The sequence below is a fragment of the Moschus berezovskii genome, chromosome 5 (genome assembly GCF_049115385.1).
Source record: "Moschus berezovskii isolate FMDL1 chromosome 5, NW_MosBer_1.0, whole genome shotgun sequence".
In the NCBI taxonomy this organism is placed as follows: domain Eukaryota; kingdom Metazoa; phylum Chordata; class Mammalia; order Artiodactyla; family Moschidae; genus Moschus; species Moschus berezovskii.
Window position 1 is genome coordinate 123744729 of NC_142464.1, and position 282107 is coordinate 124026835.

General features: G+C 55.7%; 4 protein-coding genes and 1 long non-coding RNA gene across 9 annotated transcripts; 4 read left to right on the forward strand and 1 right to left on the reverse strand.

Moving 5' to 3' along the window:
* The first annotated feature begins 2057 nt into the window (after positions 1-2057).
* On the forward strand, positions 2058-33946 carry HTRA3 (HtrA serine peptidase 3). The gene is made up of 9 exons (XM_055434786.2): positions 2058-2695; positions 17179-17278; positions 20024-20246; positions 22121-22315; positions 23241-23273; positions 24224-24338; positions 29223-29271; positions 31190-31285; positions 32831-33946. Exons 1-9 carry the CDS (start codon positions 2311-2313, stop codon positions 32994-32996), a joined length of 1362 nt encoding a protein of 453 aa, XP_055290761.1. The 5' UTR covers positions 2058-2310; the 3' UTR covers positions 32997-33946.
* A 37514-nt stretch (positions 33947-71460) lies between these two features.
* ACOX3 (acyl-CoA oxidase 3, pristanoyl) lies at positions 71461-121927 on the reverse strand. Of its 4 annotated transcripts, none has more exons than XM_055434327.2 (18): positions 121808-121927; positions 117202-117361; positions 116689-116922; positions 115598-115672; positions 115027-115116; positions 112318-112461; positions 103219-103307; positions 96229-96325; positions 94085-94267; positions 92477-92599; positions 90814-90934; positions 87435-87557; positions 87096-87209; positions 82804-82919; positions 78770-78944; positions 77216-77283; positions 74681-74767; positions 71461-72126 (listed from the first exon to the last, which is right to left on the reverse strand). In XM_055434327.2, exons 2-18 carry the CDS (start codon positions 117343-117345, stop codon positions 72007-72009), a joined length of 2103 nt encoding a protein of 700 aa, XP_055290302.2. In that variant the 5' UTR covers positions 117346-117361; positions 121808-121927; the 3' UTR covers positions 71461-72006. The 4 variants fall into 4 exon arrangements, 3 of the variants coding, with proteins under 3 accessions (XP_055290302.2, XP_088692696.1, XP_088692697.1); XM_088836570.1 differs by having other exon boundaries at positions 121784-121864; XR_008687046.2 differs by lacking the exons at positions 78770-78944; positions 121808-121927 and adding an exon at positions 121421-121658 and having other exon boundaries at positions 72078-72126.
* Positions 121928-152283: 30356 nt separating this feature from the next.
* TRMT44 (tRNA methyltransferase 44 homolog) lies at positions 152284-188354 on the forward strand. 2 transcript variants are annotated; one of them, XR_016037484.1, is made up of 12 exons: positions 152284-152969; positions 155131-155245; positions 157759-157978; positions 159985-160053; positions 161130-161237; positions 162213-162284; positions 166275-166381; positions 167546-167729; positions 169830-170247; positions 172421-172537; positions 176597-187172; positions 187386-188353. XR_016037484.1 is itself a non-coding variant. In XM_055434644.2 (11 exons), the coding sequence occupies exons 1-11, from the start codon at positions 152318-152320 to the stop codon at positions 176827-176829; spliced, it is 2295 nt and encodes a 764-aa protein (XP_055290619.2). In that variant the 5' UTR covers positions 152284-152317; the 3' UTR covers positions 176830-188354. The 2 variants fall into 2 exon arrangements, 1 of the variants encoding a protein (XP_055290619.2); XM_055434644.2 differs by having other exon boundaries at positions 176597-188354.
* Positions 188355-192747: 4393 nt separating this feature from the next.
* On the forward strand, positions 192748-197494 carry LOC148777947 (uncharacterized). Its single transcript, XR_016037390.1, has 4 exons — positions 192748-193167; positions 195331-195482; positions 196268-196414; positions 197209-197494. It is a non-coding gene; the product is annotated as an uncharacterized LOC148777947 (long non-coding RNA).
* Positions 197495-226363: 28869 nt separating this feature from the next.
* Positions 226364-255212, forward strand: CPZ (carboxypeptidase Z). The gene is made up of 11 exons (XM_055434526.2): positions 226364-226514; positions 231913-231945; positions 233102-233476; positions 235634-235846; positions 237808-238004; positions 238543-238704; positions 239004-239162; positions 249010-249145; positions 250825-250964; positions 254016-254115; positions 254766-255212. The coding sequence occupies exons 1-11, from the start codon at positions 226430-226432 to the stop codon at positions 255098-255100; spliced, it is 1935 nt and encodes a 644-aa protein (XP_055290501.2). The 5' UTR covers positions 226364-226429; the 3' UTR covers positions 255101-255212.
* Positions 255213-282107: the final 26895 nt, after the last annotated feature.

The window sequence follows — 282107 nt, forward strand, 5'->3', positions numbered from 1 at the left end:
TTGGAAGGACTGATGCTGAAGCTGAAGTTTCAATACTTTGGCCTCTAAGGGCTGACTCACTGGAAAAGACCCTGATGCTGGGACAGATTGAAGGCGAGAGGAGAAGGGGACGACAGAGGATGAGATGTTTGGATGGCATCACCAACTCGATGGACATGAGTTTGAGTGAACTCCGGGAGTTGGTGATGGACAGGGAGGCCTGGCGTGCTGCAGTCCATAAGGTCTCAAAGAGTCGGACATGACTGAGCGACTACTGAATGGAACTGACCCTCAGGAGGGGCGGGGCTCTGGGGGAGACTGAGATGCCCGGGAAGGATTCCTGCCACCTAAGGGGAAGCCCTGAAGGTGTCCTGGTTTGCACCCGGAGGCAGGACAGAGTCTGACCAGCAGGGGGCACTGCTCCCTCCTTCTCCTGGGCACTGCCAGGACATCTGGAACCCGATTCCCTTTACCAACAGAGCACTCGGGGCCTCCAGCGAGCCAAGCTCACGACAGCTTCTGCGACCGGGGGACCTGCCCTTTTCAGGCAAAAACTAAGGCGACCCCAGGGGCCTGGACCCCAGTTTCAGGTGAGAGAAGGAAAGCGAGGGATGGGTCCTTTCACTTAAGGCTTCAGTTTCCCCATCTGTTGTTTAGTCGCTCACTCGTGTCCAACTCTTTGCAACCTCATGGCCTGTAGCCCGCCAGGCTCCTCTGTCCATGGGGTTCTCCAGGCAAGAATACTGGAGTGGGTTGCCCTTTCCTCCTCCAGGGGGTCTCCCGGATGCAGGGATAGACCTTGCATCTCTTGAGTCTCCTGCATTGGCAGGCAGGTTCTTTACCATATACTTTAACAACCGTGTTCATAACAGCATGACTTCCCCCCAGTAATGCTGTGCAGCTTGTTTTATGCGTGTAAAGCCATCATTCTGAGCAGGGCTCTTCGGACCTCACCAGGCGGCTGCAGGGCTTTGCAGAGAGTGTGCGGACCCCCAGCTCCACGGTCGGCACCAGAAGGCTTTCTCTGCCTGACAGGTCGCCCCTCTGACCTGGCTTTGCTTCCAAGCCTTCGCCCAGGTTGGAACTAGCTCTCCGCTTGACGCTGGCAGCCCCCAGACCTACTATGGCATCCAGACCGTACACCCTCTTGACGCTCACCTCCAAAGAGGGTTGTGTCCTCTCTCTCCTTGGACCAACACCCCCCACAGTCCTTGTCACAGCGCAGGCAGCTGGGTCACCAGGCTCTGGGCCCTCGGGGCAGGGCCCCGGGCCTGGAGTGGCTTTTCCGAGAACATGTGCAGAATAACCAGGGGTATGCCCGCTGTGGGCTGACTGCACACCGCCCCCCACCGCGTGGGACACCCCCTATACAGCACAGCCCTACCCCTTCTGCTTTTCCACGGAGGAAACTGAGGCATGGGGCTGTCAGGTAACCCTGCCGGGGTCCCAAGGCACCGAGAGCTCAGGCCAGAACCAGACAGAGCTTGCAGGGAGTCTGGGGGAGCAACTCCTCCAAGCTCTAAGGACCGGGGACAGTGAGGTGGGGGGGCTTCCTGGAGGTTTGTCCCCAGTGTCTCCCCAGGAGGGGCGATGTCCACCTCGACCACCGCGTGGAGGGGGCCAGGCCTGTGTGTCCTGAGGGCACCCAAGCCCAGGAGGCCGGGGGTGGGGGTGGGGGCGCGGGCCGCAGGGGAGGGAGAGGAGACAGGCTGGGGAGGAGGGGCCGGGACTAACTGGTCCGGCCTTGCTCATTCTATGAAGGCGGGGAGACCAGGGGTAGTAGCTGAGGTCACTGGAACTGGCACATGAACTGGGCCGGGTCAGAGATTCCCCAGGGTGGTTCTCCCGGCCTGCACGCGGGGTGGCTCCTCCCCTGCAAGGCCCCTGACACCCCGGGGTGGGGGCCCGCTGCATAACCATCACCCGGTTTCCCAGACCAGGCAGGCCCAGCTTTTGGCCGCGGGTGGGTCCAGGCCCGGAAGGCCGGCGCGGGGGTGGAGGGGGGCGGCGGTTGGGCCGGGGCGGGGCTGGCGGAGGGGCCGGGCCGCCCCCTTTCTGCAAGGGCGGGCGGCCGGCGCCTTAAAACGCGGCTGGGGCCCGCCGCCCCGCAGACCGTCGGCCCGGCCGGCACGGGGCGCCTCTCCAGTACCCCCGCTGCTGTTCCCCGCGCCCCGGTCATGTCCCTGCGGTCCCGGCGCCCGTCCGCCTGAGCCCGAGCCGCCGGCGCAGGTGGCCGCGTTCCCTCCGTCGGCGCCCGGAGCCGCGGCCTTGGTGCGCGCCCCGTCCCCGGGCCGGTCCCCCGCGCTGCCGCCCGCCGCCGGCCGGTCCGCCATGCAGGCGCGGGCGCTGCTCCTGGCCGCGCTGGCCGCCCTGGCGCTGGCCCGGGAGCCTCCGGCCGCGTCGTGCCCCGCGCGCTGCGACGTGTCGCGGTGTCCGAGCCCCCGCTGCCGCGGCGGCTACGTGCCGGATCTCTGCAACTGCTGCCTGGTGTGCGCCGCCGCCGAGGGCGAGCCGTGCGGCCGCCCCGTCGACTCACCGTGCGGGGAGAGCCTGGAGTGCGTGCGCGGGCTGTGTCGCTGCCGCTGGGCACACGCTGTGTGTGGCACCGACGGGCACACCTACGCCAACGTGTGCGCGCTGCAGGCGGCCAGCCGCCGCGCGCTGCAGCTCACCGGGACGCCCGTGCGCCAGCTGCAGAAGGGCGCCTGCCCATCGGGTAAGCGCTCAGCCGGGGAGGGAGTGTCAGCATCGCTGGCGGGCGCGGGGGTGGGGGTGGGGGATGAAGAAGCGTCTCCTGGGAAACCGGGCTCAGAGCCAGGGCGGAGCGCTCCCCAGGGAACAAGTGAGGATTTCTTTTAGAGATCTCTAACCCAGGGACGGGGGAGCCTGGTGGGCTTCCGTCTATGGGGTCACACAGAGTTGGACACGACTGAAGTGACTTAGCAGCAGCAGCAGCAACCAGGCTTCTGGTCTTCAGGTCGGGGAACCAGACGGGGAGAGGTAAAGTGCTGTCCCCAAGGTCACAGAAGTAGCCCACCGCGGTGAGACCGGGGGCTCTCTGACCATCCCAAGGGGCCTGGTCCGCCCAGCATTTCTCCAGCCTCATTAAAATGTACCCTCCTTGTGTCTCGTTTCCCCTGGTCCCATAACCCTGCCCTGCCTGGGTGTCAGATGCAAAGCACTCTTTCCTGGCCTTCGATGTCTGGATATCCAATGACAGCAGTTGAGCCACATGTAGTGTTATCTATTTTTTTTTTTTTTTTTGTACTGCATTTACAATGCGTCTCTGGAAGGTCGTTTAGGAAATGTGAGCCAGCCTGTGGGGTCTCTGGACTGTGTGTCGGGGCTCCGTGTGGACAGGCTGTGGGGTAAGAAATCTCAGTCCCGTCAAAGCTTAGAGCATGCGTGCGTGCGTGCTAAGTCTCTCAGTCATGTCTTTGTAGCCCGCCAGGCTCCTCTGTCCAGGGATTCTCCAGGCAAGAATTCTGGAGTGGGTTGCCATGCCCTCCTCCAGGGGGTCTTCCCCACCCAGGGATGGGAGCTATATCTCTCATCTCTTGCTTTGGCAGACCAGTTCTTTACCGTTGAGCCACTGGAGAAGCCCAACCTTAGAGTAGCCACCCCCCTCCAACCTGGGGTTGGCTCCAGGTGGCTTCTTGCCACACAGGCTGACCCTGTGAAAGAAAATGCTAGAAAGCCCTGCTGTGCCTGTGCTCGTCTGGGGCATCTCTTGGGAAGGCAGGCTCCCGCGTTGGTTCCTAGGTGCTCTGAGCACAGTGGCTGAGTTCCCAGCAACTGAGAGGAATCAGGCTCTGTGCGTGTCCTCAGCCCGCAGCTGGGGAGATGCTCCACCATGGGGCACAGGGCCACCTGGGGGGCCGGGTGGCCTGGAAGGGCTGAAGGGCTAGTTCTCCTGGGAAGAGAAGGCAGTGTGAGCCACCACATGGAGACCTTACCGTGTGTGGTGAGCCAGGTCGGGGAAAACACACAGCCCAGAGCAGCTGGTGTGCAGGGGGATGTGTGTGTGCACGCGTGTGTACGTGTGTGTGCACGTGTGTGCATGCACTTTGTGTGTGTACGTGTGCATGCGTGTGCATGTGTGTATGTGTGCACGCGTATGCGTGTGTGCATGCGTGCGACACCCAAGGTTGGACAGCTTGGCAGGGACAGGACCACGCATGTCCCATAAACGTTGTACCTTAGATTTCACCCTGTAGGCCAAGCTTCCCAAATCGGGTCTGGGATTCTGAAAACAAGTGTGCTGGAGCCCAAAAGTTCAGGAAAGTAAACTCCAGCCTTGCAGTGGGAAATCACACTCAGCTTGAGTCTATCAGAACTCCTGAGAAAGCCTGCAACAAGATAAAAACAAAAATCCCAAAATGATAAAAACCCAGAGTTTCCCAAGAAAACTTCAGCAAAGAGCCCCTTCCTGGGAGAACGCACAGGACCTCCCCGTGGCACGCCAGGGTTCCAGGGACCCTGGTTTGGGAAGCATTATGTGGGATTAGCCATGATTACATGGGACAGCCTTTGGAGGGTTTCAAGAGAAGTGAGGGTAATGTGGTCAGGCTTGTGCTTGGATTGTGCCTGGGAGACTGGGGGCGTGGGGCTGCTCGATATCACGGGGGTGGACATTATCATTTACTGCGCACCCACTGCGCCTTCTGGCTTGGGGCTCAGAGTCAGCGGGCCCATCTCAGCCCATGCTGGCGGGTCAGACAGGCAGAGGCCTCAGGGTGGGCTCCTCAACAACTCTTCCAAGTAGTGGACGCTCCTAGAGTCAGGCTCCAGGGCTCCAGGGGCTGGAGTGGGTTGGAGGTGGTCTAGGCGTTTTGAAGCCTTTATTTTCTTTACTATTAAACGTTGTGTTCTTTCTTTAAATGTTCATTTGCTTGGCTGCGCCGGGTCTTAGTTGAGGCCCAGGGATCTTTAGTTTGGTTGGTGAGCTCTTAGTTGTCGCACGTGGGACCTAGTTCCCTGACCAGGGGTTGAACCCCGGGCCCCCTGCGTTGGGAGTACAGTCTTAGCCACTGGACCACCAGGGACGTAGTGAAACCTTTCTTCTTGGCTGATGGAGTCCCGGTTTGCGAAGCCCCTGCTCTGTGTGTCCTGCTGGCCGTGGGCTGGTAACAAGGCCCCTGCAATGAGGCGGTGCCCGGCTGTGCCCTGGAGAAACTCGGATGGTGGGGGAGACACAGGAGGCTGAGCAGGGAACAGTATCCTGGTGACCACAGGCAGACGCAGCAAGCTCAGGCGCTGGGTGGAAGGTCAGCAGCTGGGCCGACCCCGCCCCTCCTACGACCGCGGTGCTTCCCACGAGGCCCTTGTCCTCAGCTTCCTCGTCTGTCAAGCGGGACGGCTGCTCAGCTTTGGTGAATTGGTGCAGAGACTAACGAGCTCCAGCTCCCAGACATGCGCTCTAACGAGCGGTCGACAGACGGTCGGTTACTCTGTACCTTAGGATCACACTTCTGACGCCTCCCACCACCCTTTCCATCACCTGGCGAGGCCTGGGACGCTTCCCAGAGGCGGAGCTCCAGTGCTGAGCGGTGGGAGGTGACCCGGGCTCTCTGGACAGATGGAGGGGGAGGACGCAGAGGCAGAGGGACCGGCCCCACCTGGTGGGCGCGCAGACCGCAAGCCCTGCCTTCAGAGCCCCCGCGGGCAGGAGGCGCCCAGAGGGGCTGAGGCCATGGAGGGCAGGGAGGGGCGGCCTCGGTGGGGCGGCCATGTGGGCCCAGCCTCCCACGGGCACCTTGCACAGCACGTCTGTGCGCTGCGCGGCCCACCCTTGCTCCCAGCGCTCGGGCTCGGGGACCTCCGACACCCGGCTTCCCGTGAGGCGGCAGGGGCAGAGTCCAGCCCCTGTGGGACTGGAGCTGGTCCCGGGCTTCGACCGGTGCCGTCTCACTTGGCGAATCCGTTCCTTACTCGTGCACTCGAGATGTGCTCACGGAGGCAGGGAAGGGTCAAGTGACGGGGCTGAGGTCACTCAGCTGGGAAATGACAGAGGCAGGCCTGGCCCGGGTCCGGCTGGTGCTCTTCTTCAGGCAGGGTGGCGGGCCCCCGAGGTCTGGGGTCAGGGTCAGGCCTGGGTCTCCAGTGCCAATAGGCTCAACCTCTATAGAGCATCCCTGGCGGCGTTACCCCTCCCCAACCCGGGGCCGCCCCAGGGCCTGGTCAGAGATCAAAGGGTGATGTCCACGGGTAGCGGCAGGTAAGGGGCTACCGTCTCCAGCGTATCCCCCCTGGATGTGAGTCCTGCCGGCTCCTCCCTCGCTTGCCTTTGGATGCACCCAGGGTCCTGACTCCAGCCCCCCTCCTTCCCTGAGCCAGAGTCCTGTGTCTCACTGACCCTCACCCTCAACCGACAGGACCACCCCGGGGAGCTTCGGTCAGAAGGCTTCGTCACGCTTTCACCGCTTCCCTCCCCCACTCCTCACTCCCTGTCTGCAGGCGGGTCCTCAGCGCGGCCTTGAGGTGTCTCCCCTGGGGTCCCTCCAGCCACGCCGGCCTCCGCGGGCCTCTTCCGCCTCCCTCATCCTCCCTTGGGTCACTTCTTCACACAGCGGCCAGGGTGACCGTGACAAATCCATGCTGCCCATCACGGGTGGGACCACTCCAGCAGTTCCCAACACCTACCCTGAGCCCCAAACGCCTGTGCCATCTGGCCCTGCCCACCCCTCCAACACCGTCTCCTCCCCTGCTCCAGCCACGCTGGTCTCCTTCCCACCTCAGGGTCTTTGCACGTGCGGTGTCCGCTGCACCAAATTCCCGTTCCCTCACCTTCGTGGGACCGGGTCCTCAACTTGCCTTAACCTAGATGAGCTGCCCTCCCTGACTGTCTGGGTAGTCCCTTGCATCAGCCTCATGGGCGCACCTTGGGGACTCCTCCGAACCACCTCTCATTTCTTCTCTGACTCAATGCCTTATTTTCATCTTCACCAGACTCTGAGCCTCACAGGGCAGACATCTGGTCTGTTTGTTCTCTGCGGGCCTGATCCAGCAGCTGAGCTTAGTTGGTGCCGTTGGAATGATAGGCCGGCCCACGTGGTGGGTGTCCCTCCTTACATACCCACAGTGATGGTGGGCTCACTACCTGTCCTGGGAGCTTTTGCGCCTTTCCATGTCTGTGCAAGGCAGACGCTACGCGTTGGGGATGAGTGTCCGTCAAGGGGAGAGTCAAGGCCAGAGAGCTGCGTCTGCGTGGAGCAGAGGGGCCCCTTTTCACAGCCTCTGCCCACAGCTGCAGACCAGGAGGCCTGCGAGTCTGCAGTTAAGTCAGAATTTCGAGCCCGGGGCGGTTCATTCGTTCTCAGTCGCTTCGCTCGTCGTCCGACTCTGTCCCTGGGATTTTCCCAGCAAGAATCCTGGAGGGCAATCCACAACCTGGCATTTAATCATTGGCTTTTATCGTTCAGCCCCAGAGCAGGTGCCAGGGGAGACTCTGGGCTCTGTTTATTTAACAGCTTTGTTGACTTTCGGTGTTTAATCCTCTTAGCAGCTTCCCGGGCCTTGCACTCAGGACTCACCAGGGCCCCCACCTCTCCCCTCCCCCCGCCTGGACCAGGGGCTGAGTTGCAGCCTCTGGCGGCTCCTGAGGACCTATGAGGAGCCAGGGGTCCGGCCAAGAGGAGTTTAAGGCCTGGGCTGATGTGCCACCATCCTTACCCAGCCAGGGCTTGGCCTGGATGGTACCCTTACCCCCACCCACCACCGCCTCGTGCTCCCTAAGGCTGGTCTGGAGGTGCGCTGGGATCCGACAGCACTCCGTCTGGTCCTGTCTTCCCCAGGTCTGTCCTTTTCCCATGCAACTCCACATGGGACCCCCACTTGCCTTTGGGGACCAAGCAGGACTTCCCATGCAGCCCACCAGCTCAGTGCATCCTGGGCTCAGCTTTCCGTCCACCGCCACCACCACCAGCCGAGTCCCTGTGAAATGCCTGATCATCTGTGCCATGAGGGACAGAGGTCAAAGGGGTGGAACTCAGGGGGAGGGAGAGCACATCTCTGGGGTGGGGAGAGGGAGCAATCAGGGAGTGCTTCCTGGAGGAGGTGGCATCTAAACAGCCATGGCGATGGCCGAGGCAAACAGAGCCTGTGCGGAGGAGAATAGCAGGAAATGCTAAGCATAGGCTGGAGGAGCTGTGAGGGTGACCCATCTTCAGGAAATGAGAGACCCCTGAAGCTTATGGGTAACAGGTGTGCAGAGCAGGGTACAGGGGCCCAGCTCGTGGGAGTCTGGTGCCTGAGTGGGTCTGAGCTCGGCTGACAGCCGAGGGGGACAGGCTCCAGAGGCTCTGAGATCTCATGACTGAGGGGGCAGGGGGCAGGGCAGGTGGGTGGCCAGGCCTTTCCCGAGAGAGCAGGTTTGGAGAGCTCTGATTAGGTTCTGGCATGGAGGGTGTCCAGTGGGGGACGAGCTTCCACGGCAAGAGCCTGGCTGGCGAGCGGCCCTGTCCCTGCGTTGGTGCCGTGTTGCTGTGTTTGTCACCGAGAGAGGGCGGCCGAGGTCTGGGGCAGGGCCGCAGGCTCATCGCCCCTCCAGACCGTGGGGGCCCCCTCCATGACCTGCGGGGCCCATGGAGCCCCACCCCCACCCCGTCCAAATCCAGGTCTGAGCTTGTCTTCAAGTCCACATCCCAAGGGGACCCAACGGAGACCACCCAGCTACTTGGGGGATGAACTGCCCCCCGAGTCTGTCCTGCCGCGAGCATTGTGCCGGGGGAGCTGGAGCCCAGGTGTGCCGGGCTCAATCCGCTGACAGCGTCCACCTGGCCCCACACGTGCCCCTCGGCTGCCGAAAGCAGTCACGTGGCCTCCTTGGAGGCCCGGGGTTCGTGCGAACCAGATGTGGAGTGGTGGGCTGCTGGCTGAGTCCCGCCGGAGGGACTGAAAGCCACCTTCTCCTGGTCTGCTCCGATGGAGAGAAGCCAGCAGGCTTTACCAGGGTCAAGGGTGAGACCTCGTGCTGCAGGCTGAATGCCCGTCGTGTCTGGGTGTGTTTGTCATGGTCTTTATGAGAAAAGACCCCAGCAAGTTACAGTGGCCTGCCCGAGGTCAGCAGATGGGAAGAGACAGCTCTGCCTGAGTCTGAAACTGTCCTTGGACACTGGGCAGGCCTCCAGCGCCTTGAGGAAGTGGCCTCCCAGCTTTGATAAAGGTGTTGAATAGTTGGAAAAAGAATGAAAGCACAGACTCCTTGTCCTAAAGTAGCCAGGACATGTGGGTGTGTGCCTCCCAAACAGAACGCCAGGTCTGCTGCAGAGGGTGGCAGGGGGCCCCTGGAGTTGTGCAGTGTGCAACCTGCCCAACCCTATGCTTTAGCCCTCTAGCAGAGCCAGGACTGAGACCCAGTTCTGTCTGAGTTCCACCACTTCCCGCGGTGAGCCCCTGCAAGTCTAGGCTCTCCACACCTCAGCTTCCCCATCTGTGAGGGGGGACAGCAGACCCTGCTCCCTGGATCATTGACAGTTGATGAGATAATTTACCCCAGTGTAACGGTTAACAGGCGTTAGCGGGAACAAACCTAAATGTTGCCAAGAGGACGTTTCTGACGTGAATGGAGTTTCTGAGAGGGAGGCAGGGCCATTGAGGATGGGAAGGAGCCATAAGGTGGCATTGGCAGAAAGGCTGCCACGTGCCCGGCCTTGCCCACGGGGGTTCCACTGGCCTCCTGTAGCCCCCACATCACAACTGAGGACCCTGAGCCCAGAGGAGTCAACTGATGGGCCAGTAGGGCAGGGAGGGCTTCCTGTAAGAGGAAGACCAGGGGGTTGACCCACCTTAGCTTGCAGGCGGCCTGGAGTCCTGCCTGGCCTGTGGGGCCCCTTCAATAAAGTGCAAACAGGCTGGTGGTAGAGCCCTCTGCTCCGTGGCATTGGCTGCAGCTGCAGTGGGATTCACAGTCAGAGGAGCTGGGCTGGCCCCAAGCTGAGGACAGGCCATGCTGGGCTCTCCTGGGAGCGGGACAGCCCGTCACCCTGGACAAGGACCAATGAGGAGGAAGAGGCGTGTCAGGGGTCGGGGGACCTGGCTGCCAGCCTTGCTGGGTGCCCTGACCTCTCTGAGCCTTTTTCCTCGCCTCCACAATCGTGATGATCCCTGCCCTGCAGAATGGCTGTGAAAATTCCCTGAAGCTTAAGTGCCCAGAGCCCGGGCTGGCGTGGCCCATGCAGAGGTCTGGCTGCAGTCCTCAGCCCTGTGTTCCAGGGACGGGAGCCCGGGGGTCGCAGACAGCAGGGGTCCCCCCTCCCCCTCACCCCACCCCGGGAGCCGCAGCAGGATCTGAAGTCACCGTCTTTGGCTGCGGGGAGACAGTTCACTCCGGGACAGGCATGTTTTCAAGAAAAAGAAAAACACAGGCAGGGAGCCATCCTGGGAACTAATTAGATCTGGAAGGCAGCCCCTGGGGCTGCAAAGTGGCCCCTTGTGGGTGGTGGGTGGGGCCTGGGGGTGTGGGCGAGAGGCTGCGGAGGGGCCCCGGGACCGTGCACCCACTCTCAGGGCCCCCGTTCCCTGCGGCTCTCTGCTCACCGCCATGGGTCAGGGGTGCCCAGGCCACAGGAACATTCTCAAAGGACAGGTCTAGGAGGGGGTCACACAGGGCCTTGGGCGGCAGATGAGAGAGCTTGGTCCCTGAGCCCACTGAGTCAGGCAGGGTGGGCTCCCCAGGGGCAGTGTGTTGGCCTGGGCCTCGGGGTCTGCAGAAGGACTGACTACAAAGGTTAGGGGCCACTTCAGAGCGTGCATGCTTGGGGAACCACAGTTGAGGGCCCCGGGAGGTGGGTATGGCACTAGCGAGGCTGCAGGAGTAAATGGGACCCGGATACCTCGGTCCCCGAGCCCTGGTGAGAGGTTGCCATCTGGCCTGCAGACTGTAGTCAGCATTGTGGACAGATGGGCCCAGCCTGGGACCTTGTGGACACCTGCTGATGACCCCTCCATCCTCAGCTCTTAGCTGACTGCTAGGTGATGACGGGGGTAGCGGGGGAGTCTTCTGATTGCAGGAGGCGATAGAAGGATGGGCGGTGACCTCCAAGTTTGAGGAAAAAAACTGAGTCTCAGTCCTGGCTCTGCCCGCTGTGTGATGGACGGGTAAGGTGTACAGTTGGGCAGGTTGCACACTGCACAATTCCAAGGGCAGCCATCACTCTGTGATCTCTGTTAATAATGGTCCCAGAGTTGTGCAGTACACAACCTGTGCGGCAATTCGAGTGGCCCTGAGTGGGGTGTCTGGGCCAGTCCCTCTGCCACCCTGGGCCGGGACTTCCCCATCCACTCCCCAGGCCATCGTGAGTATCCAGAGTCAGCACACAGCAGGTCCTCTTTCAGGGTCTGCCACTGTTAGCCCTCCCGGAAGCCCTGCCACACAGAAACGCAGGAGGTGGGCCCAGGCACACTTGGCTCTTTTCCCGTCCCCGGGAGGTGCCACTGGACACCTGGCCTTGACTGCTTTGCTCTGTTGTCAAGTTCTTCCTGACGTGGACTTCCAAGGCCTGCGGACTACAGCTTATTTTTGAAAACACACACACACACACACACACACACACAATGCTAGCAGCTGAATCTGGTCAAGACTGACTGTTGACTTCAGAACTTTGGCTCCAGGACAGGGTGAGGCCGGGGTGGGGGTTGTCAGAAACCCCCCAAATAAACAGAGTCTGCCTCCCAGCCGTGGGGCCCGAGGTTTTCATGTGGAACGCGGCGGTGGGAACCGCGCCTCTCGTTTCCCACTGATCCATGGGATGATTCATCCGTGTGTGGGGAGGCGGCCCAGGAAGCCCGCCCCGCCCGGCCTCCCACCCCATCCCCACCACCCACCTCGCCTGCTTAAAGGGACAGGACCTGGCTGGGCGGGGGAGCCTGTGAACCAGCCGGCTGACCCAGGCGCTCTGCAGGGGGCCCAGGGTCAGGGAGAGCAGAGGCTCTGGAGGCACCAGGCCTGTGTCCACCCTCAGCCGTCTTTACCTCCAGCCTGTTTCCCGTCACACAGCTCCCACGGCGAGACCTGCTTAGCAGGCTGAACAACCTTTGTGGTGAAGTTTGCAGGCCTACTGTGTGCTGCTGAGTCAGCTGGGGTCTGGCAGAGCATCCCTGCCCTCCATCCTTCCCACCCTCCCCATCTCAGGGGCTGTCTTGGGGGTCGCCTCTGCTGGTGACAGCTGGGCTATGGGGCATCCCGACAGGTCTGCTGTGTCCCAAAGGAGCTGGTGCTTGGTGGGAGGTGAGCCCTGCCCGCCTTCTCCCTGGAGTTCCTGCAGCCACCAGGGCCCTACCGCTTGCCCGCGGGGGCGCTGGAAACACAGCGCAGCCTCTTGCTCTCACACCCGCCAGCCCAGCTCACACACACACACACACATACCCCACCCCGACACACACACACACACACCCCACCCCGACACATGCACACACACACACCCTGCCCCGACACACACACACACACACCCACACCCTGCCACACACCCGCACACACACCCTGCCCCGACACACACACACACACACACACCCTGCCCCGACACACACACACACCCTGCCCCGACATACACACACACACACCCTACCCCGACACACACACACACACACCCCCCGCCCCGACACACACACACCCTGCCACACACACACCCTGCCACACACATACACACCCTGCCACACACCCCACCCCGACACACACACACCCCACACACACACACACACCCTGCCACACACCCACACACACACCCTGCCCCGACACACACACACACACACACACCCTGCCCCGACACACTCACACACACCCTGCCACACACCCACACACACACCCTGCCCTGACACACACACACACACACACAATGCCACACACCCCCCCACACACACACACCCTGCCCCGACACACACACAAACACACCCTGCCCCAACACACACACATACCCTGCCCCGACACACACACACACCCCCCACCCCAACACACACACACACACACATACCCCACCCCGACACACACACACACACCCTGCCCCAACACACACACACACACACACACCCTGCCCCAACACACACACACACACACCCTGCCCCGACACACACACACACACACACACACACACACCCTGCCCAGACACACACACACACACACACACCCTGCCCCGACACACACACACACACACACACACCCTGCCCCGACACACACACACACCCCCCACCCCGACACACACACACACACACCCTGCCACATACCCACACACACACCCTGCCCCGACACACACACACACACACCCTGCCCCGACACACACACAGACACACACACACCCTGCCCCGACACACACACACACACCCCACCCCGACACACACACACACACACCCTGCCACATACCCACACACACACCCTGCCCCGACACACACACACACACACACACACCCTGCCCCGACACACACACACACACCCCACCCCGACACACACACACACACACCCTGCCACATACCCACACACACACACCCTGCCCCGACACACACACACACACACCCTGCCCCGACACACACACAACACACACACACCCTGCCCCGACACACACACACACACACACACACCCTGCCCCGACACACACACACACACACACACCCTGCCCCGACACACACACACACACACACACACCCTGCCCCGACACACACACACACACCCTGCCCCGACACACACACACACACACACCCTGCCCCGACACACACACACACAAACACACACCCTGCCCCGACACACACACACACACACACACCCTGCCCCGACACACACACACACACACACACACACCCTGCCCCGACACACACACACACACACCCTGCCCCGACACACATACACACACACCCTGCCCCGACACACACACACACACACACACACACACACACACACCCTGCCTTGACCAGGCCTCCCCCTCTCCCGTCTGTTTTATCTGTGTCTGACTTGCCTGGGGAACAACCTTCAGAAAATCCACAAACCAAAACAAAGTCACCCATCACTCTATCTCTGCCCCGAACGGTCACCATGAAATCTTTTGATGTGTTTTCCTGTCAGCCTGTAACCTGTGAATGTTTTACAGGGATTTTTGTTTTCCAATCATCACATGAAATCGAGTGTCACCGATTTTAACTCATCTCTGGAGAGGCTGCATTGGAAAGAAGAGCATCTGGGGGGCAGTCCCTGTGCAGTCTGGATCTGTGGGCAGCCGGGTCAGCGCCTTTGCGGCTTGGGCAGCTTGGGGCGTGCTTGGCCAGCTGGTGGGACCTGGGCTGGGTCAGATGGCGGGGAGCAGACGTGCCTAAATCTCTGGGGTCCCTGAGATCGGGGATGGAGTCAGAGTCCCAGAGGTCGGGAATGAAGTCCCTGAGGATGCAGATGGGGTCCCTGAGGTCAGGGATGGAGTCTCTGAGGTTGGGGATAGGGTCCCTGAGGTCGGATATGGGGTCCCTGAAATGGGGGATGGGGTCCTTGAGGTTGGGGATGGGGTCCTGAGGTCGGGGACAGGGTCCCTGAGATGTGGGACGGGGTCCCTGAGGTCGGGGATGGGGTCCCTGAGGTCAGGGATGGAGTCAGAGTCCCTGAGGGTCCCTGAGGTCGGGGATGGGGTCCCTGAGGTCGGGGATGGAGTCAGAGTCCCTGAGGTTGGGGATGGGTCCCTGAGATGGGGGATGGGGTCCCTGAGGTCGGGGGCGGGTCGTTGAGGTCGGGGATGGAGTCGGGGTCCCTGAGGTCGGGGGCGGGTCCCTGAGGTCGGGGATGGAGTTGGGGTCCCTGAGGTTGGGGCGGGTCCCTGAGGTCGAGGAGGGGTCCCTGAGGTCGGGGCAGGGTCGCTTGGTGGCACAGCCTCTTCTGGCCCTATGCTCCCCGCCTCCATCTGACTTGGTCACTCTGGGCCGTTTGCAGTCGGCCGGACCCACCGGCAGCTGCCCTCACGCTGTGTCTTTGCCCCTCTGTTCCCCCCACACCATGTGCCCATCCTGGCTCTGGACTCCGCAGCGCACCCTGGGCCTTTCTCTGTCCCGTCGCTGGGCACACTGTGCTGGGACTGGCTGGCCACTGGCCCGTTCCCAGCAGCGGGTGTGCACCCAGAAGGTGCTCGGCATCCCTGAGAGCGAGCAGGGCGGACTGGGCCTTATGCCCGGAGCCCCAAGGAGGATCCGGAGAAACCTGCTGGGGGGGCTGCCTGGAGGAGGCGGGCTTGAGCTCCACCTGGAATAGGCTGGAGCATCGTGGTGGGGAGGACTCAGGAGAGGTCCGGGTGGGAGGAGGCACAGAGAGGTGGGTGACGGAGCAGGGCCTGGGGTAAGTGGCCCCACCAGGAGGGGTGATACCTGGCCCTACCTGCCCCAGTGCAGAGCAGTGGTGGGCACAAGCCTCGGCTAAAGAATATCCAGGCCTAGTGCCAAGCCCTCCCCTGCCTGGGTCGTCCGGGAACCTTGGGGACACGGGGATTGCCTGGAAGGGGAGAACCTTGTGAGACCGCAGAACTTGAAATGGCCCCTCCGCCTTGAAGGCAGACATGAATGCAGGTTCCCAGTGCCCTTGGACGGGGCCGCAGAGCTAGGCTCAGCCTCCATGGGCTAGCTGGCTGGTAACTTCTCCAGAATTTTGGGGACCACTAGCAATCCACATGGAAATAAACATGCTAGGCACCTGCGCGTGCCGGGAGCCGCAGCGCCCTGGCCTGGGGTGGGCCCTAGGTCTGTGACCACGACCAGTGAACCTGAGACACCCCCCTCCACTGGGCTCTGCCTCTGCAGGGGGTCCCTGGCGGCCCGCAGTTTGATCATCAAGGAGCTGAGAGTGGGGCACATCCCAGCTAGGCTCCGGCCTCCCTGGACAGGCGGGCTTTGATTCAGGCTGACCGCGGGAGGCTGGGCCCTGCTCGGTCAGTGACCACGGGCTGATTGACAGGCAGACATTGCAGGATCAGTGGGGTGGGCCCTCCTCGCTTCCCCTGACCACGGAGCCCAAGGCAAGCTCTCCTCTGGGCCCTGAGTCCCAGTCAGGCTTTAATGCACAGTCAGGGCCTTGAGTGGGGGGTCCGGGGGCAGGGGTCCCTAAGGACAGGGAGACCTGTGGCCCCATCCAGAGCCTGGCTCTCCTCCAATGGTGTTTCCGTTTTTCCACCTTCGGGACGGAACCGATGACCCTTGCCCTGGCTGCCCCCTGGACAGCTGGGGAGATGAGTCCGGCTGTGGGTGGGGACCTCACTTGTGCACAGAGGCTTCCGAGGCCCTGACTGTGGGCCTGCGCTCCTTCCCATCCCTTCAGACAGTCGGGAAAAACCAGATTTTCTCTATATCCTGATGCCCGGTCACTTCCCAGAGACCCTCAGCTGCAGAGCTGGGCTTTACAGGCTGTGCCCTCTTCGCTCAGCACCTTCAGGGAGCCTTCAGGTTTGCAAGTCATGGCCTGTTCCTGCAGCTCTCTGGGGCGGGCAGGGGTGGAGAGGCCCAGAGACTGTAAGCGACTTGCCTAAAGCCACACAGTTGGAGCCCAGCCCAGTGCTCCTTTTGGGCCCTGGGAACCTCTTACAAGCAGTGCTGAGCAGCACGGGCTCCAGATAACCCTGCTATCTAGTAGGGGACCTGGAAGACCCCAGCACATACTCCCACAGGGAGACCAAAGGGGGAGTGGGTCTTGTGCCACCTACACGCCTCAGGCCTGTGGTCCCGGCAGGCGGCTGCTGACAGCAGCAGAAATCTGAGCTGGTGAAGGCTCCGGGGAAGGTCGCGAGCTGCCTGGCAAGCCGTCCTGGGGCCGGGCCAAGCTCGATACACACAGAGGGGCCCTGGCAACTCAGACGGCGGCAGCCCAACGTGGCCCAGAAGGGGGCCGCCCCACAACCGGGGAGCGCCCACCCAGGGAACTTCGGCCATGACCTTGTCCAGCCAGTGCACAGGCCCAGGGCCTGCAGGGACAGGCCAGAGCTGCAAGCTGGGTTAGGGGATAGTTTCCTCATGCCAGTACACTGCTGTCTAGGAGAGAAAGGGCAAGGGCCCTTGGCAGCTGGCCCAGAGAGATTCAGCCTGAACTCTGTGTGAGTGCTGTGTGACCCAGGATAAGTGTCTGACCTCTCTGAGCCTCCCGGCCGCCCTGGCGATGTGAGGTGGGGAAGCCCGGCATCCGCCACCCTTGGGACAAGCGAGCCGTGGTCCTGGATACCTGGGCCTCACTAATGCACCTGGTTCTTCCTGCCAGTGCAGGTCTCCACCAGCTGACCAGCCCGCGGTACAAGTTCAACTTCATCGCTGACGTGGTGGAGAAGATCGCGCCAGCTGTGGTCCATATCGAGCTCTTCCTGAGGTGTGTGGAGCCCCTCCCGGCCGTCCCCCACCATCTGCTGGGCCCAGACTAGACACAATCCTAGCACTGGGGGGAGGCGGGCAGCAGAGACCAGAGTGGCTGTGGAGTCCAGCGGACCCCGTTCAGACCTCCTGGCTGTGGTTGCACTGGGGAGGATGCCCCTCCCAGACTCTGACCTCGTGACCTAAGGAGACAGCAGCTCACACGTGACCCCACTGTGGTGGCTGCTGCAGGCTCACGGGGCTGTCTGAGCTGACGCCGCCCTGCAAACCCCCGACTCCCAGGGAATCCTGGGGTCTCCTCCCAAATCGACTTCGACACTGCAGCTCTTTCTTGACCTCAAGGCCACTGTGTGTGGAGGAGGCTGGCAGGGATCCAGATGGGACACATAGGGTCAGACACCCCCCCACTTCCATCCTGTTGGGGTCAGAGGGAGCCAGCCCCTTGCGTGCCACGCTGCCTGAGGGGACAGTCACCAAGACCTCGGCCACACCCCCAGGGCCTCATTTGACTTGACTTCACAGCGCTTTCCCCGAGCAGTGGGGGCGGCCAGCATCATCAAGCCCCCCAAGGCACAGGGGACGAGGCAGCCCGCCTCCCGCCCCACCCTGGGCAGGGGGCCGGGAGTGGGCAGAATTGCTCCCACCCTGACTCCTGGCCCCAGCATGGGACCCTGCCCCTGCCCACTGGCCGTGGAGCTTGACCCGTGGAAGCCCTTGTCTCCCGGCATCCCGCCCCCAACCTCTGGAGGCCTGGGGCGGTGCTCCGGGGCCGAGCAGGCGCCTGGCCTGAGCTCAGCCCGGCCCTCGGAACCTGCTCCGTGCCTGTCGCTGCACGGGCTGCCCTTCCTGCCCTTCCGAGCTTCTCCCACTGCCCTGGCCTGGTGCTGCTTCCCGAAGAAGACAGTCAGGCCCAGCCGCCCGCCCCTCAGCGCTGACCGACGGCATGTGCACCACACTCTGAGGCCCTGCCACGGGTCGGGAAGGCAGGCTGCCTTGTTCCCATTTTCTGAATGTGGAAACAGAGGCCCAGGAAGCTGCCCCAGGCTCAGCGCTTCCCCTGGGTCTCTGGCATCTCAGAGCCAAGGCCATCCCCCTGCAGCACGCTGACCCCTCACTGCCTTTTCCACGGGCTCCAGACCCTGAAATGTGTCTTTAAGGCAATGACTGCCCAACGTGTGAATGGCCTGTCCTTGGCCTTGCAGGTGGCTTGTGGGGGGCAGCGTCCTTCCAGACACCAGCCCTTGAACCAGCTAGCTGCTGACCACGGTGGGAGGAAGCAATGCTGGGTCCAGCCTTCCTTGGAGGCTGACGTCCCGGGATGGGGGCGGGGTGAGGCCGAGGTGGGCGCCATCCCAGACGTGGGCAGCGTAGTCCTCCAGCACAGGTGCCTCCGGCTGTGGCCTTGGAGTGCGCAGGGGGAGGCCTTGGACCACCTGAGGCTCTTCCTCAGACCCTGGGCAAGTCCTGCACCCGGCAGGCCCCGCCGGGCTCAGGTGCAGCCACTGCTCAGGGAACCACATGGAACTGGGTGGAGGCAGGAGCTGGTCTCAGGCCTGAGTGGACAGATGCTCTGGTCACCGCATGGAGGGGCTGAGTGGCCAGGCTGCCCAGGTCAAAGCCTAGCTCTGCCCTTCCCCCACCTGACCCGGGCGGCTGGTTCATGTCCCTGGGCCTGGGTCTCCACCTGTGAACTGACTGTGGGCAGGAGGCTGACCCCTCTAAGCCTGAGTCTCCTCATCCAGGAAAGGAGCTGACACCGCCTCCACTGACCCAGCGGCTGCAAGCCTTGTTTCCCCACCTGTGAACTGGGGGTCCTCCCTCTCTTGTAAGGTGGCTGTGAGCACGATGTGACTCGGCCCCTGGCTCCATGGGCACACTTGGTGACCTTGGTTGTCCCCGACCTGCTGGGGAGGTAGCATTTCTGTGCTTCCCAGAGATCTGCTCTGCTGTTCCTCCCCACCCTCCCCCATCCCCACCCCTTAACACACACACACACACACACACACACACCCTCAGTTAGACCCTTTATGGCTGGTGTCTGTCCAGCAGCCTCGGGCATGCTTGACCAGCCCTGTCCAGGCCCTGCACTGCGGCCCCAGAGACAAGCCTCCCCGGGGAAGGCCCTGAGCCTTCTGGGGCTTCAGGGCAGGTAGCCAAGGCACCAGAGGGAGGTGGGAGCATGGAGCCCTCAGTGCTCATGATCCTCTCTCTGTGCAGCTGGAGATCTGGGATGCTGACGTTCCCTGGGGACCTGCTGAGTCCCGTAGAACTGTGTGCACATCCTCTTGTCTTCCTTATGGCTTGTTGACCGACTGCCTGCAGACAGGCACCCTGCTCAGTATAGCAAGTGGTATCGGCCCATTTCCCAGATGGGGAGACTGAGGCTCAGAGGGGTCAGCCTCCTGGCTGCCCACAGTAGGCAGATGGAAGTGGGGACCGGACTCAAGGTTACAGTCCTGGTCTGTCTGGCTCCAGAGCAGGAAATGCCTGCTGCGTCGTCCTGGCACTGACAGTCACAGGCTTCGCATCTCGTCCTTGTAAATGGCAAGTAACAGGCCATCATCCCCTTCTCTGTGGCTGTGAAATGGATCCAGACTTAACGACTGGCCAAGGCCACAGCCAGGAGGTGGCAGAGCCAGGATTCAATCCTAAGGCCTGGTGGATGCTCGTCTGCCCCAGACCCTGGCTGTGGCCGCCCCCGCCCGCAGTCCTGACCCAGCCCACCCGCCTGCCTCCCCCACAGACACCCTCTGTTTGGCCGCAACGTGCCCCTGTCCAGCGGCTCAGGCTTCATCATGTCGGAGGCGGGCTTGATCGTCACCAATGCTCACGTGGTGTCCAGCACCAACACCGTCTCAGGCCGGCAGCAGCTCAAGGTGCAGCTGCAGAACGGTGACAGCTACGAGGCCACCATCAAGGACATCGACAAGAAGTCGGACATTGCCACCATCAAGATCCACCCCAAGGTGGGTTGGTGGGGGAGCCCTTCTTGGGCCCTGGAGCTCAGAGGCCTCGCAGCCCCACTTTCCCATCAGACACTCAGAGGAACCGAGGCCCCTGGGGACTGCCAGTGTGTCCTAGTCCTGGGTCTAGTCAGACTAGAACCCCGATATCTGGACACCACCGTGCAGGGCCCTAAGTGGCCACTTAGGGTCCAGCAGGCTGCCGTCCAGGAAACGTGCTGCTCCCACATGGAGGGTGGAGGGTCTCCAAGGCCAGGGACACTTCCATTGTCCCTCTTGGGCCTATTCCTGGAGATGCCACTGTCCCCCTGGGGTCACAGAAGGGGTGGCTCCCTCCTGCATGTTTCTTGCTGTCCAGCGCCATGGTCTCAGCTCCGTGGGGCACTGTGGGCTCACCTGGGGTGACCTGTGCCCTGCCCACACCATGCAGTCCATGGGGGCACGGGGGGAGCGGGCCCGGGTGGGCAGGTGAGTCCAGCTTGGTTGAGCTTGCACCCAGCTTCTGCTCTTTCTGAATAGAAGTTGCCAGGACGAGATGATCAATGTCTTGCGAGGAGGCCTCCTCTCGCCTGGTCACGCGAGAGGGAATTCAGTGACTCCACGGAATTATTATCCTAAGGGAGACCCTTGCCCCTTTCGGAGCCCTGTCACAGCCGTTCTTGAGCCCGGGGCACCGTCTTTATGTTGGAGACGGGGAAACTGGGGATGGCGGGAGGGCCGCATCAGGGTCAGAGCTTAGCAGACTTTTTCCGTGAAGCACTGGGCAGTGAACGAGGTAGGCTTCGCAGACCCTGTGGTCTCTGTTGCAACCTCTCCACTCTGAACCGTCCTGGGAAGGCAGCCACAGGCCAGACAGATGGCTGGGCTGCAGTCCAGGGAAAGATGTGTTTACAGAAGAGGCTGCTGGATCTGGCTGGATTTGGCCAAGGGCCACAGTATGCGTCCCCTGCCCGAGGACCCCTGTGGGGAGAGGCAGAGCCATTCAGAGCCCTGGGTGGTCGGTCGCTGGGTCCCTCCTCTTCCAGGCACTGGAATCTCCCCCTGGGGAGTGGAGGGGTGCATCCTAGCAGCCAGCAAAGATGCTGGCAGGGTCAGTAAGACCAGGTGCCCTGGTGCCCAGATGCTCCCAGTGCCTGCAGGGGTTCTCCTGACCGCAGGTCTGACTTCCAGCCCCCAGCCCTCCATTGAACTGGGCTTTGGGGAAAGCTGCTGACCCACCTTGTCCCCTCTGTGTCCTCGTCCCAGATGCCGCTCCCTGGGTCCTCACCTGGGACCCTGTGTGCCTCTTGCCGAGGCTTCACCGCCCAGCAGCACAGAATGTGGCACGTTGAGTCTCTGCGCCTCCCACGTGGGCACAGCTGTTCAATGCCTCCTTAACCCTCACTGCTGTGTACAGCATTTTTGCTGCTTTATCAAGAGCTGCTGTGAAAAATAGAAAACTTCTTACTTGACTTTGAGGCAGACAGTACACAGGGGACGCTCCTGACATGGGAGGAGAGGCCGGATGGATGGAGCCCACGGTCCTGAGAGTCTGCGGCTCAGAGTTCTGGCCTCTGATCTCCGGAGTCAGCAGAGGCCCCTGCGATCTGGGCACAGCTGTGCCTTCGGGCTGTGCCCAGCCGGACCTCTCTGTGTCCTCCCTGCCATGGACCCTGTGGCCTGCCTTGGGGAGACCTGTGGTCGCTGGTAGGCTGAGCCCCTGCTCGGTGAATGCCAGCCCTGGGTCTGGTGGCCCCCAAGGGTCAGCCAGCCTTGCGTTGGCCTGCACCCTGATGACTCTGTCCAGCTGCTCCTGGCCATAATTTGGCTCTGGTCCCACCAAAGGCCCACGACTGAGCTTCCCTTCCTGTGTCCTCCCTGCCTCCCCCCACCCCCAGAAAAAGCTCCCGGCGCTGCTGCTGGGCCACTCGGCAGACCTGCGGCCTGGTGAGTTCGTGGTGGCCATCGGCAGCCCCTTCGCCCTGCAGAACACAGTGACCACCGGCATCGTCAGCACAGCCCAGCGGGACGGCCGGGAGCTGGGCCTCCGGGACTCCGACATGGACTACATCCAGACGGACGCCATCATCAACGTGAGTCCGCACAGCGGTCTCAAGGCCTGTCCCCAGAGCCCTGTGCCCAGAGCCCCGCGCCCAGAGCCCTGCCCACACCCAGAGCCCCTCCATGTCTCCAACATGTCCCCTGGCCGGAAAGTACTTTCTTTACATTAAGTGCAGCTCTGACTCCAGGGACTTCTGCCCGTGGGCACCAGGCTGGCCCTCACAGTCTTAGAGGCCGCAACCCTGATCTGGGATAGCGCTTCAGAGTCATAGAGATGCAACCAAGACCTCAGAAATATCTTTGCCTAATCACACACCCCGTCAACATCATCACCATTATTATTGCCGCTGCTATTATTATTCTATTGGATGCCAGCTCTTGCATTCACAAAGCCCTTTGCCCAGACACCCAGCACTGGCCACCTCTCTGCTTTACCATGGTTAGACCCTCTTCTGGGAAGTGCTGGTCTTTTAAAGATTTCTCGATGCCAGTGGGATGAGAAATGGTGCCCTGTCCTGCATCCGCCGGTGAGGGTGGGGACATGGATGAGAGGCTGGAGGGAACCCATGAGGTCTGGGCGGACAGCACCGGCCAGCTCAGACCCCGATGATCAGAGATGGCTGTGCACTTGGCTGCTCTGGGCCTCTGCCTTCTTGTCTGTGGAATGGGCGCTGAGGCCTTTCAAGCCTGTTGTGCTCAGCTGCTTCAGTCGTGTCTGACTTTGCGATCCAATGGACTGTAGCCTGCCAGGCTCCTCTATCCGTGGAATTTTCCAGGCAAGAATAATGGAGTGGGTTGCCATTTTCTTCTCCATTAAACCTTGTTGGTGGGGGGAGGGAATTCAATTATATGTTTCTGGGCCAGTTTCTGGATGGTAGTTTCTAAAGAAAAAGCTTCAGAAACCCTCCAGGAGGGGAGGCTCAGGGCCCGGCTAACGTGGCATTTCCTCCCCTGCAGTACGGGAACTCCGGGGGACCGCTGGTGAACCTGGTGAGTGTCCCCTGGAGCAGGAACCTCAAGTTTTCTGGGGCCCTGTTCACACTGGGGTGGGCGGCACAGCCTCAAGGGGGACTTGGGACCCAGAACATGGCCCTCGTGCCTTCACACCCAACAGTCTGGGGGCCCCAGAGGAGGATCCAACCCCAAGTATGTGCTGCCCCCAGGGGAGCTGGTGCTGTCGGAGGAGTGAGGGAGGTCTCAGAGCAGCAGGACCTGGTGCCTGTGGTGGGCCTGGGGCAGGGGACGCGGGTCAGGGGCCGGTCCTCTCATCGTTGTGTTAACTGGAGAGGAGCTGGGCTCACCACGCAGCCCGGCCCCCAGGCTCCCTAGGGCTGGTGTCTGGGCCGTGTAAGGATAGATGCTGGCGGGGTCCCGCAGGAGCGCTGGGGCAGGGGTGTCTGCCTGGCACCCTGGGAGGAGCTGCGTCCAGGAGTGGGGTCTCAGGTGGAAGATCAGGCCAAGCTGCACCCGCCTCCTGGGGTGGGGGGCAGGACAGGGAAGGAACCCAGCTCGAAAGGGACAGACAGTGGAGGATGCTGGGGGCTGCCCTGGCCCCAGGTCCCCCCACCCTGCTTCTCAAAAGACGGGCTAGAGAGTCCCCCAATCCTCACCACATCTCTCTGGGCTCCAGCCCCTCAGAAGGCTGGCTGGGGGCATCCTCGGCCAGTAGACACAGCTTCTTGGGGGCAGACTGCAGTTTCCCAGGTCAACACTCTGCAGTGATGGAGCTGGGGGTTGGGTGTGGAGGCAAACGGCGGGAGAGGTGGGGGCCCCGACTCAGACCTGGACCCCAGAGCACCTCTACGGAGCTTCTCAGGGAGGGCACTGCTGGCCAGGGCCCCCCATCTGGGAGCTGAGTCGCACAGACACGCTGCTCTGCCACTGAGGGCAGCGGCCGCTTGGGCTCTCGGAGTGACCGCCCGCTCTGATCTCCCACCCAGGACGGTGAGGTCATTGGCATCAACACGCTCAAGGTCGCGGCCGGCATCTCCTTTGCCATCCCCTCGGACCGCATCACACGCTTCCTCTCAGAGTTCCAGGACAAGACTGGCAAAGGTACGGAGCCCATACGTGGGGTCAGGCACGCTGTCCCAGGGCTGAGCTCACAGCCTCCAGCAGGGCCAGGCGACCCTGCAGTGCTCTGTGATGGCACCCACTCCCCAGCCCGCCCTGATGTCTCGAGACCCCCACCCGGGATACCTCAGCCTCTCTCCCATCCTGTCCTCACCTCATGACGATGATCACCCCCACCCTCTAGACGGTCCCCTCTGGCTGGGGATCATCCATCTCATCTCCCACCTCCTAAGGTGGTGGCCCCTAGGTTTCACTTGTCTGAACTGCTCCATAGTTGTCAGACCCAGATAGAACTTCCTTCTATCCCATTAACCCATCTGCCTTCCCACCCACCAACCCATCCACCCATGCACCAACCCACCCATCCACCCATCCTTCCACCCACCTTCCCACCCATGCACCAACCCACCCATCCATCCACTCATCCCTTCATCCACCTGTCCTTCCTATCTACCTTCTTTTTCTTGCTTTCTTTCCTTCCATCCTTCCTTCTGTTCATCCATCCACCCCTCCTGCATCTTTTTATCTATCAAGTTGTTGAGATGATGGTTTTCCTTCTTCGTCTTTTGATATGGTAAATTTATTTGGTTGGTTTTATAATATTAAACTATCCTTGCATTCCTGGAATAAACCTCACTTAGTCGTGATGTGTTATCCTTTCTAACATATTACTAGGTTTGATTTGCTGAAAGCATTTCAAGACTTTTCACATCTACCTTCATGAGGAATGTGGGTCTAGTTCTCGTTCTGGTTTTGGTGTTGGGATAATGAGTTGAGAAGTGGCTTAGGAAAAACATTCCCCCTGTCCGTCTCTTCTGCTCTCCATTTTCGACTGCAATGCTATTTTACTTCTGACACAATTACTTCTGGTCAGCAATAAGTGGGGTTTTCCCCCGCCAAGCTGGGTGTCTTACAATTTAACTCAATTCTGACACTGTCTACCTGGAGATAGCATCCAACTCCACAAGTTAAGGGCTCAGTCCTATGACTGCCCCCAGCCCTGCCTTCAGATGCCAATTGCACGCTGTGACTATAAGTCAGAATTGCCCATGACCCCTTTCTTGGGTTGGATCGTTTGCCAGAGCAGGAAAGCTGTTTGCTCAACAGATACTAGTTTATTGTAACGGATATGTCTCAGGAACAGCCTGATGAAAGAGATGCATAGGGCAAGGTGTAGGCGAAGGATGCGGAGCCCGTGGTCTCTGGGAGCACCTCCACACGACGCCAACCCAGAAGCTCTTCAAACCCATCTTCTTGGGTTTTTATGGTGGCCGCATGTTAACTAAGCTACTGTGTGTGTTAGCCGCTCAGTCGTGTTCGACTCTATGTGGCCCCATGGACTGTAGCCTACCTACTGTAGACCGTAGCTTCTCTGTCCATGGGGTTCTCCAGACAAGAATACCAGGGTGGATTGCCATGCCCTCCTCCAGGGGATCTCCCTGACCCAGGGATTGCAGCTGGGTCTCCTGCATTGCAGCCGGACTCTACCATCTGAGCCACTGGGAAGCCTCTGAATAAGTTATTAGCCATTGGCAATTGATTCAACCTCTAGTTCTTCTCCTCTCCCTGAAGCAAGGCAGAGGCTGAGGAGAAACGTTCCAATCCTCCAATTACGTGATCAGTTCCCCTTGCAACCAACTGACACCCTTAGGGACTTTCCAAAGGTTACCTCATTAACATAAAGTCAAATGTGATTGAAAGGGACTTGTGAATAATGAAAAGCCAAGTGAGAGTCAGACCATAAGGAAGACGGAGTGCCAAAGAACTGATGCTTTCAAACTGTGGTGCTGGAGAAGACCCTTGAGAGTCCCGTGGACAGCAAAGAGATCAAACCAGGCAGTCCTAAAGGAGATCAACAATGGAATATTCATTGGAAGGACTGATGCTGAAGCTCCAGTATTTTGGCCACCTGATGCAAAGAGCTGTCACGTTGGAAAAGACCCTGATGTTAGGAAAGATTGAGGACGGGAGGAGAAGGGGAGGACAGAGGATGAGAGGATTGGATGGCATCACTGACTCAATGAACATGAGTTTGAGCAAAGTCCAGGAGTTGGTGAAGGACAGGGAGGCCTGGCGTGCTGCAGTCCATGGGGTTGCAAAGAGTCAGACACGACTTAGTGACTAAACGACAATAACAATTTCACCTTTAGAGGTCTGGAACTATTTCAGGAGCTGTGAGAAAAAAATGTTCCTTAGAGATCTGATCACTTTCAGTTCAGTTCAGTCGCTCAGTCGTGTCCGACTCTTTGCGATCCCATGAATCACAGCACGCCAGGCCTCCCTGTCCATCACCAACTCCTGGAGTTCACTCAAACTCATGTCCATCGAGTCGGTGATGCCATCCAGCCATCTCATCCTATGTCATCCCCTTCTCCTCCTGCCCCCAATCCCTCCCAGCATCAGAGTCTTTTCCAGTGAGTCAACTCGTCGCATGAGGTGGCCAAAGTATTGGAGTTTCAGCTTTAGCATCAGTCCTTCCAATGAACACCCAGGAACAATCTCCTTTAGAATGGACTGATTGGATCTCCTTGCAGTCCAAGGGACTCTCAAGAGTCTTCTCCAGCACCACAGTTCAAAAGCATCGATTCTTCGGCGATCAGCTTTCTTCACAGTCCAACTCTCACATCCATACATGACCACGGGAAAAACCATAGCCTTGACTAGATGGACCTTTGTTGGCAAAGTAATGTCTCTGCTTTTTAATATGCTGTCTAGGTTGGTCATAACTTTCCTTCCAAGGAGCAAGCGTCTTTTAATTTCATGGCTGCAATCAGCATCTGCAGTGATTTTGGAGCCCAAAAAATAAAGTCTGACACTGTTTCCACTGTTTCCCCATCTATTTCCCATGAAGTGATGGGACCAGATGCCATGATCTTTGTTTTCTGAATGTTGAGCTTCAAGCCAACTTTTTCACTCTCTTCTTTCACTTTCAGCAAGAGGCTTTTGAGTTCCTCTTCACTTTCTGCCATAAGGGTAGTGTCATCTGCATATCTGAGGTTATTGATATTTCTCCCAGCAATCTTGATTCCAGCTTGTGCTTCTTCCAGCCCAGCGTTCCTCATTAGGGAAGTACAAAAGTTTTAGGAGCTATGTGTTAGGAACCCTGGATGAAGACCAAAATATGCATACATTTCTTATTATTAGTCACAGTATCACAGAAATTGTAACTCATTTTCAGTTTTCTAGAACTGTTTGTATAGAACTGATATGGTATCTTCCTAAGGCGTCAGTTAGAATTCTCCTGTAGGACTGTCTGGACTTGAAGTTACTTTGTGGCAAGATTTTTAACTACTTCAATTTCTTTAATAGATACGGAGCTATAAAAAGTGTTAGTCTCTCAGTGTTGTCTGACTCTTTGCAATCCCGTGGACTGTAGCCCACCAGGTTCCTCTGTCTGTGGCATTCTCCAGGCAAGAATACTGGAGTGGGTTGCCATTCCTTTCTCCAGGGGATCTTCCTGACCCAGGGATGGAATCCAGGTCTCCTGCATCACAGACAGATTCTTTACTGTCTGAGTCACTAGGGAAGCCCATATAGGGCTGTGGAGGTTATCTGTTGCTTCTTGAGTGAACTTTCGTAGTTTGAAATTTTCAAGAAACTTATTCTGTTTACCTCTGTTGTCAAGTTCACTGAGATCTAGTTGTTCATATTAGTCTCTTATCTTCTTAATACCTATAGCATCTGTAGTGATGTCACGTCTCCCATTCCTGATATTGATCATTGCGTCTTTTTTCCCCCTAATTAGTCTGGCTGAAAACTTATCAATTTTATTCATTACAAAAAATCAACTTTTGGTTTTCATTTATTTTCTCCACTTTTTCCATTTTCTATTTCTTTGATTTCTATTCTTCTATTCTTCTGCCTACATTAGATTTCATTTGATCTTCTTTTTCTAGTTTTAAGAAGGCTGAAGTCATTGATTTGATATCTTTCTTTTTTTCTGATATTGGTACTTCAGTGCTATTAATTTCCCTCTAAGTACTGCTTTACCTCCATCCCAAGAAGTTTGGTACGTTGTATTTTGTTTTCTTTTTTCAATTTAAAATGCTTTCTAATTCCTCTTTTGCTCTATTCCTTAAAGTTGGGTTATTTAGAAGTATATATGTTTAGTTTCTAAGTTACTGTGGATCTTGCAGATGCCCTGTAGCTTGAGTCCACTGTGGCCAGGGAGCATATTTTTATGACATTTTAAAATGTGCTGAGACGTGTTTAGTGTCTGTTGCTGTTCTTCAGTGGCTCAGTCTTGTCCGGATCTTCATGACCCCATGGACTGCAGTGCGCCAGGCTTCCCTGTCCTTCACCATGTTTGGGTTTAGACTATGTGAAGGTTGTTTTGGAATCTAAGACATCTGCTAAGTCACAGACCGGAGAAGTTGGGGGCAGGGAGCTGCCACCTTAGCCTTCTGTTTGTATTGCTCCAGCCAGGGGGCCTGCCACGTCGTTACAGCTCACTGGGTGTTATCAATTAATATCTGGTTTTTGGAGAAGGCAGGAGAAGGTGACCAGTTCAGATCGGAGCAAGGCGACTTGGGGAGCCTGCAGGATGGAGTCTGGGGCGGGGAACTCCACTGTCAACTGTGGTCGAGTGGGGGGCCCAGCAAGACAGCAAATGTCAGAGCTTATGCGGGTGAATGGTGCCTGGCAATGAGGGTGGGCCCGAAGCCCCCAGATCGGAACCAGGGCCTCTCCCAGGCCCTCAGGAGCAGCCACGTGGGGAGAGGTGCCTCTGGGCACCTGATGACACAAGATCTGGGCTGGCCCCAGGAGGGTGGCCCCTGCTGCCTTCTGCTCCCCAGCCAGGCCCCTTGGGGAGCACTGAGGCTTTCACGGCGGCCCTAACCAAGTCCCGATACGCTCTGTTTCTAGACTGGAAGAAGCGCTTCATCGGCATCCGGATGCGGACCATCACGCCAAGGTGAGTGTCCGAAGGACGCTACCGCCCGCCACCCTCACCCCCACCCTCCTCCCGGGCCCCGACGGGCCTGGCCACCAGCCGGTGCTCCCGTGGACCAGACACACCCAGGCTTCTGAGCCTTTGTCAGTCCCTCGGCCTGGAGCACCTTTCCCCCTCAGCCTGATCCAAAGGACTCCGTTCAGGTGCTCCTTCTCCAGGAAGCCTCCAAGATTACTTTTCCTGGGGCTACCATAGCAAATCACCCCCAAGTTAGTGACTTAAAACAACAGAAATTCTTCCTGTCAACAGTTCTGGAAGCCCTCAGTCCAGACTGAAGGGGTCAACAGGGCTGTGCTCCCTGGATGCTTCAGAGAAGGGTCCTTCCTTGTATGTCCCAGCTTCTGGTGGTTCTGGGTGTTTCTTGGGTTGTATTTGCATTGCTACAAGCTCTGCCTTTCTCTTGCATGGGGGGCACGAAGCCCCCAGATTACAGCCAGAATATCTCCCGGACTCTCAAGAGCAGCCACGTGGGGAGAGGTGACTCTGAGCACCTGATCACACAGAAGCTGGGTTGGTCCAAGGAGGGTGGCCCCTGCTGCCTTCTCCCTCTTCTTTCTCTGATAAAAACACCAGCCATTGGGTTTCGGGACCACCCTAAGTCAGGCTGATCTCATCTCGAGATTCTTAACCAGCCGCATCAGTCAAGTCCCTCTGTCCAAACAAGGTTACGTTCTGAGGCCTGAGCAGACTTGAATTCTGGGAAAAGGACACCATTCTCCCTCCCCGGAGGCTGCTTCAAGGGGAGGAGATGTCTCCTCTTCACTTACACGGCTGCGCTTCCCTCTCCACTTTGCACTGGGTCCCCCGGTGTCAGAGCTGCCCACCCCCAACCTTGGCCACGAGCTCTTTGTGAGCAAGGGCTGTGTCCTGCTCACCCCCAGGGCCAGGACTATAACAGAGTTGCTGCTGCTGCTAAGTCACTTCAGTCGTGTCCGACTCTGTGTGACCCCCATAGGCAGCAGCCCACCAGGCTCTGCCCTCCCCAGGATTCTCCAGGCAAGAACACTGGAGTGGGTTGCCATTTCCTTCTCCAATGCATGAAAGTGAAAAGTGAAAGTGAAGTGGCTCAGTCGTGTCCGACTCTTAGCGACCCCATGGACTGCAGCCTACCAGGCTCCTCCGTCCATGGGATTTTCCAGGCAAGAGTACTGGAGTGGGTTGCCGTTGCAGATGTCTGCAAATTCTGAGTGCATGGAATAGGGGAGGGGCTGGGGAAGAGGAGGGACAGGGAGGAAGGAAAGGAGGCAGACGGGGAGAAAACGCAAAGTCCAGGGGTTTGGAGAAGGAAGAGGTCACTGCGCTGGGGCGCTCTGGGGAGAACTCAGCTCACCTGAGTGACCCGCCCACCCACACAGTCCCTAAGATGACATTCCTTCCTGTGTCGGCAGCCGTTCCTCTGGGGAATAAATCTGAAAGCAATTTGGAATCAAGACCAGTGTGCCCCTTTACCATCTAAAGGTGCTATTTTTATCTTCCGTCCAGCCGTCTGTCCACCCGACCTTCCACCTTCTGTCTCCCCACGTTTACCCGCTGTCTGTCCATCCTCCCTCCGTCTGCCCATCTATCCATCCCTCTTTCCTTCCCTCCTTACCCCTCCTGCTGCTCATCCTCCCATCTGTCCGTCACTCTCCCCTCTCCACACTTCCTTCCATCGGTGGAAATCTCCACTGAGATTTCTCTTGAGGAGCCCAAGTTGAGTGGGGGTCACAGACAAGAACCAGTGACAACCCAGAGTGGTCAGTGGCAGGACCCGGCAGCGTGGGGGCACAGAGGAGACGCCTCGTCCTGGGCAGAGGAGGGGACGAGGGCGCAGCTTTGTACTAAGGAGTCAGCTTAGAGGCCCAGAAGAAGTGCCTTAACAGTGAAACTGTCTTTTCAGTTTGGTGGAGGAGCTAAAGGCCAGTAACCCAGACTTCCCGGCGGTCAGCAGTGGGATTTATGTGCAAGAGGTTGTTCCGAACTCACCTTCTCAGAGGTAGGCTCCACCGGAGGAAGCAAGGAGGCTGGGCCGGCAGGCTTGGGGCCTGAGCTCGACTTCACTGACCTTGCATGATCTTGAGCTTCCTGGCAATGTGGTATAATGTGAAAGTGGCAGGCAGGATCCTGGCCAGTCCTCTAAGCTGGGCTCAGGCTGAAGGGTGAAGGCCGTCCCCTCCTTAGCCCAGAATGTCCTTCCCTTTGGGTCTGGAGAGACAGTGTAGTGGAGGTCCCCACCCCCCAAGCTGAGAACTCCATGCCATCCGGACTCTCACCAGCCTTGTGGGTCAGCCTGGGTCTTTCCTGGCCAGTTTCCTCATTTGCAAAATGGGTATGAATCTGCCCCCTCTTCCTCCCCCACGACACTGTTAAGATCAATTAGGGAACAAAGCCTTGCCTTCTCGGAAACCCGAGTATGAGAGAAAGGAGGAATGTTGCAGCCTGGTGGACTGAAGCAGGCTGTGGGGGTGATGGCGTGCATGGCCCTGTGCCCTGGACCGGCTCTGAACAAGCGCCCGCCACTCCTCCTCCCTGGCGTCCATCTGTGCAGTGGGTGGGCTCCTTTGGATCCTGCTTCTAAACCGTAGCTTCAGGGGCAAGAAGTGACCCATGTAGGGTCTGGGGCCCCTCTGTGGGGGTGAGTGGAGCCAGGCAGGAGGTCCCCCAGCCCCATCAACCCAACAGGACCCATTTTCTCTGTTTTGTGTGCTGGGCTGGAAGACGCAGATCCCTGGAGTCTTCCTGCCCTGAACACGGCATGTGTGCTCAGCCCGCAGCCACCCTGCAGTAAAAATTGTCGAGATACAGATCTGTGATGCCAAAGAATAATCACCCCCAACTCAGGCTCTCTAGTCGGGGGTGCTGGGGCAGCAGGCAGGCATCAGGGAGAGTGGCCACATGCAGGGTGCCCCGGACAGGGGAGCTTGGTGGCGACCCCTCAGGAGCTCCTCACTGCAGCCCGTGAGGTATGGGCGGCTGCTCTCGTCCCATTGCTCAGATGGGAAGACTGAGCCTTGACACCGTCAGTACTCCGAGGTCACGCAGCTAGCCCGTGTGGATCTGGGTCCTGTCACCTGCGAACCTGACCTCGGTGCCACCCTGCCTGCCCTCTGGATGGAGGAGAAGGTCACGGCAAGCCAGGTGCAGAAGGGGGCTGGCCTCACTCGCTCCAGCCCTGACGGGAAAGTCTTAGTAACTGCAGCAGCAGTGGAATCAGTACCCTGGACCTCGCTGTAATTTGCCAGGAGTGTCCCCACCTAGGACTGCAGTGGCGGGAACCGAGGCTCACGGGGCCGAGTCCCTGGCCCAGGTGGGGAGGCCACAGCCAGAACGTGACTCCAGTCCCTCTGCTGTACAGAAAAGTCGACTGACAAAGCGCTAGCCGGTGGTTAGACAGTGGTCTCCGCGCCCGGGGTGAGAGCCTGGCAGTCGGGACTGTGTTCTCACCTGTTGAAATGACTTTCCTTAAACCTGCAGCTGTTAGAGGCGCCCAGCCCTGGCCTCTGGGGGGTGAGCTGTGACCGCCTCTCTCTCCTGTTGGCAGGGGGGGCATCCAAGATGGAGACATCATCGTCAAGGTCAACGGGCGGCCCCTGGCTGACTCGAGCGAGCTGCAGGAGGCGGTGCTGACCGAGTCCCCCCTGCTGCTGGAGGTGCGGCGCGGCAACGACGACCTGCTCTTCAGCATCGCGCCCGAGGTGGTCCTGTGAGGGCGGGGCCGTCTCCCCCTACCCCGCCCGGCCCCGAGGACCGGGGCTGCTGGCTGGCTCCCTCCAGAGCCGCTGCCTCCACGGGATCAGGACAAGGGACCCGGGTTGGTCCTCAGCACAGCCAGCGGACTCTTCCCGGCATCCAGGACCGGAGCCACAGGCTGGCTGGGCTTGGCCGGGGGCCTGCATCTCAGCCGCATCACGGTGCCCCCAACCCCCACCACCAAGTGCTCCAGGGGCCCCTCCACATTCCCGGATCTAGAAGACTCTCCTCTTCCCCCCAAAGCCCCTCCTGTTTCCCGCCTTCCTGCCTTTGCACCCGTCCATGGGATACCTCTCTGTAAACGCCTGCGTTCCTTCCCCACCCTCACCCCCCCAGCTCTCACTGATCAGGTCTCGGGCCCCCAGCCTCTTCCTCTCCCCGGGGTGCCCCTCTGCCCCACTCCCAGCACAGCGCCCATCACCTTAAATGACCAGGGCTGTCTGCCTGGCTCACCTGCTCCCACCGAGGAGTCCGGTGTGGCGGGTCTGGCTGGCAGCTGGCACTGTGAAGCGTCCCCTGATGACCTAGCCGAGCCCTAGGGCTTGGCGACCAGCCCTGGCCTCCCAGGTGGGAGAGAAGCAAGCAGAGAGGGAGCAGAGAGTGTCTCTCACCCCCACCCCGGGAGGCTGGGCTGTCCTCCCGGAGAGGACCCTGGGGTGGGGTGGGTGGGGGGTGCGGAGGAAGCTGGGACCTGCGGGCAAGGGGAGGCGAGGACTGAGCCGCTGGCCTCCCCAGCCGTTCTGAGGGCAGCGGGAGCTTGTGGTGTCCCCAGGAGCTCAGGTGGTCCCCTCTCGGCAGGGAGCCTGTTTCCAGGTGACTCCGTGAGCTCCCCAGTGCAGTCTAGTCCCTGAGTTGCTTGTACTGTATGTTTCTCTACTGTATGGAAATTAAAGTTTACAAGCACGTGGTTCTGGGCCAGCAAGGGTGCGCCTGGGGCCCCTTGCCCGCTGATGCAGTTTCTCCTGACCCAGAGCTGACCCACCCATCAGTCAGCACAGAGACAGTGGGGGGTGAACCGCCTGGAGCAGTGCTTGAGCGTTGTCATGCCCCAGCCGCCCTGCCCTCAGCCCCAGGCTCCCCACTTTGACTCCTGGTCCCTGGGCCCCAGCAAGATGCCTCGCCTCCACATTTCAGGAGCCTCTCCCCCAACACAGTAGGGTCCTGAGACCACCCACCTCCTGGCCACGTGGAGAGGTGTCTGGTTGGCAACGGCGAGCCCACCAAGTGCGCAGTGCGTGCCTGGTCAGGCCGTGGGGTGAAGTCTCCCTTTATCATCCTCAGTGCAGACCACCCGGCAAGGGGGCTCGAGGCAGAACCGGGGAGGGCGGGGCAAAGCCAGCTGCCCAGGACCCCGGCGGGGGCTGCCGGCAGGGACAGAGAGCTGTGAAGTCGCCCAGAGCCTGCCCCCAGGGTCGCATCAGTGGGAGCGGGATCCGGGCTGAGAAGCACTGATCTGGGCTGAGAAGGAGAGCCCAGCCCGGAGTTCTGGACCACCGTCCTGGAAAGATGGAGACCCCTTTGGTCCAAACCTCTCAGAGCGGCAGGGCCTGCCCCCAGCTGGCCTCTGTGTGACCATAGCCAGCTTGTCCCTCGGGGTGGGGGTGGGGGAAATTACAGACTTCACGCTTTCCCAACTCTGAGAGTCTGAGATTCGACAGGTCCAGACTTAAATGACCCACCAAGGGGGCTAATTTTAGAAGCTAGCCTCGGATGGCCACAGCGGTGGCTGGAATCCCGCTCAGTACCTAGAGGGACTCATGGGAGATGGGCCCGGAGGGCAGGGAGCTGGAGGGGCTGAGTGGGGCTGACTGTGTGGCTGTGGGCCGGCTGGACAAATGGGGTGGGGTGGATAGGGAATCAGACTGAAGAGCTCTCAGCACCCACAGCCAGAAAAGAACCCGAGACCGTCTGATAATGCTGTGATCCTATTCACCATCTGAGTTTTGTGACCCCAGGCTTCAGACCATCACAGAACTGAGAACCCTCCCTGCCCCCCAGGCCACGTCCAGGTCCTGCTGGGACGGAGGGGGCCGGGCACAGAGACCACACTGCAAGGCGCCCCCCAGCCCCACCACGCGGTGGTCCGTGTCACCCAGGGCCGGCCCACCCCCTGCCCCGTCCACCCTGAGCCTGCTCCTATCATGGCCCACCCTGCGGCCGGCGTCCTCCAGAACTGTCCGGGCATGGCTGCCCACCTCGCAGCCAGCCCCCATGCCCCTCACCCTCCCAGGGTGGGCCCGACCATCCCCACAGAGCAGGCCTGTGCCATCTCACCCCCCTGCCCCCTCCCCCGTCCAGTGCCCAATCTGGAGCAGCCCTGATGCCCAGGGTCGGTCCGCTTGCTGAGGTCTCTGCTCTCACGCGCCCCGGGCAGGCCCCTGCTTTGCGCATCCACAGCGGCACACAGAGCGTGATCCAGTTCTCCATCTGTGGCCCCCTGACGGTGTGTGCAGAGGCCACGTGGTCCTCCCTGGGGGTAGGGAGCCCAGGGCAGCTGGGGCAGCTGTCCAGGTCAAGCTGCTGGTCTAGGGGTAGGGCACTCAGAGCGGAGCCTTGGACTTGAGCGGGGCCAGGCATCTGAGAGGGCTCCAGGGCCCGCGATCAAGGGGCTCAGTTCAATTCCCGGTGAGAGCTGCTTCCTGGCCTGGCAGAGGCTGCTGATGGCTCTATGCCCAGGAGGCAGGGATAAGGGTGGGCAGGGGGCAGGAGAGGACTAGAGTACCTTCCTACAGCAGCGGCAAGCCCACCGTGAAGTTCCCTGCCTCGTCTAACCCTGCTCATTCCCCCCAAGGCCTCGCCTCCACTTCCCAAGATGCTGAGGGTAGGGAGGGCTTCCGCTTGTGAAACTGGGGGACACGATCCAGTCCTTAGCGCAGCGGCAGGTGGGGGAAGCGAGAGAAGCAGCCGGGCCTGCGGGTGCTGTGCTGGAGGGATCAGGGGCTGACAAAGCTGGCTGAGCCCCCTGAAGAGCAGTGCAGGTGGAAAGCTGGTGGCAGTGGTGTTCCCACCTTCCCTCCTTCCATGGGGTGGAGTTAGTGTCCCCTGGGCCCAGAGGGGACCCCCAGGCCCCAGAGGGAGCCCTGAACCCAGAACTGTCCCTTTCAGCTGCAGGCATCCCCAGAGGTGCGGGTGTGGGGGGGACATCGCCAGCCGCTCCCGCCCGAGACTTGGAGAGACAGCGGTGTGCCCAGCACCTGCCCAGAGGTCCAGCGGGGTCACGTACTTGCCAGTGCCCAGGATGGGTCGCCAGCGCCCTCCAGGCATTTTCTGGACCATCTTCCCCTGAGGTCTGGCGCTGGGGTGCACCAGGCTCCCTGACATGGCCTCTGCGTGTATCGATGATGACCAGCCCACCAGCAGCGACACCCCCTTCTCCACCGCCACCCGGAAACCCTCGTGTTTGGAGGGGAGTCGTGGCTGCGGCCCCAAAAGGGCAGGGCTGAGGCCTGTCTGACCCCAAAGCAGCTTTGCTGCAATGAGTGTCAAATTAAATGTCACACAGGGGGCTTCCCCGGCGCTCCAGTGGTTAGGAATTGGCACTCTGACTTAGCGGGCGAGAGCCCGGTCCCTGGTCCAGGAACTGAGGTCCTGCAAGCCCTGTGCGTGGTCAAAATAAAAGTCACAAAGGAGGTTCCTGACTCACGGTTCCAGTCCCTGGTCCGGGAACTGAGGTCCTGCAAGCCCTGTGCGTGGTCAAAATAAAAGTCACAAAGGAGGTTCCTGACTCACGGTCTGGCCCCAGAGTGCCCAAAATATCACTTCATATCCGGTCACTTCCTGCACCAGCCCCTGGGGGACAAGGCTCCCCAGCCCTCTGCGACCTCAGGCCATCTGTGTGTGAAATGGGAGGTGGGATGCAAGGGTCTCAGCTCGGCCCCTCGCTGCCTGACTTCTGCAGGCACCCTTGACTTTGTGCTTCAGGCTTCAGGGAGGCCCATGGATACCACCTCTGGGGCAGAGGGACCCCTTGCCTGAGGCTGGGGGCGGCCCGCTCACCTGCCCCTGGGCTGGCTCTGCAGCAGCGGGCTTTGTGGGGGTCAAGGCCTCCGACCCCTGCCTGCCACTCAGACCCGGCCACCCCCAGCCGGGCAGACCTGGCCTCTCCGCAGCTGTTTCAGCGGCTCCTGGTGAAAAACAACTTTTTCAGAGCCCGCCAGCTGCCGCCCGAGCCATTATGCAACCCTCAGGCTCCTGACGCAAGCCCTCCACCCCCCTGCTCTGTGTCCTGGGAGCTGCAAACAGGGTTCTGAGAAGGTCAGAAGCACCCAGCCCCTCTTCTGGCTTTGGTATTTCCGGCCCCCCAAAAACACCTGGATCTCTAGATGGACCGGACTGGAAGGGGACATCACAGCTTCCCTGGTTCAAACAACCCATTGCACAGAAGCCAAAACTGAGACCCAGAAGGGAGAAGGTCATGGGGTCACACATGAGCCGGAGACTGGCTCCTGCAGGGCACAGGGCTGAGCCGGAACAGACAGCTGTGGCTGCAGCTGCAGCCGGACAAACATCCATCTGTCTGAGTGTGTGGGGCCCGGGCCGGGAGCTCCAAGGGGCCGGCGTTCCGGGGCTGGATGGCTGTTGTTCCTGTGAGTTACGGACCTGAGGGGTCTCCTCCTCCCCTCCCAATCCGGGATTAGTGAATCCAGAACACAATGACCAAAGATGGAAGTTCTGGAATGGGTCAGATGCAGGGGAAACAGCAGGGGGCCGGGCACAGCTACCCCAGCCTCGAGCAGCGGCGCCTGGGGGGACGGCTGGGGCCCGCCTGCCAACACTGCCCAGCTCCGGGTCTGTGTCAGGCAGCCTCCTGCCTCCTGTCCACGCCTCCCCTGCATCTGCAGGCTTGGATGCTCGTCTCTCTTCTTGCTGCCCCCGTGGCTGCCCTGACCTCGGCCCACGATTCTCAGGTCTTTCGGGGTCTGGCTCTGCTCTCATCTCCCGCGCTTTCCCCGCCTCTGCGGAAGCTGCCCTTCTCCCGGGATGCTCTCCAGGCTGCTCTGTCTGCTTCTTTCCACTGACTGCCTTCACGACGGGCTGAGAAGTAGTCTCCAGAGTGTGCACATCACAGCCCCGGGGAATCTGTCTTATCAGCTCAGCTGGCCCAAAGAAGCTTGCAGGTGTGATCCGATGTAAGATCCTGGATTCTCTGGGGCCGGGGCACGTGACCACAGGGTCCTTAGAGAAAGAGGCAGGAGGGTCAGACAATGGACGTGAGGAAGGGGCTGAAGAATGTGGGCATCTCTGGAAGCTGACAACTAGGTCTCCCCTGGACAACCCCAGGGGAAACAGCCCCACCCACAGATGGGCTTCAGCGGAGACCCTGACCCTGAGCACCGTGGCAGTCAGCGGCTTTGTTCAGTCAGCATTCTTGTGATCCCTGAGAGCAGGAACCCCAAACCATCTCAGAAGCCTGTCCACCTCTCCCGCATCCTGCCTGTCCCATTGATGAGCTCCACGCCAACCGCTTCCTACTCCAGGATCAGGCGAACCATGAACTTCTCTGAAGTCCCAGCCATGTCCCCAGAGCCAGTTCAGTGCCCGCAGCAGAGCAGGTGCTTGGGGAGAACACTCCAGGGCCCACGCTTGCCACGTCACTGCAGACCAGACCCCCAGTTCCACGTCAAGGTAGACCAGGTGCCAGGGGCGGGACCTGGGGAGAGGGGGCACCACCTTCCTCATTGCCACGCATTTCTCTGAACCCCAGGAGAAAGCATTGCCCCCCAGCAGGTGTCCTTGCAGATGGAGCAGGCCACGTGCTGTCCCTTTATCACCAAGCCCTGCCCGAGACCCTCTGCAGCCTCCAGGGACACCCCTGGCCAGGGGAGCCTCCGGGGGAATGGACCCTCCTCCTCACACCTGCCAGTCCCAGCCTCTGCCCCGTTCCCTCGCCCCCCACTTCAAAGGAGACCCCCACTCTGGGCCCCCAGGGCCCCAAGGAGGAGCCCCTCACCTGACCCCTCGCCCGACCCCTCGCTCGCTGGTTGCCCAAGTCCTCTCTGACGTCCGCTGTCTCCTCGCAGGGTGGTCACAAGCCACACACAGCTTTCTGTTCCCAGACAGCTGCCTGCTACCCTCTCAGGTTCAGAGGGGAGACTAGAGGCCAGCCCTGACTCCCTGCAGCCCCGAGCTCTCCAAACCCGGGCAAACACAGCCAGGACGTACAGTATGTGCCCAGCGCACACGTGACTGTGCCACGGCACACGTGAGTGCACACACGGGCACGTGTGCGTGCACACACACTCACCCAGGTGCCCGCCCTTCTCCCCACCGCCCCGTCTGTCGGCACGCCGTGTCGTTGTCACGTTACGCCCACCTTTCTTGGATTTGATGTCGTCTTCTTTAATCATTTCTTTTTCATTTTCTTTGAAATGTTTCCTCAAGTAAATGTTTTCTAAAAGAAGCAGAAGGTGTGAAAGGAGAGCTGACATTCTTGAAATGTTTTAATCCTTTCAAATTGTTTTCCCTGTGAGGTGTGTCACAGACAGGACAGGGCCACGCCCACGGTGGAGTGTACCATCCAAAGACAAACCCACGCCGTCCGCCCACCGCCGAGTCAAGAGCAGAACCCGCCGGCCCCCAGACCACCCGCAGCCCCTCCCCTGATGCCCACTCCTCCCCTCACGTGTGGCCGCTGCTTCCTCCGCTTGCTTTGAAGTGTTACCTCCTCTGCCTGCGTCCCTCAGCGCGAGGTGAGTTTTGCCTGCTTCTTTCGGTATTCAAGTGGGATCCCACTGCATGTCCTCACTGGTCTTTTGCGGAACGCTGTGTTGTGAGGTTCGTCCACAGGAATTACCTATGCTCATCGTTGTAGAGTGTCTGGTCCGTGAGTTCCGGCCTCCTGATGATGGACACCCAGGCTGTTTGCAGCTCTCACCTGCGCCCCTCCCCTGCCCCCAGGCCACGCAGCCCTGAGCATCTGTGTGAGTGCGTGTCTCTGATGACTGGGCATTCGCTTCTGTTGGCTGCATTTCTAGGAGAAGAAACTTCAAGGTCATCGGGTGAATGGATATCCCCTTTGGGTAGAAATACAGGCTTTTCAAAGTGGTTTTACTGACTTGCACTCCCCCACCGTGTGTACGAGGGTTCCTGCTGCTTCACACCCTCAGCAGCACTTGATGTGGTCAGCTTTGAATGAGAGGCATTCTGTGGCCACGGAGCTGTAACTGTGGGTTTCAGCTTGTGAATCCGAGACTCCTGGGAGGCAACGCAGCTCTGTCAACATCATTGGTCGGTTAGATTTCTCTCTGGTGCAGGGCCTTTCACTTCTTGCCTGTTAGTCTCTAGAACGGCCTTTTCCTCATTGCCTGGTGGTGCTTTTGTGCCCTGGAGAGATGAGCTTGTTTGTCTTTTTTGTGCTGAAGATACCTTGCCTGCCTCTGTAGTTTGCATTTCCACTCTTGAAATGGTGTGCTTTGATGACGAGAAGGGTTTGTTTTAATGGCCCAATTTACCCATCTTTTCCTTCCTAGCGAGTGGTATTTATTGTCTATGTGCTTATTTATTTATTGGCTTCACTGGGTCTTTGGAAGGAAAGTTATGACCAGCCTAGATAGCATATTAAAAAGCAGAGACATGACTTTGCCAACAAAGGTCCGTCTAGTCAAGGCTATGGTTTTTCCCGTGGTCAAGTATGGATGTGAGAGTTGGACTGTGAAGAAAGCTGAGTGCCGAAGAATGGATGCTTTTGAACTGTGATGTTGGAAACGACTCTTGAGAGTCCCTTGGACTGCAAGGAGATCCAACCAGTCCATTCTACAGGAGATCAATCCTGGGTGTTCATTGGAAGGACTGATGCTAAAGCTGAAACTCCAATCCTTTGGCCACCTGATGCGAAGAGCTGACTCATTTGAAAAGACCCTGATGCTCAGAAAGACTGAAGGCGGGAGAAGGGGACGACAGAGAATGAGACGGCTGGATGGCATCACCGACTCGATGGACATGAGTTTGAGTGAACTCCGGGAGTTGGTGATGGACAGGGAGGCCTGGCGTGTTGCAGTCCATGGGGTTGCAAAGAGTCAGACATGACTGAGCGACTGAGCTGAACTGAGGTCTACTTGGCTACATGCAGGTTTTTTTCCTGTTGCAGCGAGTGGGGGCCGCTCTTTGTTGCGGCGCATAGACTCCTCACGGCATTGACCTCTCCTGTTGCAGGGCACAGGCTCCAGGCACACGGGCTCAGCAGTCATGGCATCTGGGCTTAGTTGATCCAACGCCTGTGAGATCTTCCTCTGGCTAGTATTTTTTAATGTCTGATTTAGAAAGAATCTTCCTACCTCGGGATCGCTACCTTGCTGAAGAGTTGTTATCTTACATTTAGACGCATAATCCAGCTGGAACTGCCTTTTGTGTGTCATGCAAAGGAGGGGTCAAGTCAAGTTGACTTTTTCCATCTGGACATCTGGAGATATCACCGTCCCATAAAAGGCAATTCTTTCCCCCTTTGTCAGAACCGAAGCTCCCATATGTGCCTGCTATAGAGTCAAGCACACCCACGCAGAAGCATTTATACACATGGTGTCTGAGGCTGGGTCCCCCAGGGGCTGACCCTGAGCCACGGATTCAGGTGCAGGTGACCCCCATAAGCACTGCAGGGAGTACGGAGTTGAGATAGATCGGGACGGGAAAAAGCCAAGAAGCTGGTGATTTCAGGGGCACCTGGGGCGCGATCCTACTGGGGGAGGAGGGGGAAGGGGAAGGAGGGAGGGGGCTCCTGTCTGAGCCTCCGTTTTCTCATCTGTGAAGTGGGATAGTTATGTCCATCTCATGGGGTGGTTACGTGGCTTGAGAGAGGGTGCAGGTGGGGTATTAGCCAGCCCATAGCGAGATACAGCGAGTAACTAGAGGCCATCGTGACTGTGTGTTCCTGAGATGGTCCAAACTCCGTTTCCACCTCCAGCGACTATCTAACTCCGAGAAGCCATGAGAACGGTAAACGACCCTGAGCACACTCCCTTTAGCGAGGAGCACCCGCTCTCTCACCGAGGTCTGCCTGTTCCCACACGCCTGGCCCCGAGCTCAGCCTCAGGAAGACGTTGCCTTTCTGTGAGGTTAACCGTAACACGTTTCTATGAGCATTTTTATACTGTATTTGGGTAAGAAGCATCGATGCGTCCGGGTCATCCAAGGGCTGGGCCACGGTCTGGCTGCGTTGCTGCAGGCGAAACCTCCGCCAACAGCTCAGCTCATCCGCAGATAGAGCCATTTTCTATTTTGGAGTCACAGAGAAGGCTCTGTGGACAGGGTCCAACTTGGCCACTATCTTGACAATGTGTTTGCGTTTTGAGCTGGGTTGGGTCTAAAAATAGGTCTGGGAGAGATGGCTGCTGAGGCCGGCGTTCCGCACCGAGGCAGGCCTAGGGGCTTGGGAGGGAGAATGTGAGGGGAGCACTTACAAGACCCTGCCTGCTGGTCTCCGTCTGAGCATCTCTCCATCTTCCCAGGGCCGAGAGCCGCCTCTTCCAGGAAGCTTTCCTGGCTCGTCGGCTGGGGTGGCCTCCTTTTGTCATCCCCTGTGATCAGCTTACTGCCTTCCCCACAAGAATGTGAGCACCACGGGGGCAGGGCCGAGTCTGTTTGCTTCTTCTTTCCCTTCCTAGCACTTGGTCCAGGTGTTTAGTGAAAGCTTCGGGTCGAGCCCACCTGAGTGTTCATCTTGTTTCTGCGTCTCCAGCTCTGTGACCTCAGGCCCAGGCTCTCCCACTCTGGGTCTCACCGTCTGCAACTGGGAGGCAGAGAGCATTTCCTCCTCGAAGGGCTTGTTGTGAGGTTCAGACTATCCAGGCGCCCCCTTCCACGGGGCCCTTGGACTTTGCCAGGCCTCTCACCTGGAGCAGCGAGGACAGAGGACCCATGATGGGAATATAATGATGTACATTTAGGGAGGGTTCCTGAAGCAAAAATGAGATAAATCAAGTAAAATTAAAACCCTGCCTGAGACCGAGTAGGTGTCCCCCAAATGTTAGGAGCCATCATCTTCATAACCGTCACCACCACCACCATCAACACCAGCATCGCCATCACCATAGCCTGGTGGGGGTGTGCTCCACAGTCTCCCAGGGGCCCCACTGGGACTGAGCCTGCGAGCCCGCAGCCATGACGCTCGGTGTGCCCTCCTCCTCCCATTCCCCTGCCAAGGCTTGATCCCTCTCACCAAGCTCCTCCACAAGGAGAAAGACTTCAGTGACCCAAGACACGTTGGCCACATGCATTAGGACTCCAGGCAAAGGAGCAAGTGCTGTGGACCCGGGAAACCAGAGCAGGCTTCCTGGAGGAGGTGGCACTGGAGAAAGGCCTTAAAGGCTGAGCAGAGTCAGAGAAGCAAGCCCCTAACAGACCTTGGGCCTCCTTGGGGCCTCTCCACTGTGGGCTCTGGGACGGGGGACTTGATCGTGAGGAACTGCAGTTGGCCTTTTCGACAGTATCTGCTCATCATCTATTTTAAAAGAAAGGACCCCAGCTGGAGAAGTAATCCCCTCTTGGCCCATCCAGACCATTGAAAATGGATGCCTCCCAGGTGTTCCATCTCCGCAGATGTAAAATGCAGGGAGGCCCAGACCCCAGGCCGACCTGTGGGACTATCTCCCCAGCAAAGCCCTTGGCTGGGGCGGGACGGGGGCAGGGCCCCCAGGCACTGGGAAAGAGACGTATGACAGCCGGCCCCCGTGACACTCCTGGGTGCCGTCCAGCCCCCTCCAAAAGGCTCTGTTGCTTAACTCATCTGCCTGGCCCCTCTCTGCCTACCCTTCTTTCTGCGTTTATTTCTTTGAAAAAATATATAGCTTCAGTAAGTCAGAAGAGGGAAAACAAATCTCTCATATACACGGAATCCAGCAAAATGGTCCTGACGAACCTATCTGCAGGGCAGGGAGAGAGACGCAGAGAACAGACTTTGGACATGGAGGACGCAGGGGCGGGTGGGATGGACTGAGAGAGCAGCGCCGAAGCGCAGACATCACCGTGCGAAACAGCCAGCCAGCAGGAGGGCGCGTGTGACACAGGGAGCCCGGCTCAGCGCCCTGCCGGCCGGGAGCGGCGGGGGCATGAGCGGTGGGGAGGCTGATGTGCACACGAAACGCCAGTGCTCGCTTCTCATGTCGAGTGGTGCACGCTCACTGTGGAAGACCCAGAGAAGCACAAGAAGCAGAAACTAAAATCACTCACACAATTATGACTGCTTCGCGTTTTTCTGCAGCAGAAGCCAACACAGCACTGTAAAAAGTAAAATGCAAAAACTCTTTAAAAACCACTTTTATCGTCAGGACGCAGCGGCAACACCTGCTGGCGTTTGTGTGTCTTTCCAAGTCTTTGATGAATGTCCACACACACACACGAGAAAACAGGTCGAGATTTTGATTAGGCTGCCTGGAATCCACAGACCAAGTCGGGGAACTGACATCTGGGCACCATCGAGGCTTCTCTTCCGTGAACACGGGAGCTCTCTCTTTCTTCTCTGACGTTCATCTTCTTTCCAAACCTGGCTGCACTGAGATCACACTGCAGGCACATTTCAGCCCTGCTCTCCCACTTCACTTTGTTGAGTGCTAAGCCTTCTTCAGGCACAGATGCGAAATCTCGCCTTATTTTCTGACACAAGGAGACACAGTCGTGCAGCCGTCATCCCCATGGTTGTGGGTCCGAGGTTAAACCTGCGCCTCTAGGTTGTTTCCAGGCGTGTTTTGAACTGTGCACACAGTAACAAAGCAGGAACCAAGATGATGGGAGAAACGCCAACGCCTCAGACACGCAGGCGACGCCACCGAACAGCTGAAAGTGACGGGCGAGAAAGAGCCTCCTGGTAAAGCTGAAAGAGGAGCGAGGGAAAGCAGGCTCAAAACTCAGCAACACGGGGCCACGGCGTCCAGCCCCATCACTTCGTGGCAAAGAGTCGGGGGCACAATGGGAACAGCGACAGACTGTACTTTCTCGGGCACCAAGATCACCGTGGAAGTTAAAAGACGCTTGCTCCTTGGAAGAAAAGCTGTGACAAACCTGGACAGCATGTTAAAAGGCACAGACATCACTTTGTCAGCAAAGGTCTGTATAGTCACAGCTGTGGTTTTTCTAGTAGTCATGCACGGATGTGAGAGCTGGTCCATAAAGAAGACTAAGCACCAAGGAACTGTGGGCAGGGAAGACTCTTGAGAGCCCCTTGGACTGCAGGGAGATCCAGCCAGTCCATTCTAGAGGAGATCAGTCCTGGGTGTTCATTGGAGGGACTGATGCTGAAGCTGAAACTCCAATACTTTGGCCACCTCATGCGACGAGTTGACTCACTGGAAAAGACTCTGATGCTGGGAGGGATTGGGGGTGGGAGGAGACGGGGACGACAGAGAATGAGATGGCTGGATGGCATCACCGACTCGATGGACATGAGTTTGAGTGAGCTCCGGGAGTTGGTGATGGACAGGGAGGCCTGGCGTGCTGTGATTCATGGGGTCACGGAGAGTCGGACATGACTGAGCGACTGAACTGAACTGAAGGAACCCTGGTGTCCTGCAGTCCATGGGGTGGCACGAGTTGGACACGAGTTAGCCACTGAACAACAGCAGCAGTAATGAAGAAACGCCTCTGTTTACTGACACTTGGAAGCAGTTCAGTAACAAGCTCACCAAACAGCTCACACAGCTCGGCCAGCTGTCTTCTCACTCTGCAAGCTGCACCCCCTCCCCCATGTCCGTGCTGAGACCTGGTGTGTGCAGGCCCAGGGCCCTCAGAGAGCAGGAATGTCCTGAGAGCGTGTGGTCAGCACTGGAGCCCCATCTGCCAGCCTGAGGCCAGGACTCGCCTCCTCCTGGGCCTAGACGCTTCTGCTTCCTAAGTGCTCCAGACTGAGTCCCCGGGGGCTCTTGGAGACTCTACGCACCGTGGACACCCTCAGAGCTCGTTGCCAATGAAGTGATGAAGACCCAGGACCCTCACCCCACATCCTTCATCCTAATTTTCTGTACTTGCTTTGTTAATGAACCTTTTCCTTGCTGTCATGTGCGTGCAAAGCAGCGCTCATCCCAAGGGCACGGCTGGTGGCTTTTCACAGGCTGACTGTGCCGTGCACTCAGACCAGCTCAGAGAGAGAGAGGATGGTACCAGGAATGCCCGTGGGCACCTCTTGTCCAGAGGCTCACGCTTGGGGCAGTTCTGCCCCCAGGGTACGTCCTGGCGGTGAGTGCAGACACTTGACTATCACCGCTGAGAGGGTGCTGCTGGCATTGAGTGGGCAGGGACACGGTTCAACACCCCGCTCTGCACAGGTTGGCCCCCAAATGGAGGGCTACCCAGCCCCCAGTGACCGCAGTGCCAGGGCTGGGAAACCTCGCTCTGGTCTATCCTAATTTCTAACTGCATAGACTGGTTCTGGTTGGTGTTACTCGCTAAGGCGTGTCTGAGTCTTGCGACCCCATGGGTTATTGCCTTCCAGGCTCCTCCATCTGTGGGATTCTCCAGGCAAGAATACTGGAGCTGTTTGCCATTCCCTTCTCCAGGGGATATTCCCAACCCAGGGATCGAACCTGGGTCTCCGGCATTGCAGGCAGATCGATGATTTACTGATCCAACAACTAACCCTGGTTCAATTGGGTCTTTCTAGAGTCAGGTCACCATTCCCCTCTGTTCCTCTGTCCTCCCCAGTCACTGAGCCCAGACTGAGATCACACCCTGCCTGAGAGGGAGCCCCGCCTCCCCAGCCCAGACTTGGAGTGGTGCCTGACTCAGAGGTCAGGGACAGGTGGCTGAAGGCAAGACGCCTGTCAAGAGGATGCACACCAGGGTCCCACCTTTGACAGGGCCCTGGCATCAGGCAGGCCCCCAAGTCAGATTCTAGAGGACAGGAGAGACAACCTGCCCCAGGCCGTTGCGAGGAACAGGACACCCTAGCAGAGGAAAGGTGGTGGAGAATCCCCAACAGGGACTCTCCCATCCTGGGCACCCCAGAGGTGGACCCAGGAAGCCTGTGCCCCCAAGACCACCCACACTGAGCCCGACCAGGACGTAGGAGGATGGCAAGACTCTACCTCTGCCGGCGGCTAGGGAGCAGGCAGCCAGAGTGGACGGAGGGGTTGGTGGGGGGGGCCAGTCTGGGAGGAGGCCGGAACGGGGCAGACGGGGAGAGAGCCGAAGGCAGTGACCTCTCAGGGAAGCTGGAGGCCAGACAATGGCCCTGGGGCGGGTGCTGGGAACAGGGGCCAGGCAGGCCCTCTGGGGGTGGGAAGGGAGCCTGGAGCCTCTCTGAGTCCAGGTGCAGCTAGCTGATCAGCAGGACAAGCTGGCTGGGTCCCTGGCATCAGGTAACCCCGCCCGCCACCATCCACACTCCTGGCAGGTTGGAGGCTGCCTGGCAGCCCAGGCCAGCTGGTTTTGCCCTCTCCGAGCCCCGTGGCCCCTGGGGTACCCAGCAGTTGAACTGGCACCAGGCTGCACCTGTGATGCCCAAATCGGGTCCCTGGGCTTGCACGCCCCACCCCCCCAGAGCAGGTACTTGGCTAACCTGTGCCCTGGGCACCCACCCTGGACCAGCCCCACGTGAGCCCCTGGGCACAGGAGCCCGTAGGTAGGCACGTGGGGCGTCCTGGGCAGGGCCTCACCCATCGCCCACCTCCCAAGCGCCAGGCCCAGGAGGACAGGGCCCTGCACAGTGCTGGCACATGAGGGAGTCAGGTGGCGGGGACACCTGGGAGCTTCCGGGGCGTCGGTGTCTCTGCGACTGAGGTTGAGGGGCGGGGTGGTCCCAGGCCCCCGTCCCAGTCAGCCAGGGAAGCCGAACGGAATGGCAGCTGTTTCTCACGGCCTGAAGACAGCGTGTTTGAAGAGACTATGTTTGTCTTCAAACCAGGAAGAAATAAATTGCCTTCAACCAAAAACTAAAATATGAGAATGTTTTTAGCAGTACAACCCTCCAGGGAGAATTGCTCCAAGAACCAGAGATCAGACTCTCCAGAGTGAGACTGGACCATCTCTGCAACATCGATTCCAGGAGTCGGACGCCTTGTCCTGCCCACGAATTCTGTTTATTATTATTATTATTTTGGCTGTGCCAAGCAGCATGTGGGATCAAAGTTGAGACCCCCGCAGTGGACGCGTGCAGCCCTGACCACCGGACCTCCAGGGAAGCTCCCCGTCCTCACGTTCTAGGCAGGTCCTTGTTGCCCAAACCATGCCTCCAGCCCCACCCGCTTCCCCTGCCTGGCAGGGTCCAGACAAGGAAGTCGAGGTGCCCGGAGCACAGGTGGAAGAGGTGTCGCTCTCAGGCTGACACCCAAGAGAGAGCGGGGCTCCCTCCGATGTCGCCCTTGCTCCCTGTCCCTCCTCGCCCCGGCCCCACCCTGGCGCAAGCCTTGACCTTGGACTTCCAGGCTGCAGAAGATAGTGACCTGTCCCCTCCTGAGGGTGGGAAGGGCTCCGGCAGGCTCCGCACTCAGCCTGAGGCTTGTGGGTGGTGTTTCAGGAAGTGGTTGGGCCTCCCGTCATCGGCAGGCAGAGAGGGGTGCAGCCTGACTCCCCCACCCACAGCCCTGAGACCCTGAACAAGTCAGTCTACTTCTCTGACCTCTGTTTTCTCATCTGTTAAATGGGTACAGGCTCTACCCCACAGGGTCACTGCGGACAGTGTCTGAGAACGCCCTCGGGCAAGCGGCCCAGGGCTGCACACGCCTCCTGCCCCTCTGTCCTCGGGCTGTGAGCACCAGGATGAGTCTGAGGCGTGACGGGACACCCCCGGATCCCACAGCCAGCTCCAAGCAGACGCAGGACCTTCTGTCCCCTCTCAGTGGCTGGCTGCTCCGGGTGGGTGAGATAGTGTCTGTACTGGCCCGGCTCCTGTGGGCATGGTGTGAGCACAGGAGGAGCTGAGTGATGCAGAGAGCAGGCCTTTGGGGGAGGCGAAGGTGCGGTGAGCCCCGGCCTCCTCCCCACTTGGACCCCAGCCTCCACCTGGGCGGCAGGAGAGAAAACGGAGTGGGCTTCCTGCCCAGGAGACGCAGGGACGAGGGCAGAAAGATGAGGTCATGGGGAAAGAGAACGTCACTTGTTTATAGTCAGACACCCACGGCCAGAGACACCGGGGAGCCACGCACACAGGCCTGCAGATGGGCAGTCCTGGGCAGAGAGGACCAGGAAGGCGGGACCTTGGTGGCCAGCCCGCCAGCATCTCTGGGCAGCAAGGAGGCGACACGCACCACCTGCTAGCAGCGGGCTGTCAGGATGTCAGCCGCTCGGCCAGCGGACCCTGAAGTTCTCAGAGGGCCCACAGGCCTTGGTCTCCCCGGGAACCAGGACAGCAGACCACAGAGGCGTCAGCCCCTCTGGGCTTGTTTTGTTTCTTTTATTTGTTTCTTAGGCTATGCCACATGGCTTGCAGGATCTTAGGGCCCCAAGTAGGGAATGAACCCAGGCCCTGGGCAGAGAAGGTGCAGAGTCCTAACCACCAGGCTGTCGGGGAATTCCCCACCCCTCCTGTTTTAAGGCAAGAGCCACTGAAGTATGTTAGGTGGGAGTGGGGGTGACCAGGAGGCCTGGGCTGGGGGCTGCAGGCTGGGGGCCCTGGGCTCCCTGGGAGAGGGGTGGGCTGGTGAGGCTGGGGTCTGCAGGGGAGGGCAGCGAGAAGGCTGCCAGCCGGGAGCTGACACGCACCCTCTTCTGAGCTTCACATCTGTGCTCAGCAGACACAAGTTTTCAACCACTGAACTCCTGTTCACACACACACACGTGCACACACACTAGCACACACGCACACACATGTGGGCACACACACACACATGCACACACCGGTATACACGTGCAGACACACGAACACACACACACACACATGCACACACCGGTATACACATGCAGACACACAAACACGCACACACACATGCACACACATGCACAGGGGCTCACACAGGCACACACGCACACACATGCACATCCGTGCATGCATACACATGTGTGTATAAGCGTGTGCATGTGCACACCTATGCAGTCCAAGCCCCAGGAAGGCGTGGGCAGTGCCCCCACTCAGGTCACCAGGGAGCCTCCTCGGAGCTCCAGCTGGCACTGAGTCCCACATGCAGCCTCTGAGCCTCCGCCGTCCAGAGAAACGGAGGGAGCACACCACGTCCACTTCAGCCGGGCCTTGGGACCTGTCCTCACCGCTACAGACGTGCACAGCCACCTCACGCCCGGAAGCTGTCAGAACCAAGGGGGCCGCCCTCAGCTGACCCCTTGACCGTGGCTTTCGGGAGGCGATAAGAGCAAAGGGAGCGGGCAGCCCACCTGAGGAACCAGCTGCTTACCCTCGGGTCCGCCCTCTCCAGCCACACTCTCCAGCCCACAAGAGGGGCTTCAGACATGGTCCTCAGTCACGCGTGGAAGGCCCACAGGCTCAGCACGCGGCCCAGCCAGCCCTGTTCACAGACCCTGAGTCCCCAGCAGGCCACCTCTCTGGAAGGCGCAGGTCCCCTGACTTGACCCTGCAGAGCCACCAGGATTTGGGCTCTGATGGTCCAAGGTGGGGCTCTGAACAGACTACAGCTCGGCAGGGAGGGCGGGGAGGTGACAGGTCCTGATGGGAACCAAGGGAGCTGGCGCCTACCCCTCCCTGGCGGGAGTCCTCCGCATCCCAGAGTGGTACGTGCAGCTCTGGCCGGGGACACGGGGGCTGGGGTCTGCGTCATACGCCCTCTCCTTGGGGACACGGGGGCTTGGGTCTGCGTCAGACGCCCTCTCCTTGGGGACACGGGGGCTTGGGTCTGCGTCAGACGCCCTCTCCTTGGGGACACGGGGGCTGGGGTCTGCGCCAGACGCCCTCTCCTTGGGGACACGGGGGCTGGGGTCTGCGTCAGACGCCCTCTCCTTGGGGACAAGCCTGGGCCCTGTTTAGGTGAAGCCCCAAGGCGGTCTGTGTGCTCAGCAGTGTTGGGCCCAGCAAGGGCCCGTGTTTCCTGGGCAGACAGTCCAACCACGAGTGCGAGGACCCGCTGGGTGCCGCTCGTGCTTGCCAAACCTCACCTCGTCGCCGCTTCAATTTTCAAAATACTCTCTTCTCCCCAGTTTGTAGGTGTGGAAACCAAGGCCCAAGGGATCAAGCCCCTAATGTTGGTTTACACAATATGACGGCAGCCCTGTGATTTTATTTTTTATTTAAAATATATTTGTTTTATGTATTTATTTGGCAATTTGGTGTCTTCATTGTATCATGCGGGGGCACTGCAGTACAGACTCTCCAGCTGTGGTGTGGAGATATAGCTGCTTCTGGCTTGTGGGATCTTAGTTCCCTGATCAGGGATCGAACCCACATGCCCTGCGTTGTGAGGCAGATTCTTAACCACTCATCAGGAAGTCCCAGCCCTGTGATTTTCCCCTTCTAATCCGTGCTCATTGTCGTTGGTCAGTCGCTCAGGCGTGTCCAGCTCTCTGCGACCCCAAGGACTGCAGCACACCAGGCCTCCCTGTCCTTTACCATCTCTTGGAGTTTACTCAAACTCATGTCCATTGAGTCGGTGACACCATCCAACCATCTCATCCTCTGTCGCCCCTTCTCCTCCTGCTTTCAATCCTTCCCAGCATCAGGATCTTTTCCAATGAGTCATGTGGCCAAAGTGCTGGAGCTTCAGCTTCGGCCTCAGTCCTTCCAATGAATATTCAGGGCTGATTTCCTTTAGGATGGACTGGTTTGATCTCCTTGCTGTCCAAGGGACTCTCAAGCCAGAGAGATTCCACTCAATCTCAAGGTTGACAGGAGGAGGGGACAGAGTCTGCCTGCCTCAGAGGGTCACCAGCACTGGGGGTCTCACACGCCCCCGACTCCACCCTGAGTTGGGAGAGATGCCCACAGTCAGCTCCCTGAAGGGCCACAGGGATGCAGGTGGGTACTGGTGCAGAGGTGGGTATTCCTGTAGGGGGTTGGGAGAAGGTGGCCTGGTGCAGGGGATGACCTGATGTCGGAGGCTCCCCAATGAGGGACCATCCTGTCAGGCCCTCCACACAGTGTCCACGGCCATTTCCACAGCACACAGACCCAGGAATAAGATTTGTGACAAAAAGGTTTACCCCCTCCCATCACAGTGCCCAATGGCTCCACACTAGACAGGAAACAAAGCCAAGACTTACGCCTAAGATTTCTTTGGAGCACGAAATCGACTCCTTTGACCATACGGGAAACCAAGACTTGCTTTTGCCTGTTTGAAAGATGCAGGCATGAGGACTCAATGAGACTGTTCAAAATTACTTTATTTTCTAAAAATGACATTATTTTCATTTCTAAATAAGTAATACAAGAGGGACTCTTGTAATACATCACCGACTCAATAGACATGAGTTTGAATCAAATCCAGGAGTTGGTGATGGACGGGGAAGCCTGGCATGCTGCAGTCCATGGGGTCGCAAAGAGTCGGACACGACTGAACGACTGAACTGAACTGAATACAAGAGGGAAAGGTCACATATAAAGAATTCGGAATCAGGATGGCTTTGGACTTGACGATGGCTATACTGGCAACCAGAAGATGATGGAGAAATGCCTGCAAAATTGGCCTCTGTCCATCCACCCTTTCCTGTAGGAAAATGATTTCCAAACCAGAATTTTATACCCAGTGCGATAGACTTGATGTTGTTTGGGAGTGTCCCCGACCCCCAAATTCACACGTTGGAATCCTAACGTCCCATGTGCTGGTGTTGAGAGGTGGGGTCTCCGTGAAGTGACTCAGTCCTGAGGGTGGAGGCCCTGTGGGTAGGACTGGTGGTCTTATACAAAGAGACTCAAAGAGCTCACTCACCCCTCGTCCATGTGAGGACACAGCAACACGATGGCATCTGTGAGGCGGGAAGCTGGTCTCACTCACCAGATGCTGAGTCTGCTGGGGCCTTCATCTTGGACTTCCAGCCTCCAAAACCATCAGAGGAAGGTGCCCATTATTTCCAAGCCACCTGGTGGCATTCTGCTGCAGCAGCACAGACACTCTGGGAACACCAAACTCCTGGTCAAGTGTAGGATAGGATGAGGCTTTTCAGACAGTTGAACTCTCCCCAGCTTTCTTGCTGGAAAGCCTGCAGAGTACAAGCTCCTCAGAGAAAGGAATAAATCCAGACCAAGGAGGATACACCCCATGTGTCTGAGGTCTGGAGATTTAGACAAGAGGCAAAGGATTTGAAGTTGGATTAACAATAAGCACATAATGGGGAGGGGGGAAGAACAGAACAAACAACACAGCCATGGATAACTGTAGGAGGAGAAAGATAAAGCAGGAAAAGTAATCATAGTATATTACCTGGCTCTGCTGTGAGCTCCATTTACATGGTCATATAAATCTAACTCAACCACATTCTTCGCATTGCAGGACTGGTGATGGGAAGGAGGTGCTGAGGGAGGGGGCAATGGATAAGAGAAAATTTATGCCTCTCCCCCATAAGGCATGTCAGTAGATACCACATAAGCTGATAAAAACGAGATTGAGAAGCAGGAGAATGTTATTTAGGAATACAGACATAAATACCAAAAGAAATGTTTTTTTTTTTTGAGAACGAGGAAGTGGCCGCCTCTGGGGAAGAATAACTGTGGTGGGGGGCAGGGGATGGCTGTTTTTATAAAAGCCCTGGGAATTACTTAACTCATCAGATTATGCACACATACAGCTTAGATTTTAAACGCCGTAAAGACAAGGCTTTCCTGTGAACCACGGCGGAAGGGGAATGACTGTGGCTCGAGAGCAGCGGGCCCCCGGAGGTGGGTGGAGACCCTGCCTCACCTGAGCGGCAGGTGGGAGGGAGGAGGCGTGAGATCCCAGGGCCCAGGTTCCCTGGTGGAGATGGAGGTCCCAGAGACCACCAGGCAGTGTGGGGGCACCTGCTCCGGGGGGTGTGTCCTCCCATCGCAGCTCAGGAGAAGACCCTCGGCTGAGGGGTCCAGAGGCCTTCAAGGAGTCACAGCGGCGAGACTGTGTGGGACGGGACCCAGGTCTTCCCCTCTGGTCCTGCCTGCCCTTCCGTCCTAACTGGAGACCCTCGGGGCCGGGGGGAGGGTGACACGGGCCTTGGCGATTGCTAGCATCCCTCACTGAGCTGATTTGGCCACCCCCGGGGCCACAGGGACTCTGCCCTCCTGATTCCACCAGATGCAAAGTCAACAGTGGGTTGTTGCCCTTTGGAGGATGCAGGAATGAGGGCCGAGATTCCTTTGTATTCTGAGAAAAATACAATATCTGGTCCCTCTGCCCCAAGCGTGGAAACAAACAACCCTCGAAGCATGTGTGTGTGTGTGTGTGTGTGTGTGTGTGTGTGTGTGTGTGTGTGTGAGTGAATCACATTCCTAGGCCCCATCTGTCCTTCAGGCTTCGGGTTGCTGCTGCTGCTGCTGCTAAGTCTTCGGGTTAGCTTCTGGCAAATCCTCCAGTTGTGACAACAGCTGTGAACACTCTGCTCACGCCCTGTGAACCCCAGGGCCTCACAAAGGGCTCCGCCCACCCTCAGCCCCGTGCCATGTGCCAGGCAGGGGTGTGGCTCAGGGGCTCCAGGTGCAGGACCCTTTGCTGGGCCCCCCAGACCTGCCGCTCAGAGTGTGACCCGGGTCCAGGGCCGCAGGCTCCGGACCGGGAAGGGACAGGGAGGTCGTGCAGCAGCCCAGTGGGGCCACAGTGGCAGAGCCGGGAGCCCCCCCGGAAGCGGTGCCCAGGGCCGGGGCGGAGAACCAGTCTTCACGGGAACAGCCCCAAGCACAGACCCGCTGGTCGGAGGCTCTTGGGGCAACAGCTGCGCCCAGAGCTGCCCAGTGGTGTGTGTCCCCTCCACCATCAGGAAGCAGATTCAGGCCCTGCCACCTGTCCCAAGTCACAGGGTCAGAGGGCTGGGTTCAGGCCCGTCAGAATCCACCTCCCCGCCACCTTCAAAGTCAATCTACCCCCTTGGGCTCGGCGTTCTGGAGACTGACCATCACCCCTCTTTCTCCCACCATCTCAAACATCTGACCAGCAAGTCCCAAAGGCTCCACCTCCAGCAGGCCTAGAAGCTTCCCACCTCCCTGGCGGCTTGGAGCCACCGCCAGCTGGTGCCTCTGACTGTCTCCCTGGCCCCGCCCCGCCTTTATTCCCCCTGGAGCGCGCAGCCCGGTGGTCTGTCTCCTGTCTGTGCTTTGGTCAGCCTCTCCCCATGGGACGTTAGTCCCCCAGGGGCAGGGCTCTCTGTTGCCTCCCTATGCATGCACGCCTTTCCCAGAAAGACATCAGAGGGCAGGCATGGGCAGGGAGGCCCACCCACAGCAGGGTGTTCTGATGCAGAATGGAAGGGAGCTGCCCGAGGGGCCCGGGAGGGCTTGCTGGAGGAGCTGGTGCTCAGTTACATGGGCCTTGTCGCCCACACTCAGTGGCTTATATCGGCAAGGGGCTCTCAGGAAGGCACCTCAGCTCTGCTATTCAGGACGCAGCTCTGAAGGAGCATTGGATGAGGCCCTGGCACATGGCCTTGGGCCTCAGGAGATACAGGCATCCATGAGGTGAGGCATCCATCCAGCAAGTATTGATTGGATCCTGTTGTATAGATGTGAGGCTTGAGGGACCCGGAGCGGGGACCACAGAGCCCACTTCTTCAAGACAGCACGTCTGTGGAACACAGGCAGGCCACTTGGGGTGCAGAGATGTGGTGAAGGTAGGTCTGGGGAAGAGAAGCTGCTGGGAGGACAATGAGGGGAACAGTGTTGGAGGCACAGGGAACAGCCTGTGCAAAGGCTCTGAGCAGGAGGCCCCGGCTGCCCCTCTGTCCTCGGAGAGACATGGTGGGATGGAGGGGGTGGACGGCAGTTCCAGCCAGAGGGCAGGAGTGTGTCAGGGCCCTTTCAAGAGGATTTTCTCCAACACAGCTATTGGCGTCGCTCACGTGGCTGCTAGCAGCCTGGCAAATGTACTGCTGAAACCCTGCTTCATTGTTTGGGTTTGGGCTTGTGTTTTCTTTTTAAGGAGAAACAGCTGGGAGGCCAGGAGAGCATGGACATTTGAAGAGGCACCTGAGGCCACGGGCCTGGCCAGCACTGGTTCCCCCACCAACTCCCATGGGCCTGGGCACAGGGCTACCCGGGAGGCTGGCCCGCTGCCCCACCAGATAGGGTGACGGCCCTGCCACTGCAGGCCTCAGACTCAGGCCGGCTTGACACTGGCCTCAAAGCAAGGGTCTCCCTCCAGGCAGAGCCGCTCAGTGTGTCTCCCATGCTCTTGGGAGCCCAGCTCAACCTGGCCAGGCTGAGTCCAGGTCTGAGTCCTCAGCTGCCCAACCCGGGGCTCCACCCTGAACATCTGAGAGGCCTGGGACCACCCTCCATGCCCCCAGAGCCCCAGACAGCACCGTGTACCCCGCCGTGACCCTGCCCAGTGGCGGCCAGTCACCACCTCCTGGACATGTCCTAGGAGCCAGGCCCACTTTCTGCCCTAGGCCTCACAGAAGCCCTGCCGGGTAGGCAGTGCCACCCATTTTATAGGTGTGGCAACTGAGGCACCAGCAGTTTGTCTCTTGCCTGCACCCTGGAGAGGGGGTCAGCACCTCTGATGCTGGCGCACAAGTTCTCTCCCCTCTGGTGTGTGGGTCCAGCCTAGACAAGTGGCGAGAAGCAGCAGGATTCAGGGAACAGTGCGGGCCTGGGAATGGAGGCTGGCATTGCCGGCTGGGCTCCCACGTCAGCGCCACCCAGAGAGGTTGAGGGTGGGGTCCCCACCTCCCTCCACCATCCACTCACAGCCCTCCCACACCCAGGGCAGGAAGGAGGGTCCCCACGTGCCTCAGAGGTGAAGCAGAGCCTCCCTGCCGGGGGGAGGCAGACAGTACTCCAGAGAGGGTCCAAGTAGAGCTGGCCAAGGGGGTGGTGAGTGTCCTGGGATGGTTGATGCTGGGCAGGGGTGGGGGCAGGGGACAAGGTGGAGGGTGGGGGGTTCACAGATGGCCATGAAGGGCGCTGCACGCCAGTCCGAGGACCGTCCACCTGACCTGGAGGGGTGGGGAGCGGAACGTGGCCCCTGCCTCAGGCCCAGGTGGTGAGTGCTGTGGGGAGGGCTGTGGGTGGACATGGAGAAGGGCCCTCCGAGGGAAGGGGCCCCCGGGGCCTCGCAGAACCAGGCCCTAGGGGCCGATGGTGGCCCCGGGGTGTCTGGCGGGGGCTCCCACGGCCATGCCCTTCCCTGGAGGGAGGCCTGGGGCACAGAGGGGTGAGCTGACCGCAGCCATCGGGGCGGCGAGATGGGGACCCGGGCTGCCGGCCTGCCCTGAGCTCTCTGTGTCCAGCCTACCTCCCCCGAGTCCCGGCCGCGCCACGGGAACCAGGGCCAGTCACTAGAGAAAGCAGAATAAACTTGCATCCAGTGCGGGTCCTCTGAGCCGCCAAGAAACAGCAAGTTAAAGCCATGGCTTGGTGCGGCGGGGGCGTTCCTCTTCCCACCTAATAAAGTTAAATGCCCTGAGGCAGCATCGCCCGTGCTGGGGAGTGAGCTGGCAGCCGCATCTCCAAACCTCACTGTTGACTTACGGACTGGGGTAACAGGTGAAAAGCAAAGTCGTACGAGCCATTAAAACATCAAACATGTGCGCCAACCTCAACCCAGACCTCCCACTCTGGGAGGGTACCCTAAAGAAATAATCCCAGACACACAGGGGAGGACACGCACACAACCTTGTCCACCCCTGTCTGGGCCATCAGCTGTAGCAGGAACCAGGAAACAGCCTCCTGTCCAACCACAGGGAAGTGGCAATGGCGATCATGGCCCTCCTCGCTGGATGGAATACCACGCAGCTCTTTAAAGAGACAGCTGTGGATGCTGCATGGTGCCACGGGGAATACTGAGTATTGAATATTTACAGAGGAAATGAGGAAGAAATCAGGTGAGCCCAGGAGCATAACTATGTTCAGAAAATTTACTGTGGGTAAAGGTGTGGAGTGGAAAGTATCATGATGAAGGATTTGCTGTTTCGAGGTGAGTGCCTGGGGCTCCAGGCGACTCTTCCTTGAGCTAAAAATTTTATGCAATGTGTTTATATTGTTTTTCTGATTTTAAAACTCCTAAGTGGAGAGAGATGATGTCAGCTGGAAGGCTCAAGACGGAGCTTTGGGTTCACACGCGCTTCCCAGGCACAGCTAGCCAGTGCAGGAGACACAGCAGACACGGGTTCGATCCCTGGGTCGGGAAGATCCCCTGGAAGGAGGGCAGGGCAACCCGCTCCAGTATTCTCGCCTGGAGAACCCTATGGACAGAGAAGCCTGGCGGGCTGCAGTCCATGGGGTTGCAAAGAGTTGGACACGACTGAAGTGACTAAACCCACACATATGGTCCATGGGGAAGCTGGTGTGCAGAAGGTGAGCTGAGGTCCGCCAAGTCCAGGTGAGCCCTGCTGGACCAGGAGCTGTGAGGGCCCCAAGGGGTCTGACTCCAACGCAGGGACTAGGACACAGCCCCCCAGCGTGGAGATGAGCGCTCCTGGGAACCTGCTATCCACAACCTGGAACCGTGCACTTCCCCGATACCGATGAACCTAGAGAACCCCTCCTCCCCCAGCCCATCTCTACAAGCTGGGCTCTCCAGGGACTTAAGTCTACACCTTGAAATCCTTAAGGAAAGTGGGCCGAGTACCCCAGTGCAGACACTGTCAGCCCAGATGGGAAGAGCACGATGGGCCATGGACCAGAACCGCTGCAGAGACCAGGATGCAGACAGCCGCTCCACACGAGATGTCCCAGCGTCCCAGCATGGAGACATACTACCCTCGCGCCCCTCCTTGGGGCCACCAGGGAATGCAGACTGGATCCCCAGCCGGCCGGTCCTCCGGACCACCGGGGGGGACGGAGTGCACGGATGGGGTTGTGTGTGGGTGAGGCTGTGGGAGCAGAAATCAGTCCGGCCATCTGGAGACCATCCAGCAGACGCTGCAGACGCTGGTCCCCTCGGTGAACACCGGGCAAACACGCGACACGTTCAGAGCAGCTCTGCTCACAATGGCCCGAGAGTGGACACAGCCTAGACACCCATCATCAGGAGCACGGACCAACCACGTGATAACCACGCAATGGAAAACAGCACGGCAAGAGGAAGAGCCAGCCACAGCCAGGCACATCCACAGGCGATGCTCTCAAATGCAGCACCGGGTGAAGGGAGCTGAGCACCAGGTACACTCCATGTTTCCATTCCCATCAAGAGGAGACAGGCAAGCTCCGTCTGTGCTGAGTGGTCCTGGGGCCCCCGGGGCAAAGGGCCAGGCTGAAGTTCATCTCCTCACAGTCCTGGAGGCTGCGGGTCTAAGATGCGGGCAGGGCTGTTCCTTCTGAGGCCTCTCTCCTTGGCCTGAGGACGGTCACCTTCTCCCCGCGTGCTCCCGGCTCATCCCTCGGTCCATGCCTGTGTGCTCCTCTCTTCTTGAAAGGACACCTGTCATACTGGACGAAGGCTCATGATCAGAACCTTGTTTTACCTTAATCACCTCTTTAGAGGCCCTAACTCCAAATGCCAGGCACACTCTGAGGTGCAGGGGTTAGGGGCTGAATTTGGGAACACCATCCAGCCCGTAACAGACGGCCACCCCTAGCTGCAAGGGAGGCTGGGAAAGCAGGCCGGTCAGGCTCAGCCACACAGAGGAGGAAATGGCTGCAGACCACACACACACGGGTCTGCCACCTGCCCCGAGGCTGGTGAAGGGCACATGGGAAGCAGGAAGGGCACAGAGCCCCCAACCCCCGCATGTCCATGTGACCTTCCACTCCCAAGGCTGACTGCTGACTGTTTGGGCTCAGTTTCCAGCCACTGTTTCAGCTGGACAATATGCACGTGTTCTGCCACGACGGGACAGTTGCACAAAGGTAGCAGGTTGGGAAAGTCCATCGGCTTCCTCCACGGCCAGGGCTTCTGAAGCTCTGCTGGCACCGGCAGCACCCCTAGTGTGTGCCTGGCATGGCAGCAGTGCTGGGAGCACAGAGGAGGGTCCCTCGGAGTGGCTCTCCTGCGGATCCACTGTCCAGAGGGCAGAGGGAAGGGTGTCCCAGGCAGGGGGAACAGACCGTTCGAAGCCCCAACCACCTGCAGAGGGGCCGCAGGCGGCAGTGGACGGGGCTGGAAGCTCAGGTGTGGGCCGGTGGGCAGGGGGCACCCTGGGGAGGCAGGAGTGGGTGGGGGCAGGGACGAGGTGTGAACGGAGGGGCTGTGGGGAGTGAAGGCCTGAGGCTGAGACCAGGGATACTGGGCAAGAACCATGAGCAGCTGGAGTGAGCAGGGAGGCAGGGAGGACATGCCCAGAGGACACGCCACTGACGTGAGTGGCGTCAGTGGCCACAGTCATTGTTGCTTATGTTTTTAAAACTTGCTTTAAGAGCCCCCGGGTTGCCAGCCCAGCAGGGAAATGGAGCTCCCCCCAGTCCCCATCCTGTCTGGGGCCCTCTGTCTGCTTCTGCAGGCTTTGGGGGTGGGGGCACACCTGCCCACTTGCCATGGTCGTCCATTGTCCTCATGCTGGGAGGGAGAGAGACCCAAGTCGCCCGGCTCTGCACACCACCCCTCCCGCACCCCATCCCGATCCTGGCTCCGGACTGAGCGCCCACAGGTCTGCCCAGGCCAGCGCAGGAGGACCAAGAGAGCGGGTCTGACGGGACCCACGGCCTTGTCACGTGACCTGGGTGAGGCTCACGACCTTGCTGAGCCCACCTACCAAAATCTGGGGAAGCAGGAGATTCAACAGGTCACTTAGCTGAGGGGCCTGGCCCAGCCTCAGCGTGCAGTATACAGCCGGCGCTCACCAAGAGGCAGATGACTCCTGAAGCTCACCTGTGGACACCGAGCTCGGGGGAACCCAAGTGGTTAATGTGCCGCCTGGTGAGAGGCAGGGAGTTTGCCAAAGGAGAGCTGTCAGAGTTCACCAGGGGCTTTTCGTCCCAAAACGCTCTCCCGCGGGGCTGGGCCATCTCAGAAGCCCGCCTGCCTCCCAGGCCTGGGCCTGACTCACAAGCAGGCTGATTAACTGGACAGTCATGGCCTCACAGGGCGGCTCCGCACAACGCCCAGGCTCGGTGATAAGGGCCGGACAGGGTCCCGCGTCTGGGGTGGATCAGCCGCCGTGGAGAGTTGGTCCTCGGAGATGAGCCACCAGAGCCCTAGCGTGAGAAGTGTAGGGGGTGGGGGAGGTGGGGCGGGGGCAAGAAGGCAGGCGCCCAAGGCCAAGGGGTTCAGGAGCCGCTGGGGCTGGAGGGCACCCGCAGCAATGCGGGGGAGCCACGCACACAGGAGTGGCCTGCCCTGGCCCGCCCAGCCAAGGGCTGAGGCTCTGCTAGGCCCGGCCACCCTGCTGGTGGCACGTCCAGATTTTGTCCCCACAGTTCCTGAGAGCGTGAGGACGGATGACGGGCTGCAGCAAAGAGCACCAGAGCAGCCAGCCCTCTCTCTGCTGGGTGGTTCCGAGCACAGTGACTGGCCAGCACCCCCACGTACTCACCTGTGCAGAGACCTCACAGCAGAGGCTTAGTGCACGCGTGCATGCTGAGTCGCTTCAGTCTTGTCTGACTCTCTGTGACCCTATGGGTTACAGCCTGCCAGACTCCTCCGTCTATGGGATTTTCCAGGCCACAATATTGGAGTGGGTAGCTGCTCCCTTCCCCAGGGGATCTTCCCAACCCAGGGGTTGAACCTGCTTCTGTTATGGTCTCCTGCATTGGCAGGCGAGTTCTTTACCACGGTGCCACCTGGGAAGCCCCAAATGCTTAGTAAAGTGAAAGCTGCTCAGTGAAAGTTGCTGTACAGTCCATGGAATTCTCAGGCCAGAATACTGGAGTGGGTAGCTGTTCCCTTCTCCAGGGGATCTTCCCAACCCAGGGATCACACTCAGGTCTCCCCCATTGCAGTCTTTACCAGCTGACCTACCAAGGCCAAAATAATGCTTAGTAGGTGTTTGTTAAATAAGTGGTTGGTGGTGCAAGAGGCGGGGCCGAGTGGTGAGGGGGGTGCTTGGAGTGGGGCGAGGCTTTCATGGAAGTGGGCTGGGGCTGAGTGACTTGGGGGCGGGGCCGGAAGGCTGTGGGCGGGGCTGGGTGGAGCCAGACGAAGGTGGGGGCTGGCGGATGGGATTCTGGTCCTTTTCATGCCTCTCAGTTTAGTTCGGTGGCTCAGTCGTGTCTGACTCTTTGTGACCCCATGGACTGCACCAGGCCTCCCTGTCCATCACCAACTCCCGGAGTTCACCCAAACTCATGTCCATTGAATCGTTGATGCCGTCCAGCTATCTCACTCTCTGTCGTCCCCTTCTCCTCCTGTCTTCAATCTTTCCCAGCATCAGGGTCTTTTCAAATTGAGTCAGTTCTTCGCATCAGGTAGCCAGCATATTGGAGCTTCAGCTTCAGCATCAATCCTTCCAATGAATATTCAGAACTGATTTCCTTCAGGGTGGACTGGTTAGATCTCCTTGCAGTCCAAGGGACTCTCAAGAGTCTTCTCCAGCACCACAGTTCAAAAGTATCAATTCTTCAGTGTTTCAGCTTTCTTTGTAGTCCAGCTCTCACATCCCTACATGACCACTGGAAAAACCATAGCCTTGACTAGACGGACCTTTGTTGGCAAAGTAATGTCTCTGCTTTTTAATATGCTGTCTAGGTTGGTCATAACTTTCCTTCCAAGGAGTAAGCGTCTTTTAATTTCAAGGCTGAAGTCACCATCTGCAGTGATTTTCATGCCTCTCAGACAGAGCTTATCACCCTGGAGTTTTCGAGGTTGCTTCAGGGAAGAGTGGCACCTGGTCCAGGGCTGAGGGTTGTTGAAAGCCCTGTGGTCCTGGAGTGCAGTGGGGAGAGGAAACCTCTCCCCGGTGGCCAGACCGCGGTGGGGCCCTTCTGCAGCCTAGCTGTGGGAAGACATGGAGCAAACACAGACCAGACAGTGTCTGAGGCCAGCAGCTGGGCAGGACGCCCGCACCAGCTTCCCTCGCGTCCCCACAAAGGACCCTGTGTCCCCCCAGCTGGGCCCGTGTCACAGCTCTGAGCAGTGTTGTCTCTGGTGCCTGTGGCCCCGGTGGGGTGGGGTGCGGTGTCCCGGTCCGCAGAGCGGTCACCGCCTTTGAGGCTGCGTGCAGAGAGGTGAGTGAGGGTCCTGCAGAGGTGCCAGCAAGCCCACAGTCCCCACCCCCACGGACATCCCTGGGGGGCAGGGTGCCTTCCCGGAACAGCCCGCCCTCTCTGGGAGGAAGCCTCAGTTCAGTTCAGTTGCTCAGTCATGTCTGACTCTGTGCAATCCCTTGGACTGTGGCACGCCAGGCCTCCCTGTCCATCACCAACTCCCGGAGCTTGCTCAAACTCATGTCCATCGCCTTGGTGATGCCATCCCTGGCCCCCAACCCAGGCTCCTGGCGAGACTCTCCCAACCTCGGGCCTGGAACATGCCCTGGGGGCCGGCCGGATGCCCGTGGTTCCTCGTGGTCCTGGGGAGGGTCATCGTCCCAGCTTCTCGTCCTTTCCAGTCCTAACACCCACCCGCCCAGCGCTCCGGATGGAACCTCCACACTGGTGGAGGCCCCTGCTATCCCCATCTCCTGGAGAGGGAGGAGAAAGGAAACTTCTGGAAAGATGGTTTCACAGCAGACCACCCAGACAGAACACCAGGCAGCCGGTCTCCTCTCTCACACCCTTTTTAGCACACGGGCAGCGGGCCTGCGGCCTCCTTTGGACTCACAAACATTAGCTCTCAAGGGAGGGGCTCAGCCCCCAGTCGGGAACCTCCCCCCGGCTGTAGGCGGGTCACCTGAGCTCTCGAGCCATGTGCTCATCCAGAGAGTGGGGACAAACCACCCCTGGAATCGGGTGGCTGCGGTTTCTCCCCAGAGGCAGTCCGGCACGCTGTGGACCAGGGGACCTGAGTCTGCACCCCCGGCCCTGACTGTGGACTGCTGACCCCAGAGCCCACTTCCTCGCTCTGGCCACCACCTCCACCACCGGCTGCAGGCAGGGGGACGCTGCCTATAGTTCGGGCACCACCTGGACCCCGTCCCCAAGCCAGCCTCGCACACACCTCTTCCAGGCTCCCCTTTCAATGTCCCCATTGGCCAGCATCCACACACCCGGGAATTCCCTGGACATGCACCGTCCCTCTCCCCTCAGCCTCTTCCCTCTGGAGAGCGCTAACAGAAGTGGGAAACTGCACACTCTGGGTGCAGAGTGCCCGCTGTCAGAGGGACCTTGGGCCAGCCACCCAACCACTCTTGAAACGGGTGGAACCACCTGGCCGCCGGCTGGGCTCACAACATCGCCTGGGAATGGGTCCTGTGTGCTGGCTTGCCTGGGCTTCCAAACCACAGAGACTGACTTCCCACAGCCCCGGAGGCTGGAAGTCCAAGATCAAAGTGAGGATGTCTTCCGAGGCCTCTCTTGGTGTGCAGACGGCTGTCTTCTCCCCGGTCCTCATGTGCTCAACCCTCTGTGTCTGTGTCCCGATTCCCTCTGCTCATGAGCACAGAGGTCTGATCAGGACCCACGTGCGTGACCTCATCTTACCTTAATCACCTCGGTAAAGGCTCATCTCCAAGTACAGTCACATCTGAGTGCTGGGGAGGGGCTCTGTGCATGGATTTGATGGAGGGGTGCACGATTCAGGCCTAACAGCATGTGTGGTCGTTATTTTAGGGACGTGAAAGTGTTAGTCGCTCACTCATGTCTGACTCTTTGCGACCCCATGGACTGCAGCCCGCCAGGCTCCTCTGTCCATGGGATTCTCCAGGCAAGCATACTGGAGTGGGATGCTATTCCCTTCTCCAGGGGATCTTCCCAACCCAAGGATCGAACCCAGGTCTCCTGCATTGCAGGCAGATTCTTTACCATCTGAGCCACCAGAGAAATACAACTTTAGGAAAAAGAAAAGTGTTAAGTCACTCAGTCGTGTCCGACTCTTTGTGACCCCATGGACTGCAGCCTGCCACGCTCCTCTGTCCATGGGGTTCTCCAGGTAAGAATACTGGAGTGGGTTGCCATTTCTTTCTCCAGGGGATCTTCCTGACCCAAGGATCAAACCCAGGTCTCCTGCATTGCAGGTGGATTCTCTACCCTCTGAGCCACTGGGGAAGCCCTACTCTAGGGAAAGAGGACATCAAATCCAAGATGCAGGAGCATTCTGGCCACAAGGGAGTCCCGGGACCCCAAGTCATCCTTGCTGAGCACGCCCCTCTTCAAAGGACACCGAGGACCCTCCTCCCCACCAGCCGCCCTTCCCACACCGACTCCTTCCTGCATATCCCCTTCTGTAAGTTCCCGTGGAAGGCCAGCATCTGCTCCCTGAATGACCAGGGCTGAGCATGACCACCGCTGCTTCCTTGGCCAAGATCAGAGTTTATGTTCAGGAAGCCCGTATCCAGTGTTCTGTCGTTGGAGGCACGATTTTCTACATGGGAGTAGAAATGCACACCCTGAAAAACCCTCAGTTACTGAGGCTGACAAGCGAGTAGCTCTGGAAACAGCATTTGTTCATTTAATAGGACCGGAGGGGAGCAGCGGCTTTGGCTTTTCTTTCCCTTGTGATGATTTTTAAAGAATTTCTACTGTAAGGATATTGCAAGATGAAAAATGGATTTTACACTGGCGAGCAGGCTCCGTCACACCACACTGCACTCCAGCGCTGTTCTCATGATGGCTCATACGCCCTGCCTGCTGGAGACAGGATGCTTTGGTCTCAGTGTGAGGGACGTGTCTACACCTTCACTCACCTCTCCGTCCACGGAGCACCTCGTGGGCAGGGCCCTGTGAGGAGCCGAGCTAGGAGACCATCCCTGGTCACAGGGATCCAGGCGGGAGGCAGCCCCACCCAGGGTAGAAGCCCCTGGCTCCTGCCGTGGAACGGGGCTGACCAGGAGCGGCAGGCAGCCAGTAGTAGAGCTGGAAAAGCGGGTGGGGGTCAGCGTGGGCTCAGAGCAACAGCACAAGCCCAGGGTGGAGACAGGATGGATGGCCCACGTCTCATACAAGAAGGGGGAGCAGCCCCACTTGATGGAGTGACAGGGTCCATGGCTGTGTACGCCATCACTGGGCACCAGCCCCTAGGCAATCCTTCCTTCAGCAGCATCCAGAGCCACCCAAATCAGCCTTTTAGTCAGTTTTTGTTCATTCATTCAGCCACCCCCCAACCCACCATCCATACCTCCCCTCCAGGGCTTGCCAAGCACTCCCCCTGTGTGTGGCCTTGAACCGGGAGCTGGAAACAGATGATTCAGACCTAGTCCCTGACCTCAAAGAGCTTCCAGAACAGTGGGAAGACTGACTACAAACGAGTCAATGTGTCCAGGGCCCCGGGCTATTCATGTGTGAACGGCAGTGTGTTGCGTAACAACTTTTGGCAGATGAGGGACAGTTCAGCAGGGCAAGGGATAGGCCACACACTCCTTAACCTTAACCCTGGCACCCACTCGGACACTCCTGTTGGGGGTGTGTGCACCCCTTTTCTGGGCATGAAGACTGAGGCCTGGGCACTTAAGGAACCACAAACGTAATTCCACCCATGTAATTTGGTCTTCAAAAGCCAATTTTTTTTGAGGTTTTTTGTTTTTGATGTGAACTATTTTTAAAGTCTTTATTACATTTGTTAAGTGGGTTGGTGAAAAAGTAGCTGCAATTTTGAACCATGAATTTTAACACATCTTCAGTTCAGTTCAGTCGCTCAGTCGTGTCCGACTCTTTGCGACCCCATGAACCACAGCACGCCAGGCCTCCCTGTCCATCACCAACTCCCGGAGTTCACTCAAACTCATGTCCATCGAGTCGGTGATGCCATCCAGCCATCTCATTCTCTGTCGTCCCCGTCTCCTCCCACCCCCAATCCCTCCCAGCATCAGAGTCTTTTCCAGTGAGTCAACTCGTCGCATGAGGTGGCCAAAGTATTGGAGTTTCAGCTTTAGCATCAGTCCTTCCAATGAACACCCAGGATCAATCTCCTTTAGAATGGACTGGTTGGATCTCCTTGCAGTCCAAGGGACTCTCAAGAGTCTTCTCCAGCACCACAGTTCAAAAGCATCAATTCTTCGGCGATCAGCTTTCTTCACAGTCCAACTCTCACATCCATACATGACCACAGGAAAAACCATAGCCTTGACTAGACGGACCTTTGTTGGCAAAGTAATGTCTCTGCTTTTTAATATACTATCTAGGTTGGTCATAACTTTCCTTCCAAGGAGTAAGCGTCTTTAATTTCATGGCTACAATCAGCATCTGCAATGATTTTGGAGCCCAAAAAAATAAAGTCTGACACTGTTTCCACTGTTTCCCCATCTATTTCCCATGAAGTGATGGGACCAGATGTCACGATCTTCGTTTTCTGAATGTTGAGCTTCAAGTCAACCTTTTCACTCTCCTCTTTCACTTTCATCAAGAGGCTTTTGAGTTCCTCTTCACTTTCTGCCATAAGGATGGTGTCATCTGCATATCTGAGGTTATTGATATTTCTCCCAGCAATCTTGATTCCAGCTTGTGCTTCTTCCAGCCCAGCATTCCTCATGATGTACTCTGCATATAAGTTAAATAAGCAGGGTGACAATATACAACCTTGACGTACTCCTTTCCCTATCTGGAACCAGTCTGTTGTTCCATGTCCAGTTCTAACTGTTGCTTTCTGACCTGCATACAGGTTTCTCAAGAGGCAGGTCAGGTGGTCTGGTATTCCCATCTCTTTCAGAATGTTCCACAGTTTATTGTGATCCACACAGTCAAAGGCTTTAGCATAGTCAATGAAGCAGAAATAGATGTTTTTCTGGAACTCTCTTGCTTTCTCCATGATCCAGCGGATGTTGGCAATTTGATCTCTGGTGCCTCTGCCTTTTCTAAAACCTGCTTGAACATCTGGAAGTTCACGGTTCACATATTTCTGAAGCCTGGCTTGGAGAATTTTGAGCATGACTTTACTAGCATGTGAGATGAGTGCAATTGTGCAGTAGTTTGAGCATTCTTTGGCATTCCCTTTCTTTGGGATTGGAATGAAGACTGACCTTTTCCAGTCCTGTGGCCATTGCTGAGTTTTCCAAATTTGCTGGCATATTGAGTGCAGCACTTTCACAGCATCATCTTTCAGGATTTGAAATAGCTCAATTGGAATTCCATCACCTCCACTAGCTTTGTTCATAGTGATGCTCTCTAAGGCCCACTTGACTTCACATTCCAAGATGTCTGGAGTGATCACACCATCGTGATTATCTTCGTTGTGAAGATCTTTTTTGTACAGTTCTTCTGTGTATTCTTGCCACCTCTTCTTAATATCTTCTGCTTCTGATAGGTCCATACCATTTCTGTCCTTTATTGAGCCCATCTTTGCATGAAATGTTCCCTTGGAATCTCTAATTTTCTTGAAAAGATCTCTTGTTTTTCCTATTCTGTTGTTTTCCTCTATTTCTTTGCATTGATCACTGAGGAAGGCTTTCTTATCTCTCCTTGCTAGTCTTTGGAACTCTGCATTCAGATGCTTGTATCTTTCCTTTTCTCCTTTGCTTTTCGCTTCTCTTCTTTTCACAGCTATTTGTAAGGCCTCCCCAGACAGCCATTTTGCTTTTTAGCATTTCTTTTCCATGGGGATGGTCTTGGTCCCTGTCTCCTGTACAATGTCATGAACTTCTGTCCAGAGTTCATCAGGCACTCTATCAATCAGATCTAGTCCCTTAAATCTATTTCTCACTTCCACTGTATAATCATAAGGGATTTGATTTAGGTCACATCTGAATGGTCTAGTGGTTTTCCCTAGTTTCTTCAATTTAAGTCTGAATTTGGCAATAAGGAGCTCATGATCTGAGCCACAGTCAGCTCCTGGTCTTGTTTTTGCTAACTGTATAGAGTTTCTCCATCTTTGGCTGCAAAGAATATAATCAATATGATTTTGGTGTTGACCATCTGGTGATGTCCATGTGTAGAGTCTTCTCTTGTGTTGTTGCAAGAGGGTGTTTGCTATGACCAGTGCATTCTCTTGACAAAACTCTATTAGCCTTTGCCCTGCTTCATTCCGTGCCCCAAGGCCAAATTTGCCTGTTACTCCAGGTGTTTCTTGACTTCCTACTTTTGCATTCCAGTCCCCTAGAATGAAAAGGACATCTATTTTGGGTGTTAGTTCTAAAAGGTCTTGTAGGTCTTCATAGAACCGTTCAACTTCAGCTTCTTCAGCGTTACTGGTTGGGGCATAGGCTTGGATTACTGTAATATTGAATGGTTTGCCCTGGAAACGAACAGAAATCATTCTGTCGTTTTTAAGATTGCATCTAAGTACTGCATTTCGGACTCTTTTGTTGACCATGATGGCTACTCCATTTCTTCTAAGGGATTCCTGCCCACAGTAGTAGATATAGTGGTCATCTGAGTTAAATTCACCCATTCCAGTCCATATTAGTTCCCTGATTCCTAGAATGTCGACGTTCACTCTTGCCATCTCCTGTTTGACCACTTCCAATTTGCCTTGATTCATGGACCTAACATTCCAGGTTCCTATGCAATACTGCTCTTTACAGCACCGGACCTGGCTTCTATCACCAGTCACATCCACAACTGGGTATTTGTTTCACTTTGGCTCCATCCCTTCGTTCTTTCTGGAGTTATTTCTCCACTGATCTCCAGTAGCATACTGGGCACCTACCGACCTGGGGAATTCATCACTCAGTATCCTATCATTTTGCCTTTTGATACTGTTCATGGGGCTCTCAAGGCAAGTATACTGAAGTGGTTTGCCATTCCCTTCTCCAGTGGACCACATTCTGTCAGACCTCTCCACCATGACCCGTCCGTCTTGGGTGGCCCCACACGGCATGGCTTAGTTTCATTGAGTTAGACAGGGCTGTGGTCCATATGATCAGATCAACTAGTTTTTTGTGATTATGATTTCAGTGTGTCTTAATTAATCATTAACAGAAACCATCACAATCAACATATTTTTGCCAATGAGAAATAAGTTTTTTAATTCCCATAGCATGAAAATCTGTGCTTCAGGATCGGATGAACTCTTGGAAAGCATTTTCTGCCTCTGGCTGGTTGTGGAAGTGTTTTCCCTGCAAAACGTTGTTGACGTGCTTGAAGAAGTGGCAGTGGCCTGACGAGACGCCAGGTGAATATGGCAGATGAGGCAAAACTTCGGAGCCCAACTTGTTCAGCTTTCGAAGCGCTGGCTGTGCGATGTGCAGTCAGGCACTGTGGTGGGGAAGAACTGGGCCCTTGCTGTTGACCAATGCCAGCTGCAGCCACTGCAGTCTTTCATAGGTTCGCCGAGCATACTTCTCAGATGTAATGTTTTCACCAGGATTCAGAAAGCTGTAGTGGATCAGACCGGCAGCAGACCACCGAACGGTGGCCATGACCTTTCTTATGTGTGAGTTTGGTTTAGGGAAGTGCTTTGGAGTTTCTTCTCAGTTCAACCACTTAAGCTGGCTGTCGCCGATCGTATAAAATCCACTTTTCATCACATACCGCAATCCAGTAGAGAAACAGTTCATTGTCGTTGCATAGAAAAGAGAAGACACCTCAAAAGCTGTTTTCTTGATTTGCAGTCCGCTCACAAGGCACCCACTTACTGAGCTTTTTCACCGTTCCAATTCGCTTCAAATGCTGCGTGACTGTGGAATGGCATTGAGTTAACACTGACATCAACTCATTGACATTGAGGTTGCCGACAACGTCCCGTGTAGTTGCAGGATCAGCTCCAATGAGTCGGACGTGACTTAGCGACTGAACAACAACATAGCATAACCATGTTTATTTAAGAAAGTATTCCAATATCAAACAGCTGAGCTCAACAATGCAAAACCACAGTTACTTTTGCAGCAACCTCAATAAAATATGACTTTCATTTTACGTTTTGGTTTTTTGGCTACGAGGCATGTGGGATCTTATCTCCCTGACCAGGGGTTGAACTTGTACCCGCTGCCCAGCATTGGAAGCTGAAGTCTTAACCACTGGACCACCAGGGAAGATCCTCAAAAATAATTCTTTCTCAGGCCCTTCATGTGCTCAGTGGTTTTTCTGGGCTCTTTTGGAAAATAAGAGCTACCTTTGTTCAGTACCAGTGTGCCCCGTGGGCACCACGGCAGGGTGGGGAAGGCACGGGGCTGCTGATGACAGAGATCGTGAACCTCCTGGAGAGATCGGAAGCTGGGGGGAGAGCGGAGGGCAGAGACAGGGCGGAGAGTCAGAACCCACCCGCCGGCCGTCGTCCTGACCTGGGATGAAGGAATCATGGGTGGAGATGGCCATCAGCCTCCTCCATCAGTCCCCGCTGTCCGCAGGGCGCTCGGGCCTGAGGGTGGACAGCGTGCAGAAGCGTGGGGGAAACCCCCCACGGGGCCAGGCAGCCTGGGAGCTCCACTGCCTGTAGAAACAAACTCGTCCAAGTAACAGAGTGACAACATGACGTGCATACAGCGGGGAGGTCAGGACGTAAGGATGACCCGATCTTCAAATCGTTATGCGTTTTTCACCCTTTGGAAACATTTCTTTGATGGAAACTTCTAGTTCCACACAAGAGAGTAATAAAACTGATTTTATTTTCCTTCAGAATCTTCAACTATGCCATTCGGGTGGTCCATGGTGCAAATTAGTAAAGTTACGATTTAATGACGTGAGAAAGTCAAACCAGGGAGAACAAAGAATCAGACTGGCATCGTTCAGAGCTTAGTGAAGCAAAGCCTTGGAAGAAATCTCAGACGAAGGCAAAGGATCACCCGGCCAGAAAAATCTCAAATTACAAGCAGTCAGCTTCATAATCAGCATATGAAAATAGAATTACGCTAAAGCTTTAATTATCCAAAAGTGTTCAGTCTCTCAGGAAGACATGATCCTGTGTATAAACTTTCTTTTCACCCAGCAAATAGGGATGACCCAAGTCAGTCCTACCCTTTGGACGTTACCCATCCTGGTGGGACCTGGGGCGGGGGGCGGGGCCAGGCCAGGAAAAGCCGGTCCAGCCCCGGACTCAACAGGACAAGCAGCCAGGCAGAACTGCAGGTCTGGGGTTTCCAGAAGTGAACTTGAGGTCCAGGTCTCCATGGCTTCGCCGGATTTAGCCAGTGCCACTACAGCTTTGATTTCAAACTTCCTATGACGGGCTTGTTGACCGTGAATTCCGACCACCATGATGCCCTCTCCAGCACCTTGTTTTCCTGAAGGACGGCAGTCCAGAGGTTTTTACAGAGCTGTGAAAAATACACACATGACACACACGGATGGAATAAGAAAGAGTCTGAGCGTCAGTGCAACTGTGCACAGCACGGGAAGCTCCGTCAGTCCGGGAAGCGCTTTAAGATCATTTATATTCAGTTTGCATAAGCCCTTTCTTTGTCAGCAGAGGAAAATTGGGAAAATACAACTATCAAGGTCCCTAATGTACACTCAGGATGAAAACATCCTGCTTGGCCTTCTCTTTGGAAATTCTCATGGAAGGTGGATTTTGCAAGTCGACATTGATCACTTGCTCCGAAATCTGTCCTTTCGCAGCCACGGGGCTGGCAGGTGGTGGCACAGCCAAGCAGCAGGCTGACGGCTGGTCCTCTGGATCACCAGGCCTGGGCAGGCCCGGTCCCCTCTTTGCCCACCCCGCCAGACTGAGCCCCCTTGGCAGTCAGCCACCACCTCCGGGCCCCCAGGCTGGACTGCTCTCATTAGTCATCCTAGAGGAAGGTCGTGAGCGTGCAGGCAGTTGCCTGACCCGTCCCTGCTCCCAGCACGGCCAGCGTCCAGGCCGAGGTCCGTGGAGGCAGGAAAGGGGCCAGTCTTACATCTGGCTGACACTGACAGATGTTACTTTCAAGAAGCTGCCCTCTCTCTGCACCTGCTAAATGCGCTCAGAGATTCCGCCCGCGAGCTGCTACTCCTGGTTCCCAGGGAGATACAGACAAGGCTCTCTCCCCGCAGGTCATGAATCCAAGGTGACGCTGCACAACCTGGCTGTGGTGCTTCCCTTAAAGACGGAGCCTCGGCCTCCGACAGCTGTGCTTTGTCCATCTGAAATGGACTTCCTACCTCGTGTAGCACCTGCTGCAGACCTCAGCCCGTAACACTGGGAGAGACACACCGTGTAAAGCCTTCTGCCGGGTGAGGCCCGGGGGTGCTCTGGTGTCAGTGTGGAGTCCAGGGCCCCACTTCAGGCCAGGGCAGGACGGCACGGCCTCCCCTACTCCACAGTCTCCCGCCCGCCCGCGAGTCAGGGTTGCCGCCTGCAGAGGCACCCCGCCACCCGTATGGGGCAAGCGCTGCCGGGAGCACGTGTCCCGGAGGCCAGCTCCCTGCCCGGGGGCCGGTCAGCATGTCCTCCTCATGCTCCCGCTGGGCCCCGGCCACACCAGGGACCAAGGCTCATACTCTCTGTCTTCCCTCCAAGGAGCCCATCTTTGCCGCCTCCCAGCTGGGCTAACTCAGGCCACCTGCCTGTTCCCCCTGGAGGCTGGGTCTCTCCCTGCAAAGCAGCCGCCTCAAGGGAGGACGCTTGGCCCAGCTCAACAGCCAGAGGACAGCCAGCCGGGTCCAGACATGTGGGCCCCGCTTTCCTGACTCGACACAGGGCTCTTCTGACCTGCCCACCCCAGCGCCTGCACTTCCATCCCAACCCTGGGTGTGGCTTGGGCTGGGCAGAGGTCCAGGCACATGCCCCCCTGGACGGCAGTGTCCCTGAGGACAGAGGGCTCCTGTCCCCTTGGAATGTCCCCTGGGGACAAAGAGAAGGCGCCTGTCCCCCGACGTTCAGTCTCCTGGGTCAGCAAGATAAGCCTCAGGAGAAACAACACGATAGCCATGGGCCCTCACCTCGTGACTTCAACACTGAAATGCCACGTCTCCATGGAAACACAGGGACAACCACCCATGGGTGGTGCGGAGCCGGGGAGCAGTGAGCAGACCCTTGGGTGTCGTCTCGCACAGGCCTCCCCACGTGGTGGAGGTCACACGGGGCTGCCCGTGGGCTCAGGAAGGAGTGCTGCGAGGGTTACACTGCAGGACAAAGTGGGGGGCCCACCGGCCGGGGGAAGAAGGGGGACGCTTCACCTCGAAGCCGGAGGAGACCTCTTAGAAGAACGGCATTCCACTTAGAATGAACAGAAGTGCTCCCAAGTAGCAGGAACACAGGTGGAAAGGCCCTGGGGTGGGAGTGAGCCCAGTACAACAGGGAAACAGAAGGACAGTGAGGCTAGAGCCTGGAGGGCGGGAGGAGGTGTGCGATGGCCCTGGAGAGCCAGGCAGAGGTCAGCCCCAGGGGCAAGCAGGAGCGGGGAGGGATCTAGTACAGCTTTGGTGTGGGGGACTTTGGGGCAGCTTGAGAAGCAATCGTTCTGGAGTATGGGGAGGGGTGGGGGCAAGAGAGGAGCTCGGGCAGCAAGGAGCTTCTGGGCTGCCCCTGGAAGTCCAGGCAGAGGGGTGAGGGGTTCAGGACGGCCAAGAGACAGTCAGAGGCCCAGGAGTGGGGCGGGTCCTCAGGAGAGTGTGCAGAGACCAAAGCTTCACACAGGCCCACGCTGACCTTGGCATCGCGCGGCCTAAGAGTGTGGCGGGGCCACCCTGTCTCTCAGGGAAGGGCAGGCTGGGGGGCGGCTGACCCGCCCACGACCACCCCAACTTCTTCCTCCCTGCCGCCCACATGATGCTGGAGACCACCCCCTCCACCTTGCCCCAAGCCCTTCGCCATCTCAGCTCTGCCACAACTGCCCCGGGGCCCGGAGCGCCTCCCGCCGCCCACGGGAAGAAGGCTGCTCTTCATACCTCACCGTCGGCTCTGCCAATCGGTGAGTCCAGGATGAAGTCCGGAGGGGCGATGACGTCCACCAGGGCAACAGCATCATCTTTCAGCTGTTAGAAAACAAAGTTCGTACACTTGGCAACGCCCGGCATCTCCATGGCAACCACTGAGTAACAGAGCCTGCAACCCACGAGCAATGGTAACCCCAGCAGGCGCGAGGCTCCATTCCTCAGGCATCATCTTTTCATTGGCCTGGGTCACAGGTTCCCCGAGTGTGCGTCTGAATATTTTCACCATGTTGCTATCCACTCAAGACTTCCAACGTTTTTTCTTTTTTTCCAACAAGGTAGGGACTGCTCGTAAAACTGATGATTCTGTGGCTCACTAACTGGCAACTGTCTTCAGAGGTTTGTCTCTGAACCCTGACTGATCGGGGCAATTACTGTTCCAACAGAGGAAAATATGTCCAGAAAAAAAAAAAAGTAAGACAAAAAGCATTTATAAGCCCCTGGAAAAGCCATCACCCCAATGTGATTTGGTTTGCGGTAGTTTTATTACTCTCCCGCCCCATTACACAAGTTATTCTACAATATGACAAGTGGAATTTATATGAGTAGACTCCTAAGAATTTTCTTGAAATGCAAAAAAACATTTTTTACTTGAAATAATTGTGAAATGCCATATGCAGTATGTGTGCTTAGTCACCCAGCTACGTTTGACTCTTTGTGATCCCCGTGGATTAACAGCTCACCAGGCTCTCCTGGTCCATGGAATTCTCCAGACAAGAATTCTACAGTGGGGAGCCATTCCTCTCTCCAAGGGATCTTCCCAACCCAGGGATCGAACTGGGGTCTCCTGCATCGCAGGCAGATTCTTCACCATCTGAGCTACCAGGGAAGCCCAAAGATAAAACAGAGGACAGCACGCCTGAATGGGCACTGGAACCCTGGACCCTCAGATGAGAAGTCTGGTGCTCTACTGACTGAGCCATCCAGGCCCCGTGGCTGAGCTGAACAGAACGCGGGAGCAAGGACGATTGGAATAAGGCTGATTAAAGCAATCGTTGGGCGAAGAGTCACTACAGGGGAGAAGCCCAGCTTCGTGGTTCCGGCACTGCTCCACAGTCCCACATGCCCTTGGCACCACGGTTCCAGGGGGTCGAGGGGGATGAGCCTAGCCCGCTTCAGGGGGGCAGCAATAGTACAGCAAGGTCCTGCCCTAGACCGGGGTCGGCCAGCGTCTCAAGCAGGGGGCCCACGGGAAAGAGCCCGTCTTTGCAGGCCGTGGGGGTCACTCTCAGCAGAGCTGAGCTTAAGACAGTGAGAACGCCCTGACAGATGGTGCTGCTCCAGGCCTGGGCTGGGCCGGGGAAGGAGCCGGCACCCCCAGCCCCCGCTGGCCCCGGCCCCACCCCCCGAGGCAGGGCCAGGACTCAGATCCGCCAGGCAGCTTGGGCCCAGGTACTGCCCCTCCACCTACCCCAGCGGCCAGATCCACAGTCCAAGTGTCACACTGCAGAGCAAGGGAAGCAGCTGCTGTTGTTTTTTTATAAAGGCAACTCACCCCCACAAAACACAAGAGGGAAAAACTCCTCCTCCTCCTGTTTAAGTTAACGTGGCCCGAACAGACACCCTTACCCAGAACCCACGTGGGGAGAGAGGGGCACTTAGAAAGCGCCTGGGGAGAGAGAGGCTTGACGCCAACAAGCACATCGCCTGGAGCGGCCTCAGCTCGGAAGCACAGAGAGGAGCCCAGCAGCCTCTCACCCATCAACTGAGACACCTGTGGACATATATCTGTCCTGTATAACACAGACAATACCACGGACAGAGTGCTGGGTAGGCCTTGGTTCACGTCTGATCATCCAGAGCAGAGAAGCGCCTCCAACTGCACCGCTTAATACAGCAGCCAGGACACACGTGACGGTTGAATTAAAACTAAAGAAAACCCAAAATCCTCAGTCATGCCTGCTGTGGTTCTACCCCCGGCAGCTCCAGGTGGCCGGTGGTGACCACATGGGACGGCACGGCCCCAGAACCTGTCCCTCCCTGTACGAAGCTCCAGTGGACAGAACGCCTCCAGGACATGACATAGGGCCACCTGACTCGTCTAGGTGACAAAGGTAGAAGGATGCAATTAAAAAAAAAAAAAAGAAAATACCATGAAATGAATTTAAATTGGAGGCTAGCTTGAAATGCCTGAAAGAATGGCCGATGTTGCTGCAGAAAGCATCAGAGTGAGCTGGGCGTGCACAAGCCCCTCATAGCGGTGCTGCCCCGCCCTTCTGACACAAGCACGTCCTCTGGACCTCTCCTGGGTGTGCTAATGGTGCCACTGCTCTGGCTCAATGGACATGAGTCTGAGTCAACTCCGGGAGTCGGTGACGGACGGGGAGGCCTGGTGTGCCGCAGTCCACGAGGTCGCAAAGAGTCGGATACGACTGAGCGACTGGACTGAATGGTGGCACACACGGGAATGGGTGGGAAGCCAAGGTCCAGATATTAACACACGTGTGACCACATGCAAGTTATACACGGACATAAGGAATCACAACTCACCTGTGCACACAGGGCCAGGATGGCATTCTCCATCATCACACCTGCACGCTCACCGGAGAAGTAGCCGCCTGGAAGCACAGCGTGGGTGACTCTGGGGTCCGGGACCCTCACCCCCAAGGATCAGTCGCTCAATTGTGCCAGACTCTTTGGACCGTAGCCCACCAGGCTCCTCTGTCCATGGAGTCCTCCAGCCAAGAATACTGGAGTGGGTTACCATTCCCATCTCCAGGTGATCTTCCTGACCCAGGGATGGAACCTTGGTCTCCTGCACTGCAGCCACACTCCTTACCATCTGAGCCACCAGGGAGGCCCAAACCCCCAAGTTACCCACACACAGTGCACACCGCGAAACAGCCCATTCTGTGTGAAGATGTCTCGCTCCTGCTGCCCGGGTCCCACTGCGACCCCTTTCCAGAAAGGTGAGGCCGGGCCCGGGGTCACTGTCCTTCTCCCAGCCAGTTCACTGAGCAGGCGCTGGTTTGGGGCTGGGTGGCGGGGAGGTCACGGCCAGGAACTGGGGATGCTGAAGTCCAGGAAGGGTGGCCGCAGGAGGCCGGAGGGGAGAAGGAGGCAGGGCCGGCAGGCTGGGCTCCAAGGGAGTGGACGAGACCCCAAGCAGAGCACTGGGCAGGGAGGCTGGGCAGGGTGGCAGGGCCTGGAGGCTCAAAGTCGTGTCCAGGGGCACACGGGGTCATCTGCAGCCACCAGGTGACAGGCTGGAGACCCGCCCCCTCAGCCTCGGCTCCCACACCCAGGCAGGCCGGGTTGTGTTGTTTCACAGGCCCAAGGAAGGAGCCCCAAGTCTGCGGCAGAACTGGCTGCTGTCTCATTTTTGCCATAGAGAACAGAGCCTGCCCACTCAGAGAGGGTGGGTTCCTTCCCTCGCACCCCACCGCTCCCACCAGGGAGCCCTTGTATACCTCAACTGGTAAAGAATCCGCCTGCAATGCAGGAGACCTGGGTTCAATCCCTGGTTGGGAAGATCCCCTGGAGAAGGAAATGGCTACCCACTCCAGTATTCTGGCCATGAGAATTCCATGGACTGTAAAGTCCATGGGGTCGCAAAGAGTCGGACACGACCGAGCGACTTAAAAAAAAAGGTGGGGGGCAACACCAGCCCCGAGGAGGAAAATGTGGGTTCTTTGCAAGGGGAGGGAAAAACATACTCCTCAAACAGCACAGATACATGCCCGGGGCATGAGCAGGTACACACACAGCTCCAGTATTAACACGTCATGGGGAGGCTTTGGGAAAACTTAAAAAATGCTCCTTAGAAGGATAATGAAAACAAAGTTTCAAAGAAACTCAGGTTTATCCTGTTTCCACCCACCTTCCAGGAATCAGCCCATTCATCACCTCCTCCGGGAAGCCCTCCCAGGTTGCCCGCCACGGCTCAGCCCTACGGGCACCACCCTGGCGCTGCTGTGCCCCTGGCGCTGCTGTGCCCCTGGCGGTTTCCTCCCCATGGCCTCTGGGCTCATCTGCTCCCTGTGACGAGCGCTCAGTAAGCCACACGGAAGGAGTGCGCCACGTGGCTCTGGGGCGAGGTCTCACCTCGGTAGAGCAGGGCGGTGTGCTGGCTCAGGGACCACAGGGCGTAGAGAGTGCTGAGCCGCTGGAGCACGGCCCGCAGTGGGGGTGGCACGCAGGGCTGGTGCGTGTGCTCGTGGAACCTGCGCACGACCGTGAGCTCCAGGAACGCCAGGGCCAGGGGCCGGCAGTGGTATACCTGTGGCAGGGCACGGAGTATGCGTTCGGGGAGGGCACACCGGGGTCTGCGTGCCGGCAGCACCCGGGGAGAGGGCACAGCCAGTGGGGCTGGGCGGCGCCTCTGGGGAAAGGCCGGCAGGAACACAGGCCCGCCTACAGCAGCTGCTCTGGACCTCGGGCCCAGCGACCGCGCTCAGCTCAGCGCTGTCTGGGACCTGGGTGACCCCACAGCTGACACACAGCCACCACGGGCTCGCCCAGGTCGTCCTGGCACTAGGGACTAGGGCATCCCCTGGGAGGTGGGCTCCCTGAGGGCACGAGGTCGGTTCTCCTGCACCGGGAACCAAAGAGAAGGTTTCCCACACGCTCCCTGGACTCACCTGAAAGCAATGTCAGCCCCTCCCAGGGCCTGGCCCCGCCACTGCCCCCCAAGTTTCTCAAGAAAACAGCCCCTCTCTCCCACCCCCATCACGTCCTCCACTAAGGGAGCGCCAGCCGGGTTGTACTCGCGTGTGAGTCCCGATGCTGGCTCGGTTTGTGGAAGCAGGAAGTCACCACGGGTCTTCTGGCCCCGGCTTTTTCTCTTTTAACCAATAGCCAACACATCTGCTGCTCATCATTAGCTTTGCTTGTCAGCTTTTCTTTCTCCTTCTCTAGTTTATCAGTTCACTGTTTTTTTTTAATTAGAACACTTACACATGCATTCCTCACTTGTTATAACAAGCATGTGTTGCTGTTGAATTTAAATAATCCAGCAAAGAGGTGACCCGGGATGGGAGAGGAAAGAGACCCCTCAATGCCTGTATGACTTTGCCCCAGAATTCCTTGGTGGCTCAGACAGTAAAGAGTCCACCTGCAAAGACCTGGGTTCAATCCTTGGGTTGGGAAGATCCCCTGGAGAAGGGAATGGCTACCCACTCCAGTATTCTTGCCTGGAGAATCCCCATGGACAGAGGAGCCTGGCAGGCTACAGTCCATGGGGTCACAAAGAGTTGGACATGACTGAGCAACAGAGCACACACATGTATCAGCCAGAATCCACAGAGCAGGGTCCAGAATACACTCCGGGGGAGCAGGGGGCGTGGTCGCCAAGGCGGGCAGGGCTCTGAGCTCAAGGCCTCCTCTTGACTTTCAGGGCAAGCACTGGGTCCTCACTTCCGAGGCCAGGGCTCTCCCAGGGTCTGTCTGAGAACCAGGTACCCTTGGGAGGGAATTCAGGGGAGGATGTTCCCCAGGCCAGTCTGCCTGGTCTGATTCGAAGACCCCACTGCGCCTCTGACGCCACCCGGTCACACAGCCTGCATCCCCATGTCCTGCCTGCAGGGGCAGCCGGGCCTTCAGAGCAGCTGCCCTCTCGTGCTCACCGTGTCGTGGGCGCCCTTGACTTTGGAGGGAGAGAGACGCAGAGAGGGGAGTGTGCTCACAGGAGGGAAGCTGACGAAGCTGACAATGGAGGCGGGCGGGGAGTGCCCCCCACCAACCCGGGCCAGGCACTAAGCTAAGAGCCCCCCAGGGCATCACCCCAATCCGCTCTGGACCCCAAGGGTGAAAGAAGGTCACGCCATCGGCGACTGGTGGAGACACACTCGCCCCCCGTGTGCGCCCTCAACCCCTCCGCAAGCGCGTGTCACTGAATAAACCCCCACCCCCGACGTGTCCACGTGCCGTGGGCTCCTCTCCACTTGGGCGGATTCTCCCTGCGAGTCCCAGCCCAGGACTGAGTCCAAACTCTGCTCTCTCCTCGCCCCTTCTCAACTGCGTGGCTTTTCTAGAGTCAGTCACACTGTGTCCATCCGACCTTTCTGTGAGAGCAACACACGGGTCAATTTCGGCCATGGCATTGGCCGGTGCCGGCCTGGAAAGGCAGCCCCATCTCTGACGTGGCCACCCTAAAAACGCACCCTGCGTCCCGCTGAGCTCCGAGTCCCAGATGGGCCGGCTCAGGGCCCAGCCCTCGTAGTCGAGGGGCCAGCTTCCAAACCCACTTGGCTTTTACGAGCGTGTGTGCACGGGCACGTGGCTCCCATCCCGGGCTAAGCTTCTTGGTCTGTGAAGAGGGAGCAGGAGGGAGCTGGCCTGCGGGCGCTGCCGTGAGGAGCAGCGGACGGAACCTCACGTGTCCGGCGCCTGCACCGCGTCCCACGAGCTCCTCTCCCCAGTCCCTGGAATCAGACACGCACAGGCTGCTGTGTGTTCCTTCTGGGAGAAGTTTAGAGGAGGCCATCAGCCGCCTGGGGACACGGGCCCTGGGGGTCTGCCCTCCACGACCTCCTTGCCTAGGCCAGGAGCATGCTCAGGTGTAGACCATGTCCACAGCTAGCCCCGATGATGGCACCAAGGGCAGGCTGGATGGCTCTCCTGGCTTCTCTTCGGGCCACCAGCCTGCTGTCTGAGAATCTCAATGAACAGCTGTGGAGAACGTGGTGCGTGGGCAGTGCGTAGAGGGCCTGGAGGGTCACAGGGACGCAGGAAGGCAGCGTGTGCAGGGCCTGGAGGGTCACAGGGACCCAGGAAGGCGACACGTGGGGGGCCTGGAGGGTCACAGGGACGCAGGAAGGCAGAGTGTGCAGGGCCTGGAGGGTCACAGGGACGCAGGAAGGCAGCGCGTGCAGGGCCTGGAGGGTCACAGGGACGCAGGAAGGCAGCGCGTGCAGGGCCTGGAGGGTCACAGGGACGCAGGAAGGCAGCACGTGCAGGGCCTGGAGGGTCACAGGGACGCAGGAAGTGGCTGAGAGGAGACGCAGCAGGACCGAGGCCCCCAGAGCCACAGCGAGTGGACCTGCTCCCCACAGCTCCCCGTTCCAGACCGGAGGCCCCACTGACTTGGGGGTTCTTGACCAGGCGCAGTTTGCCCCCCCAGGGTGCCTGGCACAGTCAGGAGATAGTCTGGGGTTGTCAAACTCAGGGGTTCTGCTGGCTTCTTAGTGAGCAGAGGCCTGGGTGCTGCTGGGCCCCCCACAGTGCACAGACAGGCACCCGCCAAATCATGCAGCTCCAACATCCATAGGGGTGAGAGCCTTGTTACAGCCCCTGCGCCCTGTGCTTCCCTCCCAAGTCCTCACACTCAGCGCCCACCCTCGACTTATCCCGGACGGCCTTCCTTGCCATCAGAGATCTGCCCACAGTATCAACAGACCTGGGCCAGCGTCCATGAGGAGTCCTATGAGGTGCCTGCGCTGGGGCCGTGGTGGGGGCACAGAACAGAAACTCTTGGGGGCAGTCCTAGCCTGCACAGCCCAAGCTGCTCCATAACCAGTGTTCCTGCTGCTCCGTGATCATGAAGAGCTCCCGACAGCAGCCGGCAGCTGGACACCGCAGGCCAGGACGGCCCGCTCCCCGCACGGGTCCCTCTCTCACGAATCCTCACCCCTGATAAGCCTCCAGCCCCAGGAGAAACATTCCGACCCAGGTATCAATTTCTGGTGTGCTCTGATTTCCGAGTATGTTTACGTTTGAACAAGTTACAGATAAGTGTCAGTCGCTCAGTCATGTCCGACTCTTTGCAACCCCTTGCAATGTAATCCACCAGGGCCCCCTGTCCGTGGAATTCTCCAGGACAGGATACTGGAGTGAGTTAGCCTTTCCCTTCTCCGGGGGAATCTTCCTGACCCAGGGATCGAACCTGGGTCTCCCACCTTGCAGGCGGACTCTTTACCAACTTAGCCACCAGGGAAGCCTGAGTGACGAATACTTCAGACAGAGACGAGCTCTGAGCTGTCCAAGTCTGGACACCAGCCACACGGTGTAGGGGAAAGGGCTCGGGGCTCGGCTGGCTCGGGTGCATCGCTGGTCCTGGCAGCAGAGAGCCAGAGAGGACACGGCGGTGCGGGAATCAGGAGCGACTCACGAGAGAAGCAGCTTCTGAAACAAACACGTACCTGGCAGCTGTTTCTGGCTTCGAAGTCGCTTTTCCCTGAGAGCTTCTCTTGATTGAGCCTCTGGTGACTCTCACGGAGCAGGTAGCAGACCAGCCACTCGTATGCCGCCAGCGGGACTTCAAAGAGAAACGGAGACACGTGAGTGCAGTGCGGCTCCCCGTGTCGCGGCCTTGACCCTCATGCAGAGTGAGACGGACCCAGTTCACAGCCCTGGAATCTGCGCCCCGGGGACGAGGGCCGCCCACCCGCCCCCCACCCCTCGGTGGTGGTCAGGCTGAGACGGACAAAGCGGGAGGGCGTTCCCCGGCTCTGCTGTGAGGCCGGCCCTAGTTCTACACGGTTCTAGCAATCACAGAGTCCATGAGATCATGGAGCCCCTTCTGGGCTTGTTGCTGTTCAGTCGCTAAGTTGTGACAGATTCTTTGTGACCGCATGGCTCCTCTGTCCTCCACTGTCTCCCAGAGTCCACCCAAACTCATGTCCATCGAGTCAGCGATGCCATCCAACCATCTCATCCTCTGTCGTCCCCTTCTCCTCCTGCCTTCAATCTTTCCCAGCATCAGGGTCTTTTCCAATGAGTCAGCTCTTCACATCAGGTGGCCAAAGTATTGGAGCTTCAGCTTCAGCATCAGTCCTTCCAATGAATATTCAGGGCTGATCTCCTTTAGGATTGACTGGTTTGATCTCCTTGGTGTGCAAGGGACTCTCAAGAGTCTTCTCCAGCACCACAGTTCAAAAGCATCAATTCTTTGACACTCAGCCTTCTTTGTGGTCCTTTGGGGGTAGCCACCTCATCAACAATGAGGATACACAGTCTGGATGAAACTCGGACCTGTATGATGTCAGGGCGACTTTCTGGTAGGTGGTGGAGGAGTGGTGTCCCGTCCAGCTGGCCGGCCAGGCCCTGGGCCTCACATCAGCTCTACTGAGACTGCACCCCTTCCTCCGGCTCTTAAGGGGAGAGGAGAGGAAGCTGCTGACAGTGGTGTGGATGGACGGGACTGGCTGGAAGGGGTTGGAGGGAGACCCCCATCGTCCCAGCCTGGCCCAGCGCTGTGCCTGCACCTGTGGGTCCTTCTGTCTTCACGTCTCACTGGTTCCGAGGATGTGGGTGACTGAGAACACCCAGCCCAGCAGGGCTGTTCCTGCCCGCTCCAGTGAGGACCAGAGCACAAGGAGGCACCCAGGCTCGTGGCGAGGGAGCAGGGGATGGGGGTGTGGTCTGAGCTGGCTGCGAGGCTCCGGGTCCACGCTCTCATCCCCTACCCAGGCAGAGGGCCCAGGCCTGAGGGACCCGCAGCTGCTCTGGGCTCTGGACCCCCAGGACCGACCTGGGGGCACTGGGCCTGGACCCAAAGGCTGGACGCAGGGGCCCTGGGATTTCCCTCCGTGTGGCACAGCCTGTTCCCTGGGAGGGCATCCCGTGGCACCCACTGCTGCAGACCTCCAGACGTTTCGTGCTGCTGTATCTGTTAACAAAGCTCACAGCACAGCTGAGCATCTCATTAGTGAGCAAACGATCCACCTCTGAGGCCTGAGGAGTCGAAGACTCAGAGGTGGCAAGCAGCCTGACCAGCTCACACAGCATGTGTGTGTGACCCTAGCAAGGCAGGTTGGGGGGGTGTGGAACCTGACACGGGGCACCCCTCACACAGTTCTGCCAGGGATGGTGGGTGGAATGGGGCCCCCAAATTCATGTCCATGTCCCGACCCCCTGAACCGGTGAACGTGCTCTCACTTGGGCAAAGGGTCTTTGCAGAGAGGGCACTTCCTCCTACTACCTTACGGGGAAATGGAGGATCAGAGAAGGTAAGCATCTAGCCCAAGGTCACACAGCTCACTCCAGAGCCTGAGTCCCCAGTTTCTCTGAACACATGATGCGACGCACCCCCACTGTCCTATGACCCTCTGACCCACACAGCGGTCAGAGCAGCCAACCCACTAAGTATTAGTGGCTCAGTGGTGTCCAACTCTTTGCAACCCCATAGACCGTGGCCCCCCAGGCTCCTCTGTCCATGGGGATTCTCCAGGCAGGAATGCTGCAGTGGGTTGCCATTTCCTTCTCCAGGGGCTCTTCCCAACCCAGGGATTGGACCCCGGTCTTCTGAATTGTAGGCAGATTCTTCACCGTCTTAACCTCCAGGAGAGCCCAGCCAAGCCACTGCACACTCCAATTATCTAATACTTTTGCGAGTGAGGAGCCAACGAGAGGAAAGAACTCGGTCTCACGAGATCACATGATGTGCGGCTCCCCAGCGCTCAGGCCCATTTGTTAAACGCATCCCGGCGCACAGGGACCCACAGCACATAAATCAGAGGCAGCGGGCGGAGAGGCAGCCGCCCTGCCCCTCCCGCTCCAAATAGACCTTCTAATTCCTGAAGGAAAATATCCCCGGACCTTGCAAACAGGCCTTGCTCAACCCTGGAAAGATTCCGAGTGTCCCGTCCTGCAGAGCCCCAGGGTCACATGTCACTCGTGGAACGTCTACCAAAGATGCAGCTGAGACAAGGCCTGGCCCCGAGGTCTGGGGTTTAAATGGTCGCGCGCCCTGCAGATGAAGGGAGGGCCGCGAGCTTCGGGCGCCCTTCTCCCCGTGGAGGACGTCGTCAGGGTTCCTTCCGCGCCAAGCCTCCTCTGCCAGATGAGTTTTGCTTGCGCTCTTCCCTCCAGAAGATGTTTTCACTTGGTTGGAACGAGTGGAAATTAGAGCACCCGCAGGAAAAACAGATGACGCTGCCCTGGCAGCCTTCCTGCCGCTGTGCACAGAGCAGCTTCTGCGTTCACAGCGCCAGCGGCCCGGGCGGGGGTGGGGGGTGGGCACGGCAGGCCCCGTGACATGTCCAAGAGCTGGCGGACCATGTGTTTACGCTCTGATTTTACCATGGGGGACGGTTTAGGTGGTGGGGGGGGGAATTCCGCTGGGGTGGATGTTACTAGAATGATGAGGTCATTTCCTGGGCTTCCTGGAGCAACATCTGGGGGCTCCGGAACCATCAGAAAGACCTTTGGGTGTGTCCCAGCATCCTCCTAGCTCTTTAAAAAGAGAGATGAAGAGGGTGCGCTGTCAGAAAAGCCGTAGAAAGGGTGGGGAGGCAACCGAGGCAGGGACCAGCACAACGTCTCTGGTTGCTGCTGTCGATGAAAATGGAGGAGAGACCCGCTGGGAAGTGGGCCCGGGCCCGATGCTCGCTCCGGCCGCGGACGTGGACTGGGCAGCCACAGCTCCTCTCCTGGAGGCCTGGGCGGCGGTGCAGATTGGCAGGGCCACACACACACCCCCCCACAGCCCACAGCTGGGGATGCTATGATGGGTCACATGCCCTTCAAGCACGTGGGGGCGGCTCCTTCATCCAGAGGACCCCAGGGGCACGCGTACACCCTGCAAGCCAGATGCCCTCCTGCCACACCAAAGGCTCTTTGCTAACAGCATTTGGGGGAACATAATGGCATCTCGACAGTGATTTCTGTGATGAAAACCGCAGCTAGAACAGGGTGGGGTGTCTCCATGTTGAAGGGCCAGTCCCGAGCCCCGTGCGGAGCTGAGCGCTGTGCTGGGTGCACCTGCGTGTCCCCACCTGTGTCCTACCAGCCAGCAGAGGCGGTGCTGTCCCCATCCGGGGCGGGGCAGGAGGATGGGGGATGCACCCTAAACCCTGCAGCTGGTGCAGGTCCAGGAGCAGGCCCAGCACCCTCGATCTCTGGCAGGTGTGCTGCCTTTCCAGCTCCAGCGTGACCGGCCAGAGGGTCAGCCTCTGCCCACCTACGGGGGGGTGGGGGTAGCGTGTGCCTGGGGGTTGGGTGGGACCACAGTGGGGGCCCCAAGGTGCTTGGCCACAGGGGTTCTGGGGGAGCAGAGGGATACACGCTCACTGAAACCCACAAAGGGGGCGGTGAGGACTTTGCAAGGCTCCGCTGTGGCGTGAAGCTGCTATTGTGGACACAGGGTTTGACAGAAAGATGCGTGGGCCCTTGGGGGAGGAAGGTGTATTCTTTAGACGTCATTAACATGTGGTAGGGAGGGAAGGGGCTGTAACCACCCCTGCTCTTCCTGTGACGTCTCTCCTTGACCACTCACTGTGAAGCGGGGGGAGGGGGGCGGGTGGGAGCCAGGACTCCAGGGAGCGGGGAGCAAGCGCCCTTCTCTCCACTGCTGGCGTCAGCACCTGAGTCAGCGTCAGACACAGGGGGATGTCCGTGGATGAATCATCATTGAATTAATGAGGTAGCAAAGCAACAGGCTGCTTCCTGCCGGGCATGGCACACCTGGAGACAGGGAAGGGCATGCATTTACCTGAGGAGTCCAACAAGTCCTCAGGGCTGGAGCCCTCGAACCTCCGGCCAAGGATGTCTGGATAGGCGTCCAGAAAGTCCACGGTCTTCAGGGGGCTCTCAATGCGGGCACCACCTAGGGACAGACAATGACTTTAGGGAGAGCTGAGGACCCCCACCCCAGGGCATATCTGGCAGACGAATCCACCCCCCCAACTGGCACCTGCCCCAGCCCATCACTTCAGAAGCTGGTCCAGCCCCATTTGATCATGAGTTTCCTGCCTGCATCCATCCTGACAGACGGGCTGGCTCAGGGGGCCCTGGGAACCCCCTCACCCCGCAGCGCTGCCGGCCGCCTCACCTTGGTCCCGGCAAGCCAGCAGGCCAAGCAGGTAGTTGCCAGTCTGCTGCAGCAGGACGCTGTTGTCACCTTCGTACGTGCAGTTGGGGTCATGGTCATCTCTGAGGTCGCCCAGACGGTTCACTGCAAGGGGGTGTGCTCATCACTGGGGTACGGGCGGGAGAGATGCCCCCACCCCCGCCATCTGGGGCCCTGAGGTCAGGTTCCAGGCCCAGCCTGACTGGACGAAGCACTTCCTGCCCTCTCCAGGTCCAGCTCCGCCCCCAGCCAGCAGTGCGCCCTATCCATCCGGCTGCTCCCTCTTCAAGGACATGCTGGGAACACCCGCAAGGCTCCCGGGAAGCCCTGCACTGCACTCAGGAAGCATCCACTGCCACCTGCATCCCGTCGCCACCACGAGTCTCATGGATCGCCTGGCACAGCTCCCTCCGGGCGGGGCCACTGACAAAGTGGACTACCTGGGCGGGTGCCCTTCTTCCTCATACACCCTTCTCTTTACATGCGACGTCTCAAATATCTGAAGACAAGGCTTCTTTTTCTCTTGCCTTTCCTACCAGTGAAATAACCCAATTCCTTCGCAGATTTCATAAAGGATTCTTCCCAGACCCTCCCCACCTGGGTCTCCGGAATATTAATAGGATGTTCCCCGGATGTGAGGCTGAGGTGGGAGAATGGGTAGGACCCCCAACTTCTCACACTCACATGCTGCTGTGAACAGTCTACAAGGGTGCTGAGGTGCTCTGTGGCAGATGCGAGGCTTGTGGTCACCTATGACACCCTGATCGTCTTCCGCTGACTTGCTGCCCCATGCCACAGTCAGAGCACTGAACGTGAATATCTGAGAGCAACCTTGCAGAGATGACTAGAAACTGATATTTAAATGTAGATCAAGGGCTTTACATTTATCCCTGAGTTTGGCCACACTGGCTTCAGCCCAGAAGGAATTATGTGATGACACTTGATTCGGTCATCTCTGCTGTCTGCGGGCTGCATGATTCAAGCTCCTCATTCTAAACTATTTATAGCGTCTCTATGAGCTGTAACAACAAACAAGAATTACAAAGAACACTGCACAGAAGACAAAACACACGGGAGGGTAACTTCTGTGGCGCCACGGTCACCCACGTGTCAGTAACACAGACAGCAGAGAAGGCGAGGCCCCCACCCCCCGCCGGCCCCCCGCCGTTGAGGAGTAACCGGGACACGTCCTCACCAAGAGCACGCAGCTGTCTACAGAGCACCACCGAGATGCTCAGACTCAACCAGCACCTAAAGGCTCCGGAGGGACAAACCGTCAGAGAGCGTCTCTGCCAATTACACCGCTGCCTCGTCTGAGTCACCAGACTTTACCCGTCGGTGACCGAAGATCAGCAGATAGGAAGTTAGGCAGGTGAGCTGCAAATAGTAAGCATGACTATAATAATAATGGGCTTCAATGGCGGCTCAGACGGTAAAGAATCCACCTGCCACGCAGGAGACCCAGGTTTGATCCCTGCGTCGTGAAAACCCCCTGGAGAAGGGCACGGAAACCCGCTTCAGTATTCTTGCCCGGAGAATCCCATGGACAGAGGAGCCTGGCGGGCTACAGTCCAAAGAGTTGGACACAACTGATCGACTAAGACTTTTGCTTTCACAATAATAACAACAGATCAGAGTAACGGGGCGCAGGCCACCTGCCCTCGTTGTCTGAACCCTTCAAGCACGTTCATTTGCTCACCCGCCGCAAGAACCCCTGCCGAGCCATGCTATCATCAGCCCCATCTCATGGAGAAGGACAGCAAGGAGCAGTGTGCGGGGCCAGCCTGCCCTCGGCTGCGCAACCAGCGGCCAGCAGAGATAGAGACAGAGGAGATAGGATCTGGGCCCGGCCTGTCGGTCACCTGCTCTGTGCACCACCCACCAGCTGCTCAAACAGCCGCCGGCGCCAACAGAACTGCATGCTAAGTCTCAGAGTGCTTCATCGGAACAAAACGTGCTGCCAGGGTACTGCCAAGTCATTAACCAGAAAGTTCCAGCTCAGATGAAGGGATGATAAGCTCCCTTCCGTTCTGGTTTTCAGGCTCCACGCTGCCTCGTGACCCCTGAGTTTCAGCCAAGGAGCAGCAGGTGGCAGGGAACGGAGGGATGAGACGAGGGCAGGGCCCGCCAACCTGCTCTGGAAGGTTCCAGATGGTAAATGCTTTAGGCTCTGCTGAGACATGTCAGCTCTGCAGGGGGAGCAGGAACACAGGAAGTGTGTAAACGAATGATCACGGCCGGTGCCAATGTATCATTATTTACAAAAATCTTTATCTACCAAAAAGCCTTTGGCCCGTAGGCTGTTGTGTGCTGACCCCTGGTTGGTCATGCACTGACCCCTGGCCGTGAGTTGACCCCTGGTTGGTCATGCACTGACCCCTGGCCGTGAGTTGACCCCTGGTTGGTCATGCACTGACCCCTGGTCGTGTGTTGACCCCTGGTTGGTCGTGCGCTGACCCCTGGCCGTGAGTTGACCCCTGGTTGGTTGTGCGCTGACCCCTGGCCGTGAGTTGACCCCTGGTTGGTTGTGCGCTGACCCCTGGCCATGTGCTGACCCCTAGTCATGCGCTGACCCCTGGTCATGCACTGACCCCTGGCCATGAGTTGACCGCTGGTTGGTCATGTGCTGACCCCTGGCCGTGTGCTGATCCTGGTCATACGCTGACCCCTGGCCATGCACTGACCCCTGTCATGCGCTGACCCCTGGCCGTGTGCTGATCCCTGTCATACGCTGACCCCTGGCCGTGAGTTGACCCCTGTTGTGCGCTGACCCGTGTCACGCACTGACCCCTGGCTGTGTGCTGATCCCAGTCATACGCTGACCCCTGACCGTGCAGTGACCCCTGGTCGTGTGCTGACCCCTGGCCGTGTGCTGATCCCAGTCATACGCTGACCCCTGACAGTGCAGTGACCCCTGGTCGTGTGCTGACCCCTGGCCGTGTGCTGATCCCAGTCATACGCTGACCCCTGACAGTGCAGTGACCCCTGGCCGTGTACTGACCCCTGGTTGGCCGTGCGCTGACCCCTGGTTGGCCGTGTGCTGACCCCTGGCTGGCCGTGCGCTGACCCCTGGCTGGCCGTGTGCTGACCCCTGGTTGGCTGTGCGCTGACCCCTGGTTGGCCGTGTGCTGACCCCTGGCCGTGTGCTAATCCCAGTCATATGCTGACCCCTGACCGTGCAGTGACCCCTGGCCGTGTGCTGACCCCTGGTTGGCCGTGCGCTGACCCCTGGTTGGCCATGCGCTGACCCCTGGTTGGCCGTGTGCTGACCCCTGGTTGGCCGTGCGCTGACCCCTGGTCAGGTATGAGTCACATGGTAGGGATGAGGACAGGAACCAGCCCAGGTGTCTCTGAAACCTACTGGCCAGGTAGCCGTATCCTCCACATGCCTCGCGGCACTCCTGGATCCCCCGATGGGCCATCCACGAGGCCAGGGACTTGCCGGCCGACGACAAGGCATGGATCTCGCGTCTCAGCTCTGTCTTGGGAGGGAGAGAAGCCAACAAGATTAGGGGTAGAGAGGCTCCGACCCCGGAGGGCAGGGGACGGTCCAAGCTCAGCCTCAAAGACCTACGCCCCCTCCAGTCTGACCCCAGGTGGCTGACAGCTGCAATAGTAGGAAACCCAGTTTTAGCTTAAGAAACAGGGTTCATCTACGCGTGGATACCCTGTGGTCTAGTCACACAACTTCCTATCACTGGAGATAAACCACCGCAGCTGCTCCCTCGTGGGGAGGCTGAGTGCGGAAGAGCATGTGTTATGGCTCACTTTACATGAAGTTCACAGTGCGAACCTGAGCGACAGCTGTTCAAGCTCCAGTCATTCACGGGGAGACGAGGAAGAAACCCAAGGGATGGGACTGACACAGTGCTGACACGCAGCCCCCAGGGGAGAGGGTGGGGGCAGCCCCAGAGGGCTACAAAGCCCTGGCCATTCAGGGCCCCCTGTGCAGGCCCCGCTCAGGGTCCCTAGCTTTAACACATCTAGTAAATATTCTTTTACTTCAACGTGATCATTGGTAACAACAATTACAAGAAAGACACACCTACACACACCCGCTAAATAAGGTGATGTGCTTTTCCAGCATTTTCAGCTTCACAGAAGCGCTTGTACCCCATGCCTGGGTTGAACTACTTTTTCTGAGCTTCAGAAGAAAAAAAAAGACCATGGTGACACTTAAAAACATAACTAACAGGACAATTCCATTGTCAGCTGGCAAAACTTCAGTGACTCATGTTTGGGGGGAAAAATGCATTAGCTCCACACTCCTGATGAAATGGTCCTCGGGGTCACATCAGCCTGACTGCGCAGCTCTGCACTCTGCCAGCCCTCTACCCCTTCACCCTCTGCCTCCTGACGCCTGGGTGTCTATGCTGGATATTCAAAATGTGCTAATTTGATACAGGCTTTTCAGGGCGTGGCTGATAAGCCCACCCTCTAGAGCATTTCTGATGAGTTTTCAGATGCACTTGGTCTGTGACTTTTCGCTCTGCCCAGGAGGCAGCATGAAGCAGAGAAAAAATCAACATGTGAGGTGTCCACACACGGGAATTAGCAGACGACCCTTCTGTGCACGGGGCTGATCTCAGCAGGTCTGCACGCTCGCATCTGGCCCAAAGCCACGCCTGTCAGCTCACATCCAGTCAGCTGGACGCAGACCTTTTGTGGGGTTGTTTTCGAAAGGATCAGAACCGTGAAATCCACAGAGGGGGCCCGTAATGTGGATTTTGCAAAAGCATCCTGTTCTCCAGAGGAGAACAACAGCTGAACTCACAGACGGGAACCAGGAGCCATGTCAGCATACCCTTGAGAACGAGGGGTGCGGACACGTGCCGACAAGGCCCCCATCCCCACGACGGGCTCCGGGAGGACACAGCCTAGGGGTCAAGTCAGACGAGCCTGCATCATCCCTGCAGATCCACACACCCAGCTTGTTTTGAAAGAAAGGCTGAGCCTGCCCTGTTCAAACACAGTGAGATTTACATGAGGATGAACGCTGCAGAGAAAAAGCAGGGGGCTCTCACCTGCCTGACGCTTTGGTCTTTCCCCAGGAGGCCTTGCTGAAGCTCCGCCAGATCCAGGAAGAGCGATTTGGAAAAGTGGTCCAAGGCGTAGGCGGCAGCCAGGTACGGCAGTAAGCGCCATTGCTGAAATGGACAAATCCCCGGCTGAACACTGCCACGTCCTCGGCAGGGCGGGGGCGGCTGGAACCCACCCCCACGGTCCCCATGTTAGAGCACAAGGCCCTGAACCTCTCCTCAGGGAGAAGCGCCGACGGGCACTGCCCTGCACCGGTCTGCCCGCTGTCCCAGCCATGTAATCCCTCAGCCAGAGTAAACACTGAACCATAACACAGCTGAGAAACAGCCAGGCCACTGTGCCCGAGCGCAGGGCTGACCTGGCAACGCCTTGCCCTTTGTGACCCTAGGAGCAAGACAGCGACTGCTCCCGGGCCAGAAGGGGAAACAGGCTCCGGAGGCCGAGGGAGCACGTCTGTTTCACCGGCGCGTGTCTGCTGTTACCTGGATGGAGCGGGGAGGCTGAGCGGACCCGGAAGACAGTCACCGCCGCCGCCAGCAATCCCTGTGTGCGGTCCCTGTGCGGCTGCCCTAATGTGGCTAATCCCCGCAGCCACCCACAGCGGGGCGTGATTACCGCTCCCAACGTGCAAAGGAGAAATCTAGAGCAGAGCAAGGCTCAGCGCCGCGCCCCAGGGCGCACAGCAAGGGTGGGGTGGACCTGGGGCCAGGAGCCCACGCATGGTGCTCAGGTGGGCTCTGGTGACCGCTGAGGCCAGGCTTCGAGCCCAGGCAGGGGGGCTTGCTGTGACCTCACAAGGACCACGGGGTCCAGCGGCGCGGTGGACGCTGCGTGCCAGCCAGGCACAAACTAGGCACGAGGCTCTTCCTCACTTGCTCCTTTGGTATTAAACCAGGTTCGTGGTCCTACTAAGGGTTAAACAAATTCGATCCAGTTATGATGTCCTGAAACGCTTACTCAAACACGCCTTTGCTCACGCACTGCTGGGCCCAAGACTGGGGCTTGGCCTAGCTGCTGCCTCTGGGGCCCCACCAGTCACCTGGTGCACAGGGCAGCTGTATGGTGGGCCTGGAAGGGCTGTGGATGCAGAGATGCTGGTGGGGCACCCTGTGATCAAATGCCACGCCCACCCCCGCCCCAGCCAGGCGACCAGCTGATGCTCGGCTCAGGGTGCACCCCTGCTGTCTGGGGCTGCCTCAGCCTCAGAGGACCTGGATGGGGCAGTGTCCCCGCTGCTAAAGGACGTCACCGTGAACACCACCGCATACTCAGTCACTGCGCCCCGGGATGAAGGGGCGTGTCAGAGCACAGCCTGGACGCACAGGGCCCCAGAGAAGCGGTGAGCGTGCACACCTGACCCCCCACCCCTGCCTCACCACAGCGCCTCCTCCAAGCCCCTCATTTCAAGTAAAGACCATCGTGGAGACCACCTGTGGCCCCTGAGGCCGCACGCCTTCCCGGGGCCTGGTGTCACCCTTTAACTCCAGAAGAAGGCCGGTCTGCTCCCGTGACCCAGCTGCAGAGCCTTGAGAGAGGCGGTGTGTTTGCACACAGATGGAAACACAGCGAGTCCATGCCCGCAGACGCTGTACCTGCAGTGGGTACTCCAGCACCGGGATTTCCTCCTCATCCGTCGGCCCAAACTGACGCCTGGTGGCCGAGAAACGCAGAGCGATGGACACGGCCAGCTTCAGGTTCACGACAGACGAGCCCACGACGGCGACCCGGCCGTACGACAGGGCGCCCAGGGACTGGCTGAAGTGCTGCCCCACATCCTGCGGGAGGAGAGCAGGTGGCGGCGGGCCCGGGACCTGCGGGCCACCTCGGGGATGGGCGCGGGGGTGGATGGGTGCGCCTGTCCTCATTCAACACTCCAGGCCCAGCCCCCGGGGCACCCCAGACACAGGACCCTGGAGCCAGGGAGGCTGAGCGGCCGGGGGAGCCGGTGTGCCCGTCATGGGACGGTACGGGGGACACCCAGCCCACAGCAGGAAGGGGCCCCGGGCAGACACGCCACCTGTGCAGACCTATGAGCTGCCACGTGGAGGCAGGAAGCCCTGCTCTAGACCTCACTGAGGACCAGACGCGGCTGTGCCGAGAGCGAGGGCGGAGAACACAGCCGGCGCCAACGTCTTGTTCATAAAAAGGGCTCCCTCCTCGCTCCCCTGGGGTTCCCGCCTCCCCGTGAGCCACCATCGCAAGGGCTGTGACGGCCATCGGAACGGTCCTCCGTTGTTTTCTGTGACCTTTCATTGTTTGCTGTTGCTCAGCCACTCAGTCGTGTCCGACTCTCCGCGACCCCATGGACTGCAGCACGCCAGGCCTCCCTGTCCATCACCAACTCCCAGAGTTCACTCAAACTCAAGTCCATCGAGTCGGTGATGCCATCCAGCCATCTCATCCTGTCGGCCCCTTCTCCTCCTCCCAATCCCTCCCAGCATCAGGGTTTAAAACTAGGTAACTGCCCGTGTGCATCTATTTACAGTCTGTTGTAAGTTTCAAGGTGCTTTCCATGGTCCCTAGGAGCAGCTTGGCTTTCAGGCCCATCGGCAGCACCTGGGTACATCGGCCTGACAGTCTCACCAAATGACGTGATCACGTGCGCCTCCCTCACCCCTGCTGCTTCTCCCGCTTCATTTATTTTATGATTCAGGCTTTTCTCCCAAAGCCATGTCCACTCTGGTATTTGTGCAGCAGCCTTCCAAGCTCCTGGCCATGAACAGTTACTACGTTCTCATGCATGAATGATAGCTTAGCTGTGTTTAGAAAAAGCACATGCACAGTTGCTTTCCATCGTGGTGAGAAACATCCTTCTCCTGACTGCTTTCAGTCAGCGTCGGGCTGGGAAAATCGGAGGTAAAGGGGCTTTGATCCTACGGGAGCCGCTCTGCCTCCTGTCGCAGGGAGGGATAAGGGTCTTCTCTCTGAGGTTCTGGTATTTCTCGACAGTGAGCCTGGGGTGGCAGCCCCTGATGCCCCTGTGTGGCCCCCCGAGTCGAGGCGGTCTTCCTTTTGTAATTTAGAGACCTCAGTCTCCGCTGCTGGTATGAGCTGGCTCTGGGCTCTCTCCACCCCTGCCTCCCGCTTGCTTCGCTGAAGTCCAACCCCACTGGTCGGCCCCTCCACCGCGCTCTCTCGTCTACCTCCATACTTCTGGGTTTCATATCCCTGTTTCCTTTTCTGAATGGCCTGCCCTGTCACCTCCAGGCTCTCTCCCGATCAGAAGGTACTCATCACGTTCATTGAAGCCCTGCTCTCAGCTGCGAGCAGCCTACGTGTGGTGTTGGGTCATCCTGGCCGTGGGTTCAGGACTGGGCGGGCTCAGTCACCCTGACCTGGCCAGGTCTGGAAAGGGCCCAGGGCCAGGCCCCTACGTGTCCACCCTCAATGAACTTCCGGGCACGGTCAGTCCCAGACACCGGAGGACGTGGCGGCCCACGTGGGTGCCCGGCCCACCGGGCAACCCTTCCCTCTCCCCGCTGTGGGGAGCAGTGCTGGTGGGGGCAGCCTCCCCAGCTGTAACCCCAGGGGGCCAGTGAGGGTGGGGGGCGATGTCATGCCTGGGGCCCCGGAGGTGCGGTGGACCCAAGCGCCCCCTTTCCTGGTGGAGGTTCTCACAGGCCTCTGGCTCCCTTGGTGCCTCTCCTTCTCCCTGAAGGGGGGTGCATGTCCTGTGGCCCTGGAGGGGACGGCTTCGTCACCCACAGACAGCCCCCCAGCCTGAAGGCTCTGGTACCTTGATGTGGGTGACGTAGGCGCCCTCAGGGGTGACGTCTCCCGAGCGGTTTAGCAGGTCCTGGCGTGGAATCCTGACCTTGTGGAACATGGCGAATCTGTGCGGGGACACGGCTTCTGGTTAAATGGGGGGACGGCCCCGGGGCTCACCTCCCGCTCCTGAAACCCAGTCAAATCAAAGCAGAGGACAGCTCAGAAGGGGAGGTAACCCCCCAGAGACCAGAAAACCCCGAGAGCAAACCCGGGAGGGAAGACAGTGGGAGACGGGGCATCTCAACGCATCTTTCTTCCTGTGAAAGCGGCTTTGTTTGGTTTTTTATTTTTTGCAGTTTGTCACTGCTGTTGTTTGCTGCACTGCGTGGCTTGAGGGATCTCACTTCCTGGACCAGGGGTTGAACCCACCAGGCCTTCAGAAGTGAGAACGTGAAGTCCTAACCACTGGAGAGCCTGGCCCACCCAGAGAAAACCAAAACAGAAGATGTGGTGTGAGTGGTGGGCTCTGCGTGAAACAAGTCGGTCGCCGCCTGTTGGTAATGATGGAGACCCACGATCCCCACTGCCCCCAGGCTCGGGTCTTAGGGCTGCACACAGGCTCCTCCTATGCTAGGAGGGAACACCCTCAACACAGCCGGACAAGCCCAGATGAGGTCCTTCAGCAGGAACGTAGACCTTCTTCCTAAACGTGAGGATCCCTGACTCTCATGCTTGAACCCCGCACCAGACTCCCTCACACAGGGCGAGAGAGCCAGAAAACTGGACTTCACACCTCCCAACTCAAGTAGGAGGACGAGCCATCCCACTGGGGTTCCAGATGCAGGGGTCAGCTCCCCTGAGCAGCTGGAGAACACACCTGCACACGCATCCCCAGGGATCACGCACATGTCTCAGTAATCAAAGGTGTTTTCTATGGTTGTCAGGAAGGAAAATCTAACTCACAGGAGTCCAGAGGACAAGGCTGTGCAAAGTACATACCAGGTGATGCAGAACCTGCCAAACAAAAACCCAGACCATCTATGCCAACCGTTGCTGGAGCACCTTGGGCTTCCCAGGTGTCACCAGCGGGAAAGAATCCGCTTCCAAGACAGTGAAGTCGCTCAGCCGTATCCGACTCTGCAACCCCACGGACTGGAGCCCACCAGGCTTCTCCATCCACGGGATTCTCCAGGCCAGAATACTGGAGTGGGTTGCCATTTCCTTCTCCAGGGGATCTTCCCAACCCAGGAATCAAACCCAGGTCTCCCACATTGCAGGCAGACTCTTTACCTCTGAGCCACCAGGGGAGCCCAGAGTGATCCAGGAAAGTGAAAGCTACTCATTCGTGCCAGATTCTTTGTGATCCAATGGCCTCCATGGAATTCTCCAGGCCAGAATACTGGAGTGGGTTGCCCTTCCCTTGGTTGGGATCTTCCCAACCCAGGGACTGAACCCAGGTATGCTACATTGCAGGCGGATTCTTTACCAGCTGAGCCACAAGGGAAGCCCAAATATACTTAAGATCATTGACCATTGTGAAGTGAAAGTCACTCAGTCATATCCAACTCTTTACGACCCCATGGATTACAGTCCATGGAATTCTCTGGGCTGTAATACTGGAGTGGGTGGCCTTTCCTTTCTCCAGGGGATCTTCCCAACCCAGGGATCGAACCCAGGCGTTCCACACTGCAGGCAAATTCTTTACCAGCTGAGCCACAAGGGAAGCCCAATACAGAACTCATAAAAGACAGGTTTGATCCCTGGGTCGGGAAGATCCCCTGGAGGAGGGCATGGCTACCCACTTCAGTATTCTTGCCTGGAGAATCCCATGGACAGAGGAGCCTGGTGGGCTGCAGTCCACGGGGTCGCAGAGTTGGATGGGACTAAAGTGGACACAACTAACGCATAGCGCCTTATCGGATTTCTAAGCACTTTCAGTGTCACACGGAACCCTCTCTTACTGAACCACAGGAAGCAGCTCTGCGAGGGAGAGCAGTGCCCTTCAGAAAAGGGGGACAGCTCCTTGCCCCCACCCACCCCTGGCCCCTCCCTGGACCCCCAGGCCACGCACGTCACCCCACCCCCGTCCAGAGTCAGCACGCTCACCTCCACCTCCGACCCAGCGTCCTCATGCTCTGTGTCTCTTCTGGTCTGATTTCCTCAACAGTCTCCACCTTGGTCTCTCCAGACCACACCTCGTCCCCCCGACCCGTCCCGCACACAGGCGCAGAGGCCTCTGCAAACTTCAGCTCGGAATGGTCATGCCTGGCATGAGAACTCTGGATCCCGGGGACCAACAGAATCGAAACCCGCAGGAGGACGTGGTCAGCCCTCCGACGGGACCACTGCCTGCTCCGTGCGGCCCACCGCCAGGTTCCATCTGCGTGCGACCTTCAGACCAGACAGGCAGGTGGGTCCTCTGAGCACTGCCAGTTCCTCTGAGAGGCCTGCCACGCCTCCCACCCCTCCCTGTGATGAGTACCGGGTGGTCCCACAGTACCACGAGACGGTGGTCTTCTCCACGTTGCTCGCTGAGCCATCCTGCCTCTCAGTGGGAGCTAAGCCATCCTGTTACAATAAGGGGCCACGTGCCCGGAACCGAGCAGGCAATTAGGGCCGTGGATGAGCCAGCCAGGAGTGAGACTTCGTCCCCTGGGAGCTAGTACAGTCTGCACAGACCCCCAAGTCCGAGGACAGCCCAGGGCTGACACAGCCAGTGCCCCTGGGGAAGAGTCAAGGCCCGGGGGCGGGGCATCTGGAGGCCCCTCCCAGATGCCTCAGAATGGACTCTGATTCTGCACGTCAGGCCGCAAGGCCTCCACCAGCGTCCAGGCGAGGGGTCTCACTCCCATGTACAAAACACAGGCTGGGTCTGAGCGTCTCAAAGCGCTGGCCTAGAGGTGGCCACACAGCAGGCATCTGTGAGGCTCAGACCCCTGCATTCTGAGAACGCCTGGCCACAGTGCTGACGCCCCACCCCGGTGTGGTCCAGCCCGTGATTCGAAAGCTGTGGGACGCTCTTCCAAGTCTGCTGCTGTAAATGCAGAGCACCCTTTTTAAGGAGTGGAAAATCTTCACCCGCCCCTACTACACAGGGGACGAAACCAGGCTGAACGTATTTATACTTGCAGAAGTAGTCGCTTGGGGCTTAACCGAAATCAGAATTTCACACATTCTTTTCTGAGTCACAGACAGTCAATGCCGGGCAGCCTGCAGACCGGAATCCCGTGTCCATGAGGACACAGGTGTGTACGCACGTGCGTACATGGCGGGGCACCGGGTGTCACACGGGGATCTGAACATGCAGTAGGCCCGCTCCCCGGCCCTGCACTCCTTCCCTCCTGGGCCCCCCACATCAGGTCCTAACAATTTCCTTGCTCCTTGAGGCCTCCCACCACCACCATCCCAGCCCCACCTGGGACCAAAGGCACCCAGCAGGTCTCAGCACACACCCCCGCCTCCACCCACCACCAGACACTTCCCTGAGTGGCCACTGAGCAGGCGTGAGGATGCCTACAGCCCATTTTGAAGGTGAGGCTCAACAGCTTACCTGAGGGGCCTTTACTATTTTGCTTTCAGAGTTATTTGACTGAAAGTAATCCACGTAATTTATACCTGCCTCTGATCTCTAGACGGGCTTGCCTTGTGGCTCAGCTGGTAAAGAATCCTCCTGCAATGCGGGAGACCCCAGTTTGATTCCTGGGTCGGGAAGATCCCCTGGCAAAGGGATAGGCTACCCACCCCAGTATTCTTGGGTTTCCCTTGTGGCTCAGCTGGTAAAGAAGCAGCCTGCATTTGACTCAGTTCTAATGAGGTGGATGAAACTGGAGCCTATTATACAGAGTGAAGTAAGTCAGAAAGAAAAACACCAATACAGTAAGCTGCTGCTGAGTCGCTCAGTCATGTCCGACTCTTTGCGACCCCATGGACTGTCGCCAGTCAGGCTCCTCTATCCGTGGGATTTTCCAGGCAAGAGTAGTGGAGTATATTAACACATATATATGGAACTTAGAAAGATGGTAACGATGACCCTACATGCGAGACAGCAAAAGAGACCCAGATGTAAAGAACAGACTGCTGGACTCTGTGGGAGGAGGCGAGGGTGGGATGATTTGAGAGAATAGCATTGAAACATGTCTATTACCATATGTGAAATTGATCGCGAGTCCAAGTTTGATTCATGAAACAGGGCACTCAAAGCCGGGGCAGTGGGACAACCCAGAGGGATGGGATGGGGAGGGAGGTGGGAGGGGGGTTTGGGATGGGGGACACATGTACACCCGGGGCGGATTCATGTCAATGTATGGCAAAAACCACCACAATATTGTAAAGTAATTAGCCTCCAATTAAAATAAACTAATTTAAAAAAAGAATCCACCTGCAATGCAGGAGACCTGGGTTCAATCTCTGGGTTGGGAAGATCCCTTGGAGAAGGGAAAGGCTACCCACTCCAGTTTTCTGGCCTGGAGAACCACCACGGACTCTATAGTCCATGGGGTTGCAAAGAGTCGGACACGACTGAGCAACTTTCACTTTGCTGATTTCTAGACAGCCTTCCTGCAGACTCACACACTCCTGTGATCTACCTACAAATTGTTACTGCTTTTTTTAAAAAAACAAGAGGTCTCTGGACAAAAAGTCACTCCATCACAACACTGCCCTGCAAGCAGCAGGCAAGTGGGGAAAGCAGGGACTCAGATCCATCCCGGGCGCCCTCTGCTGGGCATGTGCCCCGCGGCCAGGAGGGACAGCGGCGTGTCCAGCAAAGCGGGCCCCTGGCCCCTATCCCAGCCGCAGCCCAGGGCGGAGGGCCCAGGGGCCCCAGGCGCGACAGAACCTTCAAAGACTCAGGGACCCAGTGAGGCTGCTTCCACATCCGCCGAGCATCCCTTCAGAGCAGTGCCTCTGATCTCTGGGAGCCGCTCTGGGCACGGCTTCAGGGTAGTCACCATGCTGCCCCCTGGCGGTTCCCCGGGCTGGCACGGCTGAGACTTACAAGACCTGTGCTCCTCCCACGTGACACGTTTACTTGGAGGAGGGCCTTAGTGGTCCAGAGGGAAAGCTTCTGTCTGCAGTGTGGGACACTGGGACTGGATCCCTGGCTTGGGAAGATCCCCTGCAGGAGGGCACGGCGACCCACTCCAGTGCTCTTGCCTGGAGACTCCCATGGACAGAGGAGCCTGGCGGGCTGCAGTGCGTGGGGTCGCAGAGAGTCTGACACGACTGAGTGACTAGCACTTTCACTTTTTTGCTATGTCGGTGTGTGTCTCCTGTGCAGGGGTGGGAGGGGGCGGGCGCTGTTAGACACAGTACTCAGTCTCCAAAACAGGAGCCGACTGGGGGGAACCAAGTGCAGAGCTTTTCACTGATGTCCCAAAACAAGGTTAAAGGTTCTAACTTGTAAAAACCACAATGTATGGGGACCGGGAAACCGTGAGCCCGCCTGACGCCATCCACAGACTGCAGTGACCCGGGAGCATTTGTTCACGGCTGGAGGGTCACCTCCTGCTGCCAGGCTGCATATGGACTCACACACCCGGCATAGACACAGCCACCACACACAAGCTTTCTGGGCCCCACGCTAGGGCACGCGGATCTAAAAAGGCGACAGGGCCTTCCACCCCCACCGCTCTTGTGGCCCCTGTGATGCCGCCGACTGCCCAGAGGGCCAGGGGCCCCATGCACCCGCACCAAGCCGCGATGGATGGAGCTATGACTCCCCCTACCAGGTAATTAACAGGTCTTCTCACAGGCCAGTGAGAGGGGCACTCAGAACTCTTGATGGCAATTAGTTAGGAGGCTTGGTGAGTGCGCGAGTTAGGAGGTTTTGCTTTTTAACGTCCTACCGTCTTCTCCTCAAGCTACAGAGTAAAAAGTTCGATGGTTCTCCCCTTCCTGGGCACAGGCTGGGGCCTCACCTCTTCTGAGGGTCCGAGAGGAGATTTGAGACACTCTCCAGGCCACCAGCTCCCCAACCTATGGGGAGGGCCAGCGGAAAGGACCCTCAGGGTGCTGGGAGGCCAACCGCCTTCTCTGGCTTCTGTCTCAGAGAAGACCTGCCTCCTGATTTATATTCAAAACAATCAGAGTCAGCGTAACCAGAGGGTTCCAACTATGGCCGGGCATGCTTCTCTGTCCTCTGGCTCCCTGCGAAGCGGCACGTACACAGACGTTCCTAAGATGCATCGTAAGATACAGGACTAAAGAACCTCCCAGCTCTGCTTCCCCACAAAGGAAGCATCTCAGGAGAACAGAAGGGGCGCAGAGTGTCTCAGCCAGAATTTCTGGGAGACGGCAGGTGAGTCCTGCCTGAACGCTCAGGTGAGGGGGCACCGACGGGTGGCACGCAGCTGGGAAGACACGCCCGGCCCCCAGGCAGGGCTATGTGAGGGGCCCACCACAGGGACATCACAGATGAGCAGACAGGCGAGGGGACAGGCCGGGAAAGCTGGTGAAGGTCAGACCAAGAGGCAGGGGTGGACCTGGGATCTGAACCCAGATCGTTTCACTCCAAATCTGTGCTGAATGGGCCAGAGAAGCCCTCCTAGAGGCTGCAAGGCCCCTCCTGATGTGGCTCCCCTGCCCACCCGCCCCCTCCAGCCCCCCAAGCCTGGGTCTCATCTCACACCACACTGCCCCTACTACCCAGAGCCCAGCTCCACCCGTAGAGTGGCGTGGGCGTGGGCTGGGTGCCCAAGCTTCGGGCCAGGGGAGCACGTCAGGGTCTCGGGCTGAGGACATAGGGGCTCAGCCCCTGACTCTGGGCTGAGAGCTGGAGTGGCCACCTGCCAGGGACAAGTTTGCCGCTCGGCACACAGGGCCACTTAACAGCTCCTGAGGCTGGGCTTGGAGCAGAACCCGGCCCTTCCCAACAGTCTCGCGTAACGAGGTGAGGCGCGTCCTGCAGGGTGCGGGGCACTGAGGGGCCTGGGGAGCTCAGGGGTCGGCAGTGCTGAGCGGGCAGCCTCGCGGAATGGGCCCCAGAGGAGCAACCATCAAGTTCAAGGGCCTGACTCACCCGTTGTCCAGGCCATTCAGGCCCAGCTTCTTTCCAATGTCGCCGACCATCACCCCTGGCATGGGAAGAAGGGTCTTTGGGTCCCGAATCTGCACAGACCACACACACAAATAAAAGACAGACGGCAGTAGTGAGGGCCACACAGAAAAGCAGATGAAAATGTCCAAGACCGCCCCCGTGACCGAGCCACGGGGTCCCTGTGTGCAGCTGCCGTGGGTTAAACTGACCTCCTGAAACGCGGCCCTGTTGGGAGGCAGGGGCCTTGCAGATATGAACTGAGGATCTGGAGGGGAGACCGCCCTGTTTACCCGGTTACCTGTGGGGGCCTGAATCCAGTGGCCTGCATCCTCCGAGGGTCAGAGGAGGAGAGGACATGGGAGAAGGGGCCATGTGCGGACAGAGGCGGAGGCTGGTCGGAATCGGCCACAGCGCAGCATTGGGGGTGTCAGCGGAGGCAGGAGGGCCCCTCCCTGGCAGCCTCTGGGCAGCGTGTGGCCTTTCTGACACCTGGACTTGGTCCCTAGTCTGTGGTACTGTGCTTGGACACCGGGGCCCCAGGACACTGGTCAGTGTGCCGTCTGGCAAACCAGGCACTCTCTATTCGCGCTTTAGACGCAGGACGTCCTGCTGGGTGTTGAGGGAATGACAAAGGGCCGTGCACCTGTGTGTGTGCATTATCCTTGTAAATGTCCGCTGCCCCAAAGGTGAAAGTGAAAGTCGCTCAGTGGTGCCCAACTCTTTGCAACCCAATTCTCCAGGCCGGAATACTGGAGAGGGTAGCGGTTCTCTTCTCCAGGGGATCTTCACAACCCAGGGATCAAACCCAGGTCTCCTGCATTGCAGGTAGATTCTTTACCAGCTGAGCCAAGGGGAAGCCCAAGAATACTGGAGTGGGTAGCCTATCCCTTCTCCAATGGATCTACCTGACCCAGGAATCGAACCGGGGTCTTCTGCATTGCAGGAGGATTCTTTACCAACTGAGCTACCAGAGAAGCCCCAAATGAGCTGCCAACAGAGACGGTTACTGAAACACAGAGATGGCTAGCCAGTTGGTCCTCACTGTGTGACCTTTCTGTGGACGGGATGCAATTTCCTTCTCAGAGACCCTTAGTGATTCCCAACCAGGCCCGACTCCATCACCCTCCCCTCCCGACCAAGGGCCATCAGCCAGTGTTTCTGGTAGTCACAAGAGGGGTTACCATAGATGCCCACCGGCTGAAGGCCAGCAACACTACCCACACCTCACAGAAGGGATAGGCTACCCACTCCAGGACAGCCCCACAGAGTGGAATTAACCTGCTCCCAATGTCAAAAGCACCAAGGCTGGGAAAAAATCTGCATTAAATAAGCACTGAATTTTTACCGTTTGGAATTTAGCTATTTGTATGAATTTCTAGTTTTTGTTTACTTCAGCGGAACAGTTAGTTATCTTTATTGAACCTTATGATCCTGATCATTAAAATGAAATAGAATGCTGTGACAATCAATAAGGCTCAGTAAAGATTCAGATAAAAACTCTTAAAAAATCCTGGGAATTCCCTGGGGATCCAATGTTGGGACTCTGTGCTTTCGCTGGACAGGGCATGGGTTATATCCCTGGTTGGGGAACTAAGGACCCACAAACAGTGCAGAGAGCTATAAAAAAGAAAAAAAATTAAAAATATAACAATTATTTTTAAAACCCTTATAAAGTAGACAATAGTTTTAAAAAGATAGAGACTGAATTTTAAAAATCAGTTACTGATTTTCAAGGAATCAAACAGAAAACTGCTGCTAATGGCAGTTTTCAGTTCATCTAGAAATAAAACAAAGTCCTTACAAACTTCTGTTAACCTCTGTTACCAAGGAAAAGATACTCACTACAGTCAAAAGCAGAATTAGGTAACTGTATCCTCCTCTCATTGGAAGGACTGATGCTAAAGCTGAAACTGCAATTCTTTGGCCACCTCATGCGACGAGCTTACTCACTGGAAAAGACTCTGATGCTGGGAAAGGCTGGGGGCGGGAGGAGAAGGGGACGGCAGAGAATGAGATGGCTGGATGGCATCACCGACTCTGTGGACATGAGTTTGAGTGAACTCCGGGAGTTGGTGATGGACAGGGAGGCCTGGCGTGCTGTGATTCATGGGGTCGCGGAGAGTCGGACTCGACTGAGCGACTGAACTGAACTGAATCCTCCTCTCAAACATATTTAATTGTATCAATGTACATATATTTAACTTCTATGCAGAGTACATCATGAGAAACGCTGGGCTGGATGAAGCACAAGCTGGAAGCAAGACGGCCGGGAGAAATATCAGTAACCTCAGATATGCAGATGACACCACCCTTATGGCAGAAAGTGAAGAGGAACTAAAGAGCCTCTTGATGAAAGTGAAAGAGGAGAGTGAAAAAGTTGGCTTAAAGCTCAACACTCAGAAAACTAAGATCATGGCAAATAGATGGGGAAACAGTGGAAACAATGGCTGACTTTATTTTTCTGGGTTCCAAAATCACTGCAGATGCTGATTGCAACCATGAAATTAAAAGATGCTTATTCTTTGGAAGCAAAGTTATGACCAACCTAGACAGCATATTTAAAAGCAGAGACATTACTTTGCCAACAAAGGTCTGTCTAGTCAAGGCTATGGTTTTTCCAGTGGTCATGTATGGATGTGAGAGTTGGACTATAAAGAAAGCTGAGTGCTGAAGAATTGATGCTTTTGAACTATGGTGTTGGAGAAGACTCCTGAGAGTCCCTTGGACTGCAAGGAGATCCAACCAGTCCATCCTAAAGGAGATCAATCCTGGGTGTTCATTGGTTGGACTGATGCTGAAGCTGAAACTCCAATACTTTGGCCACCTGATGAGAAGAGCTGCCTCATTTGAAAGGAACCTGATGCTGGGAAAGATTGAGGGCAGGAGGAAAAGGGGACAACAGAGGGTGAGATGGTTGGATGGCATCACCAACTCAATGGACACGGGTTTGGGTGGGCTCCAGGAGTTGGTGATGGACAGGGAGGCCTGGTGTGCTACAGTTCATGGGCTCGCAAAGAGTCGGACACGACTGAGCGACTGAACTGAACTGATGTACATACAACATTCCCCACAATAACTGGAGACTGTCAATCTCATAAGATACAACATACCTGCAATAAGGTATGCCCTCAGGTACACGCTGCTCCATGGAAAGTAAACAGGCTACAAGGAGACACTGCACAGCACAGGGCATAGAGCCAATAACTTTGTGAAAGTCGCTCAGTCATGTCTGACTCTTTGCGACCCCGTGGACTAGACATAAGTCCATGGAATTCTCCAGGCCAGAGTACTGGAGTGGGTATCCTTTCCCTTCTCTAGGGGATCTTCACAACCCAGGGTTTGAACCCAGATCTCCCACATTGCAGGTGGACTCTTTACCAGCTGAGCCACCAGGGAAGTCCAAGAATACTGGAGTGGGTAGCCTATCCCTTCTCCAGCGGATCTTCCCAACCCAGGAATCGAACCCAGGTCTCCTGCATTGCAGGTGGATTCTTTACCAACTGAGCTATCAAGGAAGCCCATGACATTGAATAACTTTAAATGGAGTATAATCTATAAATTTTGAATCACTGTGTCATACACCTGAAACTAATAGAGCTAAACAAAAAAACACTGTAAATCAATTATACCTCAACTTAAACTGTCTTTTTTAATTAAACAGAAGTGTGGTGGTGGTGGTGCTGGTGGGAGGCAGCTGGTGTGCAGGGCTCCCACAACCACCCCTGGGGGGGAACAGGGGGTGCCACCTTATTCCCACAGGCCACGGCCACCAGGGGAGAAGACTTTGTGCACGAGACTCCTGGAGCCATCGCTGCTGCCAGCATGGTAGCCTGCCATTATGGCCACCGAGGCTCCGATCCTGCCGAAGAGGCACCACAGGACAATGAGGGCAAGACGGGAGCTGGAGCCCCAGGGCCCCAAGCCAGCCGCCCCTCCTGCCCTGGGCCCAAAGAGCCACAGCAGCCGGCCCACCCCGCTGCCACCTTCAGCCCTGCAGACGTCCAGGTGGGGACCTGGGCCCCCGCCCTGATGCTGTCTCGGCTGCTGTCCAAACAGCTTTTGGTCAAGCCCAAGAAGCACAGTCCTCCTCTGGCAGTTTCTCTGCGAGCTCCTTCCAGCTGGGTCCAGGGGGGCATCTCTTTCACAAACCCCCCGCAGCCCCACCCTGCTTTGTCCGTATCCCTGCCACCACCCTTCCAAAAAGCTGTGCTATGTTGGGAATCCACTGATGGGAGTTTGGCTGTATCCCCCAAACACAACAGTTAGACAGACGGGCAGGCAGGCAGACAGACAGCCCGGGAGCCTCCTGGTCAGGAGTCAGGGGTCAAGACAGGCTCCTGAGAGGGGCTGCCCTGGGATGACTACAGAGGAAGGGCCACATCCACAGCTCACAGAGCAAACCGTTCAACCCCACAGTCAGGCACAGGGGAATTCTCTTGGACTACTAACCAAGCGCCCAACTTGTTGCTTTATGACTTGTTCTGGCACTAAATGACTGCTAGCTGGCTCGTGACAATGGATCAGAACCTCTCTCCCTCTTTAAGAAAGGCTTTGGGGAAAACTGAATTCTCCTCCAAAGGTGTCTACTTCTTTAGCAAAGAGTCAAAGTCGAAGACCTGGGATGACCTTGAGGAAGACACAGGGTGGCCTCTAGGACGAAAGCTTGCGGCGCGCCCAGGGGCCGGGAAGGGGCCTGGTGGCTGGCCCCCACCCGCTGCCCAGCCAGGGGCTGGGTTAGCCTTGGCTCGGCCTCATTGCTTGGCCCCCCTCCACCTGGTCGCTGAGTAAACCTCCCTCCAGTCATCACAGTTATCATCTTACTGCTAAGGGCGAGGATTTGAGGGCTGGTCAGATGACAACTCTATGTTACCTCTGCCTGCCCTGGTCCCCCTGCCAAGGGTCAGGATATATTCCAAGTATTACAAGCACAAACTGCTTTCTGGAAAGAACTCACCTCTGACTCCTTAGCCTGCAGAACAAGCTATTGACAGGGGAAAGCATTTTGGAATTCAGAGGACCTGCCTTCCAAGCCCTATGTCCTGACTGTGTGGCCTGGGGAGAGTGACTTGGACCCCTCCCCATTCTGTTTCCTAACAGGAGCTGGGACTAACGTCTGCCTCTGGGTGACCCAATAAGGCAGGGACTTAGTGAAACAGCTCACGTGGGGCCTGGCACCCAGCAGAGGCTTTACAAGCGGGAAGCAGCACCATCATGACAAATTTCCTCCACCGCAAGACATACACTTGCTCCCATTTTAATGAATCAGAATACGTCTTAAAACTGAGAGGTCCGTTAATGAGGCTGCTTTTTATCCCTCTCTCTCAAAAAGCTGTTTTCTAACCAACTGTGTATTTTACAGTTGATGACACTTTGGACATAAGGTAATAAACTGTCTCCTGCTACAGAAAAAAAAAAAGAAAAAATAGTATTAGTACCTAGAGAGTGTAAGTCACTACAGTGTATGAAACTAATTCTGTTACATTTTCAAAAAAGTATGCTCTTCCACCTATCACCTAATGGCATTCAGCACGTGTGTGTGTGGGTGTGTGTGTGTGTTCAGTCGCTCAGTCGTGTCCAACTCTGCGACCGCATGGGCTGTAGCCCGCCAGGCTCCTCCGTGCATGGGATTCTCCGGGCAAGAACACTGGAGTGGGTGACCACTCCCTCCTCCAGGGGATCTTCCCCACCCAGGGATCGAACCGTCTCTTACATCTCCTGTACTGGCAGGCGGATTCTTTACCATTAGCGCCGTTTTGGTGACGACCTGTTCCAACCTCTCTTTCCCAGTAGACGGTGACCTCCACGAGCACAGGATTCACGCTGCCCTCAGGGCCGCACAGAGACACACTAGGCACACAGAAAGCATGGGCCGTGTGGAAGGGCGGCAACGCCCACTGACGGTTTAAAGAGCAACGCGTACGGGAATGCAGAGCACCACGCGCGGCTCCACAGTCCAAGAGACACGCACGCCGGCAGATGCTGCCTTCAGGTCCAGCTTCCAGGTACAATGTGTGCTCCAGAAGCAGGGGATGGTGGCCTCAGGTATCAGCAAATACACATGGGCTGCCGGTGATCCCTGTAAACTGAAAACTAGGAACACGAAGGAGTTCCCTGGTGGCGCAGTGGTTACGACTCTGCACGCTCACTGCCAAGGGACGGGGACCAAGATCCCACGATCCACGTAGTATGGCCGAAATAAACTAAAAACAAGAGAGTGAGCATCGGAGGAAACGGACCAACTGGATGTGATGGAATTCAAACCCTAGAGCACATAAGACGATACTGAGACGGTGAGGACGGTTACAGCGAGAGGGACGACTGCATGCCGTCCCGAGAGGTGAGACGGTGAGGACGGTTACAGAGAGAGGGACGCCTGCATGCCGTCCCCTGAGAGGTGAGACGGTGAGGACGGTTACAGAGAGAGGGACGACTGCATGCCGTCCCCTGAGAGGTGAGACGGTGAGGACGGTTGCAGCGAGAGGGATGCCTGCACGCCGTCCCGAGAGGTGAGACGGTGAGGACGGTTACAGCGAGAGGGACGCCTGCACGCCGTCCCCTGAGAGGTGAGACGGTGAGGACGGTTACAGCGAGAGGGACGCCTGCACGCCGTCCCCTGAGAGGTGAGACGGTGAGGACGGTTACAGCGAGAGGGACGCCTGCACGCCGTCCCGAGAGGTGAGACGGTGAGGACGGTTACAGCGAGAGGGACGCCTGCACGCCGTCCCGAGAGGTGAGACGGTGAGGACGGTTACAGAGAGAGGGACGCCTGCACGCCGTCCCCTGAGAGGTGAGACGGTGAGGACGGTTGCAGCGAGAGGGACGACTGCATGCCGTCCCGAGAGGTGAGACGGTGAGGACGGTTACAGAGAGAGGGACGCCTGCACGCCGTCCCCTGAGAGGTGAGACGGTGAGGACGGTTGCAGCGAGAGGGACGACTGCACGCCGTCCCGAGAGGTGAGACGGTGAGGACGGTTACAGAGAGAGGGACGCCTGCACGCCGTCCCCTGAGAGGTGAGACGGTGAGGACGGTTGCAGCGAGAGGGACGCCTGCACGCCGTCCCCTGAGAGGGCGGGATGTGCACAAAGAGCCCTCAGGACTCAACTGCAACAAAAACACCCGACTCAGAAATGAACCGAGAGCCAGGATGCACACATGGACCCTGGTCAGACCACGCGGAAAAGCGCTGCTCTGACGTTCCACCCACAGAAGAGCCCAGGGAGCTGCACAGGAAGCCTCGCACAACTGACCAGGACTCGATCAATAACTGATGGCCTCCCTAATCGTCGTCCTGCTTCCAACACAGAATCAACCCAAGAAGGCCTCACCTGAACCGTCACCCAGGATGCCCCTTCTTCTGACAGCCATGCCCAGCTCCCACCGGGCCCCCAGCCCCCACCAGGCACCCTGAGCCACCTTCTTCTCCACTAGGAAGCTCGCGCAGTCCTCCGCCTGCCTCTGAGTCTCTCCCGAGCACAAGTTCGGCCAGCTCTGAGCAAACAGCCTTTGCTTTCACCGTCCCTGCTTCGTTCCAGAGGACAAAGGATTTGAACAGACATTTCTACCAAGAAGATACAGAAATGGCCAATTGGAACGTGAAAATATGGTACACACCGTTGGCTATTAAGGAAATGCAAATCTAAAGCACAACCAGATACTCTGCACAACCTCCAGGTTGGTTACAGAAAAAAAATAAATAAGAATAACCTGTGTTGCTGATGATGTGGGAGAACTAGACCCCTCAGCCCTCCTGGTGGGCTGTGTAAAATGCTGGCAACCAGTATGGGATTCGATAAAAAGTTAAACATGGGGCGACCATAAGACCCTGAAATTCTTCTCCTGGGTACAAACTCCCCCAGAAAAACTGAGGACCCATGTACAGACAGACAACGCTCATGAATGCTGACGGTCACACCACGCCCGACAGCCAAGAGGTGAAGAGCACCCAACATCCAGCAAAGAAGCAACGGACAAAGAACTGTGACCAGCCACACAATGGACCATTCGGCCTCAGAAAGGAAGGGGGTTCTGGGACAGGCCGCAACGTGGATGAACTTCAAAGCAGGCGAAGGGAACAACGTTGGACAGGAAGGGTCACGCAGTGCGTGACTCCTTTCATACACAACGTCCAGAAGAGGCAGAAAGCAGCCAGGCGACAGCCAGGCCTGGGCAGGGGGCGGCAGGGAGGGCGTGCTGGACAGGTGAGGGGCTTCTTCTAAAGAGGAAACGCTCTGAAACCAGAACAGCAGGACACGGTGAATGCGCTCAGTGCCACTGAACGGTCCGTCTTCACGCGGCTAGTCCTGCGTGCTTAGTCGCATTCTACTCTTGGCGACCCCACGGACTGAATAGCCTGCCAGGCTCCTCTATTCTTGGAATTTTCCAGCCAAGAACAATGGAGTTGCCATTTCTTCCCGACCCAGGGATCCAGCCTGCGTCTCCTGCATCGGCAGGCTGATCCCTTACCGCTGCACCACCTGGGAAGCCTTTGTATGTGACCCAAATTCTTCTCTCGCAAGAGCCTCCCCACCGTCAGAGTAGTCTCAGAGAATAAAAATGTCAGAATGGGTTTGGGGATGGCGGGAGCCGGGTTTTGTTCGGTATCCAGTCGGCCCAGGCACAAAGGTCCTGGGTGAACTTGGGAGCTCCAGGTCTGTGGACAATGCAGCCATCCTGGGCAGTCAGGGACGGGCCAGCCGGCTGTCCCAGGCACTCCCAGTGGCCAGAGCTCTGTTTGTGACCTTGGAAGGGGCTACATGAAAACCCCCATGTCAGCCTTCACCTCGGAACTCCTGGAGCCCCTCAGACCAGCTGCCAAAGCCTGGGCGTTGGCATCCAGCAGGATGGAGACTCTCCCCGAGATGAGCTTGGGCTCGGGGTTTCTCGGCGGCAGCGCCTCACATATGGGGTTGATCATTCTTCCTGGGGGTGGGGGGCGGGTATCCTGTGCGCTCCGGGGGGTTGACCTGTATGTACCATGCATCTGCACCCCTAAATGCCAGAAGCACCCCTGCCCACAGGGGTGATGAAAACATCTCTGGACATGGCCAGACCCCCCGCCCCTGGATGAAACCTGCCCCTACCTGCACAAGAAAGGGGTGCAGCCCGTGGCTCTGGCCCCCTGGCGTGTGCAGCTGAGCGAACACCACCGCGTGGGTAGCAGTCTTGCCCATGTTTCCAACCCAGAACTTGGCAGCTTCGAAATCGGGGGAGTGGATGACGAATTCCTGCATGAGGGGATAAAAAACGGACGTGAGAGACTGGCGCACACTGGAGTCTGCATCTCTTTGACATATTCAGTCTTCTCTGTTCGAAACCTCGGAGGTATGAGTAAGAACTGATGGAAGGTTATTTCCTGCGTGGCACGGGGAGCCCCATTAAAAAAAAAAGCACATCCTGGGTCTTATGACTTAAAGAAGAACCTTCCTATGGATGACGATGACCAACACGGCAAACAGTAATACACACTCTGCGAGCTGCCAACACCCCAGTAGAGTTCACCCGTTCAGCGAGCCTTCCCCAAGCACAGATTGGCACCCCATTCAACGAGCCTTCCCCAAGCACAGATCGGGGTGGGGGGGCCCCCTCCTCGGCTTCACGCTTGCCTAATCCCTCACCCACTGCCAATTCGCCAAGTTCGGCTCCTTGTCCCCCTACAAGCTCCCCGGGAGCCCACGGAAGACGAGCACAGGAATAAAGAAGGAGCAGACAGGAGGGAACAGGTCCCCTGAGGACACAGCCCAGGGCTTGGGGAGGCAGCAGGGAGCAGAGGGAAGCAGGGCTGGGGGCTGCTCCCAGGCATGTCCCACCTGTTTGTGGGCATAACCCAGCCAGCTGGCTCCCTCGAGCACACACCACTGCTCTCTCCACACTGACACGCTGCATCCCCTCCTTGTCACTCGACAGAAGTGACATCAGGTGGTGACACTCCCAGATGGGACCGGCCATCCCTGCCCCACAGCCCCTGGCACAGCCAGTTTCTCTGCACTGCTGACGGGACTGCATCTCCCCTCCAGCATAAGAGTCCCACCGGCATGTCAGATGCCAGGAGCTGTCTCTCCTCGCAGCAGAGCTGAGTCCACAGTAGGGTGCTCAACAAACACCCTGCGGGAGGCCCGGGGCTCCTAACCTCAGCTGATCTTCATTTAAGGACTCACGCCGCCAAGAGGAAGAGAGTCAGAAACGACAGCCTCGAAGGTAACTGAGTTTCGCCCAGGCCCCGAGGCCACGGAGGGAGGCCCCAAGGCCATGGGGGTACCACCCTTCCTCTGCAGAGTCAGGAAGGGCCTCCCCAGCCCCCAGCGCAGCACTGAGAGCCCAGGGACACCAGGGAGGCAAGCGAAAAGAAGGGCTGAGAGCCAGAAAGACCCGGGTGCACATAAAGATACCTCGTGGCTTAAACAACAGTCCCTTGGATTGCAAGGAGATCAAGGCGGTCAACCCTAGAGGAAATCAACCCTGAATACTCATTGGAAGGACTGATGCTGAAGCTGAAGCTCCAATACTTTGGCCACCTGATGGGAAGAGCTGACACGCTGGAAAAGACCCTGATGCTGGGAAAGACTGAAGACGGGAGGAGAAGGGGACGACAGAGGAGGAGATGGTTGGACGGCATCACTGACTCGATGGACATGAGTTTGAGCAAACTCTGGGAGACAGTGAAGGACAGGGGAGCCTGGCGTGCTGCAGTCCATGGGGTCGCAAAGAGTCGGACACAACTTAGCGACTGAACAAGCCTACCCAAGAGGCCACACGGCTTGCTCTCAGCCCTGGGGGTGTAGCAGACCCTCGTCTCTGCTCCCAGGCACCACCAGCAGCCTGCAGGGCACCCACTGCGCCCCGTGCCGTGCACCGCCCCTGTTCTTCCAGGGGCTTCTCAGGTTCATCCTCTTGAGCCCCCCGCCCACAGTGCCCCCAGCACACACAGCCCACCTGTCCCAGGAATAAACTCACAGTGAGCAGACACACGAGGCAGAGTTGCACCCTGCTGCACGCAACTCAGCAAAACCACATGGACCAGTTGGGGGAAGGGCCGCAGGTTCCCAGGACACAGGACCCGTGAGGAAGCAACAGGGGGATGTGGCTGTCTGGGAGGCGTGGGGGCCAAGGAGCCTGACACCAGTGATAGGAGAGGGGCCGCAGGACGGCAGCGGCAGAGGCCACGGGTCCCCCGCACGCGCTGCCCTCTCCCCGCCCCCCGCCGCCCTCCACACACAGACCAGCCAACACACCACGCCCCTGTCTGCTCACAGGTGGGCCTCCTCTAGAGCTCGTGCTCCCTCCCCGAGGGCTGCCAGCCCCACAGCACTAAGCACCGAGCCCGCACAGAGCAGCCTTCAACGCACAGTGCAGGGAGCGGGGCCAACCACACAGGTGCCACGGAGAGTCCACGGGTGCAGAAGCGGCCCCAGGACCAGAGGGGCTGGGCCCAGACAGGCCGCTAGAGAGGGACGAGGGTCAAGGCAAACCTTCCTTCCTGTTTGTCCTATAAAGCGTGAGCAGATGGAACCGCTCACTAATCGCACACCAGATAAACCTGGTAAACAGATTTTATAAAAGGACAGCCTGTGCCCTCGCCACTTCCACATGCTACCCAAATCCAAACCGCAGCGGGCTTCCGGGTGCGGCCAGGTTTCCCCACTCACAACCTTTATCTCCCAAGCGCTACTGTTCACAGCGTGATGGGGCTCGGCGTGCACTTAGGCAAGAGCCAGGTTTCTCGGTCTAACGGTGTGACAGCACCATGCTTCACGTGCTCGCAGCCTGGAGACAGAAGGGCAGGCATCACCTACCTGGGTGCTGGGGTCGTAGTGAGCGGTCGTCCGTATGGCCTTGGTGTTACTCCCATGACTCAGTTCCGTCAGAGCAAAACATCCAAAAATCTAGCATGGAGACACAAACTGAGGTCAGGTGAAAAGGTCCTCTCTGCACCTTCCTGGAGGGACCCTGCCACCACGCTTCCTTTACGGCCTAGACCACCGAGCAAAGACCCAAGTCTCCATTTCCTGCCTGACGCCCATGGGCTCATTGAGCCAGCCTGCCGTGTGAGACGCCAGCTGCAGCTCCCGCCCAGGAAGGCAGCCAGCGGCCTCGCTAAGTCAGCACAGTGGCTAAGAGCAGCTCCCAGGCGGCAGAAGAAAAGGAAGGCGTTTCCTAGATAAGAAAAAGCTCAGTTCCTATCATGCTGGGAAAACTAGGCACACCCTAGTTTGGTAAAGAACAGCATGAACTATTTGGTGAGCACCCAGAACAGCTTGAAAGGAGAGGAGCAGCTCCCCCAGCTTGGAGACCCTCTGCGGCAGTGTGCCCTCTCCAAGGAGAACAGGTAACAGGACACGAGGTCACCCATGAATGCCAACTAACCTCCATACTGAAGATCTTTGGAAGGTATTTGAAGTGTCGTTCGGAACCAGAGCTGTAAATCGTGAATCCAAAAGTCTGAAAATACAACATCACCATGTAAACAGATGGAAGTTAAGGCGTGCTGCTGCCCTGGGACTTTACCCCCACTCCCCTCCCCGACACACACACATACACACACACACACCCGGCACCACACCAGCTCCCAGCAAGGGCTCCAGCTTCCAAGACAAAGCAGCACTGGGGTCCACGGCCCAGGGCAGACCCTGGGACTCAGCTGCCGGGCCTTGAGCTCACGGAGTGATGAGACCTGGGTCCTTGCTGCAGGAGGTGGGAGTTGGGTGGGGGACAAGAGTATGGGATGGGCAAGGCGAGCCCACCTTTCCTTCAGACAGCACGGGGCGACACCACCTTCCCAAGTTCATCTCCACCCGCATATCAAAGAGGCGGACACCCAGGCCTCACCTTTGACCTATTTTCCCTCCTTCCCTTCCTTCCATTTATAAAAGTCCCAGAGCTGCTATTTCTATGGAGTTTTAACTGCACCGCATTATTCAAGGACTGACGTGCACAAGTCTGCATAAACAGCTGAGAAAAACTGGGCTTCTCACTACACGTCACAAGGTCGATGTACATATTTTCATCTCTGCTTTGCTTTTTTCATAAATTTTCTTTTTTCTCTCCCTCTTTTTATTTCTTTATTTCGGTGCAGCATGCAAACTCTCAGCTGCAGCTTGTGGGAATCTAGTTCCTGACCAGCCATCAAACTCAGGGCCCCAGGCACTGAGAACACGGGGTCTTAGTCACTGATCCACCAGGGAAGTCCCTCGTCTCTGTTTCCGTTTCCTTTATCATTTTCTAGAAATCTCTTAAAATGAACATTTCCCAAATGGATTAAGTGTCACAAAGCTCTAGAAGTGGGCAAACGCTGCCAACCAGGAAACCACAAAGGCAACTGCCGAGCGTATCTCAGGTTCAGTGGACAGAGCACAGTTCAGCCCCGGGGGGGACACAGCGTGAGAGCGGCCCCCACTCCACTCCTCCCCTCTCCACTCCTCCCCTCTCCACTCCTCCCCTCTCCCGGGGCAACTCACCAGCACATGCAGGAAGAACTTGGAGGCCAGGGACCAATCATACATGCCCAGGCATTCGATCAGTGCCAGGACCCTCAGTGGGCTGCGCAGCATGTCCTCCACAGGGAGGAAGTCATACTCGAAGACCCTTTTGCAGCGCAGGAAGTTCAGCTCCCGGTACTTTTCCACCGAGAGCCGGCTGCCGCGGGGATGGGCAAAGAGAGGGTCGTTCTCCAGAGCTGAGAAGATGGCTTTCTGGAAATGCAGCAGGCGGGGAAGAGCGGATTTGGACGCAAAGGACGGAACTGTTTCACCACACTCTGACTTAAATGGTTTCCTCAAGTCCCAGAAACTCAGGGACAGAGATGAGCGGCCTTCTCAGGGGAGAGCAGAGGGCAGCAGGCTTAGGAAGCCCAGCCTGTCTGTGTCCATCCCTGGGCTCCCAAGAGCTCCCCAAGGACCCCCACCATCTTTCTGCAGATGAACTGGGGGCCCAGAAGACCTCCCCCACCGAGGTCCCCAGCCCAGCCTCACCCTGAAGCGCAGCATGTCCTCGCCCTCCCAGAACAGCGCCAGCTCCTTCCAGGGGAATGAAGCGCGGGCACGGGCCAGGTGCAGGGGCCCCCGGGGCGGGTCCGGCAGCACGGGCTCATCACTCCTCTTCCTGAGCGGCTCCATCACTCCTGGCCGCCACCTGCACAGACACACAACCCAAGTCAGTGCGTGTCCTTCTCACACCGTCACCAACAAGGGCAGACGTGCCGCAGGACGTGAAAGACAGACAGGCAAGCTCTGATCGCGAAGGGAGGGCAGCGGGGATGACCCCACACAGCTGCTGTCCACTCTCCCAGGAGAGGGGGTGAGGCGATTGCTCTGGGTTCCACTCCTGCACCGAGGTGACCAGGAGTCGGACGGGGGCAAAGGGCAGCCCTGTGGCCGGTGCTGTGAAGCGCTCAGCGTGGCCAGAGGACACCTCACCTGTCCAGGGCCACCAGACCCGCAGCCCAGGAAGCCTTGCCCCAGAATCCAGCCAGTGCTGGACCGGCCTGCTCCAGCCACACCCCTGGAGTCCCCTTGAGCCCACCTGGACGGGGGACGTCTGCAAAGTCTGTCACTCTACTTGACACAGAAGCATCTGGATTCCCACTAACAGAGCAGCCTAGCTCTCTTGACCAAAGGATCATTCTGGAATTTACTGAGCAGACTAGCTCCTTTCCCAGTGTCTGGGTCAATGAAGGCAGGGATGGGAGGGGCTCATGAACAAAGACCTAGAAAGACAGGCGGAGAGCACAGTCCTGGGTGTGGACCCCCAGGGCAACTCTTTAAGGTCCATGAGAACATTTAAACCCTGTAGTTAAACATTAGGACAGTCCGGGAGGTCGGACTCTGAGTGTGACGTCAGCGCTGTTGACACACGATGGAAAAGTGGCCACTCTTACTGGGAGACCCTTGGGTCTTCTGGGTGAGAGGGGAAAGATCCGCAGGGCACATCTGAAGACCTGCTTGTGTGTCAGAGGGCTTCCCTGGTGGCTCAGACAATAAAGAACCCACTTGCAATGCAGGAGACCTGGGTTCGACCCCTGGGCTGGAAAGATCCCCTGGAGAAGGGAATGGATTCGATCCCTGGGTTGGGAAGATCCCCTGGAGGAGGGAATGGCTGCCCACTCCAGTATTCTGGCCTGGAGGGCTCCATGGAGAGAGAAGCCGGGCGGGCGACAGTCCATGGGGTCGCAAGAGTCTGACAGAACTGGCGACTGTTTCACTTTGTGTCAAAGTGACTGTGCCTCGACAGACAGCAGCTTATTTCACCCCTTAAACTGTGGGCCGAGTACTACTGTCCCTCCCAAAAGATGCAAGAATCCCAATTCAGAGAAGCTCGCTGTCAGCAAGCTCCCACCACTGAGAAGTGGCGGAGGGGGAGTCTGAACTCTGCAGAACACGAGCCATGGGCAAGCTCTTTAGCAACCACTTTAAGATGCTGAGAGGACTTCCCTGGTGGTCCAGCGGCTGAGACTCCGCGCTCCTGATGTAAGGGAAACGGGTTCAGTGCCCGTCAGGGAGCTAGATCCCAGATGCCACAACCAAGACATGCACAACTAAAAATAAATCTTTTTTTAAAAAAGATGCTGAGAAAGAAGCGCAGACTAAACCCAGAGCAAGCAGAAAGGAAGTAGACAGAAGATTAGAGCAAAGAGTATGGGCTAGAAAAGGGAAAATCGACAAAAACAAAAGCTGGTTCATTGAAAAGACTGACAAAACTGACAAACTTTAGCTTGATTGACCCAGTAAAAATAAAAGAGGGAAACACAAATTACTAACTTGAGGGACCAAAGAGGGACTATTACGACCAACCTTGAAGAAATAAAAAGGATTCTAAGGGAATACTATGAACTTGTATGCCAACAAGTTAGATAACTTCTGTGAAACTGACAAGTACCCAGAAAGACACAATCTACCAAAACTGACTCATGAAGAAATGGAACACGTGATCAGATCAGATCCATAAAGAGGAAAGAGACTGAATTAGGAATCAACACCCACAAAGAAAAGCCAGAGGGCTTCCAGTGCGAATTCTACCAAATATTTAAAGAAGAAAAATAAAAATTTACGAACTCTTACAAAAACTAGAAGAGGAGGGAACATACCTATAAAGTGCTCCGTTAAGCCAGTATTACATTGAAACCAAGCCAAAGATATGACAAGAAAACTGCAGCCTAATATCTCTCTTGAATATAAAAGTAAAAATCCTCAATAAATCTTGCAAAGTGAATCCAGCAACATATTAAAAGATTATATATCACAACCACGTGAGATATACCCCAGGAATGTAAGGTTGACGCAACACTTGAAAATCAATTCATGTAATACACCATATCAACAAAACAGATGGACAAAAAGTACATGATCACATCAACAGATGCAGAAAAGCACATGACAGAATCGAACACCCTTTCATGATAAAAACTCAACAAACTAGAAATAGTTTGATAAAACTATTGAACCTGATTAAAGACATGTACGAAAACCCTCTAGCTATCATTGTCCTTAAATATAAAAGACTGAATGCCTTTCCCCTAAAATTAGGAACAAGACAAGGGTGTCCACTCTACCACTTCTAGTCAACACTGTACTGGAGGTGCTAGCCAATGCAATTAAGCAAGAAATGATACTAAAGGCATCCAGATTAGAAACCTATCTCTACCTGCAGATGACATGATTTTGTACAGAAATTCCTAAGGAATCCACTAAAAAACTATTAGAATTAATAAATCAGTCTAGCCAGTTTGCAGGGTACAAGATCAGTGAGCAAAACTCAGCTGATTTCTATACACTAGCCAACCTTGATAGTATATTAAAAAGCAGAGACATTACTTTGCCGACCAAGGTCCGTCTAGTCAAGGCAATGGTTTTTCCCGTGGTCATGTATGGATGTGAGAGTTGGACTGTGAAGAAAGCTGATCGCCGAAGAATCGATGCTTTTGAACTGTGGTGTTGGAGAAGACTCTTGAGAGTCCCTTATACTGCAAGGAGATCCAACCAGTCCATTCTAAAGGAGATCAATCCTGGATGTTCATTGGAGGGACTGATGCTAAAGCTGAAACTTCAATACTTTGGCCACCTCATGAGACGAGTTGACTCACTGGAAAAGACTCTGATGCTGGGAAAGGTTGGGGGCGGGAGGAGAAGGGGACGACGGAGAATGAGATGGCTGGATGGCATCACCGACTCTGTGGACATGAGTTTGAGTGTACTCCGGGAGTTGGTGATGGACAGGGAGGCCTGGCGTGCTGTGATTCATGGGGTCGCGGAGAGTCGGACACGACTGAGCGACTGAACTGAACTGAACTGAACTGAACAGTAAACAACTCAAAAATGAAATTAAGAAAACAATTCTATCTATAACAGAATCAAAAATAATAAAAATACTTAGAAATAGATTCAACAAAAGAAGTGTAAAACTTATACTCAGAAAACTATAAAACATTTTTTATAGGGTTAGTTGATGTATAAACCCAAGTGCCAGCCTGGAAGTCCTCTCTCCCTACTCCCCCACCTCCCCACCCCCACCAACCCCCCACCCCCAACCCCCACGCCCCAGAATCCAATTAGTTACCAAGCCTCTCCCTCACTGCACCTCTCCAACACCGAACAAATCCTACCCTTTCTCTTTGAGCCCAAGAAACCTTATCATAACAACCTCCAGTTATTGAGCAAACACTGGGTGTGGGTGGAGCAGCTGATTCCCAGATGCTGCTGCTGCTGCTACTAAGTTACTTCAGTCGTGTCCGACTCTGTGTGAACCCATAGACGGCAGCCCACCAGGCTCCCCCATCCCTGGGATTCTCCAGGCAAGAACACTGGAGTGGGTTGCCATTTCCTTCTCCAATGTGTGAAAGTGAAAAGTGAAAGGGAAGTCGCTCAGTCGTGTCCGACCCTTAGCGACCCCACGGACTGCAGCCTACCAGGCTCCTCCATCCATGGGATTTTCTAGGCAAGAGTACTGGAGTGGCTTGCCGTTGCCCTCTCCCTCCCAGATGCTAGGAGGTGATGAAAGCCAATGAGTTAGTAAAGTAGATTGTCCAGGGCCTTAACGACCTCGGACCAAACTCCAGAATCCTAAGCCGTAAAAAGCCACCTGCAGCCACCGACATTACTGCACGATGTTACACCCAGGTATCTGAAGCCAGACGCCTGGAGTCAGATCCGAACTCTAGAGCTTAGGGGTGGAGCGAACTTGGCAAAGTCACCTCACCTGCCCGGGGCGGTGGTGACAACGCGGGCAAGGCTGATCTGGCACGGCCAGGAAGCTGTCACCACTCCCCGGAACACCCAGAGCAGCTGCAGGCGGGAACGGAACGTCCATACCACTTGGGGAGCGCAACAGTCGCCTTCAGACGACTTCAGAAGGGGTCCTAACATGCAGACCCGACCATGCTCCGCCACTAGGGGACAGCTGTCCGCTGGCCTCAGGGGCCAGGTGTCTGGCTCCTCGGTCCATCCCGCGCGTGTACCCGCCCGGCCGCCGGCCCTTGCAGCCTCTGTCCCCAGAGTTCCGCAAGAAGACGCGGTTGCCCCCCACCTCACCCCGACCTTTGCACGCGCCGCCCCCGCGCACCCTCCGCGCAAAGGAAGACTGGACCTGCAGAGGTCGCCGGGCCCTCCGATCGCGGACCCCGCAGCGCCCCGCGGACACACTGCAGGCTCCCAACTCTGGTCGGGCGGAGAGCCACCCAGGTTTTAAAAGCCGGGAGCGCGCGCGCAGCCGCAGACCGACCCTGCGGGCCGCGCCCGGCCTGACGTCATCGCGGCCGCGGCTGCGCCCTGCACCCGGGAAACGAGGGACCCCTGGGCCACGCCTGGCTGCCGGAAAGTGAGAGTGAAAGGCGCTCAGTCCTGTCTGACTCTTTGCAGTCAGTCAGTCAGTTCAGTCGCTCAGTCCTCTCCGACTCTCCGCGACCCCATGAATCACAGCACGCCAGGCCTCCCTGTCCATCACCAACTCCCGGAGTTCACTCAAACTCATGTCCACAGAGTCGGTGATGCCATCCAGCCATCTCATTCTCCGCCGTCCCCTTCTCCTCCCGCCCCCAGCCTTTCCCAGCATCAGAGTCTTTTCCAGTGAGTCAACTCATCACATGAGGTGACCAAAGTATTGGAGTTTCAGCTTTAGCATCAGTCCTTCCAATGAACACCCAGGATCGATCTCCTTTAGAATGGACTGGTTGGATCTCCTCGCGGTACAAGGGACTCTCAAGAGTCTTCTCCAACACCACAGTTTAAAAGCATCAATTCTTCGGCGATCAGCTTTCTTCACAGTCCAACTCTCACATCCATACATGACCACAGGAAAAACCATAGCCTTGACTAGACGGACCTTGGTTGGCAAAGTAATGTCTCTGCTTTTTAATATATTATCAAGTTGATCATAACTTTCCTTCCAAGGAGTAAGCGTCTTTTGATTTCATGGCTGCAATCAGCATCTGCAGTGATTTTGGAGCCCCAAAAAATAAAGTCTGACACTGTTTCCACTGTTTTTCCATCTATATTCCATGAAGTGATGGGACCAGATGCCATGATCTTTGTTTTCTGAATGTTGAGCTTCAAGCCAACCTTTTCACTCTCCTCTTTCACTTTCAACAAGAGGCTTTTGAGTTCCTCTTCACTTTCTGCCATAAGGGTAGTGTCATCTGCATATCTGAGATTATTGATATTTCTCCCAGCAATCTTGATTCCAGCTTATACTTCTTCCAGCCCAGCGTTCCTCATGATGTACTCTGCGTATAAGTTAAATAAGCAAGGTGACAATATACAGCCTTGACGTACTCCTTTTCCTATTTGGAACCAGTCTGTTGTTCCATGTCCAGTTCTGACTGTTGCTTCCTGACCTGCATACAGGTTTCTCAAGAGGCAGGTCAGGTGGTCTGGTATTCCCATCTCTTTCAGAATTTTCCACAGTTTATTGTGATCCACACAGTCAAAGGCTTTGGCATAGTCAATGAAGCAGAAATAGATGTTTTTCTGGAACTCTCTTGCTTTCTCCATGATCCAGCGGATGTTGGCAATTTGATCTCTGGTGCCTCTGCCTTTTCTAAAACCTGCTTGAACATCTGGGAGTTCACGGTTCACATATTGCTGAAGCCTGGCTTGGAGAATTTTGAGCACGACTTTACTAGCGTGTGAGACGAGTGCAATTGTGCGGTAGTTTGAGCATTCTTTGGCATTGCCTTTCTTTGGGATTGGAATGAAGACTGACCTTTTCCAGTCCTGTGGCCACTGCTGAGTTTTCCAAATTTGCTGGCACATTGAGTGCAGCACTTTCACAGCATCATCTTTCAAGATTTGAAATAGCTCAACTGGAATTCCATCACCACCACTAGCTTTGTTCGTAGTGATGCTTTCTAAGGCCCACTTGACTTCACATTCCAAGATGTCTGGCTCTAGGTCAGTGATCACGTTATCATGACTATCTTGCTCGTGAAGATCTTTTTTGTACAGTTCTTCTGTGTATTCTTGCCACCTCTTCTTAATATCTTCTGCTTCTGTTAGGTCCCTTCCATTTCTGTCCTTTATGGAGCCCATCTTTGCATGAAATGTTCCATTGGAATCTCTAATTTTCTTGAAGAGATCTCTTGTTTTTCCTATTCTGTTGTTTTCCTCTATTTCTTTGCATTGATCACTGAGGAAGGCTTTCTTATTTCTCCTTGCTATTCTTTGGAACTCTGCATTCAGATGCTTATATGTTTCCTTTTCTCCTTTGCTTTTCGCTTCTCTTCTTTTCACAGCTATTTGTAAGGCCTCCTCAGACAGCCATTTTGCTTTTTTGCATTTCTTTTCCATGGGGGTGGTCTTGGTCCCTGTCTCCTGTACAATGTCACGAACCTCCGTCCAGAGTTCATCAGGCTCTCTATCTATCAGATCTAGTCCCTTAAATCTATTCCTCACTTCCACTGTATAATCATAAGGGATTTGATTTAGGTCATATCTGAATGGTCTAGTGGTTTTCCCTACTTTCTTCAATTTAAGTCTGAATTTGGTAATAAGAAGTTCATGACCTGAGCCACAGTCAGCTCCTGGTCTTGTTTTTGCTAACTGTATAGAGCTTCTCCATCTTTGGCTGCAAAGAATATAATCAATCTGATTTCGGTGTTGACCATCTGGTGATGTCCATGTGTAGAGTCTTCTCTTGTGTTGTTGGAAGAGGGTGTTTGCTATGACCAGTGCGTTCTCTTGACAAAACTCTATTAGCCTTTGTCCTGCTTCATTCCGTGCTCCAAGGCCAAATTTGCCTGTTACTCCAGGTGTTTCTTGACTTCCTACTTTTGCATTCCAGTCCCCTATAATGAAAATGACATCTTTTTTGGGTGTTAGTTCTAAAAGGTCTTGTAGGTCTTCATAGAACCGTTCAACTTCGGCTTCTTCAGCGTTACTGGTTGGGGCATAGGCCTGGATTACTGTAATGTTGAATGGTTTGCCTTGGAAATGAACAGAAATCATTCTGTCGTTTTTGAGATTGCATCCAAGTACTGCATTTTGGACTCTTGTTGACCATGATGGCTACTCCATTTCTTCTAAGGGATTCCTGCCCACAGTAGTAGATATAATGGTCATCTGAGTTAAATTCACCCATTCCAGTCCATTTTAGTTCACTGATTCCTAGAATGTCGACGTTCACTCTTGCCATCTCCTGTTTGACCACCTCCAATTTGCCTTGATTCATGGACCTAACATTCCAGGTTCCTATGCAATACTGCTCTTTACAGCACCGGACCTTGCTTCTATCATCGGTCACATCCACAACTGGGTATTGGTTTTGCTTTTGCTCCATCCCTTCATTCCTTCTAGAGTTACTACTCCACTGAGCTCCAGTAGCATACTGGGCACCTACTGACCTGGGGAATTCCTCATTCAGTATCCTATCATTTTGCCCTTTGATACTGTTCATGGGGTTCTCAAGACTCTTTGCAACCAGGCCAGAATCCTCCAGGCCAGAATACTGCAGTGGGTAGCCATTCCCTCTCCGGGGGATTTTCCCAACCCAGGGGTGGAACACAGCTCTCCCTCATTGCAGGCAGATTCTTTACCAGCTGAGCCACCAGGGAAGCCCAAGAAGACTGGAGCAGCGGGTAGCCTTTCCCTTCTCCAAGAATTCTCTGGAATTCCCCAGGCCAGAATACTGGAGTGGGTCAGTCAGTCAGTCAGTTAGTTCAGTCACTCAGTCCTGTCCGAGTCTTTGTAACCCCATGGACTGCAGCACACCAGGCCTCCATGTCCATCAGCAACTCCCAGAGTTTCCTCAAACTCATGTCCATTGAGTCAGTGATGCCATCCAACCATCTCATCCTCTGTCGTCCCCTTCTCCTCCCGAATTCAGCCCCTCCCAGCATCAGGGTCTTTTCAAATGAGTCATTTCTTTGCATCAGGTGGCCAAATAATTGCAGTTCCAGCTTCAGCATCAGTCCTTCCAATTAGTATTCAGGACTGATCTCCTGTAGTTTGACTGGTTGGATCTCCTTGCAGTCCAAGGGACTCTCAAGAGTCTTCTCCAACACCACAGTTCAAAAGCATCAATTCTTTGCCACTCAGCTTTCTTTTTACTCCAACTCTCATATCCATACATGACCACTGGAAAAACCATAGCCTTGACTAGACAGACCTTTGTCAGCAAAGTAATGTCTCTGCTTTTTAATATGCTATCTAGGTTGGTCATAACTTTCCTTCCAAAGAATAAGCATCTTTTAATTTCATGACTGCAGTCAGCATCTGCAGTGATTTTGGAATCCAGAAAAATAAAGTGAGCCATTGTTTCCACTGTTTCCCCATCTATTTGCCATGATCTTAGTTTTCTGAATGTTGAGCTTTAAGCCAACATTTTCACTCTCCTCTTTCACTTTCATCAAGAGGCTCTTTAAGTCTTCTTCACTTTCTGCCATAAGGGTGGTGTCATCTGCATATCTGAGGTTATTGATATTTCTCCTGGCAATCTTAATTCCAGCTTGTGCTTCCTCCAGCCCAGCGTTCCTCATGATGTACTCTGCATATAAGTTAAATAAGCAGGGTGACAATATACAGCCTTGACGTACTCCTTTTCCTATTTGGAACCAGTCTGTTGTTCCATGTCCAGTTCTAACTGTTGCTTCCTGACCTGCATACAGGTTTCTCAAGAGGCAGGTCAGGTGGTCTGGTATGCCCATCTCTTTCAGAATTTTCCACAGTTTATTGTGATCCACACAGTCAAAGGCTTTGGCATAGTCAGTAAAGTAGAAATAGATGTTTTTCTGGAACTCTTTTGCTTTTTTGATGATCCAGTGGATGGTGGCAATTTGATCTCTGGTTCTTCTATCTTTTCTAAAACCAGCTTGAACATCTGGAAGTTCACGCTTCACATATTGTTGAAGCTTGGCTTGAAGAATTTTGAGCATGACTTTGCTAGCGTGTGAGATGAGTGCAATTGTGAGGTAGTTTGAGCATTCTTTGGCATTGCCTTTCTTTGGGATTGGAATGAAAACGGACCTTTTCCAGTCCTGTGGCCACTGCTGAGTTTTCCAAATTTGCTGACATATTGAGTGCAGCACTTTCACAGCATCATATTTCAGGATTTGAAATAGCTCAACTAGAATTCCTTCACATCCACTAGCTTTGTTCGTAGTGATGCTTTCTAAGGCCCACTTGACTTCACATTCCAAGATGTCTGGCTCTAGGTGAGTGATCACACCATCGTGATTATCTTGGTCATGAAGATCTTTTTTGTACAGTTCTTCTGTGTATTCTTGCCACCTCTTCTTAATATCTTCTGCTTCTGTTAGGTCCATACCATTTCTGTCTTTTATCGAGCCCATCTTTGCATGAAATGTTCCCTTGGTATCTCTAATTTTCTTGAAGAGATCTCTAGTCTCTCCTATTCTATTGTTTTCCTCTATTTCTTTGCACTGATCGCTGAGGAAGGCTTTCTTATCTCTCCTTGCTATTCTTTGGAACTCTGCATTCAGATGCTTATATCTTTCCTTTTCTCCTTTGCTTTTCGCTTCTCTTCTTTTCACAGCTATTTGTAAGGCCTCCTCAGACAGCCATTTTGCTTTTTTGCATTTCTTTTTCTTAGGGATGGTCTTGAGCCCTGTCTCCTCTACAATGTCACAAACCTCCATCCATAGTTCATCAGGCACTCTATCAGATCTAGTCCCTTAAATCTATTTCTCACTTCTACTGTATAATTGTAAGGGATTTGATTTAGGTCATAACTGAATGGTCTAGTGGTTTCCCCTACTTTCTTCAATTTAAGTGTGAATTTGGCAATCAGGAATTCATGAGTCATACCCACTGCAATGGGTAGCCTTTCCCTTCTCCAGGGGATCTTCCCAACCCAGGGATGGAACCCGCTCTCCCGCATTGCAGGCAGATTACTTTACCAGCTGAGCCACCAGGGAAGCCCACAAGGAGGAGCCTTCCTGGGACCCTCCCCAGTGGACCTTCCTGCATAAGAATCCGTGGGATCCTGTCCCCTCCCTGGTTTTAGGACACTGCTTGACCTGCGTTTGGCAGGGAACGTGCTTTGGACCTCTCTCAGTGGGATGTGCAGACTTTTTTGGGTGGTGGTGAGGTAGGGAGAGAGGACGGACTCACACACTTCTCGGGGTTGTTTTGAAGGGACCTGGTGGGGGAGAGATGTGGTGGGGACCGACATGGAGGTACTTGGGGGAAGAGAAAGGGGGTTCAGTTTTGTGCAGGTTTTGTTAGCTGCTTCCTGGTAAAGCTGCCAGGGGATGGTGTGATCAGTGGAGCAGAGTGCAAACTCTTTAGGCTCAGCTGACCATGATCTGCCAGGCCTCTGCGAGGACTCTGGTGCCAGTCCCCCACCCTGGTTCATTTAGACCTCCGTTCCACTCCACCCTGTTGGGCACACACGTCCCCTGCTCCTTTTGAGTCCTTTGCTTTGTTGGCCATTGTTGGTTCCTGCCGCTATTTGGCACGTTAACCCTAAAGTCTCCTCCCAAACTCTGGCCACTTATCCCTCTGTGTCCCCCCTCCCCTGCTTTGCCTCCCACCACCACCACTTCCCTCACTGGCTCAGGATCCACCAAAGGGTTGTAGGGAAAGAGTCACCAAGTCATTGGTTTGGGATGGGCCATAATGACTTGGTACCAAGTATGGTCCTGTTATGGCTTCCCTGGTGGCTCAGATGGTGAAGAATCTGCCTGCAATGTGGGAGATCTGGGTTCATTCCCTGTATCTGGACCATCCCTGGAGGAGGGCGTGGCAACCCATTCCAGTATTCTTGCTTGTAGAGTTCCATGGACAGAGGAGACTGGCAGACTATATAGTCTGTGGGGTTGCAGAGTGGGACCCAACTGAGCGGCTTTCACTCACACTCACCTAGATGACTTCCTTGGTGGGTCAGACGGTTAAGCGTCTGCCTACAATTTGGGAGACCCGGGTTCAATCCCCGGGTTGGGGAGATCTCCTGGAGAAGGAAACGGCACCCCACTCCAGTACTCTTGTCTGGAGAATCCATGGACGGAGGAGCCTGATAGGCTACAGTCCATGGGGTCAGAGAGAGTCGGACACGACTGAGCGACTTCACTTTCTTTCCCTTTCACCTACATGGACCTGTCACGAGAGCTGGGACCACAAGCAGCAATCTCCTTCCCCAGAGTAAATCTACATCAAGTAGTAGGTGGCTGAGAATGCTGATGGGAGAGAGGTAGGCGCTGCGGAAAGGTTTTGTATGAGGTGCACATACAAAGGGCTGAAGCTTCGATCTTCTTGGCAAATGTTACAGGCGTGAGTCAATAAAGAACACTTAAAAATTCTGTTTTCCTTGGCTGCCTCAGGGCTCAGTTGTGTCATGTGCGACCTTTCACTGGGGCCCATGGACTCCCTAGTGGTGGCACGAGGCCTCTGGGGCGCTCAGACTCAGTGTTTGTAGCACTCCACTGCTATGAGGCATGCGAGATCCTAGTTCCCTAACCAGCGATCAAAGCCCCTTACCCCACATTGCAAGGAGGATCCTTAACCACTAGACCACTAGGGAAGTCTCAAGAAAATATTGTTTTTAAACTGTAAACCCAAGACGTTCAATCCAAAGTGTTTAAATACTGGAGGAGGCATGGCATCAGGGGAGTGTCCGGCTGAGGACCTGGAAAGTAACAGGGCAGCGGGCTGCTGGACAGGCCTGAAGCCCATGTTCAGTTGGACAATGGGAGGGGACATGTAATCTGGGTTCTCAACTGGGAAAAGGTAGAGGGTGAGCATTTGGAAAGAGGGAACAGGGTGGGGGTGAGGGGAATGGACTCCCACGTTCTGAGAGTGAGAGACGCCCTGTGCAGGGGCTGAAAGGGGTGAGGGAAGGAAAATGAGGTTGGGAGCAGGGGCAGGATCCAGGCTGGATGGGACTTTGGGGGCAGGAGCCCAGACGCAGGTTAACTGTACTCCTAATTCAACATGTGGGTTTCTGGCCAGTAACTGATATGATCTTGTACAAGGATAACAGCCCACATAGAACTGAAAAATTTCCGCCTCCCTCTAAACACTCAGTTCAGTTCAGTCGCTCACTTGTGTCCAACTCTTTGTGACCCCATGGACTGCAGCACGCCAGGCCTCCCTGTCCATCACCAACTCCCAGAGTTTACTCAAGTTCATGTCCATTAAGTCGGTGATGCGATCCAACCCTCTCATTCTCTGTCGACCCCTTCTCCTCCCGCCTCTAAACATTGACCTCTGGATTTATGATCTCTTGTTACTGAATTCAGTTCCAGCTGTTTGCCATCTGAAGGCCAACGTTCGAGAGGCAAGTGTTTGTACAAAGGAAAAATTTGCTTTATTTAGGAGTCCAGCAACCAGGGGAGAAGGTGGACTCATGTTCAAAGGCCAACTCCTCACTGCCAGTCAGTGCATAAGAACTTTTAAAGGGGAGTTACAGGGCTCTATAGGCAGGGGGTAGGAGCTACATGCAGAAACAGCACAGTCAGCTCTGAGAGTCATCTTTTTTCCCCTTTATTTTTAATTGAAGGATAATTACAATATTGTGTTGGTTTCTGCCATACATCAACATGGATCAGCTCTGACAGTCATCCTGCTTGAAATTAATCATGTCATTATCTAGTCTGGCTTCCCTCGTGGCTCAACTGGTAAATCTGCCTGCAATGTGGGAGACCTGGGTTTGATCCCTGGATTGAGAAGATCCCCTGGAGAAGGGAACGGCTCCCCACTCCAGTATTCTGGCCTGGATGTAGGGAATATGCTATGCACAGGCCTGTACTGTAATTAACGGGGCTTCTTTGAAAAATAAGAATGGCTTTCTCATCACCCCCAGGCAGAAGGCTGGGAGTAGTAAAGAGTACATCGTGGAAAAACATCTTGAAAACAAGCTGTTGAAGTACTGATGTGACTGACGGCAGAGCCTTGAGGGGGCTGCTGAGAAAGGGTGTCACTCGCTGCCGGGCTAAGCACATGCACGAATGGCCTGAAGATTTGACACTGAGCACTGTGCATTGTATATCTTTATCCCTGATCTGAGACTGTTAACAAACAGTTATCTCTAGAGCACGGACAAGGAAGTAGATGTTAGCAATAAAAGGTATGCAAGGATTAGGATCTGGGCTTTTGCCTGCGAATGGCATCAGCCCCCTGATCCCCACTTTATTTCTGAGTCTTATTTTTTTAATTCTTCTGTAGCACCGCTCCCTCAGGTCGGTTCGTTGTTGGGCTGGTCCCAACATTTGGTGCCCAAACAGGGACCTGAGGGCGCTAGTAGCTTTCAAGGCTTTTTTGACAGTGCCAGAAGACACAGGGAATTCCAGGCAAGAGATGGGAGAACAGTGAAAGTACCTGGTGAGCACAGCCCCGTGGATCTGTCGATAAGGGACACAACGGGGCCAGCTCCTTCTAAGCATGCTGACTATACTGTGCTTCTAAAAACCTTACTACATAGCTCTGGAGTGAAAGTGAAAGAAGAGAATTTTGGGGAACTATTTCAGGCAATTCATCAGCACTGTCACTGGTTGGACCCAGAAAAAGGGACTTTGCATCTTAAAGAGAGGAAAGAAGTGATGCGTGGTTTGCATTGAGCCTATCAGTCTGGGGATCCTGTTCCTATAAGTGTGCGGTCTCCTTATTTATACCACTTTGGCTCCTTTACAGTCTGAACAGTCTGACTCTTCTGATTCAGAATCTGATACTCCTGCTCCTCCTGCACCTCAGGAGTCGCCTGTCCAGCCGCCTCATATATATGAAAATCTGGATAAAGGGAAATATAATCCTTTGGAAGGGGAGAGAGGGGCTCAATTTTTGAGTCCTAAATCCCGTGTTAACTATGGTACGGAGCAACATCCTGAAGCTTGCCCTTTATTACCAGTCTCACAGCCTTCGACTCCTTGGCTGGAGCCCCCATAGTTCAGGAACCCCCTCCACTGGATCCTGATACACCATGGGATGATGGGGTGTTTAGAGCTGTGGTCACAATACCAAAGCCATCTGTGCCTGCTCCCTCATCTTTTCAGCAAGCTGTACGAGCAGCTAGGTGAGAAGGTGATCTTGATGCTTTGGTTTTGTCTGCTATCGTGACTGAGGTGCCCCCTGATGCTCAACTTCCACAAGGCGGGGTACAATTTGAGCATACGCCTCTCTCTTTTAAAACTGTTAAGATTAAACAGGCAGGCACACAATATGGAGCTACATCCCCTTACCCCACAGGTCTTAGGGGCTGGCTCAGCCTGAACGACTCATTCCACATGATTGGAAATGATTGCTAGAACTTGCCTATCCACTTTGGAATTTTTACAATTCCAAACAAGGTGGCAAGATGAAGCCTCTCAACAGGTTCAAAGAACTGCAGCTGCTAATCCTCCTCTTAATATTACTGTGGAGCAGTTTAATGGAGTCAGGGGCATATCAAGGGATTCAGAGACAACTACAATTCGATGATCAGCTTACAGGTCAAATGAGATTGATTTGTCTTGGGCCCCGGGACAGTCTCATCCTTCCTCTGTTAATGTGAAACAACCCAGTGGAGAAACTTAGGCTGATTTTATCGCCCATTAAAGCAAAATCTGGTGAGAACAGTTGCTCAAATTGAAATAACAGAGATGTTACTACCGATGCTTGCCTATGACAATGCAAATTCAGAAAGTCGAAACATTTTACGGCCTCTTAAAGCACAAGGAAAGCCTCTAGAGGATTTTATTAAGGTCTGTCATGATATTGGATCAGAACCCTATAAGATGCAATTGTTGACTCAAGCCATTATGGGCTTGAAACAACAAGCGAATTAATAGGATAAATGTCTTAGTTGAGGTAAGAGAGGACATGTGCAGAAAAACTGCAAGACTAATAAAAATACACCTAATAAGCCTACTCCCACAAAAGAACAGACACCTGGATATGCCCTCGCTGTAATAAAGGCGATCACTGGGCTAATCAGTGTAGACCTAAATTCCTAAAAATGGGTCCCCTTTGTTGGGAAAATGGAAGAAGGGCCCCGCTCGGGATCCATCAAACAATATGAGCTCTCAACAAACCTGGAACACTGTTCCTTTTCTGTACCCAGCCAGCGATCAGCCGTCATCCAGCTCTTCCAAACCATACACCCGGGTTATCGACCTCCTTCCTACAACCTCCAGGAGCGCAGCACTAGATATCCTCACCATTGATAATTTACTTCTCATGCCAACTGTGAGAATGGATAAAATCCCCACTGCAATTAAAGGTCCAATACCTAAAGGAAGTGCGGGGTTATTATTCAGTTCAATTCAGTTCAGTTCAGTCGCTCAGTCGTGTCCGACTCTTTTCAACCCCATGAATCACAGCACGCCAGGCCTCCCTGTCCATCACCAACTCCCGGAGCTCACTCAAACTCATGTTCATCAAGTTGGTGATGCCATCCAGCCATCTCATTCTCTGTCGTCCCCCTCTCCTCCCGCCCCCAACCCCTCCCAGCATCAGAGTCTTTTCCAGTGAGTCAACTCTTTGTATGCGGTGGCCAAAGTATTGGAGTTGCAGCTTCAGCATCAGTCCTTCCAATGAACACCCAGGATTGATCTCCTTTAGAATGGACTGGTTGGATCTCCTTGCAGTCCAAGGGACTCTCAAGAGTCTTCTCCAGCACCACAGTTCAAAAGCATCATTCTTTGGAGATCAGCTTTCTTCACGGTCCAACTCTCACATCCGTACATGACCACGGGAAAAACCATAGCCTTGACTAGATGGACCTTGGTTGGCAAAGTAATGTCTCTTCTTTTTAATATGCTATCTAGGTTGGTCATAACTTTCCTTCCAAGGAGTAAGCGTCTTTTAATTTCATGGCTGCAATCAGCATCCGCAGTGATTTTGGAGCCCAAAAAAATAAAGTCAGTAGTTTAACAAGTAAGGGAGTTCAAGTCCTAATGGGGATTATAGGTGAAGATTATGAGGGCGAGATTTCTGTTATGATGAAACCAGAGTATCCTTATCAAGTAATAAAAGGAGATCGTATAGCTCAATTGTGATTATTACCTATATCACTACTAGTAAATCTCATATTAAAAGAACTGGAGGATTTGGAAGTACCGGAAAATGGGTATATTGGCAAACTTTTGTATCTGATTCTAGACCCACATTATCTGTATATACCAATAATAAGCAATTTTCAGGACTTGTAGATACTGGAGCTGATGTTTCTATAATATCTGAAAAGCATTGGCCAATTTATTGGCCTTTAACAGATGTTCCTATTATGTTAACTGGAATTGGAACTATGCAAAATATTCAGAAAGGTACTAATAGTTTGACCTGTTCAGATCCTGAACAACAACCTGCAGCTTTACAAACTTTAATTGCAGATATCCCTATTAATTTATGGGGACTAGATCTATTGATACAATGGGGAGCTTAGGTAACAATTCCTACTATATCTCCTCAAGCTAAACAAATTGTGGCAAATATGGGGTATAATCCTGTTCAAAATACACAGGATTTTTAGTGGGGGCCACTCCCGAACAACAAAAAACAGCACTTAAATTGACATGGAAATCTGATGAGCCAGTTTGGACAGAGCAGTGGCCCCTTTCACATGAAGCGTTACAGGTTCTTGAACAGCTAGTAGAGGAACAATGATCTGTTAATCATATTTCCTCAACTACTAGTCCCTGCAATTCTCCTTTCTTCGTTATTAAGAAGAAATCTGGGAAACGGAGAATGTTAACTGATTCAAGAAAAATTAATGCTATAATCAAACCTATGGTTGCTTTACAACCTGGCATTCCGTCACCCTCTATGATACCACCAAATTAGAAAATAAAAATCATTGATCTTAAAGACTGTTTCTATCCTGTTCAAAGAATCTGACGCTATCTGTTTTGCCTTTACTGTACCGTCAATTAATAATAAAAAAGCAGTGTATCGATATTACTGGAAGGTATTGCCACAAGGAATGCTTAATAGTCCTACATTATGTCAATTATACGTCTCCACATCACTTGAATTTTTTAGAAAACAATTCCCTCATGGTTATATTATCCACTATATGGATGATATTCTTTTAGTGTCTCCTTCTGCTGAAGAAATTCAACATATCTTCTTAAATACAGAGATTAAATTAAAAGAATGTGGGTTATATATTGCTGTTGATAAATTACAAGAGCAGGAACCATATACCTATTTAGGATATATATTGCAAAGAAATATTATTAAACCACAAAAAATACAAATTCGAACTGATTCCTTGAAAACTTTAAATGATTTTCAGAAATTATTCAGTTCAGTTCAGTTCAGTCACTCAGTTATGTCCGACTCTTTGCGACCCCATGAATCACAGCATGCCAGGCCTCCCTGTCCATCACCAACTCCCAGAGTTCACTCAAACTCATGTCCATCGAGTCAGTGATGCCATCCAGCCATCTTATTCTCTGTCATCCCCTTCTCCTCCTGCCCCAATCCCTCCCAGAACCAGAGTCTTTTCCAGTGAGTCATCTCTTTGTATGAGGTGGCCAAAGTATTGGAGTTACAGCTTCAGCATCAGTCCTTCCAATGAACACCCAGGATTGATTTCCTTTAGAATGGACTGGTTGGATCTCCTTGCAGTCCAAGGGACTCTCAAGAGTCTTCTCCAACACCACAGTTCAAAAGCATCATTCTTCGGCGATCAGCTTTCTTCACAGTCCAACTCTCACATCCATACATGACCACTGGAAAAACCATAGCCTTGACCTGACGGACCTTGGTTGGCAAAGTAATGTCTCTGCTTTTACAACCATCTTTAGGAATTCCCAATCATTCCTTAACACACCTATTTCAAATCCTACAAGACTGATTTAAATAACCCCCAGGTACTAACAGAACAGGCTAAACAGGAGTTGGATTTTGTAAATCAAGCTATAGAGCAAAGACAACTTAAACAAGTAGATCTGACTGTGGCAATTTCTTTACTTATTCTTCCTACTTTAGATTCCCTTACAGGAATATTATGGCAAACACAGGGTGTCCTTGAAGGGGGATTTTTATCCCACACTCCTAAGAAAATAATCACTTACATAATGCTTATTTCCTTTCTTGTTTCAAAAATGAGATCCAGATGTATTCAACTTTCTGGTTATGATCCGTATGGAATTGTTCTTCCTTTCACTAATGAGCAAACCCATAGATTATTTGTTACCAGTATGGATTGGCAAATTGCCATTGCTGATTTCACAGGTGAGGTTCATAACCATTTTCCAAAGTCACCTTTGATTACTATTGCTGCTAAACACAAATGGATAATTCCTATTATTATGAAAACAATTCCTTTTGTTTATGCTCCCGTGTATTTTACTGATGCAAATAAAACTCTCAAAGTTGGTTATACTGGGCCCACAACAAAGGTTTGACAATCGACCCTAACCTCTGTTCAGCAAGCTGAATTAGAGGCTATTGCTACCTTATTATAGGATGTTTCTACAGCATTAAATATTATACCAGATTCTCAATATGCTGTAACACATTTGATAACACAAATTATTGAAACCATATCGCTACCAAAGGCTTCTTCTAAATCATCTATTATTACAATATTATCTCAGTTACAAAATACAGTAAGACTTCGTTCTGCCCCTTTTTACATTACACATATCAGATCTCATTCTAAATTGCCCGGACCATTGGCAAAGGGCAATGATTCCTCGACTCTTTGTTCATTGCTTTTCTTACTCCTTATGAATTTCATCAACTCACACATATAAATACACATGGCTTGATGAATAAGTTTCAATTATCCAGACAAGAAGCCCGAAATATTGTTTCTGCCTGCCCCACATGTACTCTTACTCACCACGTTCCCACTACTACAGGGGTTAATCCCAGAGGTCTTTTTCCCAACGGTATTTGACAGACTAATGTTACTCATGTCCCTTCTTTTGGACGTTTGGGAGCTATTCATGTTTCTGTGGATACTTATTCGGGCATGATTTATGCTTCTGCTCATTCTGGAGAAACATCTGCTCTTGTTATCTCACATTTTTTGCAAGCCTTTTCTTACACGTGCCTACCGAAACATGTTAAAACTGATAATGGCCCTGCGTATGTAAGTCATGGATTTGCAAAATTCTTATCTGATTGAAACATTTCTCATTCTACAAGTATTCCATATATTTCTCAAGGCCAGGCTATTATTGAACACACTCATCGTACTCTAAAAAATATTATTTAAACAGAAAGAGGGAGAAACGTATGGCATACTGATGACACCAAAAGAGAAATTATCCCAAGCTTCATTTACTTTACATTTTTTGGATTTACGACTGGATCATTCAACACCAGCAGCAACACTGCATTTTCAGAACACCGTTCTTAGTGAAAATTACAGTCCTGGTCAAATGATTGCGGATAATACTCCGGAGTGGTGGGAAAATGCTATGAACGATTAGTGTAAGGGTCTTAGACTTAAGAAAGGATGAGGTTATGCTCCTGTCATTTCAGATGGCGGACAACACCACCGGGTACAGGAAGACCTGCCGGAGAAAAGAAAGAGGACATGGCTGGACACCAACCCTCCCGGAGAGCCGCCAGTGACGGGGGCGGCAAGACTGACAACCCGCAACCGCCCACGTGAGGCCAATGAAGGAACTGACCGTTGAAGGCAGGAAAGCGGTCAGGGAACAGGGACAGCCTGTGACCTCGCTGCCTCGTTCTTGGTTACGTTATCTGTGATCACCACTGCGTCTGGCGGCAAATCACCGAGAAATTCGACGGAAAACAACAGCAATTAGCGACTATGGCTTTGGCTTCCATACTCAACAATAATCACCAAAAATAAGCTTCAAAAACTAAAAAAGGGGAATATGTAGGGAATATTCTATGCACAGGCCTGTACTATAATTAACAGGGCTTCTTTGAAAAATAAGAATGATTTTCTCATCACCCCCAGGCAAAGGGCTGGGAGCAAGTAAAAAGTACATCATGGAAAAACATCTTGCAAACAAGATGTTGAAGTACTGATGCGACTGATGGAAGACCACTAGGGACTTGTCATAACCAAAGACTTGGGGGAGTTTTGAGAAATGTCGTCACTCGATGACGGCCTGCAGTTTAGACACGGAGGACTGTGCATTGTATATCTTTATCCCTGATCCGAGGTTGTAAAAAAACAGATATCTCTAGAGCACGTACAAGGAAGGAGGTGTTAGCAATAAAAGGCATGCAAGGATTAGGACCTGGGCTTTTGCCTGCGAATGGCATCAGCCCCCTGATCCCCACCTTATTTCTGAGTCTTATTTTTCCTTTCTCTTCTGCAGCACCACTCCCTCAGGTCGGTTTGTTGTTGGGCTGGTCCGACACTGGAGAATTCCATGGACTGTATGGACTGTGATGCTGCAGAGTCGGACACGACTGAGCGACTTTGACTTCACATTGCTTACCCAGTGTCATCTTGATTATTTTAAGCACAGTTCATCTTCAGTTTCAAGGTTGGTTTGTTCCCCTTGAGACCACTTCTCAGAATTGTGGCAGCTTCAGTTCAGTTCAGTCGCTCAGTCGTGTCCAACTCTTTGCGACCCCATGAATCGCAGCACGCCAGGCCTCCCTGTTCATCACCAACTCCTGGAGTTTACTCAAACAGTCTAGTCATTATGTAGTTTAACTTCTTCCACTCGATGGGGGTGGGGAGTTCACTATTTGCAAAACAGCTCAAAGGATAAAGCTCAGGACATTATCTATAGCCTTTGAGGAGGAAGTAAATGTCCTTGACTTTGTTTAATGACTAAACTATTACTATTTGGTACTCTAAAAGTATTTTATGTTTTTTTGCCCATGCCATCCATCTTGTACCATTTTAGTTCCTCAACTAGGGTTTGAATCCAGGCCATGGTAGTGAGAGCTCTGAGTCCTGTCCACTGGACCACCAGGGAACTCCCTTATTATTTGGTCTTGTTTGACTGCTTTCCTCTGCTTCTGCATTTTCTTATTTCTCTGGTTCATTTATTCTTTGGCTAAAGTTTTTCTGCAGACAAAAGGCAGGCAGAGGACACGGAAGGGGAAGACTTAAGGGTCCTGCTCTGTTTCACTCTTGTCCAAAGGCCTTGGCCTCCAGGTTTCTGCTCAACGATCACTCTTATCTGTGCATGTGACATGCACCAGGGCTGCAGGGACCAAATCAGCCAGGGCCAGCAAGGGGACAGCCTCAGGGCCCAGAAACGGAACAGCACGGAGGCTGAGAAACAGGCATTTTGTTTTGTTTCTGAGGAACTGAGCCCACAGTTAAATCAAGCAGCTTGTTCTGCACGAGTAGCCAGGCAGACACCGGGCCTCAGTGCTGTTTCGATTATGGACATTACTAACAAGGTGGACAAGAAAACAAAGGCACTTTGCACCCTGAGCGCCACTAATACGAGTCAGGCCAAGCCCCTAACGAAAACGTTGCTCTTGGCCTTGGGAAACCAGTGACTGCAGGTAGCTGGTGATCTTTGCAGAGCTGAGAAACACGGGGGAAGGCTGCCCTGCACCCTCCACCCGCCCAGAGTGAGCGAAACTGTGCCCCTGGGAGCCTCTCTGTTGTGTTCTGTGCTCTGTATTAGGACAGCCAGGTCTTCCTCAGTCAGGACTCCCTTGAAGAATTTTCCCCACCACAGCTGGTTCTATTTAACTCAGTCATCACTGAGTCCTCCTTTCACGACGCCTTTCCTTCAAGATTGGAGGAGATTTATAGCGTAAAACAAACAAACAAGCAAACGAAACAAAAACTTCCTCCTGCGACCTCTGCACCATTCGTCTTGACTGTTGCACGTTTCTTGTTCCATGATCAAGGTTCCTCAAGGGTGGGAACTTATTTAGCTCTGCGTCCTCAGTGCTAAGCCCAGGTCCCTTCACATGTGAGCAACTAGGCAGCTTTGTTAGTCAGATTAATCTTTCGGCTGCCCCACAGGCTAGTTTCCTGTGATTAAACTACCGGACAATTGCCCTCATCTCACACGCTAGCAAAGTCATGCTCAAAATTCTCCAAGCCAGGCTTCAGCAATATGTAAACCGTGAACTCCCAGATGTTCAAGCAGGTTTTAGAAAAGGCAGAGGCACCAGAGATCAAATTGCCAACATCCGCTGGATCATGGAGAAAGCAAGAGAGTTTCAGAAAAACATCTATTTCTGCTTCATTGACTATGCCAAAGCCTTTGACTGTGTGGATCACAATAAACTGTGGAACATTCTGAAAGAGATGGGCATACCAGACCACCTGACCTGCCTCTTGAGAAACCTGTATGCAGGTCAGGAAGCAACAGTTAGAACTGGACATGGAACAACAGACTGGTTCCAAATAGGAAAAGGTGTACGTCAAGGTTGTATATTGTCACCTTGCTTATTTAACTTATATGCAGAGTACATCATGAGGAACGCTGGGCTGGAAGAAGCACAAGCTGGAGTCAAGATTGCTGGGAGAAATATCAATAACCTCAGATATGCAGATGACACTACCCTTATGGCAGAGAGTGAAGAGGAACTCAAAAGCCTCTTGATGAAAGTGAAAGAGGAGAGTGAAAAGGTTGGTTTGAAGCTCAACATTCAGAAAACAAAGATCATGGCATCTGGTCCCATCACTTCATGGGAAATAGATGGAAAAACAGTGGAAACAGTGTCAGACTTTGTTTTTTTGGGCTCCAAAATCACTGCAGATGCTGATTGCAGCCATGAAATTAAAAGACGCTTGCTCCTTGGAAGGAAAGTTATGACCAACCTTGATAGTATATTAAAAAGCAGAGACATTACTTTGCCAACCAAGGTCCGTCTAGTCAAGGCAATGGTTTTTCCCGTGGTCATGTATGGTTGTGAGAGTTGGACTGTGAAGAAGGCTGATCGCCGAAGAATCGATGCTTTTGAAATGTGGTGTTGGAGAAGACTCTTGAGAGTCCCTTATACTGCAAGGAGATCCAACCAGTCCATTCTGAAGGAGATCAATCCTGGATGTTCATTGGAGGGACTGATGCTAAAGCTGAAACTGCAATACTTTGGCCACCTCATGCGACGAGTTGACTCACTGGAAAAGACTCTGATGCTGGGAAAGGTTGGGGGCGGGAGGAGAAGGGGACGACGGAGAATGAGATGGCTGGATGGCATCACCGACTCTGTGGACATGAGTTTGAGTGTACTCCGGGAGTTGGTGATGGACAGGGAGGCCTGGCGTGCTGTGATTCATGGGGTCGCGGAGAGTCGGACACGACTGAGCGACTGAACTGAACTGCCCCACAGGCTAAACATCTTTGGATAGCACTGGAGGTTGCCTCTCCCCAAATACATAGTAAAGAGGGAATTCACAGGGCCTGGACTCCATCTTAGGCCTGTTCATGCTAATCATGCTTGGCCACCTCTCCAATGGACTCTGAACTCTGTGCTTAGTGCCGATGGAAACTATAACAGAAGGATAAGACCCGCTCTGGACAGGGGAATCTTGAAGATCATATCCAGGTTCAGTTCAGTTCAGTCGCTCAGTTGTGTCCGACTCCTTGCAACCCCATGAATCACAGCATGCCAGGCCTCCCTGTCCATCACCAACTCCCAGAGTTTACTCAAACTCATGTCCATAGAGTCGGTGATGCCATCCAGCCATCTCATTCTCTGTCGTCCCCTTCTCCTCCTGCCCCCAATCCCTCCCAGCATCAGAGTCTTTTCCAATGAGTCAACACTTCACATGAGGTGGCCAAAGTATTGGAGCTTCAGCTTTAGCATCAGTCCTTTCAATGAACATCCAGGATTGATCTCCTTTAGGATGGACTGTTACTCATCGCCTAAGAGAAAACATACTCTAATCACCCCTGCCTCCGGACAGGTCATAAATTTTTTCTGTATCTATCGGAATGTAAACACAGGCTTATCAATTATTAACTGATTGGAATGTAACCGCGGGCTTATTGATTATTAACTGTTTGAAATGAAACCGCTGGCTTATTGATTATTAACTGTTTGGAATGTAACCGCGGGCTTATTGACTATTAATTGTTTGAACACGTAACACGTGAATGATGGGGTTATTGTGGTTGTATTTACCCTTCCTTTGTTTATGTAAGTCTCAAGGAATTTGGGGTGGTGGGTTCGGACACATACACATGGGGTATAAAAGATTTTCACAAATGCTGGTCGGGGTCCTTGGCTAAGAGGAGATTCTGCCTTGGGCCCGCCTGTGTAATAAACTGCACTCCACTATTTGCCTTGTCCTTCTGAGTGAGTTTGTTTCCCGGAATGCGTGGCTACAACATTTGGTGCGTGGGCCGGGAAACTCCTCACTTTGAGGAGACAAGTCCCATTTGGGACTACTCCGACGCCTTGAGGCTTAAATCTTCTAGAGGGGGGAAGGCGCCTCACCCTTCTGGAAAAATGCTGCTTCTCAAGGACTGGACCTTTCACGTTAGCAGGTAGTGGACGGCAGCAGGAGAAGTGAGCACTCAGGTGAGGAGGAACCCACCCGGCAGGGTGGAAGAGGGGGCCTGATCACCCCCCTGGGAGGGACTAGAAGGAGCGGGGACCCACAGGAGCCTGGAATAGGCAGGCGGTGATTGCTTGCTACACAGGTCGACAAGCGTGCTAGGGCTTCAGTTCAGTTCAGTCGCTCAGTCCTGTCCGACTCTTTGCAACCCCATGAATCACAGCATGCCAGACCTCCCTGTCCATCACCAACTCCCAGAGTTCACTCAAATTCATGTCCATCGAGTTGGTGATGCCATGCAGCCATCTCATTCTCTGTCATCCCCTTCTCCTCCTGCCCCCAATCCCTCCCAGCATCAGAGTCTTTTCCAGTGAGTCAACTCTTCGCATGAGGTTGGATCTCCTTGCAGTCCAAGGGACTCTCAAGAGTCAACACCACATTTCAAAAGCATCAATTCTTCGGCACTCAGCTTTCTTCACAGTCCAACTCTCACATCCATACATGACTACTGGAAAAACCATGGCCTTGACTAGACAGACCTTTGTTGGCAAAGTAATGTCTCTGCTTTGTAATATACTGTCTAGGTTTGTCATAACTTTCCTTCCAAGGAGTAAGCGTCTTTTAATTTCATGGCTGCAGTCACCATCTACAGTGATTTTCGAGTCCCCAAAAATAAAGTCTGACACTGTTTCCACTGTTTCTCCATCTATATTCCATGAAGTGATGGGACCAGATGCCATGATCTTTGTTTTCTGAATGCTGAGCTTCAAGCCAACCTTTTCACTCTCCTCTTTCACTTTCATCAAGAGGCTTTTAGTTCTTCTTCACTTTCCGCCATAAGGGTAGTGTCATCTGCATATCTGGGGTTATTGATATTTCTCCCAGCAATCTTGATTCCAGCTTGTGCCTCTTCCAGCCCAGCATTCCTCATGATATACTCTGCACAGAAGTTAAATAAGCAAGGTGACAATATACAGCCTTGATGTACTCCTTTTCCTGTCCAGTTCTAACTGTTGCTTCCTGACCTGCATATAGGTTTCTCAAGAGGCAGGTCAGGTGGTCTGGTATTCCCATCTCTTTCAGAATTTTCCACAGTTTATTGTGATCCACACGGTGAAAGGCTTTGGCATAGTCAATAAAGCAGAAATAGATGTTTTTCTGGAACTCTCTTGCTTTTTCCATGATCCAGTGGATGTTGGCAGTATGATCTCTGGTTCCTCTGCCTTTTCTAAAACCAGCTTGAACATCTGGAAGTTTACAGTTCATGTATAGCTGAAGGCTGGCTTGGAGAATTTTGAGCATGACTTTACTAGCGTGTAAGATGAGTGCAATTGTGCGGTAGTTTAAGCATTCTTTGGCATTGCCTTTCTTTGGGATTGGAATGAAGACTGACCTTTTCCAGTCCTGTGGCCACTGCTGAGTTTTCCAAATTTGTTGGCATACTGAGTGCAGCACTTCCACAGCATCATCTTTCAGGATTTGAAATAGCTCAATTGGAATCCCATCACCTCCACTAGCTTTGTTCATAGTGATGCTTTCTAAGGCCCACTTGACTTCACATTCCAAGATATCTGGCTCTAGGTGAGTGATCACACCATCGCGATTATCTTGGTCGTGAAGATCTTTTTTGTACAGTTCTTCTGTGTATTCTTACCACCTCTTCTTAATATCCTCTGCTTCTGTTAGGTCCATACCATTTCTGTCTTTTATCGAGCCCATCTTTGCATGAAATGTTCCCTTGGTATCTCTAATTTTCTTGAAGAGATCTCTAGTCTTTCCTATTCTATTGTTTTCCTCTATTTCTTTGCACTGATCACTGAGGAAGTCTTTCTTATTTCTCCTTGCTATTCTTTGGAACTCTGCATTCAGATGCTTATATCTTTCCTTTTCTCCTTTGCTTTTCACTTCTCTTCTTTTCACAGCTGTTTGTAAGACCTCCCCAGACAGCCATTTTGCTTTTTTGCATTTCTTTTCCATAGGGATGGTCTTGGTCCAATGGTACAATGTCACGAACCTCCGTCCAGAGTTCATCAGGCTCTCTATCTATCAGATCTAGTCCCTTAAATCTATTTCTCACTTCCACTGTATAATCATAAGGGATTTGATTTAGGTCATATCTGAATGGGCTAGTGGTTTTCCCTACTTTCTTCAATTTCAGTCTGAATTTGGCAATAAGGAGTTCATGATCTGAGCCACAGTCAGCTCCTGGTCTTGTTTTTGCTAACTGTATACAGCTTCTCCATCTTTGGCTGCAAAGAATATAATCAATCTGATTTCAGTGTTGACCATCTGGTGATGTCTATGTGCAGAGTCTTCTCTTGTGTTGTTGGGAGAGGGTGTTTGCTATGACCAGTGCATTCTCTTGACAAAACTCTATTAGCCTTTGCCCTGCTTCATTCCGTGCTCCAAGGCCAAATTTGCCTGTTACTCCAGTTGTTTCTTGACTTCCTACTTTTGCATTCCAGTCCCCTATAATGAAAAGGACATCTTTTTTGGGTGTTAGTTCTAAAAGGTCTTGTAGGTCTTCATAGAAGCATTCAGCTTCGGCTTCTTCAGCGTTACTGGTTGGGGCATAGGCTTGGATTACTGTAATATTGAATGGTTTGCCTTGGAAATGAACAGAGATCATCCTGTCGCTTTTGAGGTTGTATCCAAGTACTGCATTTCGGACTCTTTTGTTGACCATGATGGCTACTCCATTTCTTCTAAGGGACTCCTGCCCACAGTAGTAGATACAATGGTCATCCGAGTTAAATTCACTCATTCCAGTCCATTTTAGTTCACTGATTCCTAGAATGTCTATGTTCACTCTTGCCATCTCCTGTTTGACCACTTCCAATTTGCCTTGATTCATGGACCTAACATTCCAGGTTCCTATGCAATATTGCTCTTTACAGCACCGGACCTTGCTTCTATCACCGGTCACATCCACAACTGGGTATTGGTTTTGCTTTTGCTCCATCCCTTCATTCCTTCTAGAGTTACTTCTCCACTGATCTCCAGTAGCATACTGGGCACCTACCGACCTAGAGAATTCCTCATTCACTATCCTATCATTTTGCCTTTTGATACTGTTCATGGGGTTCTCAAGGCAAGTATACTGAAGTGGTTTGCCATTCCCATCTCCAGTGGACCACATTCTGTCACACACTCTTCGCATGAGGTGGCCAAAGTATTGGAGTTTTACTTTTAGCATCAGTCCTTTCAATGAACATCCAGGACTGATCTCCTTTAGGATGGACTGTTACTCATCGCCTAAGAGAAAACATACTCTAATCACCCCTGCCTCCGGACAGGTCATAAATTTTTTCTGTATCTATCGGAATGTAAACACAGGCTTATCAATTATTAACTGATTGGAATGTAACCGCGGGCTTATTGATTATTAACTGTTTGAAATGAAACCGCTGGCTTATTGATTATTAACTGTTTGGAATGTAACCGCGGGCTTATTGACTATTAATTGTTTGAACACGTAACACGTGAATGATGGGGTTATTGTGGTTGTATTTACCCTTCCTTTGTTTATGTAAGTCTCAAGGAATTTGGGGTGGTGGGTTCGGACACATACACATGGGGTATAAAAGATTTTCACAAATGCTGGTCGGGGTCCTTGGCTAAGAGGAGATTCTGCCTTGGGCCCGCCTGTGTAATAAACTGCACTCCACTATTTGCCTTGTCCTTCTGAGTGAGTTTGTTTCCCGGAATGCGTGGCTACAACATTTGGTGCGTGGGCCGGGAAACTCCTCACTTTGAGGAGACAAGTCCCGTTTGGGACTACTCCGACGCCTTGAGGCTTAAATCTTCTAGAGGGGGGAAGGCGCCTCACCCTTCTGGAAAAATGCTGCTTCTCAAGGACTGGACCTTTCATGTTAACAGGTAGTGGACGGCAGCAGGAGAAGTGAGCACTCAGGTGAGGAGGAACCCACCCGGCAGGGTGGAAGAGGGGGCCTGATCACCCCCCTGGGAGGGACTAGAAGGAGCGGGGACCCACAGGAGCCTGGAATAGGCAAGCGGTGATTGCTTGCTACACAGGTCGACAGGCGTGCTAGGGCTTCAGTTCAGTTCAGTCGCTCAGTCCTGTCCGACTCTTTGCAACCCCATGAATCACAGCATGCCTGACCTCCCTGTCCATCACCAACTCCCAGAGTTCACTCAAATTCATGTCCATCGAGTTGGTGATGCCATGCAGCCATCTCATTCTCTGTCGTCCCCTTCTCCTCCTGCCCCCAATCCCTCCCAGCATCAGAGTCTTTTCCAGTGAGTCAACTCTTCGCATGAGGTTGGATCTCCTTGCAGTCCAAGGGACTCTCAAGAGTCAACACCACATTTCAAAAGCATCAATTCTTCGGCACTCAGCTTTCTTCACAGTCCAACTCTCACATCCATACATGACTACTGGAAAAACCATGGCCTTGACTAGACAGACCTTTGTTGGCAAAGTAATGTCTCTGCTTTGTAATATACTGTCTAGGTTTGTCATAACTTTCCTTCCAAGGAGTAAGCGTCTTTTAATTTCATGGCTGCAGTCACCATCTACAGTGATTTTCGAGTCCCCAAAAATAAAGTCTGACACTGTTTCCACTGTTTCTCCATCTATATTCCATGAAGTGATGGGACCAGATGCCATGATCTTTGTTTTCTGAATGCTGAGCTTCAAGCCAACCTTTTCACTCTCCTCTTTCACTTTCATCAAGAGGCTTTTAGTTCTTCTTCACTTTCCGCCATAAGGGTAGTGTCATCTGCATATCTGAGATTATTGATATTTCTCCCAGCAATCTTGATTCCAGCTTGTGCCTCTTCCAGCCCAGCATTCCTCATGATATACTCTGCACAGAAGTTAAATAAGCAAGGTGACAATATACAGCCTTGATGTACTCCTTTTCCTATTTGGATCCGGTCTGTTGTTCCATGTCCAGTTCTAACTGTTGCTTCCTGACCTGCATATAGGTTTCTCAAGAGGCAGGTCAGGTGGTCTGGGATTCCCATCTCTTTCAGAATTTTCCACAGTTTATTGTGATCCACACGGTGAAAGGCTTTGGCATAGTCAATAAAGCAGAAATAGATGTTTTTCTGGAACTCTCTTGCTTTTTCCATGATCCAGTGGATGTTGGCAGTATGATCTCTGGTTCCTCTGCCTTTTCTAAAACCAGCTTGAACATCTGGAAGTTTACAGTTCATGTATAGCTGAAGGCTGGCTTGGAGAATTTTGAGCATGACTTTACTAGCGTGTAAGATGAGTGCAATTGTGCGGTAGTTTAAGCATTCTTTGGCATTGCCTTTCTTTGGGATTGGAATGAAGACTGACCTTTTCCAGTCCTGTGGCCACTGCTGAGTTTTCCAAATTTGTTGGCATACTGAGTGCAGCACTTCCACAGCATCATCTTTCAGGATTTGAAATAGCTCAATTGGAATCCCATCACCTCCACTAGCTTTGTTCATAGTGATGCTTTCTAAGGCCCACTTGACTTCACATTCCAAGATATCTGGCTCTAGGTGAGTGATCACACCATCGCGATTATCTTGGTCGTGAAGATCTTTTTTGTACAGTTCTTCTGTGTATTCTTACCACCTCTTCTTAATATCCTCTGCTTCTGTTAGGTCCATACCATTTCTGTCTTTTATCGAGCCCATCTTTGCATGAAATGTTCCCTTGGTATCTCTAATTTTCTTGAAGAGATCTCTAGTCTTTCCTATTCTATTGTTTTCCTCTATTTCTTTGCACTGATCACTGAGGAAGTCTTTCTTATTTCTCCTTGCTATTCTTTGGAACTCTGCATTCAGATGCTTATATCTTTCCTTTTCTCCTTTGTTTTTCACTTCTCTTCTTTTCACAGCTGTTTGTAAGACCTCCCCAGACAGCCATTTTGCTTTTTTGCATTTCTTTTCCATAGGGATGGTCTTGGTCCAATGGTACAATGTCACGAACCTCCGTCCAGAGTTCATCAGGCTCTCTATCTATCAGATCTAGTCCCTTAAATCTATTTCTCACTTCCACTGTATAATCATAAGGGATTTGATTTAGGTCATATCTGAATGGGCTAGTGGTTTTCCCTACTTTCTTCAATTTAAGTCTGAATTTGGCAGTAAGGAGCTCATGATCTGAGCCACAGTCAGCTCCTGGTCTTGTTTTTGCTAACTGTATACAGCTTCTCCATCTTTGGCTGCAAAGAATATAATCAATCTGATTTCAGTGTTGACCATCTGGTGATGTCTATGTGCAGAGTCTTCTCTTGTGTTGTTGGGAGAGGGTGTTTGCTATGACCAGTGCTTTCTCTTGACAAAACTCTATTAGCCTTTGCCCTGCTTCATTCCGTGCTCCAAGGCCAAATTTGCCTGTTACTCCAGTTGTTTCTTGACTTCCTACTTTTGCATTCCAGTCCCCTATAATGAAAAGGACATCTTTTTTGGGTGTTAGTTCTAAAAGGTCTTGTAGGTCTTCATAGAAGCATTCAGCTTCGGCTTCTTCAGCGTTACTGGTTGGGGCATAGGCTTGGATTACTGTAATATTGAATGGTTTGCCTTGGAAATGAACAGAGATCATCCTGTCGCTTTTGAGGTTGTATCCAAGTACTGCATTTCGGACTCTTTTGTTGACCATGATGGCTACTCCATTTCTTCTAAGGGACTCCTGCCCACAGTAGTAGATACAATGGTCATCCGAGTTAAATTCACCCATTCCAGTCCATTTTAGTTCACTGATTCCTAGAATGTCTATGTTCACTCTTGCCATCTCCTGTTTGACCACTTCCAATTTGCCTTGATTCATGGACCTAACATTCCAGGTTCCTATGCAATATTGCTCTTTACAGCATCGGACCTTGCTTCTATCACCGGTCACATCCACAACTGGGTACTGGTTTTGTTTTGGCTCCATCCCTTCATTCTTTCTGGAGTTATTTCTCCACTGATCTCCAGTAGCATACTGGGCACCTACCGACCTAGAGAATTCCTCATTCACTATCCTATCATTTTGCCTTTTGATACTGTTCATGGGGTTCTCAAGGCAAGTATACTGAAGTGGTTTGCCATTCCCATCTCCAGTGGACCACATTCTGTCACACACTCTTCGCATGAGGTGGCCAAAGTATTGGAGTTTTACTTTTAGCATCAGTCCTTTCAATGAACATCCAGGACTGATCTCCTTTAGGATGGACTGTTACTCATCACCTAAGAGAAAATATACTCTAATCACCCCTGCCTCCGGACAGGTCATAAATTTTTTCTGTATCTATCGGAATGTAAACACAGGCTTATCAATTATTAACTGATTGGAATGTAACCGCGGGCTTATTGATTATTAACTGTTTGAAATGAAACCGCTGGCTTATTGATTATTAACTGTTTGGAATGTAACCGCGGGCTTATTGACTATTAATTGTTTGAACACGTAACACGTGAATGATGGGGTTATTGTGGTTGTATTTACCCTTCCTTTGTTTATGTAAGTCTCAAGGAATTTGGGGTGGTGGGTTCGGACACATACACATGGGGTATAAAAGATTTTCACAAATGCTGGTCGGGGTCCTTGGCTAAAAGGAGACTCTGCCTTGGGCCCTCTGATGTAATAAACTGCACTCCACTATCTGCATTATCCTTCTAAATGAGTTTGTTTCCTGGAACGCATGGCTACAACAATACCAAAGTCCTAACCCACTGTACCTGTGACCTTACTTGGAAGTCAGGTCTTTGCCAGAGAAGAGACATAGAGAAACACAAGAAGGCCAAGTGACCATGGAGGAAGAGATTAGAGTAATATGGCCACAGGCCCAGGAACACTCACAGTTGCTAGCAATTACCAGAAGCTGAGATGTAAGAAGTAGATTCTCCCACCAAGCCTTCAGACCTGTGATAACAAATTGCTACAGTTTTAAACCACCCAGTTTGTGGTACTTTGTTATGACAGCCCTAGGAAACCAAAACAGCATGAAAATCAATTACATGGTCAAAGACTATGAAGTTTAGCAATCATTTGGACTGTGAGGAAAGCTGATCGCTGAAGAACTGATGCTTTTGAACTGTGGTGCTGGAGAAGATTCTTGAGAGTTCCTTGGACTGCAAGGAGATCCAACCAGTCCATTCTAAAGAGATCAGTCCTGGGTGTTCATTGGAAGGACTGATGCTAAAGCTGAAACTCCAATACTTTGGCTGCCTCATGCGACGAGTTGACTCACTGGAAAAGACTCTGATGCTGGGAGGGATTGGGGGTGGGAGGAGAAGGGGACGACAGAGAATGAGATGGCTGGATGGCATCACCGACTCGATGGACATGAATTTGAGTGAACTCTGGGAGTTGGTGATGGACAGGGAGGCCTGGCGGGCTGTTATTCACGGGGTCGCAAAGAGTTGGACGTGACTGAGCGACTGAACTGAACTGAGCTGTCTCTTAATTCCACAGACATTGGTCTTTGCTCTTTTCTCTAATAAACTACATGACTTGAGTTAGTTTTCAATCTTTGATTCTGATAGAGACCCTTTAGAAAAAAATCTCAACTGAGGGATTAATGTTCAAAAAGACTGAAGAATCTTTGAGGATTTTTTGGAGTAGAGGGAAAGGGCCAGGGCACAACTTCTGAAAAAATGACACAGCCCAAGGACACAACTAAACTGATTAAAATCAAATAGGACCAAGATGATAGACAAGACTAGACCTTGATCCTGAATCAGCAAGTGAAATGACTGTTAAAAGACCAAGGAGTGGGTGATGGCCCAAATCCAGGAAATCTCCGCCCCCTTCCCCAAAATAGTTGGAACAGTCCTCAAACTTACTAGCATATGAAATCACCCAGCCCATAAAAACAAACCAGGCCGTGTTTCACGGCCGCCTCTGCCCTCTGTGATGGTCCACACTCTCTGTGGAGTGTGCTTCTCTCTGTATCTGAATGAACCCACTTCTTACCTATCACTTTGTCTCTCACTGAATTCATCCTGTGATGACACATCAAGAACCTGAGCTTCATTAGGTCCTAAAACCACGTACTGTGGGTTTTGGCTGGGTTTGAGTCCCAGACACGTGGGTTCAAGTCCCAAACAGGGTTTCGGCTGGGTTTGAGTCTCGGCCATGTGGGTTCAAGTCCCAATCTGAGGTAAACGGTTTCAGTATCATTGGAGTCTTCAGACTGTGAAGATGATGTTCGCGTACACTGGTTGTAACTGCCCTTTTCTGCTCCTCCTTGGACACAGGGTTTCCCTCGTGGCTCAGACAGTAAGAATCTGCCTGCAATGCAGGAGATCACAGTTTGATCTCCGGGTGAAGATCCTCTGCAGAAGGGAATGGCTACCCACTCCAGTATTCTTGCCTGGAGAATTCCAAGACAGAGGAGCCTAAAGGGCCACAGTCCATGGGGTTGCAGTCAGATGCAGCTGACCATCTGTCCTAATAAACACCACAGGGCAGCACTGGGACGTAGGAATGCATCGAGTGCAACTTTCTCACACAAAAAAGCAAGGCCAGAGTGAAATACAGAAGCAGGAGCTCTCATAAGAGGACTAATCCTGAACATTCACAAACATGGGCTCCTTGACGTTGATCAGGAACCAATATGGATACAACCAGATTGCAGACACAGGAATGATTTTAATGATTCCATAAATACACCACGGCCAGAATTCTCCAAAAGTCAACTCAGGTCATATTACTGTCGGCACCGAAACCCTTTAATGTACCCCCAGTTCAGTTCAGTCGCTCAGTCGTGTCCTACTCTTTGAGACCCCATGGACTGCAGCACAGCAGGCCCCTGTCCATCACCAACTCCCGGAGTTTACTCAAACTCATGTGCACGAGTCAGTGATGGCACTCAAACATCTCATCCTCTGTCGTCCCCTTCTCCTCCCGCCTTCAATCTTTCCCAGCATCAAGGTCTTTTCAAATGAGTCAGCTTTTCGCATCAGGTGGCCAAAGTATTGGAGCCTCAGCTTTAGCATCAGTCCTTCCAACGAACACCCAGGACTGATCTCCTTTAGGATGGACTGGTTGGATCTCCTTGCAGTCCAGAGTCTTCTCCAGCACCACAGTTCAAAAGCATCAATTATTTGCCGCTCAGCTTTCTTTATGGTCTGACTCTCACATCCCTACAGGGCTACTGGGAAAACCACAGTTTTGACTAGGAGGACCTTTGCGCGATTCTTTAGCTCAGAACTCTCCACCGGAACCACGCGCCAAGGAACTGAAAACGAGCGAGGCGGTGGCTCAGCCATCTCCCTCCCACTTCCGGCCCCAGCGCCCCGCCCCGTGACGCAAACGGGCGGCGCCAGGCCGTGTGCGTCATCGCCGCGCGCTGCTTGAGCCTGGGGGCCGAGCTGGTCATGGCCGAGGTGGGCAGGGTTGCGGTGCGCGACCCGGGTTCGCGGCTGCTCCCGGGCGGCTTCTGGGCTGCGGTGGCCGTGTGGGTGGAGAGACCGCAGGTGGCCAACAAGCGGCTGTGCGGCGTCCGCCTGGAGGCCCGGCGGAGCGTCTCCTTGCCCGAGACCGTGCACACCCAGCCCGGGCCCAGTGCAGGCCCCGCGCCCGAGCGGCTTGCGGAGGCGGGAGGACGTGGGCCCGACGCGGGGCCGGGACCCGCCCGACGTTCTCTTGACCGGGGCCCGGGCCCTCGACCGAGCGCGGGCCCCGATCAGGGCCGCCAGGAGGCCCGGGGCCGGCGCCAGCCAGAGGAGGAGCCCGGGGAAGCCGCCTCCGCCGCCGCGCAGGCTCAGCTCTCAGGGACCCCTGGGCAGCCCGGCAAGGCTGCAGCCCGGGACGGCGACCTCCCCGCCGCCGACCTGGGTGCTCTCTGGGACGCCTTCGCTCAGAGCCTCGCCGGCGGCAATCGAGAGGTGCTCGCCTTCCTCACCCGCTCCGGGGCAGGATCGCCGCCAGAGGGTCGGCGCGAGCTCGACTTGGTGCTCAGAACCGTCATCCCCAAAACGAACCCTCATTGCCCGCTTCGTGGTCCGAGGAGAGATATGGTCGTGCAAGGTATAAAGAGTGTGTTTCTGTTAGTGGCAGTTTGTCAAGAGATTCCCCACAGAGGCAGGCACAAGTTACGGTGGCAGGGATGGGTTTTAATTGGTGATAGGATGTCAGGAGCTGGAGTGGGAAATGGCAACCCCCTCTCCAGGATCCTTGCCTGGGACTCCTCGTGGCACAGGAGTCTGGTTGGGTATACAGTCTGTGGGGGTCGCAGATGAGCGACTGTGAAGGCGCAGGCCCGTCACGGTAGGGAGGAGAGTCCAGCGTGAACCTAACTCCACTCTGCTTAGTGCAAGAGTGATTGGGCGTTTTACAGAGAGAGTGAAAGAGAATGGGGCAGTGCTGTGAGGGAGTGAAAGACTAACAAAAAGCAGGAAAGGTGGGGGATGGGTCACGCAGAGCCCATCAGGGGTCTGCTAACCGATGCCTTCTGAAGTTAGCTCCTCCCCTCCCACGGAAGCCGGGGTCATAGCAACCCCATCTTCAGGTATGGGCTGGAACAGTCTGTTCTTCTGTCAGCCTTGAGTTTTCCCAAGTGGGCACTTCAGGGGGGCCCAGAGTCATGCTCGGGATGTGGTCTTGAGTTCTTGGGACAGTGACACTGTTTGTCCCAGTCGTCATGGGCTATGGCTGAACCCTAATGGGGACAGAGGAGCGTGCCTAGAGTTTGGTCCAGGAGAGCATCTTTGGCCGGGGATGTGGTTGGGTTAAAAAGCAGTCAGTAAGTGAAAAGGACTCAAGGCACCTAGTTTTCCTGTTTCCTCGTGAGGCCTTGTTGTCCTTCAGTTACTAAGTCTCGTCTGACTTTTTGCCACCCCATGGGCTGCGGCATGCCACTCTCCTCTGTTCTCCACTGTCTCCCGGAGTTTGCTCAAGTTCGTGTTGCCCTAGGGAGGTTGTGGATTGTTTATGGAGGAGGCATGTAGAAATGTGGATCCTTAATACAGAGGATGAGGTGGTTGACTAGAGTGTTGTCTGGAAGGCTTGGGGGAGAAGGGGAAGGAGGGCGGGACGCTGAGCAGTGAGGAGGACTTCAGCAGTTAAAGGGGTGAGGAAAACGGCCTCCCTGCGTGTCAGAGCCGGCAGCTGTGCGGGATCCTTCTTGTGCTTGAAGCCTCGTTGACCTGCTGCTGCACCTCTCCTGCCTCTAGCTGGACACACTTCTCAGCTTTCTGGTGCCCTCGCGACTAGACTGGCACCCCCCACCCCCGCATAATCCAGGGTACCCTCTTTCCCTCCTGAGGCCCGCACCGTAACCCTGTCACATGCGTAGGCCCCTTTCGCCGTGTGACACTGTGTGGTCGCAGGTTCTGTGTGTTAGGGTGTGGGCTGCTCTGGCCGCGGCTCTGTCCAGCAGTGGTGATGCTGAGTCTCTGGGGGGCGCGCGCCTCCACCCCCGCCCCCCCAGTGCTGCTAGCTCTGTGCCTCTTCCCAGGTGTCCCCTCCTCCTGGAGACCCTCTCTAATCCTGATGGTTGAACTTAGTTTAGGAGCCCTCGGCTTTCAGCACCTTTTAAAGTTCTGCTTTTGAACTGTGGTGTTGGAGAAGACTCTTGAGAGTCCTTTGGACTGCAAGGAGATCCAACCAGTACATCCTAAAGGAAGTCAGTCCTGAATATTTATTGGAAGGACTGATGCTGAAGGTGAAAGTCCATTACTTTGACCACCTGATGCGAAGAGCTGACTCATTTGAAAAGACCCTGATGCTGGGAAATATTGAAGGAGGGAGGAGAAGGGGACGACAGAGGATGAGATGGTTGGGTGGCATCACCGACTCAATGGACATGAGTTTGAACAAGCTCCGGGAGTTGGTGATGGACAGGGAAGCCTGGTGTGCTGCCGTCCATCGGGTCGCAAAGAGTCGGACCCGACTGAGAGCCTGAGCTGAACTTGCCCGGCCTGCGGGGATGAGTGCATCTGTGCTCATAAGGCCTTCAGACATGGATGTCTGCATGCTCACATGGGTCTCAGTGAAGAGCGGGGCGGGCTAGGCTTGGAGATACAGCCATGACCAGGACAGTCACTGTGGTCAGTCAAGTGGGGAAAAGCCCTGGGGGTTGAAGGCAAAATGATGGGGATGGGTTCAGTGCTGGGCTTCTAAGACCACTTTCAGTGAGCCCCTGAACTAAGCAGTTTTAATTGATCATCCCTATCTTCTTTCTCCCCAGATGTCCTCAATGGAGCTGTAACGTTTTTACCTTTGGAAGAGGATGATGAAGGGAATTTAAAGGTTAAGATGAGCAACGTGTATCAAATTCAGCTCAGTCATAGTGAAGGAGAATGGTAAGTATTGGGTAACTGATTCCTCTTTCTCAACGATCTCTGGTTTCAATCAGTGATTTCTTTGGGCAGCTGAAAGATTCTAGGTCCCCAAGGAGCTACAGGGGCTTGCCCTCAGGCAGATCTGGTTTGTGGGCTCTGCTTTCTGGTCAGTGTTTTGCCCTGATACATCCTTGTTCCTTTTGGCACCTGGGTGGTCCCAGCCTGGCTGGAGTCTTGGCCCCTACTTTCCGTGTAGCCTTGATGGTTCATAGCACCTGGTTCTAGTACTGAATTCAAATAAACACAATCCTTCTGTCATTTTGTTATTTCTTACACCTTGGTAACAGGGGTAGGCAGAAGCATCCTTTTGTATTTTGTGCTGAGGCTCACATGGTCTTAGATGTAGTGAGTATTCAGTGATGTTTTATTCTAAATGCAGCAGTTTAATCTGTTCCCTTAAATCCACATGGTGTTTGGCCCTGTCTGGAAAGTGTGAAATTTGGTTTACTTCCATTTGGTACTTTTTAAATGGAAAAATCACAGGAGAGGGAGATCACGCTTTACTCTTCTGCTCTTTCCTGGAGATCTGCATGGGTCTCTTTTTCCCCAACAGCCCTTGGATCGTGTCTGTTTAACCGCCGTGAGCTGTGCACATGGTTTCCCGAAGAGCCCAGGGCACAGTGGGAGAGCTTGGGTTGGGAGTCTCATAGACTTGGGTCCCACCAGCAGTGCGACCTTGGGAGTGTCACCTCTGCCCCCCACTCTTCTCACCTCTGAAGCAGGTATAATACTTTGTGAGCTCCTGACGAGGGGGCTGGGCCGGGCCTCCCAGGGACCTGTTGGAAGTCAGACACTGGGTGGGGTGCTCAGGGTCTGCCCTGGCGGGGAGCACCTGACAAGTGTTAAATGTTCGCCGAGGGCCTCTTCCTCTCCGCTGGAGAGTGTGGGCAGGCCCGTGGGGAAAGCCGTGTGTGAGTGCGGATGCAGGAGCTGGGAGGTGAGCCCTGCAGCCTGCTGTCCGCCGGCCCTGGTGGGGAAGCCCGGCCTGGGGCCTGGCCTCGGCAGGCGCCCAGTGTGGTTGACGTGGTGAAATCCGTCCCCGTCCTCCACGAGCTCAGAGCCCTCGGCTGGCCGCTCTGCACCTTCACCGCGTGATGCTCCGCTGAGGACTGGTCACAGTGGGACTGGATGTGTAGCCTTCTCAGTGGAGCATGAATGGACTTTTGGTGGCTGCCTTCGTGGGGCACGGCGCTCCTGGTCAGTGCCTCGTTTCAGCAGGATTTGTGGTCTCCCCACCATGTGGCCTCACTGGGCCCCGGGGGTCAGCAACGCCCAGAGACAGGTGAATGCTCTAATCCCGATGCTGCCAAGCACAGAGGTAGGGGAGTCCCCTTGTTGACCAGGGCAGGGCTGTGCCCATTGTACCAGCGTGGGTGGGGGATGACCCCGAGGCCTGAGCTGGTGAGGGGTAGTGTGGGGGCCCCGGGGTCACCTGGGAAAGAGCATGAGGCCCAGGAAGAGCAGGGGAAGGGCCCGAGTGAGTACAGCAGGATCACTTCTGAAGGGCAGGGAAGGAGAAGGGAGCAGCCAGTCCTCCCCTGCCTCCCCCGCCACCCGCCTCCCGGCGTGCACCTGGGTGCGACTCTAAGTAGAGACTCAGCTCCTGGTTCTTATGAGAGTGAGCTATGTCCTCTGACGTGCCTGGTGGCAAAAACCTGGCAGTACAGTTCACCAGCGGAGGCCTCCCTGCCGGCCCACCCCTCCCTCCGGCCTTACCCTGTTCCCCGCCCCCGCCTCAGCTGCCTGGGCTTCTGCTCCTTCTTAGGGGCCCCCACTGAACACCACCTCCTTTACTGTAGCCCGACAAACCTGACGCTTCTCCCCTGCGTCGCGCTGCCTGGATCGCAGCCCTGGAGGGTGTGTTGTGCTGACCTGGTCCTTGGGAGCCAGCACCCTCCGTGACCAGGCGCTGCTGGGGCCGGGTCACGCAGTGAGCTGGACAGACCCAGGCCGGAGCTGCCCTGCACGCTGCTGGTGGAGGACGCACAGTGGTCAGCGTGGACTGGGAGTCCCAGCGCCTGCCTGTGTGTCCTCAGTGTGGTGACTGCGCGTCACATTTCTGGCCAGGACTTGGTGAACCAGCACTGTGTATGTGGGTTGCCCGTGTGAAATGTATGAAACCTGGAAAAATTAAAGGAGCTGCGGATACTTTAGAATCTGGCTGGTTAGCCTGTGAGTGGCATGTGAGAGGAACCTTGTTGTTACCTCCTTCCAGCGGGCTTTGTTAAGATATGTAAATGCATGTTTAACAACATTTGCAAGAGAGGAGGAATTCTTTTTGCTTTTTAAATGTGTTTGTCTCTACAGGATGAAAACTCTGTAACTAGTTGCAGATTGTTTTGTATTTTGCATACGATATTTGGTAATCATAGATAGCTAACTTAACTTTTGTCTTCTTTTGGTAAATAAATGTAGAGTTTAAAAATAAGACCTGAAACCAGCTCTGCTTATTCATATTTCTCTTATTTTCAAAGGTTCATATCTGTTTTAATTTTCTGTCCAGAACAATGGCATTCAGATGGCACTGTATATCCCAAACCCACCTGGCTTGGAGAAGAGTTGCTGGCCAGGTTGGCCAGGTGGTGTGTGGAGAGGAGGCAGAGTGGGTTCAAAAGCACCCTGTCCCTCATCTCCATCATGAAGTACAGTGCAGCTTACCAGGCGCTTAAAGAGAAGTACAAGGACATGGTCAAGGTAATTTTGGAGAAAGGCATCTGCGACCCCCCGCCCCCATTTAACAGAGGTGATGTCCCAGACGACTCCCATTAATATCGTGTTCCCTGTGTGCTCTTTAGTTTCCTAGAGATACAGACATTAAGTCAAAATATACCCACCTGTGGCCCCCATTACAGCCTGTACCTTGACATACGTAGGGATGTAAACCATAAAAACATTGGCAATTATGTTATGGAAAAGGGTTTTTTTTTTTTTGTTTTTTTTGGGCACGTTACTAATTTTTTTTTTCCCCAAGAGAACAAAAGGGAAGTCTTTTTAGTTAAAGATAATTGAATATTAAATTAATTACTAAATTGACATAATTTTTGAGTATAAACGAAAAGACATTTGGAGAAAATATATGAAAAGTTAAAAGTACAAAAGCATATACTTCCAAAAAGGAGATCGATTTTATAAAATGTCCTTAACTTTATATCTAAACTGTGGGGGGTAGAAAGCTAACAATAACACCTGTGTACTCACGGGTACATTTAACCAGCTTAAGAAAGAAAGCAGATGTTGTATTTTTCACAAATTGAAGATTCATGACAACCTTGCGTGGAGTAGGTCTGTTGGCACTGGTTTCCAGCTGCATTTGCTCAGTTCATGTGTTTGGGTTGGTTTTTGGTAATTTGCCCCATATTTCTAACTTGTTCATTATTAATATGTTTGTCATGATGACCTGTGATCATGGTGACCTTTGAAGTTAGTACTACAGCTCATTGAAGACTTAGATGAGGGTTGGCATTTTTTAGGAGTAAAATTTTTTCTTTGGCTGCTTGTGGGGTCTTAGTTCCCTGACCAGGGATTGAACCTGTGGCCTCAGCAGTGAAAGCATAGAGTCCCAACAACTGGACTGCCAACAAGTCCCAACAGTAAAGTATCTTTTAATTAAAGTACCTACTTTTTTTTTTTTGCGTAATGATATTACACACTTAATAAACTACAGTATAGTTTAAAGGTAACTTTCATATGCGCTTGGAAACCGAAAAGTCTGTTTGGCTCACCTTACGTCCCCTGGAGTAGGAGCAGAGTTGGACGCGGCTAAGCACGCACGCGCTTAGCACCTTGCTGCAGCGTTGACTTTGTTGTGGTGTCTGGGACCGAGGCGCCTGTGCTGACAGAGCTGAACCTCCTTTGTCGTCTTCCTCGTGTGTTTCCCTCCCTTCTGGAAGGAACCACGATTTATCACTGCAGTGGATTTTTTTTTTTTTTTTTTCAGTCTGCTGTTGCTGTGTAACAAAGCGTCTCCAGGTCTCAGGCTTGAACAGCACCCACTCATTCCTGGGGGATCACGCACTGGTCCCGGGCTGGCTGACCTCACTGTGCCCCCCTTCCCTCCCAGGTCCTGGCCTAGTGGTCCTTCATTATCCTGTTGTTTAGAACCTTCACGGAGGCAGTGCTTTCTTCTTCCAGCTTTTTAAATTGTCCTTGGTGAGAAGGTTCATGTGAACTGTCTTATCCACTAGACTGGAAACAGAAATCTGAACTTTTAACATTGGCCATTGTTTTTTTCTCATCTGCAAGACACCTGTTCTGCACATCACTGGTGTTAACAGTGAGGCCTCACACTTGCACAGCCAGCATTTTCTAGGTTCGAAGAACCTGATGGTCATCCTGCGTGGTCGTTAGGTCGTAATCTTTATCCCTGCTTTACAAATAGGGAGATGGGGACTAAGGGGCTGAGTCACACTCCTGGCGAATGACAAGATGCCAACAGACCACGGGTGGAGCTCTGACCCCTGTCCCCGTGACCTCTTCTCCTTGGCTTCCTTGACACCCTGACCCTTTGATTTCTTGTTTATCAGACTTGGTCTTGGGGGTGGGGGGTGCAGGTACCGTAGCTGAGCCTTTTCTTTTGATGTCCGGTGGCCTCAGCTAAGTGTCTTTATTCTGAAATCTTGCTTTGGACTCCATTCCTCTCTGTGCGTCCTGTTACACACAGGTACGGTGAAAATTTACAAATGCTCTTGATAATTTCATAGGTGTGGCCTGAAGTCACTGACCCTGAGAAGTTTGTATATGAAGATGTGGCTATTGCTGCCTACCTGCTGGTAAGATTGTGTGTGGCCTGAGTGGGTGGAAGGGTGCCTGCAGCAGCTCAGGGATTTTGTAGCTCTGTTTGTCAAGGTTGGGCTTCCCTGATAGCTCGGTTGGTAAAGAATCCGCCTGCAATGCTGGAGAGCCTGGTTCAGTCTCTGGGTTGAGAAGATCCCCTGGAGAAGGGAAAGGTTACCCACTCCAGTATTCTTGGGCTTCCCTTGTGGCTCAGCTGCTAAAGAATCCACCTGCAGTGCACGAGACCTGGGTTCAATCCTGGGTTGGGAAGATCCCCTGGAGAAGGGAAAGGCTACCCTCTCTAGTATTCTGGCCTGGAGAATCTCATGGACTGTATAGTCCACGGGGTCACAAAGAGTTGGACACGACTGAGTGACTTTCACTTGTCAAGGTTGGATACACGTGTATTTTTTTCTTTTAAGTTTTGCATGGTGCTTTTGTGTGAATGTAGAACAAGTTTGGATTGTGAACCAACAAGAATTTGATTTTTTCCAAATTACTGGTCAACATGGAGACACCGGCTGGCGTTGGGGATCCCTTGGGGACCCATCTGATGAGCTCCTGCGTCCCGCCCTCATATCAGGTGACTCAGGTTCGGGGCCTTCCTGGCCAGCTCGCTGACCACCTGGACTTGGGCACAGCCTTCAGCTTGATAATCTAGGTGTCCTTATCTATGAAATGTCTAGAGGAGATAATCTCTGAATTCCTTTCAACTGTAATTCTCTCAGTGTTAGAAGTAGTAAGGCCTTTCAAAGTATACAAAACCTGAAGAACTTAGAGAAGGCCGGAAGGAACTAGCAGTGATCTGTAAAACTCTTGCCCAGAGCTGACCACGTGAGCGTGGACTCTGCGTGGAAGACGAGGAGGTCTGGTGGCCGTGCCGCCTCGGATGTGAGTGGGGAGCCGTCCCCACCTCACTCTGCTCACCTGGGCATCACCTGTGTGGGGGCCCCAGCCCCGGAGGCCTCTCCGCCTCTCCTGGGAGAGGACTGCAGTCCCACGTGGCGTTGTGTCTGAATTACCCCGGGGCAGAGTGACCACAGACTGACCTTGTTTTTCCTGTTGACTTTAGATCCTCTGGGAGGAAGAGAGAGCCGAACGGAGAGAGACCGCCCGGCAGTCCTTCGTGGACCTCGGCTGTGGGAACGGCCTCCTGGTCCACATCCTGAGCAGCGAAGGGGTAAGGCGCACTGGGGCCATCTCTAGACCTTTCTAGGGTGTCTTCACGTCCAGCACTAGGGCTTTCTCTGCTGGTGCGACCTGGGTTCAGAGGCGGCCGGGCAAGACGAGGGTTCTCAGGGACTCGCGGCCTGCGAATGACACCTTCAGCAGCAGGGGTGTTCTTGTTGGTGCTTTCTCTGGGAAACCCTTTCAGCAGCAGGGGTGTTCTTGGTGCTTTCTTTGGGAAACCCACCATTTCAAGGTGTGGGGAGGGGATAAGGGACGAGGGAAGCTCTGTTCTAGAGAAGCTTGGAGTCTAGCTCAGGAGACTGGCTGGCGCCCGCACACTGAGCACACATGTAAAATTATGATGCTCAGTCCTGCCGTCACGTTCTTGCTTGTGAAGCGGAGGCCGTGAGAACTGGGAGCTGCCCTGAACCCCTGGAGCGGCTCCGGGCACACGGGTGGCCGTGCCCCCCGCCCCCACCAGGGCTGTGCCGTCCTGCCTTGTGGACGAACGCGTGTCCTCACCTGCGGGACTTTGGGGTGAGGTTGAGGGCCGCCTTCTGAGGTGCTTGATAGAGTCTGCGGGCCCTGGGGCAGCCTGTCTGTGGTGTTAGCGCGCTGCATGGCAACTGGGAGCTGGGGATGGAGCCCGGGGAGGGCTGCGGGCTGTCAGGCTGTGCTGGGTGCTCAGGACCCCAAGCAGCGCTCGTCTAGGCTGGACGAGCAGGCGGGCCCGGAGCTGAGCGTGGCTGAGCGCAGAGGCAGTGGCTACCTTTAAGGGTGGCGTGTCCCCCAAGGCTGCGTGTGAGCCTGGCGGTGTCTCCAGGCCTCGCCTCACGAAGGCGCCATAGCCCACATTGTGTCCAGGCCCCGGGCCGAGAGCGTCTGTTCTCACCCACCCAGGGTCCCTGCAGCGCTTGATTTGTTCCGGCTCATTTCTGATGACGTACCCACCTTAACCTTTGGTTCCTGAAATTCATCGTTTCAGCATCCAGGCCGAGGGATAGACGTCCGAAGAAGAAAAATCTGGGACATGTATGGACCCCAGACCCGCCTAGAGGTACTGGCTCTGTCCCTTTGCTTGACCTCAGCAGGGTGTCCCCAGTGCAGTTGTTTCCAGGAGAGAGCCTGTGTGTGGGGGCCAGTCAGCGGTGCCAGTAACCGCAGCGGTCCACATTCTGCTCGCTGCTCTGAGGCTTGAACCAAGAATGCCCCCTTAGACTCTCCCTGCCTCCCGTTATACTGAAAGAAAGATACTGACCTTAAACTTTCCCTGCCTCCAGTTATACTGAAGGGAGGACGCCCCCTTAGACTTTACCCGCCTCCAGTTATACTGAAGGAAAGATACTGACCTTAGACTTTCCCTGCCTCTGGTTATACTGAAGGGAGGATGCCTCCTTAGACTTTCCCTGCCTCTGGTTGTACTGAAGGGAGGATGCTGACCTCCAGAGCAGAGGTGCTGTCTTGGCCCCAGGTCTGCTGCAGGTGCTTTGGGGGCATCCCTTCTGGAGCCTGCCGCAGGCTGCAGTTGAAACATTCCTTTGGCAGTGGGTGCCCTCCCTGCAGGGACCGGGTTGGGGCTGGGGGCAGCGTGGGCAGTCCTGCTCTGAGCAGGGTGGCCAGGAGAGGCCTCTAGCTAGGGACGAGCAGTCAGAGGAAGGGGAGCACAGAGGCGCAGGCAGGGCTGGGCTGAGGATGTGCGGCCGTCTCGTGGAGACAGCACAAGGGCTTCCAGCTCTGTGGCAGCTGGCCTCAGCTGCGGCCGCAGGGCTGCAGTCAGCCCCGCCGAGATCTGGAGCAGCTCCATGCTGTCAGACAGGGAGGTCTCTTGGGGGCAGGCAGGTGGGCAACTTCTCCACAGCACCCGCCCAGCAGGTCTGGGCTCCAGCGTTTCCCAGCCTTGGCCTCTCATCCAGATCTCCAGGTCAGCAGGGGAGTGCCCAGCCCTGGGGCTCCATCCTCGGCTCTGGAGTGCCGTGGGGGCTTCTGCTGCCCAGCTGCCCACATCACCTGCAGACCCTCGTCCCCGAGCTGATAAGATGTGTGGGTGTGGCTGGGACACCACCTCTCATCGGCGCGAGGGAAGGATGCTGACTGACAAGTGGGAGAAGCATTTACTTTTCAGTGTGGAGGACGTCAGGACCCTGCGGAAGTGGAGAGAAGCTTGTAGTAAATCCCAGAAACTCAGGGGCCAGCTCAGCAGCGGTTCTTCTGTCTCATCCCCTCCTCCACAGCCCCAGCATTAGTCCCGCTGTATTTTTGAAACAAATCTCAGATATATCATTTCACCTGTGAATAGAAAACAAAGTTTTCAACACTATTTTATCTCCACCTTTCTCTTAAAGTTTAGAGTAGTGTTGCCAGACCTTAAACGCGCTGGAGGCAGGGGCCTTCGCTGCAGCTGCCTGACATCTCTTTGCTTGCTCAGGCTTTCAGTGTGTATTCACACTCTGCTTTCTGCTGCGAGGGCTTGCATTTGCTTCTATAGTCACACAGGGCTTCCCTGATGGCTCAGTGGGCAAAGAATCTGCCTACTCTGCAAGAGACACAGGTTCGACCCCAAGGTCAGGAAGATCCCCTGGAGGAGGGCATGGCAACCCACTCCAGGATTCTTACCTGGAGAATCCCATGGACAGAGGAGCCCGGTGGACTACAGTCCATGGGGTCCCAAAGATTCGGACACAACTTAGCAACGGAGATATATTCATACATTACAAATACATGAGAACATCTAAAAAGCCTCAGGTTTGAAGAACTCTGATAAACCAGGGGATGGACTCCTGCTAGGGATGGCTCTGCAGATAACATACATGGACCATGTATTTCTTACACAGGTAGTAAAATTGGGCTCTGAATTGCAATACAAGGCAGATGATCAAAGCTAAGGAAGTAACATGGTTGATTTCACAATCCCATGTGTCCCAGGTGAAGAAGCAAGATAACTTCTTCATGTGGAAGTTCAGATAGCAGTTGAATAGGCTGCCTGTTCAATCCTGTCTCTGTGGAAGCTGGCCAGCATGCTGTGCCCCTTGCAGGACAGGTAGAGGATTCTACTTCTTTTTTGACTTTGGGGGCCTTTTTTTTCAAGCTGAAGTACGAAAGTGTTGGTTGCCCAGTCATGTCTGACTCTTTGGGCAGTAGCCCACCAGGCTCCTCTGTCCATGGGATTCTCCAGGCAAGAATACTGGAGTGGGTAGCCAGCCACTCCCTTCTCCAGGGGATCTTCCGAAGCCCGGGATCAAACCTGGGTCTCCTGCATTGCAGGCAGATTCTTTACTGTCTGAGTCTCCGGGAGAGTGGTAGTATTGGGTTAGTTTCTTTTGTACAGCAAAGGGATTCCGTTATCATATGTATGTTTTCCACATCGTTTTCCATTATGGTTTATTACAGGATACTGCATATAGGAGCTGTGCAGCAAGACCTTGTTTATCTGTTGTGTGCGTGGTGGTCCGTACTTGCTAATCCCAGGCTCATAATTTACCCCTCTCCCTTCCCTTCCTCCTTGGTGGCCGTAAGTTTGTTTCCTGTGTCTGTGAGTCTGTGTCAGTCCTGGGAGTAAGCTCGTTCTGTTGTATTTTAGGTACTGCGTGTAAGTGAGCGCACCTGATGTTTGCTTTGATCTGACTTGCTTCACTGAATATGATCACTTCTAGTTCTGTCCATGTTGCTGTAAATGGCATTATTTCTGTCTTTTTATTATTATTAGCTAATACCCCATTGTGTGTGTGTGTGTGTGTGACGTCCACAATTGCTCAGCGCGTGTCCGTCTCCTGGTAAACGAGTGATCTCCATGAACAGGTGCAGTCTGAACGTTCAGAGGCCAAGTCTGTGATGCAGCTCCTTTTTTTCCGATGCCTCATTTGATTGTAAGCAAGAGATGGTTAAGGAAAAACACGTGCCTTTGATGACAGCACTGTGATGATCACAAAATGTCTTAATTTTGTTTGTAAAACTCCGTATCAAAAGAATTATTGCAGTTGGCTGCATTCAAATTTTCAATTAAAGCTTTTTTTCTGAAACAGGTGGGGCTTTGCTTGCCTGCCTTGGGGGCTGCATTCTTCAGTTTTAAAATTAGGAGGACTTTGAGTGGCTGTATAGACTCTTGTCCCTCAAGTTCTTACTGACAGATTAACTATTGAGTCTGTTGACTTCAGTAATTAATTAATTAAAGAAGGCCTGCTCATTAACTAGCAGAAGGAATAGGTGTTCACTGAAAGTTCTTCAATCCTAAAAACAAGCTGTTCCCAGCTCAACTACAGAAATCATCCCGGTGGTGAGCATGCCTGTCCCATGGGTAAAGGCTTGCTGTCTGAGTGTTCACACAAGACCGTGTCTTAGCAGCAGGGACCGGTGTGCACTGTGTCTGCACACTCTTCCTGAGCTTTCTCCTTTCCTTGACACGCTCAGACTGTGCGTTGATGGAGTGTCGCGGCTGTGTACCGCGTCAGGTCAGCCTCAGGCCTCCCTGCTTTCCGCTCGCTCTTCAGGCCATTTCTCGCTCCCGTGTGTGCACTCCTGCTGAGTTGCTTCCGTCGTGTCTCTGCAACCCTGTGGACTGTAGCCCTCCAGACTGCTCTGTCCTTGGGATCGTCCAAGCAGGAATGCTGGAGTAGGGTGCGTTTCCTCCTCCAGGGGCTCTCCCTGACCCAGGGATCAAAGCCACGTGTTGTCCGTCTCTTGCATTGACAGCAGGTTCTTTACAGTTAGTGCCACCTGCGAAGCCCTCCCTGCTCCCGTCTTCTGCCAAAAGTAAAGCAGTCCGCGTGTCCCCCATCTCCTTCATGTAAAAAGGGTGGTTTTAATTATGAGCAGCTGATGAGCATTCAGAAGGGTGGTGTTCGCTCCTCGGGTAATGATGCTTGAAGGTGCCATTTCCCATACCCTCAGACGGGCCTGGGCACACGCGTGGCCCAGCGTGTTGCGTTCTGCAGGTGAAGACCCACAGGCCCGAGGGGCTGCGACCTGCCCGGGCAGCTGTGGCTCTTGGTCTCCTCCCATGCTCTGCTTTTATGGACCGGACGTTCAGTCTTGTTCTGCGTCTTTCTTTTAGGAAAGTGCAATCACACCAAATGATAAGACCCTTTTCCCTGACGTCGACTGGCTAATTGGTAACCATTCCGATGAGCTGACGCCATGGATACCAGTCATTGCGGCCAGGTGAGCTGGTGGGCCTCTTGGCACTGAGGTGGCTGGGGATGTTCCATTGCCTCAGTCTCGCTGTCCAGACCCATATGCTCGTGGATGTTGAGCACTTAAACGTGGCTGGTTCACCTTGTCGGGATGATGGCATGCTGCTGCTGCTGCTGCTAAGTCGCTCCAGTCGTGTCCGACTCTGTGCGACCCCATAGACGGCAGCCCACCAGGCTCCTCCGTCCCTGGGGTTCTCCAGGCAAGAACACCGGAGTGGGTTGCCATATTGGCTGTGTTTAAATTTAAACACATAAAGTAACGTGGGTGGTTCACACATTCACATATTTTTGTTGTGACTCGTTTTATCGTGTTTGTATCCAGTGTTGAAGTGTGCTTTTCCTGGGACGAGCTCATAGCAGGAGGGGCTGCCCGTCAGTGCGAAGATGCTCTGCTGGCTCAGTTGGTTTACAGTGTGTGCTGCAGATGTACAGTACAGTGATTAAACAGTTTCATTGGTTGTACTCTGTAGTTATCATAAGATGTAAATATACACTCTTATATCATAAACTATCATGACGTGCTGTGCAGCGCAGCGTGTCCTGTGTCTTGTTTAACTTGTGCAGAGCAGTCTGGCTCTCTTCTCCCCCACCCCTGCCTTGCCTGCCCCCCGGTGCTGACCACGACTCGATTCTCTGTATATGAGTCTGCTTCGTTTTTGTTACTTTTATTCAATTTTTTTTGATTCGGCATACGAGTGGTAGCACACAGTATCCGTCTTGCTCTGTCCGACTTTATTTCTCGAAGCATAACATGGACTTCTAAAGACTAGCATAGGTCAGGCGGCAAAGCGCAATCCTGTGGTGCCTACCTCTGAGATTTCGTATCCACAGCTGCAGTCTCCCAGTGCATCAGGAAGCTTTAGGTTCCACCTGATGATCACAGCTGCAATAGAAAAATAATTTTTTATTAAAGTAATTGCACTCATGTATTGTTGGAACCGTGCTGTGCTGCCCTGAGTCTGGGGCTTACGCCGGGGAAGGCTGTGATTCGTGGTCTTGCAGGAACAGCATGGTTAGCCAGCGGCTCATCGCTTGCGTTGCGCCCCACACGCCACTGCCGTGCAGCTTCCACGGCGTCTCCTCACCGCGCCTGTTCAGGACTCAGGCTCCGTGTCCCTGCTTCTCTCTGAAGGTCTTCCTACGACTGCCGCTTCTTCGTCCTGCCCTGCTGCTTCTTCGACTTCGTTGGGAAGTTCCAGCGGATGCAGAGCAGCAAGACGCAGTACCGAGGGTACCTGGACTTCATCACCGAGGTGGGCTTGGCCTGTGGCTTCCACGTGGAGGAGGACTGCCTTCGGATCCCTTCCACCAAGCGGGTGTGTGCTGGTCACCGGGGCTGTCCTCCGCGGGCACGTGTGGCATTCAGATGGAAAGCGTGGGGCCGGCCTTGTCCCAGAACCATAGACGAGTCGGTGATGCCCAGAGGTGTGGCCGTCACCCCAGAGGCGTGGGTTCTGACCCAGCGGCCCCCAGCGTAGCACCAGCAATTTCCAGGCCTCGCTGCGTGCCTGCGGTCCGTCCCGCACAGGCATTCAGGACCCCCGTCTCCAGGCTGGTGGCCACTCCGCAGGAGCCCTTTCCTGGTCCCTCCTCCTCCCCAGAGGTGGCGGCTGGCCCTCGGGCACCTCCCAGAGTCGGCGCCGGCTCGGCCTTGGTGTTCGGTCTTGGTGCTGCTAGAGGCCGTGCGTTGCGAGTTCTGACTTCAGTCCAGTCCAGTCGCTCAGTCGTGTCTGACTCTTTGCGACACCATGGCCTTAGACTCCCAAATAATGGGCTGAAATTGCTTCCAAACGATTTCAGATTTTCTCTTTCAAAGCCTCATTAGTTCAGATTTACTTGAAATGGATTTGTCCAGGGAGAAATTGACCTTGCACTGTCTGTCACCCTGCCAGACGGTCGGGGCTGACCTGCTCACCACTCAGGGGGCTTGAACCTCTGGGAGTCAGGGCAAGTGTTGACATCAGTTTTATGTTAACCTCTGATCACTTTCTTCCATGAGACTTTAGGCTGTCAGTGCTTTTAAAAAAACACACACACAAAAGCCCATCATCTAAATCTCGGCTTCATGGCCTGACAGCGGTGAAAGGGTGGAGATGGAGCTTAACTCTGGGCCCTGTCACTTGCTGGCAGCGCACTCAGGGCCAGCACAGGCGCTGCCAGGCCGGGAGGAGCGGCAGCCCCCAGGCGGTGCTGGGCCCCTCAGTTGGCTTCAGGCGCACCATTGCTGTCCGCTGCTCAGAATCATTTTGGAAACGTCCTTTAGGACTCACCTTAGAGCCTTCTTGTCATCCTCTCAAATGCCCTCTGTCTTGGCAAGTCCAACCTCTGAGTTTGGAATTGAATTTGGCTAGAGTTTGGGCTTCCCAGGTGGTGCCAGAGGTAAAAAGAACCCTCCTGGCAATGCAGGAGATATGAGAGACCCAGGTTCAATCCCTGGGTCGGAAAGATCCCCTGGAGAAGGAAATGGCCACCCACTCCAGTGTTCTTGCCTGGAGAATCCCGTGGACAGAGCCTGGTGGGTTACAGTGCACGGGGTCGCAAAAGAGTCGGATGTGACTGAAGCGACCTAGCATGCACGCACGAAGAGTCTGGGTCGTGTATGTGCGGGGGTCCTACGTTTTTGGTGTTCGCATCTGTTGTTACTGGTAGCTGGAGACCACAGGCCCTCACTCAGCCTCGCCATGCCTCAGTTTTCATGTAGGTTGTCTGGTTGGGGAGTTGGATGCCAGCATAGGTGTCCACATTGCAGCAGCTGTTAATCAAGGACCGAATACGGGCCCTGTGCGCTCATTCCACGCACACGGAAGTCGTCACCTGCCCGGGGTGGCGCAGCTGCAGAGCAGTGAGGGGGGCTCCGTGTGACCTGAGGCGCTCCCATCAGGCTCAGGCCCACGGGGGATGCCCAGAGACGCCGTCCCCGCAGCAGCGTCCGCAGACCCGGCCTCGCTCAGGGCAGCCCGTGTCTGCATGCACGGGGGGCAGGCGAGTGCAGCACGAACGGGCCATCCACACAGTGCCCGGTGCTCTGCTGGGGCACACATGCTCCCCTCGCTCTGGCGAGGCTGCCCCTCGAGAGCGCTGGGGGGTTCCCATCAGGGTCTGTGTGGGGCAGGGGGAGTGCAGCAGGGGCTGGCACGAGCAAAGTGTTCAAGACGGGGCGTGACTGGTGGACTCAGTAAAGGCCACCTTGGTCTGTATGTTTGTTAGGCTCCGTGGGAGTCTGGTGAGGTTTTCTGTGGGCTTTTGCTGCTAGTTGTTTATTTTGAGGTCACTGATGCGGGTATTCGTTTGTAAAATAAGGATTCCTATCAACATAGGTCCCTAAGACTTGAGGAGTTTGTTCTTCAGGACGAGAGAATTTTTCAGGGAAATACCGTTGGGGCCTGTTAAAGCACTTCTCTGCTCTCCACATGCAGGTCTGTCTCATCGGGAAGTCCAGGACATACCCGCCCGCCAGAGAGGCTTCCATGGACGAGGAGAGGACTTGCTACATTAACAGCAGGCAGGGCCACCCTGGGAGCCCCTGCAGTGGGAGTCCTGCCCCTCCACCCCCCGGGGCCGCTCCCAGTAGCGCCCCTGGCCCCGAGGGGCATAGAGCCCTGGACGCCCAGCCCGGGCACACAGTGGAGGCTGGAGCCAGCCAGCAAGGGGCCGGAGCCCCGGCGGAAGGATGCTGGCTGTCCGGATTTTACCCCCGGGAGAAAGCTGAGCGCCTGAGGAACTGTGCCGCCCTTCCTCGAGAGTTTGTTGACCGAGTGGTTTTGCAAGTGGCGCACTTATTGCTGGGAAAGGGAAGTCCTGCAGGCGGGAGTGCGCAGGCCTGGAATCGAGGAGGTAACCACCAGCCCGGGCTTCCCGCTGGGTGCCAGGCAGGCGCTTCTCCACTTGATCTCTTCTTCAGACCAGTTTGAAACTGTATGTTCCTGTGTGTATCCGCTTCGTCGCTCAGTCGTCTCCGACTCTCTGCGACCCCATGGATTGTGACCCGCCAGGCTCCTCTGTTCTTGGGATTCTCCAGGATACCGGAGGGGGTTGCCATTCCCTTCTCCAAGGGGTCTTCCTGACCTGGGGGTCGAACCCATGTGTCCTGCAGCTCCTGCATTGCAGGCAGATTCTTTATCGCCTATCACCTGAGCCACCTTGAAACCGTATGGTCTTTTTTAATTAATTGTATTTTAAGGAAGTAGGCTTCTCACAAGCTCATTAGAAAACCCTCTTCCTTGTAGTTATTAACACACAGAACCTTGGTGCCTCAGAGGAGGAAGCTGAGGTCACGGGGAAGTCTCAGGGTCCAGAGCTCCTTGTTTTCTATTTAATGAAATGATCCAAACAGAAAGCCAGGTTGCTGGCTGCCAGAGAAGTGCCTTAGCCCCGGGAATATTCGGGAAGATTTAGGAGATGTTTTGCTGTGATAATCGACTTGGCTCTGAAATCCCAAAACGCAAAAGTCAGATGTGATGAAAGGGAGACGTTTGTATCTGATTGCTCTCTCAGGGTGAGTAGCGTGCTGGAATCTGTGGCTCTTGAAAGGGCCAGGGGCTCCCTTTGTAGCCCAGTCGGTAAAGAATCTGCCTGCAGTGCGGAAGACCTGGGTTCTGTCGCAGAGTTAGGCACGACTGAGCGAGTAACTTAAAGAGCCAGGGATCGCGTGGCGTCTTTCATTTTATAAAGTTATTGGGAGTGTTCAGACAGGCTGATGGAAGGCGCCTGTCGTGACTGAGGGGCTTTGCGAGGCAGCCCAGGAGGGGAGTGCTCGCCCTTCGGGGAGGAGGCCGAGGCCCCGCTGGCCCCATGGTTGGGCCAGACCAGTGGTGGTGAACAGCGGGTCTCCCCTGGCGTGGAGGGAGCAGCACTGAATTTCGTTCTTCATCCCCACACCCCTCCCATCCCCCAAGTCCGTGTGACGTGGCAGCACCATCGAGGCTGTCCCCTCCAGGGATCCCCGCCCTGTGGCCGTCTGGCCGGGAGAGCCTCTTGGGGGGCCCAGTTAGGTGGCTGACCGTCATGTAACTACAGATGAGGCCCAGGGGCTCTGAGGAGTTCTGGGGGTCAGCACCGCCTTCCTCGGGGCACCCTGCAGAGGTGGGCCAGGCTGGACAAGGAGGAAGCAGGGGGTGGGCTCCACGTCGGGCCTTGAAGGGCCCAGTGCCTCCAGGCCTGTGGGCCACGCTGAAAGTAAGGCCTTTGACCCTTAGTTCCCAGGATGACCCGTTCTTCTGGGGGGCCCTTTTATATGATTGCACCCAGGAGGTGCTGGCCTCTGCCTGGGGTGGGACGCCCTGTCAGTGAGTGAGGACGGGGTCTTTTCCTGGGCTCGTGCTGGGGTACAGGGTGGTGGCGGCTCCAGGAATGGGTTCTCAGGCCCTCCCGCCTGCCGGAGACGGCAGGGAGCCAGGCAACCACCCTCTGCATGTGGGTCTCTGAGGGACTGCCCACCCTGGGATGCTCTGGCTGCCTGGCTAGCAGTGAGACATATGCCTGGTGCTGGTGGGGGCACCCTTAGCCCCAGAGCTGCAGGCTCCCCACCTTAGTCACGGGAATTGGTGACCCCAGGCCCAGGACCCCTGTGTGTTTGAGCCCTGTGTGACCAGTGAGTAGGTTTGTCCCCAGGGCTCGTTGACCCAGGGCCTGGTGTCTGCCCTCCACAGCCTGGCCAAGGGGACACGGGGCGGAAGGGGGTGGGCCGGCCCCGGAGGTGGGGTCGGGACACGCACACGTGGAAGGGCAAGCCAGAGACAGCATGCAGGCGGTGTGCACGAGCCCGCGTTGGGAAGCCCCTGAGGGGCAGCCCCGGGAGCAGCAAGGACCATCTGGGCCTGCATTTAATTTTCCCCTGGTCCTCTCAGCTGGGCTTGGGGGGCGCTGGCGGATGGACCTGCCCTCCCCGCCCTGAGCGGCAGCCTGTGCTGGAGCCACGCTCCATGACGGGGCGACTGGCTGTGTCCCGCGGAGGAGCTGCAGGCTCAGTTATGGCTCTCGTGTTTGGGGGCAACCCCGTCTCCCACAGGGAGCCTGTCCTTGGCGGAGGTGGCCGGGCAGCTGGACCGGGAGACACTGCAGAGGCTGAAGCGGGAGTGCGGGGGCCTGCAGACGCTGCTGAGAAACAGTCCGCAGGTGTTCCAAGGTGAGGCACAGCCGTGGCCCCAGCTCTGGCCCTGGGAGGGCCCCGTCCCCTTCCTGGGGGGCCCGTCCCCTTCCTGGGGAAGTGACTCTGTCTGCTCTGCACCCCAGCTCTGGCCCTAGGGGGCCCGTCCCCTTCCTGGGGGGGCCCCGTCCCCTTCCTGAGGAAGTGACTGTCTGCCCTGCGCCCCAGCTCCAGCCCTGGGGGACCCCGTCCCCTTCCTGAGGAAGTGACTCCGTCTTAGAGGAGTCTGGAGCCAGAGCGTGGCTCCCTCGTGTGCATCTCACATGGGGACGGAGTGTGGGTCACACCGCTGTCTCTCTGATGCCCCCCAGGCTCAGCCCCACCCCATCCAGGCTCTGCAGGGTGGGGAGCTCCCCCTCCCTGCGGTCTGCCAGAGGGGAGGAGGGGGTTGTCACAGATCGGTACACGGGCACAGGGGTTCAGAGGAGGCCTGTTCACCTTCAGCCGCACGAGGGCGATTCTGCGGGCCCCTCCGCCAGAGGGCCTGCGGTTACCGCAAGAGGGAGGTCCTGTGGGCCCCTTCGCCGGAGCGTCTGCGGTTATCACACGAGGGAGATTCTGCGGGCCCCTCTGCCAGAGGGCCCGCGGTTGGTTGTACGTCCCTTCTTTCTTTCTGGAAGTATCGTACAGCACACCGCAACTGGCCTACTGTTCACCCCTAAATACTTCGTGTGTGGCTTTAAAGCCAGTGGGCGTCTCCTTGTGTTGCCCTGTGTCGTGGGTGACGTCCCGCCCAGGGAGGCCTGTCAGGGACGCTTCAGCTCAGGACACGGCATCTGGGCTGGTTGTGGCGACAGGGACAAGGAGAAGCATCTCGGGCAGAGGGAGCAGCGTGTGGGAAGGGGCAGGGGGTGGGCGTGGTTGGGGCTGGTGGGCTGCAGCCCCCAGGGCCTCTGACAGGCGAGAGTGAGGTGACTCCCCTGTGACCGTGGAGAGGAGGGTCTGGCTTCCGGAGACCTCTGCGCACAGGGCCCTGAGCTGCAGAGCCCAGGCAGGGACTTGAGCAGCCGTCCGAGTCCCAGGGGTGGGCGAGTGCCCTTCCTAGCCCGCCTTTGTGGTCCTCCTACGGGGGCGGGGGTGGGTGGGGGGCCGCAGGGCTGGAGCACGACCTCCGGCCCCTCCCGCAGCCCGTAAGCCCCCCCAGGAGGAGCGTGCGGGTGTTCACGCCCGTGGTGCCTCTGGGTGGCTTGGCTGGCCTTCTGGGGCTATTTTCATCTCCACTTGGACCAAGCGCTCCTGCGACGGTGGGTCCCTGCGGAGGAGCTGCAGCTCCAGAGGGCTTGTGGCAGGTAGCCCACCGGTGAGTGGAGATGCGGGGGGCGTCCCTGCTGGCTGGGCTCCACTGCACGGAGCTTCAGCGGCTTAAAAATCACTGTGCCGGGCGCTGCTCTGCCCTCTGCTGTTCCTGGCACATTTTTGGTTTGATTTCATGAAATCGTGTTTTCTTTCCCCCATCATAAGTACACGTGTGCGTGATTGCTTTCTGTGTGGTTGGCCCTGAAGGGCATATTCATTTATTTGTGGAAACACGTTTGAGTCAGAGGTCTGGGCGTTGAGTGCCAGTAAACGTGCAGCCCCCGGTCGTGCAGGAGGCGCGCCCTGAGCTTCTCGGGAGGTTTTTTTTTACTCACACGGCTGGTTTCCGAGTCTCAGTTACACGAGTGAGGAGGCGAAGCGGCTTCGGACCCTTCAGCTCTGCCTGCGCTGAGCCTCCTGCAGGCCAGGCTGGAGTCCTCGCCCAGCCTTGGGGATGCGGACCCAGCTGGGGCGGGCGGTCCCTAGCCCACGGTGTCCGACGAGCTGGGGGCCTGGGCTGGTCATCCGGGCGAGACGGACCGCAGGACCAGTGCTGCTGCGCGCACCCCAGTACCCGGTAAACTGACCTCCGCAGAGAGTTTGTGGGGCTTCCCTGATAGCTCAGCTGGTCAGGAATCTGCCTGCAATGCAGGAGACCCTGGTTCGATTCCCGGTCAGGAAGCTCTGCTGGAGAAGGGATAGGCTACCCACTGCAGTGTTCTTGGGCTTCCGTCATAGCTCAGCCAGTGAAGATTATCCACCTGCAATGCAGGAGACCCCGGTTCAATTCCTGCGTAGGGAAGGTCCGCTGGAGAAGGAAATGGCAACCCACTCGAGTATTCTTGCCTGGAGAATGCTATGGACAGGAGCCTGGCGGGCTACAGTCCATGGGGTCGCAAAGAGTCGGACACGACTGAGCGACTAAACCACTACAGAGTTTCTGGGAGACTCTTCTGCCGTTTCCTCGGGACACTTTGGTTCAGGTGACATCTGTGGTCAGAAATGGCAGAGGGGTGGAGCCGTGGGTTCGTGAGTCCGCGGGGCGCACTGGCGCTTGCGGGAGGCAGTGGGCTCAGGGGTGGGCAGAGAGTGAACTGGCACGGCGTGTTTCCTGCCTGTGACACCCTGAAAATCACGGCATGTTTCCACCTGGGGAGAGGCTGCTGGTCTGGCCCAAGAGCTGGCTGGAGGGGCACGCACGCAGGGCACAGGCCTGCCCAGACAGGGGTGGGGGGCGAGGAGGGCACAGAGGCGGCCGTATCCTGGGGGATGAGGGGGCTGTCAGCCCTCCTGGCCCCTGGGGCACCCTGGCCTCTGCCCTCTCCGGGGCTGCCCCTCGTCCTGAGCGCCCACTCTCCCGGCCTTCCGAGTCCTGGCTGGACCCCTTCTCCTGACCCTGCAGGACTGCTCTGGAAACATGGACAGTGGAAAGCCTGCGGCAAGCCCACCAGCCCTGGGGGGGCCCAGCCACCCTCTGGATGGCAGGTTCTGTCCCAGCAAACCTCTCACCGTCTTCCCCTGTGTGCGGGCAGCTGGGGGCGCCGGGGCACCCTGCTCTGGCTGGGCCATGTCATTCCCATCTGCGCCAGGAGGTGCTGCTGTGGGCACCCTGTGAGGGCCGTGGTTTCCTGCCCGGCTCTCAGGCCGGGGAGCCGAGCTCTCTGTTCGCCTCGCCGAGAGCAGGGCCGCCTGGCCCTTCTTAGGTGCTGTCGGCGGCGCCAAGGCTGAATCCCTCGTTGTGCCCTCCATGCACAGAGGCGCCTCTGCACTTCCTTCCTCTGGCTACGAGGGCGGTTTCAGTAAATCATCAGTCTCCAGAGACAGGCAGTCCCATTACTGCCATGACACGCGGCAGTCTGCAGGGGAAAGTCAAGCCTTCATTCCCACTTAGAAGTTTTCCTTAGAGGTCGGGGAGCCCGGTTTGTTCAATGAGCGTCCTTTATTTCTCCCAGAGCCGTTATGTCTCCACGTGGTTTTAGCGCTTCCAGGGGAAACCACCAGGGCTTGGCTGCTTCAGCCCATTTCCGTGGGGATGTTGACTTCTCGGGACAGGGCGACAGCCAGTGGAAGCCCTCGGGGCAGCTTCCCGAGTCGGGGCACTAGCTCAGGAGGCCACTAGGTGGCGGTCAGCCAATGGGCGCACCCCTCCCCGGGATCCTCCAGCTGCCCGGTTCTGCAGCCACAGCATCGTAGCCTGCTGCACCCGCCCCTGCCAACGGGGCTGCCATGAGCCCCCACTTCCTCTGGTTGTAAACCCCACCCCTGCTCTTCACCTGCCAGAGAGGACCCCACCGCACTTCACTCCGCCTCCTGTTTGTGATGTGGCCGTGGGTCCTCCGGGGCCAGGGCTGCCTCACAGGTGTCCCGACGTCCTGCCTGCATCGGGACCACGCTCACAGTCGGCCCGGTCCTCAGCCCTGTCCCTCGAGCCGGTTCCCACGCTGCCCAGCCCTCTGTGGTCACTGTGGTTTCGTCATCACCAGGGCCTCAGGCACAGGCTCCTCGCCCCTCCCCAGGGTGTGCGGCAGCTCCTCCTGACCACCCCCAGCCCTGCTCCCCCTCGCCCCTGCCTCTGGCTCTGCTTTAGGGGGGACTGCAGGCCTCAGGCGTGTGGGGGGCTCGATCTGCCTCCCCCGCCACGCCTCAGGTGGCTGTGCCTCCAGCCTAGGACGCCTCCCCCCACGCCCAGAGCCCACGGGCCCCAGCTAACTCGGCCGTGTCTCCTCTTTGTTCCAACCCCAGTTCTGCACGGGCGTGTGCGCATCCGCGACTGGCGGGAGGAGAAGCTGCAGAAGCAGGAGGAACCAGAGGCGAAGCGGAGGCCGTCCTCCGACACCTTCAAAACCCGCATCTGCTGGTTCTTCGCTCATCACCCCGATGGCTGTGTCCTGCCGGCGGACTGCTGCCCGTTCGCCCACGGGCCCGGGGAGCTGCGGCCGGCGCCCCGCACCAAGAAGAAAAAGCCGGCTCTGTGAGCGGCCGAGCCGGGGCTTGTGTCTTGGCTGCTCCTTCCTCCAGGTTCCCACGGGCCGACCACGCCCTGCAGACGCTTGGATCCTCCCCCGCCCTCGGCCCCAGCGCCGGTTCTCTCTCGCGCGCTCTGCGTCTTTACAGCTGGCAGAGCCACGGCCTCAGGTGCAGGAAGGACTTGAGCTGGCCCTTCTCGACCCCCAGCCCCCCACTACTAGCTGCCCGGGGGTCGGCCTCCTGCTCTAGGTCTCCTCCACACAGACATTGTTGACTCTTGATTCCAGGGGAGAAAACCCTGATGGTGTGCTGCTCTTCTGAGCTGTTCACAGTCGAACACGGAAAGGCCGTGGCAGTGGCACTGTTGCGCCCCGCGATTTTCATGGAACTTGACTGTCGGCCTTTCCCTGTGGAGCGTTCCTCGTGCCGGACTCTGGGTTCATTCACACGGGACGAGAAAGAACCCATTCCTTTCCGCTCTGGGCAGCCAAAGGGGGGTTGCTGAGAGGTGTGAGGCCCCGCCCTCAGGAAGCCCCCCACCCCACCTGGTGCCGCCACCACAGGGTCAAAAACAGGCCAGCCAGCAGGTGCCCGGCCAGGCTCCAGGGATGGGCGGAGTAGGCCTTTGGGGGCGAGGGCAGCTGGGAGGAGCCCAGGTCCTCAGAGTCTCTGAACCCTGCTCCACCTGTGAGCTGTTGTTCCCAGAGACGAGGGGCGTCCAGCCTTGAAGCCACAGGGCCGCAGTTCCTGTCGCTGCTGCCTGGCACATCCAGGCAGGTTTATCCGGCTGAGGGCTGCTGGGCGTTTGCCCCAGGTGTGGGGCCGTTCTGCTTCTTTCCCTACACCTGGGCATTGTTGGATGTATCTTCCACCAGAGAGGCAGTGGCAAAGGCTCGGGGCAGAAAGGCAGCCAACTCAGTGTTGAGAAAGCAGAACCAGCCCAAGCAGACCTTTGTCTGAGTGTGGGCCCCCTCTGAGCTCTGTGCCTTGGGCAGGCTAGGTAGTCTATTTCCCTGTGAGGTGGGAATGTGAACACCAGCCTTGCGAAGGTGGGAGGCTCACATGGTCCACCCAGCACAGGCCCAGCCTCCATCCACCTGAGACGCAGTACCCCACTCCTGGTGGAGGTACACCTGATGTTCAGTCGTGTCTGCCTCTGGGACCCCATGGACTGCAGCACACCAGGCCACTCTGCCCCTCACCGTCTCCTGGAGTTTGCCGAGTTCATGTCCATTGCAGCGGCGATGCCGTCCAGCGGTCTCATCCTCTGACCCCTGTTCTCCTTCTGCCTTCGATCTTTCCCAGCATCAGGGACTTTTCCAATGAGTCATCTGTTCACATCAGATGACCACAATATTGGGGCTTCAGCATCAGTCCTTCCAGAGAGTATTCAGGGTTGATCCACCTTAAGATTGGCTGGATTGATCTCCTTGCTGTCCAGGGGACTTTCAGGAGTCTTCTGCACCACAGGTCAAAGGCGTGAATTCTTTGGTGCTCTGCCTTCTTTACGGTCTGGCTCTTACAACCTGCGTGACCACTGGGGAGACCATAACCTTGACTTTACGGACCTTTATTGTCAGAGTGAAGTCTCTGCTTTTCAGTGCGCTGTCTACGTCTGTCATCGCTTTCCTGCCAGGAAGCCATCGTCTCTGGTGTCATGGCTGCAGTCACCATCCGCAGTGATTTTAGAGCCCGGGAAGAGGAGACCTATTATGTCCACCGTTTCCCTTCTATCTGCCATGCAGAAAGGGGGCTAGATGCCGTGATCTTAGGTGTTTTTTTTTTAGTATTTGGTCTTAAGCCGGCTCTTTCACTGTCCTTCACCCTCGTCAAGAGGTACCTTAGTTCCTCTTCGCTTTCTGCCATTCGAGTGGTGTTACCTGTGTATCTGAGGTTGTTTCTCCGGCCTATCTTGGTCTCCCGCACTGCAGTCCAATCCTTGCCTGTCTGAGCCAGCAGGAAAGCGCACCTGATACAGCTCTTACTTAAGTCCCAACCTCACACCTGCCTGGCCCGCAGCTGATGGGCCCAGGCCCGAGGATCTGACCCCAGGGAGCCAGCCTGAAGCAACAGACTCGCCATGCAGGACTCTGAGCAAGAGATGTGGGGGGTGGGGTCCACGGGGAGAAAGGGCTGGCAGCGACCTGTGCCCACCGGCAAGCGGCAGGGCACGCCTCTCCTGCCAGGAAGACAGATCGTGGGTGCGTGTCCTGCATGGGGGTTAGCCAGCAGTGCTGCAGGCTTGGCTTGTCAGGTGTGGGGTGGGCGGAGACACCCCCCCCCCCGGGCTCCTCTGTGGCCCTGGAGAGGCAGCGGTGTGGTGGGGCGCGGCCACGGGGTGTGATGGAGCTGGTGCAGAGGAGGAGCGGGGAGCTGGCCCAGCTAGGTTCTCATCCTCAACCCCCAGGGGTGTCCTTGCATCACTCTACATATTGACAAGACGTCAGAGAGGATGAGACACTTGCCTGAGGCTGCACAGTGAGTGGCTGCACCGAGGCTGTCGCTGGAGCGCACACAGGTCATGAAAATAGAGGGCGCCCTGCCCTCACAGGTCCTCCACAAGGGGAGGGGCGCCCAGAGGGACATCCAGGAGCCGTGGGGGTGGGGGTCACAGAGCCAGACAGCCCGTCCCTGACTTCAACAGCAGAGGTTGGAAGGAATTTCTTCTATACCGGCTTTTACCCAAGTTCCCCATTTCTTAAAAAACAGTCTGTTTAAACCACGAGGACTCGACGCCACTAAAAACAAAGCAGAGCCCGGCTCTCAGCAGTCTGGCAGCTGCCTGGGAGCACGGAGGACCGTGGTCGGAGCCAACCATCCTGGCCACTACCCCAGGGCGCTCCGCACTCCCTTAGCCTGGTTTAACCTCAGGTCCCTCCCCGGCTGGGGTCCCTGCAAGCCGGGAGAGCGGGCCAGGCGCTTCCTCTCTGAGCCTGCCCGCCTACCCCCACTCCCCAGGCGCCAGCAGGGGCCCAGCTGGGGGTGTTGGGAGCCCTTCCCTGGCACAAGTGAAAATCCCAACTCAAGGGCTCACTGAGGGCCTGGCTGCAGCCTGGGGTGGGGGGTGGGCGGGCCTTGGCGCCGGCCGGCTTCCCATTAGAGCGGCTGGTGAAGCTGTCCTCGGAGCCCACCCGGTGCCTGGTCAAGGGGTCAGCCCGTCCCACTCTGCCTGTGGCCTTGGGTTGGCACTGGGTGGGTGAAGGCGGCAGGAGCCCCGGAGACCCCCCTTAGCCGGGGGCGAGGCCTCCAACGTATCTGAAGGTGGCTCCGGTCACCAGCGTGCAGGTGGACACTCGGGCCCCAGGCACACCGGGTGGGAGGCCTGTCTCAGCCCCGAGCGAGGTCACACAGTTTCAGTAAGATAGACAGCCACTGTGATGTGACTCCCAACAACGAGCGCACGACACAGGCTTCCCGGGGCCCTGAGCCTCCGGTCCACTGGGTTTGGGGCAAGTGTCCCTTCCCCTCTCCTAGCCTCAGTTTGCTCACCTGTAAAGTGGGGGGACGAGCCCCTCTCCAGGCCAGTCACTTCTCAGGCCTTGGGCTGCCCAGGTCCTGTGGGGCCCTTGCCCCTTCCCAGCCCAGGTGCCGGCCCGCCAGCCTTGCACCCCATCCTGCAGTGCCCTCAAGGGCTGACAGCTGGCCGGCTCAGAGGGAGCCCAGACAGCTACTTCTCTCCCCAGAATGTGACCCAGAGCCTTTGGAGTTTCCACGGAAACCAGAAGGCAGATAAGCCTGAGGTTTTTGTGATCGCCCCTCTCCTGCCGTTAACCAAAGGAGCACAAAACAGTCATAAATCTGAACTCTGGCCTTAGCAGTGGGGTTTGTTTGCACGTCCTGAGGACCAGCACCTCCCATGAAGGGGCCCGAGGAGGTGAGGAGGGAGGGCGTGCCCGCGGCTTGAGCCTGTGCTTCTCAGTAGATTTTGCACCCATCCCTGTGTGTCCCACTTGGCAGGACAGCTGAGGGTCGCAGCCGCTGACCTCTGGGCCACCCAGCTCAAAGGGCACGCGGTTAACACCAGACAGACGCTGGTAACCTCCACACTCGGCCTGGGCTTAGCAGGGGTCTGGGTCCCTGAGACGTGGAGCATGAGGTGGGATCCTGGTGACGTCAGGACTGGGCAGGGCCGGGGATCAGGCAAGAAAAGGCTCTCGGGTGGGCTCCCACGGGAGCTCCAATCCCTTGGGAGCTGTGGGAGCAGTGCCAGCCGGCCAGCCCAGCTGGCAGCAAGGGCCCCCTTTTGTACCCCTGGTGCCCTGGGCTGGACAGGGGAATGGACTCCGCAGGGGAAGCCCTGAAAAAGGGAAATTCCCTCTGAAAGAGGCGGAATGGGGCCTGCCCTGCCCTCTTGTGAGCAGGGGCCACGGCGCCCTGAGCCCCTGCGCAGGCTCTGCAGTCGCAGAGTCAGACACAGCTTAGCCACTGAACAACAACAACTCGGAACGCCTGCTCCAGGCGGGGTCGTCTTCTAGGCTCGAAACCAGGAACCTGCGATGTTCGCAGTACATACGTGGGACAAAAAAAGTCTGAATCTGGAATAAAGAACAACTGTGAATCAGGAAGGAGAAAAGCAGATAAAGCAGACACACAAGACACCTCAGCAAAGAAGACATTCAGATGATCGGTGGGTGTGAAGAGGTGCTCAGCTTTTTCATCCCCGGGGAAGTGCAGGTTGAACCACACTGAGGGTCACTAACCGCCCGCTGGGAAGAAGACCTGAGGTGTACAGACAGGCGGTCACTGCTCGGGGGGAGCAGTTTCCCCGCTTTGAGCCAAAGTCCGGTGCCCCGTCCGTCAGCATCTGCTGGGCTGTGGCTTGGCACGCCCACTCCCAGGTGGACACCCAGCAGAAGCACACACAAGGACCACCCACTGGAAGCCCCCTGAGTGACTCCCAACAGCCGACACGCCTGCGACAGGACGGGGAGGAGTGCGACGGCCTGGCACCCCGCACGGCGTGGGTAGGTCCTGGGTGCAGGGCCACGTGGGCAGCTGGATGGAGACTCATGTCGCGTGCTGCCTTCGCGAAGGTCCCGCCCAGGCAAGGCCGTCTGCTGCAGGAAGGACACGCTTACTATCGGGGGGCCATAGTACCTGCGGGAGGCGGGCGGAGGCCTCAGAGCTCCAGTCTGCGATTTCTGATCTGGGTGGTGGCTTCAGGTGTGTGGCTTCTTCGTGAGCCCTCATCCAGCTGTTCCGTCAGGAAGGGTAATCAATCTATCTGTTTAAGAAATAGGTCCGCAAAGGTCCGAGTAGTCAAGTCCATGGTCTTTCCAGTGGTCATGTATGGATGTGAGAGTTGGACTATAAAGGAAGCTGAGCACTGAAGAATTGATGCTTTTGAACTGTGGTGTTGGAGAAGACTTGAGAGTCCCTTGGACTGCAAGGAGATCAGTCCTGAGTGTCCATTGGAAGGTCTGATGTTGAAGCTGAAACCAATACTTTGGCCACTTGATGCAAAGAGCTGACTCATTTGAAAAGACCCTGATGCTGGGAAAGATTGAGGGCAGGAAGAGAAGGGGACGACAGAGGATGAGACAGTTGGATGGCATCACCGACTCGATGGACATGGGTTTGGGTGGGCTCTGGAAGTTGGTCCGGGGTGGGCTCCCTGTTGGACAGGGAGGCCTGGCGTGCTGCAGCTTATGGGGTCGCAAAGAGTCGGACACGACTGAGCAACTGAACTGAAGAAATGTACCAACCACACCCCCGAGCTCCGCCTGCATTGTGAGGGTTACAAGACCTTCCAGCACACTGTCGGGAGGGCCGCGTGAGGGGCCTGTCCACGCACACCGGGACTTCAAGTTCATTTCTTCAACAAATGCAGAACTCCTGGATACTCATGGGGAGGACTGATGCTGAGACTGGAGCTCCGGTACTTTGGCCACCTGATGCGAAGAGCCAACTCATTGGAAAAGACTCTGGCGCTGGGAAAGATTGAGGGCAGGAGGAGATGGTTGGATGGCATCATAAACTCTGGGAGATGGAGAAGGACAGGGAAGCCTGGTGTGCTGCAGTCCATGGGGTCACACAGAATCAGACACGACTTAGCAACCGACCAACAACTCGGAACACCTGCCCTGGCTGGTCCTATTCTAGGCTCAGAGGAAGCGATCTTGAAGAATCCGAGCTGAACCCTGCCAAACTGACCATGAGGAGCTTACCAACTGGTGAGGGGTGCCTGGCAGCGCCAGGCTCTGAAACAGTACTGCAGATGAAGCCCTGTCCCCAAGCTGCTCCCAGGCTGGTGGGGACGCAAAGAACACAGAGCTGTGGGAGCTGGAGGAGTGCCTGACCCAGGCTGAGGAAGGATGAATCAGGGAAGGCTTCCAGGAGGAGGTGACCCTGGAGTGAGCCTCAAGGAGGCTGGGGCTGGGCTGGGAGTTGGTGCTGCCGCATTCCTTTTCCCAAAGTACTCAAGCTGCTCACTCTCTGCTCCCCTCAGCCTTGGCTCAAATATCCCCTCCCTGGGAGGGATGGCCTGAGCTGGTTCACTTTTGGTTCTGGAAGCAGGATGGTACCCCAGGGGTCCAGCCCAGAGCCTGGTATGTCCTGGCGGCTCAAGAAATATTTGTCCAGCTGACGCTTGATAGACCGGCTGACGTCACAGCCAGGACCCTCACGCTCTGGGCCGGCTTTACTGTGCTTGTGAGATGGGCCTTTTGGCTAAAAACACTCAAGATCTTGCCACCAGCACTGCAAGTCCCAGTCTCAGCACTAAGGCTTGTTAAGTGCTCTGTGATTTGGATAAAAACACGTCTCTTTCCTGAGCCTCGGGTTCCCCTGTGTCTCTGGGGTGCTACACCAGCTCCCCACCCTCGACCAGAGCCTGGTGCATGGCAGGGCCTCAGAGGGTGCAGAAGACACTGTTGTTTTGTTGTTCAGTTGCTGAATCGTGTCTGACTCTTTGCAACCCCATGGACTAGCATGCTAGGCTTGTTTTGCACGAGACTGTTTATTGAAAGGATGGGCTGTCTTGAATCTCAGAGACAAATAGGCAGGACCACGGCCACCGCCTGCAGGGGACCGGCGCACCCCTGGGGGCTGACACGCTGACTGGCACAGCCGCTTGTTTGGACTCGGGTCTCGTGACCAGGAACACAGCACAGGCCGCCTGTGTCCCCACCCCCACTCCACTCGGGTCGCCGTCTCCTTATCTTCTCTTTGTAAACAGCCTGATTTTCTTCTCCTGAAGTCAAGTGAGTGCTGGGGAGGCCGGCTCCTCCTTTGCAGACAGATGAGGAAGAGCCTGCTCCCAGCCTCTGCTGCTGATGGCCTGGCCTCCACGCCCTTGGGACGACCTCTTGCACAGTCATCATGAAGCTTTGCTGGGGCTTCTGAGGTTACAGGGAGCAGCTGTTAAGGAGGACTCTTGATATAAGCTGGTTTTTACTCCCAGCAAGTTGAGCTGGGAAGTTTGGGGGTAGGGGAGGGGTGGGCCTACAGGAAGGAACCTGCCTCTGTTTGAGAATGAGAGACCCTGAGTCCCCACGTGGTGGCCGGGAGGAAAATAGACCCTCAGGAAAACCCTCAGGAAAATAGATCCTCTTTCCCCTATACGTTCAGATCAGTTCAGTCGCTCAGTTGTGTCCGACTCTGTGACCCCATGAATCACAGCACACCAGGCCTCCCTGTCCATCACCAACTCCCGGAGTTCACTCAAACTCATGTCCGTCAAGTCGGTGATGCCATCCAGCCATCTCACCCTCTGTTGTCCCCTTCTCCTCCTGCCCTCAATCTTTCCCAGCATCAGGGTCTTTTCAAATGAGTCAGTTCTTCGCATCAGGTGGCCAAAGTATTGGAGTTTCAGCTTCAACATCAGTCCTTCCAATGAACACCCAGGACTGATCTTTAGGATGGACTGGTTGGATCTCCTTGCAGTCCAAGGGACTCTCAAGAGTCTTTTCCAACACCACAGTTCAGAAGCATCAATTCTTCAGCGATAAGCTTTCTTCACAGTCCAACTCTCGCATCCATACATGACCACTGGAAAAACCATAAGCCTTGACTAGACGGACCTTTGTTGGCAAAGCAATGTCTCTGCTTTTTAATATTCTGCCTAGGTTGGTCATAACTTTCTTTCCAAGGAGTAAGCATCTTTTAATTTCATGGCTGCAGTCACCATCTGCAGTGGTTTTGGAGCCCAAAAAAATAAAGTCTGCCAGTGTTTCCACTGTTTCCCCATCTATTTCCCATGAAGTGATGGGACCAGATGCCATGATCTTAGTTTTCTGAATGTTGAGTTTTAAGCCAACTTTTCCACTCTCCTCTTTCACTTTCATCAAGAAGCTTTTCAGTTCCTCTTCACTTTCTGCCATAAGGGTGGTGTCATCTGCATATCTGAGGTTATTGATATTTCTCCCTGCAATCTTGGTTCCAGCTTGTGCTTCCTCTAGCCCAGAGTTTCTCATGATGTACTCTGCATATAAGTTAAATAAGCAGGGAAGCAGGGTGACAATATACAGCCTTGACGTACTCCTTTTCCTATTTGGAACCAGTCTGTTGTTCCTTGTACAGTTCTGACTGTTGCTTCCTGACCTGCCTACAGGTTTCTCAAGAGGCAGGTCAGGTGGTCTGGTTCTTTCAGAATTTTCCACAGTTTATTGTGATCCACACAGTCAAAGACTTTGGCATAGTCAACAAAGCAGAAATCGATGTTTTTCTGGAACTCTCTTGCTTTTTCGATGATCCAGCCAATGTTGGCAATTTGATCTCTGGTTCCTCTGCTTTTTCTAAATCCAGCTTGAGTCACCACATGGTGGCCGGGAGGAAAATAGACCCTCAGGAAGACCCTCAGGAAAATAGATCCTCTTTCCCCTATACATTCAGATCAGCCCTTCTCAAATGATCTGTAGGGAAGAACCATTTTAAAAAATTCCCAATCTGTCAGACCAACACTTTAAAATATAATAAACTGTTAGAAGATAAAAAGAGAGTCAATCAAAAGGCAGGCCCATTTAAAAATTATTATTTTTAAAAAATTAGCAACAGGGCTCTAGAGTAAGGAGTCCACCTTCCCGTGCGGGGGGGTCATAGGTTCCATCCCTGACCTGGGAAGGTTCCACATGCCACGGAGCAACTAAGCCCGTGCACCACAGCTACTGAGCCTGCACTGCAGGGCCGGGAGCCACGGCTACCAAAGCCCACATGCCCGGAGTCCGCTGCTCTGCAACAAAGGAAGCCAGCTTGATGAGAGGCCCTCGAACCCCAACTCGAGAGCAGCCCTTGCTTGCTGCAATGAGAAGCTCTTGCAGTGAGGAAGACCCAGCACAGTTAAAAGTAGACACAATTGTTTAAAGATAAAATTTAACAAGAGACGTAAACTCGCTTTGTCGAACTGTCACAAACGCTTCTGTCTACTCTCGGTTCCTGCGTCTTTTTTCCCGACCAGCAGCAATGGTTTGCAGAAGGCTCTGGGTCAGGGCCAACTCGGGGTCATGCTGGCCCAGTGGGGTTGGCCTCAGGAAGATGGCTCATCCTTGGCCGAGGACGGCGAGTGGCCTGGAGTTGAGAGGCCTGAGTGCCCCGGAGGCTGGAGCTCCTGCAGAGCTGCAGGCCCAGTGCAGCTAAGGCCACTGAGCACCCAGGAGAGGGCCGGGGCCGAGTCCGGTGTGGCCCTGAGATGGGGGGATGCGGGCAGAGGTTTGCAGGTGGAGAGGCTGCCTCCAAAGATAAAGCGGCGGGAAGGACGGCTTAACTTTGGGAGGCGGCTCCCCTTGGACCGTGTGATATCAGGCTGATCGAACAAGTTTCAGTTCTTTCCCTTTGACCCTGTCGTGTCTTTTAGTTTCTTAACCTTCCTTTTAGTTTCTTAGCCTTCTGAGGGAGTTTCCCGATTCTTTACAACTTGGGCAGGAGGGCCAATGAGAAAAATGAGGCGTGGGGAGGAAAGGGGAAGTCGGGTTTGCTCCTCGCCCCTCTGATAGCCCAGGGCAGCCCAGCAGCATGAAAAACAGCAGATTGTAAGCGATTGTATGGTTGCCTGGGTGGGGGATGGCGAGGGGGTCCTTGAACAGAAAGTCTGTGAGCTGCCTGGGGGCAGGGGTGGTTCATGACAGCCCTGCAAATGGGGACAGTTACTTCTATGGGCTTCCCTGATAGCTCAGCTGGTAAAGAATCCGCCTGCAATGTGGGAGACCCGGGTTCAATTCCTGGGTGGGGAAGATCCCCTGGAGAAGGGAAAGGCTACCCACTCCAGTATTCTGGACTGGAGAATTCCATGGACTGTATAGTCCATGGGGTCGCAAAGAGTCGGGCATGAATGAGTGACTTTCACTTTCACTTCCATGGTATAGGTAAAGAAGCTGAGACCAAGAGAAATGAACTGACTTCCCATGCTATACAGCAGGTAAGCCTCAAAGCGTTGATTTAACCTGATCAGACTCCAGAGTGCTGGCTCCTTCTAGTGTACCAGGCTGCCTTTTGTTAGGACTGAGTTCATGACACAAATGCTGATGTATTCAGTCAAGGTTGGACTTCACCGGCTTATGTAAATGGGAAAACTGCCTTCTGCATTTCTGTGGAAATGGAGCCTGACTTCTTGCTCCCCTTTTGGCTCCAGGCTGTGAATTCCAGAAAGAGAAACTCGGTGTCTGTCTTTGCTGATTAGCCCTGCGTCTGCAGTGTTTGGAATGGATTTGGTGCTTAATAGGTGCTCAGTAAATGTTCGCAGTGATGGAAGGAGTGAGTGGATGAGCAAATGCACGTGTTCCAGGGACACAGGATCTACCCTCACGGTCACCCTCTTTCCAGCCACCCGTCAGCCCTCCGCCCACCGCCCGCCCGTCTGTCGGTGTCCATTTACTCATCTACCTGCTTAGCCACCCACCCACCCACACACCCACCCGCCCGCCCTCCGTCCGTCCATTCACTCCCCCAGCTCCCTTCTTTCCTTCCTTCCCCCCTCTTTACCACCCTCCCTGCTTTCTTCCTTCAGTTCAACAAGAGGGAGAGAGTGGGACAAATAGGGAAAGTAGCGTTGACGTATATATGACATACACACGTCAACATATGTATCAGGCGTAAGCTGGGCCGCTGGTGAGGAGTTGCTGTGTAGCACAGGGAGCCCAGACGGATGCTCTGTGATGACCCAGGGCATGGGCTGGGGGAGGGAGAGAGGGGACACATGTATAATTACAGGCGGCTTGCATTGTTGTATGGCAGAGACCCCCACAATGCTGTAACATTGTTTTTGTAACATTTAAATTAACAAAAAAAATTTTTAAGATAGTGAACCAGGAACATCTCACGTACTGTGCGCTGTGTTATCCTGTGTGGGGTCCCCAGTGACATTTGCGATAATGTAACCTCGAAACTTCTCAAGAAATTGCTCAGTAGTGCTCGTTACTGAGGTTGAGATGGTTGGGTGGCATCACCAACTCAGTGGACGTGAACTTGGGCAAACTCCTGCAGATGGTGAGGGACAGGGAAGCCTGGCGTGCTGTGGTGCATGGGGTCGCAAAGAGTCCGACATCACTCGGTGACTGACCGACGACAAAGCTTGCAACGGTGTAAGCAGCACACGAAGCGATTCCTGGAGAAGCTCTGCCTCCCTCTCCGAGTAGATTTTAAACATTTCACAAGGGGGCTGGTGTGAGAATGGAGCCTCTTCTGGACGGCGAGGCCCTGTCCCTCGGTTCGTTACTGTCTGGGACGAGAACGGACTTGAACAGCAACTGCGGAAGGTGCTGAGTTCCGGGGCTTGGCCCTCATTGCCAGGCAGCCTTCTGCGCGGCCCTACTGGTTGGGTGGCCCCGGCGCTGTAGCCGCACCGCACTTGCTCCGCACGGACCGTTAGCAGAGAGTTCTTTCCAGGATTTTGTGAAGGAGACAGCAGCACAGAGCCTCCGACAGGCACGGGCAGTTTTCGAGGTTTCCTGGCGCAATGATTCATCCAGAAATGTATTTTGAAATTCATTTCCCTCCAGCGGTGATCAGGGCCAGGCCCTGGAGAAGTTCTCTCCCTTCCCCCAGCGTCAGGAAGGGAGCAGAGGGAGGGGCCGGCCAAGTGCAGGGTCTCCTGGGTTCGGGAGTCAATGGCAGGTGAGCCCCAGCTCTGCCACCAACCTGCTGTGAGAGGCAGGGTCCCCCAGCTTCTCTGGGCCTCCGAGTCCTCCCCTGAGGACCACGCAAGCCAGGGGGCTCTCAGGTTCTTCCAGCTCAGGTATCCTCCAATGTGGACACTCTCCTTCAGAGTCTGTTTTCAGCCCCCAAGAGGCCATGGCTGGAGAGGAAGAAAGCCCTGGGATCAGACACCTGGCCTTGCCACGCAGTCTGAGCAACCTGGGTCAGACCCTCTGCCCACACCTGCACAGGTGGGTGCCAGGGCAGCATGTCCTATCTGCAGGGAGGAGGGGGATAGGCAGGCCTGCTGGGGGCAGGCTCTGGGGTGGAAGTCCCTGCAGGGTCTGTGCACCTCTCGGGCCAGAAAACAGAGGGGAGCCTCAGCTGCCACCAAGGGGGTCTTCCCTGCTGCACCTCCAGCCCCTCCGGGCCAGAAAACCCCCAAAGACATGCCCACTAGAAGCTGGGCTCAGGCAATTCAGCTGCCCCCCTGAACAGGCTCTCTTGCCCTCCTGGCGGTGGCCAGGCTTGGGGGCCACGTCAACAGCAGGCCCGTGTTGGGAGGCGGCTCCACGGCTCAGGGTTTACACGAGGCACGGACATTTGGCAGGATGTGAAGAGGGCGGGTGCCTGGGGAGAGGGAAGGAAAAAGTGACTTCCAAGAACTGAGCCGCACTCAGGAATCTCTTTGCCTTGACAGCGCCCTTTTCCTGCGCTGGCCTCTCTCGCCTGATTCTGTCCGTCCAGGATGCAGCTGGGTGTTAGGGCAGAGGTGGGCAGGAAGCCTGTGGAGGTTCTCCCGACCCGGGGGACACGCGGGCAGACGGTGAGGGTTCTAGGTGGGACAACGGAACTTGGGGTCTGAAGCACCTTCAAGCAATTTAACAAGTGCTCATCTGCAGAGTGAGGAAGGGCCTTCCCCGGGCAGGGAGGCCTGGAGACGATCAGGGGCACAGAGCAGTCCTCCGTGTGGACGCCTCTCTGCTCACAGAGAGGCCTGTGGCCATGTCAGCCTGGACAAAGTGTTTCTGGGACCCTCAGAATCCCCGCCTGTGAGCAGGGGGCTGGGGTGGTGGCAGAAGGCGGAGGGGCCACTGGAGGATCATCCAGGACTTCCTCCAGGACTTCCTGCCTGGCGATCCGAGGGTAGGACGCGATGGTGCACATGCTATGGGTCATCTGTCCCGTGTGCCCTCAGCCCAGGAGATGAGCAAGGTCAAGGGTCAGCAGCACCCGCCCTCCAGAAGGTGGGGACAAGGGAGCTGCGTTGGGGACTAAAGCACTGTTCTCGGCAGACAGAAGGACCCTTTGCTGAATCCCCACTCTCGGCACCATGTCTGGCCTGTGCTGGGGGAGTGATTGAGAGAACCCCCGCGGGCAGCAGGACCCAGGAGCGCCTGGCACCCTCCTGTGAGATGACTCATCCAGTCGCTTACTGGGTGGCCCTGGACCCTGCAACCAGTCTCTTGGAATGTCATCTTCAGAGAGCCAGGTAGACGGGGCCAGCTAGAGCTCTGGGCGGGAATAGCGGCTGGGGAGGTCACCCTGCTGGGACACCAACTTTGGGAGACCCTGGGTGAGCCCCTTTTCTTGGGGCCTGTAGAGTGATGGGGAGTGAGCTTCTGGTGGGAAGGAGATGGGGTGCAGAAGTCTGGTGTGGACTTGAGCTGAGGAATGAGTGGGCTTGGTTGGGACCCCAGGAGACAGACTGAAGGGAGAAGCAGGTCAAATTGGAGCTGCAGGTGTGCCCATGAAGTGGAGCGGAGGTACCCAAGTAGAACTTTAGGAATGTTCTCTAAAGGGGGACAGACAGCAGGTGCTCACCCCTTAACCTCTGTTCTTCCCTTCTTGGCTGGAATTCAGATGTGCTGGCTGGAGCTGCAGCAGCTAGATTGTGACTTTGAAGACAGATACCACACACTGAGTGTGTTGAAGCAGAGAGAGCAGGCTCTGGGGTCTCTGCTGGCCTCATGCCTCCTGACATCTACCTGAGAAAGTAAACTTCTGATTTCTTTCAGCCATTTAATTTCATCTTTTGGTTTTTCCAGTGGTCATGTATGGATGTGAGAGTTGGACTGTGAAGAAAGCTGATCGCTGAAGATGATGCTTTTGAACTGTGGTGTTGGAGAAGACTCTTGAGAGTCCTTTGGACTGCAAGGAGATCCAACCAGTCCATTCTAGAGGAGATCAATCCTGGGTGTTCATTGGAAGGACTGATGTTGAAGCTGAAACTCCAATACTTTGGCCACCTCATGCAACGAGTTGACTCACTGGAAAAGACCCTGATGCTGGGAAAGATTGAGGGCAGGAGGAGAAGGGGACGACAGAGGATAAGATGGCTGGATGGCATCACCGACTTGATGGACATGGGTTTGAGTAAACTATGGGAGTTGGTGATGGACAGGGAGGCCTGGTGTGCTGCAGTCCATCGGGTCCCAAAGAGTCGGACACGACTGAGCGATTGAACTGAACTGAACTGTGTTGAATGCAGCCACACCTGGTCCTCCATTGCTCAGCCATCCTAGGGGCCCAACTGGGTGCAGGACCAGATAGTACAAGCAGAAGGGAAGGAGGGGAGATGTTAGGGGTTCCAGAGAGAATGTGAAGTGGCTACTGGAGAAGTCGTTTCAGCCTGTCTTCACTCTTTTGTAGGAGATAATGTTTGGGCAAAGCCTGTCAGTACTACCAACATCAGGAATGAGAGATCTATAGATTCCACAGAAGCTAAAAGGAGAATAGGAAATGGCGTGGATAACTGCATGTCAACAATCTCAACAGCCTAGCTACAAAGGACAAATTCCTTGAAAGACATGAAATACCAAAGCTCAAGATGAAAAAGATTCTCTTTTCTGAGTAATGCCCTGTATCTATTAGAGAAACTGAATTGAAACCGCTTCAAACAGAAAATTCAGGCCCAGGTGGCTTCACTGGAAAATTCTACCAAAAATCTAAGGAAGGAATAATACCAATTATACCCAGACTCTTCTTGAAACTAGAGAGGAAGGAATATTTTTCACCTCATTCTAGCCAACGTTATCCTGATACCAAAACCAGACACAGACATAACAGGACGGAAGTACAGATTAACCTCTCTTATGAATAGGTGAAAACACTTTAAACCAGAATTTAGCAAATTGCATCCAATAATGTATACTTGAAAGTGAAGTCGCTCAGTCGTGTCCGACTCTTTGTGACCCCGTGGACTGTAGCCTACCAGGCTTCTCTGTCCATGGGATTCTCCAGGCAAGAATACTGGAGTGGGTTACCATTTCTTTCTCCAGGGGATCTTCCCGACCCAGGGATCGAACCTGGGTCTCCCGCATTGGAGGCAGATGCTTTAACCTCTGAGCCACCAGGGAAGCCCAATCATATATTATGACCAAGGCAAATTTATCCCAGGAATGCAAAGTTGGTTTAACATTTTAAAAGCAATTGATGTAATTTATCACATTAATAAGCTAAAAATGAAAAAAAATATCACACAATCATGTCAATAGAGACCAAAAAAGCTTTGATAAAATCTACCGTGTATTTTTATTCAGTTCAGTTCTGTCGCTCAGTCGTGTCCGACTCTTTGCGACCCCATGAATCACAGCACACCAGGCCTCCCTGTCCATCACCAACTCCCGGAGTTCACTCAAACTGATGTCCGTCAAGTCGGTGATGCCATCCAGCCATCTCATCCTCTGTCGTCCCCTTCTCCTCCTGCCTTCCATATTTCCCAGCATCAGGGTCTTTTCTAATGAGTCAGCTCTTCGCATCAGGAGGCCAAGTATTTTTATTACACCCTTGGAATAGAAGGTGACTTCCTTTAGCTGATTTAAGTGAAGTGAAGTTGCTCAGTGGTGTCCGACTCTTTGCAACCCCATGGACTGTAGCCCACCAGGTTCCTCAGTCCATGGAATTTTCCAGGCAAAAGTACTGGAGTGGGTTGCCATTTCGTTCTCTGGGGATGTTCCTGACCCAGGGATCAAACCCGGGTCTCCCACACTGCAGGCAGACGCTCTACCGTCTCAGCCGCCAGGGAAGCCCCACATTAAAAAACATCCCCTAGTGGAAGAAGACTGGCTAACCCTGAGAACAGGGACATGGGTATACGCTGCCCCACTCCTGGTCAGCGTTTTACTGGAGAGCCGGCCAGTGTGAGGAGGCAACGAACACTGACCAAAGGCATGCATATCGAAAATGAAGTGAAACTGTCTTTTTCACGTTTGCCAGGGCCATCCGTCTATATAAAAAACCTGATGGAGTCCGATAGAATCTACAAAAAAAGAAGAGAGGTAAGTGAGCTTAACAAGGTTGTAGCATACAAGTTCACTACATGAAACCATTTTTAATATACTAGCAGTGAGTGACTGGAAACTGGGATTGAAGACGATCACTTATGGGAACATTAAAAAGAATGCAATAGGAGTGAAAAAGTGAAAGTGTTAGTCACTCAGTCATGTCCAACTCTTTTCGACCCCATGGACTGTAGCCCGCCAGGCTCCTCTGTCCAGGCAAGAATACTGGCGCGGGTTGCCGTTCCCTTCTCCAGGGGATCTTCCCCACGCAGGGATGGAACCTGGGTCTCCTGCATTGCAGGCGGATTCTTTACCATCTGAGCCACCAAGACTAAATCTACAAAGGAGGTGCAAGGCTGGTCCACTGAAAATCTCCCAAGATTGCTGGAAGGAAGTAAAAACCTAAAGACATGAAACAGGTTGCGATACTGCTTCTCCTGAAATTTAACTATAGATTCAGCATAATCCTAGTTGAGTTCTCAGTGGACTTTTTGGTAGAAACCGAGAAACCAATTGTAAAATTCATATGGAAGTGCAAAGGGCCGAAAGCATTTTAACAAGTTGAAAATAACAAAGCAGAAGTATTCACTGTTTGAAGGAAGATACATACAACACGGTGTTTCCCAGGTAGCACAGTGGTAAAGAACCTGCCTGCCGGTGCAGGAGACGCAAGAGACACAGGTTCGAACCCTGGGTCGGGAAGATGCCTTGGAGGAGGAAATGGCAACCCACTCCAGTATTCCTGCCAGGATAATCCCCTAGACAGAGAAGCCTGGCCGGCCCCAATCCTTGGAGTCACAAGAGTCAGACGTGACTGAGCAAATGAGCCCTGCGTGCGTGCCCGCACGCACACACACACACACACACACACGCACATATAACACGGTATCTTGCGAGCAGCCATTCAACAAGCCCCAGAAGAAGCAGGTGCAGGCAAGTCGTTGCCTCACCCAGACCCCACGGCTCACGAGGCTGGGCTGGAGGCTCGGGTGGGCAGAACCATGCTCTGCTCACTTCTGCATCCTCAGCATCCGGCCTGGGCCTGGCACATCGCAGCGGCTCGGCAAATAGTAGTGTTAAGAATCCTAAGAGCCAGGGGCCACTGTGCACCTTCTCCACACCTGGTGCTGTCCAAGCACTTTGTGTCAACATCAGCCCTATTGGGATGGAGTGTGGGTGGCCAAATGCAATTTCCCGAAATGGCAACCCACTCCAGTATTCTTACCTGGAGAATCCCATGGACAGAGGAGCCTGGCGGGCTACAGTCTATGGGGTCGCAGGAGTCAGACACGACTGAGCGACTAAGCACGCACAGTGTCCTTAAAGAGGGTTTCTCCTAAACCCTCCTGGAGTGGGGAGCCCTTCCCCTGCTGGGGGAGGAGTCTGGGTATGAGTGTCTCCACCCTCAGTCCCCTCCGAGCTCTCAGTGTGGTCACTCGTGTCTGCTCCAAGTTTGCAGCATGATCGGCGCCTCCCTGTGGCCAGGTTTGGGGGCAGCCCTGCAGGGAGGCCTGCAAAAGTCATTGCTGCCCATGGCCCAGTGATGGCCTAGCGGTGGTGGCGGCATTAGGAAGTCCCTCTTTCTGCCCATTCCAGCTGTGTTCTTCCGAATCCAGCTTTGCTTGTTTGTTTTAAGTGATCAGTTCAATCGCTCAGTCGTGTCCAACTCTTTGTGACCCCATGAATCACAGCACGCCAGGCCTCCCTGTCCATCACCAACTCTCAGAGCTCACTCAAACTCATGTCCATTGAGTTGGTGATGCCATCCAGCCATCTCATCCTCTGTCATCCCCTTCTCCTCCCACCTTCAATCCCTCCCAACATCAGAGTCTTTTCCAATGAGTCGGCTCTTCGCATGAGGTAGCCAAAGTATTGGAGCTTCAGCTTCAGCATCAGTCCTTCCAATGAACACCCAGGACTGATCTCCTTTAGGATGGACTGGTTGGATCTCCTTGCAGTCCAAGGGACTCTCAAGAGTCTTCTCCAGCAGCACAGTTCAAAAGCATCAATTCTTCTGCACTCAGCCTTCTTTAGAGACCAACTCTCACATCCATACATGACCACTGGAAAAACCATAGCTTTGGCCAGACGGACCTTTGTTGGCAAAGTAATGTCTCTGCTTTTTACTATGAAGTGATAAAGCTGATGCTTTATTCCCAGCCCCATCTGCCAGATTTCTTTGTCCCCCGTTGGCTCCAGTCTTGGGCAGAGCAGATGAGCACAGCTGGAGGTGACCCCCTCGCTGTCCCTGCAGGGCAGACACGATCACTGTCCTCGTTTTTCAGATGAAGACTTGGGGTGCAGAGAGATGGGTGAGTGAACGGATCAATGGATGAACAGATGGAGGAGTGGGTGAGAGGACACTTTGCCGCCACACCTGGGCTCTGCTGGAACTGTCCTGTGACGTGAAGAGCCGGGTTTGGTTGGAGGCGGGCGGGTAGCTCGGAGTGGACATGCTGAGTGGGGAGGGCAGACCCGCTGGGGACGGACAGCGGCTGCCCTGGGCCATGCTGCTGTGAGCGTCTGGGTCTGGCTCCCTGGAGGCTGCCAGCTCCTCTCTCAGCAACGGGGTCTTGGCCCAGGATGCGGTGGGCTCTGCCACGTGGAGGGCGGGGGCCAGGCTCCATCCTCTCTCGCCCCACTCCTGTCCTAGGCTGGACACAGAGGACAGGGAGGTCTTGTTGAAAGGACCAGTGGGTTTGAAACTTTTCAGCTTTCCCATTTTGCCCTTTAGTGCAGGAGAGGAAGTCAGCGTCCTGGGTCCCCACGCCGTCCCCGTGTCCCCAGTGGGCCGACGGGCATGGTAGGGGTGGGGGGCGGGAATCAAGGGGGCCGCAGCCCACCCTCTGTGCCGGGCTCAGGGCAGCTGCCGTGGGTGGAGAGTGGTCTCAGCAGGAATGTAGTGGCAGTGCCTGCGGGCCATCTGGAGAAGAGTCTCCAGGGCCCTTCAGGGCTATGCCTCCAGCGGGGAGGGCGCCAGGGCGAGTTTCCACTGTGAAGAGACTCTCTGGAAGGAGTTGGGTAGCCACGTGGACTGGAGTCCCATTCCCAGCCAAGCCCAGGCCGCTCTTCCTTTTAACCATCTCCTCCCCACCAGGATGGCCAAGGCCGCGTCCTGTCATTTGTCCCGGGATGCCAGGCTGTGTTCTGTTCAGCAAACGCAAACCACACCTTTTATGGGGCAGATCCAGTTCCTACCCCCAGGAATCGCACCATCTACTGGGGGAGACAGACAGGGAAAGAGGTGGGTATCGCATCCACAGTCAGCACCGCAGCCATAAAGATCATCTATGCAGCTTTTTGAATATTCCTGGAAGCTTATAGAGATGCCTTATTTAAGACTTGCGACAAACTTGAGGCATATATTATTACCCTTGTTTTAAGGACTTCCCTGGGGGCTCAGATGGTAAAGAATCTGCCTGCAATGCAGGATGCAATGCAGGAGACCTGAGTTCGATCCCTGGGTTGGGAAGATCCCCTGCAAAAGGGAATGGCAACCCTCTCCAGTATTGTTGCCTGGAGACTCCCACGGACAGAGGAACCTGGTGGGCTAGAGTCCCTGGGATCTCAGAGAGTTGGACATGACTGAGTGACTTTCACTCACTCACTCACTATAGGCAAAGAAACTCAGGTAAGAGAAGTTAAGGAACTTGCCCAAGGTCACACAGCTAAGCGAGGAGCAGGAGTCCAACCTTTTACAACCAATCCCAGGTGGTCAGACTGCATTTCCCAGTGTTTTCTGCCATGGCAGACAGAAGCAGAGAGCTTGTGGGAGCCTGGAAAGAGGCACCAAAGCTAAGGTGGCATCAGAAAAGTCTGCCTGGGAGCAGTGGGCATACGGCTGGGTATTGAGGGATGGATAAGAGTTGGTCGGGGGAAGGGGGTGAGAGAGGGTACTCTAGACCCCAAGTCAGAGAGCTGGTATTGGCTTCCCTTTGTCATTCAGGTGTGGAAAGGGTAGGCACTTTGACAGATGGGGCCCAAATGATCACTTATCAGTGTGAGCAGTAAAGTCTGTAAAGCCCTATTTTTCAGCAGGCACAGAAGCAAATTCTGGATGCATTCAAGGTCGGCATGGGAAACGCCAAACTCCAAGACACTGAGAAGAACATCCAGGAGATCTCGGATTAGAGGAGGATTTCTTCGCCAGGACGGGGAAGCCCAGACCATACTGGAGCACAGCCACGCACAGTGCAGTGTGGCAGGGTGCAGACACCCAGGGAGGGGCGGCCACACTGCACGTGACTCGGAAGCATTTCACCCAGCACTCCCGGCGCCCTTCCGGAAGCAGAGCGCTCCCTCCTGCCCCACATGGACTCCTTCTCCTGCCTCTTGGCTCACTTGTACTCATGTGTTCTTTTATTTATTTATTTTTGCTTATCTATTTTTAAGATTTTTTTATTGAAGGAAATTGCTTTACAGAATTTTGCTGTTTCCTGTCAAACCTCAGCATGAATCAGCCGTAGGTGTACATATGGCCCCTCCCTTCTGAACCTCCCTCCCATCTCCCTCGCCAACAATGCGGTCGTGGCGCCACGCTCCCTGGGGCGTCTCACGCAGGGATCAGGACACAGCAGAGCTGGGAGGCCGCCAGGGGCGATTCTGCACAGTTCACACCAGGGGCTGTGAATGCTTGTCCCGCGTCCTCGGAAAGTATTGGGAGATTTGGTTGCAGCTTGCCCAGCAGCGTGTGCTCCTCGAATGGCATCCTGCTGCAGACACAGTTCCCCTGGCAGAGCCCAGAGGCGTGGCTCCACGCACAAGCGCAGTGCAACCTGTAGGGTCCAGCTTGGGATGGGGTGGTTCTTCCCCACAGACAGCTTGCCTGGGTGCTGCCCCCAGGGGCTGGAGTGCTGGTCAGGAGGGCTTCCCGGGGGAGGTGTTTCCCAAAGGGACACAAGGTTCAGGCTCCGTCTCCATGGAGGCTCGTGGGACCCACGGAGGTTGAAAACTCACAGCATCTCAAACCAGGCCCTTCCAGGGAACCCCGCTCAAAAGGATGCAGGCCTTCCTGTGAACCAGAGAAGTTTCTGGGCCATGGGAGAGGCAAAGGGGGGGCAGAGAAAGCAGGACAGACGGAAAATGCATTTCAAAAGAGGCTCAAGAATTTGCTGCTCAGGAAATAATTTCTGGAAAAGTTCAATGGGGCATTGTGTGGAATCTCAAATATTCCCAGTTTAAGAGTAAGGAAGGATTGTGTTCCTGGGGTGTGAGGGCTGGGGAGGCCTCCGGAGCTGGCTGGGGAGGAGCTCGGGGAGGGCAGAGCGGGTGTCGGGAGGGCCAGGGATCAGGCTGGAGTTGAGCTGAGAACGCGGACCCTCACTCACCCTGCTTGTGTGGAACTGCAGGGTCCACAGCCCTGGGCTGGGACTTCGGTCTTCAGTGAACCTCCCCCTCCACAGTTGCTGGCCTACTGGGGGACATCCAGCAGGCTTGCTGCCCATGTCAGCCTCAGGAGTAAATAACCAGCACATCCCACTGAGACTTAGACATGACCGCTGAGGGACGCTTCCCCTTTTACCCTCTGCTAAGAGAGAAAGAACACTGCGCAGGAAACCAGACACAGCACTTTGATCTCAGTGCCAAACATCTCCTTTTTGAAGACACTCTAGTGACCACGAGCTGAGATATGAGCTGAGGGGTCCGGGTGGCCGCCTGGCTGAGCTCGAGGGGAGGGGCGCAGTGGGAACAGGCAGTGTGACGGCCTCATTCCCCAGGCACCGGAGTCTTGGCACCTCCAGCTTCTGTATTTTCCTGTGGCTCCTTGGGGAGCTGGTGCTGGCCTCTCCATGTACCCCGCAGCTCCTTCCTTGACCCATGCGGTGCCCACACATCAGAGGTCGACTGTCAGGACTCTCCCCTCTTGGGCGCTGGGACTTCCCCCGCTCGGCCCTGTGCTCTGATCAGCCGCTCCAGAGCTGCCTGGTCCCCAAGTCAAGAGCTCTGGCAACCTACTCTCCATCACCACCTCACGTCTTTTCCAGAATGTCTTGTAAAATGGAAAAGGACACTGGGATTATCTGACAACGGCCTCCAAGCAGCAACTACGAAAGAAAGGGGACAGCTATGAAAGGGGACAGGGAGACCTGGAGATTTCCTTCCTCGGCGCCATGCCTTGGGGACCAGACAAGGAGTTGCCTGTGTTGGCAAGAGGTCCCTTCGTGTGCTGGGAGGTGGTCGCTCTTCATCTCTTTACCCCTGGAGGACATTTGGGTTGTCTCAAGCCTGTGTCTTTTGCCAAATTTGGGGGGTTTTCAGCAACTATTTCTTGAGTTGTTTTTTTTTTTCCTGCACTTCCCCCTTCCTCCTCTCCTCCTAGGACTCTGACGACACAAGCGTTTCACCTCGCTTTATTTCCTCATATGTCTGCGAAACTTTGTGCAATTTTTTCCTTGTTTTAAATTGAGACATAATTCACATAACACAAACGTCACCATGTTAACCATTTTCAAGTGCAGTTAGGTGGTTTTGCGTATATTCACAATGTTGTGCATTCACCACTGTGATCTCATTCCAGAGCATTTCTACACCCCGAAGGAAACCCCATGCCTCCTCCCCCTCATCCCCTAGCACCCCCAGTCTGCTTTCTAGCTCTGTGGATTTCCTCTTACGGAGATTTATACGTGAAATCACATAAGCGCAGGAGGGCCGAGAGGAGCTACTCCATGTTCAAGGTCAGGAGGGGCGGCCTTGAGGAGATACCCCTCATCCAAGGTAAGGTGCAGCAGCTGCGCTTTCTTGGAGCGGCTGTGAAGAGATATCCCACGACCAAGGTAAGAGAAACCCAAATAAGACGGTAGGTATTGGGAGGGGGCATCAGAGGGCAGACACACTGAAATCATAATCACAGGAAACTAGTCGATCTGATCACATGGACCACAGCCGAATGTGGTCCACTGGAGAAGGGAATGGCAAACCACTTCAGTATACTTGCCTTGAGAACCCCATGAACAGTAACAAAGGGCAAAATGATAGGATACTGAATGAGGAGTTCCCCAGGTCGGTAGGGGCCCAGTATGCTACTGGAGCTCAGTGGAGAAGTAACTCTAGAAGGAATGAAGGGATGGAGCAAAAGCAAAACCAATACCCAGTTGTGGATGTGACCGATGATAGAAGCAAGGTCCGGTGCTGTAAAGAGCAATATTGCATAGGAACCTGGAATGTTAGGTCCCGGAATCAAGGCAAATTGGAAGTGGTCAAACAGGAGATGGCAAGAGTGAACATAGACATTCTGGGAATCAGTGAATTAAAATGGACTGGAATGGGTGAATTTAACTCGGATGACCGTTATATCTACTACTGTGGGCAGGAATCCCTTAGAAGAAATGGAGTAGCCATCATGGTCAACAAAAGAGTCCGAAATGCAGTACTTGGATGCAATCTTAAAAATGACAGAATGATTTCTGTTCATTTCCAAGGCAAACCATTCAACATTACAGTAATCCAAGCCTATGCCCCAACCAGTAACGCTGAAGAAGCCGAAGTTGAACGGTTCTATGAAGACCTACAAGACCTTCTAGAACTAATACCCAAAAAAGATGTCCTTTTCATTACAGGGGACTGGAATGCAAAAGTAGGAAGTCAAGAAACACCTGGAGTAACAGGCAAATTTGGCCTTGGAGCACGGAATGAAGCAGGGCAAAGGCTAATAGAGTTTTGTCAAGAGAATGCACTGGTCATAGCAAACACCCTCTTCCAACAACACAAGAGAAGACTCTACACATGGACATCACCAGATAGTCAACACTGAAATCAGATTGATTATATTCTTTGCAGCCAAAGATGGAGAAGCTCTATACAGTTAGCAAAAACAAGCCCAGGAGCTGACTGTGGCTCAGATCATGAGCTCCTTATTGCCAAATTCAGACTTAAATTGAAGAAAGTAGGGAAAACCACTCGGAGAAGGCAATGGCAAGCCACTCCAGTACTATTGCCTAGAAAATCCCATGGATGGAGGAGCCTGGTGGGCTGCAGTCCGTGGGGTCACTAAGGGTCGGACACGACTGAGCGACTTCACTTTCACTTTTCACTTTCCACTTTCACACATTGGAGAAGGAAATGGCAACCCACTCCAGTGTTCTTGCCTGGAGAATCCCAGGGACGGGGGAGCCTGGTGGGCTTCCGTCTATGGGGTCACACAGAGTCGGACACGACTGAAGTGACTTAGCAGCAGCAGCAGCAGGGAAAACCACTAGACCATTCAGATATGACCTCAATCAAATCCCTTATGATTATACAGTGGAAGTGAGAAATAGATTTAAGGGTCTAGATCTGATAGAGTGCCTGATGAACTCTGGACAGAGGTTCGTGACATTGTACAGGAGACAGGGACCAAGACCATCCCCATGGAAAAGAAATGCAAAAAAGCAAAATGGCTGTCTGGGAGGCCTTACAAATAGCTGTGAAAAGAAGAGAAGCAAAAAGCAAAGGAGGAAAGGAAAGATATAAGCATCTGAATGCAGAGTTCCAAAGAATAGCAAAGAGAGACAAGAAAGCCTTCCTCAGTGATCAATGCAAAGAAATAGAGGAAAACAACAGAAAAAGAAAAACAAGAGATCTCTTCAAGAAAATTAGAGATTCCAAGGGAACATTTCATGCAAAGATGGGCTCAATAAAGGACAGAAATGGAAGGGACCTAACAAAAGCAGAAGATGTTAAGAAGAGGTGGCAAGAATACACAGAAGAACTGTACAAAAAAGATCTTCACGAGCAAGATAGTCACAATAACGTGATCACTGACCTAGAGCCAGACATCTTGGAATGTGAAGTCAAGTGGGCCTTAGAAAGCATCACTACGAACAAAGCTAGTGGAGGTGATGGAATTCCAGTTGAGCTATTTCAAATCTTGAAAGATGACGCTGTGAAAGTGCTGCACTCAATATGCCAGCAAATTTGGAAAACTCAGCAGTGGCCACAGGACTGGAAGAGGTCAGTCTTCATTCCAATCCCAAAGAAAGGCAATGCCAAAGAACGCTCAAACTACCGCACAATTGCACTCATCTCACACGCTAGTAAAGTCATGCTCAAAATTCCCCAAGCCAGGCTTCAGCGATATGTGAACCGTGAACTCCCAGATGTTCAAGCAGGTTTTAGAAAAGGCAGAGGCACCAGAGATCAAATTGCCAGCATCCGCTGGATCATGGAGAAAGCAAGAGAGTTCCAGAAAAACATCTATTTCTGCTTCATTGACTATGCCAAAGCCTTTGACTGTGTGGATCACAATAAACTGTGGAACATTCTGAAAGAGATGGGAATCCCAGACCACCTGACCTGCCTCTTGAGAAACCTGTATGCAGGTCAGAAAGCAACAGTCAGAACTGTACATGGAACAACAGACTGGTTCCAAATAGGAAAAGGAGTACGTCAAGGTTGTATATTGTCACCTTGCTTATTTAACTTATATGCAGAGTACATCATGAGGAATGCTGGGCTGGAAGAAGCACAAGCTGGAATCAAGATTGCTGGGAGAAATATCAATAACCTCAGATATGCAGATGACACTACCCTTATGGCAGAAAGTGAAGAGGAACTCAAAAGCCTCTTGTTGAAAGTGAAAGAGGAGAGTGAAAAGGTTGGCTTGAAGCTCAACATCCAGAAAACAAAGATCATGGCATCTGGTCCCATCACTTCATGGGAAATAGATGGAAAAACGTGGAAGCAGTGTCAGACTTTATTTTTTTGGGCTCCAAAATCACTGCAGATGCTGATTGCAGTCATGAAATTAAAAGATGCTTACTCCTTGGATGGAAAGTTATGACCAACCTAGATAGTATATTAAAAAGCAGAGACATTACTTTGCCAACCAAGGTCCGTCTAGTCAAGGGTATGGTTTTTCCCGTGGTCATGTATGGATGTGAGAGTTGGACTGTGAAGAAAGCTGATCGCCGAAGAATTGATGCTTTTGAACTGTGGTGCTGGAGAAGACTCTTGAGAGTCCCTTATACTGCAAGGAGATCCAACCAGTCCATTCTAAAGGAGATCGATCCTGGGTGTTCATTGGAAGGACTGATGCTAAAGCTGAAACTGAAATACTTTGGCCACCTCATGCGACGAGTTGACTCACTGGAAAAGACTCTGATGCTGGGAAAGGTTGGGGGCTGGAGGAGAAAGGGACAACAGAGAATCATTAGTTGACGGACATTTGAGCAGCTTCCACTTTTTGGCTATTGTGACTAATGCTGCTATGAACATTTATGTACAAGTTGTGTAACCTAATGTTTTTATTTCTCTTATTCTCTTCATTTTTCTTGTGTACTTAGGAGTGGAATTGCTGGGTCACATGAAAATTCCATGTTTAACTTTTGAAGGCACTGATAAACTGTTTCCCACAGCAGCTGTACAATTTTACATTGCCACCGACAATGTGCAGGTGTTCCAGTTCCCCACAGCCTCGCCAGCACTTGTTATTTCTGTGTTTGACAGCAGTCACCCTGTGCGTGTGAGGTGGTGTCTCATTGTGTTTTCTTTTTTTTTCTCATTGTGGTTCTGATTGTGCATCTTTAATGTATCTGTTGGCCGTTTATGTACCTCTTTGGATAAATGTCTATTCAGATCCTTTGCTCATTTTAAAGTTGGGTTATTGGGGCTTTATTGTTATATACTAGACCCCAGACAGTTAACAGAGGTATTGTTTGCTAATATGTCTTTCCATTCTGTGTGTTGCCTTTTCACTTCCTTGAGAATGTCCTTGGCATCAAAAATTTTAATTTTGATGGAGTCCAGTGTATATTCTTTCCTTTGACTGATTATGCTTTAGGTTTCGTAGCTAAGAAACGATTGCCAAATCTGAGGTCACAAAGTCTTACATCTTTATTTCCTTCTAGGAGTTTTGTAATTTTACTAATAGCGCTTACATTGAGGTCTTTGTGCTAAATTTGAGGTAGTTTTCATATGGAGTGTGAGGTAGGGCTGTAAATTACCTTTTGCATGTGGCTATACAATTATTCCTCCACAACCTGTTAAAAAGACGTCTTTCCCTGCACTGAATGTCTCAGTGTCCTTATAGAACATCAGTCGGCTGTAACTGTACAGATTATTTCCGGTATATCAATTTTATTCCAGTGATCTGTGTCTTTACCGTCATGCCATTACCACACTGTCTCAAAGGCACTAGCTTGGTTGTAAGTTTTGAAGTTGGGGAGTGTGCATCCCTCAATTTTTAAATTTTTTTAAAGGTTTTTTTGGCTATTTGGCCTCCCTTTCAGTGAGTTTCAGGATTAGTGTATCCATTTCTGCAAAACAGACAATTGGAATTTTGGTGGCAATTGCACTGAATCTGTAGATCATTTGGGGGAGTACTGCCTAAGATATTAAGCCTTCCAACCTATGAACACAAGATGTCTTCACATTTATACAGGTCTTTAGTATCTTTCAACACTGTTTTGTGGTTTGGTTAAATTTATTCTTAAGTATTTTATTATTTTTGATGCTATTGAAGGAATTATTTTTTTGGCTTGCCCATGGCTAGTTTATAAGAATACAACTAATTTTTGTATGTTGATGGCATATCCGACAACCTCGCTCAGCCTTCTATTTACTCTAATAGATGTTTTTGTGGATTCTTGGGATTTACTGTGTATCAGATCATGTCATACACGAATGGAGATAGTGTTGCTTCTTCTTTGACAATCTGGATGCCTTTTGTCTTTTTCTTGCCTGATTGCTAGAACCTCTAGGATGGTGTTCAGTGAAGGTGATGCTCTTACTTTGTTGCTGATCTGAGGGGAAAGCATCCAGTCTTCACCACTGAGCAGGGTGATGGCCGTGCTTGTCTCGGACACGTCCTTCACCAGGTTCTGTCCCAGCTCGTTAAGCGAATTCATCATGGAAGAGAATTGAACTTTATGTTCATTTTAAAATCTCCTTTATCTCTTTTGTCCATATTGGATAATTTTCATTGCTCTATCATCAGGTTCACTGGCGTATTCTCCCGTCATGTCCATTCTGCTACTGAGCACGTGCAATGAGTTTTTTATTTTGCAAAATTTTCTTTCAGCTCTAATATTTTCATCTAGCTCTTCTTTATATCTTCTATTTCTTTGTCTAGATTTGTATTCTTTCCTTTCACTTGAGTAGTGTTCATCTTTTCTTCTTGAGTTATTTTTTGCAATACTTGCTTTGAAGTTTTAATCAGACAGTTATGACATCTTGGAATCTTCATAATCTGTTGGTGGTCTCTTCCTAGGCAAGCTGAAATTTTCCTGGTTCTTTGTATGCCAAGTAATTCTGGATTGTATCCTGGACGTTTAGAATACTAAGTTATGAGACTCTGGGTCTTGCTTAAATCCTGCATAGAATGTTGATAATTTTGTTATATCAGCAATGGGTGCAGCTGGGTCCAGCTCACAGGACCCACCAGCTTTCTGTAAGTCACGGATTTAACATCAGTTCTGTTCTCAGTTTTTGCAGTGACTGATCCTGTGTGTGCACCACCCAGTGGCCAATCCGTGACCTGAGAGGCAGTCAGTCAGTTCAGGGGTTCGGTCGTGTCTGACTCTTTGCAACCCCGTGGACTGCAGCACGCCAGGCTTCCCTGTCTATCACCTACTCCTGCAGTTTGCTCAAACTCATGTCCATTGATTCGGTGATGCCATCCAGCCAGCTCATCCTCTGTCGTCCCCTTCTCCTGCCTTCAATCTTTCCCAGCATCAGGGTCTTTTTCAATGAATCAGCTCTTCACATCAGGTGGCCAAAGTATTGGACCTTCAGCTTCAGCATCAGTCCTTCCAATGAATATTGGACTGATCTCCTTTAGGATGGGCTGGTTTGATCTCCTTGCAGTCCCAGAGACTCTCAAGAGTCTTCTCCAACACCACAGTTCACAAGCATCAATTCTTTGGTGCTCAGTTTTCTTTATGGTCCAACTCTCACATCCATACATACTGGAAAAACCATAGCTTTGACTATATAGATCTTTGTCAGCAAAGTGGCAGGTCTACTTTTGAATATGCTGTCTAAGTTTGTCATAGCTTTCCTTCCAAGGAGCAAGTGTCTTTTAATTTCATGGCTGTGGTCACTGTCCACAGTGATTTTGGAGCCCAAGAAAATAAAGTCTGCCACTATTTCCACTGTTTCTCTATCTATTTGTCATGAAGTGATGGGACCGGATGCCGTGATCTTTGTTTTGAGTGTTGAATTTTAAGCCAGCTTTTTCACTGTCCAGCTCAGCCACCACCATTATCATTCTCAGCCACCTACTACTTGATGTAGATCAGCTCCACATACATGCAGTCCAGGGGTGAGCTGAGGGTTCAGAAACAGTGGTATGGTGTCAGAAGCTAAGTTCCTTCCTCTTTGTGATGTCTCTGGGCTTTCCTGGTTCCCTGAGGTCCCAGGCATGCAGAAACACTTGGGGTTTTCTAATTTCATTGTGAGCCCTTGTTTGTAGCTGTCTGGACTTAAAACAACCTCAGCAGTTGTGAGAAGCTGATTTGCAGTTCCCTGGTCTGGGAAACAGAAGCCCATCAGGTATTCAAATGGAAGGAACTGAAGGCAAGGTGCTGGTCACAGTGTAAGGGTTAGAGGATCTGGGGAGAAGGAGGTGATGCCTGGGATCAGAGGCTGGACTGAGCCCGAGTTCGTGCCTGCAGTGGAGATGCTATCACAGCCAGCTCTGGGTCCACCAAAGAAGTGCTACCTTGATGTGTGCAAACCACTGCTGAGGCTATCACTGCCGTCACCTCAGGTGCCCAGAGACGCTGAGTGAAACCAGAATAGCACAGAGTTGCTTCTCCACCTACCCCTCCCCCCTCCACATCGCCCACTGCTGGAGCCTACCTGGAGGCCTCCTGGCTTGGGGACCTGAGAAATGTCCCCATGACACAGAGCAGGAGTGAGACTAGGAGCAGAGCAGCAAGTGCCCAGCACAGAGGTAATATACTATCCAAATACTCCATTTCCTAGCTTCCACAAGTTTTGGAGCAACAAAGCCACGTGCCACAGCTATTGAGCCTGTGCTCTAGAGCCCAGTTTTGGCAACTACTGAGCCCATGTGCCATGACTGCTGAAACCCTCACACCCTAAAACCCATGCTCTGCACCAAGAGAAGCCCCCACAATGAGGAGCCTGTGCACCACAGCTAGAGAGTAGCCCCTGCTCTCTGCAACTAGAGAAAAGCCTGCACAACAAGAGGGACCCAGCACAGACAAAAATAAATAATTTTAAAAAGGTACAGGCTATTTGTCTATATCTTCTTTCCTTCCTTTCCTCTTCTTTTTGCTTTCTGCCTGGAATCAGAATGCAATGGCTGGAGCTCCAGCAGTCATTTTGGGCCAGGAGGAGATCTTGACGATGTAAGTCATTGTCTAAGGATAGCAAAACAAAGGATGGTGCTTGGGTCCCTGATGACCATGGAGCTGCCTACTGCCCCTGATTTTTCTTCCTTTGGACTTTCATATGGGAGAGATTAAACCTCTCTCTTGTTGAGCTGTAGACATGGGTTTCTCTCTTATGCAGCTAAGCAAAATCCTAACTGGTGTCTTGACTTTCATTATCAAGTAAAAAACTCAGACACAACTGCCCTGTCTATAAAATGGGGGCTGTGTATGTCCACTTAGTTCTTCTATTGGGAAGACTGCCTTGCTGGTGGCCAGACATGCTTGGCTCCTGGCTTATGAATGCCAGTTCCTCTGGGAAGGGGAGGGGTGTGCATGCAGGAAAGCTGGCTATTTTCTGCTTGGGAATCAAAACTTGAGACTTTCTGGGTGGCTCTCACAGGGAGAATGTGAACTAATGATTGGGGTTTGGGGGGTGCAGCTTGGAGCCTTGTATGGGGCATGGTGCTGTTAAGATATGAAACCTGTGCCCAGAGTTCAGTGGGGAGCCTCCTGTGAGCAGTGGCATGACAGGGTGTGGGGTGTATGGAATTGTTGGCCCACATCCTCCAGGTTGAAGAAGGGTCTGTGATTTCCTGGAGGTGAGATCTGAAGAAGGTCAGAACCAGCATGCACAGTGGAACCTGGAATGGACTGGCAGAGGGCCTGGCATGTGCCAAGACTTGTGGATAAGAGGAAGATGTTCCCAAACACTCAAAAGAGGGGCTGAGCTCCCTTATACGTAAGTGAGTTCCCCATGCTTGGAGGCATCCAAATGAAAGCTGATGTCCAAGGAGAAGGGAGTGGGAGGAGTCACAGGTGCTCCGAGGATTTGGGGGTGGTGGGAGGACAGGGCTGCCCTGGATGGGAGGGACTCAGGGGAGCCTCATGGGGAGCTTCAGTGGTGGCTACTGGGAAGGAGCCATGCAGGGGAGGTGGGAGGCTGAGGGTCAGGGCTCAGCTGAGATCTTCAAGTCCACTCCTGGCAGGGCCCAAGCCGGCGGGAAGTGAGCAGAGGCAGATTCCTGGGGGTCTCCACTCCTAGAGGTGGGGTGGTCTCCAGGAAACACAGAGGACAAGGTCTATCTGGGCTGAAGGGGACCAGATCTGCCAAACTGGGGTGCCTTTTACCTCCAAGTGATGTACAGAGAGGTCTCCAAGTGGCCAGTGAAGTCTGGGGCTGCTCGTCATCAAACTTGCTGCTGGTGGAGGGGTCTCTGGCCCCGCAGCACCCCCAGCTGCACCAGCATTTCTGCTGTTAGTGCCTGAAGGTGGGAGCCACGGTGGGTCTGCTCTCTGCCCCGGGCCCAGCCGTGGCCAGCCTGGGGGCAGTGCCTGACCACAAGTGAGACCCCGATACTTACCAGTAACTCGCCTGAGGCCTCCAGTTTCCCCATCGCCCCCAGGGGGTCTGCTTTCTGGGGCTTGAAAAGGGATGAGTCCCTTCTTCCAGGGTGGTGGTGAAGACTGAAAGAGAAGTGCGTGTAAGGAAAAGACCCTCAGGCCCCCGTGTCCTGCCCATAAAACGAGGACGGGATCGTTTTATGGGCCAAAGCCAAGGGCACGCTGTAACATCCAAAACCGCAGAGCTGGGGCCTGGCCCAGATTCCAGGGCAGCTGGGCTGGAGTGAGCCCCAGGGAGCCAGGCCAGGCTGCCACCTCAGCTGTCCAGCGGGGCCAAGCCTCCAGGCCAGCTGTTTCCTGCATTAGCTGCCCCTTCCAGGAGGGCCTCCGGCTCTTGAAAAACGGGAGAGGAGGTGTTCTGGGCGCCTTCCAGGCAGTCAGTGTGGTCTCAGGGGCACAGGTGGTCTCAGGGGTGCAGGTGGCCCGCAGTGAGGATCTTGGACCATGTCCTCCTCAGCCAGGTCCCGGGGCCCAGGTTTCTGCAATTACACTGCCTTCTGACCTCCTGGCCCTGACCTCCCTGCCTGGCCAGGCCAGGTCAGCACTGGAGGCAGCTGCGTGGAGGCAGAGCAGCAGCCGGTGCTGCAGGGCCAGGCTAAAGACGAGCACTGACTGCAGCTCTGCTGATTATGCCTAAGTGGCTGAGAACTTGGGCAGGCTCTGCTGGGGGCTGTGATCCCTGCCTAGTGCTCGGGGTGAGGACGAGGCTGCATGCGGGCGTGGTGGGTGAGGAAGGCAGAGTCCTAAGGTAGCCCCAAGATCCCGCCCCTGGTGTGCACGCCGAGATGATCAGCTCCCCTAGAATGTGGGCCGGGCCCATGAATCTGATGGATTGCACTCCTGACTTCAAGAAACGGGGTGCACCTACCTGGGCTTGACTTCATCAAGGCTCTTCCCGAAGAGAGGGCTCCTACGGGAGGGATGCTCTGTGTAACTGGCTCTGGAGGTGGAGGACCACGTGGCCAGGATGGAGAGTGAGCCCTCTGGTACACAACCCTGTGAGCGCAGAAAAGGACCCTGCGTTCCAGGGAGACCACATTCTGGCTGCATGAGACTCTGAGCCCAGGACCCAGCTAAGCCCTGCGTGGACTTCTCATCACTGAGATAGAGATAATGAGGATATGAGCTGTGGTTTTCCTGTGGTCATGCATGGATGTGAGAGCTGGACCACAAAGAAAGCTGAGCGCCAAAGAGTTGATGGTTTCAAACTGTGTTGCTGGAGAAGACTCTCGAGAGTCCCTTGGACGTCAAGGAGATCAGACCAGTCCATCCTAAAGGAGATCAGTCCTGAGTATTCATGGAAAGGACTGATGCTGAAGCTCTAATACTTTGCCCACCTGATGCAAAGAGCCGACTCACTGGAAAAGACCCTGATGCTGGGAAAGATTGAGGGCAGGAGGAGAAGGGGACGCCAGAGGACGAGCTGGTTGGATGGCATCACTGAGAGAATGAACATGAGTTTGAGCAGCTCCGGGAGTTGGTGAAGGACAGGGAGGCCTGGCGCGCTGCCGTCCGTGGGGTCGCAGAGAGTCAGACACGACTGAGCACCAACAACAATTTCTTAGGCAGTGCAGGCAACAAACACGAAACTAAACAGGACCTGGAAGCCCGATGTTCACATGAAGTCCCACTCACCTGTCCTCGCAGGAGTCACCCCAGGGCCCGGCTCATTTCCAGGCCTCCCAACCCCCACCCAGCCCAAGCTCTGTGGACTGAATTTTCAGAACTGCCCGTTCTTGGAGCACCCCCACTCCCACCCCACCCCCGCCATCTCCCACCCCCACCCCACTCCCGCCATCTCCCACCCCCAGGGCAGGCCTGCACTGGGAGGGGCTGCTGGGAGAAGCAGGCTTTGGCAGGGGCGTCTGGCTACCCATCACTTGGGCTGCAGAGGAAGCGCCCTCAAGCTGGGCTTCAATGCAGGTGATAAAAGAATGGATGCATATTCTCCCGAGGCTTCTCTCTGGGTGATTTTGTAAAGAATTGTTTGGAAAAGAGCATTTTTGGTTTTGTTTTAAAATAGAATTTTTTAAAAATAAGACGTACAAGGAAATGTACAGGAGATTAGAAAGGATCTTTAAAAAGCAGACCACGTCCAGTTCCTAGAGAAACCAACGTGGGAACTTTCGGTGAGCCTCCCGTCAGAGGTTTCTGGGTTCACACAAATCACCCCCAGCACCTCCACGTGCCGCCACGCACACGGACCTAGGTTCACAGTGAGATCCTACCACAGTGTGGGGTACGTGACCCCGTATCCTCTCTTTCTGCGAACGCAGAGAGAGGCCTGGACAGACTCCCCGAGCCCTAAGTGTCAACCCGCGCCGTGGCTTTCTGGCTTCCGGCCTCCGCTTATGTGGGAACGAGCGTCTCCAGGTCCGTGTGCTGAGCGGCCCTGGACTTCTGCGCGTCCACACCTCTGAAGCCACACCACCGTCTCCTGGCGCCAAAAGCCTGGACTTCTGTGCCAAGGACAAAGCCTCTTTATAACCTCTGGTGGGATGGTCTCCCACTCCTCTGGGAAGCAATGTTCCCAGCCAGTGATGAGGAAGCAGTCTTTCCTTTCTTCTTGCGCAACCTGTTCGTTAGGAAGTTGGGATGATATTTCCTGCAGTTACATTTTACTGGCGTTTGTATCTGTCTCTCTCATTCCCCTTTGTTTACTGCCAGACTTTCCGAGTATTTTTCATCCCTTTGAAACTTTCTGAGCATTCCTCCTCGCTAGACCGGGCTTCAGGGTCAGGGCGCAGGAGTGATGGGAACATGGCTGCTGGCTGGAGTCCCGGCATCCCTTCTCCTCACCGCGGGGCGGGGGTGCCCACTGCCTTCTGTGAGGAGGCAGAAAGCAGGCTCCAGAAAAGAACTTCAAGCCTCCCGAAGGTTTTCAGAGAGCCAGGCCTTCTTGATGTGTTCAGTTCAGTTCAGTTCAGTCACTCAGTCGTGTCCGACTCTTGCGACCCCATGGACGGCAGCACGCCAGGCCTCCCTGTCCATCACCAACCCCCGGAGTTTACTCAAACTCATGTCCATCGAGTCAGTGATGCCGTCCAACCATCTCATCCTCTGTCGTCCCCTTCTCCCCCTGCCTTCAATCATTCCCAGCATCAGGGTCTTTTCTAACGAGTCAGTTCTTTGCATCAGCTGGCCAAATTACTGGACTTTCAGCTTCAGCATCAGTCGTTCCAATGAATATTCAGGACTGATCTCCTTTAGGATGGACTGGTTGGATCTCCCTGCAGTCCAGGGGGTTCTCAAGGGTCTTCTCCAACAGCACAGCTCTCTCTTGAGGTGTAGAGAGATAAGTGACGTGTCCCAGAGCCAATATGATGGAAAGGAAGCCAAGATGGTGTGTGTGGCTGTGGTGGTAGGGTCCTGCTGGCTTCAATTCTCTTATCAGTGAAATGGGACTCATGACTTTCTTTCCCTGCCAGCTCTCAGGTCCTCTCTTCTCACCAGCCAGGTAGGGTCACTTCTCTCCCTACTCTCAGGGAGGGAGCTTGGGGGCTCCCCTGCCCCCTCCAACCCACCTTTGGCACCACAGCTGAAGGAGCCCTTTAAAGCAAGACCCCTCCCAACTTTGGATATTAAGCCCAATTTCTGACATGCTATGGGCTTCCCTGGTGGCTCAGAGGGTAAAGCATCTTCCTGCAATGCGGGAGACCTGGGTTCAATCTCTGGGTCGGGATGATCCCCTGGAGAAAGAAATGGCAGTCCACTCCAGTATTCTTGCCTGGAGAATCCCACGGTCGGAGGAGCCTGGTAGGCCACAGTCCACGGGGCCACAAAGAGTCAGACACGACTGAGCGCCTTCACCTTCACTTTACGGCGCCTCTCGGACAGTTTCTTGTGGGCACGCTCTCCCCGTTGCCGAGAACACTCTACGTCTTCACCTGGCTAAGCCCCTGACCCAGATGCCCCTCCCTCTAAGACCTTGCCCTGATGCCCCCGTCTGCTCCTCTCCAGTTCGCGCCTCCCTGCATGGTTGGGGTCTGCCTCTGCCCCTCCTGGAAGGAAGTCAGCAGCCATGGTTCTGTGATGTGTTGGTGTAGACCCTGAGGTCAATGCTGCTGTGTAGGTGCTGGGGCCCTGAGGGTGCCTGGCCCAGAGCGGGGGCTCAGTGGGTGGTTATTCAGTGAGAGTGTGGTTGAACGAGAGCTGGGGGTCAGCTCACCCCACTCCTTCCCAGGATTACTAGTTCAACACAGAGCTTGGCTTGTTTTTTTCCTACTGACAGGTGGACAGACAGGCAGCTCATGTTCAAAAGACCTGGACTCCCCGATGGGTTTCAGGGAAGGGCTTTTAAAGGTAATCTGAGGAAGGGTAAGCTGTGACCAGCTTGTGCACAATTCTCCAACTGGTTGACGGAGAGGTAAAGGGGTGGTTCCTCGGGAATCTCAGCCATCACCTTCAGCTTCCAAACAGTCTGGGGTCTGCAGGCTGGTGGGCAGCCTGCAGTTCACGTCTCTCCCCTGGAGGGGTTTCAGCATCTGCAGAACAGCTCAAGGACGCAGCTCAGGATGTCATCTGAGGAGCGAAAGGCCCTAGACTTCGCTTTTACGGCTAAACTGGGTTTTTTGTCTTGCTTGACCCTGTTGTTTCATTGCAGTTTTCCTCGCCATTTGACTGAATTTGCTCTTTGGAACTCGAGGAAGGCCAGGCGGCTAAAGCTTTTCCACAAACAGGAGGCAGGGTTCCTGGGAAGGCGTCCTGGGGTCCTGCTCAGTTTCAGCTTGGACTCCAGCATCCCCTCCACACCTCGGGCTGCCCTGTGGGTCAGGACCCTGAAGCTCCCCAAGAAGGCACTGAGGGGACCCCACATTAGAAAGTGGGTGGGGAGGGCTCATGGGGGCTCTGCGTCAGCCACCACTGAGCCAGGTCTCAGGGACGGGACTGGGCAGGCATGTGTTGATGGGGGGATGGGAGGAAAGATATATCTCTGGAGCTCAGAGATGGATGGAGTGGTGTCACAGGGCATCTGGGAATAAGGCCCATCCTTAGCAGGGAATGGGGCAATTAAGACAAATTAAGAGACCTGAGCTTCTCCCAATTTGCTGTGGGTACCGGGGCCTGCCCAGAGCTCTGGGCCTGGCAGGTGCCACCTGCACATTTGAGGGCAGCGTCTCCTGGAACCCCTCGCCTCCTAGGATGGAGGGAAGATCCAGGCGCAAACCTCAGCCTCGAGGGGCTAGTCGGGGAGACAGCTGGGCCACCAAAGACAGCGCCTTGGCTGTTCTGACTCTGATGAGGCGCGTGTGGCCTCTCACCATTGGCTGAACTTGGCGTCTGTTGTGATGGCCGGTGTCATGTGTCATCCTGGCTAGGCTATAGATTCTAGCTGTTAGGTCAAACGCAAACCTAGATTTTGCTGTGAAGGTGTTTGCAAATGTGGTTAAAGTCCACAGTCAGTTCAGTTCAGTCTCTCAGTCGTGTCCGACTCTTTGCGACCCCATGGACTGCAGCACGCCAGGCCTCCCCGTCCATCACCAACTCCGGAGCTTGCTCAAACTCACGTTCATCGAGTGGGTGATGCCATCCAACCACCTCATCCTCTGCTGTTCCCTTCTCCTCCTGCCTTCAATCTTTCCCAGCATCAGGGTCTTTTCCAACGAGTCAGTTCTTCACATCAGGTGGCTAAAGTATTGGAGCTTCAGCTTCAGCATTAGTCCCTCTAATGAATACTCAGGACTGATTTCCTTTAGGATGGACTGGTTGGATCTCCTTGCAATCCAAGGGCCTCTCAAGAGTCTTCTCCAACACCACAGTTCAAAAGCATCAATTCTTCTGTGCTCAGCTTTCTTCATAGTCCAACTTTCACATCCATACATGACTGCTGGAAAGACCAGAGCTTTGACTAGACGGACCTTTGTTGTAAGTCCTTTTGAAGGAGATCACCATTACCATCATTACCCCTACCATATGGCCTCAGGTCAAACAACAGGGAGGGAACACAGCCCTAACCATCAACAGAAAATTGGATTAAAGATTTACTGAGCATGGCCCCGCCCATCAGAACAAGACCACCATAATCACCATCACCACTGTGCCACCACCTTCATGTCATTGGGCTCTTATGTTGTCCATTCACGTCTTCAGACCAACATCAGAAATGTCCTGAATGAACAAATGCAGGAACAAGTGAAGTGTCCGTTTAAAATCCCGTTTCCATGGAGATGAGTCTCAGGTTGAGGGCTTCCTGTAGCCTCACACACCACCTCCTTCCTACTCTCCGCAGCTCTTCATTTTCTTTACAAGGAGCTCCAGTGGAAATATAGCCCACGTCTCCAAGGGCTGTGATCTGAAAGTTTGCATCCCCCCCAGATTCATGCATTCAAACTCTAACTTCCAAAGTGTGGTATCAGAAGGGGGGACTTTCAGGACCACCCCCCCACCACAGGACTCGTGTTGTTACAAGAGAGACCCTGCCAAGCTCCGTCTCTCCCCGCAGAGGTGAAGACACCAGATGCCTGCAACTCAGAAGAGAGACCCCGGCCGTGCTCCACCCTCCAGACCCGGGAGAAATAGATCCGTGTGTCTATGAACCACGTGGTCTGTGTGTTCTCTCATAGCGGCCTGCATGGACTGAGACCCTCCCCAGAGGTTAAACCCCAACCCGGATGAAGTGACGGCCACTTGCTAAATGGTGTGTGTGCAGAAAGGAGGGAGGCGGAGGAAGGGAGAGTGGCTGCCTCGTCTCTGTTCCCCGCTTCTTCCCACACTGAGTCTGTTTTCTTGGAAACAGAAGTGAGGGGGCTCCTCTGACACCAGGGAACCAGATCGCATGGGGATTGAGGTTCCAGGCATCTGTGGCTGGTTCCCAGCCTGGCATGGGGCTGTTTCCCAGCCTTGTGGTGTTCTGCTTTGTGGCCTTCCATGTAGACGTGCTTCGAGTGTGCAGATGCCTGTGGGCAGGGAGGTCCCGTCTTGGACTACTGTCACTCGCAGGGGAGGTCTCTTGTTTAATCTCCAAAGTGTGTGTAGGGTCCGTATGATCCTTTACACACACTCAGTTCAGTTCAGTCACTCAGTCGTGTCTGACTCTTTGCAACCCCATGGACTGCAGCACGCCAGGCCTCCCTGTCCATCACCAACTCCCGGAGTTTACTCAAACTCATGTCCATTGAGCTGGTTGCTATCCAACCATCTCATCCTCTGTCTTCCCCTTCTCCTCCCCGCCTCAATCTTTCCCAGTATCAAGGTCTTTTCAAATGAGTCAGCTCTTCAAATCGGATGGCCAAAGTATTGGAATTTCAGCTTCAGCATCAGTCCTTCAAATGAAAATTCAGGAATGATTTCCTTCAGGATGGACTGGTTGGATCTCCTTGCAGTCCAAGGGACTCTCAAGTGTCTTCTCCAATACCACAGTTCAAAATCGACAAAGCAGATGCAATTACTAGCTGTTAATATCCATTACACACTTGAGAAAAGGAAGCCCAAGAGGTCAAGTGAATTGCCGACGTTAGGTGGTGGGGTGATGGGACCAGTCTGCCCTGCTGCTTCCTCCAGTCCCCTGCCTTCTCTCCAGCCTTTACAGCACTGGCACCAGGAAGATACCCCCAGGAGGGTGAGCTCCCTCCCCACTAGCCATGCTCTGTTCTTCAGAAAAGCTTAGGCTGCCAGAGCCTCTGAGTGAGGATGGGTAAGACAGGATGGGGAAAGCTGAGATGAAGGTCTGGCTTCTGGCTCCTACGCTGGAGCTGCCACTGCAGAGAAGATGCTAAGAGGGTTCTTGGACCCAGGGGCCTCCACACACCTTCCCTCATCCTTGCCCTGCTAGCTGGCCATTGAAGGGATTGGAAGATTCCTACAGGGTGACTAGGTTCAGAAGCCAACAAGGGTCAGAGGAGATGGGGGAGAGAAAGATCCCCCTCCCAGGGGCCCCAAGAGCCACAGAAGCAGCTCCAAAAGTGTTTCCAGATGGCAGGACGTGGGCACCGCCCTCCCAAGTTGTCGCCCTCTCTCCCACTGCCTTTCTCCTCCTCCCCGCTCTGTACCCGAAGGTCCTCCTCTCTACCTTCCCTTCCTAATCTCCCTCCTCCCCTCACTGCCCCTCCAATCCTGTTTCCACTTTTTGCCACACTTCTCGATTCAACAAGCATGGATGCAGTCTCTGACCCTGAGCTGGGTGGGGATTGGGGAAGGGGAACACGACCTGGCCAGTGCGTACTTTCTCTAACTCCCTCCATGTAACACCCTCTGCCCGCCCTGCCCAGATCCCTGCCCTTCATTCTCCCTAGCTCAGAACACTCCACAAACACCACCAGTTTGGTGCCAGCGTAGAGGAGGGTGAGGCGCATGGTGACGGGCATTGGAGGAGGAGCTGACTGGCTGGCTAGCATGTCAACCGTGCGTGGGTTACCGCGGAGCCTCCCGTGAAGAAGTGACCACAGCAAGGACCCACCTGGTCCAGAGCAGACCGGCGCAGAGCCCCCTCCCGCCAACTCTACCAGGGGAGGAGGAAAGAGAAAGCAACAACCATGAGACCTCTGTACCGCCTTGCACCCCGCGCCCTCCCGCCTAGCTTCAGCGCCCCGGACGGTGCCAGGCGCGGGAATGGCGAGCGCGTTCAGCACCACGGACAGCGCCGCGGGCGGCGGCCAGGGCGGCGGCGTCTGCGCTCCGTCGCCCAGGAGTCGCCCAGCTCCGCAGCCCTGCTAAATCTTATGTTTCTTTTATATAAAATATTTCTAGGCTGTTTTACCTGACATCATGCTCCACAAGAAGCAGATAAATTCTCCCTCTACAGAAAAGGAAAACAAAGCAAAACCTCACAAATTTCATCTCTGGCAGGGCGCCACTCTGCTTGGACACCCCATCCACATGATGCAATATCATTTTAACTTGGCTTTGTGTGTTCCAGAGAAGCGGGTGTCCTATGGGCTGGGTTTAGGTGGTCACATCATGACTATGCCGCTTGCCGCCGCTCCGAACGCGCCTCCAGATCTTGGGACTCCCTGGGCGCGCCGGCTTCCCCGCCGCGCTTTCTCCGGCTGGCACCGGGTCGATCCCCTGCCGCCCTTGGCGCCTGCGGGATGCCCGGAGACCTGCTAGCACCCAGGGCCGGGGAGAGGCCCTGCTGGCCGGGCTGCTGGCTCCGGTGTGGGCGGCACCGCCGCTGTCCAGCGCGCTGGTGCTGCTCTGCGCCTACAGAAGCACACTGCGTGCGCGCTCGCCGCAGGCGTCTTCCTGGTGAGCCCGTCCCCGGGCCACCGGCTGCCGGCGATGCTGGACTTGCCCTTCCTGCTGCTCGGCGGGCTGCGCGGGCGGTCGCCGGTGGAGGCTGGCGCGTGCCAGGCCGTCGGCCTCCTGGACACTTTCTTGGCCTTCAAGGCGGCGCTGACCGTGGTGGCACTGAGCGTGGACCAGGGGCCGGCGGTGGGTTTCCCGCTGGGGGCGCCCTGCGCCCGGCTCCGGCCGCTGGTCCACGCGTGGGTTCTACCGCTGGCCTGCGCACCCCTCGCGCGCTCCCCCTGCTCTTGGCGGGGCTACTGGAACCTTCGCGTTCTGCTCGCTGCGCCTGCCGTCTGTGTCCCAACGCCGGCGGCGCTCGGCTTCCTTGGCTTCCACGCCACCGGTTTCACCCGCCGCTTCCTCGCGGTGCTCAGTCTGGCTTCCATCAAGGTGCTGCGAGCGGTGTGTGGCCACTTTCCCCGCAGTGACGTCCTCGCCCCGCACGGGAGGTGCAGAGAGCCGCGCTCCCCACCAGGTCTGGAGGGCAGCATCCGAACTGCTGTTACTCCCTTGGTAGGTGGCCCAGAGGAGCCTGCGGGTGCCCTCATCGGCTCAGGCGTTGCAGAACCGGGCTTTCCCCGAACTCTGCTCACGAGTTTCCACATTGGCTTGTTTGTACGCTCCGTGTGCCCACACACCTAAAGTCTTCTCAGCACTGAGCCTGTGAAATACATATCTGAGGTGGAGAGGAGCTTTTGCGCCAAGCTGTGAGGTCTGTAGGGAGCCTGTGGAGAGGGTGGTGGGGAGGGGGTGTCTTCCTTCTGCCTGGATGTGGGGCCGTCAGGACGCCCCTCCTGGGTGTGGATCTGAACAGGCCCCATTTCTGCCCTGCTGAGCTGGTGCCTTTCCTGACTGGCAACTCAAGTCTTGTGGGGGAGTTTGGGGGTCTTGCCGGGTTCTGTCTGCTGACTGCTTGGCATGCCCGCGCCCACTGACTCTCCAGCTGGGGTCACAGCTAGGGGCCGCCTCCCCTTCCTGTGCATGTAGCTTCCACAGCCGCTGCCCCACCCCGCCCCCTCCCCACGCCCCTGACAGTCCAGGAGTCTCCTCCTCACCGAGGGGGTCAGTCTGCTCCTCCCTCAGGGACCTTGACCTTTGTTCCCTCTGGGCTGAAGGAAGAGTAGGGTGGGAGGGAGGTGGGCAGGGGCTTAGAGGGGGAGCAGGAAACAACGAGCTCTCCGCCAGGCTCTTCTCTCTAGTCCTGTCTCCGACCATGCCCTCTCTTTGCCCTGCAGGATATGTGTGTGTGTGTGTGTGTGTGTGTGTGTGCGCGCGCGCGCATGTGTGTGAGCTGCCTCCATGAGCAGAAGTGGGGCCTCCAGGGGAAGGTGCTGGGAAGCTAGGAAGGCGCTTCCTAGGCACTAGGAAGATCAGCACCACCCACTTTGCCCCACAGGTTGTGGGTCTAGGACTCGTTGGGCCCTGGCTGTCAGCCCCTGACCTGGGAGCTGCTGGGGTCAGGGAGAGGGGGCCCTCTGGCTCATCAGCCTCTGAGTTCTTCCAGATGGGCCCCGAAGGGAAGCCAACATTCACAGCCCCCTCCTCCATGCCTGAGGCACCAGCTTCCGCTCAGCTCTTGACACAGGCACTGGGGCTGGGTTGTCACCAGTCTCCATCCAGGGAGACTGACCCAGGTATAGGCAGGTACGGGGTCTGTCTGAGCAGGCACCTGGCTCTTTCTCATTCTAAGAAGTCTTCAAAATAAGTTAGGCAAACTGGGAGCAACCCCGGCCTGAGACTCAGTATGCCCTGGTCATAGGTTTCGGGGAACAGGGGTGGATGGCTGGGCTGGGACCTCAAGACTCTTCCTGTTGGGTGAGTGGTCTCTTTGCACCTCCTCCCAGACCATTCCCTGGAGACCCTGTCCTGAAGCTTGCAGGAGACTGGGGAAGAGGCGCGTTTGGGGCAGAGTCTCCCGGAGAGGGCCGTGTGGGTCTGTGTTCTTGGGCTTCTTACCCTGAGGCCAGGCCCCTGCTGTGGTCAGACTCCCCGGGTGGTCCTCCCGGCTCCCTGGGAGGAGATGATGGTCCTCAGCCTCGTGAGGCGGGATCACCCATGACCCAGGCCGCTGCCCCAGGGGAGAGAGCAGGTCAGGATGTGGTTCCTGGCTCCGGGCTTTGTTTACACACAGTTCCCCTGGGATCTCCAGCAAGGTCAGCCCATCTGCCCAGGCTGACCGTCTCCTCAGGCTGTTCGGTGTGCAAGGCACTGGAGGAGGCAGACATTCTCCACAAGCAGGACTCCAGTGTTCTCGCTGTGGCAGGCTCTCTCCTCCCTGTCGAGCACTCGGTGAGAGTCTGTGTTCAGGACTGAGTCACGGGGCCCTTGGCTCCGGGATGTGGCGTGGGTTTCTCCTGGACCCTGGGTGCTGTGCTTCCTCACAGGAAACCTGGCAAGGACTCTGGTCTGAGAAGACTGCATGGGAGCCTTTGCGGATGAAGGAAGGCTTCTCTGGGGGTGAGCAGTTTATCTGACCCGGGATCATCTCTGTGCGTGCACACATGTGCATGTATGTGTGTGCAAGCACGTGTGTGCAGGTGCATGGATGCACACATGTGTGTCTCTCTGTGTGTATGTGTTTGTGGGCCTCCCTGGTAGCTCAGCTGGTAAAGAATCTGCCTGCCATGTAGGAGACCCCAGTTAGATTCCTGGGTCAGGAAGATCCCTCTGGAGGAGGGCATGACAATCCACTCCAGTGTTCTTGGGCTTCACTGGTGGCTCGGGCAGTAAAGAATCTGCCTGCAATGTGGGAAACCTGGGTTCAATCCCTGGGTTGGGAAGATCCCCTGGAGGAGGGCACGGCAACCCACTCCAGTATTCTTGCCTGGAGAATCCCCACGGACAAGAGGAGCCTGGCGGGCTACAGCCCATGGGGTCACAAAGAGTCAGACAGGACTGAGCGACTGAACACAGATGCTTGAGTTTCAAAAGCTGGAGTTGGCAACTCTTTCCAGACACTAAGCTGTGTTGCTCCAAGACTCAGTCCCTTGAGGCCACTCCCTGGACACCCGCGCTGGGGCTCAGAGCCACTCACCCAGCAACTGTCCGCTCTGCCATTTGTACTCGTCTGGGGTTCTAGAAGCTTCCAAACCTCTAAGTGTGCATGTCTGAAGGGGGGTCACCACTGCCAGACCACCCACTCAGCGGCCCAGCAGGCCAGTGGAGCGCGTGTTCTTTGTCACCATCAGTTCTTAAACTTTGGCATCGTTGGTGTCCACTGAGAAATTCTGGGCAAGTGCCCGAGTTCCGAGGCAGTGGCCGACCCCCTCCGTGGACCTCCCACTCTGCCCGCAGTCCCCTTAGGTCCTGGCTGCTGTGGAGGAGACGCCCACGCCCAGCGCCCACCCACAGCAGCTCTCTGGGCACAGACTGAGGGCCGGGCCAGGCCTCCGCGAGCCCAGCAGACAGGACACCGGTCCTGCCACAGGAACACTGCTTGGGACCCGAAACGGCCGCTCGGCCTAGGGCGGAGGTTGTTGGGGGCGGCAGCTGCGGAGGGGAGGCGCCCACGCGGGCTGGGCTCACAGCTGCAGCGCAGCCCCGGGGCAGGGATTTGCCCTCATGATGCTTTCAAGGTGGTGGGTCGGCAGGCACCCTGTGCTCAGCGGGCCTCCTGTAAAGCGAGAGCTGTCGTTACAGGTAAGGTGACACCCCTGCTCCGGGTCTGCTGGGGCGGCCCAGGCAAGCCACTTGCTGTTTCCAGCCTAGTTATTAACATCGCCCAGGGGAAGGAGCTAATTCTGTGGAGGCTAGTTTGGGGTTCCCGTGCCTCACATCACGGTGGGAGGCTCCAGCGAGGGCAGGGGTGGGGTCCCCTGGGGAGTCTTATCACCAGCTCCCTGTGCTCCCCCATTCTATTCCTGATGCACGGGGGCTGGACTCGCTGGTCACACCGGCATCCTGTCTGCCTCCTTCGGGGTCTATTTCTTACAAAGGATCAGTATCTTGACTGCGTGCTAAGTCGTTTCAGTCGTGTCTGACTCTTTGCGAACCCATGGACTATAGCCCCTGCAGGCTCCTCTGTCCATGGGATTCTCCAGGCAAGAATCCTGGACTGGGTTGCCATTTCCTTCTCCAGTCTTGACTGGGGAAGGACGTAAAACAATTCTGGGTCCCAGTCTTTTCGGAGGAGGATATAAGAGCATGTGGGCCCCATCCCCACCTCTCAAGGCCCCTGTTTTGGTGATGGTCACAAGGTGGTCAGGAGAGTTATGGCAGCGGGCAGAGCGCAGGCATCCAGGGCAGCAGTTGGGGGGGTGGGGTGGAGCTGAAGCCTCCCTCCCAGACTGCAGCCCCTCGGCTCGGCCCCGAAGCCCAGAGAGGGCAGGACTTCGTTTGAGTGGCAGTCTCGTCCTCGGCCCAGTGGTCCAGGGGGCCATCCCGGTGGAGTCACCCGCTGTCATCGTTTCCAGCTGGACCCAAGGCACGGTGTTCAGGAGCTGAGTGCCCATCTGTCACGGCTCACGGTGCCAGGAGAGAAGGGTGCTCAGACAGAAGGAGGTCCTCAGAGGACGGGGTTCTACCGTGTGAGTGGGCGAGTGAATGAGCGGATGGGCTGATTCCCTCCTCAATCCTGTTCATCGCTGTTTCCTTCCTGCCGGCCCCACGCTTCCCCTGCAGAAACAGGGGTGGGCGGTGTGATTGAGGGCGGTTTGCCTCATCCGTGGACCCTGCAAAGCCTGCAGCGCTGGCCAGGGAGAGGCGCTCATCCCCTCCTCGCACACACGCGAGTCAGCACTCTTGGCCGCTTCAGGCGTTAGGAACAGTTGAGAGCCCGGTGGAGCCAGGCTGTCAATTGCAGCCGTTTCCAACTCACTGGGTGTCCTTGGCCGCTGGCTTCTCCAGCCCCTCCCCACAGCAGGACATATTTAAGTGCTTTGTAAATTATAAGATGCAATTCAAATAAAGCAAATTATTTGAGGGAATAATAACTATAGACAGGGGGGTCAGGGAGCAGTTTAAAAACAAACCACCCGGGAGGTTCAACGAAAGCCATAATAATTCCAGCCCTGGGCTGGGTTGAGGGGTGGTGGCTGCAGGTGTGAGAGGTGCTGACCGCCTCACTGCCCTGGTTCACAGTAGGCGCATTGACCTAGAGTCCCTTGGGGGCCCCCTGGGGAACCCCCAATGCTTGCAAAGGAGAGCGTGGTCCCCTTGTCTGTGACTTCACGGCCAGGCTGTGAACCTACAGGTTAAACCCTCTCTTCTTCCTGGGAACTTCTCTGGGGTGGGAGCAACATGCCAGCCGGTGGGGCTTGGACCCCATGCCACTTGGGCACAGCCCTGCCTGGCTACAATGTGCTCTTACAGCCTTAAATCCACTGAGGACTCGTGAGATCGTGTCCCGTGGAATATGCCTCAGCACTTACTGGAGGGGGCGGGTCTTCCTCTCCGTCTGCTGCCTTCCCCTGAGTCCCCATGGAATTGTCTAGAAGGCCGCTCAGGCACAGGCCCCTCCCGGAGGAGTGCTGTTAGCCGTGTCTGTGCCTGGCACTCTAGAACATTCGCTCTGTCAGCTGATGTGGCTTACTCACTGTGTTGTCTTTCATCCCAGGCTTGTGGTCTTTTTTTTTAAAGATCCCTTCCACGTGCACTTAAACATACTGCAAAACGGCGTCCTGTCCTGAGAACTTTGTGAACCAATAAACACTTGATTCAAACGGTCTCTCACTTCTCTGGGAAGGAGAAGACGCTGCCTTTGCCATAGATTGAAGCCAGCTGTCCATGAGCTAGAGCGCGGGTCCCCGGCTGGGCCTCTGGGATGACCCCGAGAGGACCCCGCGCCTCGTGTGCAGGTAGGGGCATTCAGTTCTCTGGTGTCTGGAGGACCTGAGACCCACAGGGCGGGATCCACATGCCCTGGCACAGGGGGAGGCTGCCGGCTTCCCCGCCAGCAACTCTAGGCAGAGGGCTGCGTGGGAGTGGGGTCATGGTGGTTCCCCCAGACCTTAGCGCTTCAGCCGGGCACTGAAAGAGGGGCGCTCAGGAAAGTATCTCCGGACTGACCAGGGAGTGGCCCCCCAATCACCCATAGGCTCCTGGCTGCTGGGCCAACCCCGCCTGGTCACCGAGAGCCCCTTGCTGGGGTCAGTCTCTGGCTGCGAGTCGGTGAAGTGGCAGGCGAGCGACGGCTCACTGCTGTCGAGAACAGAGTCTCTGTTCTTTGCCGAGGCCCCGTGTGGCTTCTCATCGCAAGGCGTCTTATTCCACAGGCAGCCACTTCAGCTGGGCCCCTGGCTCGGACTCAGGCCCCACTGCCTCTGCTGGCTCACCTGCCCCATTCTGAACCGTGGGTCTCGTGCCTCTGGCCCACTGTCCAGTGGGCTGACTTGGCTGGCTGGGATTCAGTGGGTGGGGAGGATTTGGCCCTTGGAAAGGGTTAACCTTGCTTCTGACTTGTCCCCGAAGCTCCATCTGGTGGGTCAGACTCCCTTGGCTAAAAAGATTTTGCAAGAGGTTGTTCCTTTCAACTTCACTGGGGAGGAAAGCGGGTGATCCTAGAGGGGATTACCAAATTCTTCTCCCTGGGTCTTTAAAAACAACAACAGCTAACAATGATCTTTCTCATCCAATCTGAAATGCCTCTGGTTTAAAGCTGTACTGTTATTTTTATTCACTGCTCAGAAGAACCAACCTGAAGAGAGGGCTGGAATCGGAGGCATGAAGCTAAGGGCTCAGGGTTAGACGTGAACCACCTGCAGGAGGGGACAGTCAGGAGACTCATCCGTGCCCACGCTGGCACACAGGGGTGGGAGAGGGGAATGGGGGGGAGGAAACACACCTCCTCGGGAACAGGCACCACCAGCTGGCACTCAGGAAAGCTGGGGTTTGCGTTCACCCAGGGCCATAGACCTCAGAGGAGAAGTCAAAGGAATGTGCCCAGAGACCGGCAGGGCAAGGCCAGGGGTTTCTGGAAGGTTGAGGCTGCAGTCCTGGTGGACCGAGGGCAGCGCGGAGACTTCCAGACTCTGGAGGTGCTGACACGCGTGGAGTGAGCGGCTCCTTCTCCAAGCTGAGGATGGATCGAAGCCTTCTGCCCACGTACACCTCACTGCCACCCCAGCTTCTGGGCTAAGCTGCTCGTCCCACACCTCAGGACTGAGTGTCATGGGATTCCAGGGTCTGGCCTCCCTGCCAAGCAGGGCAGTTGGTAAAGGAGACCCATAGAGGCTTCTGGCTCCAAAGGTGGCCTGAGCCAGGGGCCCAGCTCGGGAGGAACCTGGCCCGGGGACGGAGTTGGGCTGAAGACCTCTGTGTCTGGCCCACAGCGTCCCCAGTGCTCAGGCACCAGCGCACGGATGTACATGCTGGCTGGACCACAGCAGTGGGGCTGCGTGAAGCTGCTGGCGGGCAGATGTGTGCACATCTGGAAAGCAGAGTGAGCACCTGTCCAGCTCCGTGGAGGGCACGGTTTCAAAGGTGTTGGCTGAACCCCAGAGCCGACCCGACCCTGGGAGCAGAGAGGGGTTCCAGCAACCACCTTATCCTCACCTGGGGGCTGAGGTCGTGGGCCTCCCTCCTCCCAGCCCCTGAGGCCTCCTGCCCAGATGGCTCCGGGCAACGCAGGCAGGAGGGGAGGGGAGTGGGAAGGGGCTGTCTCACAGCCCCAGGGGCAGACAGGGGTTTGCACTCCAACACCCTGGAGTTGGGGTGTCTGTGCTGGGCTCCCCGCATCTGGGGGGCGTGTGGCGGGTGGAGACACCCCAGAGAAGCACCACCTGAACGTCCACTGGCTCCTTTAAGGCGCCCGGTTGAGGACTGCCACGATTCACTGCGGACCCTTTGACACCCTGAAAACGGGGTGTCAGACCCCCTGCCCAGGTCCTGCGGGGAGAGGACTTGTCTGCAGGATGCAGGCTCAGAGGTGGGGCAGGGGGGGCCCAAGGTCATGGAAGAGACCCTTCGGGGGCATCCTCCAGCCTGTGACAGGGTGGGCGGAGTGGACACTCCATCACTTCTCTGCTGGGACCCAGGCCCGGAGCTGCGGGTAGCAGGCCTGGCCCCGCGCGCCATTCGGGTCCAGGGCAGGCCGGCCCCGCCTCCCCGGCTCCCCCTCGGTCCAGGAACCGGGGTTTAGTAGTCAGAATCAGCGGGGGACCCGGAGGTCGGAGGTCGGGTGGGAGGCGGAACCCAGCCCCAGGGGGCTCTCACCCCCGGGGGCGGAGCGGCGGCCTCCGGAAGCGGCGCGATCACCGCCCGGCGGCTCCTGGCGCGGCCGCTGTAACCCGACTCCGCGCCCGCGGGGGTGGGAGCCGAGCGGCGCTGCGCCCCGGCCCGAGTGCCACATCACTCGCCGGCCGCCCTGCCCGCCGCCCACCATGCGGCCCCCGCCGCCGCTGCTCCTCACCACGCTGGTCCTCGCCGCCGCGCGGCCCGGCTGCGAGCCCGCCTGGGACCCCGACGGTAAGGCGGGACCGCCGGCCCCGCGGTGGAGCTCGGCGCCCCCGGAACCGCCAAGTTTCCCCCGCGTGACCCGGGGCTCCTGGGAACGGCCCCCAACGGGCACCCTGTGAGCCCTGGACCTGGGGGTCTGCACCAGAGAGGGCGTCTGACTGTCTGAGCGCATCCTCGCTGGGACCCCGGGGTGGAGCGCACAGGCAGGCTGGGGGTCAACAGAGGTGCACAGCTCTCAGCACCCAGGGCTCCAGCAGGGGCTTCTCGGTCTGGGCACCGCCGGCAGAGCGGGGCGGAGGGGCTGCCCTGCAGGTGGGGTCCGAGGGAGCAGGTGCCAGGACTTTGCAGGAAAAGAGAGCATCCGAGGTCCCTGGTCCTTCCAGGAAGGGGGCAGCCTCTGGACCCCTTGCAGACTCTTGAGCCCTCCCTCCCCGCTCCGCGATGTGGACAACAGCGTCTCCGGAAGCCGGTGCAGAGGGCCAGGGAGGGCGTGCGGCCCCTGCCAGGGAAAGGGGGTGCTCCTGGAGGATTTAGGAGGCAGGGGGCCGGCGGGCCTCTGGGAGCCTCCAGGGGCTGCGCGCCTGGGAGGGTGATGGGAGGCCCCTGAGCATGGGGGTGCGGGGTGGGGGCGGGGCAGCAGCCGAGGCCTGGGCTGTGGTCCTCACCACACTCTGCCTTCTGGGTGGGCCTCGGTTTCCCTTCACACTGAGAGGTGAGGGTGCATCTGGTCCGCCGCCCTCAGAGTCCTTAGCGGCAGACACCTGTGACCCAGACCGCGGCGGGGTTCCCTGGGGTTCGCTCCCACACTGGGGTCTGGGTGTGTCGGATTATGAGTCTCCCAAGCGCCGGAGCTTTGTGGACACCTGAGAACTTGCTGGCACCAGCCAAGTAGGTTGTGCCAGGAGCAAAGTGCCCCTGCAGTGTGCCAAGCCCGTCTCTCCCTTTCTTTCTCTCTCAGCTCAGGTTGAATTTTCTCTCTACCTCTGCCCCACCTTCACCTCTTCCCTCCCCACTTTCTACAGAAAGGCCTGGGGCTGGGCCGTGTGTCTGGGTGTGTCTGGGTGTGTGCCTGCACTTGTTACACGTGGGGTGCAGAAGGTCATGCAGAGGGCGTCATGGATGGAGCCTCCCCCAAGACCCCAGGACGCGTCCACTATCTTAGGCTTGTCAGGGAGCACAGGCCCCCTCCTCCTGGAAGCTCTCCCTGACCTGCCCTTTTCCCAGGGAGAAATGCAGACCCTCCCCTGGACCCAGGCTGCCCCTTCCTCACCTGGAGGCTTGGGCAGGGAGGGTCTCTGTTTTCCGTTCCGCGGTGGCACCAGTGCCTCTTTCTAGAATAATTCCTTCTCCAGTGGATCTCCCCACAGCTGAGCATGTGTGGTCCGTGCAAGCCCAGTGCCTTTTCCAGACCAGAGTGACGAGGGCGGGGCCGGGCAGCTAGCCTCTGGGCCGCTGTGTCCAGGACTGTCCTTGTGCTCCCTGTCTTACTGTCCTGGGCTCAGAGCACGCGGGCCTGGACCCTCCCCCGCCTGTCCCTTGCCCTCCTCCAGGTCTTTATCAGGAGCCTGGACTTTGAGGCAGTTTCCGTGCTTTAAGGGCCACGCAGGTCAGGGTTCAGATCCTGGATTCTCTGGACCGCTGTGAGGCCTGGGTGGGTGGGCCGACCTCCCTGACCTCCTCCGGTTATTCTTCTGCATCTGGCTCCCCGACCCCGCTCAATCCTGCTCCCTTGGTTGAAGACACGCTGCCACCTTGTGGTCAAGAAGTGTAGCGGTCACGTGTGGACTGCTCAAAAGCAGCCTTTGGACCAGCGCTGTCCAACACGCTGATGCCAGCCCCAAACATTGCCTAACATTTCCCAGAAGCTACTTGAAAGAGACAGTGAGAAAGCAGTGAAATTAAACTTAAGAGCAAATCTTATTTAACCTGATATACACACAGTTTTGGGGCTTCCCCGGTGGTGCTGGTGGCAAAGAACCCGCCTGCCAAGGCAGGAGATGCAGGAGACCCGGGTTCAATCCCTGGGTCCGGAAGGTCCCCCAGAGGAGGGCACGGCAACCCACTCCAGTGTTCCTGCCTGGAGAGTCCCATGCACGGAGGAGCCTGGCGGGCTGCAGTCCATGGGCCGCAGAGAGTCGGACACGACTGAAGTGACTTAGCACACATGTGCAGTATTGTTCCAGGGTTTTGTCGTCGGTATAAAAATTATGGGTGAACTATTTTGCATTCTTTTTTAGTGCCAGGTCGGCAAGTCGGTATTCTACACCCGAAACAGTTGTCCGTTTCAAGTCACAGCCTTTCAGGCGCTCAGTGCCCACACTGAGCTGGTGGGCACCGTCCTGGACTGTGTGTCCTCTTGACCCCACCCCAGCCCGAGCTCCCCGAAGGCCCCCGCTGGGGCTGGCTTGTTGTTTTTAGCCCCCCAAAGATATGCTGAAGTCCTAGGCGCCCTCCCCGTCAGAGGCTTGATCGGGACCCGGGGCCTTTGCGGGTTTGGCTGCATTAGGAGGAAGGCGCGCTGGCTCAGGCTGGGCTCTGAGTCCCGTGACTGGCGTCCTTGGAAGAAGGTGGGAATTTGGGCACAGCACAGCGGAAGGAACACGGGTGACAGAGGCAGGGATTGGGGTGATGTGGCCGCAACTGAGGGTTGCTGGGGGCCCAGGAGGACTCTTCCCTGATCCTGCGGAGGGGCGTGGCTTGCCAGCAGCTTGATCTTGGGTGTCTGGCCTTCAGAACCGGGAGAGGATCGAGGCCTGTTGCACCAACCTGTGGGTCTTCGTTACGGCCGTCCCGGGAGGCGAGTCCACCGTCTCTCTCCTGCTCCTGGCAGCCATGCTGGAAGCGTCGGTGACCACGTCAGTAGATGCTGCCCTCCTGTCCATCCCGATGGCACTGCAATCTTGCGGGCGGGTCACAAGGGGCCGTGTCCCCTTCTTCCTGTGCGACCCTGAGCCACTGTGTGTTGGGCCCTCGCTCGACCCTGCCGTCAGCACCAGCTCCTGGGGCCCTCCAGCGATGATGGGGTTAAGCTGCCCAGTCGTGTCCGTCTCTTCGTGGCCCCGTGGACTGTGCCCTCCAGGCTCCTCTGTCCATGGGATTCTCCAGGCAAGAATCCTGGAGTGGGCTGCCATTTCCTCCTCCTGGGGAGCTGCCCGACCCAGGGACCAGACCCGAGCCTCTCGTGTCTCCTGCACTGGCGGGCAGATTCTTTACCACTAGCGCCACCTGGGAGCAACCGTGGGCGTTACTGTTTTTCCCCGCATTTTACAGACGGGGAGACCAAGGCCCAGAAAAGTGCTTAATTCCTGAGCTTCAGGTTTCTCATCTGTGACTCGGGGAGGCTTGAAGCCATGTGCAACCATGAGGGATCCGCTTGTCAAATCCACTCAAATCCAGGCAGCTGGGTGGGTCTGATGCTTTGAAGGAGCTGGCATGGGGGTAACTGCTGTGTTCCGGCCTCCTCCGCCCGCATTTTCCTGAGGCCACAGAGGCCCCAGGGCCAGTGGGAGTTCTGCTCACCAAGTCTGAGTGCATCTTCAGCTTTGCCCCGCTCGGCTCTGGGCCGTCACGCGGCAGGCACAGGCTTGGCACTGGGACACAGGTGTGGTGAGAAAGGGGCCTTGGTGGGAGTCATTGGGCTGGGGAGGCCTGGGGCTCCTGAGCTGGCAGGTGTGGCGTCGCACGGGTCAGTGAGTGTGAATTCTGAGTGTGAGTGCTGGGCACAGATGCTCCCGCGGGGGTCCAGCTCCGACTGGATCCGTTCGTCTGTTCTCGGAACGCAAATGGGCAGATAGCACAGCGTCCAAGCAGAGCCCGGGGCGGTTTCCTGTCCTTCCTTTAGTTCCATGTTTTGCTTCGTCCTCACACCTTATCGTGCTGCAGAGGGCAGTGGGCACAGCCTGCGACCAGTTCAGACCGGAAAGGCTTGGGGTCGGGCGATGGGGGGTCGGGCGATGGGGGGTCAGGCGATGGGGTCAGGCGATGGCGTCGGGTGATGGGTTCAGGTGATGGGGTCGGGCGATGGGGTCGGGCGATGGGGGTCGGGCGATGAGGTCGGGTGATGGGGTCAGGTGATGGGAGTCAGGCACGTGCTTGGAAGTTGCCAGGCGGAGAGCAGGTGGCTCAGGGCGCCTGGAGTTCTCACCCATCGCCAGTCCCATCCCAGCGCGCAGGGCGGGGCGGCAGGCAGCTGCAGCCCTCTCTGTTGTGTTGAGGTGCAGCCCTGTTGCCTGAATGCTTCAGGAAAATTATCCTCCTGCCCCTTACACTGCCAGCCGGCTGGGACACCTGGAGTCCTTGGTGAGAGGGCGCCTTGAATGTCTCCTTCCCGTGACAGCTTAGGGAGCTGGCCCGTGGGGGTCAGGGGCTGTGGCTGCCCCGTCCTCGGTGGGGGAACCATGGTCCGTGTTGGGGGTACTGTGTGTAGAGGGGGCTCCTCAGCTAGCCTAACAGGACCCCCCACCCGTATCCCCCTGCTGTGGGGCTCACTTGTGCTCGGGCAGGCTTCCGTGACCCCGGGCTGTATCCCTAGATACAGGTGAATCCCTAGAAGCAGCCTCCATCCTTGCTGGACCGTGGTCCAGGCCTGGGTTCCAGATGAAGATCTGGGGTTCGGGCGCTTCCCCTCTGGTCCCAGCTCCTTCCCCACTCTGCCTGTCTCTCCCCACCCCACCCCTGCCCTGCACCACTTCCTGATTTCTTGTTTCCTGCACTTCCATCCCCCAGCCTGCCCTTGCCCTGCACTAGATGAGCCAAATATCTGATTTCTGTCTCTCCCAGCCCATTTTTTCCCTGTTGGCTCTCACAAAGTCCTCAGGACCTGCCTCTGACAGGGGTCACCTGGCGGGGGGCGTTGGTTGGTTGGTTTCAGTGGGGTTCCCAGGGTCTCACAGTTGGTTCACGTGTCCAGGGTTTGAGGAGGACCCTGGAGCTCACAGTTCCAGGGACAGTTTGTGGATACGTCCTCGTCTCAGGAAGCGGGCCGCCCCACTGCAGGGTGTCCCAGAAGGGAGAGGGCCACAGCCCGCATGATTCTTGGGGGGACGAGGAGTCCTGAGGGGTCAGAGTCAGGAATGGGGGGCCTGGTACAGACTCTGACGGTTGTTGGTAAAACATGTGGGAATCTGGGAGAACTGGTTCAGCTGCAGAAGCTGGAATCGGCCATAGTGGATGTATTCACACTGCAGTGATTGGCCAGCACTCCAAGTCAGGGCTCTGCCTTCTGTTAGGGAAGCGGTGTGACCTCCTGCCCGTGGAATGGGGGTCTCGGCCACATGGACATCAGAGGGCAGCTGTGGCCAGGAGGGTGGGAGGGGCTGGGAGACCGGCTGCATGAGGAGCAGCGGGATTTGGGGATGACTGATGGGCAGGGGTCCCCTCCCGACATTGTTGCCCTTTCTCTCCGCAGGTAGATGCCCGGGGTCGGCAGCTGCAGACAGCGGTACGTACCAGGACCGCCCGGTTTTGTTTTGTGGGAGTGAATGCAGGCCCTCCACGCTCTCAAAGCCTTTTAGGGGGCGGAACCCGGAGTTTTGCAGTGGGTGATGAGTAAGAGGGCCCTTCGATCAAATCCAGACCCAGTTAAAAGAGCTAGAAATCAGGCAAAACGAGAGAGGAAGGCCTTCCCTCTGTGCAGCTGGGCTCCCACCCCTTGCTCTGCCCTGTGCTCCTGCGGGGGCTCGGGGTCTCGTCCATCCCTCCCTCCCCGTGGACCCCCAGGCGGGTTCGAGGAGGTCTGGGGTCTGACTTGACGTGCGCGTGTTCGGCGCTGTCTGGCTGTGCATCCTGTGTGTTCTCAGCACCTGCTGAGTCCAGGGCTGGGACAAGCCCCTCCCTGCCTGGCCCCAAGTTCCTCATCTCTAAAGTGAGGAAGGGAGCGCTGAACTCCTGGGGTGATGCTGGAGAGGACGTGGATCTGGTGTATCAGAGGTGCTCAGAGCAGGCATTTCTTCAAGGCTCCTCCTGCCAGATTTGGGCACTGGGGTATTCTGAGCAGAAGGACTGGTTTTTTTTTTTTTTTTTTAAGTGAAAGTCCCTCAGTTGTGTCCAACTCTCTGCGACCCCATGGACTATACAGTCCATGGAATTCTCCAGGCCAGAATACTGGAGTGGGTAGCCTTTCCCTTCTCCAGGGAATCTTCCCAACCCAGAAATAGAACCCAGGTCTCCAGCACTGCAGGTGGATTCTTTACCAGCTGAGCCACAAGGGAAGCTGGAAAAGAATTATTTTTTTCTTTTTAAGTAGGACAATATTTTCACCGAACAGAAGTCAACCGTGTGCCTTAACGAGGCAACCCCTTGGCCGGGCTGGCTTTCCTGGGCCCAGTCCGCGGACATGGAAGCTGAGACCCAGAGTGGCCTGCCGGGCCCGCTCAGGGTCAGCCCGGGGGCCGTCTCTGGTCCTCCTGAAGGCCCTGGCTCCCTCCGCCGTGGGCCTTGTCCGGGCCTCTCCGTGCCGCCCATCCCTGCGGGCTCTGGTCCTGAGTGGGGTCAGCTAGGGCAGAGCGGAGCTCAGTAGGCAGGCGTCTGAGCACGTCCTGGGGGGGTGGTCATCGTGGGAGGGAGCGCCCTGGTGACCCCGCCGTCCCGCCCCCCAGCTGCATGCGTGGACCTGCAGCTGCAGACCTGCAGCGACGTCGCCTACAACCGGACGGCCTTCCCCACGCTGCTGCAGCACCGGTCCCGGGCAGCCGTGGAGTCCAGCTCCGAGTACATCCTGCTGAGCGTGCTGCACCACCTCCTGGAGGGCCAGTGCAACCCCGACCTGCGCTTGCTGGGCTGCGCCGTGCTGGCCCCGCGCTGCGAGGGTGGCCGCGTGCGGAGGCCCTGCCGCCACGTCTGCGGGGCGCTGCGCGAGGCCTGCCAGCCCGCCTTTGATGCCATCGACATGGCCTGGCCCTACTTCCTTGACTGCGGCCGCTACTTCTCGGGCCCGGAGGAAGGCTGCTATGACCCCCTGGAGAAGCTGCGAGGTGGGCTCCGGGGGGCCCTGCGGTGGTGAGCGGCTGGATGACCGGGCGGGCCAACAGGGCACGCGTCGGGCGGGCAGTGCCTCAGCCAAGGCGGAGGCCCTGGGTGCAGGGGCCAGGCTGGGAGAGCAGAGATGTGGGGGCCTGAGTCCTGGATGGCACTCCCCGTGCCCATCAGCGAACCACGGGGTGCTGGTGTGGGGGAGCCTGCCCCTCTTGAGGCCTGCCTGGCAAAGTCTGTGATCACTTATGGCCGCTCCTAAAAGATCACATGTGGGATATTGACTGGAGCAGCAGCCGGACGCCTCAGAGCAGGGTTTGTGGAACCCCGTGGGCTCAGGGAAGCCACCCGGAGGGGCTGCAGAGACGGGCTGTGGTTTCTCATACAGACAAATGAGTGGAGCTGGAATGGGCATCCCAGGTGGTAGTGAGCCCTCTGTCTCAGGGGGTGTGCAAGGGGCTTCTGGGGGCCACATGGCTGTGATGTGGGGCGATAGGTGACGAGTGCCTCTGCAGGCCTCTATGCCCCCCTGGCTGGGCTTCCAAAGTGGGTGAGATGGGATGGTTCCAGTGGCAGTGGGACCCTTGGTGGCCCGTGAGGAGAGCCCTCTGTGCTGGCCCAGACCGCAGCTCCCAGGTCGCATGCGGCTCCCGAGAGCTGGGAACGTGGCTCAGGTGACTAGGGATCTAAGTTTAGATTTTCCTTGATTGTAATGAATTTGAGCCTAAATGCAAATAGCCACCCGGGGCCAGTGTGTGTCACCGGTCGGTGCGGGACGGTGGCTTCTGGCGTCTCCCATAGTGACCTCACAAAGCTCACAGGCAAGTCCACGTGATCTGGGGTCAAGGGTCACACATGTGTTGTCTCTTTAAGACCCCACAGTGACCCTGAATACGGGTGCAGCCATTTCACTGATGACCGAGCGGAGGCTCTGGGAAGGCCACCAGCATCAGGGTGGGGTCTGATGTGAGCCGGGCCTGCCACTGACGGATGGGTCAGTCAGTCCACGCACCTGATAGCTCTCAGGTGCCCGCTGTGACCACGGCTCCCGGCTGGGAACCGAGGAGGTGGGGGTGGCACTCAGGGGTGCCTCGGGCTGGCCCCCAGCAGGCCCCATCTTCCCACTCTGCCACTCACTGGCTGTGCAGAGCTCAGGGCTGATCCTGGAGCTGAATCTGGGTGGGAGATGGGAGTGCTGTCTACCTGCAGCTTCTTTGTGACTCAGTGGCCGGTGGGCCGCACTTTACAGGCAGACAGGGGCTGTCCGCCCGGGAAGAGGCAGGAAGTATGGCTGGGTGGGGGCCTAGAGGGAGAGGAAAGGAACCCGACATTGCTGTGGGGCCAGGCCTGCCCGCCCCAGGAGAAGCCCGCAGAGTGGGCTGGAGGGAGTTTATTTTGGGCCAGTCCGCCACCAAATTGCTGGTTCCGTCTGCTTTCTTCTCCCTCAGAAACCATTTTGAGCAGAAACGAAACCACAAGGCAAGTGAGACGCTTGGGAAAAGCGTCCACTGTTAGTGCCCCTGCCCTCCAAGAGCAGCCCGCTGGGACCTGCGTCTTCCTGTGAAGACACCCCACAGGAGGGGGTGGCAGGGAGCCCCTGGGCCAGCCTTGGGGTGCTTCTGTGAGCGGGAGAGGTCCGCCAGCTGGTCTGGGGATGGCCGTGATAGACAGCCTACCTACGCCTGGAAGCCCAGACTGTCTCCTGAGGAAGCTTTGCAAATTTGGGGGAAAAGCATACCTTTTGCTCCCCCCTCCCTACCCCATCACCGCCCACACCCAGGGACACAGAATCACCCGAAGTCAGGAGAAGGCCGCCAAACCGCAGTTTCCTTTGAGGATCCTGTCTGTGTGCCTCTGCTTTGTATTCTGCTGTTCCGTATGTTGCGAGATTTCCAAACTAACCACATATGCCTGTTCTTCACTGATGCTAGGAGCTGCGTTGCTATGTACACCTGTTGGGGGCTGTGATTATCTGTCCACGTCAGGTTTCACAAACAGAACTTTACTTACAAACGCGGTCATGTCTGGGGAGCCATCGGAGGGGCCCGTGTGGGTCCTGACATCCCAGGCTCCTCAGGGCGGAGCCGGGGGTGGGGGTGAGGGCAGTGGCAGCCCCGAGCTGACCCCTGGTGCCCGTGTCCACCCCCCTCCGCCCCCAGGAGGCCTGGACATCGAGGAGGCACTACCCTCGGGCCACCCGCCTACCTTCATTCGGTTCATCCACCACTCCTACGCCCAGATGGTGCGCGTGCTGAAGCGGACGGCAGCCCGCTGTGCCCACATCTCCAAGACCTACAGCATCGGGCGCAGCTTCGACGGCCGGGACCTGCTGGTCATCGAGTTCTCGAGCCGGCCTGGCCAGCATGAGCTGAGTAAGCTGCTGCTGCCATTGGGGCGGGGGGGCGGGGTGAGCGGTCTGGGCTGGGAAAAGGCACTGGCCCGCCTGGCCTTGGGGTGCACGAACCGGTCCCCGGTCCTAATCAAAACCCCCATGTTTGGGGGATGGGGTGGGCAGAGATTTGGGGTGTGCTGGGGGCACTGGGGTGCTGGCCACATCCCACCAGGCATGTGCGCCCACTCATCGCCATGCTGGGAGTTGGGGAGGAGGCGGCCAGGAGGGTCACGGCCCTGGGGGCTGCAGACGTCATGGGGCTTGAGGTGAGGGGTGTATGGTGACCACAGGCCCACTGGGCCTTGTGCGTCTCTAGTGAAAACTTAACTGTGCATTTTGTTGTTTTTGCAACCTTGCCCTGGTGCACCTGGATGCCAGGCAGGTATGTGGGCGCTGGGTCCTGGCCCCTGACTGCTTCTCCTTTGAGTGGCTTGGTCCGCATTCACAGAGCGTCTTCCCATTTCTTTAAAACCCAAGTCCATTTCAGCCCCTAGAGGCTACGTCCCATTTGGAGCTGGGGAGCCACTTGGGAAGTGCTGATCTACTGTCCCTGGAGCCGTGCTCTCGCAGGGCTCAGCGGCGGTCAGACCCTGCCCCAGTCCTGGGTCTCCTGTCCCAGGGCCTACAGCGCAGATGCTGGGAGAGTGACTGTGAGGCAATGTCGGGGACGGTCAAGGAAAGGCGCTGGGCTCCGGGGTGGGGCTTGGGGGTCTGGCCCCAGAACCCCGATGTTCTAGCCAAGACTCAGCACTCTGGGTGGCCGGCCTGTTTCCTGGGTGGCGTGGTGAAGATGAGCACCGGCCCAGCTCCGGGGCGTGGAGAGCAGCTGGGCACAGGGTCCCAGGCTTTCTCCCCGGCCCCTCAGCTCATCTGTGCCCGAGACCCTGTGGGTCGAACAGGATCGGTCTGGAAACAGTCCCATCTGGCCTTGGTCCTTACCGAGTACTGAAACATGGCCCTCATCTTGGCAAAGTGGCTCCGGCCCCCTTTGCTGGTCTGGCTGCGCTCAGCCCGGTTTCCATCCGGGTGGCTTCTGCAGCATGGACTTTGTGCACCCAGAGCCCCATCTCCCATTGGGGGTCAGAGGTCATCGAGCCTCGCCCCTGCCTCCAAGGCCCACCCTGCCTGGCTCCCCCTCCAGCTCTGGGCTGAAGGCAGGACTCCCGTTTTCGGGTTGAGTGGGCGCAGCTGTGGATCACGGGGGTGGGCGGTGTCCTTTGTGAGGGGCCAAGGGCGGTGACTGCTGTGACAGCCTCAGGGGCCTCTGTGCGCTGGGGCTGTGGGAGGGACGGGGCTGCACACGGCCAGGGAGGGAGCTGCCGTTGCCACGTGAGCAGTTCGGGGCTCAGAGAGGAGAGGCAACTCGTCCAGGGTCCACGTTAGCAAGACCACTGGGCTCCTGGTCCACTTTTGCATCCATCCATCCATGTATCCTTCCACCCAGCGTCATTCCTTGTTTCCTGTTTTCCATCCTTCTCTCCCCCTTCATTCCTTCCTCCGTCCCCCTGCCCACCTCCCCTCCATCCAGGCCCCCACCCACCCATCCATCCTTCCATCCTTCTTCCTTCCTTCCCTCCTTCCACCTCCCCATCCCCATCTATCCATCCGTTCATTCCAGGGCCACCTGTCTTCCCGTCTCAGCACCCGTGTCCGCTGTCCTCTACTGCACAAGCACGAGGAGGGGCGCGAACGAAATTCACACGGACCAATGATAATGTATATGATTATCAATCAATTACCATCATATTTAAGGCTCTACATCACCAAAGAGCTCAATGAAACTGGTGGCCTTGATGAGACCTCATTAATGACAGAGACACTTGGGCCAGAACAGGCGTGAATAGGTTCCATAACAATGGACTGCCCTTGCCATGTGGGCCCTCAAGTTTCCAGGGACCCCAGAGATGACCCCCAGGTCACTGTATCCCCCCACACTGACAGTGGAGCCGGAGGTGAAGCTCATTGGCAACATCCATGGCAACGAAGTGGCGGGCCGCGAGATGCTCATCTACCTGGCCCAGTACCTGTGCTCTGAGTACCTGCTGGGCAACCCCCGAATCCAGCGCCTGCTCAACACCACCCGTGTCCACCTGCTGCCCTCCATGAACCCCGATGGCTACGAGGTGGCGGCCGCAGAGGTGAGCGCCCCCACGCCGGCCCCACGGCCACTGCCTCCCGCCCCGTCCGTCCGTTTACTCACTAGTGGTTGTGGAGGGTCTGTGCAGCTGCTGCCCTGGGTCAAGGAGCCTCAGGGTCCGTACAGGCAAAGTCCTGTTCAGCGTGGGGACCGATGCTGGTAATTCTGTGGCAGCTTAAATGATGACATGCCCCGTAGAAACAGGGTGAAACAGGGGTGGGCGGGAGGAGCCAGGGCGTGTGCTAGCCGGAGCGGAGGGCCTCTTGGAGGAAGTGATGAGCAGGGCCTGCAGGGGGTGGGTAGGGAGCCGTGCATCCTTGATGTGGGGCACCCCAGGTGGGAAACAGCCGGTTGGCACGGGGCCTGAGGTTGGAGGGTCAGCCCGGAGGTCAGGGAGGTGGCGGATGAGCTCCAGAGTTCATCTCATGAAACCAGAGAGAACCCCGCCAGCTGTGCCTCTCAGCCCAGCCTTGCGCCTCCCACTAGGGGGATCAGGGTGGGCGTGCTGACCCCTGGCTGTGGCCCGTCCTGTGGCTCAGGGTGCCGGCTACAACGGGTGGACCAGCGGCAGGCAGAATGCACAGAACCTGGACCTGAACCGAAACTTCCCTGACCTGACATCCGAGTACTACCGCCTGGCCTCAGCCCGCGGCGTGCGCAGCGACCACATCGCCATCCCCCAGCACTACTGGTGGGGTAAGGTAGGAGCCCGGTGCCGCCCCCAAGGGTCTCTAGCTATTCCCGGACGCTCGGGGGGTCCTGCCCCTACTGAAAGCACCCAGAGCCTGGCAGGTGCCTGGAGCGTGGGAGGGCTGCCTGGATGTGGTGGCGTCCACAGGAGGTGGGGGGGAGTTCCAGGCCCAGGACGGGCACTTGGGAGCACCCAGTGGGGTGGGGCCGGGGTGGTATCCTAAAGCTTGGGCGTGGGGCTGAGTGATCGGCGAGGATGCGCCTGGCCCTGAGGACCATCTTCTCCTCCCCCCTGACCTACCCTGGGCAGGTGGCCCCTGAGACGAAGGCGATAATGAAGTGGATGCGAACCATCCCCTTCGTGCTCTCGGCCAGCCTCCACGGGGGCGACCTGGTGGTGTCCTACCCGTTCGACTTCTCCAAGCATCCCCAGGAGGAGAAGATGTTTTCTCCCACGCCCGACGAGAAGGTGAGAGGGTGGGCAGGTTTGCTGTGGGTGGTGCCCTTGGGGGGCCTGAAGTCCTTCGGGTCCTGAGGCGAGTGAAACCTTCCAGCCTTCTGAACCATTCGGAGCCTTCCAGCCCCAGCTCCAAAGCCCCTCCTCCAAGAAGTCTTCCAGCCAGCTCCCTCCCTCCCTTCTCTGGCCACCCCATCTTCCATCAGTGTCTCCTCTGGGAGCTCCTGGGGTGGGGACCCTGGCTGAGTGCCCCCCCCAGACAGGCCACCCCATGTGTTATGTCCCAGGGGAGAGCGCAGCCCCGGGCAGCGCCGGCAGAGGGCAGTGCTGCATTGTGCATGGTGCCCGGCCAGCTCCTAGCGCCTCCCCCATTGTGGGCAGGGCAGGTTTGCTAAAGGTCAGGCCCTTCCCTGATGGCTCAGCTGGTAAAGAATCCGCCTGCAATGTGGGAGACCTGGGTTTCATCCCTTGGTTGGGAAGATCCCCTGAAGAAGGGAACAGCTCCTCACTCCAGTATTCTGGCCTGGAGAATCCCATGGACAGTCCACAGGGTCGCAGAGAGTCGGAGACGACTGAGCGACTTCTTTCACTTCTCAGGCACCCTGGGAAGCAGTGGGGTCCAACTAGGAGTTCTGGTCACCTGGACCCGGAGGAGGCCCGTTTCCCCCACCGGTCAGAGCAGCAGGGGATAAAACCCGGGATGCTGGCCAGACCCCTCTCTGGCCGCATTCTTCCCTTCTCCGGGGCACCCCCTGCCCTGATGGACACCAGAGCTGGCCTTCTGGAAAGGCATGGGAGCTGAGGTGACTGAGGCCAGGGAAGAGGGGTGAGCTTTGCTGGGTCATGCTCTGGAGTTGAGCTGCACAAAGTGCCCTGATGACTCCCCGCCCCCAGGGCAATTTGTGCCCCACCAGGAGCAGGAGTTTCCTGCCCTCGCAGGAGGACGTAGCTTGCAGGTCTTCCCCTGACCAGCGCGGGGAGGCTCCAGAAGGTCTGAGCTGGGCCACTAAGGCCTGGTTGCTAAGTGGGCCCCCTGGAGTCCCAGACTCAGGGCGGAGGGCTAGGCCTGGCCATGCCCACCTTCTCAGACCTTCCCCTGGTACTGGGGGCAGGGCAGAGAGCGTGGACGGGTCCCAGACGGACAAGTGCCCGGACTGGCCCCCATCTTGCTCTGCGCCCGTGGTCCCTCAGGGGTCCCCCCTTCCTCACCCAGCCCCCTGAGTGTGCGGCAGGTCTCCCCCCACCACTGTGAAGAGGACGGGGCCCTGAGCTGCGGGCCCTCCTCTTGGGGGGAGATGGAGCCAGACTCGGGCAAGGAAGAGGAGGTGAGGCCTCGGCCAGGACAGGGGGCTGCCCGGGAGACTGGGGGCGAGCAGGGATGGGGTGTGTGTCTGTGTGTCTGTGTGTGTGTGTGGACTGCAGCCTGAGGGTGGACTTTGAGCAGGGCATCCTCCAGGGCCAGCCACCCCGTGGAGCTGAAGGATCAGGTGGGGACTCCCCCAGGCTCCCAGGAGTGAGGCTCAGGGCTGTGGCAGTGGGAGCTCGGGGGGCCCAGTGGGCACGGGCTGAGCCCGCCTCCTGCAGCGCCAGGGAGCTGCACTATCTGCACGCCACCTGTGTGTCCCTGGTGACTGGCCCTGCCCTCATTCTTTCTGGTGCCCATGCCTCTCACACTCATCACATCCCTACTCACTCGGCCACCCAACCACTCTCCCAGTCACCCAGACACCCACCCACAAGGTCACCCACCCACCCAGTCACCCACTCAGCCAGCGACCCACCCGCCCACTCGTACCCGCCCACCAACCCACTCACCCAGTCACCCATCCACACAGTCACCCACCCACCCACCCGCCCACTCGTACCCGCCCACTCGTACCCACCCACCAACCCACTCACCCAGTCACCCATCCACACAGTCACCCACTCAGCCAGCCACCCACCCACCCACTCGTACCCGCCCACTCGTACCCACCCACCAACCCACTCACCCAGTCACCCATCCACAGAGTCACCCACTCAGCCAGCCACCCACCCACCCACTCGTACCCGCCCACCAACCCACTCACCCAGTCTCCCATCCACACAGTCACCCACCAAACCACTCTCCCACTCACCCACCCACTGGCTCGCTCACCCAGTCACCCGCTGGCTCATTTGTTCGCCCGTCCCCTCGTTCATTCCCCCCTCCCTCACTGACTCCTCACTTAGCCACTCATCCCCTCGCTCACCCCTCACTCATCCCCTCACTCACCCCTCACTCACCCCTCACTCACCCCTCACTCACCCCCTCACTCACCCCCTCACTCACCCCCTCACTCACCCCTCACTCATCCCCTCACTCATCCCCTCACTCACCCCTCACTCATCCCCTCACTCATCACCCACTCATCACTCACTCATCACTCACTCATCCCCTCACTCACCCCTCACTCACCCCTCACTCATCACCCACTCATCACTCACTCATCCCCTCACTCATCCCCTCACTCACCCCTCACTCACCCCTCACTCACCCCCTCACTCATCACCCACTCATCACTCACTCATCACTCACTCATCCCCTCACTCACCCCTCACTCACCCCTCACTCATCACCCACTCATCACTCACTCATCACTCACTCATCACTCGCTCACCCCTCGCTCACCCCTCGCTCAACCCTCGCTCATCCCCTGACTCACCCCTCACTCACCCCTCGCTCATCCCCTCACTCACCCCTCACTCATCCCCTCACTCATCCCCTCACTCACCCCTCACTCATCCCTCACTCATCACCCACTCATCACTCACTCATCACTCACTCATCACTCACTCACTCACTCACACATCCCCTCGCTCATCCCCTCGCTCATCCCCTCACTCACCCCTCACTCATCCCCTCACTCAACCCTCGCTCATCCCCTCGCTCACCCCTCGCTCATCCCCTCACTCATCCCCTCACTCACCCCTCACTCATCACCCACTCATCACTCACTCATCACTCACTCATCACTCACTCACCCCCTCACTCACCCCTCACTCACCCCTCGCTCATCCCCTCGCTCATCCCCTCACTCACCCCTCACTCACCCCTCACTCATCCCTCACTCATCCCCTCACTCATCCCCTCACTCACTCATCACTCGCTCATCCCCTCGCTCATCCCCTCACTCATCCCCTCACTCACCCCTCACTCATCCCTCACTCATTCAGTCACTCATCCCCTCACTCACTCACTCATCCCCTCACTCACCCCTCACTCATCCCCTCACTCACCCCTCACTCATCCCTCACTCATTCACTCGCTCATCCCTCACTCATCCCCTCGCTCATCCCCTCACTCACCCCTCACTCATCCCCTCACTCACCCCTCACTCATCCCCTCACTCACTCCTCACTCATCCCTCACTCATCCCTCACTCATTCACTCGCTCATCCCCTCGCTCATCCCTCACTCATCCCCTCACTCACCCCTCACTCATCCCTCACTCATCCCTCGCTCACCCCTCACTCATCCCCTTGCTCACCCCTCACTCACCCCTCGCTCATCCCTCACTCATTCACTCGCTCATCCCCTCGCTCATTCCTCACTCATCCCCTCACTCACCCCTCACTCATCCCTCACTCATTCACTCGCTCATCCCCTCGCTCATCCCTCACTCATCCCTCACTCACCCCTCACTCATCCCTCACTCACTCACTCACTCACTCATCCCTCACTCACCCCTCACTCATCCCTCACTCATTCACTCGCTCATCCCCTCGCTCATCCCTCACTCATCCCCTCACTCACTCACTCATCCCCTCACTCACCCCTCACTCACCTCTCACTCACCCCTCACTCACCCCTCACTCACCCCTCACTCATCCCCTCACTCATCCCTCACTCACCCCTCACTCACCCCTCACTCACCCCTCACTCATCACCTCACTCACCCCTCACTCACCCCTCACTCACCCCTCACTCATCCCCTCACTCATCCCTCACTCACCCCTCACTCATCCCCTCACTCACCCCTCACTCACCCCTCACTCACCCCTCACTCATCCCCTCACTCATCCCTCACTCACCCCTCACTCATCCCTCACTCACTCACTCACACACTCACTCATCCCTCACTCACCCCCTCGCTTATCCCCTCACTCATCACTCACTCATCCCTCACTCACCCCTCACTCATCCCCTCACTCACTCACTCACTCATCCCTCACTCATCCCTCACTCACTCACTCATCCCTCACTCATCCCCTCGCTCATCCCCACTCACCCCCTCGCTCATCCACTCGCTCATCCCCTCACTCATCCCTCACTCATCCCCTCGCTCATCCCCACTAACCCCCTCGCTCATCTCCTCGCTCATCCACTCACTCATCCCTCACTCATCCCCTCGCTCATCCCCACTCACCCCCTCGCTCATCCCCTCGCTCATCCACTCGCTCATCCCCTCACTCATCCCTCACTCATCCCCTCGCTCATCCCCACTCACCCCCTCTCTCATCCCCTCACTCATCATTCACTTATCCCTCACTCATCCCTCACTCACTCACTCACTCATCCCTCACTCATCCCCTCGCTCATCCCCACTCACCCCCTCGCTCATCCCCTCGCTCATCCACTCGCTCATCCCCTCACTCATCACTCACTCATCCCTCACTCATCCCTCACTCACTCACTCACTCACTCATTCATCCATCACTCATCCCCTCACTCACTCACTCACTCATCCCTCACTCATCCCTCACTCATCCCTCACTCACCCCTCACTCACTCACTCACTCATCCCTCACTCACTCACTCACTCATCCCTCACTCATCCCCTCGCTCATCCCCTCACTCACTCACTCATCACTCGCTCATCCCCTCACTCATCCCCTCATTCACCCACTCACTCACCCCATCGCTCATCCCCTCGCTCATCCCCTCGCTCATCCCTCACTCATCCCTCACTCACTCACTCATCCCTCACTCATCCCTCATTCATCCCCTCACTCATCCCCTCACTCACTCACTCATCCCCTCACTCATCACTCACTCATCCCCTCAATCATCACTCACTCATCCCCTCACTCATCACTCACTCATCCCTCACTCATCACTCACTCATCCCCTCACTCATCACTCACTCATCCCCTCACTCATCACTCACTCATCCCTCACTCATCTCCTCACTCAACCCCTCACTCACTCACTCATCCCCTCACTCACTCATCCCCTCACTCATCCCCTCACTCACTCACTCATCCCTTCACTCATCACTCACTCATCCCTCACTCACTCACTCATCCCCTCACTCACCCCTCACTCATCCCCTCGCTCATCCCCTCACTCACCCCCTCGCTCATCCCCTCACTCACTCACTCATGCCCTCACTTACCCCTCACTCATCCCCTCACTCACCCCTCACTCATCCCCTCACTCACCCCCTCACTCACCCCTCACTCATCCCCTCGCTCATCCCCTCACTCACCCCTCACTCATCCCCTCACTCACCCCTCACTCATCCCCTCACTCACCCCCTCACTCACCCCTCACTCATCCCCTCGCTCATCCCCTCACTCACCCCCTCGCTCATCCCCTCACTCACTCACTCATGCCCTCACTTACCCCTCACTCACCCCTCACTCACCCCTCACTCATCCCCTCACTCACCCCTCACTCATCCCCTCACTCACCCCCTCACTCATCCCCTCACTCACCCCCTCACTCATCCCCTCGCTCATCCCCTCGCTCACCCCCTCGCTCATCCCCTCACTCACTCACTCATGCCCTCACTTACCCCTCACTCACCCCTCACTCACCCCTCACTCATCCCCTCACTCACCCCTCACTCATCCCCTCACTCACCCCCTCACTCATCCCCTCACTCATCCCCTCACTCATCCCCTCACTCACTCATCCCCTTACTCATCCCCTCACCCCCTCACTCATCCCCTCGCTCATCCCTTCACTCATCACTCATCCCCTCACTCACTCATCCCTCGCTCATCCCCTCACTCATCCCCTCACTCACTCACTCATCCCCTCGCTCATCCCCTCACTCATCCCCTCACTCATCACTCACTCACTCACTCACTCATCCCCTCACTCATCCCTCACTCACCCCCTCACTCACTCATCCCCTCACTCATCCCCTCGCTCATCCCCTCGCTCATCACTCACTCATCCCCTCACTCACTCATCCCCTCACTCACTCATCCCCTCACTCATCACTCACTCATCCCCTCACTCATCCCCTCTCACTCACTCATCCCCTCACTCACCCCCTCACTCATCCCCTCACTCATCCCTCACTCATCCCCTCACTCATCACTCACTCATCCCCTCACTCATCCCCTCTCACTCACTCATCCCCTCACTCACCCCCTCACTCATCCCCTCACTCATCCCTCACTCATCCCCTCGCTCATCCCCTCACTCATCACTCACTCATCCCCTCACTCACTCATCCCCTCACTCATCACTCACTCATCCCCTCACTCATCCCCTCTCACTCACTCATCCCCTCACTCACTCATCCCCTCGCTCATCCCCTCGCTCACCCCCTCACTCACTCACTCATCCCCTCACTCACCCCTCACTCATCCCCTCACTCACCCCTCACTCATCCCCTCACTCACCTCCTCACTCACTCACTCACCCCCTCACTCATCCCCTCGCTCACCCCCTCACTCACTCATCCCCTCACTCATCCCCTCACTCACCCCTCACTCATCCCCTCACTCACCCCCTCACTCACTCACTCACTCACTCACCCCCTCGCTCATCCCCTCGCTCACCCCCTCACCCCCTCACTCACCCCCTCGCTCATCCCCTCGCTCATCCCCTCACTCATCCCTCGCTCATCCCCTCACTCATCCCTTGCTCATCCCCTCGCTCATCCCCTCACTCATTCACTCACTCATCCCCTCGCTCATCCCCTCACTCACTCACTCATCCCCTCACTCATCACTCGCTCATCCCCTCACTCACCCCTCACTCACCCCCTCACTCATCCCCTCACTCACTCATCCCCTCACTCATCCCTCGCTCACCCCCTCACTCATCCCCTCACTCATCCCCTCGCTCATCCCCTCACTCACCCCTCACTCATCCCCTCACTCACCCCCTCACTCATCCCCTCACTCACTCATCCCCTCGCTCCTCCCCTCACTCACTCACTCATCCCCTCACTCATCCCTCGCTCATCCCCTCACTCACTCACTCACCCCCTCACTCATCACTCGCTCATCCCCTCACTCACCCCTCACTCACCCCCTCACTCATCCCCTCACTCACTCATCCCCTCACTCATCCCTCGCTCACCCCTCACTCATCCCCTCACTCATCCCCTCGCTCATCCCCTCACTCACCCGTCACTCATCCCCTCACTCAGCCCCTCACTCATCCCCTCACTCACTCATCCCCTCGCTCCTCCCCTCACTCACTCATCCCCTCGCTCCTCCCCTCACTCATCCCCTCACTCACTCACTCATCCCCTCGCTCATCCCCTCACTCATCCCCTCGCTCATCCCCTCACTCATCCCCTCACTCACTCACTCACTCATCCCTCACTCATCCCCTCACTCACTCACCCCCTCGCTCACTTTTTTGCTCATTCATGCGTTCAGTCACTCAGTCATCACTGACTCACTCATTAATTCACCCGCTCACCCATTTATTCGCCCATTCCCTCCCTCACTCACTCCTACAAGCAGCACGTGCCTAGGACCTGGACAGGTGCTGGCTTCTATGCTTGGAGCTCTGCAAATGCTCCTGGAGTGGCTGGGTGTCTCCCCTGTGCCTGGCCTGTGTCCGCTGTGGCTGTGCCATGAGAGGGAAGGGCCCACATCTAGGTAAGGCCGTGTCCCCCAGGCAGCAGGTGCCCCTGGGCACCAGGCTAAGACTCTCTGGCTCTCAGGGCAGATGCGTGGAGATGCCTCGGGGTGGGGGGAGCTTCACCTCAATGAGTCCCCAGAGTCAGAACACCGGGCGCCTTCCCCACCAGCCGTCAATCACTGATCGATCATCCTTCAGGCTTGCAGCCAGCAGTGGTCTCTGTGGAAACCAGGGTCCCAGGAGAGGCTTGGGGAGTGGGAGAGCAGGAGGAGGGCCTGAGCAGGGTGTCCAAGCCACAGCCCCAAACTTCTATGGTGCCTGGTGGATGAGGGCCAGTGCCTCAGGGCAGCATTCAAGGCTCCTAGGCCAGCCAGGGCTGCCTGCCTCGCCCCTCTGTCCCCCTACACACCTGCCCCTTCTGCCAAAATCCTGCTCCCAGTTCGGCTCAAGCTCCGTCCTGCCGTCCAGGCCCTCCCTGGCCCAGCCCATCCCCCAGTGGGAAGGAGCTAGTTTATCCAGGTCCCGGGCCAGCTGGCCCTTCTCTCTGACCTGGGCCGTGCTCCTGGGCTCCAGCCAGTCCACGTCTGCTCCTCCGAGCAGCCCACAGCACTCCACCTGGTTTCTCTGGGAGTGGTCATGATCTCTGTGTCTCCCCCACCCACCCACACCTGGCACCTGGGCAGAGCTCCTGCCCCCAGGGCAGGCCTGATCCCAGCAAGCCTGGGGCTTGAGCACCGTGGGGTGGTGTGGGCTTTCTCTGCTCTCCTGAGGGGCTGACTGACAGGTGACAGGAGGCAGCCCCAGGGCAGGATGGAGAGAGATCAGGAGGGAGGATTTGGGGGGGCAGACCTTGGAGGAGGGCTGGCCCAGCCTTCTCCCCACCAGCCTAGGTCCCACTCTTCAGATGGGTGGTGGGTACCAGAGAAGTGGGGACCCAGGCAGAGTTCCAGAAACAACCTCGTCAGCACCTGGATGCCTGCCTGAAACGGCTGATGCTGACCACAGGTGGCAGTGGCTGCTGGCAGGATGGAGGTCCTTGACTGCTGACCCTGGTGACTGCAGAACACCCATGGGCTTGTATTTGGGGAGCTTGGGTTGTGTCTGTGGGATCAAGTTGAAACTGCAGCCTTACCCCAAGAAACTGGACGCATCCTTCTCCAAACCCCAGGCCATGGGTCTGAGTCATCAGGAAGAGACCACACTCTGGCCTGGAGCAGCCACTCACTGCTGACCCTACCTGTCCACCTCCCCTTTTCTTAAAGAAGGGTCCTCATGCAGGGACACACCTCTCCTGGGCCCCGGAGGCCCTGAACAGACCCAGGGCAGGCGCATCCCTCATCCATCTGGCCCCTGCTTGGAGCCTCCACCCTGGGTCAGACCTGTGTCCGGTCCTGGGACACACAGGTGGCTGAGTCCAGTCTGGGAGGAGGACCTGGGGCCTGCAGGGGTGAGGGGTGTCATGAGGGGAGCTCTGGGCTGGGGGAGGCCAGTGGGGGAGGGGCTCTGCACCACCTAGGAATCGGGGCCACCCTCCAGGCCCTGCCCCCAGGCTCCCCGCCTCCCAGGGGATGGCAGACCCTGAGCTGCGTCCTGTGTGGGACCACCAGACGCAGTGGAAACTGGGAACAGGTTATGGCAGCAGGTAGGTGGGCTCCTGCAGCGGCTGCTGTCCCCTGGGGACAAGAAGTGGTGAATACCATAGACGTTCGGTGAGAGATGAAGGCGGTAAAAATGGGACCATCCCAGCCCCCACCTCCCCCCACCTGTTGCCCCTGAAGGCCTGCCCTCTGCACAATGGAAGGAAATGCTTCATGCCGACCTATCTCCCTTCTCAAGGGGAAGCTCACGCTCCCTAGCCAGGTGTGCAGGGCTCCGTGACGGGCCCGTGTCCCCACTTCCGGTCCTTTGCACATGCTGGGCCCGCTGTAAGGACACTGCCCCCCTCCCACCTGAGCTGCAGGCGTTCCCTGCGGCAGCCCCGCGCACAGGAGGCACAGGAGGCACCTCCCGCCTCACCCTCTGCCCCCAGCCCTCACGGGGACCTCTCCGTCTCCCTTCCAGATGTTCAAGTTGCTGGCCCGAGCCTACGCCGACGTGCACCCGATGATGATGGACAGGTCGGAGAACAGGTGTGGGGGCAACTTCCTGAAGAGGGGCAGCATCATCAATGGGGCGGACTGGTACAGCTTCACCGGAGGTGCGCGGGGCCGGCAGTGGCAGGGGGTGGCCGGGGGTGGCCGGGGCGGGGCCTGGGCGGGCTGGGGCCCGGGGCGGGGCGGGGTCTGGGAAGGGGCGGGGCCTTGCGTGGGGGCGGTGCTTGGGGCGGTGCTTTGGCTGGGAGCGGGCTGGGGCGGGCCGGGGCGGGGCCTGGGACTGGAGAAGGGCCTGGCTGGGGGTCGGGGCTAGACTTCGGCTGGAGAGAGGGAAAGTTCGCATATCCGGGAAGGGCTAGACTTCCTGTTGCCTTTTCTGAGGTTTATTTAATGGTCAAGTACCATCTTATGATCCCACCCATGACCAGTTTGCTTTTTGGGGGTTTTGTAGGGTTGCCTGACGGAGTACAGGATTGTCAGTTAAGCTGGAGTTTTAGAGAAGTGAGGAAGGGTGTTGAGTACTGTATAAATACTAGGGTCCAAACGTGTCTGATGTTCTTACACTAAAACTATACACTGTTTTTCTGAAATGTGGGAGCAGGTGACTCCCTGTGTCATGGGGGACCTGAGGCTGAGCCCACAGGCCTCCACGCGCTGCTGGCCACCCCTCCACGCTGGCACGACACCGAGTATTCATGTCCCTTGACAGATAAGGAAATTGGGCTCAGACAAGGAAAGGGCCAGCTCGAGGGCCTCAGCCTGTGGCAGAGCTGGGACTCAGCCTGCCTGTCCCCCGACTTCTCCTGGGAGGTGGATAGGGCGGCCCCTCGGCTCCTGTTCCAAAACATGTTCTCCTCTGCTCAGAGCCCCTGCTGCCCACGGTGGCACATGTGGTCCTTCCCCAGAGGGGTCAATGCAGCTTCTCTCTCGCCAGGACCCAGACACATGGGTCCCCTGACCCTCGGGGGGAGGGCGCTGAGTCTCAATCATGACCCTCCAGTGGGGTCTGTAAAGAGCCCACTGGGGGGCTGAGCCTGGGAGAGGTGAACCAGGCTCCCCACCCACAGGGCATGAATTCAGGAGGGTTAGGGGCCAGTGGCCAGGGACAAAGGGGCCATCTGTGTATGTGCGGTGTGGCCCCACTGCAGACTTGAACAGTAACTCATGAAGGGTGGCTGCTGGCTGCCAGGGCTTGGAGGAGGCCCTGAAGCTCTGAAGGTCCGGGCACCAGAGCCGCCTGGAAGCTTCTGCTGGATAAGACCTCCCAAGCAGTTGGGGTGGAGGGCAACCTCGAGGGGCGGTGATCAGCCGACCTGCTCCAAAGCCTCTGTGGCCTCCCAGGCCAGCCATCAGGCCCCCTGGGCTGGGCTCCCCCAGAGATGGAGGTCATAGGACCTTCCTCCCTGAGCTGTTCTCGGGACTGCCCAGGTAAATGGACACTGTTACCAGTAATCAGGTTGGGGCAGGGGCCACGCCTCGGGCCCCAGGGGCTCATGTGACCCGCAACATGAGCCCAGCTTCTCTTCTGGAGGTGGACTTGCTCCTTACTCCCCAGAAGGCCACACAGATGATAGGGGAGTCTGTGGACAGGGGCGCCAGACCACTTGTTCCCCAGCCCAGTTCCCCCTCCTCTGGGACCTTGGGTGGGAGCCGTCTGCCTCTGTCTGTCCAGTTGGGAGGCCGGGGTAGGACACCAGCCCCTCCCAGCTTTCCAGCCCGGGGCCCCGCGGGGGCCGGTGTTGAGGACCGCTCGCTCAGCCTTCCCCACCCCGCCGTGCTGCAGGCATGTCCGACTTCAACTACCTGCACAGCAACTGCTTTGAGATCACGGTGGAGCTGGGCTGCGTGAAATTCCCCCCAGAGGAGGCCCTGTACGCAATCTGGCAGCACAACAAGGAGCCGCTGCTTAACTTCATGGAGATGGTGAGCTCTGGGCGCTGGGCCCCGACCCCACCTGGAGCCCGACCCGGGGAGGGGGCCAGACCCAGGCCCTGCGGCGGGCGACCCCCTGGACCGGACACCGCGTGGTGGGGCTCGGCGTCCACGTGGCCATGTAGTTGCACCGCACTTGCTTCTTCGTTAAACATCTGTGCTCATGAGTGAAGGCTCACCAGACGTCTCTCCTCCCTTAGGCCCAGCCTCGGGGTGGCTGGGAATGCCAGGGGGGCATACATCAGGGTCCCCAGTGCAGCAGGGGGTCTCTGCGAGGGGAGTGCAGGGGCCAGTGCAGCCCAGGGGAGCCCCTGACCCAACCTTGGAGGCCAGGTGTCTTCTGGAGGAAGAAAGCACCCAGGATGTGTCTTGAAGGAGAAGTAGGGGAGGTCATGCCACAGGATAGGGACCCTCTGGCAGAGGAGGTGGCGTAGCTTATAATTCAGTGGGGGTGTTTAGACCATTGAGGATCCCATGGCCAGAGTGAGGGGCATGGCCCTGGGAAGGGGTGAGCCCTGGCTGGGAGCACGCCTGGAGGGCATGGCTGGCAGCAGCGTGCAGGGTCGTCAGGCAGGGCCTGGGTACATCTGCCCCTCAGGCTCGGAGGGGAGGACACAGGCTGCTGGGGCGGGAGTGGGGCAACAGGATTGAGGGATGACCCCCTCATCGTGGGCTGAGAGCCTCCAGAAATAAGCATGCTGTGAGTGGGGGGCCTCAGAGAGCGTGTCTAAAGTCACCCCTCACCGGACCCAGAGAACCGAGACTCCCGGTGGTCCAGTGACATGGACCCAATGCCGAGGTCCCGCCACCCCTCCCAGCCCTGCCCCAGCCCTCAGGCTCCACAGCATGGACCCCCCGACCTGGGGATGTGGTTCTGAATAGGGTAACGCTCGTACGAGGGACACGGGAACTCAAAATGGAGCGTGATGACGGTGGTTTTGCAAGAAGCTGCTGCTTTTTGCTTTTTCCCGAGCATCTTTAAGAATCATAAAATTGGCGTGTTGCTGCCACGTCCCAGTGAGGGCCAGGTCTGAAGAGATGAGCAGGATTGCCCGAGGGAGAGAGCACGGGGCTGTAAGTGCACAGCACTTTACAGTCGGTGCCCCCACCCCCAGCCACGTGGCCTCGAATCCCGCCACCAGGCCTGGCTGGGAGACCGGGCTGCCGCGTTTTTCAGTTGGAAGAACGAGGGTGCTGGGGAAGGATCGTGCCGGTCAGGGGTCCCTGGGCTCCCATCCGGGATCACGGGGGCTCTGATATAGCCAGAGGAGGAGACAGAGAGGGTGAGAGAGTGACTGCGCTGGTCCGATGTCATTGACCTCTCGAACTCAGATCTGCCTGCCCCAAGTCCCGGTTCCGTTGTTGAGGCCCCTCCGTTCCAGAGAGATCAGGAACTTCTTCCCAGTGGGGAGCGAGCAGAGCCTCTGGGCCAGCAGCTGCAGTAGTAGGGAGGGAGCAAGGCCCCAGATGACAACTGGACATTGTCAGCGTGGGGTCCTTCTTGGTGGCTGTGCCAGCGACCTCGCCGCTCAGGGCCCGTCAGCATCAATAATGGCTCGTGGCCAGGCCTCCTTGCGCGTCCCGCTTTACGGCTGTCTGGTGGAAATGACTTTTAAGGAGCTTTAAATGGGGCTGGGATCTCTCTGTGGATATTACATGTGAAGGCTTGGGGCATAAAGATTTACTAGCAAGCGCGATACTGTGGATGGCCGAGCAGCAGGTGGCCGAGCATGGCTGCCCCCCAGGATGGTCTCCAGGACAGCTGCCCGGGCCTCCTGATAAGGATCTGTCTGTCATGTCCACTGAGGCCGTTCCCCAAGTGATCCTGACCAGGCCTGGGGGGTGGCGTCCACCTCTCTCTGGTTGAGGTGGCGGTGGAGGGCATCTCTCCTCCTCTGCCTGAGAGCTCCGCGTGCCTGCTTCTGCAGGACGATGATCATCCGCCTGAGAGCAGGGACGGACCAAGAGCTTGCTGGAGGTCCTTCTGTGTGTCTGGTCTCTGCTCTCGGGTTAGGGGGCCAGGAAAAGGCAGACGGTGACATCACAGTGAGGTCAGAGCTGGAAGAAGGGAAACCAGGACTGTGGGTTCCCCAAGGAGGCCCCTGATGTGACCAGTCATCAGGGAGGGCTTCCTGGAGGAAGAGGAGTGTGAGCTGTGTCTGGGAAGGGGAGAGGAATAGGTCAGGCATTGCGAGCAGAGGAAGGGCCAGGGTGGAGGCTGGCAGTCTTGGGTGGCCCTGGAGGAGGGAGGGGCAGCCTTCAGGGACAGAACAATCCCCCCAAGCTGAGCTACTCTTCCCACCCAGGCGTCCCAGCCTCCTCTGACATGAGGAGGATCGACCTCTGGTTGTTTCCAGCCAACAGAGCCAGGGTGCGCAGCTTGTTTGTTGCACATCGTTTTAGAACTGTGCAGAGGCTCCGGGAGCTGCTTCCTTTGCCAAGTGTAAGGCTTCCTGGCCTGATGGTGACGTGTGATGAACTGCGGGCCATCTTCTTGGACACTGCCCATGCTTAGGACCAGCCCACCGAGAGGGTGGGGCCGCCCTCCCTCCAGCTCAGCTGTGCTAATTCTTACTCCCCGAGGCGGACACAGTGACCCTCTCTCACAGATGGGGAGGGGGCCGAGGTGCCCAGGTAGCTTGCCCGAGGCCAGAGAGCCGGTTGGCGCCCGGCCGGGACTGACACCAGGGTCCCGACCTTCGGGCCTGGGCCTCCTGCTGCCCCCCCACCGCCCCCACTGCCTTCGGGACCCCGGCCCCACCGGCCCTGGTTACCCAGGCTCAGACGTGTTCACAGGTGGGCACGAGGGGTCTGCCGCTCAGGGCTCAGGAGATATTGTCAGCCAGACCCCCGAGCTGGTGCTGTGGGCCGTTTGCAGACCCAGAATGGGGTCGATTGCTGCTGGGGGAGGACCCCGGCGGTGGGCTCCCCGCTGCTCACCCTCCCTTCACAGACGAGGGTTTCCCTGGAGACAGGCTGGGCGGGCTGCCGGGCCCTCGGGCAGGCACGAGCCGTGTCGCCACCCTGCCCTTGGCCTCTCAGGTGCACCGGGGCATCAAAGGCATGGTGATGGACAAATTTGGGAAGCCAGTCAAGAACGCCCGGATCTTAGTCAAGGGCATCCGCCACGACATCACCACCGGTGAGCATTCCTTGGGGGCTCCCTCAGTGCTCAGAGTGTGGCCCCTGTTCCATCCGTCCACTGCTGGCCTGGGGGGAGGGCGAGGCTGGCGAGCCCTGGGGCTCTGTGTCCACCTTGAGCTGTATCTCCTGCAGCACTGAGCCCAGCGGGTGGGGATACACGCAGGTCCTGACTGCTAATGACCATCGGTGTGGATTCTGTGTTCCTTAAGAAGTGACCGCTGGGCAAACACCACCATTATGGAGGGAGCCTATTGGTTCACATCCCAGAGCTTCTATCCCACTGATCGGCTGTGTGTGATCTGGGTGCCCTCAGGGATTTCACAGCTGGTTTGAAAAATACCATACCCTGTGATGTGTGCTCCTGGAGGAAATAGTCCAGAGAAAGGAGGGCTTGTTAATTGTGTGTGTAGGGGGGTGGGTTGGGATGGGATGGATTGTGAAGGCTTCAGAGAGGAGGTGTGTTTTGGCAGGGCTTTGAGGGATGAATAGGAGTTTGACAGAGGGAGGTGGTGGGAAGGACGTTCCAGGCACACACAGAGGCAAGTGCACCCTTGGAGTCTGCTGCCCTCCAGGCAGATGCCCCCCGACCCCCAGTGCCCATCGTCTCAAGGCTGTGTGAGTCCAGGGTCTCCTTCCATGTGTCTGCAGCCCCAGATGGTGACTACTGGAGACTGCTGCCCCCCGGGGCCCACATCGTCATTGCTCAAGCCCCCGGCTACTCCAAGGTCATCAAGAAAGTCATCATCCCCGCCCGGATGAAGAGGGCTGGCCGCGTGGACTTCATTCTCCAGCCGCTGAGGACTGGACCCCAGAAGTTCCTTCCTGGGTCCCAGAGGGGTGGACCCAGAGGGGAGCCCCAGGAGCCCGACGAGGAGCCCCTGGGGGCCCGGAGACAGCCCACGATGGGTGGCAGCAAGCCCTGGTGGTGGTCCTACTTCACGTCGCTTGGCCAGCACCAGCCACGCTGGCTGCTCAAGTACTAGGTGCCCCAGCCCTGCCGGACACACAGGCCACGTCGTCTCCTGCTCTTGATCCCTCGTCCAGAGGCGTCCCACAAAGCCATCTCCGTCTCATTAAAGTGTTTCTCTTCCCCTCCCACTGCGATAAGAGGCTCTGTGTGTGCGGCCCGGTGTGGCCACTGGAGGAGAGAGACCCGCCTGTCCTGCCCGCCTCCGGGGTCCCGGGCACGGGCTCCTCTGTCCCCCAGGTGGCCTTCCCAGGGCGGCCCTGCCAACCCTTCTGTGTGCAGCCCATTCCCAGGAAGGGAGGCCTTGAATCCAGAGGGGCCTTGACGCCATAGACCGAAAGCTGAAGTTCAGCAGGGGGCATGATGCCCCGAGGCCACACAGAGAGGGTGGTGCCAGGCTGGGAGCTGAGACTGTGGGTCCTTCGGCTAACGGCTGTGTGTCTGGGAGGATGTGGATGCAGGTGGGAGGTGGGGGGAAGCTGAGGGGAGCCTGGTGGGGAATGGGGGGTTGGCTGAGCCTCCAGCAGGTGACAATGTCATCATAGTCTCCAGGGCAGGTGAGCCGGCAAGAAGCATGGCCCAGCAGTCACCCTCAGAAGTGCCTGACTCCAGGAGGAAGGGTCTCCCTCCTCAGCCCCCTCCCCGTCCTGTGTTGAAACCGTCTCAGGGCCCCTCAGGGCCCCCTCTAGGTCCGCCTCTGGAGTTGGGTGCATCTGTCCGTCCTGGGCTCTGTGAGACGGGGAGTGAGACAGCCTAGCAGAGGAGGCCTCTAAGGAGCGCGTGCTGGTCCGCGCGGGCCGCACGGCAAAGCCTCACAGACCGTGTGCACTCATCTTGGAGGCTGGGGGTCCGAGTCAGCGTGCTGGCAGGCTCCTTCCTCCAGGCCTGTGTCCTGGAGTCTAGACGGCAGTCCTGACCCCGGTCTTCCCGTCCTGCTCCCTCCACGCCTGTCTGTATGTCTATCCCAGCATCCTCTGTTCATAAGTCTTACTGATCTGATCAGCGCTGCCTCCAGATAGAGTCGCGTTCGCAGGTACTGGAGCTTAGGACTCCAACGTACAAATTCCGGGCAGTAGGGGGTGGCAGGGGGGGACCCAGGTCAACCCCTAAGAGAAGGACCAGCCGCAGCTCGGTGGCTTCTTGCTGGCTCCTGGCTGTGTTCTTAGAGGCCGCTTGCATCCCTAGTCCCAGGCCTGGGCAGGGTTGACCCCATTCAGAAGTGGGGGTGGTATCTTGCCAGAGCAGTGGCTTCACTGCAGCTGAATATCAGCCTGCCCCCACCCCCCGGCCCTTGCCCATCAGCATTGCGGGATCACTTCCTGCCAGCCTGGACCAACCAAAGCCGACAGGAGTGGGTGTGCTTCCGGTGCCAGGCAGTGATGTTTGTTTTTGGGTGGGTGCAGGAGGGGGCGCGGGCCTCCTCCCGTCACACAGTCTGGGCCCCATGCAGCGCTTCCAAGTTTGCAACCGAGGCGCATATGTGCGTCCTGAGGGTGATCCAGAGCTCTGGTCAAACACCACGGCTCTCAGAGTCCCACTGACCTACACTCACCCACGGTCCTGAAAATCAGTGTTTCTTTGGCCCCACTGTGTACCGGGCACCCCATCCTAGCTGCACAGAGATCGCTGCCACCCAGAGAGCTTGTGTGATGAGCTCAAGACTTTGTGGTTTATGGGTGGTGTCAGCTGAGTCCCTCCTGCAGGAACCCGTGTGGGGTTCCTGCTCTCCCATCTCTCACTGGCTCCACTGGTCACAACCACCTCCCGGTCAGTCTGAGAGGCAAAGACAGCTCTGCCTGGCACCCAGGTCACACTTCAGGCCTGGAGGTGAGGACAAGGGCAGGGAGACTGACGTCTGAGAGGCACCCCTGCCCCCGACTGGCGCCCACAGCGTCTGCGCACGGCAGAGACCCCACAGTGGCTCCTCTGTCCTTTCAAAGATCCCGGGAGTCCTCGGCCACGCCCTCGCCCTCTGGCCTCACCCTGAACCAGGGTCCCTCCCATTGTTTCAAGTCTCCTGGTTTCTAATGTGGGAAATGGTGTTTGGAAAATGTCAACTCTGCCCCCTACCCCTCACTGCCCTCTTCTCCACGATGGGAGTTGGGAGGAGCCGGGATCATAGCTTCCAGACTCTGAAAAGGACAGAGCTGGAAACAGGGTTCCTTTGTAGGGGGAGCATGGGTGGGTTCATGTGCATGGCTCCAATCCAAGTTCAGGATTACTTGGCCCCCAGTGTTACCCCGAGAACCCTGGGTTTCCACAACGATGGGCGAGATCAAGTCTGTATTTGTTATAATCAATCATTTGCTTTATTCCAAATGCATACACACTAACCTCAGACAACACCACCCCTCTACTGGCCATGTGATGACGGAAAACAGTTTTAAGATTTTGCTTTTTTTTTCTGTTGCTTTTGTGCTGGAAAATAACCTGCTAAGGATACAAGGTCAGATTATTAGCTTTTACTCATCCTGAGGCCATGCAGCTGAGGGCCAGCAGAGAATGGTGGGTAGATTCCGAAATGGCGGGAGATTGGTCTGCTGGAGACTCAGTCAAGGATGTGGTCGGGGGCGGGGGGGGGGGACGACTCAGAGACTCAAGGAGGCGGCTAAGTATTTGGGACTTAAAACCATGATTCCTGAGCCAAAACACAGCTTTCAGCTGAACTGAGAGATCTGGGGCCTTGGTTGTGAATTGGTGTGTGGAAAGGCCAGGGACAAATATATCACCGAGAGAAAGCCACAGGGAAGAGATGTTGAGGACAGACCCAGCAGCCCCGTGTGCAAATACTGGGGAAAAAAGCAAATAGTAGGGAAAAAATGGAACTAACAATGGGTTCGTGATGGGATTGAAAGAGGTCGTAGGTTCAGGTGAGACTGACGGAGAAAACACGCCACACAGAGTCAGATGGAGTCTGAACTCTCAGGGAAAAGTGAATGTCTTGCAAGCTTCCACAGAGGAAAGAAAAAGTCTTAAAAGGCAGGGACTTCCCTGGTGGCCCAGTGATTAAGACTCTGTGTCCCCAATGCAGGGGGCCTGGGTTCAATTCCTGGTCAAGGAGTTAGAGCCTGCATGCTGAAACTTAGACCCACACGTGGCATCAAAGGTCCCACGTGCTACAGCTAAGATCCAGCGAAGCCACAAAAAAAAAAAAAAACAAAAAAAAACAGTGCAGCTATAGAAATTAAAAAAAAGAAAAGGCATCAGATGGTCCTTGGACTTCTCGTCTGTCCCTCTGAGACACTAGAAGATGGGGGGCCAATGTTGACAGAGTGCTAAGTGGCAGGACTCTGCTTGGCACTCCTGCACCCCAGTTGCTGTTCAGTCACTCAGTCGTGTCCTATAGTTGATTTCAAATGCTGTGCTGGTTTCAGGGGCACAGACGCGTGACTCAGTGCCATGCATATGCGTGCATATATATATACATTCTTTTTTTTTCACATTCTGTTAAAGGGCATGTTTCAAGCGAGTGGTAAAGAATACTTGAGAATAAAGAGATGTTGAAAGGCTTCTAAGAAATGCAGATAAAAGGAGAGCAAAGGCATCATTTTTAGTCTAGAGCAGATGGAACTGAAAATAAAAAACATTAAATGGGAAAGCGACATCTTGAAGGATTAAAAGAACAATTTACGAGTAAGATAAAATAATCAAATCTGTATTGTACACTCATCAACTTAGCAGCTAACTGTATAAAACTAAGGTATTTAAAAATACAAGAATGTAATGAATTCCAATAGGAATTGCAATGTACCATTTCAGAATCAGACGAAGCTAGCAGATGATAAATAAAGGAACCAAGCTTTAGAGAAATGGAGTCACATAACAGCAAACGCAATGTAATAGCTGTATGCAAAACATTTCATGCTTCATGTAGAGATTATACTTTGTTTTCAAGAGCCACCGACCATTTATGAAAATTGATAATGTACTTAGTCACAGAGTAAACCTTTAGAAAAGTTGAGATTTTCTCTAGCCATATTCTAGAAAAATTATAAATAATATATAAAATTTTGACACCCCCCCGCCCCCACAAACCCCAACCCTTTACTCCTTGGAAAATAAGAAGCACATTCACATTATGCTTTATCTTACAGAACAGATTTAGCTGCACAGCAGAGAACCAACAGAAGAGTTATTTGGAAGTCTGGGCTGGGTGCTGGTCAGACAGCAGGACAGTCCAGGATATCTAGGGCCCCATCCAAGGGCTGCCCTCCAGCCGACAGGTCCCCAACATTCCGTATCACTTCTGCTCACATCCCATTGGCCAGAAGTCAGTCACATGGTCGCCTAGCCTAGGGAATGCTGGGAACTGTAGTTTTTACCCGGTGGGGTTGTGTCCAGTAAAAACGGAGAGCTCTGTTACCATAGAAATGAGAAGGATTTTGGAAGACTCTTAGACTCTGAACTACATCCTTAGAGGACAATGGAAACACAAACTGAAATTATTAACTCATCTAAGAGAAGGTACAAGGAAAGCGTCTCAGTCGGACACAGAGCTGAGAAAAATGTAAGCTTTAGGAACATTCATGCTTGAAGAGGAAAGTCTAAAAATATAGGAATTAACTTATCACATGAAGAATGTATAATCAAAAAACCCCAGAATCTAAGAAGAGGAAAATGATAGAGAAAAAAGATGAAGAAATCAGGAGAGTAGAAAGTATACACAAATCTCAGACCGGATTCTTGGTTGTTGTTTTTTTTTTTCAGAACAGAAAAAAGACCAACAAAAACACATAAACTTCTCACAAACCTGATTAAGAAATACAGAGAGTAAGAGAGACATGATTGAAAGTGAGAAAAAGACAACTAAAAAATTGGAAGAGATTAAAAATATATATATTTTTTTTACCAGAAGTTTCATGTAACTTGATGGCCATAAAACTGACCTGGAGAAAAAGAGGTGATGTCTTGGAAAACATATAAATTAAACATATAAAATAAATCAAAATAAGTATAAATTATAAAACTTAACCTAAGAAGAAGTCGATAACTTGAACAAATCACGTACCAGACAGCAGATGGAAACATGGGTACCATGGGGTCTGCCAAGGAGCATGGTTTTCAGGACTGATGCGAATGTCCTGGAATTAGACAGTGGTGATGCTTGTACGACTCTGGGAACATAGGAAAACCCACCATACACTTTAAAATGGTGAATTTGCTGGTATCTGAATCTTGCCTCTGTTTTTCACAAAAGGCAGAGAGAAGGCTTGTGGGAAGGAGCCCTGAGGGATGGAGTGACAGCCAGTGGACAGAGCTCACTGGTGGACGTGTAGCGCTGAGGGGATTCGGGTCTGGGGCACACCCATCCTTGGTGGTATGGTGCCCGGCACATGTCCTCTGGTGCCTGCCGACTGTGAGCTCTGCATCCCAGGCCCCTGGGAGAGGCCAGTGCATCTGTGATGCTCATGAGTTAATGGGAAACAGGACGAAAGCCGGACATGCCTGGGGTATGGCGGGGGTTGGCAGGGCTAGGGGTGCCCTGGGGCGCTGGCCAGGCTTTCCCGGGCTGCCTAGGTGGATGCTGGCGCTCTCCAGAGAATGGAGTGGGGTCATTCGAGGAGCCTCGTCTCCCTGGAGGAGGAGGAGACGTGGCCTGATTCCACACTGAGCGTCTCCCAAGCCCTCTTGGCCTGTTGGTCGCTGCCTTAGGGACTGGGAGGAGAAGGGGCAAGGCAGGGCCAAGGGGTCGGAGCAGCTGGTGCTGAGGGCTCTTGGCTCTGCCGAGGCTCAGGGTGTGTGTGTGTGTGTGTTGGGGGGCGGCCTCAAGCCCAGGGAACGGCAGAGCCTCTATTTTCCTTGTGAAGCAGGAGAAACTGTGGGGTCAGTGGGAGAGGGGCCTGGGAAGGAGAGGGTGTGGGGGATTCGCCCTGGGAACAGGGGCAGGGGCTGAGCATGGCTCAGGGCTGTGGGGGGCCTTCACAGATGCCAGGGGTGTGTACCTGCTCACGGCCCCTTGCAACCCACCCACAGCTTGGGTTGGTGGCACTCTTTAACTCCTGCTGCTGCTGCTGAGTCACTTCAGCTGTGTCCGACTCTGTGCGACCCCATAGACAGCAGCCCGCCAGACTCCTCTGTCCCTGGGATTCTCCAGGAAAGAATACTGGAGTGGGTTGCCATCTCCTTCTCCACTCTAAAGCCTAGACCCCTTTTTGAAACTTCTAATTCTGTGCTGGGGTGTAGCCTATTAACAGTGTGGCGGTAGCTCAGGCGAGCAGTGGAGGGTCTCAGCCAGGCATCCACGTGTATCCATTCTCCTCCCATCCAGGCTGCCACATAAATAGAGTCCTAGACTCTCAACTGGAAATGACTTTGGGGGTCTTCTAGAGACAGCTCTGCTCAAGCAGAACCTCCCCTCCAGCATCTCCGATGGCCAGTCTTACAATGTTTGCTTTAACACCTTGAGGGATCGGACAGTCACCCCCTTACAGAAAGACCATCACTGTCTCCATGTTTCATTATGAAAAAGCACTTCCTCTAAGGGGACCTATTTCTTGGGTCACATCTTCCCATGAGGACACTTCCACCACCCAGCCGCTCCTGTGGGCTCACCACCCTCCCCTCTGCTAAACGTTCAGCTCCCTCCTTCCCAGGTGGGCAGTCCGTGGGGAGAGGGAAGAGCAATCTGGGGCCAGTCTCCACGCCCCACTCTGCATTAAACCATAAACCACTCTCAGATGGTTTTATGAGAGTCATTTTTTTCCCTTCCATTTTCATATACAAATCTAATCTTTCGAGAACTTACTTTCTTCTAACTCACATATTATGGGCTTTCATCAATAATAATATACGATCAATTACTCAAATGTAATTGATTAGTCTGGAGAACCCTATTTTCCCCTCTTAGTTTGTGTATGATTGGACATAAAGCACAGCAATTGCCGTGTGATTCCAGCCTTGCCCTTTGGCTGTGGACTATCTTTACCTTTTAGCCGAGATTAAATTTATCCACAATTTTCTAATGTGAGCTTAAGAAAAATCCAAAAGGGCACTTTATATCCCAACCCTGCAGATGACACCATCCCCGGGGGCGATAACAGCCCCTGAGCTGGATGAGTGGCCGAAATTGCCTTTACAGCGAGCTCTGAGCTCCGTTTGTCTTTATTGGGACACACAGATAATTTTTTTTGTCATCGGAAAGTTGAGTTTCATAAATCCAATAGTGCCCAATTCAATAAAGAGAATCAAAGTCTGTCTCAGCCAGTCTGCCTCTCTGCCAGCTGAGCCAGAACCATGACGTCTTACCAAGATGGCAGCTGTGTCAGGATGGCTGGGCTCCATCCAGCCCACAGGACGGTGCTGGCCTCCAGCACCACCGAGACCTGTGATCCCGCTCCGCCAGCTGGTTGGCGGTGATGAACCGAACCGCAGGCGTGAAGGATGGGAGGCTGGGAGTCTGGAGCTCAGCCCCCACATCTGGTGCTTACTACGTGCTCTGGTTTCCCCAGGTGGAGGATTCGGGGAGGAGGACGATGTAGCCAAGGGCCAGGAGATGTCTGAGGCTGGCTGCGTTTGCACCCAATCAGGACTCCTGAAGAACAGTCAATAGAAATGGGGCGGGCGGGCGGCCTGTGAAACCCTGACCCGGTACAGAGGCTGCCTCCTTCCGGAGCTTCGCCACCCTAGCAAAAGCCGCTTTCTCCTGCCTGCTGACGCTGCAGGTTTACTCCTCTGATTGCCTCACTGATGACGTGCATTCCGAGAGGGGTGGGAGCAGAGGTGTCTTCCCGCCTTATTCTGCGCTGGGCATCTGCAGCCAAGAGGGAGGCCTCTTGTCAGCTGCCTCCAGCCCCAGAAGGAGGCTCCGTGGGAGGTTCTGAGGATGAGCGCGCCTCGGGGGTCTCCAGGAACGCAGCTGAGGCCCCGGTGCAGTGTTGGAGTGGAGCGGCCTGCAGGGCTCCCAGCTTCCTGCTGACGGAGAGACTCCGAGACCAGCGCAAGAGGCTGCAGCCTCCCAGCTGGACTCTGATGCCAGGTTGGGCCAGCTCCATGGCCTCCCTGACGAGCACCCCCGGCAAGTGACTCAAGTGACTCTGCACCTCCGCCTGCCCATCCAGAAAATGGGATGATGATGCCACTGTCCTCATGGGCTGTTCTGGGATGAGATGGAGAAAAGCATGGATAGTCCCCTTCCTCACCCCAACCCCCCCATGGCCTCATGGCCTCGGGGCAGAGGCCCTCTGCGTGCATGAGCGTCAGGGGCACGTCTTTTCCGCTAGGACCTGGGCAGGCCACCAGGCAGCCTGAGCCCTCGTCAGCAGGAGTCTCGGGGCAGGGGTGAGGGGGTGGGTTGAGCTCCCGCCCAGGCCTGGGGGCCCCCGAGCCGGCGATGGCAGGAGGCCTCGGACCTGGTCCTTCCCGTCCTCAGGCTGTGTGGGGGGGACGCTGAGGCCTGGGCTCCAGTCGCAGTGTCCAGTTGAGCTCCAGTTGGGCCCAGTGTCCAATGCGTCTTCTGGCGTCGACCTCTGCTGTCAGCAGCCCCTATGCGTCAGGCTCCCAGCTGAGTGCTTCTGGCAGCTACCGGGCCCCAAGGGGCCCCCGCCCGGTGCAGTGGAGGCAGGGGGGACTGCAGGGCAACGTCAGGTACCTGCAGGTGTCCGAGGGCTCAGAGTCAGCTGTGCAGGTCTCCCTGTGGCCCCGAGCGCCCCACCTGGCTGTGCCCCTGGTCACACGGCCCTCCTGGAGAGTCCAGCGGAGGTGGTGCCTGCAAGGCCCCAGCGTTCACCTGGCCTCCCTCCCTGGAGGGTCCACGGGTGGAGGGTGCTGGCTCTCGTGGGTGGTGGGAGTGTGTGCCCTCAGAAGTTAGCTGACATCCGAGCCCCGGGTACTTATCTGGAACGAGGGTCCTTGCAGGTGTAGGTGGGGTTGTGCAGGACTGGCTGGGCCCTAATCCAGTGACCGGTGTCCTTCTAAGAAGAGAGACGCAGGCTCACGGGGAGGGGCCACATGACGGCAGAGGCAGAGAGGGAGGGAGGCAGCTGTGAACCGAGGGGCCCTGGGGGCCCCGGAGCTGAAGGAGCCTCAGAGGACCTCTCCCGACAGCCTCTGAGGTGGTCCAGCCTGCCTTCACCCAGGCCTCGGGCTCCTGGCTGCCAGCCGGAGAGAGAGGGGTTTCTGTTGGTTTTGTTCATTGTTCAGTTGCTCAGTCGTGTCCAACTCTTTGAGACCCCGTGGACCTCAGCACGTCAGGCCTCCCTGTCCTTCACCGTCTCCCGGAGCTTGCTCAAACTCATGTCCGTTGAGTCGGTGATGCCATCCAACCATCCCATCCTCTGTCATCCCCTTCTCCTCCTGCCTTCAGTCATGCCCAGCATCAGGGTCTTTTCCAATGAATTGGTTCTTCGAATCAGGTGGCCAAAGTAGTGGAGCTTCAGCGTCAGCACAGTCCTTCCAATGAATGTTCAGGATTGACTTCCTTCAGGATAGACTGGTTTGACCTCTTCGCCATCCAGTCTGCGGTACTTGGTTAGGGCCGCCCCAGGAAATGATGCAGACACTTTCCGAGCGATGGCTGGACCTCTGTCGGCATCTGCGAGTGGGACCACCTGACCACCCGAGGGAAGAGGAGTTGGGCAGCTCTTCCCAGGACCTGGAGCACCACATTTCTCCCCGGGGTGGTCAGTGGTCAGCGGTCATCCCGCTGAGAAGGGAGGAAGCAAATCCCTCCGACCCCTCGGTCTGCGTGCCCCGAGTGCAGTGGAACGCACATAATTGGTTTGCTTTGCAATTCTCTCCCCTCAGTGGAGACAAATTGATCTGTACGCGGACAAGAGCCATCACTGGGGGGAGGTTGTCTCATTAGAGGTCAGGACGGGCAGGCTGTGCCAGGTAAGCCCTCGGGGGGGCAGCAGGTGGCATGAACCATGGGGCCCGCACCCGCTGAGGGGAGTCTCTCCTCCGGAGCTGCTGCATCCTTGGTCCCGGGCCTGAGCCCAGCCAAGCACGTGTGTGTGTGTGTGTGTGTGCACTCTGAGGCCACAGACAAGGGCCCAAAGCAGCAGGAGCATTCACACACACTGGCCTGAGCTGGGCTCTGGGCTCCAGGCAGACAGACACCATTGCGGGAAGTGATACAGAGGATGCTGCCGCGGGGCAGGACCAGGCACTGCTCTCAAAGAACAGAAATGGTTCGGAAACCTCCAAAGGCCACGGTCTGCAAGACAGGACGACGACAGTGGCCGGCAGGGGGCGGTCAGGGCAGCGCGCGCCTCCTTCTGGAGGGCTGGGCGTGGGGCAGGCTTTTTGCAGCTCTGATCTAGCCTCGCCTCCGTGCTGGCCACTGTGCCCGTCAAATGCGCCCTCCTCTGTTTTCCAGAAGGAACACATGAAGAAACGCGAGGCAGAGCCTCTTCACTTGTCCTGCAGGAAGACAGCAGAGCGTGAAGGGGCCACGTGGAAAGCGCAGCCGGAGTCAAAGGCCCGTGGCGGCGTGGCCCCGGCACTTCTCCTAGGACTGCTCAGAAGCGTGAGGCTCACTGTGTGTGTCTCTGTTCTCAGTAGTTTCCTGGTTTTCTACGGCAGTAGTTCAGTTGCTAAGTAGTGTGATTCTTTGCGTCCCCATGGACTGCAGCACGCCAGGCCTCCCTGTCCATCACCAACTCCCACAGTTTGCTCAGACTCATGTCCATTGAGTCAGTGATGCCATCCAACCATCTCATTCTCTGTCGTCTCCTTCTCCTCCCGCCTTCAATCTTTCCCAGCATCAGGGTCTTTGCCAATGAGTCGGCTCTTTGAATCAGGTGGCCAAAGTATTGGAGTTTCAGCTTCAGCATCAGTCCTTCCAATGAACACCCAGGACTGATCTCCTTTAGGATGGACTGGTTGGATCTCCTTGCAGTCCAAGGGACTCTCAAGAGTCTTCTCCAGCACCACAGTTCAGAAGCAGCAATTCTTCGGCGCTCAGCCTTTCTCTATGGTAGACACATACTCTAGTTGGCATCAGGAGAAATGACTAGTTTATATTGAGTTCATGTGGAAAATAGCCTATTTCTGAGTGGGAGCTGTGAGCGGGATGGTAGGTCAGTCTGTCCCCTGCAAAGCTAGGGACTCACGCTGGTTTCAGGCTTCCTCAGAGACACTGATGACACTGGAGGAGAATTCAGGCATAGGAGAGAGATTCTGGTTCAGATCCCGACCGCTCCGCTCCCTTTTGGGGTAACCTGGAGAAGGCCCTCAAGACCTCTGGATTTCAGGTTCCTCACCCATCAAACTGGCAGAGTATCCACTCAATGAGATGAAGTCCCCAAGAGCATGCCACACAGCAGGTCCTCAAAATCTAGCAGCTACTGTTTGCTGTTAACATGCTGGGCCCCCAGGAACACGACCGCCCAGCGTGCGGCCGAGGAGCCTGATGCTCCGCTACGTTTTTATTTTTCCTTTACCCAGGTTGGTGACTGAGGCCTCGTTGCCCACTGAGGATGCATCATGTGTGTAGAAAAGGAATTCCGTTCCATCTCCCCAGATGTCTGGGGTCGTTGATAGAAATGCTGTCATAAAGCAGGGTGGAACTGGTCACTGAGGGAATCTGGACAAACGGAAAATATGAACCGAAGAATAAGAAGCGAGAGGTAAGGATAACACACAAAACGCTGCCAAGCCCCTGTGTGCGCCTGAGGGTGCTGGAAATCCAAACCTGGACTTGGAACCAAAGGCGGGAATAAGTCGCATGGTTCAGCGTCCACAAGATTTAAAATGTCAGTTCTTCAGGGGAGAGATAGAGCAGCCTCGTGTCAGGGTCTGAGAGAAGCTGGCTAAAGAGCAGGTGGGTAATTGAGACTGCATCGGGCAAGTGGTTACCGAGGACCTCTGATGTGCCGGCGTTGGGCGAACAGCTGCGAGCTAACAGGACGCGGTGCGGGCGTGGGAGGGACCCTGCGGTCCATGTGTTGTTCACGTCCATCCGCAGTTCTAACCCTCGAAACCATCCTCCCTGGCAGAGATCGCCAGTCTTACCTGACAGGTGGCGTGTCTCCTGCGCCAAGCCTCACGGCAGGTGGGAGAACTGGAGGAGGTTCCATCCCACCCGCAGTTCTGCACGAGGCCCCAGACCCCGCGACCCAGGGGAGAGGCTTCCCGGTTCTCTCTGATTCGAATGCCTCTGACTCTAAAGAGTTCAGAAAAGTCATCCTGGAGGGGACTCAGACCTGACCTGGATTCCAACACTCCGCTCTGATCCGGCTCAAGAATGGAACGTGCGAGAGAGAGCGATTGGGTTTGGAGGCTTCAGCCCTCAACATCCACATGCAGAATTTCTCCCACAGCCGCCAGCACGGGCTGGCCCAGAGCCGGCACCCCTCGGCTCGTGGAACTGTAGAAAGAAGGAAAAGAACTGCTGGTTCCGGCCCATCCGGCTTGACCAGGGAGGCTCCTGGGTTGAGTGATGGTCAAAGAGCAGGGTCTGCTGTCCCCCACCACCCCCCGTGGCCCCCAGAATTAGGGGTCAGGCGGTCTCTGGGCCTAGCCCACATTGCCAGAATTAATACGTAAGATAAACAGACCCTGGAGGCGCTGATCAAGTTCTGCCGGCCCAGGTCAGAGGTCTGCTCTGTAGGTGTGAGAAAAGATTGTGGGGGGACCGGGGTCAAACGTGTGCAGCCAGACAGGCTGACCATGGGCTGGCGGCTCCCAGGCTGCGGCAGGAGGCAGGGCGGCTAGAGTGGACTCATTACTCCGGGAGGCCAACTCTCGGCTGCCCGAGCACATCAGTGTCAGCTCCTCGCCTGGCCCCCCGGGGGGCCCCACAGCCGCTCACCCCTCCGGCTCCTGCCCCAGACATTCTGCAGAAGGGGAGGGGCCAGGAGGTGGAGCAGGAGGAGGAGGGGCCAGGAGGTGGTGTCCTGGGGGGCCAGGTCCCGAAGGATGCCCCCCACCCCAGCCTGGTGACAGGGAGCTCGCCACCTACTTCACAGTGCGTTTGGGGGAATGGCGGTACCCTGTGACAACCCCGCGTTCTGCCTGCTCCCACGTGGGGCCAGAGCCTCGTGCGTGGGACTTGGGGTGTCATAGCTGAGGGTCTTGGGCAAGCCACTTAGCCTGGGGGTGGGGTGCTGCTTGCTCGCCCATGAACACAGGTGGGACAGGATGGGAGCCCACTCGCCAGGCGACCGCGGGCCCCGTCGGAATTCTGTCCTTTTAACCTGCAATTTGTATAAAAACTTAAATTAGCCTGGCTCCTCACCTTTGCGTTTTAGCCTTGGGGATAACTGGTACAATAACAGCTGCTTATAACCGTCCTCAGTCTTGCTGAAAACCTCTTTGAAATATCCCACAGACCAAAGTCAGCCCTCGGTCTGCCTGCTGGGCCAAGGGACGCGGGCTAACTTGGATGGAAATGGGCAAGACAAAGGAAGGCTTTTCTTTTTTCAGTTTTATTTATTTATTGGCCGTGCTGTGCGGCATGTGGGATCTTAGTTCCCTGCCTGGGGATCAAACCCACACCCCCAGTGGTGGAAGCACAGAGTCCCAACCACTGGGTCACCAGGGAAGTCCCAGGAAGGCTTTTCAATCATACACTCCTTCCAGCATCTTCCAAAGAAACGTGCATCCAGGTCTCCTGCCAAGAGAACACCCACGGACTTGACCCTGACCGTGGCCCTTCCTGGTTCCTCGGTGGACCGTCCATGCTGTGCGCCTTCGCCCCCCTCTCCCCGCCGACCCCTCCCCCCACCCCCCTGTGTGTCCACCGTGCACCCCCTCGAAAGACGGAGCAAGTCTCTGTGTCTGAGGTGGGGTGGGCTATTCCAGGAGGGCTTTCCAGAGGAAGGGATCCAGAGTGGCTCTTAGAGGCACAATCAGAGCTCCTCGGAGGACAAGTGGAGAAGTTGCCAAGGTGTGGATTGCAGGCCCTACTGTGTCAGCCAGAGCCCAGGCCCGGGGAGGGGGCCCCTCAGTCCAGTAAATCCGGGGCTTAACCTGCAGATTCTCGGTGCACGTTATCACATGCAAGGCTCTGAGGAGGCCTGCATAAGGAAGCCAGCTCACTCTAGCCTAGCAGGGCCCCGACTCATTTGACCATGGGAACCCCTTCTGCACACGACCCCAGGAAACTGCAGGAAATCAAGGCTGGCTGCATCACCTCCCCAGCCATGGGGAGCACAGACACACGGGTGCTTGGCCTCAGGGACTCGGTCATCACGTGACTCTCACCCACAGTTGCGGCTCCTCTAACCCCCTCCCTCACAGGGAGAGGCTGGGGCCTGGCTCTGGGGTTTGGATACTGGCAGGGGTGCCCAGCAGCTGAGCCATCCGGCCCTCACTCCTTGACCGAGTCTCAGGGGATGGAGAGAGTTAAAGGGGGTGGACAGAGCCTGGAGTCCGGACCCGAGCACCCGGGATGTGCTGAGACCTTCCGTTCAGTTCAGTCAGTCAGTTCTGTCCGACTCTTTGCGACCCCAAGGACGGCAGCACGCCAGGCTTCCCTGTCCATCACCAACTCCCGGAGCTTGCTCAAACTCATGTCCATCAGGTCGGTGATGCCATCCAACCGTCTCATCCTCTGTCGTCCCCTTCTCCTTCTGCCTTCAATCTTTCCCAGCATCAGGAGAAAGGAATGACAAACCACTTCAGTATTCTTGCCTCGAGAGCCCTATGAACAGTATGAAAAGGCTAAGACCTTGGCCAAGTGCTATTGGTCTCATGGGCTGGAAGGAGAGGGACCAGGCCCAGGGAGGTGGACGCTCAAGGCCAGGAAGCTTTCTCCACCTTGACACTCCATCTTGCCCCGCCCCGCCCAACACACATCAAAGCCATCTGCCCACCAGGCCATGAGCGGCCGAGCACGAATGCCTCCTGACCACCAACCAGAACGCTCCTCAGCCTCCAGCCTGCTCCCATGCTGCCAACATAGGAAGCAGACTTCCTCTGCACGTCCGGACCCGCAGGATGAAAACACAAAAGGGCAACTCTCGGCAAGAGGAGACAAATAAAACCCAGCCTCCTGGAGAAGATGGAGGCACCTAATTCTTTCCGGGGCATTGGGTGGGGAGAATGCTGGTCTGCAAGGAGACCTGAGGTTCCCGTGACCCATGAGGCTGTATCCCCAAAGCTTCGGCTCAGCCCAGAACCATACAGGGGGTCTCAGCCCCGGCCAGCACTGAATAGTCTTTCCTGGGAGCCAGACACACAGGGTCGAGGACTCTGCTTGACCTTCAGGTGGATAATATGGCCCCCACAGACAGGGAGGGCGAGGGCAAGGCCAGGGACCTGAGTCACTTTCCACCGGTCATGCGCTGGGGAAGAGATGGGATCTGGGGTTTGCATCTCACCATGCTCTCTGGGAAAGATGCTGATGTTGGGAAACATTGAGGGCGGGAGGAGAAGGGGACGGCAGAGGATGAGATGGTTGGATGGCATCACCAACATAAGTCTGAGCAAGCTCCGGGAGTTGGTTATGGACAGGAAGGTGGGCTGCATTCTGTGGGGTCTCAGAGAATTGGACACAACTGAGTGACTGATCTGAACTGATGCTCTCTGCAGCCCTGGCGTCCTGGAGCTGGGGACACAGGACTGACTCAGGGCTGGGGAGCCGAGCCCTGGAGCCAGCCTTCCAGAACTATACTACTTGTTGGTTCTCTACTGAGGGACATCTGCAGGCTGGCCAGCTCTCCTGTCCTCTCTGCCTTTGGACCTCAAGTGACGTGAGCTGAGGTCATGCTGGCCAGGATGTGGGCTAGACCCCCCTGGCGTGAGCAGTCCTGGTCTCCGCTGTCTCAGGGGTCCCCAGGCTGCCTTGAAGAGCTGATGGGTGGTGGTTGAGAGCACGCCCTCTGCAGTCTGACTGCCAGGCACAGGTCTGGGTTCCGCTGTGTCCACTGCCTGCAGAGTCACCTAGCCGCTCTGGGCAGCGGGCTGGGTGATGCGGGTACACGCTAGGAAGTGCTGATCTAAGGACGAATGCTTCTCAACACACAAAGCCAGCCACCAAGAGGGCGCCTGGCCCTGGGAGCCTGGTTGGCCGGTCTGCGTGTGTGCACTGGTGTGATGGGGACGCCTAACAACCTGCCTGCCCTCCGCCCCCACAGAAAGGAAAACCTAAACAAACCAACTCTGATTGGCAATACTTGCAGATTTTCATGGAGTAAACGCTCTCAACACGGCCATTACAGCAACTGAACAAGTGGCCCCCAAACATCTGCAGTGGAGAGATGAGCCCCCGTGGGGCTGCTGCAGCCCCCAGCTGGGCGCTCATTACCCTCCCTGCGGCAAATGGGAGAGTCAGTCCTGTGCGGCCTCAGGAGAGAGGCTCGGCCTCTCGTGGCTTCTGACCTTACCTGCGCTGAAAGGACTACCGAGATGGCGCACGAGCCGGAAGTGTTGCAGAGTGAGCGCCACGGGACCTTCCCTCCCCTGGGGTCATCGTCCTGATTGGGAGTAATGTGCACTCACGGGGGCAGAGCTGCCTGGGGCGGACCTGCCGGCAGTGTGATGCAGAGAGGGGGACCCATCCCCAGCATCAGCTCCTGGGCGGCAAGGGAGAAGTGGTCCCTGTAGGATGGTCCCCCTTTTGCAGGACCAGCCTCCTGTGCTCACTCTCGCAGGTTGGAACCCCTGGGAGCAGTAGGTGAGACTCCTCTGTATCTGGAAGTTGACTTGGCTTCTTTTTGGGTCTGGGGTCATCAGCCCAGGCAGAGCAAGGACCCCCAGCCCTAGACTCTGGACGTGACAAGAGGCAAGAGCACCAGGATGCTCGTCAGCTTGGGGTGCTTTGGTAAAGCGAGAACCGCCCCCCCACTCCCCCAGCTCGGAAGGGAGGCTCCCGTTGTGACCCTGCTTTGTAGAAGCACCAGCCTGAGGCAGGCTTAGCCTGGACCAAGCCCCATCCCGGCCAGTCTTCTCTCCCACCCCAGCCCCGCCCACCCTTTCCCCTGAACTGGCGTGGGGGGTGAATAAGAACCATCAAAGGTGCCGGGTCCCCGTACCTGAGGCCTGAGTTACCTCATGTGGAGAAGGGGGCTTCCGGTGGAGTCGAGGACCTTGAGATTCGGAGATGGTCCTGGCGCAGTGGTCCCCAGCCTTTCTTGCACCAGGGACCAGTTTTGTGGGAGACAATTTTTCCAAGAGCTGGTTGGAGGGGAGATGGTTGGGGGTGCTTCGAGCGCATCACCTCCACTGCGCACTTTGTCATTCTTATCTTGTGATACATAATGAATCATGCAGCGCACCGTGGCACAGAATCAGACCATCAGACATCAGATTCTCAAGGGAGCATGCAAACTAGATCCCGCGCGCGTGCAGCTCTCAGTAGGGTTCGCGCTCCTATGAGAGTCTAACGCCACTGCTGGTCCGACAGGAAGCAGAGCTCAGGTGGTATCGCTAGTGATGGGCAGGGACTGTGACTACAGATGGAGCTTTGCTCCGTGGCCCAGCGCTCACCACCTGCTCTGCAGCCTGGTTCCTAGCAGGCCACGGATGAGTAGCAGTCTGGGGCCCGGGCGTGGGGACCCCTGTTCTAGGTTATCCGAGTGAATCCTAAATCTAACAATCACAGGAGTCCTTATAAGAGGGGCAGAGAAGACTCTTGAGAGTCGCGTGGACAGCAAGAAGGTCAGCCCAGTCACGTCTAAAGGAAAGCAACCCTGAAGAGTCATTGGAAGCTGAAACTCCAATACTTTGGCCACCACATGGGAAGAGTCGACTCGTTAGTAAAACCCTGATGGTGGGAAAGATCGAGGGCAGGAGGAGAAGGGGACGACAGAGGATGAGACGGTTGGATGGCATCACCGACTCAATGGACATGAGTTTGAGCAAGCTCTGGGAGATACTGAAGGACAGGGAAGCCTGGCGTGGTGCCGTTCATGGGGTCACAGAGTCAGACACTGCTGAATGACTGGAAAACAGCAACAAGAAGGATCCCCGACTGTCGTGCAGAGGTTGGATGTCTGACGGGGAAGCAGAGATTGGAGGGGTGTGGCCAGGGGCCAGGGAAGGTCAGCAGCCTCTAGAATTGGAAGGGACAAGGACTGCTTCCTCTCCTGGAGTCTCTAGAAGGAACCAGCCCTGCTGACACTTTGATTTTAGGCCTGGAAGACTTCTCACCTCCACAACTGTCATAAGAAATTTAAGCCACTAAGTTTGTGGTAGTTTGTTTACAGCAGCTTGTTTGTTATAGGAGAGAATTAATGCAAGATGCAGTGTGCTTTCCTGCCATTCCTCGTGTGGTTTCTTGTTCCTAGGATATGCTTCCGCTAATGAACTCCTACACATCCTTCAAAGCCCCACTGAAGCACCACTGCCTCTGGCTAGGCTCTTGGTGTGGAATTGACAGCTCTTTCCTCATTGCATGCACACATCATGCAGAGCATGTTTTGTGCTGCTGTGGCCAGCTCTGCAAACAGGCAGCAGCCTCTCCACACACGCCCACACGCAGGAGAAGGCAGAGGAAGCTGATGTTCTTGTGTTTTCTGGCCTCCCTGGGGTGGACCTGCTGCTTGATGAGCTGTCTGACTGCTGAATGAACCCTGGCTGAAGTGAGGGATCAGAGGAAGGCACCCCTCCAAAGGGAGACCCCTGAGTGGGCCTGCTCGTGGTGATAAATATTTCTGCAGGAGCGACTTATGGGGGCTCAGGGAAGATTTATTGATGATCCAATGAGCAGCATAGACCAGAGTCCTCTGCGTCAACTCAGCCCTGGGAAACAGAGGGTTATCTGTGGGTTGGGGGGAGGTCTGATGCGGGAATCGGGGGCCCAGGATCCGAGGGAGGAGGGGGTGGGAGGAGCCGGCTGGCGTGGGCTGTGCAGACCCATGGGGCCCAAGGCTGGCACCACTCAGAACCAGACCTGGTTCCAGCCCCCACACGAGGAGGCTCGTCCAGAGAGTCCTGAGAGCTGTACCGTGAGAGCTGTCTGCTTTGTCACTTCAGTCGTATCTGACTCTTTGCAACCCCATGGACTGGAGCTCCCACCAGGGTCCTCTGTCCATGGGATTCTCCAGGCAAGAGTACTGGAGTGGGTTGCTGTGCCCCCTCCAGGGGATCTTCCCAACCCAGGGATCAAACCCAGGTCTCCTGCATTGCAGGCGGATTCTTTACCATCAGGGCCACCAGGGAAGCTGTCCCGAGGGTGGTTCTAAAGTGGTGATGAATCCCACCTGCAGAGGCCGGGAGGGCCGCCCTGTAGCTTCTCCTCCAGTCAGCGTGTCCTGGTGCTTTAGCGAGGATGAGCTCGTTTAGACGTGGATGAGCTCATTTAGACGTTCCAGGGCCAAACCCAGCCTCAGCCACACCCCAAGCCCCCTGCACGCGCAGGCAGGAATCACAGCAGGGTTTCAGCAAGCCAGCCTGGCCAGGCAGCGGCTCGTGAACACACTCTACTCACACCCCAGATGGAGCCTGGCAGGCGGAGGAAGCCCTGGGCAGGGGTCAGGGTGGGATGAACCCAACATGGGGGGAAAGCCAGACACGGGGACCACGAGATCCACCCGGGGCCCCCTGAGGGGCAGCCACAGGGCCAGGCTGGCAGCCCCCAGGGGATCTCTCTGCCCACCACGCTGCAGAGCCCCCTGCGCCTTTCCTGGCACCTGCCAGAAATAGCCGGTCTTCAGGGGAGGGTAAGTGCTGTACAGACCTCAACCGCCTGCCCGCGTCTGCAGGCCTTCCTGAACACCCCTCCCTCCCGCCTGCCACAGGGGAAACCAGAGACCGCCCTGGACCTTTATCCTGAGGTTTTTGCCTTTTATTTAGTTCTACCAGTTTATTGCTACCAACCACCTCCCTCTACCCTCGTGCATACATGTTCAGTCCTGGAACCCCATGGACTGCAGCCTGCCAGGCTCCTCCGGCCCTGGACTTTTCTAGGCAAGAATACTGGAGAGGGTTGCCATTTCCTTCTCCAACCCTTAGGTTTTCTAAATCAGGGGACCTGGCTGAGGGGGTTCCTGGTGGGTTGGGAGTGAGGGAAAAACAGTTTCATGACAGCAGTTTACAATACAACGGGTCTGCAGACTCGCACCTTACCGATATCATCTTAGTGGAGATGTGGAGTCAGAATTCCTGTTCCCAAAGCCACTGAGTCCTGAAGGCATGTGTTCTCGTGTCTGGCGGGGGACGCAGAGTGGGCGGTTCAGTAAACCCTGGGTCCCGGTTTGCCTCCAACAGCACAGGTGGGAGGTCACCCTGCCTGGTCCATATCCGTCTTGGGAAACGTTCAGCCACGTGCTCCCACAGGTCATTCCACGTGGCAGCACTCACACTTCTAATCCCCAGTGTCCCCCCAGATCCCAGCCTGAAGTCTGGCCCTGCTCGGGCACTGCTGGGGTCATCATGCTGACTGCTGGCTCCCGTACCCAGACTCGTTACCCCCAGGGTCCCTCCCAGGCACTGACTGGCACCTCCCAGCCAGCACCACCCGCCCCAGACAGGCTTGGCACAGAGTGGGAGATTCAGGAAACCCCAGACCCCAGCTCGCCGCCTTTCCAGCCCCAAGGCCAGCAGCCTTCTTCCTGACTTTCCCTGCACCCCCAGCTCCCATGCTGCCCTCCCCTCCTCCCACAGGTCAGGAGGGGTGGACTAGGGAGGGCAGGACGGCCAGAACTCAGCTCCCAGCCCTTCCACCCACCCACCAGCTGCTGACCTGGGCGGACACTGCACTGCTCGGGCCTTGCTAGTCATCCGTTCACGCACGAAACACGCACAGTCAGTCAACAAACCTTCATCACATGGCCGTGTGCCTCAGACACTGTGCTCTCCCTGGGCCTGGGGAACAAGCCAGCACAGCTCTGCCCTCCTGAGCCCACTCCAGTCCATTTTCCTAGGTCTGCACTGGGTACAGCCCTTTCCTAAAACATGCAGCTCAAACTCACTTATCATAAAATTCATCTACAAAAATGTGCGCAATCTAACGGTTTTTAGAATATTCACAGTAATCAGAGGAACTAGATATCAAATCACCGGCATCCGTTGGATCATCGAGAAAGCAAGAGTTCCAGAAAAACATCTACTTCTGTTTCATTGACTTTACTAAAGCCTTTGACTGCATGGATCACAACAAACTGTGGAAAATTCTTCAAGAAATGGGAATACCAGACCACCTAAACTGCCTCCTGGGAAATCTGGATGCAGATTAAGAAGCAACAGTTAGAAATGGACATGGAACAATGGACTGGTTCAAAAGTGGGAAAGGAGTACGTCAAGGCTGCCTATTGTCACCCTGCTTATTTAAATTCTACACAGAGTACCTCATGCAAAATGCCAGGCTGGATGAAGCACAAGCTGGAATCAAGATCGCCGGGAGAAATATCAAGAACCTTAAGATAGGTAGATGACGCTACTTTTATGGCAGAAAGCAAAGAGGAACTAAAGCAGCTCTTGATGAGGATGAAAGAAGAAAGTGAAAAAGCTGGCTTAAAACTCAACATTCAAAAAAATGAAGATCATGGCATCCAGCCCCATCATTTCATGCAAATAGAGGGGAAAAAGTGGAAGCCGTGAAAGATTTTTCTTCCTTGGGCTCCAAAATCACTGCGGATGGTGACTAAAGCCATGAAATTGAAAGATGCTGGTTCCTTGGAAGAAAAGCTATGACAAGCCTAGACAGCATATTAAAAAGCAGAGACATTACTTTGCTGACAAAAGTCCATATAGTCAAAGCTATGGTTTTTCCAGTGGTCATGTTTGGATATGAGGGTTGAACCATAAAGAAGGCTGAGCACCGAAGAATTGATGCTTTTGAACTGTGGTGTTGGAGAAGACTCTTGAGAGTCCCTTGGACTACAAGGAAATCCAACCAGTTCATCCTAAAGGAAATCAGTCCTGAATATTCACTGGAAGGACTGATGTTGAAGCTGAGACTCCAATACTCTGGCCACCTGATGCGAAGAGCCAACTCACTGGAAAAGACCCTGATGCTGGGAAAGATTGAGGGCAGGAGGAGAAGGGGACGACAGAGGATGAGATGGTGGATGGCATCACCGACTCAATGGACATGACTTTCAGCAAGCCCCAGGAGACAGTGGAGGACAGAGGAGTCTGGTGTGCATAGTACATGGGGTATCAAAGAGTTGGACACAGCTTAGCATCTGAACAACAACAATCTACTCACGATCGCAACCAATTTCAGGACACCTTAACCACCCCCCAGAGAAACCCCAACCCGACTGGCAGTCACTCCCAGCCTTCCCTGTTCCGACCCTCGGCCTCCCTGGTCCACTTCCTGTCTCTCTGGATTTGCCTGTTCAGCTATCGTATAAATAAAGTCATACAGTCCGCGGCCGTCTGTGACTGGCCTCTCTCACTGAGCATCACGTTTCTGAGGTTCAGCCAAGTTGTGGCCCGAGTCAGTGTTTCTCTCCTTTTGACGGTCAATACTCCCCCGTTCATTCATTCACCCGTGGGAGAGCTTTGGGACTGGGTCCACCTTTTTGGCTCTTCCAAATAAGGTTGCTCTGCTCATTCATGCACAACATTTTGTACGTAACGTGTGTTCAGTTCTCTGGGGTCTATACCTTGGAGTGGAATTCTGGGACCAAGATTTGAGTAACTGTAACCTCTGGAGAAGACTCGAGAGTCCCTTGTACTGCAAGGAGATCCAACCAGTCCATTCTAAAGGAGATCAATCCTGGGTGTTCATTGGAAGGACTGAAGCTAAAACTGAAACTGCAATACTTTGGCCACCTCATGCGACGAGTTGACTCACTGGAAAAGACTCTGATGCTGGGAAAGGTTGGGGGCAGGAGGAGAAGGGGACGACCGAGAATGAGATGGCTGGATGGCATCACCGACTCTGTGGACATGAGTTTGAGTGAACTCCGGGAGTTGGTGATGGACAGGGAGGCCTGGCGTGCTGTGATTCATGGGGTCGCGGAGAGTCGGACACGACTGAGCGACTGAACTGAACTGAACCTCATGAAATTTTCTAACATCTGGAGGGTAAGCTCTTCTCCTTGGCATTATTCTGGAGGGTCTTCACTTTTGTGGCTGTTTATTGTTCCATAAACACTTTAGAATTGGCTCATTAAGACACACACACACACACACAGACAGAAATGTGTTTGGAATTGTATTGAATCTGTACATCTGGTTGGCTTGGGGAGAACTGACATCTTGCAATTCATGAGACTTTGTCTCTCTGAATATGATGTATTTCTCCATTTATTAGGTCTCCTAAACTATCTGTCAATAATGTTTAGTGACTCTCTCAGCAGAGCTCCTTTCTATCCTTTTCTATAATCGCTGTGACTATTTTAAAAATTAGAGTTTCTGTTTGGTGCTAGCCTAAAGTAGTATATTTTATTTTATTTACTTATTTTAAGGAGAAGGACTTGCATCTCTCTCTCCTCTACCTTTTTGTTTTTGAGCACACTGGCTGTGGGGTCTCAGTTCCTTGACCAGGGATCTCAGTGAGAGTGTGGTCTTAACCACTAGACAACCTGGGAAGTCCCTAAAGTAACATATTTCATTTAAAAAAAACTTTTTCCCCTAAAGTAACATATTTTTTTAAATATACTGATATGGTTTTCAGAAACCTTGCTAATCTCTTAGTAATTCAGATAATTTGTCTGTAGATTATCTGGGTTTTGGCAGAGAACAATCACGTCATATGAAAATAATGACAACCTGGTTTCTTTCCCCCAGATCCTTCTTTTCTTTCTTTTTCGTGCCTTACTGCACTGGCTGGGAGCTCTTAGTGGCGTTGACTTGACACCACTGTTGCCTGGTTCCTGACATGTAAAATGTTTTGAACTGTTCACCTTCAAGCAGGCTGTCTGCATAGATTTGTTGGGTGTTCAATATTGGCTAAGGAAATGCTCTTCCAGCCTTGGTTGGCCAAGTTGGCTTTTAGATGCTGAAAGAATCCTTGTGACTCGTTACGTGCATTACCCTATTAACTTCTCCACAAAAGCCCATGGAGCGGGTGCTGTTCTCATAAGGTGGGGCAACTCGCCTGAGGTCACACAGATGACATGGCAGCCAGATTCCATCCAGGACCCAGGACGTCCATCACCGCCCTGCTCTGCCTCCAACAAGCAAGAATAAAGCAGTTAATAAAGCAAGTAGGGACTTCCCTGGTGGTCCAGTGGTTAAGAACCTGCCTTGCAATGCAGGGGACACAGGTTCAATCCCTGGTCAGGGAGTTAAGGTCCCACATGTCTCGGCGCAACTAAGCCCTTGAGCAGCAACTACTGAGCCTGCAAGCACAGCTGGAGCCTGTGTGCCACAAGCAAAGCGCCCACCGAAGCAGGGAAGAGCCTGAGAGCTGCAGCCAAGACCCTGCACAGCCATGTAAATACACACATTAAAAAACCTAGGGCAGTATAGATACCAACAAAATATACAGCTTGGTTCTTTGAAATATTAAACAAACAAATCTTTCCCAAGACTGCTTAAGAGAAAAAGTGAAAGTTGCTCAGTCACGTCTAACTCTGCGATCCCATGGGTTGTAGCCCACCAGGCTTCTCTGTCCATGGGATTTTCCAGGCAAGAATATTGAAGTGGGCTGCCTTTCCCTTTTCCAGGGGATATTTCTGACCCAGGGATTAAACCCAGGTCTCCCACACTGCAGGCGGATTCTTTACCATCTGAGCCACCAGGGAAGCCCAGGGCAAAAGTAAATAATATGGAAAGCAGAAGCCATGGCCACAAGCAGAATAGAATGTTGTACATTGCTCAGAAATGGTTATAAACCACTTTATGCAAATATTTTTAAAAATTAGAAGGAATAGATTTTTTTCCCCCCAGAAAACCATGTTATCAAATTTTACTTAAGAAGAAATAGAAAACCTTCCCTGGGCTTCCCTGGTGGCTCAGATGGTAAAGAGTCTGCCTGCAGTGCAGGAGACCTGGGTTCGACCCCTGGGTTGGGAAGATCCCCTGGAGGAGGAAATGGCTGCCCACTCCAGTGTGCTTGGCTTCAAAATTCCATGGACAGAGGAGACTGGCGGGCTGCAGGCCATGGGGTCGCCAAGAGTCGGACATGACTGGCAGGCTAAAGTCCATGAGAAAACCTACAATCGTAAAATAACTGAGCAGACTCTGACTATTTCAAAGGTGAGTTTTAACCCACCTTCAACTAGCAATTTCTACCTCATTCAACTTTCAGAGAAGATGAATGAAAGCCGCTGCCTCGCTTGAGAGGATACACCCTGGCACCAGACCTGCTGACAGTTTGTACAAGAAGAGGTGAGTGTGGGCCAAATGTATACACACACATAAAATCTAAATGAAGAATTAGCAAATTCAGTCCAACAGATTATTTTTAAAATCCATTATGATGAGAAAGTAAGCTTTATGCTAGAAACACAAAGTTGTTTCAGCAAAAGTTAGACCCATGCCTTCCATAACACTTCCAGATGGACCTAAAATCTTAAAGTGGGACTTCCCTGGTGGTCCAGCCGCTAAGAATCCGTCTGCCAATGCAGGGGACGTGGGTTCGATCCCCGGTCCAGGAAGATTCCACATGCGACAGGGCAACTCAACCGGAGTGCCACAACTGCTGAAATCACACGCCCCAGAGTTCTGCAACAAGAGAGGCCACTACAGTGAGAGGCCTGGGTGCAGCAGAGAAGACCCAGCATGGCAATAAATGCATAAAGGCTTTAAAAATAGAAATAAGAGCTTAATGTAGAAAACAAAGCTATTAGAAGAAAATGCATCAGATGAGCTCAGAATCTCAGGGAAAATTCTGAGTTAAGAGACAAAGATAATAACTCACAAAGGAAAGAGTGATCAATTTGATTACATCCAAGTTTAAACGGTCTGCAGGATGAAAGACCCCGAAACAAAGATGAACATCGAGCAATGGGGGAGAGCTGAGGCCGATCATCCGACGGAAGATTGATACCCGGGGTGTATTCACCCCTCCTGTCAGCCAGAGAGGCGGACGACCTCGTGGTGACAGACAACAGCTGTAAACAAATGGAAGGAAACCTGAATGTCCAACGAGCATGTGAACTCGGAGACATTCAGGCGTCGGTCAGGCGGACTCACCCAAGGGCGGGAGAAGGGTTGCTGTCCACCCCTTTCCTGCCGGGACTCCGCCCTCAGAGGCTGCGGCACGTGCCCTTGGCAGGCACACCCGGCGGCCGCGAGCAGCTTTGGTGGTCATGGCGCACACACACACACACGTTAGTGGACACAGCCTACGTGTGCTTCATGTGGGCTGGATGAAAGAATCCGCCTGCAATGCAGAAGACCTGGGCTTGATCCCTGGTGGCTCAGTGGTGGAGAATCCGCCTGCAATGCAGAAGACCTGGGCTTGATCCCTGGTGGCTCAGTGGTGGAGAATCCGCCTGCAATGCAGAAGACCTGGGCTTGATCCCTGGTGGCTCAGTGGTGGAGAATCCGCCTGCAATGCAGAAGACCTGGGCTTGATCCCTGGTGGCTCAGTGGTGGAGAATCCGCCTGCAATGCAGAAGACCTGGGCTTGATCCCTGGCTGGGGAAGATCCACTGGAGGAGGGCATGGCAACCCACTCCAGTACTTTTGCCTGGAGAATCCCATGGACAGAGGAGCCTGAGGGGGCTACGGTCCAAAGGGTGGCAAAGAGTCGGACACGACTGAGCGACTAAGCACATCGCAGCGGCATATACTCTATGATGAAATACTGCAGCATGGTTGAAACACAGTTGGAACGTTCTGCATACATGTTTAAACATGCAGCGCTGTGCCGTCCGTTGTTTCCATACAGCCATCTGTGCAGAAGAGACGGTGAGCCCCAGGAGAAACCACGGCCCAGAACTGTATGGCTTCATCAGAGGAGGGGCATGGGGGGAGTGGACAGGCAGGAGACAGGCAAACTGCATCTGTGGCTTTGATTTCCTTTATGGCCATAAATCTAAATGAAAATGATGAGAGGTGAATATTTGTGGATTCTGGGAGCTGGGAACGTGGGTGGGTTTTTTTCCCCCTTGGCACTTTTCTGTGTTTTTAAATTGTCTTGAAAGAGATGCCGGAGGACGAAGGGCATGATTGGGGAGAGAGGAAGGGGCTTCCCTCACCTCCTGCAGGCATGACTCACCCTGGCCGCCAGCCGGTGGCTCCGTGTGGTTCCTGGGTATTGATCGGAGATTCGCTCTCTGGCCACAGGCTCCCCA

What these genes read in the sequence shown, in the direction of transcription:
- ACOX3 (XM_055434327.2), bottom strand. Translation starts at nt 117,345, where the DNA reads ATGGAGCCGCTCAGGAAGAGGAGTGATGAGCCCGTGCTGCCGGACCCG. An exon ending in AGTTCTTCCTGCATGTGCTG is followed by an intron (nt 115,673 to 116,688) that starts GTGAGTTGCCCC and finishes TTGTATTTTCAG; the next exon opens with ACTTTTGGATTCACGATTTA. An exon ending in AAGCCAGAAACAGCTGCCAG is followed by an intron (nt 78,945 to 82,803) that starts GTACGTGTTTGT and finishes GCCCTGCCACAG; the next exon opens with GTATACCACTGCCGGCCCCT.
- HTRA3 (XM_055434786.2), top strand. Translation starts at nt 2,311, where the DNA reads ATGCAGGCGCGGGCGCTGCTCCTGGCCGCGCTGGCCGCCCTGGCGCTG. An exon ending in GAAGGGCGCCTGCCCATCGG is followed by an intron (nt 2,696 to 17,178) that starts GTAAGCGCTCAG and finishes CTGCCAGTGCAG; the next exon opens with GTCTCCACCAGCTGACCAGC. An exon ending in GGGGACCGCTGGTGAACCTG is followed by an intron (nt 23,274 to 24,223) that starts GTGAGTGTCCCC and finishes TCTCCCACCCAG; the next exon opens with GACGGTGAGGTCATTGGCAT.
- TRMT44 (XM_055434644.2), top strand. Translation starts at nt 152,318, where the DNA reads ATGGCCGAGGTGGGCAGGGTTGCGGTGCGCGACCCGGGTTCGCGGCTG. An exon ending in AGTCATAGTGAAGGAGAATG is followed by an intron (nt 155,246 to 157,758) that starts GTAAGTATTGGG and finishes TTATTTTCAAAG; the next exon opens with GTTCATATCTGTTTTAATTT. An exon ending in ATACCAGTCATTGCGGCCAG is followed by an intron (nt 166,382 to 167,545) that starts GTGAGCTGGTGG and finishes TTCTCTCTGAAG; the next exon opens with GTCTTCCTACGACTGCCGCT.
- CPZ (XM_055434526.2), top strand. Translation starts at nt 226,430, where the DNA reads ATGCGGCCCCCGCCGCCGCTGCTCCTCACCACGCTGGTCCTCGCCGCC. An exon ending in GCCTGGCCAGCATGAGCTGA is followed by an intron (nt 235,847 to 237,807) that starts GTAAGCTGCTGC and finishes CCACACTGACAG; the next exon opens with TGGAGCCGGAGGTGAAGCTC. An exon ending in ACGAGGTGGCGGCCGCAGAG is followed by an intron (nt 238,005 to 238,542) that starts GTGAGCGCCCCC and finishes CCTGTGGCTCAG; the next exon opens with GGTGCCGGCTACAACGGGTG.